Genomic DNA, 244990 nt, shown 5'->3' with positions numbered 1-244990 from the left:
TGATAGCATGAGGATAAAATCGGGTCAATTAGCCTATTGTAATGAATTTACCAAGACAAATATGACTTACGTAGGATTCACATGGATGTCGACCTGACAAGGTATATAGCCTTATTGCTAAATAAGGCCACTAGTTCAGATGACTAACAATTCGCTCTCTACGATGTGCTAATTGAGCTGAATTCCTCCCCTAGTGACCAAGCATTCCGTTACTGCAGGCGGGTGCTCAATTCCATTATCATCTAAAAATTCTGTAATTTTATTAATACTTCATTTCAAACTGGTGCGACCGATGCCCTGCCACCCACGGCCTAAGCCGAGGTTCGAACCCGTAACCCAAAGACTGAGGCTACTAAGTCCTATACACCAGGCAGGAGTTCCCTTTTCATATAGAAATCCTGGACAAAGTCTATTTAAGAATAGAATAGGATAGAAAATCATTTATTCAAATAAACTTACATTGAAGCACTTTTGAATAGTCATTACATTTTTTTAATCTACCGCTCATTCGGAAAGCTGTCTCATCACAAGAAGAACCAGCAAGAAATTTGCGTGTTGCTCTTTTAAATAATTTTATTATTACTTTACATTTTTAAGTTTAAGTGTGTGAATACAAACCACCAATTAGCACTAATTCAATTAAATACTCAAATAGAAAAAATTGTGAATATATAACCAACTGGTTAAACAATTAATAAGAGGAAATCAGTCATAGTGATTAGAGCAGACCAGCCCCTACAAGCTGCACCCGTTCACGAGTACGACGGATGAGCCAGCCATCATTGCGCTCGACCATATTTTCGGGAGCCCAATGACCCGGCCCACCACGCCGCCACAAGTCTGGACAAAATTTAAAAAAAGAATCATCAAAATCAATGCAAAGATTCAATGCAATAAGCACGTAGTAGAATTGCTTGGTAACGTAAATATTGACGTAACTCTAGTTATATTACACATATCTTACAAATATTTAAGATCAGTTAAATATGTCTTACATCGATATCCAAGAGATCAAAAAAGGAAACGAGAGCGATAGAAAAAGAGGTGGGTGGCATGACATAAGGGCAGTGGCTGGACCAACATGGAGAAGGAAAGCATTGGACAGTGGAACATGGAGTCTATTGGAGGCCTATGACTTAGAATAAGGTGATGAAGCCAGTGAAATAGCAATAAACAACATTAAAATTAACATCGGTATCAAGGCTACAAATAAATATTTGTATTGTTCTATCTGAATTTATAATTTTCAAGGTAACGTTCAGCTAAGCCCAATATTAAGCACAGGATTAACAAACACACTTTGAGGCGTCTTTGTAAGTAGTTAAGCCAAGTATATTATAAATAATTTGATACCGAGTGGAAGGGAATTGATAGTAATGTGCACTGATGACCCCATTGCTAGCAATGTACTCAGGTTGACCTCCACGCGGTTCCCCTTCGAAACCGTGATCAATTTCTGGTGAATTAACAACGTTTAGCTAATTCAAATTCAAATTCAAATTCAAATTCAAAATATCTTTATTCATGTAGGTTTATTACAGACTCTTATGATATGTCAAATCTACCGTCAGTTCGGAATGATATCGAGATGAGAAGAACTGACAAGAAACTCAGCTCGTATTTTTTCAAATAATAGTGGAACATGTTTATAATAATATACAGCCATTAAAATTCAAATTTGGGAGAATAGAGTGACCACCAGCATATGCTATCGCAAAGAACAAAAAATTTAATCAGTGTTCACAACCTGAACAGACCAGTCCCCACAAGCAGCACCCGTTCACGAGTATGACGTACGAGCCAGCCATCATTGTACTCAACCATATTTGAGGGAGCACATCGACCCGGCCCACCACGCCGCCACAAGCTTGAACTTTATAGCGAGCATGACTGACCTGACCTCATGCTCATCCTATCATCCTCCACTGGTTCCCCGCCATCGTAAACCGTTAGCGCAGGCAGGTGAACCATATTATTATCGTCCATTAAAAAAATTGATATGACCACAATTCTACTTTCATACCTATGCTGCTCTAATCCCGAAGAGCTTATGGATTAATATGATTTGTTGCCAGTGTTTCTATCACACTATGCAATTAATTTGTTTTTTTATTACAATATAGGGGCCGATTATTTGATCATTTGTTATATTATAATTAAATAATATAGTTTAAACTAGCTGTAACGGCAAACGTTGTTTTGCCTTAAAATAAAAATAAAAAATTAGGGTTGGAAAACCCCTAAAATTTAGGGGGATGAAAAATAGATGTTGGCCGATTCTCAGACCTACTCAATACGCTCACAAAATTTCATGAGAATCGGTCAAGCCGTTTCGGAGGAGTATGGGCACGAAAACTGTGACACGAGAATTTTATATATAAGATAATAATCCCGTGCATGAACAACTATTGATATAGGATCGTCATTCAAGTAATCGTTCAGCGAGTAGGCTTTGCTCAGTAAATATGATGTTTTGATGCTTTGTTTCCTAACCATCAATTCGCTTCTGACGTTTAATTGATCGGAGCAATCATATCTACAAAGGGTTATACGGTTTCACTATTTGAAACGTTTTGTAGTTGCATTTCATTGAAAATGTGCCGCGAGTGTAATTAAATTGTGATTAATCGCAGTTTTAAGTACAGTACGAGTTTATTTATAGCGCAATTCAGCACGTTATTAATTTATATATTTATTGTAGGTACGTGTTTGATTGTCTACCAAAGATTTGTACTAATTCTCTATGCTATAGGACTATGTATCCATATTCCATATCCTTGTATCAACTATTTAAAGTTCTATCGCTATATAGAGGTAACGTATAAATATATAGGTATACCTAAATGTTACAAAATTAGTTCTAAGGCATAGAGAATTAGTACAAATTTTGTATCAGACTTAAATTTTGAACACGAATAAAAACATAATGAATAAACATACATAAGAATTGGTCTTTGGTCTCATCACTTATACAAATATGAAGAAGTTTAAACATAGACTAGGCTGTATGGTCTAAGGATCTTTGCCTGTTCCATCATTGAAAAGGAGATGGACCAATATCTATGGGAAAAAAATCTCTATGCTACACGATCTGATATATTGAAACTTTTTTTCAATAATACAATGAATTTATTGAAATAAATGTATCATTAATATCGTCTTTTTCAGATCTTGACTACGACTAACGTAACTTAGTCGAAACTTGGTAAAAACTTTTATTTACAGTTATTCCTGTTAAGACCAGATTAAGCTTTTTTATGACACAACTCGTAAGTCCCATCTGATTAATTGCTAAATTATACCAGTTTAGATCAGCACCGGTTTTCTTTGTGACTTTGTAAATAATGTGTATTAAACACAAAGTTTAAAAACATTTAGTACATTTATGTGCCTAAAATGGAATAGCACTACCGATATCACGTGACATTCATATGACTCATTTAGCTTTAGAAAACCATTGGAATTTGGGGGTGGCTAAGTCTTGGTGAGTCAAGGGTTAAAGTACTTGGTCTTTTGTTCATTCTATAATTTTTCCACTGGTGATCCGCCAGCGTATACCATTAGGGCAGGTAGGCACTATTCCATTAAAAATACTGCACCTATAGTTACAAACTTAAAAATTTGATTTGTTGGACAATTGACTTTCTTTATTTTGTATATAGCATGTTATTTTCTAACATTTATTTGTAATATTATTGTCTATTACCTATACATATTCTATTATGCTATACATGCGACGCCTAACACTTGTTTCTTTTCCCTACCCAAAGGTTGTTGGGAAGATTGCTTGTTTGCGATAAGATCAGCTTTTGTATATCAATATATTTTGTCAGTATATTTCTTGTATTAGATGTAATAAAGAGTTTATAAATAAATAAACATTACATAATTTTAAACGTAAGGTAAAAATATACGATCCAGGCCATTTGGACTCAATATGAAGACAGGAACAGAAATGAAATAATACAACTATATAAAGGTCTAATTTTATTGGGTTCAACCCTGTTTCTGCGCTAACTCGCGCGCCTTCGCCTTCTCAAGTTTAGCGATGCGAGCGTTGGACTTGTTGCCTAGCACGCCACCGCCCCAGTGTTTGCGGAGCTCTTCGTACCGCTCGTTGAAGTTCGTCTTGATAGCTTCCACCACCTTCGAGAAGGCCGCCCGGTCGCCAGACTCGACCTGATGGATGTCCAGTTGTCAATTAGAAATAATATATAAAATTTATGATTAAGAGTGCAGTGGTAGCGTAATCAGATAAATCTATTGGTGGTAGATGAGTTAACCGCATGGCATTCAGATAGCAAATAAATCATCATATATACGTGTATATATTAAACTAATATATTAAAAAGCAAAAAATATTTGTAATTACCAACTCAAAAAATACTTTAAATAATTTTAAATATTCAACAGAATATATAATAAAGTAATATATATTTTAAACAAATTAAACATACCCATATATGTGGTATATGCATTAAATTTTGTAGACATAAAATAGATGTCAGTTATGTGTAAATAGGCTAAATAAAACCTTTCATACAATATAAATTATTAACTAAATAATTATTAAATCAAGTAGAGTACATAACACTTTAAGCTATAATGTATAATATATAGATTTCTAACATTAGTAAAAAAACTAAGATATAACATGTAGCATCTAGCTGTACCAAATAATAAAGTTAATTAAAAACACTACATTTAATTTTTAATTTTCAATAGAATTAATATTTACAATATCTATTCTAGACATAACTTTCAATTTACTTACAATGTGAGGTTTTCAATTTGGCTGTATTTTCTCGTTTATACTGATTTTGTAATTGCAATAAGTCTGGTCTTTTTGTAAACCATATACATAATTTCATAAACCGGTGTAGTACATACTGACAATAAAAATACAGCCACATTGAAAACAACAATTCCTTTGTTGAGATTAGTTAGAAATCACCAAGATAAATAAAAAGTACTAACATGTGAGAGTGCTAAACAGGTGCAGGTCTTGCGGTGTACCAGAGCTCCAAGACGCGATTTGCCTTTGACAATGCAATATGGGACTCCCATCTTACGGCAGAGGGCTGGCAGGAACAATACCAACTGTAAACAATATTAATAGTACATATTGAAATAAATTAGGAATAAAATTGGTTTAAAATAGAGTGTCCTTAAGCTCAGAGTCAACAATCTTCATGCAGCATGTCAACATAAATGTTTACAGCCTCAGGTGAAGAAATTCTAACATCACTGCAACCATTTTTCATGATTTCACTATCATTAAACAAATTAAATCAATTTCTGTTTTTTTTTTCAAGTGGATAGGCAAACAAGCTGCAGATCTTACAATTGAGAGAAGTTATAATCACTGTCTGTAATTATACAGCACCATGTACTTCGCAATGGTTCATAGAAGTCATTTGCATAGACTTTATATATGGTACACAGGTCAGTTCCTAGTGAAATGGAATATAGGTAATTTTTTTCATTCCATCTTAAGATATGTCATACAGAATTACAGAACTGACAGTATTTGAAGTAGTAAGATCCCATTAGAGTAAGAGCATAAGCCAAGTTCATTGGCCAATGGGACTGTTGAATAAAAATAAATTAATTTTGAATAATTTATATACATTTTTTATGTAATGACGCACATCTGCCATCAGTATACATATAACTACTATCATGTGATGCCCATCCTCATCCAAGCCAGGCCTCATCATCCATCATGCATTGTTATTCGGAGAACCAAGTTGTTCCTGTAAAGTTACTGAAGCATCTTACCCTCCAACCGCAAGTCAAGTAGTCTACAAATAAGCTTCTTTACAGCTCACTTAAATGGATAAGACACTACCAGTGTGATCACCCACCCAAACAATTTTATATGATCGCTACTCATGGTATATTATCAGTTTTTTAAAATAAACATCTATACAATTCTATACTTTAATACATACCTCAATAGGGTCAACATCATGTGCAATGACTACAAGCTGGGCTTTCTTCTTCTCAACCAGCTTGGTCACTGTGTTGGTACCAGCACGGAGGGTGTTGGGCCTTTTCGCTGGTGGTTCATCCTTCTTTGCAACCTGTAATATTATATTTTTTAAAGAAACATTCTACATTGTACTCAAATTTAATAAAATTATTACAGCATCAGAGATCTTGGTGGTTGAGAAGTCTTCATGGCTTTCTGACCTGTTTGTTATGCATCATGTCAAGTTGGCACTGTATTTATTAATAAGTGTCTACTACAATATTACAAAAGTGACATAAAGATATTTTGTCTACAATGAACTAAAGAAATTATTATTTATTTTAAAAATTTCTTTACCAATAGAATGCTTAAATACCAAGCAGTAATATGAATTTAATCTTTCCTTATATTATTGTATTTAATTGCTCTAGTTCCTCAACCAGATGCAACTTTAAAACACCTCTAATCACTCCCTCTATTCATCGGAGATAAGATCAGCTATAAGCAAACTATGTCTGTATAATCATTTTCTTAAACACACTGTCTGTTCTTTTTTAGGTTAAAGATGTCCTGATCTATCTTCACATCACATTTTAGTATATTACTTCTAAAAAGGTAACAGACTGACACACTTGCATATTTATAATATAACTATGAATTGTTCATATAATTATATTATCTATGAAGAAAAAATTAGGACCTACACATGAGTTTCATTAATTTTACTTTACATGATCTATGACTTATATTCTACCTTAGCTTCAGCAGCCTTCCTCAGACGCTCTTTCCTGACAGCTTCAGTCTCCGGAGTGTATTTCTCCAGAATCTTGAACAGGCCTTTAGCTGAAATAGAAACAATGGAAATCTATTAGTTTAAATTTTTATTTTATATATAAACATATGTTAAATATATAAAATCAGAGTTAAAAAGCTCGTATATATTATTTGATAATCATAGTGATTCATGATTGCATATGGAAATCATCATGTACAATTCAAATAGTTGTAAATGGGAATAACAAAGTATATATATATATATTTTTTTATTCAATTTTTGGGCTATTGCCAGGTGTTGTTGTTATGGATAATAATGGAATGGCGCACCCGCCTGCGCTAATGGTTTACGTTGACTGGGCACCAGTGGAGGATAATAAGATGAGCATAAGGTCAGGTCAGTTAGCCCATAGTGGTAAATTACCCATTAATTTATCACAATAGTTTCCAAGGGGAACCACATGGAGGTCAACCTGACATGGTACATTGCCTGCACTGTAACAGTTTGACCTACATAAATAGATTGTGCTCGCCTTTTAATAAAGTTCGCTACCTAGACGTGTCAGGGAGGGAGAATTCAAAGATATTCTTAGGACCAATGATTTTTATCTCCTCAGGATAAGCGTGTATACTTTTCAAAGGAGATATTTTATGCCCGAGTAGGCTACAATCATATAGGTTGTGGTATTAGCAATATAGATTGGGACTAAATAGTGTTGTGTAAATTATCATGACATTTTTTAAGTTAATAATTAATTCACATTTTTTTACCTGTTGTCTTGTCAAGTGTCTGGGTGAACTGGTTGATTGGTGGGGGCACCTTCAGACGGCGCTGCAGCACTGCCTTCTGTCGCTGGATGCGGATGTATTTGGGCCATCGCACAAAACGAGACAAGTCGCGAGTTGGCTGGATGTCCTGACCTGGTGACATTAAAGCAAATGATGCATATATCAGAATGATATCTTTGTTGTTTGAATCTATGTACCTACTAAAACACACTTGAACATGTAGAACATAAACATGTTCTACATAGGAATATTAGTAAGTAGTCCATTATCATAGACCAATCAGTGTTAAAAAGCTCGTAATTTTTCAACCACATGGTGGAATTCAGAATATTTTTTACATCATTTTGGTCTTTTATATATAATATAATAATATATGATACAAAATACTATACTATTCCATAAATAAAACTTATTTGCAGATCATGTCCAGGTTAGCAACACATTTATAAAACATTTATTATTGTATGAAAATTTAAAACTTGTACATCTTCATATTTCAACTCATTTCCATAAGACAAAATATCATACAATCTTATATGATAAAAGCAAAAAAATCATGTATTTGCTCAAGGATCTTGATATGAATGACTTCACCCAAACAAGAATATATGAGACACTATAGAGCTCATATATTCTTAACATAACTTCCTCAATGTTGGGTTTGCTTGCCAAATAAAGACACTTTTATAATTTATATTTAAGACTACATATATCATATATGTGTGAAAAAGTGAAATTAATAAATAAAAATATGCAAAACAACAAAGTTATTATATGATATTTTATACATTTAAACAAAGACATAGACAATATTGTTCATGGTCATTGTCTTTACAAATACAGTAACCTGGAAAATTTACTGAGCCATGCTTCATATTTCACTCTCTGTACATAATTATCTGCGACACAGAAAAATTAAATGTGCACGCAATTACAATAGACACTCTAACCTTAAAATTACATGTTAACACATCATCTTACGGGATGATAAAAAGCGCCCATTCACATTTAGCAGAAATCAACACATTATTTAGTTAATGGTCGCCCAACACTAAATATTAAAGCTGAACACTTACCAATAGCAAAGTTCTTGGTCCTCTTCTCAAAAAGTGGATTTACAACCTTTTTAGGTTCAACTTTTTTAACCACCAAGGGAGCCGCGGCTATTTTCTTCCCTACCTTCTTCTTGGGCTACAATAAAATAATAGAAATGAGTAAAAACATATTTACTACAGTTATCATATGAATTTTACAATAATTATCAGAGATCTTGGTGATATTCTGAAGGTAATCATAGAACTTCATGCGAAATTTAACATCACGGTAATTTGAGGTTATGTTGTTACAACCTGATTACAACATTTCACCCCTAATACATGCATTAAAAATAATGTTATTGATAATTTCTAATACAGCATCCGCTGAGCAATAAATAACCAAATAGCTACATACGTCGTACGAACGCAATAATCAGAAAAACATCATTGGGCTAACATGGTAATTTAAAGTTCAAAGGATATTCACTTGTTAACACAAAAATATATCAATTAATTAAACGCACATGGTTTTTACCTTCTTCTGCACCATCTTGTTTGGTTTTTGATTAAGTGATTAATAGGCCACGAATAGATACGTGACCTAAACAAATTATCAAACTATCGGCATAAATGGCCGAAATGAAAAGAATGCTAGTTTTTGAAATGACAGCTATCTGGGAAAAGTCGTCACTTGTCACAAATTTAAGTCAGATACGTCAGTCGAACAGTCAGTTTTGAAACTTGTCTATGATCAGTTTCGATGTAGTTGTAATTACGGAAATTAAAAGAATTTATACCATATGCCAAAGCAATAAAGTTAATAGTTAATTTAGTCCATAGATTCAATAACTGAATTCTCGTATGAGAATAACGATTAAGGATTTCTATCTCTTTCGCACATTATTCACAATATTCTTTTAACATTGTAATTTAAACGTAATTTAAAGACGTTTAACTGTCTTGCAATGCAATTACAGTGGCCATGATATTTATGATGTAAAGTTTAAGTTTGTGGTCAAAAATCCTGCAATTATTAAAATAATCCAAGATTATTAATTGACTAATATAATAATAATAACATGAACAAAATCTAACTAACTATACTTATGGGTAGGTATATGACAACATATGTACATATAAATAAAATTGGAGTGTCTGTTTGTAATATTGAAATGATCGTTTTTTACTATATGCGTATAAATATAAATACGGTACACACTCCAAAATAACATGATTTACAATTTTTATCTGTCTGTCTATTTGTTCCGGCTAATCTCTAAAATGGCTAGACCGATTTTGACGGGACGGACGGGAGGAGTATCTTAGGATACTCTTATTTTAGAAAAATAAAGTCAAATTCCACGCGCATATAGAGGAAGGTGAGATATAATGATAGGGATAAGGGAAAAACTTAGCTGTGGCTAAAGTTGAAGACAAAATCGCAAGATTTCTGTTGATAGAGGTAGTGAATTTACTTAACTTTGTAACGGCATACTTATTTTTCTTGATATGTATGTAGTTTTTTTGTATTAGAGGTTTTTGTAAAAGTTTATTAAGGGATCATTTTATACACACCTATGTATAAAATGATCCCTGAGGTGTTGTAAAATAATCCCAGGGATCATTTTATACCCTAAGTTAACAAATATCAGTGAAATAAAACACTCAGCTTTTAATATTAATCATATGTATTGTTCATAACATTTTAAGTATGTAAGCAAGTTACACAAAATTTTTGCAGTCTTCTAGTTTCATTAGGGATCTATTTAGTAATTATCTATTACTCAATCAACAAAATTAAACATTAAACATGGCAACAAACTTTTAAAAGGTTTTAGAAATTAACAACATACCTAGTCAAGGAGTAGGTAAACAAATAAACTCTTTTTCTAAATAAAAAAACACAAATAATACTCATCATTATCAAAAAGCAATAGAAAAATCAATTCTTCATTAAAAAAAAACAATAATTTTCTTATCAGGAACTTAGAAATACCTACCTAACTGTACACGCGACATCGCGTATAGTAGTTAGTTAGGTATATATATAACCCTTCTTCTTTAATCACTCTATCTATTGCTAAAAACTGCTTTAAAATCCGCTGCGTAGTTCACAAGACCTAAATGAACAGACAGCGGACGTGACATTATTTTATACTAAGTGAAGATATCACTTTAATATGCATTTAGAATAGTAAACAAATGGTTACCCTAGCTGGATGGGTACCTGTGGAGGATGATAGTACGATGAGGTCAATTAGCCAAATTCGCTTGGAATTAGTACGATTATTTCCAGTACGGAAAACGGGCATCCCGACTTAAAAAATGTGCGGTAGATTAAAAAAAATGTTATGACTATTCAAACGTGCTTAAATTAAGTTTAATTGAATAAAGGATTTTCTATTCTATTCTATTCTAAAAGATACATTGTTGGCAATAGGACCACTAGTCTACTTCTCAAACTTTAAAACGTAAATTACACACTTAAACCTCAGAATTATACCTACTGTTGTATTATGAAAATGACATAAAACTCCTTCATTAGTTTTGAAATTACCGCGAAAACACTAATCTGTATATATAGCGACAAACGGGCAGGTCTACAGACCAAATCGCACTCGTAATCGTTTGTTTATAATTATATTGATAGTTGCATATTTATAAGTAGGTATAAGCGTTTTTGAAGCGTATAAGAATAAAAAGAAATAAGCTTGTTAATATTATGTGGCACTATGTCCACATTTATTAAGATTAATAGTGTGTGATTTATCTCTCTCTCGTCCTAACTATGTATCCTAAGTGATGATGGGATCAGCTTTCCTTATTTTTAAGTTTATTTGATTTCTAATCATCAAATAAACGTTTTAACTATCTATCATACCAAAGCAAGAAATTCATGCTTTCATAAACGCAGAATTTCTTTCTTTCGTTTCTCCTATTTTATACATATAAGTGCCTATTCCTACTTCCCACCTACACCTACACGTTAGACCGACCTAAATATTGTTCTAGCATTGTAAGCACTCAACAGCAAGTCAGCAATATTTTTCGCTCCAATTTTCTCGTAGATATTGTATAGTATTTTGTTTTATTTCAATGTCCGATATTACTTGTAATTTACGATCTACATTTTGTGTTGAATCGTGAGGTACACGTAATAATATTTTATTGATATAAAAATAAAACATTGAACAATGCTCGCTTTTTATTTCCTTGTACCATAAAGTCGTGATAAAAGATTTAATGGTAGAAGTTGTACTGAAACATGCATTTCAAGATATATTATATTGAAATTTTAGGTAAAGTTTAAGCTTATATCCGTGTGGTATTAACTCGAGTAGGTAATTATTTATTTTACTACTAGCAGACCTGCGCAACTTTGTCTGTATTACACTTTGTTGACATTTTCGCGCAATTTACATGATATCTTTTTAATTTATAGCCTATGTGTTATTTGAATATTATGTACTTTTTGCGTGAAAGAGAGACACATATCCATCCGTCCGTCTATCCATCCATACTCATTGTGAGTATCATCCATTGCGTTTATAATATAAGTAAGATTCAAAATTGATAATGTCATCTATAACAATGATTTATATTTACAGCAATATCATGTTTATCTGAAGCCGTGAAAGTAAATATGCACGGTTCGCTAGTTCTTGGGAAGGACGTAGTGGACACTATTTCAGACTTTCTTGGAAATTCTTACATAACCGGAAGACGATATTTAAGAAGTAATAAAGTAGACATCGTTACTTCACTAACAGAATCCTCAAAACTTTGTGATTCCTTAGAAATTTGTAACGATAACCTTGAAGAATTTGTTAATCAGTACGTAATCATACTCAACAAAGCGATTGAAACTATTCTTGGTGGTGACTTAAATCCAGGTTCAGGGAACAAAATACAGGTTGAAGAAAGTGGTTTAGTATTCGTTGAACAATTTAAAGATTTACTTAAAGTTATTAAGAAACTTTTGAAGTCTGCAAACAGTAAAATAACAGATAATAGTCATAATTATATTTGGACTGATATCGTTAAAAAAATAAGTGCTAAATTTCAGCATAAAGCAGTCACATTTATTAGAGATGAGATACATGGTAATGATATCAGTGAAATAAGAAAGAAGTTAACTCAGAAAATAATAATTGCTATAGTAGCTGTCGAAGTTAGATTTCTATCAAAACTTTGTTTTGAATACAACATTTGTGCACAGCTCAGTTTCTGTACAAAAGCATTGAACACTATACTAGAACGCTTCGAGACATTGTCTGAAAATAATACTAGAATATTTGTTAAAGCATTCTATGAATCTTTGCTTGATACAACGTTTTATTCCTTGTTAAACGATGTCACGGCAAATGAATTTCAAATTATCTTAAATGATATGCATTATTCTGAAAACATATCGGCGAAGAATATTCTTCATTCCGTACATAAAACTGTCAAGACCAGAATTGAGTGTGTTAACTCAAAGACGGATATTACTAAGGGTTTTGACGTTAAATTAGTGTATATTATTTTATCAGATATGGATTATATTACTGACCAACACAAACATGACCCATTTCAGATATTTACAAATCAATTCCTAGACTGGGCTAACGGTGAAGGTAAATTAAAGAAATATATTGATCAGGTCATAAACAAGATCAAGAGTATGCTATCTAATATACCAACAGAAGTGACACTGAAATTAATTAATGAAGTGAGAGTATTTTTGGAAATAACAGTAGATCCAGAATAATAAGTGTTTGTTTCATTTCTTACAACAAAAAATTACTTCTTCTGTTGTCGTCCTGACAGAGTGGTCGTGGCTTTCGTGGTATCAGACGATGCTCTTCAACAGGTAGTATCATTTCTGTGAAACAAACACTGAAGAATCCAATGCATGAGATTGTTTTTTTTTTATTTCTATTAGTAGTTGTAAGCAAAGAATTTCTCAGGTTAGATTAAAAAAGCCCAGGAAAAGCTTGGTAGGATAAGTGTTGTGTTCACCACGGCATAGACAGTTGACCATGGTTTGATTACCCCATCTTGAATTTAGGTGTAGTTATAGTCATAAAGTAGTTTCAATTACCCAATTGTTACAAGTTATGGTGCATACAAAAGGTATAAAAGGCGGAATTTCAATCAATAGGCGTTTTCCAATTAACTTTAATCAAGTCTGGTTACCCGTTCGCAACACATAATTGACGGGATTCCATTATCATAATGTAGAGCCTGGGCCAGTTTCCTGTTGGTTTAAATAGTGCAGGGGACACAGTACATTTGTACATGTACAAAATGTCATGATAGAAAAGTACCTTATATTGGGAAGTTTCAGAAATGATACGTCGATGCAGTGGTACTTTTTATTCCTATTTTTATATTACATTCTACATAAATTGCGTCGCTGTACATTCACGTCTGCTCGTCTCGGTCGCCTCGAAAAGAGTGAGAACAGCCCCCTCGCTCCTTGTTCCCGGCCTCTTTATATCTACTACTATTGGTGGCGGCATAATCGTGTCGCCACCAACATCACGTGACTCACTATGATTCCAAATTTGAAATGTAATATGTTAAAAGGATATTGATTTGCCCATTTTTTTTCAAAAATACTTAAATGGTTTTGAATGTTTGCCTAAGTTAAACGTAATTTAAATATTTTTGAATAAATACGAGTAGTCACATCAATATCCTTTTAATATATTTTAATTTAAACAGTTTTTGCATGTAAATATGAATCCCAATTTCCCTTGGTCACGGCATCACGTGTGAACGGCTTCGTGAATTCTTTTTTTGTTATAATATTATGGCGCTGGATACAAGTTGTGTTTGTTATTGCCAGTAAAATATTCTTATGACAGAAAAAAAAATCTAAAGTTGCTCGGTCCATAAGAAAAGTTATGTTTGTTAAGTATTTTTCAATGTTTGCTCATATATTTATATGTAGAAACAATATCCATAGTTATGATAGGACAACGACTGTCAGGTCCAGCTAGTTATGAATAGTTAGCTAGTTATGGTCGCCCACTGATGGAAATACGAAAAACCATAATTCATTTAAAGTATAAATTTGATGATTATCCAGGTTTAATTGTTAAAAGCTTGCTTCACGTATTAATATATAAATTACTTTGATAACAGCACAGAAACAAATCTCAATTCGCTAATTTGACAATTAACAATATTGAAATTACATTGACGTTTTATTATCAATCGTGTAATGTAATGATAGTGTGTGTAATGTTTTATTTATTGATTTAATATATTTTTAATGCATAATTGAAACTCGCAACTCGGTTTCACTCGCGTAAAATTTATAGCCTGTATGTTATTCTGATGTTTAAGCAATATTAGTGTAAAGTTTCGTCAAAATCCGTTCAGTAGTTTTTGCGTGAAAGAGTAACAAATATCCATACTCAGAAACTTTTTCACGTTTATTATTAAGATTACTTAATTTTTTTTGAAAAAAGTGACGTTTTTATCACTGATATTTATAATACGTTAAGTATTAATATATAGATATTTAAAAAGTAGTCTCCTAAACTATTATTCAAACTACGGCTAGTGAAAATAGAAAACTATATTCATTATTTAAAACAAACTTTTAGCTGTATATCCATTACCTGTACATTAACATATACATTACATATATCTGTGACAGGGTGAGAAGCTATGTTAATAGAGAGAGTGCTTTGAATAAAGATACGGCCCTTACTGTAATGTTCCTTACAATGCTTGAAATGCTTATTAATAATAATAATAATATCATGACAATTTACACAGCGCCATCTAGACCCAAATTAAGCTAGTTAAAGCTTGTGTTATGGGTACTAGATACTGATATAAATACATAGATACATTTTTTTTCGTAAATACATACATATTATACATAGAAAATACCCAGACCGATACAAACAATCATACTCAGGAATACAAATGTTTGTGCCGTGCAAGGAATCGAACCCGCGACCATCAGAACAAAGGCGGTGTGCTAAACCGCTAGACCACTGAGGCCGTCAAATTATTGTATTCATGTTTTATAGGTTGACATAATAATAATCTCAGAACAATTCACACAGCGCCATCTAGTTGGACAGCCATTGGAGCCCATTAGAAATGGAGCTACTAGAGTTGTTCAAAATCTACCCTATACCATCGTAAGCACAGATTATTATATTAGAGCCCGTTAGTTTGTGATCCCGCGGCTTTCCCTGCCCCTCCATTACCTAGTAACAGACGGACTGTACGGCGGCCTTGACGCGCCCGCGGATGTGATGTGAATTAAAATAAATTAGAACTGGAAACCCTACTGTGTTAAACCTAACCTGTGTTACCTAACGTGAAAGTGTGTGAAAGCTAGCGAAGATATCTTCGAGACCCTGAAGCCCAAGAAATCCGCAGAACCACACAGGTACGCCAGACATACTAAATCCCCCTACAGATAGTAAATTCCCTAACATTTTGGTAGCAGAGTAGTACCAACCGGAACTATGTCATAGCAGAACATGAAATTATAACAGCAGAATAGATTAAATAAATAGCAAGAAATGACAGAAAGGTCTTTCTATAATAATATTTATTTGTTTGTTAATGATTTTGAGACCTACATAATAAGATGTTATGGAAAATTTGTTTTCTCGCACGATGCAAACATTTGTTTATTTTGGTTTACATTTGATTCATAAATAGAATTATTTGTATCGATCTGGGTGTTCTTTTTATGTGTATTATATGGATATATAAAAATATCTATGTATTTTTATCAGTTGTCTAGCACCCATAACACAAGCCTTGCTTAGCTTGGAACTAGATAGCACTGTGTGAACTGTACAGAGTTATTATTATTATTTATTTCCTATTTCACCCCCTTCCACATTATTTCTTAAAATAAAAGCTAGGTTATATCCGTCTATAGGCTGTAACACGAGATATATAGTAGTAGGCTATATCTGGTACGGGCGGACATAAGCTACTATACCTTCTTGATATAAAATGTTATTAAATTCCGTTTAGCTGCAGGTTTAATCATGAACAAACCGACGTACAAGCAAATTTTTACATTTATATTACTACCTGTTGTCTGTGATTTCGGTCTGGGTGTTTTTTTATGTGTATTATGTATATGTTTACAAAAAAATATCTATGTATTTATATCAGTTGTCTAGTACTCCTAACGCAAGCTCTGCTTAGCTTGGGATTAGATGGCACTGTGTGAATTGTACGGGGTTATTATTATTATTATTATTTTGAGTTGGCAGGTAATAAATCTTGCCTAGTCTTTGATATTTATTCTATGACGGTATGGTGTCGTATACTAATTTAATTATCTCGAGCGATCGGCCATGTCGTTGCTAAGGTAACGGGCTAACCTATTGCTTATATCAACGGTTTTCCTATAATACGTATCATAAAGTAATGTATAACTATTTTGTTACAGGTACCTACCTATATTCTAGTATTATTAAGACACTTATTTGTTTTAAGCGGGGGTTATGGATAGTTTCGGATGTAGGTATGATTATTATACCGGATACGGATACGGATGTGGATATGAAATTATTTCGGATTATCCCTTACTTTCGGATATTTTCGGTTACGGATATTAATTTTTTAAGGAATTAGGCTCGGCCCCTATCCGATATTATCCGAAACTTTTATTTCGGATATTATTTTATATCGGATATCTGATAGTTTCGGTTACGGTTATAGAGCTCCCAACATCCCTGGTTTTAAGTATTTATATATATAAATATAATATCTATCTATTACTACGCAAAGCAAACACTTTGTATGCCTTTTACGAAAATCCGCGGACGGAGACTGAAATTTCGTGCATTTATTTTACTAATATTATAAAAGTGAAAGTTTGTGAGTATGGATGTATAGATGGATGGGTGTTTGCTACTATTTCACGAAAATGTTACTGAACGGATTTCGAAGTAAGTTTACAGTACCCTATACATCAGAATATTACATAGGCTATAATTTGAAAAGATATTATGTACATATGTAGAGTGATATAAATAAATGGATGTTTTCTATTAATTTTATTAATAGAAAACATCCAGACCTATACACACAATCATACTCACGGATACATATTTGTATCGTGCGAGGAATTGAAATCCCGACCATCGGAAACGAAGTTCTCAACCACAACCACCAAGGCCTTCAAATAATGTTGAGTAATTTTGTGGAGAAAAAATATGCAGCAGTGGACTAATATTTGAAGAATGAAGAAGAAGAAGAATGTTGTGCAGCCAAAGCAGCGTGTAACAACGTGTATTATATGCAATATGTATGAGAAATTCAAGCATTAGTGTCCAGTAGTAGGTAGACGTCATTACTGAGGTATCTACATATATGTTATCTTGTATATATAACATAAGGACGTACCTACACGATCATGTTATTCAATCCCGTCCCGGGAATAACGTAAATAATTATTTCATCCCTAATTGGAGAATTAAATTTCTAATTAACTAATATTATATATCTATAATAATGAATAAGTATTGTAATAGATATAGATACGAAATAATATATACATTTTTTTTATTGCACTTTTAAATACAGTTGTACCAAATAAACAATATTCTTTCTTTCTTTTCTTAAACTTACATATATACAGAGTGAGCAAAGGTTAACTTATCTCTAAAAGAGATCTCTACTAGTCAACCCAACAATGTGGCATAACTATTAGTGAGTGGGTAACACATGTGCAATTAACAATATTATGTTGAAATGTCCAAAATTTGAGGAAAAAAACATTTAAAATTCAACAAATTAAATAATGCACTAATAATTAGACAGTTTGTCTGATCTCCTAAAAGTTTATCTTTAGTACCTACAAACAGTAAATTCCTATATCAATTTTTGTTTGTTCATATTCAGTAATGGAAACACTAATTAAAAACAAAGATTATATTTTTTTTTTCAACCAATATTTATTTTCTACGTAGTTCTGTGGTACTTAAATTAAGTAGAAACTTTTATTTATTTAATTCAGGCTAGTAATGGCCCTTATTTTAAATTAGCTATCGCCCCGGCTTCGCTTAGGTGTACGAGTATATGTATTATATATATATAAACCTTCCTCTTGATCACTACTTTACTTTTCGTCCGTATGTTGTCGACAATGTCCTTTGTTTTAGATGTAACTAGCTACACGCCCCGGCTTCGCACGGGTGTACATGTATTATACATATAAACCTTCCTCTTTAATCACACTATCTATTAAAAAACCGCTTCAAAATCCATTGCGTAGTTTTAAAGATTTAAGCATACATAGTAAAGGACAGACAGGGACAGCGACTTTGTTTTATATTATGTATGTACTTAAGATTAAAGTTATCTGTAAAGATTAATACGTGAGACGGCGCTAGGTTCGTCTCCATATTATATTTATGTGAAATGTCAAATGTCAAGTTCACTATGTCATAGTGAACGCAACACACCCATCCGTCATACTCGTGAACGGGTGCTGCTAGTGGGGACTGGTCTGCTTTGTTCAGGTTGCGAACATTGATTAGATTTTTGTTTTTTTGCAATAGGTCGTTCTATTCTTCCAAATTTAATTTAAATGACTCTGTATTATTGTAAACATGTAGGTACAATATATATTTGAAAAGAATACGAGCTGAGTTTCTTGTCAGTTCTTCTCATCTCGAAATCATTCCGAACTGACGGTAGATTTGACATATCATAAGATTCTGTAATAGACCTACATGAATAAAGATATTTTGAATTTTAATTTGAAATAGATAATTGACAATGCCTCTGACTACCCCATTTGCGTTAACAGTCATGGCGGCATATAATTTAAGAAAATCGCTCTCAAAAAAAAATATCACGCAAATCAGAATATTATCCTTCGGTGAATTGAGAAAAGTTTGTTTCGTAAATTGTCTGTACAGAATTGATTCCTTTGTCCCAAGTTTTTTAAAAACAAAACCCTTAACCCAAGTTTGAGTTATATCGAAATTGTTTCGTTGTGAACTTGAGTAAAACACGAAAATAAGGAATACGTAATAAACCGCCTCAGTTCCTTTTTCTTATTTGTTTTAGCGTAGAGTTTAATTTTGCCTAACAATATTTACTTAGAGTTCTTTAAGTATTTATTATAAGAAAATCATATTACTCAGCATTTTGGATTGATAAGTTTTGTACAATAAGATAAATAGATATTGTTTACAAATACATTCCTTTTTCTACATATTATTGGCGGTTTATATATATTGTTCTATAAAAACACAAGTATTTTTTTGTATAATTGGAATAACAAACCAGCTCTGCACTTTGCACGGCACAAATATTTGTATTCATGAGTATGATTGTTTGTATCGATCTGGGTGTTTTCTATATATAAAATGTATGTATTTACAAAAGAAATATCTACGTATATGTATCAGTTATCTAGTACCCATAATACAAGCTTTAACTAGCTTAACTCGGCTCTAGATGGCGCTGTGTGAATTGTCCTGAGATTATTATTGTACTTTACATTCTATCCTGAGGAAATAAAAACCATAGCTCTTAAGAGTATCCTTCAATTCTTGTCCTTGACGGGTCTAGGTAGCGAACTCTGTAAAGAGCGAGCACAATAGATCTATGTAGGCCGCAGCGCTACAGGTCTAAGCACCTGACCCAAACCCCTCAATAAAAAGAAACCCACTTGATGGTATTCACTTATGCTTTGCGATTCCAGAAGCCAAGATGTCCTGCCTTACCATAGTATAAGTAAACAATGAAATTAATTCGTAAGATTTTATTTTATACTAGCTGTACCCATCCGTGTGAAATTTAACTTTATTTTTCTAAAATAAAAGTAGCCTAAGTTACTCCTTATTACATCAGTTACCTGCCAAAATCCCGTCAAAATCGGTCCAGAGATTAGCCGGAACAAACAGTCAGACAGACTGACAGACAAAAATTGTAAAAAAAATATTTTGGTCTATGTACCATAGTTATATTCATATGCATGTAGTAAATACCGGTTATTTCAATAATACAAACAAACACTCCAATTTTATTTATATGTATAGATTAGCTAACTTGCGCAACTTTGTCTTCATCACACTTACTTGACATTTAAGCTTGGGACCAGATGGCGCTGTGTGAATTATCCAGGGGGGGGCGGAAGGGGCGTACCATGTCAGATTGACGGCCACGCGGTTCCTTTGGGAAACCGTCGTAACAAATTCCTAGTGACATTGCCACGATGGGCTAACTGACCTGATCCTACTGACCCTGACTCACCTTACCTCCCGCCAGGGTACACCATGGATGCACAATTCCACTATCATCCATTGAAAAAGGGTTATTATTGCGTAAACATTCAAGCTCTATGACGGTTGATATAAAAAGTTGAGTAGAACTCTCACAATTTGAAGTATTTGTACCCACATAAAGTTATATGGAACGACATGCGAGTAATATTCGCTGTCGAGGCTTTCATACGTTGAAAGTAGATCTGCATGAAACGTGATCGGCATGAATTTCAGTATTTCCAATTGAAATGTACGGAAAAGTGCCTCGTGTTATTAGGGTTGCCACATTTAACTTATTTATCCCAATTGTTTTTTTAATTAACAAAAATGGCAAAGAAACTGACGGCTTTTGTAATGACATGTGGTATGAATTGCTTATATAATAATAATAACTTAGGACAATTCACACAGCGACATTTTGTTTCTAGATAAACTGAGCTTGTACTATATAATAGTATAAATGATAAAATACATATGCTTTTTTGCAGATAAATATATACAGTTTCTTCTTAAGCACATACAGAACACTCAGTTGAGTAATTTGTTACATTTCATATTCAGAATTATAGTCAGTCACGTGATTTTTTTTTTCGGACTCCTCTAATGCTTTTGGCCTCAGCTGGCCTTTACAGCTTCACCGGACGTTAGGGGGCGAGTGCAGATGGCACTCTAAACCCGCGGAAAGACTTATGGAGCGGCTGAAGACCAACTCCTGCCTGATGGATACGACTTTAGTCTGAGGGCACCACTAGGGGTTCGAACCTCGGCTCAGGCCGTCGTAATTTCGATCGCCGTTTGGATTGGACGGGGGATCGATCGGAGGGGAGTCACGTGATGTTGGTGGTGTCAATATTATGCCGCCAACAATAGACACAAAGAGTAAGGGAACAAGGAGGGAACGACCTTCCTTCTCGCTCTGTTCGAGGCAACCGAGGCTACCGAACATGGAATACAGCAACGCAATTTGTATGCAGTGTAATTTGAAAAAGGAATAAAAATCAAGTACTACTGCATGGAGGTATCATTTCTGAAACTTCCCAATAATACATTGGAAACATCTAGATGGATCATACTTATGAATTCAAATGATGTACCGTGAGAGGAACCGTACCCGCGACCAATTAAAGTTAGGTGTTGGGCTAAACTGCTAGAACACTGAGATCATATATATGGATAGAAACCACAGACATTGTCTCGCCACGTGATGCCCATGCTTTTGCCCGTTCCTGTTCCCTTGTAAATTGGTAAATGTACCAACTTACAAAGCAAATTGATAAAGGGCGGTGGTAATAGGTGTCACAGAGACCCACGCTGACTGTGTTGTACCACAGATAATATAATATTACATAGTTGTACTAAACATACAATAAACGTTTTAGCAGTTTTAGTCAACAACAATGGGGATACTCATGAATTTTAATGTCTGAAAGCATTTTCTAAATTGAACCGGCGACGTATTTCTGTGAGAGATAATAATAATAATAATAAAGAGTTTTCATTTCATTACCGTGGATTTATAATTATACAAACATTAATCATGTTTGGTGGAGGAATATTACACGTTGTGATAATAACAAAAATAATAAAAGATTTACTTTTACTCCACTTGATGTCTTTGTCAGTGACACCGTGAAATGTATGAGATATAATAATTTTATAAAAGAAACAAAAATTAAGCGCCGCTCTATATTCAACATTCCATTTTCAAATAATACATTTACTTTTTTAAAATATTTAATAGTTTTTAGATATCTCAAACAAATCGGTTGTGTTAAGAATGTTCGACGTTCCATTATCAAAAACTGTATTTTATTAAAAAAAAATTGACAGTTGCGTTTGCAAACAAATCGGTTTTGTTCTAAAAGAATAAATTTTTGTACATATTTTAATACTACAAAGATTAGGTATACCTATGTAAAAAAATGCAAATATTTTTTTCCCACAATAGTCAATATAAGAGGTGGTTTTATTCTCTCATGTTCTTCTCAGATTTCAGTAAATAGAAGAATTAAAAACTATCATATATAATGAATGTAAATAAATAATAAGTGATATATTCCTGGCAACCCTATGAAGTATGTCAGAACTTGTTGAATGCAGAAATTAAAATTTCACTAGTGCACGTCGCTTTTGTACGAAACAAACGTTGAATTTTTTCAACTGTAGTCATATATTTTTGGTATTTATATTTTATTGCTAGCAATTCTCATCTACCCACGGGTATTTAGCAAAAATATTATATAATTTTTATCATACACACTATGTCTTCTATAAAACTGTAGTATATATATAAGTTTGCTCTATTTTCATTAATCATGAGTATGTTTGTATTGAACTTGTTGTGTTATGTATGTATTTACTAAAAAAATCTAAGTATATCAATCAGATGTCTAGTACACAAAACACAAGCTTATTATTATAGGAATATTAGTACGAGTATCTTAGTATTCTTGAGGGCTAAAGGGTCATACTTCCAAACCCTGTACAACCGGGGGGAGGGGATAGTTAGTAATGTGGACTAGTGATCCCATTGCTAGCAATGTACCATGTCAGGTCGACCTCCACGCGGTTCCCCCTGGAAGCCATTGTGATAAATTCCCAGTGAATTTGTCACGTTGGGTTAACTGATCTGACTTCATGTTCATCTTATCATCCTCCACTGATGCCCATTCACACAGCATTCCATTACCATGCACTAAAAAAAACTCTTTACAACCAAATCACACTTTTCTAAACCGGAACAAGACTTCCAAAGCAAGCTACTCAGTGACAGAATAAGTGAGTCTTTGAAGCTCTTTGACATAAATAGGTGAGACTGTACCAAATCTGCCTCGGTGACTTTAAAAGATAATTACTTCCTACACAAGTCGGAGAACGGTATATAAAGGTAGCTACTTACGGCAGCTATACGTCTATTTTGCTATACGTGGCTACACTGAAAATCAGTCTGCAGTAACACGCTGCGGCACCAGCTGAGTGGACCCTTTCAGATCATACCTATTAGTTTTTAAGTTCTTCTATATTTTTCACTCTATATTATGCTATACTGAATAATGATTATTTTTATTGTTGTATCAATTTCACAGCTTTTGCAGGTTTTTCACGCTACCGCATACCGCACTTACGGGCCGAAACCATGTAAGTGCATTTTGTATGTTTGTGTGTGTGTGCGCGTGTGCTTGTATTATGTGATAAGTGTTATGTCATATTTTTATTATTATATTAATGTCTCCGAGTTACTTATTTTCTTAAACAAAGAGACATCTAGTATGTCCATTATTTATAAACACTAAATAAATCCTTATATGTAGATATGTAGAATATTTAATTATCAGTAATAAAATATCACTTTTTTTCAGAAGAAACTAAGTAATTATAATATATATACCTACGTGAAGTTTCACTTTACGTATATTTAACCTTGTACCCGTTTTTACGAAAATTACAGGGAAGAAGGAGTGCTGAAACGCACACATATAGTTCACATAGAAAAAGAATGCAGAATACAATTTTTCTTTTCATTATGTATAAAAAAATACATTAAATTAATTCAAAAAATATTACACTACCATATATTTGACACACACACCCATATATAATCTTTCTTTTGCTCAATTATTTATTGCCAGTTCTAAGATATTTTTGTATTGTTTATTATGGTCGAACTTCGACCAATGGGAGACCACTAGTACCTACTTCTAAATATATAAAAAAAAATTACATGTATTATACATATGACTTTTTGTAAAGAATATATATATATATTATGGCCATTAAAAAAGTTTGATCATCACTATAATAAATGAAATATTCGAAGCAACATTCCTCCATTACTCGCAATAATCCTTTGATGCAAGAGCAATAATGGCTTCGCTTCCAGCACAAAGGCTGCAATTTCTGCTTCCATTGCAATTTACGGGTATCTTCCTACACAAATCTTTTATTGAGTAGATAAAGAACTGTTAGTTAACTAATCACTATATAAGGAGCGACTAATATTATAATATTCTATTACGACCTCAGTGGTGTAGCGGTTTAACATATCGCTTTACTTTTTATTGTCGCGTGTTCAATTCCTTGCGCCATGAAATAGTTTGTTTTCATGACTATGATTGTTTTTATTGGTCTGGATATTTTACCGATAGATTAGACCGATAAAAACAATCGTAAAATGTAGGAGGATTCTTAATACTCGTAAATATACTCTGTATTGTGCGAGGAATCCAACCCGCAACCATCGGAAGTAAAGCGGTGTGCCGCTAGACCACCGAGGCCGTCACGTCAACGAAACCACAACGTGAAGTCTATGGTGTTGTTCATATACATCCGTTTATTTTCTATTCTAGGTACATATACTCCCAATTAACTATATTACTACTATCATACATAAAGGCCTTGTTACATTATCTCGAAGCTGGATAAAATGCGAACTCAGAAAAGTCCAATTTAGATAAAAACACCTCAGGAATATATTTGCTGATCACGTACTGGGTTCAATTAGAAGTTTTTCCATTACAGTGGACCTTCCAGCGGTGTTAGATTACCTTAGGATCAGTACGATGAAGTCGTGCTTGAAAATATTGCTTTGACATTTGAGGCACTGTTCTTCAGTTAGAGCATGTAGTAATTTTAACGCCTAATGGTTAAAACCTTACATTTTTTTTATTAAATATATTTATAATATTTAATTTCACACATTTATTGAAATGAAAATTGCAGTTTTAATATTTTTTTTTAATTTGTTGGTATTCTGCCGCTTCTTTTGTAGCGACATCCTTTTGGCAATTTTTTTTTATCCTGTATATGTGTTCCGTTTTTTTTTTATTAATTTGTTATGATTATGTATAGTAGTTAATTTTTTTCTCACAGTAGAACTGTTAATTTTCATAATATTATTTTCTTATATTTTTATTCCAATTTGGGACAGAAATTAGATTTTATAAAAATTGGTGGGCATGTTCCTACCATATCTTTAGTAGTTTTTTTAATGGATGATAATGGAATGGCTAGAATAGATGACAATGGAATGGAGGAGGAGCCACGAGGAGGTCAAACTGATATCATGCTATAACTACATGATACTATCAATCTATTATATATTATTACTACTGATACTAACAATCCCTTTTCCCTCAAACTTTAGTTTATGTTATTGGCATTAGAAGAATTAATGACAAAAATGGTATTCAATCAACTAGGAATTAAGAAGCATTATAAAAATCGGCTCTGTGTAACACGTCACAGAAGAATGCACTCTATTTTAAAATATAGTAATTTTAAAGTCGTATGATATAAGTTCTACCTACCGCATAGTGGGAATACCTTATTTCATAGTAGAGAGGGGAACGCAGCTGTACGACCATCAATTAGTGAAACAGAGAGGTTTTGCTTAAGCAATTAGTGCAGGCCATCAGAATACGAATGCGAAACGTCCCGTTCCCGCCATCGCGGGAAGTTTTATAATAATTCTGGGACATAAAGATAAAAATATGCTAATGACAGCGTGGCTGGTGGCCGGGAATAAATTAATATTCAAGTTCTTTGGACGAGGAGTATCGAATTTGTGGATGAGGCAACTATAGACAAATTGTCTTTTTTTTATTTAATTGTAAACAAGCTGATGTACCAGTTGATGGTCCGTAAGTGTTAAGTCCACGAATAGCACTACGAACTATTAGATGACAGAATGTATGTAGTGTCAGAGGTTTTGTTAGTTTTTATGTTCGGGGAAATCTATCAAAAAGGGCTATCCAACACTAAAAGAATTTAAGAATTATCTCAATCGGATCAGTAGTCCAGTAACTAGAAAATTATTAAATTATTTTAGTCTTGGATAACCCTTTTATAGAGAAAGCCTATATGACATCGCACCACGATAGATATCTTAGGAACGGATTTGCAATGAAAAATATAATATTGCAATAAGCAAAATGAGTCACTTTGTTTTTTCACGTGCCACAAGGTGTTAAGTCCGCAATATATATTTTTACCTCTGTATTTTACGTGCATTAATGTCATATAAGTAAAAAAAGTAAAAAAAAAAAATTAAACTAGATTTAATCGCAAAAAGGTATATAAATAAAAGTATTTCAATTTAATCAAAAGCCATATCTATGAGTAGAACTTTAATACAATCCATGTCCACTGTGCCGAGTAAGAACAATATGAAAGCTTGCATAATACGAAGGAATCTTATTTTTTTTATAAGTACAAAGTAAAAAGATAATAGAAACGTAGCATTCTGCCCGCTGGACAAATGGTGCAAGCATAAACTAAACATGAGAATTGGGTTCCATATAATTGTACATTTTTACAAACTACAAAAAAATAAGGTTTTCAATTATGATAGCTATTGAATGATTGTACATTTACAATTTATGATACAACCAGATATTATGACTTTGAATTGCAGAAGAAATCTGTGGTATTTTATTCACCAGCCTGGAGAGGTTTAAATATCCCCAGAATCCAGCAGAAGACTGTGTACTGACAGAAATAGGAAGGAAAAGTGCTATAATCTACGGAACTCTAAACGGAATTAAATTGTAGAATCGATGTTTCATGTGTAATTTGTTATAAATAATATTTCTTGGAAAAGGTTGAAAGAGGTTTTAATGTTTAGGTAACGGTGAGAAATCGTACCTACAATATATTCAACTAATATTATGATTATAAAAATGAATATTAAAAGTTTGTGTAGAAGAATTCTAAATTAACATATAAATAGTATATCTGTAATTTTTTTTTCGGACTACACTAATGCTGTTGGCCGCAGCTGGCCTTTACAGCTTCACCGGACGATAGGTGGCGAGTGCAGACGGCACTCCAAACCCGCGCAAGGACTTATGGAGCTCCTGAAGGCCAACTCCTGCCTGACGGATACGACTTTAGTCTGAGAGCACCGCTAGGGGTTCGATCCTCAGCTCAGGCCAATTGGGAGCGCCCGGGCGCCCGGTTGAATGCGCGATACGGTGTGTTTGAGGTCGTCGTCTTCGACGGCGAGGACGGTGTCGTGATTGTGGGTAAAAATGTGGTCGGGACAGAACGGGTGGACCCGTGGGGAGATTGACTGCCGCTATGGGGTGGTCGGGATCTATGAGAACGTACCTCGGATGACGTTGTCGCGTATGTCGGATATTACTCCTCGGTGCATAGTCGACCATACACTGTCTGTTATATTATAATTGACGCGGACAAAGCTGAGCCGCGACATAAGCTAAATAGTAAAGAATTATTAGATATTTATTATAATTATAGTCGAAATATCTGTGCCTATAATAATCTGATATTACAGACATTTATAAAATTGGCGTTGTTCCTTTACGTTTTTCATCATAGGTTACTTCAAGTTGGTACTATTTTCTAACAGTTTGAAATTCAAAATTATATTATTTTTTTAGGAAATTTTGAATTCATTGGGGATTTTTATTCATTCCATTTTTCTTTATTGGGCATCAAAGGTCAAGTAAATAACTTTAACAAAAATATATTGCAATATATTCTATATCCTACTCTAAGAGCATATAAATAAGTTAGTCAATTGGTAAAAAAATGTGTACAACGCCAATGTATTTAGTAAAATAATTAAAGCAAACAGAACGGTACATAAATAGGTATTACTAATTATTGTATTTATCATTAAAATACTCACTATTATTGTATAACATTTATTAATTCATATTTTAATATATAAAATTATTTTATTTTGATGTAAGCATTTTTCTATACCAGTTTTATCCGGTTTGTACCAACTAGAGACAACATTAAATAAATATGAGCACGCTTTTGAGACTACGTGACTTGCGGAACTATTTATACGTACAAAATTGTCCACTAGATCTTTTATGTCGGGAATGTATCTACCGTCCCGTGGGAATTCTAGACACTGACACATTCCTTGGAGATTTTTGTGTAAATAACATTATTCTAGATATTACAATATACACGTACAAGTAAAAATGCAAGAACTTAATATTCATCAATTAATACTATTGGTTTATGAAATTTCATGAAAACTATTAAAAGTAGGTATTTGAATGAAATTTTGGTAGCTTTGAAGTATCCGTAATTATTTATTAATATTATTATAATGCAAACAATAGTATTATGTGTAAAACTTAAACAATGTTTAATAATTAAACTATTATCATATACACAATGCTATATATTATAGAAGATAAAAAGCTGTGGATCCTTTAGTAATTTTCTCAATATTGACCCATATTTAAAACATTCTCATCTCTACATGGAATCTTAAAACACAATCAGATCGGTAGCCGCCTACTAGAAATAGAAATAGAAAAAAAATAGGATTAATCTTTATTCAAATAAACTCATTACAAGCACTTTTGAATAGTCACAGTTTGATTCTACCACTCATTCGGAATGCAGACTCAACACAAGAAGAATAAGCAAGAAACTTGTGTGTTGCTCTTTTGAATAGATGTTTTTTATATAATAATTACAGTATAACAAGTAAGAGGCATGCGATAATCAATATAGAAATCGCTACGCACTCATTATTAGTGTAATCAGATAATATTGTCAGTGCTATGGATTTTAAGTTTTTCTATAAAAACATTATTGTCGTTAACGAATTCTTCAATTTTATAGTAAGCTTTTTTGCAAAGGAAGTGTTTTATATGACATTTAAATCTTTTTTCAGGCAGATTTATAACAGACTCTGGTATTTTGTTGTAAAACCTTACGCAATTGTCATAAAACGAATTGCTAACTTTAGTTAACCGACATTTAGGTACTGACACTATTTTCGTCCCTTCACGATTTTATTACCATAGTATTAACATCGCGCATACTGCCATAATGCGCTCATCATGCCTACTGCGGCTGCACGCCGTCCGTATATTTTGAATCTGTGGCCCGTTGCATTTGCGCGGGAAACTATCTACAAAAATAACTTCTAATACAGACATTCTTCAACTATTGTACTTCTGATTACTAACTTTTTATACTGTTCTTCATTACTATATATAGCTGTATATATAGTAATGAAGAACAGTATAATAATGTAATGTAAGTATGTAATGTAAGATAAACATTTTAATCATATTAGATAACCCATACTAAATATTTTAAATACTTAAATATTTTTTTATATTTTTTAATACATAGGAAACACCCTGATCGTTACAAAAAATCATACTCATGAATACAAATGTATGAACCGTGCGAGGAATCGAACCAGTAGCAAAACGTGTACTATTCCGATAGACCACTGAGGCCTCCAATTCAAATATTATAATGTATTAAATATATATAATATATAAACATACTGAAGATTTCGCCATAATAGGCATATATATACAGTATTGTATCCCAACCTTTTTAGTGGCATGCCCCATGTTAGCCTTTCTAAAATTCTTATGCTATGTACTTAATATACACAGTTTCTAATGTTATAAAATTGAATTCTTCACTCAAGACACTTAAATAGGTTTTAGGAAGAAATCATTAATAAATTGTTAATGAAACAGTAAGTAAATTTTCAAAACATATATTGAGAAATTAAAATTCACATTTTAATAAAGAGTCCAATTTCGAATTGCCCCCTTAACAATCAAATTACCCCCCTGTGGGGCATGGGACTTTCTACTTACCTATTATATTATTAAAAACAATGTTATCTTCTAAATTGAAGGTAGCACGCGTAATGTTTACGAGCGATCGTTACGTCCGCGGAAACCTACGTCCCATAAACACAGAGATAAATGGGACAGGTGACTAGAAATAATGTTCATACAGATCTGTAAACATCTTTTCTTTCTACAACGAGGTTGGAAATTAAATAACAGTAATACACAGTAAGACCCTAGTATAACCTACTAGGGTCTTATGGATGATAAATAGTTAAACGGTGCACCCGTCTGCTCTAAAGATTGACGCTGGTGGGCACCAGTGATATGATGTATGATAAGATGAGCATGAGGTCAGTTAGCCAATCGTGACAAATTCACCGTGAATTTATTACTTAACTTGACGTGGTACATTGCTAACAATAGGGTTATTAGTTCACATTAATATCAACCCCCTTCCCCTTTAATAAGGGTTTTTTTTTTGGATGATAATGGAATGGTTCACCCGCCTGCGCTAACGGTTTACGCTGGCGGGGCACCAATGGAGGATGATAAGATGAGCATGAGGTCAGGTCAGTTAGCCCATTGTGACAAATTCACCAAGAATTTATCACGATGGTTTCCAGGGGGAACCGCGTGGAGGCCAACCTGACATGGTACATTGCTAGCAATAGGGTTATCAATCCACATTACTAATAATTCCTTTCCCCCCTATAATAAGGGTTAGCAACGCGCATATGACACCATATACTGTGGTAACTGTTTAGCGTCAGATGGCCCGTAAGCTTGTTTACCACTATCATAGTATAAAAGAAACGTTACTGTTGTGTAGTATTTTGAATAAATATAAATAAAAAATTTTGAAATTGGAACGTATCGAAACTTCCACTGGATGTCGAGAATGTTCTAAATTGAAATGTTTTTTTATTTATTTACGGATTAAATTGTTTGCTTGATACCAATTTTTAGCATTGCTTATTTGAATTTGTGGTGTTTTTAATTAATGCATTGTGAATATGCAGAATTTTGAATTTAGAACATCTCGAAACTTCGACAGCAATTCGAGAATGTTCTAAATTTAAATGTTATTTTTTAATGTTTCGATTATTAATATTATTTATTATTTCAATACAAACAATTATTATTTTTGTGTACGTAATAGGCTTAAAGAATGAAATGTTTGCTCGATACCAATTTTTAGCATTACATATTTGAATTTTTGGTATTTTTAATTAATACATTGTGAATATACAGAATTTTGAATTTAGAACATCTTGAAACTTCGACAGCAATTCGAGAATGTTCTAAATTTAAATGTTATTTTTGTGTACGTACTATGCTTACGGAATGAAAAGTTGCCTTGATATCAATTTTTAGCACTGTATATTTGAATTATTGGTGTTTTCTATACAAATTACGTATGTATTTATAAGAAAATAAACATTGAATACTTTAGTATCCATAACACAAACTCTTTTTAAATCAAACTTGAAATACTCGCAATCAATTTCGCAAATAAAGTTATTTTTCAAAACTCAGTAACGAGTAATGGCCAGACAGTTAACAAAATAAATAGAAAGCCACAACAAACAAATCTAAGTTTGATACAGATGTAACCACTGCTATGTCATATAACAATTTGGTAGATAGCAGACGGGCATAGACCAAATAATTATATGTAGATGTGACATGTCATAGTATAAAACTTATATGTACCAGCGGATACCAAGCTTGACGCAAAAATAAATGAGATATAAAGATCAAACTTAACCAAGGATGGCGTAACCGCTTTTGATAAGATTGTTTTTTTTTATGACATAATTGTTGCATTTTGATAATTATTTAATTTATAAAAAAATGGTTGTCATTTAATAAAATGTTTCGATGGACCTATGATTGTACTTACTATTACTATACAATATTGTTATTCGTTTAATTATATCATAATTTTATATCCGCCTATATCAACCTATTTCTAACAATTTGAAAATATCTAAGCTCAAATCTAATTGTTTTTAGTAAACACACAGTGTATTTGTTTAATAATGTATTCATTCAAAACAAAATAAATTGTTTGAATTAAATATAATGTTTAAAATAAAATAACAATTACAAAAAATATTATTACGTTAATCTACAAGCATACCACAGTTAACTAATATCTCTCAGAGACAATCCGTCTCCAGGTATTATTTTATGGTAATGTTTTACCCATCTGATATTAATTCATAAGTGCTCTGTGACTAACCAAATGAATATTCGAGTGGATGGAGCGAGGCCACATTTAATATTTAATACTAGGTAAACAGTAAAGCCAGATCTCTTTTCTGAATAAATGGATTATACAAAATACGATATTGAGGTAGGCCGTCTAATTGGATACATGTACATGTATTTACTTGTCTTCTTGTAGCTGTATATAGCTACATATAATACAATATCTTAAAACAGTCAAGCTAAGCAGATCTTGCATTATGGGTATTAGACGACTGATATTGGCCTCGATTGTTTTGTGGTGTAGCACACCGCCTTGCTTCCGATGGTCGCGGGTTCGATTCCTTGCACGGTACAAATATTTGTATTCCTAAATTTGATTGTTTGTGCTGGCCTGTGTGTTTTCTATGTATAATATTTACAAAACATATCTAAGTATTTATATTAGTTACCTAGTACCCATAACACGAGCTCTGCTTATCTTGGGACTAGATGGCGTTGTGTGAAATTTCCACGCATATTGTTCATAACAATGCCTCTGTTTACCTATTTTGTTTAATAGTTGCAACAATATACTGTGTTAACAGAAATCATATGATATTAATAAAAAAAGGAAAAAAATTGTTACCAGAAACAATATAATATTAACAAAAAAAACCTTATTTTGGTTATCAGTCGTAAAATTTTTTTTTGTTATTATATAGACTAGATAGACTAGATGTCAATAGAAATATTCTTTTTTCTTTAGAAAAAATTTGCGTAAATAATAGAACAGAAATAATATAACATTAAAAAAAAGAAAAAAAAATGTTAACAGAAAAAAAAAGAAAAATGTATTTGACTGCCTATTTTGATTAACAGTCGTTATCACTTTTTTTTTTTAAAAGTAAAAAGTATAATAAAAATTTCCACTCGAAATTGTGTAATCATTTATACGACTCAACGTGAATTAGATCAGCCGCTAGAGGGCGCTGTGCTCACCTCCGCCATGCATCAGCAATGAAATATTACCGTCATATTTCATAAATGCTAACACAGACCAGTCTTCGCAGGCTATTTAGTTAAGTTATTTATTTAGTGAATTATTGCTCACGTTATAAAACGTTGATAATGATAATCGAGCCTATTTCTTGAGTAATTAGCAATTAGTGTTATTTCTCGAGGAAGATTTATATTTATTTTACGATACCTTCGAAAGAAATATTCTAAAATAAAAGAACCATTTAGTACTTCTAATAAGTTGTAAAATGTCAAAATATTATCAATAGTGATTATCGATATAATATCATATTAAATATATTATTTGTAATATGGGGGTCAGGAAGCAGAATACCATGTCAGGTTGGCATCCACGTGGTTCCCCCTGGAAACTATTACCAATATGGACTAACTGATCTGACCTCATGCTCATTTTATCATCTTCCACTATACATCCCGCCAACGTAAAGCGCTCAGACAGGTGTACCATTCCATTATCATCCATAAAAATTACAGCAAGTTTCTTCAAATGTTTGTATTGAGATACAAAAACACTTTTGACAGTACGCTAGACTCGGCTGTATGGCTCAGTTCATATGCCTCTCATTAGTCTATAAAGAAAAAATATTATTTGCTTCTGAAAAACTATGTTTTTTTTGGCGGGAGAATAATAATGAAACATGGTTGGTTATCTATATTTTGTATAATAGCTCGTAACGAATTGGAAAGGGAAGTAACGAGTTTAAATAAAAGTAACGAGTTTAAAGAAATTAATTCTGTTATTTTATTTATACGTTTTATACTTACTTTTATTTAACAATTTAAATTAAATTTAATATATATTTTAATTATCTATTGTCAAATCCTTGTTTCAATTAACAAATATTACCCTCGTATGACATAACTAGCAACTCGTTTCGTCTCCGCACGCATGTACTTCAAATCTTTGAATTTCTTGGCTTCTTTTATACTATTATAGCGCACTTATTATATATATAAAAATTCCTTGAATCAAGAGTGATATCTATCTGTTGCTGTAAAAGTGCATAACAATCCATTGCGTTATTTAAAAGATTTTAAGCTAACAGACAACCGTCTCGGTTTTGTTTTATACTTTTATAGTTATTTGGAAGGATTAATATAACTATATCATAATGTAAAAACTCTCAATGACTGCAAATATTCCATTGCCTTTAATTCCATTGTACTTACGTAGAAAGTACCTGAAAATCCTATTCATTGTCAGAGGAATATCAGACAGCTTAATAAAGGTGTAAATACACACAGAAGTTCAGTTGCTTGAACGCACAGAACAATCAGCATTACGTTTTATAAGATCTGGCATCTTATTTATGAGAATTAAAACAAAGTTGAATTTGTGTATGGTTTTGTTTTAATTTGAGTGATTTAGAAATAAGGATCGTAACTATTTAGATTTAATTTATTAAAGATACTTTTTAAACTTATTTATTTATAATAACGAAGTGTAATATTACTTAAAAGACTTAAGTTCTGTGCTTCGATAGAGGAACTTAAGTTTACTAAATATCAGTTCCTTTTGCTTTTTAAGTCTACTTTAAATAAGCAACATTTTTTCTTTTGAATGGTATAATAAACGTAACGATATCTTTAAAAACAATGAATATAGTATATGTTCATATTTTTTCCGTAAAAGTTATGTAGTGTAATCCAGTCTTACTTTCTCTAATCTTTTTTTTATTATAGTATAAGTAATTTTTTTAAGTAATAAAATTAAGAAACAAAAATTAAATAAAATTAAGACGCTAAATACAATTTATTAACCTGTAATGTACAAATACAAAATAAAGGTACTCATGGCTGATTTAATACCTGCTATTATTTCTGATTGAACTCACAAAGAGCTAAAGAAGATTTTTATAGGCGATGCATTGAAAAATCGAATGTGTGTAATGTGTATAAACGAAAAATTCTCGATAGTGCCACCCTTCTCACATAAAAAATAGCTTCCGACCTTATAAGAAAAATTTCATAAAATACTATATATGTAGCCTTTCCTGAGAAGTTTGATTACAAACCAATGTTTGTTCTCTCACAATTGAGACAAGATTTTTATATATTTGATTTAAATAATCCTATTAGTTTTTCAAACAAATAAATACACTTAGATACGCGCTAGAGTTACACAAATGGCGACTGAAACAGTTAAATCGAGTTAAAACCGGTATAAAGCGCTTCTGATGTGACTTGATTACGGTATCAGGCAGGCAAATTAACCATATCGTGCATTCTCTAATTGGGAGAGTAGCATAGAGTTGGATGTATTAATTTATAGAACACTAGCTGTGCCCACAGTTTCACCCGCGTTAAATTTCAATAAAAAATATGTGTTATTCTAATGCATAAGCTATATTACTGTAAAGTTTCATCAAAATCCGTTCAGTAGTTTTTGCGTGAAAGAGTAACAAACATCCATACTTAACAAACTTTTGCTTTTATAATAGTATATATGTATATTAAGATTAATAGGAATTTGTAACCAACTACCAAGAAAGAGATCGATTCGGCTTATTTTTTTGAAATGAGAATTTAATCTATTGTTTAAAAATTCAATTCTTTTGTTTATTAAAACAAAGTAAATATCATAGAATAACAGAAACTCTTCTAATCTGTGGTGTACCATAGATGCATGAGAAAAATCGAGACGCCAAATGATGAAACATTAGCTACTTTGCCATTCTAAAAAATAGTTGAGGTATACACATATTTCAAAAATACCGTATTGATAAAAATCTATGAGGTAGTAAAGTAAGCTTGTTCAAGACAAGGACAGCAATATTTTTGCTGACGAAACGATAATACACGTAGTGAACCGTATAATCGTAATGGGGTGGCTTCCTAAGGGACTATTACATGATCGAATTTATTGGACAAAGTTACATGAGTTTTTTAATCTGTGATGCTATTAATGCATTTTCGATGTTAATGTAAATTTATAAATAATGTATTTAAAATCAAATAATTTATTGGAATAGATTTTTCTTTGAGATAGTCGCAACTTTCTTGTTCATTCTTGTTGTGAAGAGTTCACGTTCCGAATGAGTGGTAGAATAAATAAAAATGTGTATTCAAAAGTGCTTATTTTAAGTTTACTTGAATAAAGCTTATTTCTATTTCATAAGAAAAATCCTCTAAACTAAAACGACTGTTTAAAATAGCAACACACAAGTTTCTTGTTCATTCTTGTGATTTCTGACTGAGCTTTCCAAATGAGCGGTAGATTAAAAAAAAATATTATGACTATTCAAAAGTGCTTAAATTAAGATTATTTGTATTCCATAATGAAAATCTTATATTTTTTTAAGTTTTTGAAATTGTATTTGTAATTTGGTTCCGTTTCGTTACAACCATGTTAATTCTTTGGGAATTAAAAAGGTAGGTGACATATGCCTACTTCGTTACTTATATTTCTTTTTTTACTATAACCCGATTCAGTGGTCTTGTGATTTAGTACACTGCCTAACTTCTGATAATGCTCGGTTCGGTTCTTGCTCGATACAAATATTTGTGTTCATAACTGATTGTGTTTTGATTTATATAATGTAATGACATACATTTCAATAATATTATTTTTTTACTGTTTAGTTTAAAATATACACGCTCTGGATAGTTTAGGGCTTGATACGATGTTTGAATCGTCTTTGGTTCCTTTTTTATTAATCAGAAGGGTGTCGATAGTTTGACATATCTGATATTGGCATCGTAGCTCCTAAACGAATGGCCAAGAATGAGTTTTTTCTGTTTGAAACCTGATCAAAATGGTTCTTAATTATAATTTATTACACGATATTTAATTCTCTAAATATTTAACTAATTAGATATTAAAATATTTTATATAATGTTAATAGTTTGTATTATATCTATATTTAATTGTATGTACATAATTTTGTCTGTCCGTGTGTAACAAGTGAATTGAAGAATTAAAGTGATGAGAGCGTAGCTCGCGTCGTGGGTTTATTGCTCTGTACCGGAGTTTATTACTACCCTGTTCTTAGGCTCTATTCATCACTTTCATTATTAATCCTATATATGAACAAGACTATGTTATACTAATGGATCGCCGCGGCTTTTCTTGAACGCTCGGATATAACTTTGTATATTTTGTGTGTATTGAAATAGAAATGTACTTTCCGAACAGTTGAAGTGTTGGTCTACCATAACCTACCTACCTACGTATAAATGATGATGTGGTGCATTTATCTACACATTTACGCAAGTTGAGAATATTGAAAGATGATGAGGATGAAGTCAGATCAGATACCCCATCATGACAAATTCACTTTTTACTAATTTACCACGTTGATTACCAGGAGAATCGCAGAAATGTAGACCTGACTGAGATAGAGATACTACTAACAATACAGTATTAGAATGTAATAGAATAGAATTTATTAATTCTCACATATACAAGAATAATGACATAAAAAAATTACAACAACAATTTACATACATTACAACACAGAGACAATGTCAAACATTGTCACAACTCAGCGTAATGCTGGAAACATGGTTTCCAGCGCTGATTTTCAGTTATTTTTCATTAGTTCATATTACTTAAAATTATCTCACTTACAATTTCAATCCAAAGCAGTGGATTGGATTGAAATTAAATAACCTCGAACTGTGAGCAAGTGTTGCATTCACCACAACGTCGATAGCTCACCAATGGATTAGTAATGTGGATTAAAAACCCCAATGTACCAGGGTGTCCTTCACGCCGTTCCTCCGGATACCATTACGGTAAATTGCCATATGCCAAGATTTGTTAACTGACTTCACGCTCATTTTATCATTCACCACTATACACCCCGCCGATGTAAACCGCTGGCGTATTCGGGTGCATCATTCCATTATCATCCATAAAAGAAATATACTGATTATGGGCAGTACAATTTATATGTTTGCATTAGGATACGAATCCTTTTAGACATTATGCAAGACTAGGCTGTTCGTGCTGGTTCATTCCTGGTGAATTTGCCAATATGGGCTCACTGACCTCACTTCATTCTCATTTTATGCCTCACTAGTGCATCACCAGCATAAACTGATAGAACAGGATGGTGCACCATTCCAATGTCATCCATTTATACATATAAATAAAATTGGAGTGTTTGTTTGTAATATTGAAATAACCGTTTTTTACTACATGCATATTAATATAAATATGGTACATATACCAAAATAATATTTTTTACTATTTTTGTCTGTCTGTTTGTTCCGTCTAATCTCTGAAATGGCTGAACCGATTTTGACGGGACTTTTTTTGGCAGGTAGCTGATGTAATAAGGAGTAACTTAGGCTACTTTTATTTTAGAAAAATAAAGTTAAATTCCACGCGGACGAAGTCGCGGGTACAGCGGTAGTATAAAATAAACAGATGAATCTTCGGATTAATTTAGTTTAGTACCTTTATCTTAAACAGGTAATTTTTACAGTATTTGAAATAAACTTTTTTCATATCCAAATTTGAATTCGCGACCTTTGATATTACGATTTGAAGTAGCATACGACTAGGCTACAACGCTCTCCTTACATTAATTAACGCTTAATTATTCCTGTTCTTAAGATGAAATGAGATTTCACGAACTGTTATTACGAGAACAATGATATTAAGCAAGTACATAGATTCCCTGCTAAAATTTACGTGTAAATAATTTCAAATGCGTAACAGATATTATAATTCTAATCATGGTACACTAGTAACATTGAAACTCAATTAATAAACATTTATGCAAATAATTCGCTATCCTTGTAAGAGATAGATGTTCAAACAAAGGTATGTACAGCCCCGTGGGGCTGTTCATAAGTGATTTCAATGATTTGTTGTTCTGAACGAAACTTATTACGTATATTTCGTCTCTATAATAATAAATGATTAATATCGTGGAAATTCGAACATAATTTATTTAAATTATTAAGGTTCTAATTCAGATCACTGCTATATATCAAACTTTCATTTTATATTAAATTATATATATAGGTATATATAATTTGATATAATATAAAAAGAGTAATTTATAATAATATACCAAAATAGATGTAATGAAAGTTTCGTTCTGAACAACAAATCATTGAGGTCACTTATGAATAGTCCCACGGGGCTGTAGATATATATTTCAGACTACCTGTGTCCGCAACTTCGTCCGGTGTTATACCGCATATATATATATATATATATACATATATATATATACCGTAATTTCGTTCGGTGGAATAGACGACGAATGACGAAATTCCATACAACATTGTCCCTTTCAACCCCAACCCCCATTTTTTCACATTAAAAAGTAGCCTATGTCCTTTCTCAGGGTTTAGACCAAGGTTTCCCAAACTTTTTGTGTCGTAGACCCCTTGCCATATGTTTCGGTTTTGAGTAGACCCCCCATTCTTACCTGGTATTGATTTTTTGTAAATTTCTTACTGTAGCAAAGTTTAGGGTTAAAAACATAAAGTAAAAACAACAAGATGACCGCTGTCATAGACCCCTTGTAGTTTGTCATAGACCCCTGGGGTCTATGACCTGTATGGATATATATAGACCACTTTGGGAATCACTGGCCTAGACTATCTGTTAACTTGCTAATGCAACTTTATGTAAAGAATCAGTCTGGCAAAAAATACACATATGCAGGTACTGCTCAAACATACAATATGAAACCACTTATGACACATTAATGCAAATTGTTTCACTCTACGAGGTGTGTTCATTAATTCAATTCTCTTATGCAAATGTTAATTAAAATAATGACGAAGACCTTTGAAACGGTGTTCTTTACATTTCAGACCTCTTGGGGCTACTGAACTTTGTTAATTTAAAGGGTACTACCAACTTCTGGATTTGAACTTTTTAAACTTAAAGGGTCAATGGCCTTAACTCTATGAATCTTTAAGGTTCTTTCACTTTTAAGAAATTCTTAGTTTATACGTTGTTTCTTATTTTAGATATCAACTATAGAGATCAACATTATTTAAACTAGATTGCTAGCAGTGGGACCTTTAGGTCCCGTTACTAACAATTCCTCCTTTCCGATGATTATCGTGATAATACTCATAATTGTTAATTAATATGTTTTCTTTCTTCTTTCTAAAGACATATCCAACATCTGTAATAATAAGCTTATTTTTATTTTCTGCATTTTATATAGATTGTTAATATAGTTAAACAAGTTTTAACATGAATCTTTTTATGGCAAATAAATGCATTTACCTCTCTCAATGTCTCGACTAAGTTGTCTTGGGGAGGAGTTGACTGGAGTTACCCCATATGTCGTGGTTTCGTGGTAAAACCTGTAACTATATTAATAACTATCTGTTTCCGCGACTTCGTCCGCGTGGAGTTTAATTTTATTTTTCTAAAATAAAAGTAGCCTAAGTTACTCCGTATTACATCATCTAGCTGCCAAAAAAATCCCGTCAAAATCAGTCCAGCCATTTCAGAAATTGGCCGGAACAAACAGACAGACAGACAGACAAAAATTGGAAAAAAAATATTTTGGTGTATGTACCGTTTTGGTATTCATATGCATGCAGTAAAAAACAATAATTATATCAATATTACAAACAGACACTCCAATTTTATTTATATGTATAGATAGAATAAATGCATTTATGAAAAGCAGTCATCGAATTAGAAGCTTCTTTTTGACTGTTGGTTGGAAAGTAAACTAAACATTATCAGTGCAAAATTGTAGTAAAGTCGCTTGCAAACTCTATTAAACCTGCAATCAAGTGCATATGAAATTTTGATTGTACAAACAATTCGTTTGAAACTGTAAACAGAATTTTAAATTAATCCTTAAACATGAGTAGCTATCTCAATATATCATGTAATGGATATATATTTTTTATTTGGCTAATGACTTTATTTTTTTAATCTTATATATAAAATTCTCCACCGACAAGAGCACAGCTCTTAAATGAATGAAATGAATGAATAAAATTCTCGTGTCACAATGTTAGTCACCATACTCCTCCGAAACGGCTTGACCGATTTTTATAAAATTTCATATACGAGTACGTACATTTTCAGTAGAATTGAGAATCGGCTATTGTCTATTTTTCATACCTCTATCTGATAAGGGTTGTCTACCCATAACATTATTATTTGTGTAAGAAGCACTAATTATGACGGACGACTGAGGCTTTGAAGCCGGCTACCGCAAGGGAAACCCCAAGTAGCGCCCGCGACTTGTAACACGGGTGTAGGTTTAAAAGGCCCGGTTCGAATGCATTAACACTCACCTTCACTACTTGCAGTTTCCCCCCAGGCCCAACTAAGACCGGGATAAACCCATTGCTAATATAATTCACTTTAATATCCAAAACACAACTGGCACGCTCTGCGCCCGTCGACTGAATGCTGCGGCTCACGCAACGAAAGAGGATTATTCAACTACCGACCTCCGTATTTATAGACCAAAGTCAGTGTAGTAGGTTGGTCTATAAATACTAGATGGCGCTATTTACAATATTCGTAATAATCCTTACATTGGGTACTTCATTAGTACTAAAAACAAACTACTGTCTTTTAATATATGTTTAAAATATCGAATTTTTTCTACAATAATGATGTGAATTCTAACATTTGTATATTCCTTTTATAATGTGGCATTAAATAATGTAATCATCCCTAAATTTTCATCCTTCTATCACCAGCCCCTATTATTTAATAGCGTTTTTAATTTATATGGCAAAACAACGTTTGTTAGTAATAATATAAATATACTTATATTTAAGTGTGACACAGTGTGACACAGATGTGAACCACTAGTCTAATGTATACGTCTATACAAATAATAAATAATGAAATCCCTGAGCAATTCACAACGCCATCTAGTCCCAGGTTAAGCAGAGCTTGTGTTATGGGTAATAGATAACTGATATAAATGCTTAGATACACTTTTTTTTTATAAATACATATATAATATACATAAAAAACACCCAGACACGAATAATCATACTCATGAATACAAATGTTAGTCCGTACGAGGAATCGAACCCGCGATCAACGAAAGTGAAGCGATGAGCTAAACCGCTAGACCGCCGAGGCCGTCAATTTATTTCTTAATTGTTGTGTTCTATAATTACAACGTTCACAATGTACTGTTTATTTTCTTGTGATGTAATACTCAGTACGTGACAATTGCGTTATGGCGGGTATCAAAATACAAAACGGTGTTTATTTACACTTTAGAAAGAAAGAAGAAGAAAGAAAGAAAAAAATATATATTCACTGCTTTTCAACAATGTTACAATTTAAAAATTTAAAAAACAAGCAACCGAAAAAAAAGTTTAAATAAAATGTATATCTAATTAAACTTAATTTACCATGTAGATAATTAAAAATAAACATAATATAATCACTTTTTACATACATATTTATTATATAATATAAACCTTCGTCTTGAATCACTCTATCTACTAAAACAAACCGCTTCAAAATCCGTTGCGTAGTTTTAAAGATTTAAGCATATATAAGGACGGACAGACAGCGAAAGCGACTTTGTTTTATACTATGCTATACATATAATGATAAAGCAAAACTTTGTACGATTTTTAACGAAAATTTCGCAGAAGTATTAAATTTCGCACATTTATAGTTTATTTGGAGATGGAGTGCAGAATACCAATAAATATTATTCAATTATGAAATAATTGCTTTAAAATTCATTAAATTAAAAAAAAACAATTATATTTTTTTCTTTAATAGTTATTGATGATTTAAATATCTTTTGTATTCTTTATTATGGACGAATTTCGACCACTGTGCGACCACTAATGTAGTAATATTTTAAGGGTAATAAACTATAATATTATAAAGACGAAGTTTGTGAGTTTGAGAGGGTGTTGGGTGATTTTGAAAATTCTTATAAATTTCAGATAGATTGTTTTCTTTTGGATGATAATGGAATGTTGCACCTGCGCTAACAGTTTACGCTGGTGGGGCACCAGTGGAGGTGGATAAGATGAACATGAGGTCAGGTCAGTTAGCCCATCGTGACAAATTCACCAGGAATTTATCAACAATCCCCTTCCCCCAGATCGATCGTTAATCCAGGAAGACTATAGGATATATAACATCACGCTACGACCAATAGGACGCTCCTATTGGTCGTAGCGTGATGTTATATCACACACACACACTGTCACACTTACCCTGTTTTTGTTAAACTTTTCATTACAACTCGCGGAGTTGTAATGAAAAGTTTAACAAAAACAGGGTAAGTGTGACGCAAGTTGCGCTGGTCTGCTAGTAAACTATAATGTTTTATTTGAATTATGTTCAAAATTAATGATGTATGAATAGTATAAAGAAATGATTTGTTATCATTATATTCGTTATTGTTATATATTAATGTCGTAACTTCCCTATTTATTGCAAGTTATTATTTTTAATTATCAAACATCCAAAAGTCATAATTTACCTCATTATAAAACTAATATAGATTTCATTGCTTCTCATTGCACTTAATAGATGTTGTACTACGTCTACCAATGTGCTCTACACACTTAATTACGCTTTAAACTATTAAACCTTTACGCTTTATATAATAAAAGTAATTTCAATTTGATCCATTTTTACGGACGGCTTCTGTGGTTTACCGGTTTATCACACAGCTTTACTTCCGATGGTCGCCTTTTCACACTGTACTAACATTAGTATTCATGAGTATGGCTGTTTGTATTGGTCTGGGTGTTTACTACATATATTATGTATGAATTTACAAAAAATATATCTAATTATAATTTCTAGTACCCATAACACAGGCTTTGTATAGCTTGGGACTAGATGGCGCTGTGTGGTCTATTTTTATAAACGGGCTCGGTGGACTAGCGGTATCGCACATCGCTTTACTTCCAACGATTGCGGGTTCGATTCTTGGCACGATATAAACTTTAATATTGTAGTTATTATTATCTTTTTTTCTTCTCTTCTTTCATTTGGTATAAAAGAAACACTCACTTATACGGGTCTTAGCCAAGTTATAATAATAATTATTATTTCAAGTAATCAACTTCACGCTTTATTAATTAGAAGTAATTTCAACACGTTAACAAATTTGGTGCATTTATATTCTCTCTTCCTGTTCAGCAATTTATTGTATTCATTGTACATTTTTATTGACTGATTTATTGTTTTCCTAAATCATCGCTTAATAAATAAAGGTTTACATTCATGTATGCGCATAGAGCAGTTATCGTAAATTCCACGGCTTACCTCGAGTGAAACCGTAAAATTCAATTACGGTCCGAGTTGCCAGTTATTTTATTAAACATGGGATATTTTGAGCAAATTAACGCGAACGAAATTAGTTATTAATCCAAATTTAAACACACATGGTCACATTAAGATTCAGTACACAATTTCTAATTGAAGAGGTGGTGGGAGGTGTCCTTAAGGGAAGAGTCGCCTAATAAAGGAATGTGTACGACGTTGGTCTGAGTCTAAGTTATTTGCAACTAGCTACTCGCCTTGGTTTCGCACGGGTGTACATGTATTATATATATAAACCTTCCTCTTGAATCACTCTATCTATTAAAAAACACAGGCTTCAAAATCCGTTGCGTAGTTTTAAAGATTTAAGTATACTTAGGGACAGACAGCGACAGCGACTTTGCTTTATACTATGTAATGATTATAGCATTTACACTTTCGCGGCATTACTCTTTTAACATACCATAGACTCCCAATACAATTCTATCTATACATCCCTGTAAAATCTTAAACTTGGGGATGTAAGGAAATCCTGCTCTTTGGTAGACGCGGGGTGCAACAAATAATGATTGAATCAATAGCGAGAACGCATACCGCAAATTGTGGATTTTTTGTTTATTTTTGGGTGAGAGTTTTTGAGTTTTTGAGTATACAAAACTGATTAGACAATCAACAACGGCAGAGGTTATACGCCCTGAACCAGTGACTTAAGGAGAGCGATGTGTAGTTGATGAAATCATTAAAATATCACCGAATACCGCCGTTATATAGGAACACTAGCAGACCCGGCATTGACCTCGGGCATTATCCAGATTAGGTATAATTAGCATGTATAATTGTGTATTTCGTTTATTTGAAATTATGTTTGTAATGGTTTTCTAAATTGCAAATTTGTATTGACAATTACAAATTATATTGTCATTCAATTTTCATATTTTATCATTTTTAATCCTGGATACAAAAAAATATTCTGGGTTACTTAAAATTTTAAATTTATAATTATTAATCTATAGGGATGCGTTCGTCATGTGTTAAATTGAAAAATATTGTAATATTGAGTATTAATTATAATAAATACTACATCGTCCGTAAAATCTGTACGTTGAATATGGTAATAGCAGTCACCCTTGGCCGAGAAGTGTGGCCCCTTGCCGCAATCGGTCTTATTCCTGGCAATAATTTCTCTCTGGCATAAAATGGGCCATAAATTTGGGTCTGAATAAACATGCACAAACTGGAAGTTTCTTTTAATCTTTATATATAAACACGTAATGTCACGTTGCTTGTCCGCGTTGGACTCCTAAACTACTGAACCAATTGCACATTGTGTGCAATTTGATCCAACTTGAAAGATAGGATAGCTTATATCTCAATTTATAGTCCCAATATTATTTTATTTAAGAACCTTAGCCACAGCAACACGTGACCGGGTCTGCTAGTGTTCCTATATATTTGGAACGAAACAAAGTTACGGCCTCCCCTCCGATCGATCCCCCGACCAATTCAAACGGGGATCGAAATTACGACGGCCTGAGCCGAGGTTCGAACCCCTAGAGGTGCCCTCAGACTAAAGTCGTATCCGTCAGGCAGGAGTTGGCCTTCAGCCGCTGCATAAGTCCTTCCGCGGGTTTGGAGTGCCATCTGCACTCGCCCCTAACGTCCGGTGAAGCTGTAAAGCCAACTACGGCCAACAGCATTAGAGTAGTCCGAAAAAAAAAAACTTACGGCCTATCTGAAGGTGATCGTCATTCTGGAGAACTAACACGTTTATTTTTTTATAGCATAGGTGGCAAACGACCCTGGTCTTATATAAAGAGGTCAAAGAGGAGAAATCCTCAATTCTTGAGGTTTCAATAGTTTAGGTTCGGAAATACAATTAAGGTGGTTTTAACAAAGAAATTATCATAACACATATAACATAACATATATTAAAATATTACAATTAATGTTTTACTAATCAAGGAAACCAACGCGTACTGAAGAAAAACGGATTCATTTCCATTACGGTCATTGGGTATTCGACCTCCGGGTAGTAAATGAAAGATTTCTTCGCATCACAATTACATCCTACGTCCAAATTGGCCAAACATGAGCATATTGGTGAAATTTTCTCGGGGCATGTTTTACAAACATTGGCTGTGTCTTTGAAGCAACTGCATGGTGGTTCTATACCACAGTTACAGAGTAAATTCGAAGTGGGTGTACAGAGACTTGGGCAGGTGACTACGCCGCTTATAGTTTCAGAGAAAGCACACGGGGGTGTAGACTGGTAGGTGCATGGTTCTCTATACGGGGCTAGGCAAGCTGCGTTGATATCCTGAAACAGAATGTCATTTTCTAAATACAGATGTGCGTACAGCATTCTTAGAGAATAACCTGTTTTTTTATTCTACATGGTCTACAAACTATTATTATTACAATTAATAAGATGATTAATAATAGGAGCCGACCTACAGTAACTTTCAATATTATGCCTGTTATATTATTTGTTTTATAATTAATAATAGTAATCATATGACAGGAGAATTCACACAACGCCATTGTGTACAAAAGCACTGCTTATGTTATGGGTATTAGACAACTGACATTAATAATTTTTTTTGTAAATGCTAACAAGTTGATTATATTAAAATTTTTATAGTTTTTTTTAAATAACTCGGTTGATACAATAATAAGTATAGTAGTATAGTAATATATACACCGCTCTGGCTTCGCTTGGGTGAACTTTATGAAATAGAAATACTATTTATTAACATAAACTCAAATCTAACTGACTTTTAAAGGAATATTGAATAAATCAGAAACTTACCGAATTATTCAATTAAATATTCTCAGCGTTCATTTATATGAATACAAGTTATTTGAAAGTATATCACAAAATCAACAAAAATCTATTTAGTTTAGTAAAGAAATAAAAAAGAAACTTCAAAAATTGTTGAAAGTCAATTAAAGAAAAACAGTTATTAGGTAAACACACACAGTATAAAGTCAGGGAATAAAGTTTGCAACTCTCCGGTGATGAAGACACCGAAAATTGCTAACTACAATCCATGACGATATTTATTTATTTCAATATATGTCTATTATCTGTTTTCTTGACATAATTATTAAACAGTTGCAAGAGATATAAATATAAGCTTAGTAAATACACGAGATAACCGACGCTTGATTGAAAAAGATATGACTCATAAAACTGATATAATAATGACTATAGAATATTTTATAAGGAAATAAATGTATACGTCATCAACATTATATTGATACCTTCACACAGTGAGTTGGTCATATAAATATTTATTGCAAGTTTTATAGTAGGGGGTACTTTATATGGTATCCCCAAGGGAACCTAATCACTTATTGGATAATGGCAACAATTTGACATTTTTCTTATTACTTTACTTTCAATTGTTCACTAAAAATTATCTTTAAATAAATTAAAAACATCTGTTAAATCATATTTATTGAGCAAAGCCTATTACTAACTAAACGATTACTTGAATGACAAAACTGAAGGAAAGGAATGGATGGGTTATTTATGCATGGGATTTTCATTTAATGTTAGATACTGTAAATAAATACACAATGGAAATAAACTGTCTCTTTGAAAAAATGAAATCAGTTGAGTCTCTTGTCAGTTTTTTTCAATTGAATCTGTATACTGAACTGGACGAGGAACTGTACAGTAGGAAAAAATAATTTAATTATATATTAATTACTTAAATTAATAACTCGACGTTCATAAGCGGTTAAAATCTAAATATATATAACTCAAAAGTAACTGACATAGTGATCTATCAACGCACAGCCCAAACCACTGAACGGATCGGGCTGAAATTTGGCATGCAGGTAGATGCTATGACGTAGGAATCCTCTAAGAAAGTATTTTGATAAATTCCACCCTAAGGGGACAAATTAACACGAGCGAAGCCGCGGGTAAAAGCTAGTGTCCTATATGAATAAATAATTTCTGATTTGATTTGAAAAATATGAGAACACCGTATTATAATGTGCTTAATTAACAAAAAGACTGCCTTATCGTCAATAACAACAGATCTATTTGCAGACACAGTAATATAAATACACGTTACCTTTGCAAAATAAACTGCAGTGACAATTAAAATGAAACGAAACATTATTATAGAAATAACTATTACACACTCTTACTAGGAAACAAGACAGGTGAAGAAGTGATATGTTCTCAAATAACATAAATATATATACGCATTTTATCGTAAAGAAAAACAAATAGTGAATATTGTGAAAGTGAAATGTTGTAATTCATTGTCAATAGGTCAGACGATATGAAAATTGGTATGGTCACACGTTCAATTCCATGATAAAATTGTAGCAGTATGTACTTGTACTTGCACAAGGTATCCATACTAATACTGTTGTTTTAAGTAGGTAATTCAAATTCAAATTCGAAATTCTTTATTAGGTAACACATTTTACAACTACATAATCTATACATCTATACATATAAATAAAATCGGAGCGACTATTTGTAATATTGATATAACCGTTTTTTTACATGCATATGAATATAATTACGGTACATACACCAAAATAACATTTTTTACAATTTTTGTCTGTCTGTCTGTTTGTTCCGGCTAATCTCTGAAATGGCTGGACCGATTTTGACGGGACTTTTATTGGCAAGCTAATGTAGTGAGTAGTAACTTAGGCTACCGTTAAAATTAAAATTCCACGAGGACGAAGTCGCGTGTACAGCTAGTAATAAATAAAACTAGTCATTGCAATAACGCCGTCCAGTCGCATAAGGTCCAATGGTTTACTAGTTCATTGAGAACTACAGATACAAAATAATTATATATAGCTCCTAAAGAATACAATCCACTCCCGTTTGAAGTCAGTTACTGAAGTTTTCATTATCTTCTCAAAGGAGAAGCTACTCTAACGCTAATAAGATTACAGTGAAATTAATTGAGGTAACGTTTGGTTAAGTGACGTTTTAATTTACATCATCTTTTCTATTTAGTAAACCCCTCTAGGCTATAACTCTCTTTGTGCAAATAGATGATAATTTCAACTCGGTAAATAACATATATATACACAAAACTGTATAACCAATGCGTTCTCTCAGTGATAACATACGCTTGCGAAACGTGGACTCTAACCGCCGACAGGGTCAATAAGCTACAAGTCACCCAAAGAGCAATGGAGCAACCTATGCTCGGTATCTCCCTACGAGACAGACTGCGGAATACTGAGATCAGAAGGCGCACTGGAGTTACCGACATCATCCAAAGAATCGCGCAGCTAAAGTGGCGTTGGGCTGGTCATGTATGCCGAAGCAAAGACAACAGATGGACATACAGATACACTTAATGTGGCGACCTAGGATGGGAAGCAGAAGCGTAGGCAGGCCAACTGCCAGATAGTCTGATGATATCAGGAAGACGGCAGGACCGATCTGGACAAGACACGTCACAGACAGACTGAAGTGGAAAATTATGCAAGAGGCATACGTCCAGCAGTGGACAAATATATGCTGAAAGAAGAAAAAGAAAGAATATATACACATCTTTACTAAAGTATTATAGTATGAGAAAGATAATAATTTTGATTAATTTCGACATGATGCCTACGGCTACCTTTTACTATCGCACCGTATTGTCAGAGGATTCATCCCAACACGCTGGAACCTAAGTGCTCTCGGACACTTGGATTGTGAAATTTACCTGTCAAGGTTTTCCCTAGAGACTACAGCATGGGGTTTTTCAAGAACGGTGCATTAAGGTTTCTTAATGATAGGCAACGAACACGTGTTTCAAGAGTCCATAAGCTACGGTAACCATTTACCATCATATGGATCATATGCTTGACTGCCATCGTGGTATAAAAAAAAGTAAACTCCAAAACTCGGGACGGTGCTCGATTGGTAAAATTCTTTCATTGTATGAAATGAGATATTATTTCTGAGTGACTAGGGGTACATATTTTTTGTCAGCAATGGCACTGATAAGAGAATATTTCATAGTAACGGGGCATAAGGACCCCATTGCTTTTAATGTGTCATGAAGCACGTCCTCCGCGCGGTCCCTGGCCTGACTTCATGCTTATAATTATTATCTTCTTCCAATAGAGCACTGACAGTATATAGTAGACTGTTTGCGCAGATATTTTTCATACCCCTAAGTAATAAGTGTTGTACATTTCTAACTTTATTTTACTCTTTGCACAATTATTTATCATTTCTTGGATTTTCATTGGATTTGAAAAATACATACAACTCTAAAGTTTCATCCTTCTATAACCAACCCCAATTTTTAATAGCGATTTTAATTTATATGGCCAAACGTTTTCGGGGTCAGCTAGTAGTATATATATATATATATATATATATATATTTTTAAATAGTACAATAATACAAAACATTGAGTCGCATTCACGGAGGTAGTGCCGTGGGAGATTATTTATTTATATATTACCTATATTTTCATTCGTTAAGCTATCGCGCTCGACTTTATTTGATACCGAAACTGTTTTGTTGGCCGAATAAAAGGATTGCTGTGGGTGTTTCTAAAGCGCCTGTCTAACTCTTTTGTGGCGTCAATCTCCTATACAAAGTTTCTCTGACCTCGTTCATTACAAGTTTAACTTTAAAAGGATTTAATAAAGTGCCTACTTAAATCATGTTTATTGTTACATTTTTGCGGAAATTTAATGCGAATATCAAAATTCTTTGCAGGTTTTTTTAATGCCTACTGACCTACATTCTTGTTATAGTAAAACAGATTAATTTGTATAAAAAAAACAGCCATGAGAATCATAATATTGTAAATACAATTCACTGACTCGCGGCGGTCTAGCTGTTTTACACTCTGACTACTTTGGTAGAGTTCGGATTCGAATCCTCGCACTGTACAAACATTTGTATTTATGAATATGAATTGTATTTGTCTGGATGTTTTCTGTGCATATAATTTAACTATTTTATTAGTTGTTTAGTATCCATAACACTGCTTAGCTTGAGACTAAATGACGCGCTATGCGAATTGTCTATTTATCTACTAGAATGAATTTAAGTTACTTTATTTACTTACATAATGCCAGTTAGAGTGACTTACTAGTGTTGAAACATTGACAAATATTCTTTTTATATACCGTGACAGAGATGACAGGGCATTGAGACGAACGAGCTTAAGAATAGTGACATGTTCTTTTGTTACAATAACCAATTTATCATACGTCACAACATTTTTTTTTATCCAGAAATATACATCGTAATAATAGGGAAATCATGACAGTTTGTCTTTATAGTTTATGGTAATTTTATATTCAACTAGTGACCACTCCCGGCTTTACACGGATGTATTACAAATCTTTGAATTTCTCGGCTTGTTATTTACTATAACACACATGTAGTATATATATATATATATATATATATATATATAAACCTTCCTCTTGAATCACTCTATCTATTGCTGATAACTGCATTAGAATCCGTTCCGTAACTTAAATGATATAACTGAACAAACAGCGGTGGCGATTTTTGTTAATACTATGTAGATATATTAAAATTCGTAATATTTGCAAGAAATCTACTTCAGGCGCCAAGTGGCTAGTTTTCTAAGTTGTTTCGGTTGAATAGCTATTGAATTGAAATTACAGGATACGAGTAAGAGGTATAACACCTTAGTCCTACGGTCCTACAGAATGGCAATGCATGAGCATTATCACGGGTGTTACATGATAGTGTAATATCTGTAGTACACACGTATATGAGCGACGGTTCCTACTTATCATCAGGTTGTATGTTTGCCATTCCAATTGCATTTTATTAAATACTAGCTGTTCCCGCGACTTCGTCCGCGTGGAATTTAACTTTATTGTTGTAAAATAAAAGTAGCCTATGTTACTCAGTATTACATCAGCTAGCTGCCAAAAAAATCCCGTGAAAATTAATCCAGCCATTTCAGAGATTAGCCGGAACAAACAGACAGACAGACAGACTGACAAAAATTGTAAAAAATTTTGATGTATGTATCGTATTTATATTGATTTATGAAAAGCCTAATACAATATCAATAAGTAACGTGGGATATTATATTTAAAAAGGTAAAGATCTGTCGCAAACTCTTAGCACATTTTCAGACAGGTATTTGTTATTGTATCAATTTTTAAAGTATTTTTTACAGCTTTAGCCATATCATTATATTTTGTTGTCACTCTTTCACTGTTACTGTTCCTGTTTACATTACAAGTAATTAGCATTTTTTATCCATTGTTTCATAAATCTCACACATACTCCTATAATATATAGTTCTAAATAAAACTGCATAGTTTCAGGTAATCGTGTTTATTTCAATTGAATAATTGTTTTTTTTTTTATTACTATTATGTAATGATCATAGAGCACAATATTTTTATTTAAAATATAGATTTGAAGCCATTTCTTTCCTACTGCTGAGTATGATATGTGGGATAATTTGTATGGGACGTTGATATCATTTTATATTCACTTTTATTATAATATATTATTTATATAAAAGTCGATACACTATAATTTTGTGACAAAAGATGAAAATAGTTGAGGTTCTGAGTTCGAGTATTTTTCAAATTAACAAAATATTTTAACTGTACATAATTACGTAAACTCAATAGGGTGTACTAAATTAATTACTAAATTTATAATGAAGGTACAATAATAATATGATTACTTATTTATTATACACATGTCATATTGTTTAACAGTGACTAATTATAAATAATTTAATAACGATGGAAAAATGACAATATCTCTTGACTCAATAAAAATTCCACTGAAGTATATGGAATTTTTGAATCATTAAATTGAATTATTATTTACATGTACCTAACCATTATTTACCATGTTTCATTTAAAAAAGAAAAGCTTCTTTTTCATTTGTTATTGTTACAGTTATAGGTCATTAAACTATGTTTAGATTTGGCAATATTTCGTCCATTGTTTACAATCAACGTCCCATACAAAAACAATATATTTATTATTTGTGAAACATACAATATTATTCTTAATAAATTGGCACCGAGAAGAATACAATATGAACATTTCTCTATACATTTAGTTTTGCAATTTTTTTTAAATATTAAACACTAGCATATTTTTACAGCTGCAATGAATTGCTGAATTATAAGGAAAGAATAAAGATACTGTTCAGATTTTTCCTGTTCTTACATCACAGACCGACTTTATCAATTCCAATAAAGCGACTCGCGATTTCCAATCAACTTTCTTATATTAGTAAATGAAATACGTAAAATCAGTCGTGCACAAAAATTTTGTTATATTTCAAGCTTCTTCACCATTTTCTATTGAAATTAAATAAAATAATGATTGTTATATTATATAACTTTACTCGCGAAATATTAAGAATTATAAGAAATTAATATTTATTTTTTTAATAATGTAACTTCGATACACTGAAAAAATAGTCATTAATAAAATATTCCAATAGAAAATTGTGATGAGAATTAATTTTAAAAATCTACAATTTACGCTAGATTTATGTTGCAAACATATATTAATACATAATTATTAGAAATTTATTTACAATAGTCCAAGTATCAAGAATAGTGTATCAATAATAAATTTGCCTCATTCAGTAAAGCTGTTAGGTACAACCCTATTTAGTAAAGGTACTTAATATTTGTAACATTTAAAAGTAGACTTTCACTAAGAATTCCAGAGGTTTCATTTCGTTTGCAATTCAAAATCACAGTCGAATTCTCAGAATAATGAAACCCCGGATTAAATCCTAAAGACGTGCAACTGTTATAAACACATGGTTATCCTTAAATCGTGTTTTATCAAAGCTGTTGTGGAAACAAATAACAGCAAATTTCTCGCTACGTCGAACACGGCTAGGATCGTAAACTTTTCAACGTCGTGAAATTTCACACGTGAACTTAATTACAGGAACTCCGTTAAAGTTGTTCAGGCATAACTCTGGGCATGTTCCAGTGGTATACTCGACAACTTATTCCCTTTTTCTACCCAATTCTTTAATCTACCTCTCAATTCTTCTAAACTTTTCGACTTAGCTTTATTTATACGCTTATATTTCACGTCTTTAGGTTTTGTGACATTTCTGTGATTAGACATGACTCGATTATATGTCACCACAGGATTAGATCGTTGTTCTGGCTCACCCTCGTCGCTTTCGGCGTTTGAAGTGACCTCTTCATCGGAATCGTTGGCAGGAGTCATTCTTTTTGGCACATAACTGTACGACCACATGTCTTTACCACTCTTAGCTTTGAGATCTTTATCACTATCTATACTTTTAACTTCAGCTGTAAGAACAACGCTTCGCATTCGGAAGTTGTCTCGCCGTTGAGCAAGAAGACTAGTTTCTTTATACTTCTCTTCATCGGTTTTATTGGCGTCTTTAATATCTTTTTCTGTGCTACTTTGAGCACTTAAGCCTTTAGTAGAATCACCGTCAGCCTCTTCTTCCACACTGTACACAGTTTCCAATATTTCTGGTCTTCGCAAGAAACCATTTGATCGCCTGACAATATTGTACTTTAAATTGGGATCTATAGCATCCGAAATTGATCTAACTATTGTCACACTATCTGGATTGGTAGATCTAAACCTTGGTATGTGGGGTAGATTGCTGCAATCAGAGTCTACATCTTCCATAATAACAGCAGAGTCTGAGTCGTTCAAAGAATCGAAATCACCAGTAATATGAGTATCTTGGAGCAGTTCTCTGAAATCTGGAATTGCCTGAGTTGTTTCAATACCATTATCTAGAAGCTTAGCTTGCAGGGACTCGATTACCTTCTGTTGCTTCATAATGATTGTTTCTCTCAAGGCTAACATATTTGTTATCTCCTTTTGCTTGCGGACCAGACGCGACTCGAAGAGTAAGAGTTGACTGGAGAGGGATTTCAGTTGCTCAGCTTTCTCTCGCTGCAAACGACAGACAAGCTCCTCTTGAGTGCGATGCGCTCGACGCCATGTTAAGAGCTGATGTGCCTGCGCTCGATATTTCATACGGAGATCTCTGTAAAGACACAAATTCTAGAATGTAACACTTTTTTTCTTTTTCTGCCACTTCTCACGGATCTGTTTATAATTTATGTATTTTGGATATAATTTCTAATTCAAAATGAATAGTGATCTTTAAATATACTTAAAAATTTTATATATAAACAGTCATCCAAATATTTTCAATCAAATATATTTTATATAGAGTCATATGCAACTTCGCCATTTCTGCTTCCAGGCAAATTGCTTTCCAGAGTTTTTAGTTTGAAACGGGAGATAAAATTCTGAAGTTACATGATATGAAGCAGCAATCAACCTTCATTCACGAATTTTTTTAGTTTATATATTATTTAAGAAGTTATCTAATATAAATTAGGTATCTATTTTGTGTAATGTTTAAACTGAAAATTATAGTGATTATATAACTAATACCTTATGGTTCTCCTGGCTTCGTCTAACGTGTGAGCCTCTAATGGGTCCGTGAGCGAAGCCGCCAGAGACACGTCGGGTTCCGTGGGACTATTCAGAGCCGACTCGCTTCGGCTGTGAACAAAGAATATATCGGTTATTAAATCTCCGGGTAATTTCCTGCCCACAACGAGGTAAAGCTTGAAAACAATTGAATATTGCGTTACTTAACTATGTGTAAATACGTTTTGGTGGATGAAACTTTTTATGACATTTTTATAAAAAAAATTCTAATATAAATATAGATTATTATGGTTTTTTTTTTATATTTTTGGTATTGATCAAGATTTGTAATCATATCATATTCTATTCTTATTTATATATGAAACTTTATGCAGGTGTTTGGATATCTGTGACATTCCTTTATTTACGTGTTCATTGCATTTTTTATATTATAATAATATAGAAATTATTTAGGATAAACTAGTTGCATTGTTATAATGAGTTTTTTTATAATGGAACTGGAATGGCAAACAAGTTGATGCTCCACGTGATGGTAATTGGTGACCGTCGCCTATATCTGTACATCAACAGCAATACGGACTATTAACACGTGACCCGCCTGATACCCTTCAAGAGGACTGCACTATACAATAGGTTAGACTGAGGCAGAAGACTGGCGTCTTATCACCTTTTCTTTTGTCATTATTTATTAACTCCATTACTCTTGAACTTCATTCCTCCTACCACATCTATGCAGACGACCTACAAATATATTCAAGCGTCTTTAGATAATATCAGCTCTGCTATAAATATAATTAATGAAGATTTAGTAAGACCAATCTTTCGGATTGATCGTTAATCCCTCAAAAACCCAGGCCATTAACATCGATGCTCTTGATTAGATTAGGAGTTCTATTCCACGCATTGTTTTTCACGGAGAACCTATAGACTTTAGTGAAAATGTTAAGAACTTGGGGATTCAATTTGACCAAACACTTTCTTGGTCGGCTCAAATTGCTGAACTCAGTAAAAAGATTTTTGGTAAAGCGGAATTATTGATGCGGCTACGTAACTTCTTGCCATTTAACACCAAAATTACGCTGGCATACACCTTGTTCCTTCATGTCCTAGATTACGCAGATACGTGTTATTTGAACCTCACCGATAGCCAATTGACCAAGCTTGAGCGCGTTCAAAATATTTGCATTAGGTTTATATTCGGATTACGTAAATATGACCGCGTATCATAATTCCGTTCTCAGCTCAAGTGGCTCCCAATTCATCTTCGTCGTGACTGGCACATTCTCTGTTTACTCTACTCTATCCTTTTTAATCCTGTTACTCCGCCTTATCTTAAAGAACGCTTTATAATTCTCGGTGAGGTGCAGAACTGTGGTTTGCGCAGTGCAAATAACCTTCGGCTGAAGACTCCCACTTATACATCTAGCTATTACACAAAATCCTTCACTATTCAGGCTGTGCGGCTGTGGAACTCAATTCCGCCCTCGATACGTAATGCTGTCATCAGGTTCTTTTAACAATTTAGTCAAATCCTACTTTCTGTCTTTGTAAATAGGTTTCCTTCTTCTACACTGTGTTATCTGTGACATTTTATCTAGTATGTTGTTTTTTTTTCTTGTATATATGTATAATATTTGATTATGTATAATTATTTAATGTATATTATATTACATATGAATTCGTATGTATAAATTTGTGTATTATATGTACTTAATTTCTTTAAACCCATTTCTGTGTATGTACGCTGATATATATTTTATTTACATAAGTGTCTACAATTTTATATTTCTACTAATGCGCCACCTACTTTATTTTTTGTACTATAACAATACTCTCTGTCCAAAGGTTGTCTGTAAGAGATTGCATTAGCGATCAGACCGCCTTTTGTACTTAGTTTTATTTTTTATGTTTTTAATTTTGTTCCTGTCCTTTAATGTTGGTGCAATAAAGTGTTATAAATAAAATAAAAAAACTTCAATAATTTTAATTCGGTATTCATTAAAGTCCTGTATAATGACAATACTTAATGGTCTCGGTAGTCTAGCGGTTTAGCACACCGCCTTACTATCGATGGTCGCGGGTTCCATTCCTCGCACGGTACAAACATTTTTATTCATGAGTATGACTGCTTGTATCAGTCTGGCTATTTTCCATTTACATTATATACTAGCTGTAACAACTTCATCCGTGTGGAATTTAACTTTATTTTTCTAAAATAAAAGGAGCCTAAGTTACTCCTTATTACATCAGCTACCTGCCAATAAAAGTCACGTCATAATCGGTGTAGCCATTTCAGAGATTAGCCGGAACAAACAGACAGACAAATTTTTTTTTTAATGTTGTTACGGTGTACGTAACGTATTTATATTCATATGTATGTAGTAAAAACGGTTATTTCAATAGTACAAACAGACACTCCAATTTTATTTAGATGTATAATTGTATTTATTTAAAAAAAAATCTATGTATTTGTCAGTTTTCTACCCATAATACAAGCTTGGGAACTAGACGACGCTGTATGTATTGTTCTGAGATATTAATTAACCTATATAATTATACTTTATTACAGTTGTAAGAAAAAATGATATGGCCAGCCTTAATTCAATTCTACAGAGGAATACCTTAACGAATTGCCTTATTAACTTTATCCCCGGAGACTCTGTTAAGCTCATGTAGTTTGCACAGAAAAAGGCCCACTTTGATCCCCTTAGCGTAATTGCGTCGTGGTCAGGTTACCACGATCCAATTTCGTCGAAAAATAGTTCTTTACCGTCCTACTCTAGTTGGCTAGATTTATTATAACCGCTTTATAATTACTACGGCAGATATTAAAACAAATTTATAATTAGAGGTGACCTGACTTCTGCTTTGAGCTAAAAGATTGCTAACTTAAGTTTGGTAAATACCATATTTACCATAAAATTATTCGTGTTAAAACACGATTGTCCATATTATGTGTACTAATATGAACTTCCTGCCGAGGTTTTCCCACGAGACTACAGCATGGGGTTTTTCAAGAAGGGTATATTAAGGTTTCTTAAGGGTCGGCAACGCGCATGTGACACCCCTGGTGTTTCAGGCGTTCATAGGCTACGGTAACCATTTACCATCAGATGGGCCGTATGCTTGATTGCCACCATCGTGGTATAAAAAAAAACTAAACACGAAAATTTTTGAAAATGAAAAAGAAAGAAAAGTAACTGAAGAGTACAGGAACAAAAGAAAACATAAACCAAAAGGATGTCACTACAAAGAAAGAGATAGATATTACATTAAAAAAAGTATAAATGTAAGAAATAGCCAGATAGATTAGCAAACACACTTTTGCCTTTGGTGTAAAGATAAAAGATAAAAAGTAAGTATTATATAAAATATATAATATGTATATAAAATATGACGCAATAAAGAAAGCAGTACATAATCGATCACCAGCATGAGTAACCGATTTATATAAATTGTTACATTTCCTAAAATATTATATTTTTCAGCACATTTAACAATGTATGGTGTTAATATTACCACCTTTTTGTCTTCAGTTTATATCTTACACAAAAATAAAGTTCTACTGTTAGGACTAAATTTATCAGAGATAAGGCAGGACGCAATGTTATTGCATCCTGCCGAGTATGATTCAAATATTAGGTATTCTGTAAAATGAGGGTATTTATAAAAATAAATCTTATTTCATTGTATATCAGTCAGATGACTGATAAGACTGACAGGAGATAAAAGGATTTGTATATCTTCTAGAATCATATATGTACCATTGCCGTTACTCCGTGCTAGGGTTGTGACAATCCGTTTAAAATCCGAGTTTTAGTAACTCGATTATTTTGTTTCAATTTATTTTACTGGATTTTTAAAATTGAGCTCCTTATCTATTTATTAAATAGGTTATGTTTGTTTGTTTGTAATACTTTATTGTACAATATTATTATAAATAAAAGGATACAATTGACTTAAAAAAAAAAATGCGATTCTTCCAGTCAACCTTTGAGTTACTGAGAGGAATTGTGGAGTGGTGGAAATAGGTACAATAAATAATACGCGTCACAATGCAAATGCATTGTATAAAAGATAAGCAAAACTATATAAATTAATTTAGTATAAATAATAAGAATATAACTTACGGATTTAATAAAATAATAAATAAAATAAAATAAATGTTATGTTTTCTTGTTATTTTCTTTTAGATCACCACTAGGTATTTTTTTGACATTAGTTAGTTTAATTATTGTGTGTGAAAAATAATAATTTATTAATCGATTCGATTACAACCATTTGTATTCTGCTAATTCTGACGATAAATAATCGATTACTTTTCGCATCCCTACTCTATACCCGCGAGCTATAATTTTACACTCATCTGTGCAGTTCCTGGATCGGCCGAGGGTTATGTGATTACAGTGCCTTTGAGTTACGGTAATCTTCGTGAACTTCATGTGATAGCATGACTGATATTAACTATGGGTACTGTACTGTACTGTACAGTATTATTATTGACGGCCTCGGTGGTCTAGCGGTAACACACCACCGTACTCCGAGGGTCGCGGGTTCGTTTCCTCGAAACATACATTTTTATTCATTAATATGATTTTGTATGGTCTAGATGTTTTCTCCGTATGTTATGAATGTATATATCTTTTAGTACCCATAAGACAAGTTCTACTTAGCTTAGAACTAGATGGCGCTATGTGAGTTGTCCCGAGATAATATTATTTTTATTATATTACAGTATGTACTATAAGTTGTTCACGCGACTTCGTGCGCGTACACATTTGTTGATCTATTGGTGTTATAAATAACAATCCATATGACGCCATCAATTCATCGTTGCCTTGCCTTTATCACATTATGTTCAACGTTCCATTTTCAAAATTAATATTTTTATTTTTATAATAATATTTAATAGACATGAGATCGCTAAAACAACATTTTTAGAATTTGACGATTTCCGCATTGCACAAGGTTTCATTATGTTATAGGTAAATTATTGTTAGAGACATCTTGTTTAGTTCAATTAATTATTAACAATAAGTTTGTCATGTAAGATAAGTAAAAACTGGGAATTTTATATTAAAAAAATCCCTTAGAAAATGGTGTCTAAGATTCCCACAAACAAAATGAATATATAAATAGATATTGGATAAAAATTTATGTCACCAATTCAGAGCCTCGGATTGCACAAACTATATTACAATAATTTATGTCATTTAACTCACCAGTGTTGAGATTCCATGTTTCATTATAAAACATTAGTATTTCTCAAATATAACCTTGGCGTTCAGTTAATAATACGATTTCACTCACAAGTCACAATTATGTAGATACATTGTTATTAACATTTCGATTCTTATATTTCCTCAACTATAAACTATTTACCAATAAAATACTATTACTTTACATAATAGTCTATTTTTAAACAATATATTTTATATGATCACACAACGTCACTTTTATTGAGAGTTATTTTTCTGAATACTATCTTATTATTTTGAACCTTATTTTAAGAGCACTGTAAACTAAATTCAAGTATCATTTATCGTTTTATTGCTAACACTATCTTCACTTATAAACTTTATAAATCACTCGCATAGTTTGAACTGACTTTGGAACTTATAATAAGAAAATACTAAGTCGCAAATTGAAAATTGAATTATTTTAATTGCAGACTTTAGATACGATCGAATCGTGGCGTTACTTTAAACAAAAGTACAGGATACCCGATCCTACACCGCGCTGGGAAGTGAGCCATTCAATATGAGCCGCTCCTTCCCCTGCTGACCAGGAGAGGTGCGGTTGATGCGGTCGACTGCGCCGGCGCAGGTGGTCACCGTTTCCGTGGGCATCTGGCGTGATGAGAAAGAAAGGGGAATACTGTTGTTTTTAATGCTTGAATATATACTTAAATATGAACGTAAATTACAAGCGATTTCGAAGTTAAGCTTCGAAACACGAGATATGAAAGTGATATATATATAGGATATTGATCTATTGTAAGTTTTATACGAATTTGAAGCCTCTGGAGTCTAATTGCTTAAAAATGTTCGTCCAATCGTATATACCAATAGGGTTCACAAACTGACATAAAAAAGAGGTATCAAAATAATACTAATATATAAGATACTAATATAAAAGAACAAACACATATTATAAAAAGTTACCTTATGCAGTCTATCTGGATGTTCTTAATAATTTCAAAAATTACTGAACAAATTTTAATCCATCAACAGAGTGATAGCAAAAAAAATATGATTTTATGTAAATTAATTGAAATAGACTCTCTAATTACTACTTTTTTTAATTAGTTTAACTGCAAATTGAAAAAAAAATGTTAGTTTCATAATTCATCATCATCATCATCATCGCAGCCCGGAAGATGTTCACTGCTGGACATAGGCCTCCCCCGAAGATCTCCATAATTATTACATAAATATTTAAAATTTAGTACGCATAAGTGCCTTGTCGATTCAAGACATATAAAACTCTGCCAGTACCTAAATAATTATGAAAATATAAAGATCTAGTAAATAGAAGAAAATAAATAAACGAGGAAACTTGCTGAGCAGATACCTTCACGTCAAAAGCTTTGAAATAGGAAGCTGCACGACTGAAAAGCTTTGAAGGCTTCGCTACGTTAACATAACCACATCGCGTACTAATTAGCTTCGAGTTACTTTGAGTCAAACGTTTCAATATGTGTGTAAATGGAAATCGAATAATTTAACGGTAGTTAGTTAGTGTTACTACGGTCTGTATATTTTTGCATACAAATTGTGTCGTAGGATCGGTCCAAAATTAGTAACTTTGAGGAATAGCTACGGTTATAAATAGTATGACTCCTTAAGCCTTAAATAATTTTGAGATAACAAGTTTGAAAGAAAGTTATTTCGTATGGTGTTATGTACAAATATAATTGACCCCCCGCTGTTACCATCATCCATATCTTTCTCAAAAATAAATAGTCAATCTTTAAATTGACACAGATAAATAAATAGTTTATAGATACATACAAGTTATTCTCAAACTTTAGCTTTAGCAATAGTCTCTAATCTTCTACCTCATACATCTATATCTAGTATGTTCAAATTCAAATTCAAATTCAAAATAACTTTATTCATGTAGGTCTATTACAGACTCTTATGATATGTCAAATCTACCGTCAGTTCGGAATGATATCGAGATGAGAAGAACTGACAAGAAACTATTATATATATATATATATATATATATATATATTTGTTTTTATATATATTCTCAATTTCAATTAAGTATATAAATTAGTATGTGATTCAGATTGTATTACTGAAATTTACGATTAAATTTGCTCAGAACCTATAATATAATTAGTCCTTTCTGTATTAGAAACATTTCGGGTAACTGATATAACGAGATTCCAAATATTGTTTCTATATTGCGAAGCCTTTCGCATAATTTAAGAGAACAACAAGTTCCAAGAAGTTTTGGTAAACATTAAATTTATTAAGCCAATTACTCTTAAGTAGTACTTAAGCGGAAGCCAAAAGTTTTTATATCTAGATTATTATGTATCTTAGTGGTTCACTTGAGCGGGTTGTAGAATATATGTTTGTACATAATATTAAAGAAGTTAATATTTACAGAAGTCGTCCTATCTGGCTTTTCTTTTGGGTGGCAACATTAAACACCATAATTAATTTTAAACTTTCGTGTGAGAGATGTAAATACCTTTATTTGCCATAAAATTATTCGTGTTAATACCCGGTTCATAATTTAAATAATTAAAAACAATATCCTGAAATCAAAACTCAGACTCACATATCGTTCTTTTATTAATACAGAAACCACTAAAATACACTTTACTTCAACAGTGCTTATAATTAAGTTACTTTGAATAAAACACATTTCTATTCATACAATACACATATAATGCACACACAGCAAGTAAATGACGATAAGCTTCAGTTAATACCTTATTTGATTGTCTTTTTGTAATTTACAATTCCAATAATAGTGAATTGTAAGAGGTGGGAACAGGTACCTAAAATACAAGTTTCTACTTAATGTAGGTGCCAGGGAACAATTTAAATTGTAAATATTGGATACAAAATAAAAGTTATTAATTTTATTTGACATACATATTTTTTTATTACTGTTCAGTTTGTTCAGAATTAAGATTAGGAATAGATAGGTGAAATTTCGTTGCGTATTTAAAAAAGTTTAGACTAGACATCGACTTAACTACATATTTCAGACTCAAACATTTCAATGTTCTTGTTAAACAATAAAAACTAATTAATACATAAAATGTAACTTCAAAATACAACAACTATTCGTAGTAGCTGTAAGGTATTTTATTACTCATTAATTAAATTCTCGACTTTAATATTCTGTGTATACGTATGTATGTTGTTTGAATACTTAAATTTACTAGCAATGGTTTTGTAAAACAAATTATCTAATTTACGATATTCTGTTGTTTATTCATAATATCAAAGTGCTCTAAATGACTCGCTATATGTATATGTATTTTCTTGTATCCAACGCTAGCAACGACTTGAAAGGCTAATCTAAGCAGACAATAGCTTGCGGGCAACTTGAATGCACATTGTACATTGTACAAACGAACCAAGGGGTGGCTTTGCGAGGGATTGGTTTGTTTAAAGTTACCATATTACAAACAACGGAGATTTTAGATTACAATTAATAGTTTTAAAAACAATATATATGTTTTTTACGCAAGTATATTCAAAGGCCGTCAAGTAGGTTGCTTTGTATGCTTTCACTTGGGTGAGAGATGGCAGTGACATTACCACATATAGATGCCTGACAATTCCTTCGGAATGGCAAAGCATGAAGTACATATGTGACTAAAATATCTTGACTGATGAATAAATGATTTTTGATTCGATTTCATACAAAAATAAATTACTACAAAATGTTTAGTTCAAATAATATTAGTACATAGAGTAATAGATACATAAAAAATGCTTCTCGAGTTTTTCAATGAATTCTTTTGTTCCATCCTTTTTATTATCTCCCTTTACTGTGTTCCACGATGTCAGAACGCGAATTCAATAACTTCTAATATTTCAATTATATTTCCGTTCGACTGATTTAAAAGGTTTCTGGCAGCCATTTGTTCTTTCAATCAAAAATACAATCTTGACTAAATGCGTTACACCGTTCGCTAAGTAAAAAATAAGAATACATATGTTCATGACAGTAATTCAAATTGGAAATAGAAATAGAAATAATCTTTATTCAAATAAACTCATTACAAGCACTTTTGAATAGTCATATTTTGATTATACCACTCATTCGGAATGCAGATTCATCACAAGAAGAATGAGCAAGAAACTTGTGTGTTGCTCTTTTTAATAGATGTTTTTTTATATAAATAATTACAGTATAACAAGTAAGAGGCATGCGACAATCAACATAGAAATCGCTACGCACTCATTATTAGTGTAATCAGATAACATTGTCAGTGCTATGGATTTAAAGTTTTTCTATAAAAACATTATTATCGTTAACGAATTCATCAATTTTATAGTAAGCTTTTTTGCAAAAGAACTATTTTATTTGATATTTAAATCTTTTTTCTGGCAGATTTATAACAGACTCTGGTATTTTATTGTAAAATTGGGATAGCTAGAACCATTTTTCGAATGTTACTATTGTGGATGATAGCTTTTCATGGTGAATTATATATTTTTAATATGTAAGTGACATGTTTACCAAAGTGACATATCACCTGAAAGACTTTTGTAACGGGATACAGTTACAAGTTTCCTAAAGACATTTACACCACGGACTTTCCATCGCCATGGCATACTCGTGGAATCTCTTATGCGTTCATATTACTCAGGAATGGGTACTAAAATTGCCACTGCTATAATTTATATCTTCAAATAGGAACACAGCAGGACAATTCATAGAACGTCTTCCAGTCCCAAGCAAATCAGAATTTGTGTTATGGGTTCTAGACAACTGTATATAATACATTTTTTGTGAATACATATAAAACACCCAGACCGATACTGACAATCATATTCATGAATAAATTTTGTGCCGTGCGTGGAATCGAACTCGTGATCTTCGGGATTAAGGCGGCGTGCTAAAACGCTAGACCACCGAAGACGTCGAAATAGAATAAGAGAGAGACTACTTTGTACCTATGCAGTCGACTTTTTACACACCATATCGTACGCAAATTTATGTTTGGTTATTAATTTCAATGAATATACAAATAAAAATAGTGTTAAGTAAAACCCTCAGAAATAGGCGAAGCAGACCCACGGATACAACTATGTACAAAGCCTCGTTGGTTTTAATTTACAAAACACCTAAGTACAGTTGACTAAAATACAGCGATTCAAACATACGGCAGAAATGGGCGAGACTGGTACTTCACGCATACGACTGTACAAAGCCTTTCGCTTATAAATTTGTTTTTCATTAATTTATCATAACACTTAAGTACAAATGTCTTTAAGTACAGTGATACGTAAAAAAGCAACGTTAACTTTCAAGTTGCCAGCGTTACGACCTGTTTTATAGAATAACTTATTTGCCTTTATTAGGGTCGATAAAAACTTGATCGCGTACTCCCCAGTGATACAGTCAGCTCTTTACATCGTAAAAGTATGATGGGATTGGTAATGTTATTAGCATTTATGACTTGTAAACTGTTACAAATTGAATACTTATTTACAACTTTTCACATCTTTACTCGAAATGTAAAAACTTTTATGATGTAAAAAATTTTAATGTATCTTATATATAAAATTCTCGTGTCACAGTTTTCGTTCCCATACTCCTCCGAAACGGCTTAACCGATTCTCATGAAATTTTGTGAGCGTATTGAGTTGGTCTGAGAATCGGCCAACATCTATTTTTCATCCCCCTAAATGTTAGGGGTAGTCCACCCCTAAATATTTTTTTTTATTTTAAGGCAAAACACCGTTTGCCGGGACAGCTAGTATATATATAGATATTTGACTGACTGACATCGAAGGTCGCGGGTTCGATTCCTCAGATAACACAAACATTACAAATGTTTGTGTTGTCTGGTTTCACGAGTATGATTGTTTGTCTGGGTGTTCGGTATGTAATAATATGTATTTATAAAAAAATATATATATCTACGTATTAATCAGTTATTTAGTACGCATGCCCTAATTTTATACAAATAGCCTGCCATGCCCTAATTATATATTTATATATTGTAAAGTTATTAATTTTTTTTTATTCTAATCGTAAATCGATTTCAATTTTTTATTCGATTCTGTTTATCCAAGTCAAATATCCTGTTTATGAAATTGTTGTATTTTATAGACATCATTTTGGACCAAGTGATCTAAAAACAAGCTAAAAAAAGACAAAGGAATCGAATAAGTAGGGTTGTTTTAAAATTATCGATTATTATGTTAACAAAAATAATCGATTTTTTCTACCATTCGCATCGTTACATATTCTTATATAACGTTCGATGAGCATCTCGAATTACTTTTAACAGCTCGTAGCCTCGAACATTTATAACCCGGATGAAGCCTTATGAGGCCCGGTACATTCGACGCGGCTGCCACTTTCCCCGCTTGAATTATGCATGCTGCCAAGGACACGCGCTGTACTGCTCAACTGGTACATGAAAATCCAATATGTCTGAATCCAAGATGGCGGGGGTAAAGTTTGTTTAATGTCGTTATATTCGCGACAACGTTAAGTACAATAATTTTATTTAAATAGATATAATAATTTTTCTAAGATGAAATATTTTTTTCTTGAAACGCCTACTAATAAGTATACGAGGATAGAATCGTAAATATTTTAAACTGTCAGCTGTTCAAAGGAATTGGTGTGAGTTAGAGATATCCTAGATTTTGTATTCTTTTTTATTTATTTACGAAACGCGACTGGCTGATAAAAAAAATATTATATAACAAGAAGACAAACTTATTTAAAAATAAATGATACAAAATTCCTTCCAAAGTTGAGTTTTTTTGTTTATACTTTTAATTTGTAAAGTTGTTAAATTGCATGTATTAATAAAACTAATATTACTAATGTAATATTGTTTGATGATATATATATCTGTAACGCTGCCAATTAAAATTAAACCTAACATAGGTTTAATAGTATATATATTAAATTAAATTATTATAGGTATAATTTTATTTGGTAGCGGAATAATTCCAAACTTTCTTAGAGTAAAATAGAATAGAATAGAAAATCATTTATTCAAATAAACTTAATTTAAGCACTTTTGAATAGTCATAATATTTTTAATCAACCCCTCATTAGGAAAGCTCTCTCATCACAAGAAGAACGAGCAAGAAACTTGTGTGTTGCTCTTTTAAATAATCCTTGTAAGTTTACATTTACAAGTCGAAACGTGTGAATACAAACTACCAATCAGCACAAATTTTTTTGGGTCAAATATAAATATACAATAAGATTAAATCAGTCGTAATGATAAGAGCAGACCAGTCCCTACAAGCAGCACTCGTTCACGAGTATAACGGATGAGCCAGCCATCACTGCGCTCGACCATATTTTAGGGAGCCCAAATGTATGACATCTTAGTCCTGGAATGGCAACGCATGAATGTTAGCACAGATGTCCATGGAACGTGATGTCTGTAGTCCTGTTCACGTATATAGGCGACAGTTACCACTTACCACCGGGTGGGCCGTTAGCTTCTTTGCCATTCTAGTTTCTTAAGGAAAAAAGGGAACGTTTCTTGTTTAATGAATATGTAGACTTAAATCAATAATGTTAAAAAAACTGATTCTGATTATTTACTGGTATGGTGACATAAATAATATAAAATAGAAATAGTTAATAAATTCTTTATTCAAATAAACTCAAAACAAACACATTTGAATAGTCATATTTTTTTAAACTATCACTCATTCCAAACCCATACGCATCACAAGAAACTTGTGTGTTGTTATTTTAAATAAATGTTGTTATAAATAAATACATAGTAACAAGTAAGAGGCATGCGATAATCAACATAGAACCCGCTACGCACTCGTTCTTAGTGCAATCAGATAATATTGTAACGTAATGGCATTTGTTTAGCTAAGTAACCTGGGTGCGTAGACAGTATTAGACATTTTAAAAGATGATGCGATAAACCTAGAATATTCCCAATCTAAAATGGAATTTTCTACATAATTAATCTTCTGCAATCCCCTTACTATGTATACGAGTATGAGCTTTCATTTCCTCCATTTTAATATGCTCCATATAAGCTTCATATTACATCGTTTCACTCACGAGATGACTCGGAGCAATTCCCTCCCCGTATAGGACTTATAGCTTAATACAAGATCATATAAATATATGTACTCACACATATGCAGCATTATTTAGAATTTTGTAGTAAAATTACAAAGATATTCAGTATACTTCAAAATTCTGTTTCATTTCTATTTGTATGTACGTACATTCTATCAACTTATTTATCTTCACGCCAGATCTCTTACGGGGTAATCAGAGAGAACCGAGTTGGACAAAAACATGATCAATTTAATCATTACAGGTTAGCCTGATCTTCTCCATGATGATAAAGGAATGGTGCACGCGCCTGCGCCAACGGTTTACGCTGGCGGGGCACTAGTGGAGGATGATGAGATGAGTATGATGTAAGCTCAGTTAGTCCATCATGGCAAAATAATCAGGAATTTATCATGTTTCCAGGTCGAACCGCGTGGTGGTTTACCTGACATGTTACTATGGTATTGCTAGCAATGTGGTTATAAGTTCACATTAATAACAATCTCCTTCCTCTCAGAAAACATTCTATGCAATTATATTACGTAGACTAAAAAAAATAACCACGAGATTGTTATTAATGTGTAGGGTAGTTTTTTTTCACAAACACATATCTATCTCGGATATGAACTTCTAGGCCTTCTACTATGTCCAAAGGTAGTTCTATATACCTTCGAACAACGCTGAAGTTATAGCAATTATTATAATACAAAGTACATTATTTATTTATTTATTTAACTTCAATGCACAAATATAATGTGTACATATGGCAAACTTAACACATTACGCTCCTATGCAGGGAATGTGACACGCCATTATATGCGCTATATACAGTAAACATCAGTGACACAATTATTTCGATTACATATTATTATGCGCAGGCGCAACGTTGCGTCATCATTAGGGTGACTACACTTGCGAGTAGCTTACTTACGATCACGAAAGTGGCAATCAAGCATACGGCCCATCTGATGGCAAATGGTTAACATGTTAATAACCCTTAAGAAATCTTAACATATCCTTCTTGAAAAATTCCATGCAGTTTTTTTTATGGTTTACACTAGCGAGGTACCAGTGGAGGATGATAGGATGAGCACGAGGTTAGGTCAGTTGGCCCATCGTGACAAATTTACCGGGAATGTAATACGATAGTTTCCAGGGGGAACCGCTTGGAAGTAAACCTAATATAAATACTTATATATTTTTTGTAAATACAAACATAATATACATAGAAAACATCCAGATCGAGATGAACAATAATACTGATAAATACAAATGTACATTTTTAATATTATCATTGATTATTAAACCATCTCCTTTAATATCTTACTAATATTATAAACGCGAAAGTTTATGAATATGGATTGATGTTAATCTTTCTTCTTGTTAAGTTACAACCAAATTATTCGCACTGTACAAACATAAATACAAATTATTTACTGTGTGAGGAATTGGAACCGCGAACATTGGAAGTAAACTGCTAGACTACCTAAGTCGTCAATTGACATGGCAAAACAGCTGACGTGATATTAGAAAGCGCAAACAAACCCAAGAAAGCATAGTGGCAAATAAATAATTCTGGTGAAATAGCCACGAGAGGGCTACCTAGACTTCATGCCAATTCCATAAATCCCCACTGGTGCCAGAGTATACCGTTAGCATAAACGGGCGCACCATTCCATTATCATTAATAAAAAGCCACTGCATCTAGTATAATTATATCATATCATTAATCTCTACTTTTCAGTACCTCCACAAGCTATCACTCGACGAATATAAGTTTATTAAAACTTAATTTAATTTTCGTTATACCACGCTGCAATCCATTTAACTTTTACAGAAGCAGTACTGGTTGTGGTCATATTAATAATGAAATATGATGTGTTCAACGAATGCAAATAAGAAATCCGTTATTCTAATAGGTGTATATTGTTGTATAAAAAATTAGATCTGATAAAATTATACTCATCATTTCTATTTACTTAATAATAATATCTATATCGTTATGTTTTATTATTATTTAAATATTATAAAATCCTGACGTCTGTTTGTCTGTTTATGTTAAGATTTCACGTAAAAACAGCTGGAGGAATTATGATCAAATTATAACAGATATACTCTTCCGCATTTTATATACATTTTACATATAAACTTCTTTTAATATATTACTAATATTATAAACGCGAAAGTTTGTAAGCATGGATGGATAGACATATGTTTGTTTCTCTTTCACGCAAAAACTACTGAACAGATTTTGATGAAAGTTTATAGTAATATAGATTATACATCAGCATAACACATAGGCTATAAATTTCATACGGATGGAATAGCGGGAACAGTTAACAAGTTATATAACTCGTATTGCTATCCCAAGCTAAAACACTAAAATGTCGAGTAAATTTATTTAAATTATTGCACATGTCGATATGTACCCAAATAACTACAAAAACAGTAAACACATTAAATATAACGGAAAATACGCAAATACATGTGAATAATAAAATGCCAAGTTTATTATTACGATCATATAAACTCAATCGTATTCGATTGAATTGAGAAACGGTAAAGACACTATATATGTTTGTTATTACCCATATTCACATGATTACGCGCAGTTTTAAAAGCAATAAGTAGCATTCAGTGAACTGAAAAGGATACCTGAATGTCTTATCGAAACAAAATCATTGCCATATCGAAATAAAAACATGTAAAGAAGAAATATGTTCATTGATAACTTTTAAGTAATTTTTATATAGCACGCGACTCGTGTTACTTTTACCACCTCTATCCTTTTTAACCTGAGGTAAACTGTAAAAAGTCGCCTGCATTCTCACCTATTTCAGCCGCCAAGCAGCTTGCTTTCTAAGCTGTTTCAATTGTAGTGTGCGATTAGGCAGTGCTTATGCTCTCATTCTTCTGCGAATAGCAGTATGAGAAGCTGACATTTTAGTACTCTGCAATGGCAACACATAAATGGTATCATGGATATCACATTGTAGCCGTGTTTATACATATAGGCAACAGTTACCGAATACCATCAGGTGAGCCGTAAGTGTGTTTACAATTCCAATAACTTAAAAAATCTGCAGCAAAGAAATCTAACACTGGCCAGACAGACTAGCCTATAAAAATCTAAAAAAAAAGAGAAGAGTGACAAAGAAAAAAAGTAAAATCTGGATTTTTATTTTTTTCTTATTCTCTTTTATTGTGTAGTTCATTTTTCCAATATAGGAATATATCTGGTCTGGATGGTGAAACACCTAGATCATATATAACACTAGTCCATTAAAATAGTCCAGTCAGGTTCTAGAATTGAGCAGGGCTTGTTTTTGTAGTTTCTAGTTGTGTTTGTTTTTAAGTTTCTATGTTAATTTGTCTTTTATTTGTGGCCAATTCATTTTGAGCTCTAGCTACTGAATGTACCGAGCATAAAATGCGGTTAATTAACCGTTAATAACGAAAAATGAATTAGTAACCGGTTGGTTAAAATCGTTAATAACCGGCTTCGCATCTAGAGACAGGATCACAGACGACTTTGTACAAAGTCAAATATCCTTTTTTAAAAAATCCTTCGTGTGGGTTGTTAGCTTATTTGCCTTTATAATTAAATAAAAGTATCACCGCGCGGCGAAATTCGTGTACACGCCTGGCGAAAGTGACTGTTATTTGCTCGTCCTATTATTCTTTTCATATTATATAGTCATAAACCATGACTGGTTGAGGTCCCCATAAATAACTGCCTGCTTATGATTCTCAGTGCGCGATGTTTTGAATCCATGTATAAAACGGAATGTCCATAAAAGTTACGGTATTGTGGTCACTTAATGTGTATTTACTGGTCCTACTAGCCTATAAAATAAATAAGTAGGTAAGTGTGTGTCAGTGTTACTAAATTGGGGTTCCCCCTTAAATTTAGGGTGAAACTTGGGTCGCATTGTAGGGGACAATTGAAGTTATAACCCACAACTTCAATTATCCCTTTTCGGCACGTTCAGTAGGCCAAAAAATAAGAACTCATGCCTAAAGTACGCTAAAACAAATAAGAATTGTGAAACAAGAGACTTTAAAAAAATAACAGCCGAGTTTCTTGTCAGTTCTTCTTGGTTCAAAAACACTCCGAACTGACGGGAAATTTGACATTTTGTCATAAGAGTATAAAGAAGTATACTTATTCCTATAGGAATAAAGATATTTTAATTCTGATTTAAAAAAAAAAAATAAGTTAACGAAGAGTAACAGTAAACGACTGTTAATATATACTACGAGGATTTACCTACAATACCTTAATTTACGTTACAATGGTATATTATATTACTTTAACATGATCATTAATTCTTACAAGAACATGATCAATTAAAATCATTCAACAAACACAAGAAATTGTTGCATTTTGTTTATCTTTTCTTATATTTGCACAGCCAACAATCATTCTCTGCACCACCTATGGTTGACTGGTAGATAATGCCGCATGGTATTAAGTCCGCCTAATGTACTGTACTATATACTGAATTGTGTGCATTGAAGTTAAATAAATAAATCTTATATATAAAGTTCTCGTGTCACAGTTTTCGTTCCCATACTCCTTCGAAACGGCTTGACCGATTCTCATGAAATTTTGTGAGCGTATTGAGTAGGTCTGAGAATCGGCCAACATCTATTTTTCATCCCCCTAAATGTTAGGCGTAGGCCACTCCTAATTTTTTTTTTTTTATTTTTCAGACAAAATTTTTAGTTTCTATTTTTTTATGATACAACATACAAAAATACATACAATCCTAAATTTTCACCCTTCTATCATCAACACCTATTTTTTTATAGCGTTATTATTTATTGCCGGGACAGCTAATAAAATATATATTTTGATGCCGCAGGTTGTTAGGCGTGATAAATTTTCATTGTGTTCAACATATACCATTTCGACTATTATTCTAAATACGATAGTCAGATTGTCGACTATTGATATTGCAGTAAATATTTGGATATAATTAAATATTTCGATCTAACATGGGTAGATATTGTTGTTCCTCGTATTTTGTTAGATACCAGTGTCTACAATACCGAGGAGTCCGTTACAAATTTAAATGGATACATAATGTTTTTCTATCACTTTTATTAGTACCGAATAGGGTAAAAAATAATTAGTTTGTAATTTGATAGCATACAATTTGAAACTTAATATTGTAGGTATTATAATCATTACGTAGTATAAAACAAAGTCGCTGTCGCTATCTGTCCGTCCCTATGTATGCTTAAATCTTTAAAACTATGCAACAGATTTTGAAGCGGTTTTTTTAATAGATAGAGTGATTCAAAAGGTATAACACATATACACGGATGAAACCGGGGCGAGTAGCTTACTAGCTAATCATATAATCCATACATTTCTAATTTTAAATCCACTTACTGTATCTCTCAACAGTATTCATTACACAAGTAATGGTTCTCTTTCTTCTCTTCATCTATTTAGCAGCTTAGGATCACAATATTGAACATGTTAGGTCCGTTTTATCATCTATATTAATTACATACTTACTATTTTATATTTATATTACATCTAATCTTTTAACTAACTTCTAACTTTTATCCGCAAATTTATAATTTAACAGACAGGTCTTGATTTAGGTTCCAACAAAATACTTCAAAATAAGAGAAAGGCCTAAATTAATTTCTTTCAACGAGACTTGTCTAGTCTAGAGTCTTTGCACTCTAGTCTAGTCCAGTCAGTTTAGATACTTGAGATGCACTAACCACGTGGTCACGATTTGTTTTTTTTTATTTTCATACAGTATTATTTCTGTTTAATTATTTATTTATCTGTTAAATGAATGATGTCAAGAACGGGACGCACGACACGTGCCAAGCGATTATGGTCTTGCGTTCACCGGTGGCGGTCACGCACGCAAACGTGCGCGTGCGCAGCCGGCGAAAGTGGTTATCGTCCATATTATTGCAACCGCGTTACACAATACATATCGTTGACTTTACAGTATATTAATTTGCAATTAATATTATTATTCATCGACGGCTTCGATGGTCTAGTGGTTTAGCACGCAGCCTTGCTTCCTATGTTCACGGGTTCGATTCCTTGCAAGGCACAAACATTTGTATTCGATTAATTGTTAGTATCGGTCTGGGTGTTTCTATGTATATATTTACGAAAAAAACTAAGTATTTTTATCAGTTATCTAGTACCTATTACAGAAGCTTTAGCGCGCGGTGTTCTTGATGACTAAATGCGAAATGATTTTTAGTAAATTATGAAATGTTAATTATGCAAAATAATGTACGATGCTAGTTCCTGCCTTAAACTAAAAATTAACTCAATTTATTGAATATTTATTTAATGGTTGATAATGCAATGGAGCATGCATTCTCTAACGGTTCAGGAACCATCATAAACGACGTCACACATTCAGGGGGAGGGGGTCGACAGAGTGTGACAAAATCCCCCTAGGGAGTGATCCTAAATTTTGCTACGTCACATTACTAAATATGTAGTACTTATGTAAATATTAAACAATTTGCATTATTTACGTATTTATTTGAAATTTCAAAAGATTAAGAGTTGGAGGGGGTCTCGTAAATGTGACTTACTATGTTCACGACAGGAGGGGTCAAAACCTCACACGTTAAAGGGGAGGGGATGGACAAAGTATGACACTGTGTAACAATCCTCAATTGAATACATTTACTGTACATGTAGTGTCAAGTGGATCTTATATCAGATAACGTAACTCTAAATAATATAGCGTTGGCTCTCGACTGAAACAGAAATAGAAATAAAAATAATCTTTATTCAAATAAACTTAATATAAGCACTTTTCAATAGTTACATTTTTTTTATTCTACCACTCATTCAGAACGCAGACTCATCGCAAAAAGAATGAGTAAGAAACTTGTTGTGTGTTATTTTTTTAATAAATGTTATTTTTCTGACTTCAAATAGATAGCTAGATAGATAAAATCTTTATTATTATCAACAAGTAAAAATATACATAAAAAAAACAATAACTGTACCAATAGAAATCTAGAGTCTCAGAATATGTATATATATACATGTATATATACTATCATTTCTCGTTCTTGATTATGTAAGTGTCGCGTTGAATGTTTACCAAATAAATGCTTTTTTTATATTTACTACTAACCTTATTTACCATTAACATATTCGTGTACGTTTTCATATCTTACAGGAAGTCATTTACTTCCTTAACTACATATTTCTTATTTACTCAAACGCTATTTAATACATTAAGTAATGATCAATATTACTCAATCGTTTATATGTTTATTGACCGCAATAAAATACAGTCTGTACTTACTTAATCCTTAATTTAGACTAACACTTCTAAATTTTATTTTGTGGCACCGTAAAAGTTAGCCTTATTTATTATTATATCTAGCTAGTCCTCAGATGTTTTTAATGTAACAATGTCCCCGTTAAACTCTAACAAACATCATAAATATTCTACTTAACCTGACCTCAGCGAGTACAAACTCTACAAAAGTTCAAGGCAATGGAGCGTGGTATATAATGAAAAATACGTTAATGGCCACAGGTGTATTATATTTTAATATAATTAGAGAAGACTGCATACGAGCGCTATTTTACATTATGCGGAGAAAATCACTTATATGTTCCTAACTACTCGCCCCGACTTTGCACAGGTGGATTACAATTTTCCTCGCCTTTTTCGATACTATGACATGCATGTATTATACATATAAAACTTCCTCTTGAATTACTTTATCTATTGCTGAAGACTTAATTAAAATCCGTTGCGTAATTTAAAAGGTATAAGCGAGCAGATAGTGGCGGCGACTTTATTTGATATTAGATAAATGTTAATATTTAATACTGCGTATTGAATGTGAAATCAAAATATTTTATTAAGAGACCAATCATATTATCACTATTTACAACCACTTTACCAGCCATCCCTTATGAGTATTTTGGTGCATTCCTACATTGTTAGTGTCTAATTAGTAAAAAACATAATTTAATTTAATTTTGTGTTCCTATCACCAAGATTTCAGGCTATATGTTAATAAATTAGTCTACTAACTAACCTAGTTAGTAGATACTTAAGTTTCATAAATAAATGATTTATTTATATGCAAAAAAATAACTGGCTGGATAATTGCGGTGTTAGTACCTCAATTGATTGGAACAATAGTTGCAAGTGTGTTGCAACAGCTACTTTAGTTTAGTACATAATACCTCAATGTTATTGAATGGCTAAAGTTTTAGAAGACAAAAGACATTGGATCTGATAGCCTTGCAGATATGTGGACGTGATTAATGACGTATAATGCGTCATAAAACTAAATAGAGTGGCGCCAAATGCTTATTTGGAAGGTACAAATTAAGATGTAACACAAACACAAAGTAATTTTTATAATTAAACTACTCGCTAGGTTAACTTCTAGAAATTCTGCCGATGACTTTATCCTCGTAAATATCCTTGACTTAATATTAAATAAATAAATCACCCTGGACACAGCGCCATCTAATCCCACACTAAGCAGAACTTATGTTATGGGTATTAGACAACTGAGATAAATACTTAGATTTTTTTTGTAAATACTTATATATATTATATGTTTTCTATAAAACATCCAGATCGATACAAACAATGATACTCATGGATACAAATGTTGACACCGTGGAGGAATCTCACCCGCGACCATCGGAAGTAAAGCGGTGTGCTAAACCGTTAGACCACCGAGGCCGTCCATATTACATTAAATGATACGATGTCGATTGCAACTATTGTATTAATTACAAATCAATTCTATTCGAAACGAACATTGGAGTAAATAAAAAAAATATATATATACATATTAAATCTATAGACATTGGAGTGTCTGTTTGTAATATTGAAATAACCGTTTTTTTCTTCTTCTGCTTCTTAGTCGGTACACTCTTGTCAGAGTGGTCGTGGTCAACATTTTGAATCACGATGAGTGAGGTTTTTGGTAATACGGCGCCATTCGTCGCGGACTGCAGCTTTCCGGGTACATTCGTAAACTGAGCACTTAGTTGCGGCCTTGATCTGGTCTGTCCATCTCATTGGTGATCTACCACGTGGCCTGGTGCCTTCCACTTTTCCCTGCACTACGAGACGCTCTATGGAGTCATTACCACGACGAGATACGTGGCCGAAGAAGGTCAGAATGCGTGATTGTACTGTGGTTGATAGGCGCTGTCTGATGCAGAGTTCTTTTAATATGGAATCATTTGTACGAAACTTTGTCCACGATATTCCTAGCATCCGTCTCCAGCACCACATCTCTAACGCATCAACTTTCTTCTTCTCCGTTTCACGAAGAGTCCATGTCTCCGACGCATATAGGAAAATGGGGAATATTAGGCAATAAACAAGTCTAGTTTTCGTTGCCTTGGTAATGTTCCTATTACGCCAGATCTTTTTCATTTTATCCATAGCAGACCTAGTGATCGCCATACGCCGCTTGATTTCATCTATGCACCCGCCTTCATTGGATATTAACGCCCCAAGGTAAATGTATGATCGTATAACCTCGCAATTCCCTATGTGTGTGATCCCTGGTAAGTTGTTATTGGCGCGGTCAACAATCATCATTTTGGTTTTGGTTTTCGTTTCGTTTTTTACTACATGCATATTAATATAAATACGGTACATACACCAAAATATCATTTTTTACAATTTTTGTCTGTCTGTTTGTTCCGGCTAATCTCTAAAATGGCTGGACCGATTTTGATGATGTAATAAGGAGCAACTTAGGTTACTTTTATTTTAGTAAAATAATGTTAAATTCCACGCGGACGGAGTCGCGGGAACAGCTAGTCTTAAATAAAATTTACTATAGCTCGACCACTAGAAAAACATTACAGGCGAAAAGAGAATCTTTTTAATAGCTCGAATTAAAATTGTACAAATTATCTATCTATACGACAGTAACCCACTCATGCATAAACGTAATATCTCCTTTGGAAATTTTACACTCTTTCCCGAGGAGATAAAAACCATCGCTCCTAAGAATACCCTTCAATTCTTGTCCCTGACGGGTCTAGATGACCTCTGAAAAAGGGCAAGCACAATAGCAAAGCATTCTGAGCATCTTGATCAAAATGAATCATGCAAATAGGTCAACCGTCGGATTCATATCTCTTGTTGTCAGTCCATTGTGAATGGATTGGTAAAAAAATTCAAGTGGAATTTGAAACCTTTCAATATTAATTTGTTTTGTTTCAATTAAAGTAACCAAAATAAATAGGGAGCGCTTATAATTTATTTAACTTCGATACCGAACTCAGCGACATGTAAAAAATATTTATTATCTAGTACTTTTTATTACAGACGTTTGAATAAACATCTTCATGCGATACCGGTTCGCCTTTCAAAGGACCAAAAATAGAGTAAACATATTTTGAAGATAAAATTTGAAGAGAGTCATGCTATTTATTTAATTAAGTGTACCGACTCGTCCGTGCGCAGATCGGCTTAGCTGACAAACATTTTCATAACTATGTAAGTTCTTAATATATTCACATTTCACATATCCTATGTAATTGTAGAATAATGTATTTTCGCAAGCAGTGAAAAAAATTGTCAAATTAATTCAGTTATTCCGAAGATTACTGCTTTCTACCTTTCTCTCTCTTTATAATATTAGTGTAGGAAAACATAAGGACACCAAAAGTAGACAATTTTAACTGGAATGGTTTGCACGTTAACAATTCACCTAAAAGGAAACCGTTGCTTATACAAAATTTAAAACGTTATTGCCTCTCAAGTCTTGCCTAAGACTGAAGTATCATGCTTTTGTACTACATGTATACAGCTTGTAATAAGCTGTTTGGAGGCAGGTAAGATAGATAGATAGATAGATAGATAGATAGATAGATAAAAATTTTATTCACGTTAAAGGCACACACACACATAAAAGGCACTGTAATAATAAGAACAAAAATAAAAACAGATATACACATTACATTAGTGAAGTCAAACAAAATACAATACACAACAATTATACAGATAAAATAAAATGCAATACAGATAACAAAAAACGGTATGAGTAACGTAGTGTGTGTGCATAGCCCATACGTAAAAAGGCAGCACCTCAGTGTATTGTTTGCAGCATACAAGCAGCAAACCACTGATATTCAGGCACTGCCCAGAGACATACGCGAGGACGCATGTAACAAGACCACAGCTTGTAATCAGCCCTATTACATTATCATAAATATTAATATATTAAAAAAGAAAAAAAAACTATATTAAAACAAGAAATAGGTATAACATATAGGCATAAAATATATAGGAAATTATTATCAATTCATATAATAAAATAAATATGAAAAACAAAAGAGAAAATAGAATTATTGCATAAGAGTGTGAAGTGTTTAAAAGGAGTATTGAGTGTTGAGTGTTGAGTGTTGAGTGTTGAGTGTTGAGTGTTACCACTATCAAGCAACCAAAACCACTAATCAAATATTGGGGAAAATGAAGAAATATATGTACATTATATGTATAACGGTTACAAAGACAAATCAACTTGACTTTTGTTCCTCCAACAACAAATCTTTTAATTTTTGCTTGAAAGTAAGTTTCGAGGGAATACTTCTAATTGGAGGGGGTATATTATTCCAACATTTGGTCGCTTGATAGCGGAAACATCCTCTAAACGCCATTGTTTTATGTGAGTGCGCTGCCAACGGTGGCCTCAGAGTCCTAGGTGTACCATCTCCATATTGGTCGTGGAACGTGCGAAACCTTAGCTTTTGGTAAAGATACTCTGGGCTTTTCAGCTTTGTAAGGTTGAACATAAGCATTGCAAGGTGTAATTTTCGACGTGATTCCATATTTAGCATTGAAGCCCTATTTATGAACGGAGATACATGTGTACGCGGAGGAATATCAAAACAGAATCTACAGCATGCATTCTGTACACGTTGAATCATTCGACGAGTTTTGTAAAGTAATCGAGGTCCGTACACCAAATCTCCATAATTTAGCCTAGATAAAATTAATGATTCGCATAGAGTGATGCGCGTTTTTTCATTTCCACAATTTCTTATTTTATATAAAACTTTCAATTTATAAAAACAGTTCTTTACAAGATTCCGGATATGGCTCTCAAAACGGAGTTGGCAATCAAAAACAATACCCAGATTCCTGGCTTCACTAACCTCCTGTAAACAAGTATTTAAAATTTTTACAACGGGATCGCTATTTTTGATCATTTCAATCTGTTTTTTACTACCAAGAATCATAAATTTAGACTTGGACGGATTAAGTTTGAGACAATTATTAGAAGACCAATCAGCTATTCTACCCAAATCCTCATTAAGGGCCTTCAATGTTTCTCTAATTTTTGTTGGCTTTAACGAGATATAAAGTTGTATATCGTCAGCGTAACAGTGATATTTGCAATGTTTAATAACGTTAGGTAGATCTGCACAATATATATTAAAGAGAAGAGGACCCAATATGGATCCTTGGGGAACTCCACGCTTTACTGGTTTCGGAGTGGATACCGAGTATGAGCCATCATGTCTACGTAGTTTTACGGATTGCCATCTGTTGCTCAAGTAACTTGTAAACCATTTGATTGCATGTGCATCGAATCCATAATAGGACAACTTGGAAAGAAGCAACCAGATATCAAGACTGTCAAATGCACGAGTGAAGTCGAGAAGAACAAGTACTGAACCACGTCCAACATCTTGTTCTGCAAGTATATCGTCTGTCACGTCTAGCAGCGCTGTAACAGTACCACGGCCCTTGCGGAATCCTGATTGATGTGACGGTAGTATATTAGTAGCAGTAACATAATGTACAACCTGATTATATACAGCCCTTTCCAGAATTTTTGAGAGAAATGGTAAAATACTTATGGGTCTGAGATCGTTATAATCATTGGGATGTTCAATTTTGGGCAATGGAGTGATTAGTGCCCTTTTCCATTGGGAAAGAAATAAGCCAGTAGTGAGTGACTCATTTACCATATCTGTGACAATAGACAAAGTAATATAATATTAGTAAGATTATTAGTAAGATAATATTACATAATGACAGTAATATGTAAGAAGAAGATTCTAAGGTTAAAAGAATTACATTAATTTATTGCATATAATAATATAATGATAATGATGCACATTATCATCATTACATAGTATAAAACAAAGTCGCTGTCGCTGCCTGTCCGTCCCTATGTATGCTTAAATCTTTTAAACTACGCAATAGATTTTGAAGTGTTTTTTTTAATACATAGAGTGATTCAAGAGGAATGTTTATATATATAATACATGTACACTCGTGCGAAACCAGAGCGAGTAGCTAGTACATTATAAACATGTTCCTGGATATTTACGTAAATTTAATCTGTCCACAATGGAATTGCCCGAGAATAGTAATTTCATGGTTATTGGCTCAATATGTGAAGATGCGACGAATTCGTATTTCCATATATGGTAACCATCGCCTATATACGAGTACATGAACAGCTGTAGACATCACGCTATCAAGATGATGTGACACTCGTCATGCCTCTCACTGATGTGATGACGTGATGTTTTGCTATGTCAACATTCATGTGAATGTATACTTTTTTAAATAGATTTTTTTTCGACTGCTTACCGTTTTGTTGGGTTGTTTTGAATAAGATTAAACGTGAGTTTTCACAACACCTAATTAAAAAAAATACAAGTTGCTGATGTAACGTACTAAAGCTTAAGAAAATGTCTTAGGAACTTCCCTTTTTGACTTTGATCATAACATGCTGTTGGGGAGAGTCGTTACATATTTACGAAAGACGATGCGACTGTAAACACGTTTCTTTATCCAGAGCTGAATTAAGAGCGAGGATGAAGGGGCGATATTTTTTGTAGATAATAGTGAAATAGTACCTTCTGCACTAGTGGTATACGCTGGCTAGACACTGTCGAACAGTAAGTTTATCACACCGTCGTAAAAAATTGACAAAGATCCTAACAATAGTTTCTGTGGACGACATGTGGGGGTTAATCTGATAGGGTAAATTGTAACAATCATATCTGCAATATCATCTAATCATACTTAAACCATGGACACGCATCACAATTCTACCATCACCTATTCCGAATCATTCTCCTACAGCGGCAAATGTCATATTAGTACTACGCTGTAGTGCATCATTCTTTTGTTAAAGGGGAGTGTTAGAAAGAAATAAAGAAGTAGGTCCTATCCACTTGACAACTTCATTGGTGATTGTGCTAGAAATTAGCTTATTTCGTTCACTAAGATTACACTCTACATCACCTAGGCTCCATCAAAAAAAAAATCATTATGCACCTTTACATCTTGCCTCTGATTTCTCACACCCCTTTCTCCCCTTTATGCATCTAAGCTAATCTTTCCCCGGTATCTTGTACCCCTTTCTCCACCAGGTGAGTACGGCCCTGCGCCTATCAACGAAGGCCATAAATAAAGAACTACTGGGTCAACGGTGACGTAAACATACTGAATTCAGATACACATGTTCCCCGGAGCTCAGCTGAACGTGGTGAGAATTCTAAATCCCTAGATGAGATAAAGTACACAGAACTGGCCACTAAGGATGTTTACGCTGTGGTCGAATTAACGATTATATATTTCACTAGCTGTTTTCGATGAGTTTACTTGCGCAACACCATTTATTTCTATTAGCTAAGATAAGTTTCAAAGTTCTTTCTTATCGAACGCATTTGAAAATATAACTATGTTTCAAAGTTTAGTATTCTGTGGGTTCTTATTAGTTTTGTTAGTTGCATTGATAGTCAGTCAGGATAATTTTTTAAGCATATAAGCATCACCCGTTCACGAGTGTAGAGTATAATGTGTGAGTCAGCCAACACTACCGACGTATTAAAACATATAGATGAACAAAAAGTTGCAAGATTATCTATTTCTTCACACATTTGTTTTTAGTTAAGTCAATAATTCATTTTATGTAGTATATTTTACTACACAAAAAAAACGACCACTATTGGTATAAAACTAGTAAGGAATGATCTCAAGGTTAAACATATTGATCGCAAAAACACATTAAACGTTAATTCATTGAGAACATTCTGCTTATCAGTTGATTCATAAGCAAGCCTGACTTTTTTTAAGATATTTTTTTACTATTCCAGATTCGATATCGTAACATGACATAGTCTGTTTAACCGCTACACCATTATCATCGTATAATTTTTGTAATACTTTTTTTTATGATCATTGAAACTGCTAAGCAAAATTTATGAAATTCTACCTACTAATAATAATAATAACCCTGGACAATTAACACAGCGCCATTTAGCCCCACGATAAGCAGAGCTTGTTTTATGGGTGCTAGACAGCTGTAAATACATATATAATATATGTAGAAAACTCCTAGACCGATACAAACAATCATACTCATGAATTCAAATGTTCATACAATGTGAAGAATCGAACCCGCGACCATCGGAAGAAAAGCGGTGTTCTATACCGCTAGACCGCCGACGCCATCATACTATCCAATTATTGTAATGTAAAAACAAAATCCCTATCAGTTGAGTAAAATACGACCGCATGTGTCGGCTTTTGGGAAATCCCGTGGGATCTGATGCAATCCCTAAATTATAGAGGTTAGGTATCCCGCGGGACAGTTAGAAGATTATGGATATGTTTGCTAATACGCATTGAAGGACGTGTAAATATTGAAATGGCATTTTATTGTTTTAATTTAAATTTTTATTATAAAGTCATTAAAAATACCAACCTTACTGACGGTCGGTAATCATATATTTTTTTTCTCTTTATATATTTAGGCGCTTAGCACAACAGTGAGCATGTTAGCTCCGTGTTGACTTCTTAATCAATTACATTACATCTAAAATTTAAATCACTATAAAGACAAATCTTACCTACTTTTATCTACAAATTTATAAATTAGTACCGATTGTTTTGATACAGGTTCTGATAAAAAATTCTGTAAGATTCCTAAATTAATTTTTTTCAGTAAGATTTGCCTTTCAGTGTTATTCTTGACGCATTCCATCACTATAACTTAATAGCTATCATATTGTCTTTCATTTATAATGAGACAATTGACGATTTAATAACTGCAAATAACTTTTAACCAAATATTATGGAAACAAAACCAAAGGCAGACTTGAAGTCACCTGCGTGGGTACCTCTATCTGACCAATCATTCTGCCAGTTTTCATGCTACGTTCCATTTGAGATATTGCATTGTAATAAAGGACATGTATACATTTTAGTTCTCAAATTCTACCACAAGGGTACAATGTATTTGTACATATCTGTTGTTCATGTATATATCTAGATATATATATATATATATAATATAAAGACGACGGTTCTTTCTATCGGGCTGTCATTATGTTAGCCGTTTCAATTACATAAAAAAACTACTTCTAGAACGAAATTTATAGTACAGTATTTCTGCCGCCATCTTGGCAGTTCGATTTTTAAATTCGAATGCATTCTTTTAATTTTAAATCATGTTTTTTCCTAAAATCCCGTGGGAATGGTAAATACGGGGCTTAGGCAAGCTACGCAGCAGTGATGTTTAATTATCACTCAAGATCACTCGTTTATTTATCTATTGGTGCAATTGTGAACGGATATTCAATATATGATTGAATAAAAAATGTAATAAAAGTCGAAACCAATAAAGTAATGGAGATGAAAGGAAAAACTTGCTGCGATTCACGAGCGAATATAAAAAAGCGAAAAGGTTTTGATACAAATCTAATATGGGAGTATATGAAAAATGTATTAGAAACAAATAACGTTGGCGTTGGAAGGATAAAACATTTTGTATTTATTCAATTTTCGCTCCTACACAACGAAGTGTTGTAATTTATAAAATGTATTTTTTATAGAGGTTTAAATGCCACTGACATTAGAGATCTGCGATTAGTTTTATAATGGTTTATTTCGCTACAGGCATAATACATTATTAACTTAATTTACTAACTGAAATCTGTAGGCACAAAATAAATAGAAATTATAAAAATAAATAATTTAATTACTACCAAACTTTCGTAATGTGGGATCGTAAACCTACATTAATAACTTTTTGTTAATAAACTTCTTTCATATTTTAAATATAATATTTTATGTCATAATTCTGATAAACGCTGCAATTTAATATAAATTTAATTACCTCATTTATTTATAGACTTGAATAGTAGTCTATAAATAAACGAGGTATTAAATTTATGATATTGATGGCCTCGGTGGTATAGCGGTTTAACGCACTGCTTTACCTGGTTCGATTCCTCGCATGGTGCAAACTTTTGTTATTATGAATATTATTGTTTGCATTAGTATGGGTGTCTTTTAAGTATATTATGTATATATTTATAAACAAAATATGTAAGTATTTATATAAGTTGTCTAGTACACATAACACGAGCTCTGCTTAGCTTCAGACTAGAGGGCGTTGTGTGAATTGTCCAGGATTATTACTATTATTATTAAAGTCATGTAGATAGTTATTAAAATAATACTAATTGCAGCAGATTACGTATTTCTTTGTATTTAAGCAAGAACATAAAACTCTGTTATATTAAATTACCTAATTCAGTAGAAATACAACCATCAAAGTCCTAGTAAAAGGTGTAATTAAAGGTACCAGACTAATTTGGACGCCGGGGACTGAGTATCCAACTCAAAGAGCTAATGAGGTTACTTTATCTGCGACAGGTGTCTGGTCTGGGAATTTATTATATTTTAATACTATTACTATATTACATGTAATGTGAAAATTATGTTCAGAAAAGTATGTATTTGGTCTGTTATAAATCTGCCAGAAAAAAGATTTAAATGTCAAATAAAACAGTTCCTTTGCAAAAAAGCTTACTATAAAATTGAAATATTCGTTAACGATAATAATGTTTTTATAGAAAAACTTTAAATCCATAGCACTGACAATATTATCTGATTACACTAATAATGAGTGCGTAGCGATTTCTATGCTGATTATCGCATGCCTCTTACTTGTTATACTGTAATTATTTATATAAAAAAACATCTATTAAAAAGAGCAACACACAAGTTTCTTGCTCATTCTTCTTGTGATGAATCTGCATTCCGAATGAGTGGTAGAATCAAAATATGACTATTCAAAAGTGCTTGTAATGAGTTTATTTGAATAAAGATTATTTCTATTTCGATTGGGATAAGATTTATTTTGTTTTATTTTTATTTAATATGCACGGGTGTACATGTATTATACATAGAAACCTTCCTCTGGAATCACTATCTATTGCTAAAAACTACATCAAAATTCGTTGCGTAGTATAAAAGCTAAAATAAAGTAACTAAATAACCCTGGACAATTAACACAGCGCCATCTAGTCCCACGGTAAGCGGAGCTTGTGTTATGAGTATTAGACAATTAAATCCACGCTGTATTGAGTTGATTGGAAGCGATCTATTCTAGAGATAAATCCTGCTAAAAATATTTCTAATGAACATGCCTAAATAATGTATTTAAGTGCAATAAATAATATATAAGTTTATGTTTAACACAACGACAGATCTGCATCGTATCTGGAGTGTGTTCGTAATGCATTCAAAAGAGAATATACATACAATCCAACCTCTAAATTTAAGTAATTGGCAGAGACAGCTTCCGATGCAGCCAAGTTATTGTTTTAGCTGGTATAACATTTGTTTAAGTTTTTTTTGTTATGTTATTTAGTATAGTTACGATGGGCTTTTGATCGTCACATTTTGTGTACAAAAATTTACTAATATTATAAAACGTTTGTGAGTATTGGTGGATGTTTGTTATACTTTCACGCAAAAACTACTGAACGACTGATTTTGATGAAACTTTACAGTAATATAGCTTATACATCAGAATAACACATGGACTATAATTTAAAAAGATGTTATGTAAATCAAAATATAATGATAAATGACAAGTAATTGTTATGCAGACGAAGTTACGCAGGTCAGCTAGTTCAAAATAAAATAAAGTGACAAAAACGTGGTGACCACTCATGCGTTCAACTGAATCATCCAAAGCTTAAACAGTAACAAAGGTACTCAGAACTATTGCGTACAAACTCTCCCTCTGGGATTTTAGCAGCTATTTGATATAATACACTTTGCTGCATTTCCAACACATAGGTAAACATTGCAGGTAGTACCAACTCCAGTTTAATTGAGTTAATTAAGTTTCACTAACGAAATAAACTGCACGTTGGTGTACCTCCTACGTCCATAGAGCTGTACGATCTAATTTCCTTTGCATTAAACTTTGGAGGCGGGAATTTGCATGACTGTAATGTATAATTATGGTAGAGCAGACATGTAGTGGTATTCAAAAAATGTATATATACAAGTATTTATATCAATTGTCCAGCTTTGCTTTGGAACTAGGTGGCGTTTAATTGTTTTAAAAAGAAAAGAAAAATAGAAACAAAATGAAAGTTTACTGATCCTTGTAGTTTTTCTATTTAAGTAATAAAAATGAAATTACACACGTTGTTGTCGTTGGGTTCTTTTGCTGTTATGACCGATAAATATTGTATTGCTTTAATATTTTTTTACAATTACGTCAATCTGTATTTGAAACTAAAACTATATGTTAAAACCGTAATCGATAAGAAGGTCTCGTATATACACCTAACACACGTCGTAAAATATAAACTAAAATAGAAATAGTAAAAAAAATCAAAGCTTAGAAATTCGAATAGTGTTGAATATATATATTGAAATAAAATAAAATAAAAAGAATAAAGTAGCAAAGAAAATAATGCAACAATAATTTAATTGTTCAATTAACAATTTGCGATACATTAATTTATTTCTATCGCAACTCTAAGATCTTATTGATCAATTACTGAAGAACTTGCATAATACATAATCTTAATCAACTTGTTAATTATTCCTTCGGATTTAGACCAGTGATTCCCAAAGTGGTCTATATCGACCCCCAGGGGTCTATGACAAACTGCAAGTGATCTACGACAACGGTCACCTTGTTGTTTTTACTTTATATTTTAACACTAAACTTTACTATAGTTAGAAATTTACAGAAAATAAATAACAGGTAAGAATGGGGGGGGTCTACCCAAAACCGAAAAATATGGCAAGGGGTCTACGACACAAAAAAATTTGGGACCCTCTGATTTAGACAATCGATCGAACGGCTCTGTTTACAAAACAATTCAGTGACTATAAGTCTGGTCTGTGTTGGCGGGTATTCGGGTCAAGGTTCGGATGAGTTGCAAACTCATGATTGGTCAAGTGGCTCGTTTATCATAACCTGATTGATCTGTCAATCAAAACGAACTTATTCAATCAAGAGATGGCATTATGTTTGTTCGGGATGGGATTATTGAGGGGATTAAGTGGTTATGATTTCGTATCGTTGATCGTTCGTGATCGTTCCTATCGTATCGTTATGATTTCGGTTCGTATTCCCAATTAGGTAATTTATCTGAAGATTTATTTACTAATGTAATAAATAACATATAAGATATAAATTTTGACGGTATCCGTGGTTTAGTAATTTAGTACACTGCTTTATTTTCAGTGGTAGCGGGTTCGATTCTTCGTATGGTAGAAACATTTGAAATCATGAGTATGGTTGTTTGTGTCTGGATGGTTTTCTATGTATAATATGTATATATTTAGGAATAAAAAATATATATCTATGTATTTGTATTACTTGTCAAATATCCATAGAAAAAGCTCTGCTTAACTAGGGACTATATAGGCGTTGCGTAAATTGTTCGGGGATATTATTCATATTATTATTCTCGTGTCAGTGTTCGTTGCCAAACTTTTTCGAAACGGCTTAACCGATTTTGATGTAATTTATGTCGGTAGGTCAGAGAATAGGTTGATATCTATTTTTATCCACCTAGGTGGCCCCATAGGTAAAATATATATTTGATTTTTTTATGTTAAATTGTTTTATGATTCCGTCATCTACCACCAACTCCTATTTTTTAATGGAGATATGAATTTATATGGCAAAACGACATGTCAGGTAGTAGATAGATAAATGAGTTTTTCATATAAATAATAATAATTAATATTATTTGTATATGTATTTAGTATTCTCCCTTTCCCTTACCCAATGCTTCTATCTCCCTGGTTGTCTGTAAGAGATTGCTTTAAGCGATAAGGCCGCCTTTGTTTGCCTTCTTTTTTTTATTTCCTTTTTGTAATTATTTGTTTCTTTTATGCACAATAAAGAGTTTTATTATTATTATAATTTCTAACTCTATTGGCTTGGGCCATGCGTTGTGTCATAGCAGTTTTTTTGTATACCAGTATAACAATATCAATAACACCTTTGGTAGGATAAGCTTTTATTATAATTTATCTTGAATTTCGGATACAAAATAACTTGGAAACTTGTATATCTTATTCGACCTGAGATGAGGGTAGCTATTGTTGGCCAGTGAATGTGCTGATGGGTTTTTGATAGCTATTCATTGTGTTTACGGAGAAAGTGACGATAGACGTAATTCTATAAAAGCCTTAAATGGATACAAATAAAATCTAACTTGGAATGGCAATTTTTTTTTTATTATTCTGAATGGATTCAATTATTTTACTTAATATATACGATTACCGTAATGATGCATTGTCGATATATAGCCATAATTTTTTACATTTCTTGTTTATTCCAATAAGGCATATATATTGAAATTAATTCTATGTGAATATGCAGAGAAACTGCAATTTTAAGTTTAGATAAGGTAATGTGTTTTTCACGTAAACCTTAGCTTAATTCTCAGCTTTCTATAGTCTGTATATTGTATTAATATATGGATAAAAAAATGTATACATAATAATAATCTAAAATACTTATTTACCAATCTGTATACAAACTAAAAACATAAAAATATAATATAATTGAATTTAAAAAAATGTTGACTTACCTCTCTGAGTCCATGGCGAAGGTTTAGCGATCCAGTTTAGCTGCTAGTACTGCAACAAAACATAATATATACGTTATTTATAATTTTCTTAACGCTTACCTAATTTTTCATACAACAAGTAAAGTATTCTAAAACCGGGTCATTTTAAAATTCAATTCCCATGATACCATAATTGGAATAGAATAGGTTATGAATAAAAACTAATTTTAAATTTAAAATTGTGACATTAAGAGTTTGTGGGTTCACTTTAGTAGCTTATTATTTATCATATAGACATATTTTAGGATTATATGAAAGGTTTAAGAGTGTCGTATATGTAAGTAACAACATATATCGCAAAGATATGTATAGTATAATGTATAATGATTAAGTTATTAATAATAATTAACATTAAAGTCATTCCTAAATATATCAAGATGCACGTGCTATTACTAAGGTACCTAAAATTAGTAGAAACACGTCTTTTGTTCTTTGTTGTTTCATTCCGTCATACTCGTGAACGAGTGCTGCTTGTAGGGACTTGTCTGCTCTTATCACTACGACTGATTTAATCTTATTGTGTTTTTTTATTTGAACCTAAATAAATTAGTGCTGGTTGGTAGTTTGTATTAACACGTTTCGACTTGTAAAATGTGAACTTACAAGGATTGTTTAAAAGAGCAACACACAAGTTTCTTGCTTATTCTTCTTGTGATGAGACAGCTTTCCGAATAAGCGGTAGATTTAAAAAAAATGTTGACTATTCAAAAGTGCTTAAATTAAGTTTATTTGAATAAATGATTTTCTATTCTATTTGTCTCACCGTCTTTTCCTAAAAAGAACCCGTCAAAATGCGTCTTTATTTAACCGGTTTCGATTGAAGGTCAGTCTGATAAGGCAGTAAAATTACTAAGTATCTACTAAATTTCTCTGTCAATACAACAATACAATTGACATGGCCACTGATAAATTTGGTTTCTAATCGGTGCTTCCATCACTGAAAAGTTGGTCTAAATATAAATAGACACATTTTTCAAGTCGATCGGTTTTCATTTGAACCTGCTACCTATTGAGTCCAAGTCGTCCAACCACTATGCCACAACGCACTCGTCAACTACCAATTCGAACAAAATTAAAATGAACTAATCATAGGAACAAATAATCGGTTACAAAGGAGTCATTTGGCGATGTTAAGTAACATACAAAAATGCCTGTCCGTGATAGTCGAAAAGCTTTTAAAGAGACTAGACTGGGAGCAATTTACTGAACAATCCACAAGAACTACAACTTCTAACTTGAAATCACTGTAGAACCGATTTTGCGCTCAATTGAAACCGCTTTATACCGGTTTAAGCGACAAATGATAGCGTTACTCTGTAGCGCTGTAAAATATTTATTTATATTATTAAAGCCATAATAACTTCTTAACGTGAAAAAACATTTTAGACGTTCATAAAGAGAATATAAACGTACCAGAGGCTTTATCTCAAAAAAAAAATATTCAAAAGACCGTCCTTCCGTCAGAGGAGCGACGAGGGGGTGTCTGAGATTCTTGCTCTCTAAAACACGCTGTACCTACGAGCGCTATTGCCGGAGAAACTTTCATCCCATAATTGACATAAACATAGCCATATATGTTCATCCTCGTAGTAGAATATACGCTGTATGTCTGATAGTTTGTTACGTTTTTACTACTAAACGGCTGAACAGATTTTAATGAAATTTGACTTTACGATACATCGTATCACGAGGACGGACATAAGCATTTTTATTTTGAAAAAATAAAGCAGAAGAAATCGCTGGAAAAAGCTAGTATCTTATAAAGACAATAAAAATTAAACAAGTTAATGCCGTGAAGTTACAGGATATGGGGCATGAAGTTTTAATTCTCAGAAAAGTCAATGCGTGTGCGATATTCCGTGTGTCATATGATAACGTGATGAGTATGTAGGCGACGCGACGGCTACCATTTACTATCAAGAGTCAGAAGGGGATTGTTAGTAATGGATACTATTAACCCTTTTGCCAGAAATGTACCTTATCTGATCGATATCGGTAAACCATCTTGATAAATTCCTTGTAAATTTTCTACAATGGGCTAACTATGTGTTTTTAGCATGGGGTTTTTCAAGAAGGGTATCTTAAGGGTCGGCAACGCGTATATGACACCCCTGGTGTTTCAGGCGTCCATAGGCTACGATAACCGTTCACCATCAGATGGGCCGTATGCTAATTTGCCACCTAAGTTGTATAAAAAAAAACTAACTTGACCTTCACTGGTATCCTGCCTGCTTACGGTTTAGTAAGTGCAGGCGGATGTCATACCATTATCATCTATTAATAAAGAAGCCAGTCAGCTTGCTTGCCATTTCAGTCTAATTCGATCTAATTCAACAATTCCAAACACTACACTCCGGTGTCTTCTGTCACTTGGACCAAACATTTGTGTGACGAAGTTGAACAATGCGGAGATAAAACAATGCGCTATGAAAGAACATAAGCGATTGGAACTAATCGCACGTAACGGAGAACTTTATGTATTCCTATTTTCTACTAACTTTGAATTACTAGAAATGTGTTTGAATAAACTCCCTTCCATGACAATATTGTAAAGACAACAAATAAAATGCGACCTAACAAATTTATTATAAAACCGCATTCGTATATCACTGCACATTACATCGGTTGACTGGGAGAGGAATAGGGAAAATGTAATCTGGAGTAGGGGAAATGTAACCTGAAGTACGGAAAATGTAATCTAAATTTGGGGAAATGTAATCTGAAGTAAGGAAAATGTAATCTAAAGTAGGGGAAATGTAATTTAAAGTAGGAGAATTACCTCTGACTACCCCTTTTAGGATACCCGTCGTGAAGGTAATTTTATTACTACTCGCGACTTCGTACTCGCGTAACTGATTTGAATAAGACAATTGCTATATTTTAATTAAAGCTTATGACAATACGTCATTGAGAACAATAATAGGTACATTAGTTTCTGAGATTAGCACAAACTCACGGACGAACAAACAAAAATTATAACAATGTTTTTCGGTTCTATTATGTAGATAAAGCACCCCAACAGTTGTTTTCTTGTATATCAACAGCGACGAGTTACATTTTAAAATAATAGAAATAATCTTTATTTAAGCAAACTACCTTTTACTATATCTAATAGCAATACTTTTGAATAGTCATATATTTTGGATTCTACCACTTATTCAGAACAGATTCATCACAAGAAGAATTAGCAATAATATTGCGTGTTGCTCTTTAAAAAAAACGTAGTAGTAGGCGGTATCACACAACAGTATTTTTAATAATTTTGTGTGATACCGCCAAATAGCAAAGTTGACATATAAAGAATAAATAAATAAATAACTTGGTCATTGAGTCACAGAGCCATTGAGTCCCACGGTAAGCAGAGCTTGTTTTGTGGGTACTAGACAGCTGATACAAATACATATTTTATTTTTTTGTCATTACATACATAGAAAACACCGAGATCAAAACAAACGATCATACTCATGAATACAAATGTTTGAACCGTAAGAGGAATCGAACCCGCAACTATAGGAAGTAAAGCGGCGTGCCGAACCGCTAGACCACCGAGCGCGCAAATAAAAATTTAAATAAATAGTTACTTTAACAAAATAAATCAGTCATAGTTATCAGAGCAGACCAATCCAGACAGACAAGCAGCACCATGTATATGTATAGAAATAATGTAATAAATATGTGCTAAAAATGTGTGTTATAACAACAAATAATAGATTGTCCTATAAAAAATCCAGACGGAATTACATCATATGCAAAAACAACACGTATACAACCATTTGACGTAAATGGTACAGATCAAAATCAGAGTGTAAAGTAGTTCAGATCATTCAATAACCGATGGGAACTCGCCTAGCCGAGTTTCCACAAGTGACAAAGTTAGCACTCACCGTGATTTATAGTAAAAAAAACTGTGGGAAACTGTATTGTAAATTGATAAATGATCAATTATGCATGATCTTACACCGATAGAGTTTGTTAGTAATTGATATGTGTGAGAATTCAGGAAACTTCAGGAGGTTAATAATAAATATATAAACAACCTCGGTGGTTTAGTGGTTTAGCAGTATTTGCTTCACTTCCGATAGTCGCCGGTTCGATTCCTCGCGCGGTACAAGTTTTTGTATTCATCATTTTTTTAGTGTGATTGTTTGTATCGGTCTGCGTGTTTACTATATACATTACCTATACATATAAATAATATTGGAGTGTCTGTTTGTATATATTGAAATAACCGTTTTTTACTACATGCATACGAATATAAATACGAAAATAACATATTTTACAATTTTTGTTTGTCTGTCTGTCTGTTTGTTCCGGCTAATCTCTGAAATAGCTGGACCGATTTTGACGGGACTTTTTTTAGCCGGTAGCTGATGTAATAAGGAGTAACTTAAGTTAACTGGGTACTTTTATTTTAGAAAAATAAAGTTAAATTCCACGCGGACGAAGTCGCGTGTACAGCTAATGATAATATAATCTATCTACCCTAACATTAAAAACAATTATATCTTTAACATTAATTAATTCTACAGACACTTTAATCTGATGATGCTGTTCCGTTACTAAATCTGCTCTTATTACCTCAGACATAGAGTATAGAATGCATTGAATTTATTTACAAGATCTGCTAAGTGCCATAAATATCTGAGGTCCAATATTGACCTCTGTTTGCCTTTATTTATCGTAAACCGTAGTGCAGGATCTAATGTTTGCAATCTAAGGCAACTTGGGTTGTGCTTAAATATACAAGCTGTACTTATTTAGAGCACGTCCTTTAGGAAAATAGAGATAGTATATATATATATATTATTACTAGCTGACCCCGCAAAAGTTGTTTTGCTATATTAATTAAAATTGCTATTAAAACATAGGGGTTGGTGACAGAAGAATGATGATTTAGGGTTGTTGGTTTTTAATGCCACATAAAAACAGAAAAATAAAAAAAGTTCAATAAATAAAAAATAAATGTTAGGGATGAACAACCCTTATCACTTAGGAGTATGAAAAATAGATAGAAGCTGATTCTCAGACCTACTGAATTACAAATTTAGAATAAAAAAATACATTTCTGATTAGCCAGTACAGAATACAACAAAATGTCAATAAGATCAACAAACAGACAGATTAAAACTTTAATTTATAATATTATTATTCATATGTTTCTCAAACTAGCTACCTGGCAGTAAACCTGCAATCGAGCACTAGTTTATAATTTCACAGAATGGTGACCCCAATAAGGGTTAAATAAACAGTAGTTAAAATTGTTCTAACATATCTCTCTACATGTAAATTGTCGGATACGTTCGGGTCGAACGTTAAATTGTATAAATACACATATATAATACAATTAACGACAAAAAGGACCAACTTAATTTAAATACAATAAAACTCTAATAATAATCTCAGGACAATTTATATTTTATATTCTCAGCGCAACCTAGACCCAAGTTAAGCTACATAAAGCTTGTGTTATGGGTACTAGATAGCTGATACAAATACAGATAGTTTTTTTACGTAAATACTTTATTATACATAGAAAACAACTAGACTGATACAAACAATCATACTCATGAATACAAATGTTTGTGTCGTACGAGGAATCGAACCCGCGACCGTCGGAAGTGAGATAGTGGACTAAACCGCTAGACCACCGAGGCCGTCAAACCATGTCTATATATGTGATATAGACATTTATGTTCTAGCTACTGGTTTCTATCATACAGCTGATTACCTTATTAGGTACTACTTACAAATGTCAGAATTACTAAACAATTGTAAAATTGTTTAAATTAGTAAATTGATAGACTGTTAAAAAATAATTTAACGTATGTGATTGCTTGAAGCGATAAGTCTTTTGTTTATCATATTTATGTGTCTCTTTTTGTAAAAATATTTACAAAACGGAAGTACCAAAATTATAAAAAACTTGAACTTACTATTATAAACAATACGTAAGTACATATACAATATAAATGTACTTGAATATAGTACTTATACTAATTTTAACGAATTTAAAGTAAATTCCATCACTATAGAAATATTTTTTTTTCTGTTTTTTTTTTTGATAATTAATTAAATATTTTTATTTAGTATTTTATTTATTTATTAGCATACAAAACAGATTACAGTCAATATAATAATATAATTAGGAGCGTGTAGTTCGGTACAAAACTGGATTGTAATCCAACACTATGTATGCCTAAAAGATAAATTATATAGACGCATTTAATATACGCTAGATAGCTAGATAAGGATATATAATGAAAAGTAAACTAAACAGAAAATAATATATAACTATGTAATGCAATGAATTATCACAACAGAATTTTATTTATATTAAAGAAAAAAAAATTACATTAGGTATATTTAATTAACTAATAATTTAATGACCAGTATATAATCCCATCAAGCATTAAGTCCACCATGGAATTTCGAGGGATTTTAACACGACAAATAACTTTTTTTTAATTCTTTATTTTTTGTATAAATTATAAAATATTTTTATTTGGTTTTTGACATTAGGTCTATCCAATTAACTAATTATATTAATGACTAATATATAATCCCATCAGGTAAGTTCGCCATGTATACTAACTTTTAAAATTTGCGTAGAAAAATAACTAAAAAAGATATAACCATATGAATTCTTTTGATAAACTGAAACTTTATTCATAGCTTGTAACATGTACCATACAGAGGAAACGTCATCGTGACCAGATCTGTAGACTGTCGGCCACGGCAACGGGTTCGATACCCTGGCAACCAGATACTCGTGTTCTCAACACGATAGACTTATGGAGTATCAACTGAGTTAACCTATGAAATACAGTCATAAAATATTATATAACAGCCTCAGGAGCTGTGCCCACAAATATCCTATGTATTATTCTGATGTATAAGCTATATTGCTCTAAAGTTTCATCAAAATTAGTTCAGTAGTTTTTATGTGAAAAGGTCTATCCAAACAAACTTACGCATTTATAATAATAATAAGATCAACTGAGTTAACCCATGAAATATAGTCATATTAATTTATGACTATATTTCATAGGTTAACTCAGTAGCCTCAATGATTTAAACCACAGCTTTACTTCCGATGGACGCGGGTTCGATTCGATCGGTACAAACATTTGTAATCATGAGTATGATTGTTTGTGTCGGTCTGGGTGTTTTTATGTATAATATGTATGTATTTACGAAAAAAAAATATCTATGTATTTGTATCAGTTATCGAGTACCCATAACACAATCTTCAGCCAGCTTAACTTGGGTCTAGATGGCGCTGTGTGATTTGTCCTGAGATTATTACTATCTTATTTTTATTTCTCTATCCACCCAAAGGTAGTCTGGAAGAGATTGCTTACCGACTTGAATGACGAGCGTGCATAGCAATAGTTGTTTATGCACTGGATTTTCATTTAATGATCGACATAGACACCTTTATAAATATACATTGCCAATAAACTAGCTTTTTTAAAAAAGTAATTCAATTGAGTTTCTTGCCAGTTCTTCTCAATTGGATCTATTGGTACATACTGAACTGGAAGATAGGGAAATACTTATAATATAAAAAAATGACGATTATAAGCGGCTAAAATGTCCTACATGATAAATGAATTTTTAATTTGAATTTGACATTCTGTTTTTATACACCGATTGTTTTCTAATACCACATTCCTTTTTCTTTTAGTTTTTTAGCTCACCTAGGAACGTGGCTCATTTTAAACAAGTTTAATACAGTCCTTCCGTTACATAAGGTACCATCCATGTATATTGGGCTGAAGTACATGCACAGCCCAAAATCGGAGGCAATGGCAATATCACTTCCTAGATTGCCTCATGTGTACGCAAATCATCAAGGTGAATAATAAATGATGAATACGATGTGACTGTATTTCGACGTAAACATTTTAACTTCTAAGACATAAATAAATAAATATTATATTTGTGCACTTAAATTGTTTAATATATATAGTATAACCACTTAGGCACTGTATAAATTGTCCAGGGTCATTTATTATCACTATAAAGTATAAAATAAAGTCGCTGTCGCTGTCTGTCCGTCCCTATGTATGCTTAAATCTTTAAAATTACGCAACGGATTTTGAAGTGTTTTTTTTAATAGATAGAGTGATTCAAGAGGAAGGTTTATACAGGTATATCCGGGCGAAGTCGGGGCGAGTAGCTAGTTTTACGTATAAAGGCGAAAGTTTTTAACTGTAGATGGATGGATGGATATTTGTTCACGCAAAATCTACTGAACCGATTTTAATGAAATCTTACAGTAATATAACATAGCTTATACATCAGAATAATATTATGTAAATTGGGCGAAATATAATGATAAATATCAAGTAAGTGTGATGCAGACGAAGGGTCAGCTAGTACTCCATAAATATAGTTTATACATTATACAGGCTACAAATTTGATGCGGGTTAAACCGCGGGCAAAGCTAGTTTCTATATAAGTGCCAAAAAATTATTTTTACAGCTAGAAACCATTTTCATTCCAAACTGTCATATTTTCCTTAACGGTAACTCGGGAAACGTGATACTAATTGCTTGTTAAGAGGATTTTCAATGTCGTTGTCGTAAATTGAAGGAATTTTCAAACACCCCAAAATCGGATTGGCCAAAATTAAAGTATAACTTTATTCCATGACAAATATAACGGATTCACTGGTGGAATCACGTCACATTTAATATTAATATTAAATTTTGTACGATATATACATATTATTATTAATATTATAAACGCGAAAGTTTGTGAGTATGGATGGATGTTTGTTACTCTTTCACGCAAAAACTACTAAACGGATTTTTATTTTACAATAATATAGCTTCTACATCAGAATAACACAGGCTATAAAAATATGTTTTGGGTGAAATATAATGATAAATGTCAAATACGTGTGATGCACACAAAGTACAAAATGCAGTAAGGCGTTAAGTCCGCCATATGTACTTTTACCTTGGTATATTCTGCATTGAAGTTATATAGTAAATAAAAAAAAAATAAGGTGAAGTGATGACATCCAAAAAATTAGTCCAACTGCAAATCTACACTTAATTAAAGTCACTTGGCAATGTTTCGCAAATATTCAACAAATGGACTGTAAACAAACGACGTAATTCTTCGAAATGGATTAATCTCGGTGAAGAGCTTAAGGCGCTTGCTACGTAATTGGACATTGAGACAGAATCATTTCAGATTTAAGACTATTAATTCTCAATTATATTGTATTAAATTAAATTGTAAGAAGTGAAATTGTATATATTTTTATACCACGTAGGTTGTAAACAAGCAGACGGCCTATCTGATGGTAAACGATTACCGTAGCCTATGGACGCCTGAACCACAAGGGGTGTCACGTGCGCGTTGCCAACACTTAAGAAACCTTAATATACTCTTCTTGAAAAACCCTAAGCTGTAGTCTCCAGGGAAAACCTCGGCAGGTATTTCATTCCACTATCTAAGTGTACGCGGGAGGAAGCTCCGCTGAAACCGCATTGTCCGAGACCATTTAGGTCGAAACGTGTGGGCATGAATTCCGTGGATGGCGAGATATTTTTTATGTAGCGAGTTCACTTAAAATTTTCTAGGTAAAAAACAGCCTGTTTAACAAATCTCCATTATTATATGATTAAATCCATTCAGGAGTTCAATCATCTAAAGGTAAGAAACCTTAACCCTTCTCAAAAAACCCTGTGCGTCTATAGGGTTGAGCGCGAGAGTCCTTTGTAAGCGCGATATCTGATACTAATATATGGATTCCCTGTTAACGACTAGTGCCATGATAGGTTTGTTGTGGATGATAATGAAATGATGCACCGCCTGCGCTAACACTACTAGCAGGGCACCAGTGGAGTATTTTATGATGAACATATTCAGATCAGTTAGCCCATCTTGGCAAATGGCAATTTACCACGATGGTATCCAGGGAAATGCTAGCAATGGGGTTATCATTCCACATTACTAACAATCCCTTTCCCAATGGTAGAAGATAGATGTAGGTAAGAGGAGCAGGACATTGTCGATTATATACGAACCAAGAGTAACCTGACATTGAGGGTGACGCAGCTGGAGTCGAGGCACAACGCGAGTTTGTGGCGCTGGTCCCCACCAACATGCTGCCACCTTCATGAAGGAGGACTACTGGCCGAAAGGTGTGGTATATCGGCGCTACCGTGGCAGATTACTGTCTTCAATGCCGTGTCCACACAGACAATATCAATATATTAGTTTTTAACTATTAAGTTATATGTATGTTAGTCAATAAGGTATTCATAATATGAGTCTAGTTGCCTGAAATAAATTTAAAAAGAGACAGACACCGTTTCGCGTTGAAAATATTAGTGGAAGGATTAGACTAATTCCACAAGTGCTACTTTTGCCACTGAACCTTGCAAAAGCTTTAGCTTGTGTTAATTATAAATTAGTAATTACATAAATCCAGTAGAAAGATGAAGTTATTTGCACGGCGTATACAGTGGATTCCGTACTTCCTACGTTGTACTGACCAAGCGCTTAATATTTTTCAGTAAGAAGAGTTTTATTAATTTTTTATATCAGTTTCTATTTATCCGGTTCGTATTATAGAGGTCATGATATTTGACTTCTTATTAAATATTTTTTATATTATCCTGTATATATAACAAAAACAAAATATTATTTTGTTTATCATGGAATAAAAATAATGAAATATATATATTTATTAATTTAACAGCTCATAGAGTTAGGTCTAGGTAGAAAAAAATAGACAATATTAGACTTAGGTATACATCATCAACATCATCATCTCATCCCGGAAGACGTCCACTGCTGGACAAAGAGAATTAATTAAAAATTGTGATAATTTGCCGTAATCCATACCTACGCATCAAAATTTTTTTGAGATAAAGTAATTAGTTAAAATTATCATATTGCAATTATAATATATAAATATATATATAAACATATCTATACGTCACACGTATCAAAGGTTTCAACTAAAACAATATAATTCAATAGATATATAGCTACTATTCAGTTTTCTCCTTAACAGTACAGTAATGCGTAGGTTTCTCTAAATCTGAATTAATTGGTTCTCTTGCAAAACCTTTTAGTTACGCGTCGGCACACTATAACAATATAAAAGCAGGTGTAGTGAACAGTTGTCTTCGATACAAACTTACAGACAAATGCGTAATTGTATTTGTCGGACTGTATGTTTAGTGAATTCATAATTTGAAAATTATTCTACAGGAATAATATTAATATTAATAATATTACTGGTTTAAATTAATACTTATTAATGAAGCGTGGAGTTGAGATTCAACTATGTACTTCGGTCGCTTAGAAAGTCTTTGTTATTCAACAACAGAACCCAAAGTCCAATCCAGTCCAGGCGATGTCCAATGTTTAATATTATATACACGAAAGTTTGTGAGTATGGATGTTTGTTACTCTTTTACAAAAAAACTACTGACCGCATTTTGACGGCTACTCTGCAATAATTGTATTTAAAAATATCCTAAAAAATAACTACTGAATTAAAAACAAAATGTTGCGAACTTCTGTACATAAATACAAACCAATACACGCCCACGTGGTCTTTTCAATCGGTTTCTAAATAATCTATTGTGTTTAACAATAAAATTAATGAAAACTAGTAAATCCTTTGACTTAACGATGCCTTCATTTATCGTGCGCCATCTTGTTGCTACAATGCTAATAAATTCATACTTCCCACTACAAATTCGAGTATTCTCGGAATAAATGGACATAGAGAACGACAAAGTCTAGAACGAATAACCAGAGATGACATTTTACGGTATGGTCCGATTTTGATGATTTATTTTATTACATGCTCGAAACGATTTTCAGAGTAGGTATAGGTACATACAGATTCTGTGTGACTGATATGTATTTTAATAAAATTAAGCTAGGAAAGGAAAGCTATTATAATAAAAAAAAAGCAAATATATTAATTGTAAAATTGTAACCAGCGCAAAACTGTTTTTCTATTTGTATGTTAAGGTTTCCCGTTAACTACAAAAAGTACCCCACAAATGGAGTAGCAAATAAATTTATGAATATTCCATTACCTGTAATTTTACTAATAATTCATCAATCAAATAATAGATGGCGGGGAATAGATGTTTATGCTAATTTTATTGTAATTGTAGAAATTAAATTGTCATAATACCTCTGGACAATTCACACAAAGTCATCTAGTCCCAAGGTAACCAGAGCTTGTGTTATAAGTACTAGACAACTTATATTAATACTTAGACCTTTTTTATAAATACATACATAATTTACATAGAAAAACTCAGACCGATACAAACAATCATACTCATGAATTCAAATGTTTGTACCGTATGAGAAATCGAACCCACGACCATCGGAAGTAAAGCCTAGCCCAAACCTAGAAGTCTGTCTAAAGCTAGACCACCGAGGCTGTCAAAGAATATAATAATAATGATTGTAGACGACTTTTATGAATTCAAAACCATTAAGGAGCTCATAGCCCTTCTCTTTTCTAAAATGTGTATGTATACATACATACATACAAAGATACTAATGCCGGGCGGTCACGACTTACATTATGGTTACTGACTAACAAATGTTTACCCAAGTTGGTCCAATAAATCAGATAGTTTTCTTTGCGAAATCAAGAGACTCAATTAAGTATAGTCATTACGGAAGTTTGCCTTATCTCACAAAATATAAACACTGTTTATCAACAAAACCGACCGTAGGTAGATTTTGTACAGGCGAAGTCGGACGACCACGGTAATATACCTGTCCCGCCTACACTATGACACCAAGGAACAGGACACTGTCGAGTACATACGGACCTAGAGTAATCTGATATTGAGGGTGACACAGCTGGAGTCGAGTCACAATTCGAGTATCAAGACGTTTTTGACCCGGGTCTCCACTAAAATGTTGCCCACCTTCATGAAGAATAACTACTGGACGGAGTGGTGTATCGGCACTACTGTGGATTGCAGTCGTGAATGCTGTGGCCACAGAGACAATTTATAAGCTAATGACATTCGGTCCTCTCAGGATACTCCATAAAAAACTCTAACTTCATAAAACGTTAAAAATGAAGCCACTCATCGTGATAGTCCTTATGTGCCATTAAACCTATTGAATAAATATAAATCGTTTGTGCTACCAAATTAGTATAATTGGAGCCTAGTCATGTACTTTATAAAGACAATATTGATTATAATATGTACGGTAAATGTGTACCTACATCAATATATATGTACATAACAAGATGGCCGCCGAATTGTATCGACACAAATCCAACTATATTGGACAACAATACTGCATTCTAATTACTTTATAACCATAATCTAAAAGAATTATCAGATTTCTATCACCGTATTATATTCAAATGACGAACAGTAACAATACCATAGGAAATGATTGAGTTACGACATCGCGAGACAAAGGTTCGCGCGCATTTTTAATCAGTTTGTGAGAAAAGTGCTATGTCACTATTTAGATGGTTCTGGAAAGTTGCAATACTTTCTTCTATTATATTGTAATGGCGAAATTATGTTATCATCAGTTTATTCTAAATTTGAAATTTTTAAACGCCGCCGGTGCAATACAATTTGTAATACGCAAAATATATTTGAATTTGGAATATGATGAAATTTTGAATTCAGAATTAGTACCAAAGTTATTATCATTACATTACATATGTAAATACGGTCTCGAATCTAGAATTATAATGGGTACTAATGGAATGGTACACCCGCCGGGAACCAGTGCTAGAATGACTTTCTTATAATAGGCTAACTGATCTGACTCCAAGCTCATCTTGTCATCCGCCTGCCTGTCATCACTGTTGCCCCGCTAGCGTACACCATTAGGGTAGGCGGGTGCACCATACCATTATAATCGATAAAAATATACTTGGATATTTACCTATCGTTACATTACTTTGAGGTTACCCTCATATTCTATCATGTAATACAAAGTCATTATATTTTATTTAATAATACACTAGTTTCAACCAACAAAGCAAACCTAACAATCCTTGACCCACCGTAATTGTCCAACGATCGATACGACATATGTATAATACATTTATTTGAAACTTGTTATTTCGGTGCAGATTCACTTATGTGAGTGTACTGTGTGTGTTGTACTTGTGTGAGTTATCTCCGTATTTGTGGGAAACGAGGGAAACTTGAACGAAATTATAATTAAAGTCAGTAATTCGTTTTATGGCAATTGCGTAAGGTTTTACAATAAAATACCAGAGTCTGTTATAAATCTGCCAGAAAAAAGATTTAAATGTCAAATAAAACACTTCCTTTGCAAAAAAGCTTACTATAAAATTGAAGAATTCGTTAACGATAATAATGTTTTTGTAGAAAAATTTTAAATACATAGCACTGACAATATTATCTGATTACACTAATAATGAGTGCGTATATATGTTGATTGTCGCATATATATATATAAAAAAAAACATCTATTGAAAAGAGCAACACACATATTCTTCTTGTGATGAATCTGCATTCCGAATGAGTGGTGAATCAAAATATGACTATTCAAAAGTGCTTGTAATGAGTTTATTTGAATAAAGATTATTTCTATTTCTATTTCTATTCTATTATTTCTATTAGAAAAAATACTCTATATTAGGTTAACTAAAAACTAGAATTAAAGACTATATTGGCCATTATTATATATTATATATAATAATAGCCATATATTATATATTACATACTATTAAATGAAGTCCCTTCCACTGTCTGTTGGCTTAGATCTTTCTATTGCGCAACGAATTTTGAGAGAGATTGACGAGGAAAATTTAAATGTACAAAGTATATATGTTTACTTGTACATGTACACCCATGCGAAACCGGGGCGAGTAGCTTAATATAATATATATATATATAACTACAGTAAACAGCAAAATATTCAGACTTGTATCACTTGGAACAAAATCTATTTTGTATAAAACTGCGCAAATTTTTTTTAAGTGGAATATATTTACAAATATTTGTGTAAATACATTAAAATTGTAGAAACACTTGTAGAATTGTTATATACTTTTAATTATTATTAGTTTCATTCCTTTTGTGCAAACTCTTATAAAACATAGTGTAAATTGCACTATGCTTGTAATTAGGTAATTAAATAACCGCTCTAATCACATCAACCTCAGAAATTAGCGTGAAACCTTAAATATAGTGCTGTAAAAAAAAAAAAAAATGATGGTAGGTGACATGATGCAAAAAATCATTGCCAATGTCAAACACTTATCCAAAACATTCTATCACAACCAAAGTCAATGTCAAGTAGCATTTACATTACTTGATTAGTCACTAAGTGAGTAGCTAAATCCGTAAGAAAAAAAAGTGAATGAGTGAGTGACACTTCGTTTTTTATATTCGATATTTAAATAGACTGCGATAATGTATTTGTCAAGTACAGCGACAAATACAATCAGCGTACTCGAGTGCGGATTCGAATTTCGAATTCAAAGTGACCGCAACAGGTTGGCAGTATTGTCAAACACTCATGGACATGTGAGCAAACATGACAAAACTCGTGTCGGGCGACCGCGGCTGCATTCGAATTTCAATATTTTGACATTCAGTACATTCAAATGAAAAAGCATTATAACACTTTCTTCTACAAACAGTTGTATATAAAAAAAAAACGCAAAAATGTATCAAATACGAATATTTAGTACGTTATTTATATAATTACAATATTCGAATCCATACAAATAAATAAAATTGAAGTGTCTGTTCGTAGTTTTAAACAGATTTTCATTAAATGCATATAGAAAAGAAATATATTTGTCTGTTTGTTTATTCTTGCTAATCTCTAAAATGGCTGAACCGATTTTACGAAAATTTCACTGACTGATAGCTAATACATAATAAAACACATACAAAAATAAAAAAATACAAATCTAAAAATAATTTTTAATTATTTTCAAGATGAAGTTGAAAAAGGAGATTAATTCACTCACACAACATATATTTTTTACTTTCTTCATACATATATGTAGAAATAAATATAAAACACAATTTATTTATTTTTAATTACATGTGCTGCCGGATGTCCAAATGGAATCCATTCCCGAATTTAAAATCACAATCGAACATGAAAGTACTGGTCACCTGTGGCACAACTGACAATATCTCCAAATTACATGACAGGTGCGTGCCGACTGAGCACGTCGCGTCCTGAGGTCAACGAACCTTATTATTTCAACCAATCAATAACAGATCTTATTATCCAGCACGTAAACAATCATTTCGATCAATCGATATTGAAACAAAAATCGATTACTGCACCAAATGTTTCGTAATTAACCTCTTCCTGTATTGAGTGGCAAAAAGCATCTTACGATTTGTTAACAGATTTTAAATGTGGAACCTCGTCATTTCTTTTTTTAATTCTCTTTTATTTTCGGTGTCTTCGTCGAATACGAATCGACTTTTTTTTTATGTCACACTGCTGGCCAAAGACCTTCCCTTTAAACGATTATTTTAATTCTATTTTTTTTTTGTTTTTGTAATTCAGGGGACAAACGAGCATGCGGCACACCTGGTGGTAAGTGCTTACCGTCGCACCCGCAACACTAGGGGAATTGCAAGTGCGTTGTCGGCCTTTTAAAAAGGAACGAGCTCTTTCTTGAAGTTTTCAATATCGTATCAGTTCGGAAATATCATTGGTGGAAGGTGATTCCAAAGGTTCTTGAAAACCCACTGTGGAGGTCCGCCATTCATCCAAATCATCAGCGTGGTATTTTAGAATTTTTTGATTATGTTAAGTCAATTAGCTCATTGTGCAGACTACATTAGAAATTAACAAGATACTTGCCTCAGGCAACCGCATCCAGATCTATCTAATAGAGTATTTTGGTATAGGGTTGTTAACCTGCATTGCTAATAATTCCTTAGTCCTATATTCCGATTTGTCGGTTTATTTTTTTTTATATTCTCTAAATATCTTCTTTATGAGTCGTCTCCTACTGGAGGTTGGCCATCATCCTGGCGATCTTAATTTTGTCCACCGCTGTTCTGAACAGAGATCTGGCGCTAATCCCGTACCACTGCCTTACATTCTTTAGCCACGAAGTGCTGCGCCTGCCCGGTCTTCGGCTCCTGGATTTTTCCTTGAATAATTAATTTAATCTATACTAATATTATAAAGCTGAAGAGTTTGTTTGTTTGTTTGAACGCGTTAATCACCGCATTAATTACTGGTTCGAATTGAAAAATACTTTTTGTTTTGTATAGTCCACTTGTCGAGGAAGGCTACGACCAATAGAAGCGACGCATCAGTGAAATCCCCTCCGATCGATCCCCCAAATCCAATCCCAATTCAAACTGGGATCGAAATTACGACGGCCTGAGCCGAGGTTCGAACCCCTAGTGCCCTCAGACTAAAGTCGTATCCGTCAGGCAGGAGCTGACCTTCAGCCGCTCCATAAGTCCTTCCGCGAGTTTGGAGTGCCATCTGCACTCGCCTCCTAACGTCCGGTGAAGCTGTAAAGGCCAGTTGCGGCTACAGCATTACAGTAGTCCGAAAAAAAAGCATCAGTGAAAAATGTTGCAAAAACGTGGGAAATTATTCATATTTGAGGGCTTCCGTTACATTGCTGCGCGAAGTCGCGAGCACAGCTAGTATTGTATAAGTAATTGTTCTTAATACAATTTTAAAACGCAGCGGTATGGTAATCTGTAATACAAGTTCCAGTAGCTAACAAAAAATTACGTGCCTTCAATATCGTATCGTACACCGTCTCCCGAGGGAAATGAACTGAGCGCCACGTATTATATCTGGATTACATTTTGATTGAACCCGCTTCCCTGAATATCGAGGGATAACTACGTATTATCATATGTACAGGAATGTTTTTTATCACCTTACAGGCTTACAGCCTATAGGAGATACTGAACTCAAAGGCACCTTTATTGACTGTACATTTTGCGATACCATTGCTAGAAGTATAAAAGAAATACGAAGGTAGTTTTTGTAAACGACAGACATATTAGCTTTGGTGGAATGTTAATTTTGACAGATTGATTTTTTTATACTACGTAGATGGCAAACGGGTATCTGAAATTTGATTGCATATACGAGTATGTGTATTAATCTATCTAAAAAAGCTATAATATATGTTCGAGTATTCCTGTAGTATACTCGTGGTTTGTTTACTATTCTAATGCTGCTGGCCGCATATACTCGTGCATCAGTAGGTAGATGTGGGTACCTGTGTTCGTATAGAATGTATCATGAATAGCGTATTCCACGACGATGAACTTCTGCACAGAAAAGATTTATAAAAGATTTATTTCTCGGCACGGCATGCTCTTTATGCATGCACATGACGCGTAAATGTGTATGTGAAATGCCTAAATTAAAGAAAATAAATTCATATTTAGACCTATACACTATTACAATGTAAATTTTAAAAATGGAACATAAACGTTTGGATATTCTTCAGTATCTACGTAATGCTTGCGTCACTTGGAACTAAATATTTTTAAAAATTTGCACAGATTCATTTGTAAGTATTGAATAAAACTATCTATAATATGAAAAAATTACCCAAGACAATGGCTGTATGGGCTCAGTCCTTTTGCCTTTCCCTGAAATAGGAAAAATAGAAAAAAAATTGCCCTTCTTTTTTTAGAAACATCAATTCATTAAATTTACTTTAAGGGTTTTATTGTTTTTTACCGCGATGGTGGATGATGTATGGCCACATGGTTGTGTGAAGGATAAAAATAAATTCTAATTTCGGATTAAACTTTTTTTTTTTTTAATATAATTTTTAAAATGGAATATTTCATGGAAAATATTCGGAAATACATATTTTTTAAATATATTGACTATATTTGAACAGACTAGACCAATTTTGAAACAGTCACAATCACGAAAGTAAATATATCTTTCGGGAATTGAATCCGCAATCATCGGAAGGTGTTAAGCTAAGGATATAAGGGTCATACCCCTGAGGTCGTTAAATTGAAATAATTCAATTTTGTTCAATATTTATAAGACTGTTTACTCAAAGCTTTTGAAAGTTTATTGAAAATCTTACTTCACAATAATCCCTGGATACAACTCGAGGATTGTCTATTAAATCTCGTCATAGACAACGCAGTCTAGAGGTTATATTTACAAATGAAAGCACTTTTAACGTTATAGTAACGCAATTAGGTTCATTTTGTTTTCTCGCTTCGTTGTTGGCCCTCGAGTACAAAATATAACGGATAGCGCGAAATTGCCTACGAAATTGAGCACTTTGAGCGGTGCCGAGGTGAGCTTTAATGAAATCAAATAATTGACCATCGAAAGGTCATTGACCTTTGTTGGAATACTTAAAAGTAAATAAGTTGCGGAATTCCAGTACAGCTAAGCTGACAAATAGATATGGATTTGCGGTTAGTAATAGGGAAAGTACAAATTAAGTGGAAGCATGCAAGGTTAGGGGTCACTTAAGTGCCTAGCAAACGCGTACTAGGGTCTAAGAGGTTCAACACATACTAAGACACGAATCAATCCCCCATCCCGAGATTCGAACCCGGAACGGTGCCCTCAGACTACGGAGCCGTCAGGCAGATGATTGTCTTCAAGCGCTCCACAATGGTGAAGGGCATTGTTAGTAATCTGGACTGTTGACACCATAGCTACAAATGAACCATGTCAGGTTGACCATCGCCTGGAAACTATCATGATAAATTCCAACTGAGTTTGTCTCGATGGGCTAAATGACCTGACCTCACGTTCTTCTTACATTTTCCACTGGTGCCTCGCCACCATACCATTAGTACAGGTAGGCACAGGCCAGATCACCATTCCATTATCATCCATTATAAAAAAAAACTGCTTCTGCGAGTTTGCGAGTCATTTGTACTCACCTTTATCATAAAAATTTAAAGGCCAGTTACGGCCAACAGCATTAGAATTGTTTAAAAAAAGAACCAGTAGAAAGTTTAAAATTCAAAATAAGGGATTTTAGTATTTCTTAGAAGGAATTAAAGCTGAGTTTTGTCTGTAAAGTCAAAGAATAGAGAATACTCAAAAGACAAAGAAGGACTACCCTTATGTTCGTTTTTTTTTAAATCACATAATATCGTCGATGCAAAGGAAATATGGCCATCATTAAATGAATACGCGAGCAAATATTATGTAACCCATTTTACAAAAGCGGACAGCGTAGTATGATATTTCGAACAATTATAACTTATACAAAGAAGGAGTGTAGAATGCTAATATTTTTTTTTAATTATGCATATAAAATACATAAAATCTATAAAAACACATTATATACACAATATAACCTTAATATGTTCAAATTATCGCTGAATCTCGGCGACCAATAATTACAATAAAGCATAATATTATTATTTTTGTTGTAAATCTTTATTAGGCACGATTCAATCAAGAAACATTAAATATATATATATATATATATATATATATATATAAATATCCCCTTGGGCACTTTGTGGCTCAGACGTGCCGTATAGGTAGTTTTTTGTTGATCCTTTTTCACTTGTTGATCCGGAGGCCTTTTGTTGATCTAATGCCAGATGACCATATATAAATGTTGATCCGTTTTGAGCCACAACTGTCACGACGAGTAATAATAATAATTAAGCGATTTATACACGATTTTATACAAATCCACCTTTTTGGCATACGAGCAGTTCTTGATCCAATTCAAACGGGCCAATCAGGGTGCAGCATTTGCCATGGGCTTCCTCATTGGCACGTTTGGGCTACTACATTATGGCTACAGTAACTTAATAATGTCTAGCTAGTATTTCAAAAATAATAGTCTACCTAATCTAAATATTTATAGAAATCAGTCTGGAGTAACGTGACTCCAGATCAAACCTCAATACTTGTTATTTTTTGGATGGGAATCTTTTCTTTTGTAACAACGTTACTGAGCGAATAAAGAGAAGACGCAACGGCGGATCCAGGGGGGAGCGTCATGGAGGTCATGGGAGTCATGGGGGCGTCATGACTCTCCCCCCCCCTTAGCCCAGAACTTAGGTAGACCACTAATTGAACTAAAAAATAATGAAACAGCAAATTTTTTTGCACGATCGGAGTGTTGGTGCAGTAGTATTAATTATAATTAAACATTGTTACTTAAAACATAACAGTTAAAGTACTATAACACTAAAAGCAAAATAGGTATTTTCAAAATACTTTTTCAAAATAAATTACCCTTTGAGTTTCTGTTCAAACCTCAGATATTATATTTATTTTAGGTATATCAATCAATACATAGTATAGCATAGTACAGTCTGTCTGTCTGTCTGTTTGTTCCGGCTAATCTCTGAAATAGCTGGACCGATTTTGACGGGACTTTTTTTGGCAAGTAGCTGATGTAATAAGGAGTAACTTACGCTACTGTTATTTTAGAAAAATAAAATAAAATTTCACGCGGACGAAGTCGCTGGGGCCAGCTAGTCTATAGATATACCGAGATTTAATGTTTAAGTTGCTATTATGTTATTGACAAAATTTTACTGTAATGTTACTATTACGTTATCCTACACAATTTGTATTATTTTTGATGAATAAATAAATAAATAAATAATAATCTATACATCTATACATTTAATAAAAATTGGAGTGTCTGTTTGTAATATTGAAAAAACCGTTTTTTACTACATGCATATGAATATATATAAGGTACATATACCAAAATAACTATTTTTATAATTTTAGTCTGTCTGTCTGTCTGTCTGTTTGTTCCGGCTAATCTCTGAAATGGCTGGACCGATTTTGACGGTACTTTTTTTGGCAGGTAGCTGATTTATAAGGAGTAACTTAGGTTACTTTTATTTTAGAAAAATAAAGTTAAATTCCACGCGGACGAAGTCGCGGGAACACCTTGTTTTTAATAAAAACATCTTTTTTGTGGTACTTGAGAATGTTGAAGCCTGTTGTTTGTAATATTGAAATAACCGTTTTTTACTACTTGCATATGAATATAAATACGGTACATACACCAAAATAACATATTTTACAATTTTTGTCTGTCTGTCTGTTTGTTCCGGCTAATCTCTGAAATGGTTGGACCGATTTTGACGGGATTTTTTTTGCAGGTAGCTGATGTAATAAGGAGTAACTTAGGCTACTTTTATTTTAGAAAAATAAAGTTAAAAACCACGTGGACGAAGTCGCGGGAACAGCTAGTGTATAATATATTAGAGATACCTACGTGTTTTTTTATTGATGACTAGCTGTACACGGGATTTCGTCCGTGTTGAATTTAACTTTATTTTTCTAAAATATAAGAAGTTAAATTCCACGCGGACGAAGTCGCGTGTACAGCTAGTTGTCGGTAGTCTAGCGATTTAGCTAGCACACTGCTTTGATTCCTGCTTGGTGGTCGAGGGTTCGATTCCTCGCACGCTGCAAACATTTCTATTCATGAGTATGATTGTTTGTAACGGTCTGGGTGTTTTCTATGTATAGATAATATATATGTATTTACGAAAAAAAATCTTTGTATTTATATCAGTACCCATAACATAATCTTCAGCTAGCTTAACTTGGGTCTAGATGAAGCTGTGTGAATTGTCCTGAGATTACTATTATTACTATAATAAATCTTTTCAAATCAGCCGATGTTTATTTTTGCCATAATACGTGCTGTTACCATGTGATAATATTACGTACGTACTTATTAAACTATTAACTTATTATTAAATTATTAACTATTTATACTGTTTTAAATGTGATGCGTTCATTATTTATATTTCCTTTGAATTAAAGACAAATGTATATATATATATATATATTTATATACACTTGCACACTTAGTTGATCCAGCCACGATCCGTAGATATTGCTGATCCACTGTCTCTCTCTTTCTATCACTATCTTTGTGAATACAAAGATAGTGATAGAAAGAGAGAGACTAATATGCGATGTTGCCGTTCCGGCCGAGACCATGCGTTGTTGCCAAATGTATTCGTCGATAGTAGTAGATACTTATACTCGATATATATTTTTTCAACAATTTCCTGCAATAGTGAATCCGTATCGGCATTTTTTTTAAATGCACAAAGATTTTTTGGCTCTGAATATATTTAAAAATCATTTACTTGTGTGTTGATGAATTTATATACTAGTACATGAAGTACCTAATACTTGTTTTGATTTGAATAGGTAGCGATATTATGAATTTATTATACGTAATCTAAAGATTTTGACGAAATAAAAGTAATTAGTTATCTGTTAACCTTGACTTCATGCTGGCACCAGTATTATCAGATGATGAACATACTCTTCGAAAACTTACAGCAGAAATATCGTGTTTGGACTCATTAGATAGGTCTCGATGAATAGAGTTTAAAAAACTTAAAATAAATGGTAAATTAGAAATAATGTATAAAAACCCCTTACGTAAAATTCAACCACTTTAAACTTAATAATAATAATAATTAGGAAAAGAGAAAAGCTATACATGCACTGAAAGTAATTGATGCCTTCCACACAATATTTTCAGTATTAAACAACTCTGTTTGTTCAGTAAAAGTGTAAATACACTGGTAACCTTTAATCATATTTTATATGCAAACATTACATATACAAACCCTAAAGTTTTATTTCAGAATAGCCAGTAGTTTTGAAGAAATAAGTCTTTGAAATTGTACGTGTAACTTATATATATACTAGTTTTTTCACCATAACAAACAACACCAATATGGCCTAGTTAGTAGTTTACCTGTGTACCAATTAATAATAATAGTAATCGCAGGACAATTCACACAGCTTCATCTAGACCCAAGTTAAGCTAGCTGAAGATTATGTTATGGGTACTGATATAAATACAAAGATTTTTTTCGTAAATACATATATATTATCTATACATAGAAAACACCCAGACCGTTACAAACAATTTAATAATAAGTTAATAGTTTAATAAGTACGTACATAATATTATCACATGGTAACAGCACGTATTATGGCAAAAATAAACATCGGCTGATTTGAAAAGATTTATTATAGTAATAATAGTAATCTCAGGACAATTCACACAGCTTCATCTAGACCCAAGTTAAGCTAGCTGAAGATTATGTTATGGGTACTGATATAAATACAAAGATTTTTTTTCGTAAATACATATATATTATCTATACATAGAAAACACCCAGACCGTTACAAACAATCATACTCATGAATAGAAATGTTTGCAGCGTGCGAGGAATCGAACCCTCGACCACCAAGCAGGAATCAAAGCAGTGTGCTAGCTAAATCGCTAGACTACCGACAACTAGCTGTACACCCGACTTCGTCCGCGTGGAATTTAACTTCTTATATTTTAGAAAAATAAAGTTAAATTCAACACGGACGAAATCCCGTGTACAGCTAGTCATCAATAAAAAACACGTAGGTATCTCTAATATATTATACACTAGCTGTTCCCGCGACTTCGTCCACGTGGTTTTTAACTTTATTTTTCTAAAATAAAAGTAGCCTAAGTTACTCCTTATTACATCAGCTACCTGCCAAAAAAAGTCCCGTCAAAATCGGTCCAGCCATTTCAGAGATTAGCCGGAACAAACAGACAGACAGACAAAAATTGTAAAATATGTTATTTTGGTGTATGTACCGTATTTATATTCATATGCAAGTAGTAAAAAACGGTTATTTCAATATTACAAACAACAAGCTTCAACATTCTCAAGTACCACAAAAAAGATGTTTTTTTATCAAATAAACAGTTTTTATTAAAAACAAGCTGTTCCCGCGACTTCGTCCGCGTGGAATTAACTTTATTTTTCTAAAATAAAAGTAGCCTAAGTTACTCCTTATAAATCAGCTACCTGCCAAAAAAAGTACCGTCAAAATCGGTCCAGCCATTTCAGAGATTAGCCGGAACAAACAGACCGACAGACAGACAGACAAAAATTATAAAAATTGTTATTTTGGTATATGTACCTTATATATATTCATATGCATGTAGTAAAAAACGGTTTTTTCTATATTACAAACAGACACTCCAATTTTTATTAAATGTATAGATGTATAGATTATTATTTATTTATTTATTTATTCATCCAAAATAATACAAATTGTGTAGGATAACGTAATAGTAACATTACAGTAAAATTTTGTCAACAACATAATAGCAACTTAAATATTAAATCTCGGTATATCTATAGACTAGCTGGCCCCAGCGACTTCGTCCGCGTGAAATTTTATTTTATTTTTCTAAAATAACAGTAGCGTAAGTTACTCCTTATTACATCAGCTACTTGCCAAAAAAGTCCCGTCAAAATCGGTCCAGCTATTTCAGAGATTAGCCGGAACAAACAGACAGACAGACAGACAAAACTTGTAAAATATGTTATTTTGGTGTATGTACCGTATTTATATTCATATGTATGTAGTAAAAAACGGTTATTTCAATATTACAAAACATATTTACATGTATAGATGTATAGATTAAAAAAAAAGTAACAGTCATAAGGCTAGTCGTATGCCTAATATATATAATAATGTAATAAATTCATTTAAACAGAAATTGCGGGAACATTATTTAAATTTGTAACTTTTTTACTGTCCTTCTCCTTTTTTCACATCTTTCTGTTATATCCATATAGTTCTCTCTATATTTTCTGATTTTCTTACTTTCAATTTGAGACTGTACTTATAATTTGATTATCGGATCATTATGTATTTACTTATATATAATATTTATACATTTATGGGTTATATTTAGATATATATTTATGTATGTATATTGTTATTTTTTTATAGAAATGTATATTTTGCTTATCTTTATTATCTTTATAAATCTTTTTTTGACATTTCTTATTTATATTAGTGCACCGCCAATAATCTTTCGCTGCACCACTCATGGTTGCCTGGTAAATAACGCGGCAAAATATTAAGTCCGCCACATGTACAAATTTTTTTGTGCATTAAAGTTAAAGAAATAAAAAAAATACAATACTGTTTAATGAAAATGCGTGTTGTCTAGTGCTTTGAGATGTATCAAAATAAGGTCAACAAAAAAGTCCGTGAAAGTGATGGTATATGTCTATCTCTTAAGGATAACCAACAATAACCATTTTTTATCTTTTACATTTTACGGGATTTTTTTTTATCGTATGTTTCCCTTAAAATCATGTAAACTATGTTATTATGTCATAATCTAAAGAAATAATAATATTTTATAGTGACATATCCACTATAAAATACCAAAAAGTAGCAATGTAATTCGTTACGCGCGAATCAGGTGTTATAAGGTCAAAGGTCGGTGCACCCCGCGTATTTGATAAATAGTGCTTCTCTGGATGTCTTTAAGAGAAAATGGCAGTATGTACGTGTATATGTACAAGTCCTTAAGTGTTAAGTTTTTCAAATGTACATACAGTAAAGAATAAATATTTTTAAGTACAGTACTTACGTACATTAATATAATACCTACTTTTTACTTGTATCTATTGTTATCAAAATTAAATTATAAGTTCTTAACTTGACCACGACTATGTGACCCTCTCTTGGCGCCAAAACGAGTGAAAAAATGAACAGCATACGACGACGACGCAGTACCTATAGAGTGGAGCAACTGCTTATTCAGTTTTATTCAACTATTTAGTCCCTCCACCGTTACAATGAATGGAGGCGGATATTACAATGTACGTAGCATTGCGAATATAAAATATCTAGATTAGGTATAATAAATTCATAATTCATAGGCCGTTACGGTATCAGAGCCAAAGTCTTCTTTCTTTGTTTATGTACTGTTAGATGCGACAGCGACTTTGTTTTTATATTACTATGTAATGATTGATATACCTAAAATAAATAAAATATCTGAGGTTTGGACAAAAATTCAAAAGGTACTTAATTTTTAAAAAGTATTTTGAAAATACCTATTTTGCATTTAGTATTTGAAATACAAAACACAAAACTATTTTTGTTTTTAGAGTGACATTTCTATGAATTCACTGTCGATAGCGAGCGGTGCGATGGAAAAAGATAACCGTTTATAAAAATATAATAAATAACCCTGGACAATTAACACAGACTGATACTGAACTGATATAAATAGATATTTTTATTTTGTAAATACATATATAATATACATATAAAACACCCAGACCGATGAAAACAATCGATGACCGATGAGTACAAATGTTTGCATCGTGCGAGAAATCGAACCCGCGACCATCGGATGTAAAGCTGTGTGACCACCGAGGCAGTCGAAATATATAAATAATCTTATGAATTTAATTTATTCTAATTTGTTTATGTGCGCGGGGTGCGGTGTACGGTGCTCCCCCCCTGCCTCCACCGTTGCTGGAGCTTGCATGTATGGAGCATTGCGAATATAAAATATCTAGATTAGTAAATTCATAATTGATAGACCGTTACGGTATCTATATATATTCGGATTAAAATAAGTATCCCAGTAAGGACCAGTATATAAAGTGATCAACACAATTAACTGATTTTTGAAATATATATACAGAGCCAAAAAGTCTTTGTGTATTCAAAAAATATCTAATTTGTTTGTGTGCGCGGGGTGCGGTGTACGGTGCAGGGGGGACCCTGCCTCCACCGTTGCTGGAGCTTGCATGTATGGAGCATTGCGAATATAAAATATCTACATTAGTAAATTAATAAATTCATAATTGATAGACCGTTACGGTATCTATATATATTCGGATGAAAGTAAGTATCGCAGTAAGGACGAGTATATAAAGTGATCAACATAATTAATTGATTTTTGGAATATATTCAGAGCCAAAAAGTCTTTGTGTATACCAAAAATTTAGCCGTTCGGAGCCATTCGGTCACGAATTATTAGTAAAAAAAGTGTCGAGTATATCGTACTATCGACGAATATATATGGCCGCATCGCAAAATAGAATGCGACGTTGCCATACCGCCTGAGATATACGCGATAGGAGTCAAGTTATTCAGTGCAAAAGGTGGAATCGGCAAGTGTTTAGGTTGTGGCGTGATCAACAAAGTGCCCAAAGAGGTGTTTATATATATATATATATATATATATATATATATATATATATATAAAACCCTTTCCCCCCCCTTAGCCCAGGACTTAGGTAGACCACTAATTGAACTAAAAAATAATGAAACAGCAAATTTTTTTGCACGATCGGAATGTTGGTGCAGTAGTATTAATTATAATTAAACATTGTTACTTAAAACATAACAGTTAAAGTACTATAACACTAAAAGCAAAATAGGTATTTTCAAAATACTTTTTCAAAATAAATTACCCTTTGAGTTTTTGTCCAAACCTCAGATATTTTATTTATTTTAGGTATATCAATCATTACATAGTATAGTATAGTATAAAAAAAAGTCGCTGTCGCATCTAACAAGTACATAAATAAAGAAAGAAGACTTTTTGGCTCTGAATATATTTCAAAAATCAATTACTTGTGTTAATCAATTTATATACTCTTTCTTATTTCATAGTACTTGTTTTGATCCGAATATATACAGATACCGTAACGGTCTATTAATTATGAATTTATTATACCTAACCTAGATATTTTATTGTGACGAAACTCCGTGTATTAGTATTATCCGATAAGGGTATGCGAACCCTAAGTATTATTACAAAATGACCAGTAATTTCGAAGAAATAAGCCTTTGAATTTCAAATCAACTTACCAAACGGACGCTCAAGGTTCGATTCCCGCCATAGAATTTTTTTTGTTTTGACTTTATGTTATATTTTAAATTAACTATTTTAATAATTAAATGAATTTAATCGAACAAAAAGTTGTCAAGTATTAAATTAATTTTAATTTACATTAACTATTATACTTTCTAAATTGTAAAGCAGCTAACAATTATAGTAAGATCTTATAAATAATGAACACAACAATATTTCAAATGTATTTTCTTTATTATTACAAAATATTTTTTGTGCATGCTATAATAGTTAATGTCACTTAAAATTTATTTAATATTAAACAACGTTTTTATCGATTAAATTCATTTAATTATTAAAATAGTTAATTTTAAATATTACTTTAAAAAAAAAACCAAAAAAAAAGTCAATGGTGGGAATCGAACCCGGGGTGTCTGTGTGGTAAGTTGGTACACAGGTACACTCCTAACTAGTAAAATTAATTTAATACTTAACTACGTTTTTCTCGTATAAATTAATTTAATTATTCAAATAATAAATTAAAAAAAAAAAAAAAAGAAGTAAATAACAATAGTCAATGGTGGGAATCGAACCCGGGATGTCTGTGTGGTAAGTTGGTACACAGGTACACTCCTAACTAGTAAAATTAATTTAATACTTAACTACGTTTTTCTCGTATAAATTAATTTAATTATTAAAATATTAAATTAAAAAAAAAAAACAAAAAGGAGTAAATAACAATAGTCAATGGTGGGAATCGAACCCGGGGTGTCTGTGTGGTAAGTTGGTACACAGGTACACTCCTAACTAGTAAAATTAATTTAATACTTAACTACGTTTTTATTATAAATTCATAATCGTATATAATCATAAATTAATTATTAAAATATAAAATAAAAAAAAAAAAAAAAAAAATAAATAATGAAAAAAAAGTGTAGGATTCGAACTCGGAGTATCTATGTGGTAAATTGGTAAACAGGTACACTACTAACTAGGCCATATTGGTGTTGTTTGCTGTGGTGAAAAACTAGTATATATATAAGTTACACGTACAATTTCAAAGACTTATTTCTTGAAAACTACTGGCCATTCTGAAATAGAAATAGAAAATCATTTATTCAAATAAACTTACATTGAAGCACTTTTGAATAGTCATTACATTTTTTAATCTACCGCTCGTTCGGAAAGCTGTCTCATCACAAGAAGAACGAGCAAGAAACTTGAGTGTTGCTCTTTTAAATAATTTTATTATTACTTTACATTTTTAAGTTTAAGTGTGTGAATACAAACCAACAATTAGCACTAATTCAATTAAATACTCAAATAGAAAAAATATTGAATATATAACCAACTGGTTAAACAATTAATAAGAGAAAATCAGTCATAGTGATTAGAGCAGACCAGTCCCTACAAGCAGCACCCGTTCACGAGTATGACGGATGAGCCAGCCATCACTGCGCTCGACCATATTTTAGGGAGCCCAATGACCCGGCCCACCACGCCGCCACAAGTCTGGACATTTTAGTGAGCATGACTACTCAAAACACTAGACTACGTCAAAGCTACTTACAATTGCCATCTGATAGTTATAGTATTCACATTTTACATAAGAATGCATGCGGCAATCAATACAAAAACCGCTACGCTTTCATGTTTCTAAAATCAATCAATTAAATCAAGAAAGCAATGAGAAAATTAAATTATAACGTTGTATGCTAATAAACTAGTTATTTACTTGAAATAAAACTTTAGGGTTTGTATATGTAATGTTTGCATATAAAATATGATTAAAGGTTACCAGTGTATTTACACTTTTACTGAACAAACAGAGTTGTTTAGTACTGAAAATATTGTGTGGAAGCCATCAATTACTTTCAGTGCACTTATAGCTTTGATCTTTTCCTAATTATTATTATTAAGTTTTAAAGTGGTTGAATTTTGCGTAGAGTGTTTTTATACGTTATTTCTAATTTACCATTTATTTTAAGTTTTTTAAACTCTATTCATCGAGACCAATCTAATGAGTCCAAACACGATATTTCGCCTGTAAGTTTTCGAAGAGTATGTTCATCATCTGATAATACTGGTGCCAGTATGAAGTCAAGGTTAACAGATAGATAGATAACTAATTACTCTTATTTCGTCAAAATCTTTAGATTACGTACAATAAATTCATAATATCGCTACCTATTCGAATCAAAACAAGTATTTTAGGTACTTCATGTACTAGTATATAAATTCATCAACACACAAGTAAATGATTTTTTAAATATATTCAGAGCCAAAAAGTTTTTGTGCATTTAAAAAAATTTGCTGATACGGAGTCACTATTGCAGGAAATTGTTGAAAAAATATATATCGAGTACAGGTACTATCGACGAATACTTTATCTAGGGAACACGCGGGAACGCGGAACGGCAACATGTTGCCGTTCCGCCACGATACCGTTATAGTGGTAGAAAGAGATAGACAGTGGAACCAGCAAATGTATCTACGGGTCGTGGCTGGATCAACAAAGTGTACAACTAAGTGCGCGTATATATATATATATATACACTTGTCTTTAATTCAAAGGAAATATAAATAATCAACACATCACATTTAAAACAGTAATAAGTACGTAATATTATCACATGGTAACAGCACGTATTATGGCAAAAATAAACATCGGCTGATTTGAAAAGATTTATTATAGTAATAATAGTAATCTCAGGACAATTCACACAGCTTCATCTAGACCCAAGTTAAGCTAGCTGAACATTGTGTTATGGGTACCAGACAACTGATACAAATACAAAGATTTTTTTCGTAAATTAATATATATTATCTATACATAGAAAACACCCAGACCGTTACAAACAATCATACTCATGAATACAAATGTTTGCAGCGTGCGAGGAATCGAACCCTCGACCACCAAGCAGGAATCAAAGCGGTGTACTAGCTAAATCGCTAGACTACCGACAACTAGCTGTACACGCGACTTCGTTCGCGTAGAATGTAACTTCTTATATTTTAGTAAAATAAAGTTAAATTACACACGGACGAAATCCCGTGTACAGCTAGTCATCAATAAAAAAAAAACACGTAGGTATCTCTAATATATTATACACTAGCTATTCCCGCGACTTCGTCCGCGTGGTTGTTAACTTTATTTTTCTAAAATAAAAGTAGCCTAAGTTACTCCTTATTACATCAGCTACCTGTCAAAAAAGATCCCATTAAAATCGGTCCAGCTATTTCAGAGATTAGCCGGAACAAACAGACAGACAGACAGACAAAAATTGTATAAAAATAAATTTTAGTATATGTACCGTATTTATATTCATATGCAAGTAGTAAAAAACGGTTATTTCAATATTACAAACAACATGCTTCAACATTCTCAAGTACCACAAAAAAGATGTTTTTTCTATCAAATAAACCGTTTTTATTAAAAACAAGCTGGGAACAGCGACTTCGTCCGCGTGGAATTTAACTTTATTTTTCTAAAATAAAAGTAGCCTAAGTTACTCCTTATAAATCAGCTACCTGCCAAAAAAAGTACCGTCAAAATCGGTCCAGCCATTTCAGAGATTAGCCGGAACAAACAGACCGACAGACAGACAGACAAAAATTATAAAAATTGTTATTTTGGTATATGTACCTTATATATATTCATATGCATGTAGTAAAAAACGGTTATTTCAATATTACAAACAGACACTCCAATTTTTATTAAATGTATAGATGTATAGATTATTATTTATTTATTTATTCATCCAAAATAATACAAATTGTGTAGGATAACGTAATAGTAACATTACAGTAAAATTTTGTCACCAACATAATAGCAACTTAAATATTAAATCTCGGTATATCTATAGACTAGCTGGCCCCAGCGACTTCGTCCGCGTGAAATTTTATTTTATTTTTCTAAAATAACAGTAGCGTAAGTTACTCCTTATTACATCAGCTACTTGCCAAAAAAAGTCCCGTCAAAATCGGTCCAGCTATTTCAGAGATTAGCCGGAACAAACAGACAGACAGACAGACAAAACTTGTAAAATATGTTATTTTGGTGTATGTACCGTATTTATATTCATATGCAAGTAGTAAAAAACGGTTATTTCAATATTACAAACAGACACTCCAATTTTATTTACATGTATAGATGTATAGATTAAAAAAAGGTAATAGTCACAAGGCTAGTCGTATGCCTAATATATATAATAATGTAATAAATTCATTTAAACAGAAATTGCGGGAACATTATTTAAATTTGTAACTTTTTTACTGTCCTTCTCCTTTTTTCACATCTTTCTGTTATATCCCTATAGTTCTCTCTATATTTTCTGTTTTTCTTACTTTCAATTTGAGACTGTACTTATAATTTGATTATCGGATCATTATGTATTTATTTATACATTTATGGGTTATATATTTATGTATGTATATTGTTATTTTTTTATAGAAATGTATATTTTGCTTTGTATTTATATATCTTTTTTTGACATTTCTTATTTATATTAGTGCACCGCCAATAATCTTTCGCTGCACCACTCATGGTTGCCTGGTAAATAACGCGGCAAAATATTAAGTCCGCCACATGTACAAATTTGTTTGTGCATTAAAGTTAAAGAAATAAAAAAAATACAATACTGTTTAATGGAAATGCGTATTGTCTAGTGCTTAGAGATGTATCAAAATAAGGTCAACAAAAAAGTCCATGATGGTATATGTCTATCTCTTAAGGATAACCAACAATAACCATTTTTTATCTTTTACATTTTACGGGAATTTTTTTTATCGTATGTTTCCCTTAAAATCATGTAAACTATGTTATTATGTCATAATCTAAAGAAATAATAATATTTTATAGTGACATATCCACTATAAAATACCAAAAAGTAGCAATGTAATTCGTTACGCGCGAATCAGTTGTTATAAGGTCAAAGGTCGGTGCACCCCGCGTATTTGATAAATAGTGCTTCTCTGGATGTCTTTAAGAGAAAATAGCAGTATGTACGTGTATATGTACAAGTCCTTAAGTGTTAAGTTTTTCAAATGTACAATAAAGAATAAATATTTTTAAGTACAGTACTTACGTACATTAATATAATACCTACTTTTTACTTGTATCTATTGTTATCAAAATTAAATTATAAGTTCTTCACTTGACCACGACTATGTGACCCTCTCTTGGCGCCAAAACGAGTGAAAAAATGAACAGCATACGACGACGACGCAGTACCTATAGAGTGGAGCAACTGCTTATTCAGTTTTATTCAACTATTTAGTCCCTCCACCGTTACAATGAATGGAGGCGGATATTACAATGTAAGTAGCATTGCGAATATAAAATATCTAGATTAGGTATAATAAATTCATAATTGGTAGACCGTTACGGTATCTATATATATTCGGATTAAAATAAGTATCGCAGTAAGGACCAGTATATAAAGTGATCAACACAATTAATTGATTTTTGAAATATATACACAGAGCCAAAAAGTCTTTGTGTATTCAAAAAATATCTAATTTGTTTGTGTGCGCGGGGTGCGGTGTACGGTGCTCCCCCCTGTAATGGTGGAGTTACTATGTATGGAGCATTGCGAATATAAAATATCTAGATTAGTAAATTAATAAATTCATAATTGATAGACCGTTACGGTATCTATATATATTCGGATGAAAATAAGTATCGCAGTAAGGACGAGTATATAAAGTGATCAACATAATTAATTGATTTTTGAAATATATTCAGAGCCAAAAAGTCTTTGTGTATACCAAAAATTTAGCCGTTCGGAGCCAGTCATGCACGAATTATTAGTAAAAAATGTGTCGAGTATATCGTACTATCGACGAATATATATGGCCACATCGCAAAATAGAATGCGACGTTGCCATACCGCCTGAGATATACGCGATAGGAGTCAAGTTATTCAGTGCAAAAGGTGGAATCGGCAAGTGTGTAGGTTGTGGCGTGATCAACAAAGTGCCCAAAGAGGTGTTTATATATATATATATATATATATATATATATATTATAATACGTGTGTATTATGGTTATAAATTAAATTGTCACACGTGACTGACATTATTCTAATTCACAACTCAATTATGTCTCGATCATAACAATCTACTCTGATTATTCGTTGAGAATCCATTGAAGGAGCGCAATTGAAATAATTGTGACGGGCGAAACACAGTTCATTGGTAATCCAATTTATTACCTTCAATACTGTCAAGATGTATGTAGAAAAATGAATGTAGTAAGATATAGACGTCTAATATATAGACGTTTGATATTTGAAGTACAAATACTAATGGCTATTTTATTTGGTAAATAATGCAAAACCCACCTGATGGAAAGTGTCAATACTCGCCCACAGATGTGAACGTCAAATAACGCTGATAGAAATACTCATGCTTTTTTTCGCACTACTCTTATGCAGTTGGCCCCACCGGACGATGGGGGCGAGTGCAGATATCACTCCAAACCCGCGGAAGGACTTATGGAGTGGATGAATGCCAAGACTTTAGCCTGAGGGCACCGCTGGAGGTTCGAACCTCGGCTCAGGCCATCGTAATTTCGATCCCCGTTTGAATTGGACGGGAGATCGATCGGAGGGGAACTCTCCAGGCCATTGACTGTCAAATTCATTCAAATTGGAACACAGCATAGAGCAAACTGCAAAGTGCTGACAGCAGAAATAAGACAGAGGTATCTGTTGCTGGCATCTTGTTCATCATTCTGTATATTTGCACCGTCAAAAATTATTTTCTGCAAAACCTATAGATGACTGGTAGAAAACGAAGCATTAAGCCGCCAAATGTACCTACCCGTTGTATTGTGTGGATTTAAATAAAATAAATAAATATATTTGTTATTAGACACATCCATACCACTCGTCCGCTCCGTTCGAAGGCTATAATGGATTTTTTGTCAGAGTCACTATTCATAAGTTCATCTTGTGTCCTGCTATCCTCGAAATACAGGAAGTGATAGCAATGTTTATATTATTTTAATATCCCTTTTGATGCAATTTTTTACTTTATTGTGAGATCTATTGAAATCAATACTACATACCATACACATATAATTATATCAGGGTTTTTCTGGAATAATAGCGTTATCTCACTCCAGTCACAGCATGCAATTTTGAACAAAGTTCACTATGGTCAATCTAATAATAAAGTATACGTAGAACTTTTTTTTTGTATACTTATAGTAGTATACATATAGTATACAGTATAGCTTATACATCAGAATGACACATAGGCTATAAATTTCATTGAGTGAAACCGCAGCCACAGCTAGTATTAAAATACATACAATATCGAACATATCCACGATAGGGGGACCCTGAACCCTGAACCCATAGTTGATAATGCTTCTAATTGTTAAATATATGTAAATCTACTCAACTAAAAATTTTCTCTCCAAAGCTTGAATGTTCAGACAGAATTATAATATTAAAATTCTTACCGAAGAATGTTCTCTAAGTAATTTTCTTTTTTCCTTCGAAAGATGCCCTAGAATAATTAATTAGAGCCACAACAAACTGTCAAAGTAAGTTGTGAATAAAATATTTTAACGACTCAATATTCAACTGGGAATATAAAATATATATCCATATATATATATATATATATTAATCTACATAAAATAGCGAAGTATTGAAGATAGAAAACGACGTAATTATAACTTTTAATAGATCAATCCAATTTTGATGATTATTTTATTATTGGATGGGCTCTGAATTTCAAATATATACGAAACTACTGTCATTACATACTACTAAGAAGTCGAATATTATAATTAAGACCTAGGAATTTACACAGCGCTATTTAGTCCCAAGATAAGCAAAATGTTTGTTATGGGTATTAACAATTAATAGAAATACAACGAAACATTATTTTAATAAATACATCCAGATATATTCAAACCGTCAGACATTTGTAAATACGTAATATACACATAAAACATATTGACCAATACAATCATACACATAAATACAAATGTTTGTATCGTGTCAGAAATCGATCCCACTACCATCAAAAGTAAGACAGTCTAAATCGCTAGACCACCGAGCCGACAAGTCATTGAAATTATCTGTATTTTGTATATGACATCTTTACATAGTATAAAATAAAGTTGTTTCCGCTGTCTGTTCGCTTGAATCTTTTAAACTATGCAACGGAATTTAAAGCGGTTTTTAGCAATAGACTAAGTGAGTGAATGTTTCAACATGTAGGTTTATATGTATATACATATACATTTACAGTAGTAATATATAAATAAAACATCATCCCCTAAATATTATAGTAATACCATAGCGTTATAGCACGTAGGTTTCACTCAATGAAATCGGCCGGACAAGACCTTTTTACATTTAGAGTTGTTATCTGTTTTTCCCAACACACTGAATACCTGAGAACAAATAAAATAAAATGGAAAGGTCCTTGTTCCAAAACATATACAGGTTGATGTTAGCCGAGGGTCTCACGGGGGTGGAGGGGATTGAAAGTGATGTGGACCATTACTAACAATGCACTACACCAGGTTGACCACGCTTTTCCTCTTTGAAAGCATTGTTATACATTCCTGGTGAATTTGTCAAGATGGGCTAACAGACCTGACCTCATTTTTATCTTATTATCCTCGACTGGTACCCCACCAGTGTTAGCGCAGGCGGGTGCACTATTCCATTAACATACATTAAAAAAAAGAGTTCCCTTCAACTCCACAGGGGTGAAGGGAACTGTTCGTTGTGAACTATTGACCCCATTGCCAGCAATGTACCATGTCAGGTTGAAACTATCTTGACAAATTCCTGGCGAATTTGTCAAGATAGATTAACAGTCCTTCATTTTATCATCATCCACTGGTGCCCCGCCAGCGTAAACCATTATGATATCATTATATTATCATCCATTAAAAAAAAGATCTCACAACGCGTCAATGCCAAGCTAAAAACCTATTTTAAGACGAAGTATGACAAAAAACAAACAAATTAAATCACAGTACAATGGGCTGTATAAAAAAATTGTTTATGAATTATTACTATTTCTTAAGATACATATATTACGTTAATTTTTTTTGTATTTTACATTTTGGCAAATATTATGTAGTACTATTTTATATTTCTTGAGTTTGATGTGTAGTTATAAAAATAATAGTAAACCCAGGACAAATCGCCAGACAAATACCAGCGTCATCTAATTTTAAGCTAAGCAGAGCTTGTTATGGGTATCAGACGGTTATAAATACACAGATATTGTAAATACATGCATATTATACATAGAAAACAACCAGACTGTTACAAACAATAATACTCATAAATACAAATGTTTGAACCAGCGACCATCGGAAGTAAGGCTGTGTGTTAAACCGCTACGCCACAGAGGCTGTCAACTAATTAACTGATAATCCCATTTATACAAAAAAATATTTTTTCTTTTTATTCGATTCGCTCTTGTCAGAACGGCCGTGGTCATTATGTAGTAGAGTGAGAGGCAGATGTCATCCGCCGTACAAATGGTCGCCATTTCTCCCTACTCGCTGCCATTCTGGTGCACTCGTGAAGTGGACCGCCTACTGCTGCTTTTACTTGATCGGTCCATCGCATCGTCCACAAGGTCTAGTACCGTAAACTCTACCCTGTACGACAAGGCGCTCTATGGATGAGTTGTTTCTACGCGAGACGTGACCCAAGAAGGTAAGGATGCACGATTGTGTTAATGTAGATAGACGCTGCTTATTATTTCTATAATAACATAAATGTCAATTATTACGGTAAAGCGTTTTCGTTGTCAGTCAAAAGTATTATAATAATTCAAGTCACGAAAATAAGGAATAATGCAAGGAGATTTTCTTTACCACCCTGTATAGCAGATGCCTAAACATTATGAAGATTGGCACTCATTGTACCGAGTCTTTATTCCGGGACACGTTTTACGAAATCCACGTTTCAGAAAAAAAGTTTTAACTTTTTTTCTTCGCTGAAACCACTTCATTTTATTCTATTCTTTAATTACATTCTAAGTAAGAAAAACAGGCAATTTCATTTCTAGCTATTAAGAATTTTATTAAGGCTTAAAACAACGGTTTAAGATACTTAGATATTTTTTTGTAAATACATAAATAATATATGTACTTAGAAACCACCAAAACCAATACAAACAATCATATTCATGTATACAAATGTTTGTATCGCATCAGGGAACGAACCGGCGACCGGAAGAAGTAAAGCCGTGTGCTCAACTGTAGACCACCGAAGCCATCAAATATTTTAGTAGAAACGGGATTACTGCTTAATACCTACATGTGTATACATTTTTATGTTATCAAAGAGGAGAGCTGGAATTAAAACGCCATATCATAAAAGGATTTGTTCCCACCGATAAAAATGTACATATTTCGTTAATATTAAGTCTTCAATGCGAAAAGCCTATTAAAATCGGAGGGTTATACAATGCAAATTCTACTTCATGTAAATCTGTTTCAGCGCACCAGAAAGAAACGTGTTTCATTTATACAAATATTAAAATGAGGAAAAATTGTTTGTAATGGTAAAGAAATACATACTTAATATTTCAAATTCCTCTACTATAGGTATATTACATAGCTAATGTTAATATACATAAAACCCACAAAGATACAGCGACCCGAAGCTGGGATGTGCGACACTAGTCTTAGTTAATATTACAAAAAAAAAAATTTTTGTTCCAACCCTTCAAAAGAAACACAGCTTACAAAACCAGATCTTTTTGCGGCTGAAATAAGTGAGACCCACAAAGATCTCATTTTACATAGTCTGTCTGTGATAACACTGGTCAATATTGGTGCACCCAACATACCTAAGTGACAGTTACGTCGGACAGAACAGAAAAACAGCGTAATCAGCAAATGACCATCGGTGACTGTCGTGAGCAGGTGCTTCGCTTCCTGACAATGTCGATATTTCTACAATGCTGCCCAAGTTATATACGGCAGCGAGTTAGAAAATAATTTATCTGAATCTAAATATGTATATGTTTATTGGCTTTGGATACAGTTTCGAGTAAAATAAAAGTTGTACAAAAAAAAATTATGAAGTCTAAAGAATCTTATGAATCGACCTTGAGTCAAATTTCTCACTGATACGGATTGAATATGTTATTCAGTATGATAACAAAATATAGTAGATCTAGACTAAGATATAAATTTCAAATATATCTCAATTTTAATATATTTTGAGTTCTTTTATTAAAAGAAATTAGCAATTAAGCATACGATTCGCCCGATCCCCCCGAAGCACTCCCTGTAATTAATCCCTTTAAAATAATAGTATCACTCGTGACTCGAGAACTGTCTACTTTTGGGGCCTTAATTTCCCACAGTACACATTAGTCAAATTTACAAAAGATAGAAATCCAACAAATTCAAGAGGCATAATAAACAAACAGCTTAGTGGCAAAACAAAAAAATACTTAATTCTCCTAGTCGTTAATGCACCGTGATAAGTTATCACATTAATGATGATACACTGATAACAAAGCAAATAGATGAAATTTCATCGCCAAATTATAGCAAAAATTATGAGTACTGTCATGAATTGTTCTATAGATTTTTAAACGTTAATATGTTTATTGTAAATTTAGGAGACTTTAAAAACGTTAACATTGTTACGTTTTCTGTAAGATTTAGGACAGTCTAACTCCGCGCTTGCATCTCGTATTTTGCACCAATACGTAGATATACACAATCTATATTGTTTCCAACTGGCTCTGCTTCGCAATTGTGCTTCACGAGTATTTCCTATTGTCCGTGTACGTCTGTTTTATCTACAAAGTCTTCTTACGTTAACAAAGTACGAATTGTACAATGGCACAAACTAGTTTAGCACGTTCTGCAATATCGTCACAACAGGAATAGGTTTTAATAGTTTTAGGCCTTAAGTAAATTGGGTTTAAAGCGCTAAAATTATACGTACGACTAAATTTCCACTTGCAGTATGTATCTATGAAGATTTTCCTTACAAAAAAGGGTCTATAATTTAGTGCCAAATTTCATTCTAATTCGGCCAGTAGCTTTTACGTGAAAAATGATAAACATACATATTAGTAGGATAGGTATAAAAAAATAATTGCTCGTCACTGCATATTATTGCGACCGCATTAAAAGCAAAAGTGATTTTTGACCGAGGTAGAATAAAGTCGTCTGCGTCAAATGTGAAAAGCAATCTCACCTAATTCAGTCGCTGTGTTTCGGCTGAATTGTGAAATAACGCAGTAAAATTACAGGAGGATGGGAAAGTATGGTATCTTAGTCCTCATGAATAGAAACGTATGAGAAGCACCACGGGCCTCACATGTTAACATACTGGTTACCCCTTATCATCAGATGGGCTGCTAATTTCTTTGCCATTCTAATTACATAAAAAAACATCCTCACAAACTTCCGTGTTCATAATATTAGTAGGAAATGTCGAAAATAAACTTGTATCACCACGGTAAATTATCGTTTAGGAATTATAACCTAAGTAGGGGTCTTCAGCGTATCCCTCTTAAACCATGAACTAACACTAACCCACAACTCCCCTCACAGCCTGTCTTTTAAATTGCCTTATAGATCAGACAATTTTACCCTTTATTTTGCTATTATTGCTATTTTTATTTCCTTCGACCAAAGTAATTCGACATATAAATCTCATTTAGGAGTTCTCCATGGTAAAAGCAAACCACTCGTGCACCATAATGTAACAGCGACGGGCATCACACATAATATACGACGTCATTTTGCGGTAACGAATTGAGTGAATGGTCTCGGTGAGCGGAATGAACGAAATGAGCGGAATGAGCGCAACAAGAGTAAATAGCGGAAGGTCGTTCCCCACAGATCATTATGACCCTAACTGCCAGATACAATGTGTTTTGTAAGCGCTGGAATTGCATGGTTACTGTTCTGAATTAGACGTTTCATTTATCTGCGTATAATACATACACTACCAATGACTCATGGTTTCGGTCCTCGTTTATTTTGAAACATAGCCACCCTCATATCCCAACCAATAATATTGGAACGTATCATTCACACGCACTGTAGGAACTTCTACTACGAGAATGATTCTTCAACGCAACGCACATGGCAACGCACACCCCTGGTGTTTCAGGTTTCCAAAGGCTACGGTAGCCGTTTACCATCAGATGGGCCGTATGCTTGTTTGCCACCACCGTAGTCTAAAAAAATATGAAATTTATACTATAAATGTGGGTTTTCCTATTTTCTAGGAACTGTTTTGACTTTTTTTCTCTACAGCCGATCATCTACTTCCAAAAAAGATTTCAAAACGAAAACCAGTTGATTCCGGGGATTAGCGGTTATAACAAATAAACTCTTCATATTAGTACAGATAACGTTACAACTGAAGAATATTTGAATTCATGAGGCAGACGGAGAATCTACTGCTATATCTTAGACTAATTTTTTACTGCAGAGTTAGTCAAAATTTAAAAATTACTTGATCTTACGAAGTTTAAGTATTGTAAAACAGGATAAAAAACTAAGTCTCGACGGTTGTATGTATAAATATGTTAGGTGTAACAAGGCAGGCTTATTGCTAAAAGCAATCATTTTAGCAAACAAATTTCAGCAAACATTCACCGTTGGTAATATTGGTAAGACAAATAAAAACGTCAAAGTAAAATAAAGAAAATTCACGAGGACGTTGCGATGTATTTTATTAAATAGCGCGTAAATGGTGGAACGAATTTAAATGGAATTTCGTAGACAAGAAAACAATCCGTACTGTTAAGGACTTATATATAACTTGATATAAGTTTCTTTTATAAAGTTAGTAGTACTTTTTAAGTAACTTCCCTTAATAATATTACTGTAGATATTGCAACGAGAATTGAAAACAACGGGTTCTATTTTAAAACCCTAAACCAATATGACAGTCTCATTGACGGCCTCGGTGGTCTAGCAGTTTAACACATCGCCTTACTTCCGATGGTCACGGATTCGATTCCTCGTACAGTATAAACATTTATATTGATGAGTACGATTGTTTGTGTATCTAAGTATTTATGCCTATCTGTTGTCCTAATACCTATAACACAAACTTAGCTTCGGCAACTAGAAACTTGATGGCGTTGTGTGCATTGTCTAAAAAAAACTCCATAATTTCAAATAAAATAGTGACGGGGTATGACAACTGATTGAGATCAGTGAGAAATATAATAAAAAAAGACAAGGACACGCTAATGATAAATTCCTTCAAAAATTTTAAAAATATAGCATGAAACGCGACTGCCAATGCGCCATAAAGTTCAAATAATAATTAAAACGTATTAAATGTAATAAAAATATAACTATTTGAATATACAAACGTTGTTTATACAACTTCTATAAAAGCTAATGAATATTGCAATCAAGACGAAATTAATTTCAATTTCGCTAGTTCCCTTCAAAGTGGAGTAACAGCCGGTCAAAATGGTTCATCTGAACGTTTAATTTGTCTAAAAACGCAATAAAGTAATTTATATTTACGCTGTAATTACTTACTATAGTACAGTAGTAGCTAGTCGACCTTTAAATAAGTTATTATAAATCTAAAAAGACGGTAGTAAAATATATATTGATATCTAGTAAACGTTAGTAAATGATCTATTCTACATTAAAAATAACAGCTTAAATTTTAATCAAACACATAATAAGGACTAGTAATAAATGCGAAAGATATTAATAATTGGCTAATTGTGTTTACAGGGAAATATTCTCGATTAACTATAGTAAAAGAAATCCCAGGGATCACAAAAGGAACTTTTAATAAATTCTATTATATAAAGAATATTGACAAAAAATTTAAATGCAAGATAGAACAGGAATAGATACATAAAAATATTAAAATAAAAATAAATAAGATAGATAGAATATAATATAATAAATAAAATTGTAGTTGTATAATTAAGTTATGTAAATGATATAATTAATTAATAACTCAAGTAATTAATTTAAATAGTAGCCGTAACATATATTAAGATAGATAGATAGATATTATATATATAGATAGACATATCTATCTAAGACTAATTACACTCACAAAAAGAGTCGTGAACATGAAAACTACTACGAAATTTCAGCCAAGGTTGTTGAGAATGACGTCCTTACTCACATATTTCAATAAAAGACCATAATAACTGGACTTTAATGTTGACATTTCATCTACACTGGTCGTGGCCATAAAACAATTGTATAATACAAAATTAGAGAAAATTTAACGTGTTACGGTAACAGAAGGGTCAGAGAGGACCGCGTAGGTAATTAGCATAACCCCAAACTGTCGGGAATTCGGTCTCATGTGAAATGTTCCTTTAAAACGAAATCTTTGTAAAACAACCTGACATTGGTAACACCAAATCCTGCGGAATACCAACATGCTATTCTCCTACGGGAATTGCTTATGTCAACGGATAAACAATAATGTTACAATGCTGTATGGACACGGTCTCAGTGATCTATTGGTTTAGCACACCGCTTTATATCTGATGGTCGGGGATTCGATTCTTAGCATGATCCAAACATTTACATTCTTTATTATGATTGTTTGTATCGGTCTGGGTGTTGTCTATGTATATTATGTATGTATTTAAAAAAAAAATCTAAGTATTTGTATCAGTTGTCTACTACCCATAACACAAGTTCTGTTTAGCGTGGGACTAGATGGCGCTGTGTTATATTTTTTCATTTAAATGACTTGAGTTTTTACATAAATAGAAATGACATAAATAAATATCAATAAATTTCTCTATTCAATTGTTAACTATAAAATCCCTAGTCTCGGCAAATACCTATTCGAATGAACAATCTATTTTATTGGAGCCATCTTCCATTTGTGGAGGGAGGGGATAAAGCTATATAACATCACGCTACGACCGATAGAAGCGGAGTAATATTGAAAAATATTGTAAATACAGTCAAAATGTGAAGCACACCATTTTAAAATTCTCTACATACTTTCGTAATTGAGGTCCGAAAAGAAATACAAAAGAAAGTTACGTATTCACTTATTTATTTGTATGGTGAATTTAGATAAAACAAATAATATATTTTTTTCTTTGTAGCTTAGGCACGAAACGTACTGAATGTTTTAAACAAGTAGAAACTTTTATTAGATTTTTCACTTTCCACAACGGCTTGTCTTGTAAGTAACTACATCTATATACACTTTCAACATTTTAGGCAACTCTTAGGTATTTTTCCATACAAAGCTATATAATCTTGAAAAATAAAAGTGAATAATATAAAATAATATAAAATATTGTAATATCCTTGATCAAGTTTTTTAAATAGTTTAATAGTTTAGTTTTTCAATACATGATTAAAAACAATTAAAAAAGGAATGATTTCGAGATGAGAAGAACTGACAAGAAACTCAGCTCGTATTTTTTTTTAAATGTTGTACATATTTACAATAATTCAATTTCATTTAAATTCAAATTTGGGAGAATAGAGTAACCACCAGCATATGCTATTGAAAAAAAAATCAAAAAATCTAATCAGTCAATCAGCAACCTGAACAGACCAGTCCCCACAAGCAGCACCCGTTCACGAGTATGACGGATGAGGCAGCCATCATTGCACTCAACCATATTACAGGGAGAACATCGACCCGACCCACCACGCCGCCACAAGTTTGAACTTCATAGCGAGCATGACTGTTTCAAGTTACTCCACTCATTCATCATTATATTATTTACAGTCATTTATATTATTTACAGCATAAACTGTACCAATCACAGTTTTCACCCATTACAATATTTAAATTACAATTATATGGCACACACTTGCACAGACCAAACTGTAGTGACAGATGGGCTTAGGGGAGACGTTTTGCTAGACGAACAGCCCAATATGTAGACATACATACGAGTCAATTTTTACTCTACTAAAAAACAGAATCTGTAGATATATGATCTGTTGTTCACATGCGATGGTTACCATTTGGAAAAAAAAAACTAACACCGTACCTAAACACTGACTCATCAAACTGATTTTTTTTTTCAAACTATTCTAATGCTGCTGGCCACAGGTAGATCAGCTACTACACAGCCATACCGAACAATAGGGGGCGAGTGCAGATGACTCCAAACCCGTGGAAGGACTTTATGGAGCGGCAGAAATCCTACTCCTGCCTGATGGATATGATTTACAAGGGCTCCGCTAAGAGTTCGATATGTATAAGTTCCTGTATGTACTCACAAAAAAATTATCAAGTATTTATGTAATTTGTCTAGTACTTGCGTTATAGCGCAAGCTGCTCTGCTTAGCTTGAGACTAGATGACGCTATGTGAATTGTCCAGAATTATTATTATTATTCTTTAGGTTTATACATCACAAACTAACAAATATTTTATCTTTATAATATACTATACATAGCTTGCAGTGTAAAGCTAACTTTATTCGCCGTGTGACCTTAAAGTAGCGGCACGGCTGTACAGAGTATATTTTGATGTCTTCCTTTCATTTTGTACAGGATCCACATATGGGTACATAATGTCAAGAAAATTGGTTTAAGCAGTACAACGAGAGAAACGCATACAGAAACCGTGTATATAATACGCAGTTAGTATTTAGATTCATTTGTTTGAATAGACGACTGTAATAAAACTATTTTTTATACCAGTAATGGTGTAAACAAGTTGACATGATGCAAAACTTTTGTTTCTATATATGTATCAGACATCCCGTAATCAGTTGATGACTCGAGTGCAATGTCATTCCTGAGTACTACACTAATCATTCACTTATAATTTATTCACTGCCATAACTCTAGGCAATCATAGTGCTTACAATACAAGCAGCTTTATGGTAGACTAGAATATTCACGCAGAAGACTAATCACAAAGTCCACCTTAGTTAAATTACGGTACTATTGCAACATTAATTCGATTACGCTCTGTATAATCGATTAAATTAATTCGAATTACTCGTTCAATTTGATGTTCTAATACTTCTGTTATTAAATGCGCTACTAATCTACTTTAAGAAATCGTTAAAAATATCGATATAATCGTTTAATTATTTAAACTTTAATATTACCGATGTTACAGTATTAGTAATTACTAAAGCTATAGATGTAATAGCAGTTGTCAAAGATAATAGTGAAATATAAAACTGCCAATTATCGAAATGATAGTACATCAATTCAGATATGAATAAATACGGCTTTTGCTTTATTGACGCTTTTAACCTAGAAATGAGATAGTTACTGTTATGCAATTAGAGGAAGCAGGTTAAAGTGCAGCATTACTAATATAGGTACTGTATTGTGAAGGGAAATTGTTCGTAAAATAAACACAAAATTGAATGCGGTTTTTTAAACACTCCTTGATAAGAAAATTATAATCATCTACATGACCTATGTTTCTCTAATACTGTTATTATATATATACTAGTTGGATCCGCAAACGTTGCTTTGCTATATAAATTAAAATCACTATTAAAAAATAAGGTTTAAGGTAGAAGAGTGAAATTTTAGGGTTGTATGTATTTTAATGCCACTTTTTTACATTCCATATCTACATTCTTGTACCTACTTGATATTCTATTGAAATATCACTAACTAATTTATTTATTACCTCAATATCCACTTAAGAAATAATTTTAATAATAATTATGTCTATTCAGATTCAATATTGACACAGTGTTTATATAAATGTACATTTAGTCTCGATTTCTAAATTCTATTATATTTGTTACGGGTGAAATGTTTAACCTTGCATTGTAGATTTTTTGCAAGCTTTACAGTCATAACGAAAAATTATTTGGTTTGATTATTTATATTTTATTTTATACCTTTACGCCATATCTATTAAGTGACCGACAAAGATAGAGGAAAACGGTTTCCTTACACAATACTTTATCACGTTACTTCCATAACTTATGTATATATACACAACTGCATACAGATTTCTAAGAGTCTAGAATAGAATAGATTAGAATAGAAAATTATTTATTCAAATAAACTTACATTGAAGCACTTTTGAATAGTCATCGCATTTTTTTTTTTAATCTACCGCTCATTCGGATAGCTGTCTCATCACAAGAAGAACGAGCAAGAAACTTGTGTGTTGCTCTTTTAAATAATTTTATTCTTACTTACAATTTAAGTTTAAGTGTGTGACAAAAAAATCTTCCAGATAGTATAGCGCGATATCTTGGAATAATCCAGTTTTCATAGGTCACTTTAGGCATTAGGGAATGCCCTAGGGCGTATTTTGAAAAAAGAAGTTAGAACGAGAAAGAATCAGTTGATACGAAATCGTTTGAAGAAACGATTAAGCCGATTAAAAGGTCTGCCCAATTGAACCCATTAAAATTATTAGTAGGAAACCTAAGCGAAGTGGAACGACGACATACGTAGGGTTGCGGGTGATGCGGGAAGAGAAGGACTGAAAATCATGCCCAGTGGCGTGCCTTGGGAGAGGCTGATGTCCAGCAGTGGACTGCAGTGGACTGATGATAACGATCCCACGATTTTTCTTAATTGTACGTTTAAATTATGACCACGTTAAATTTAAAATATGCTTTTCTCTTAACATCATGTATTTTTGTAAATTAAACAAAATAACATAATTGCTCGAAACATATGCATTAGATATACCATAACATAGTCAATAAGTGTGAGTTCTAAATAAAAAAATACGTATTTGCAGTGACAAAGTTATCTAATGCTGAAATTGAAGCAATACTGAAAGTTTATTACATCACTAACAACAAGAAAAATCTTAATAATAACAATTCAGCACGCTTGTTTTCATAAAATTGTACGCAAACTTGCGTCATCTAACGCTAGACGTTGAAATAAGTTTCCAACTTATTTCTGAACATAAAATTGGAGCACCGTTCTTATGGTACAATGTTTTTTATGTTGCAGGGAATCCTAACTAATGTGATAAATGTTAGGATGAATTTGTTTATTTGTTTGTTTGTTATCTTGGCGCCTTAAGTGAAGTATGTCCAATTGTCCACTCCATATAATTAAGATGTAGGTATTCGTTCTATCGTTATTCAAAGACTTTGCGTGTCCCTCACTAAGCGCGATAACAATAATTCCAATCGAAATTTTGGCGTAAATATTTACATTCCTTTCTACTCGGCTTACTCTGTTACTACAGTAAATAAAGGTATTTTCTTGGTTATTCTAAAAATTCATATTCTTTTTTCAAATATTTATACAGTCTTGGACAGTCCCCACGAATATATGTCCATTTTTGGTGATACGAGTTTTTTAGTTACGTTAATTCTACAACAAACTTGTAGAAAGATATTCTAACTAGTATGAAACGTTGATATTAGTTGCCTTATCTTTATCGTAGATGCCTTATTGTAGATTTTGTTAATACTTTACCCCTGTCCTTTCGAAACTTGCTACAAGTTGTGTGGATAGGGACTGGGTACATGCAGCCTTAAAGATCTTAAGCAAAGTTTGAAAAAATTTAGATAAATTACACAGTTTAGGACGCCATTTTTGATCCTGATCTATCTTTAAACGAAGTAGCCGATAAAAGATTAAAAAAAATTCATTTCAAATCTTATATGAATACTTATACTTTTAAGATAGATTATTTTATTATTTGATTATTACATAGAGTACTTTATTACAAGATTTCATGGATAACTTTAAACATGTTTTTATCTAATATTAATATATACAGACCAAATAAAAAGTAAAGAAGCTGACGTCACACCTGATGGTAAACAGTAACCCCTATATACATCCAACGGACATCACGTTATCATGTGACACCCGCAATACTACTCATGCGTTGCCTACCAAAAGACTGAGGTCTCTTATACCATGATCGCCGATGGAATACCTTCCCGATTATTGGGAAAATAGGATAATGTATTTATAGTCGGTTCGTTGTATATATAGTAAAAGTATATTAAATAAAAGTAAATTATATACATACAAAGTTATGTAGAACAGTATAGAATAATTAAGAATTAGGCGCACAAGAAAATTAGTATGTGTACAGAAGTTTTTTTGTAGTCAATTTTATTTTTCCGCGCAAACGTAATGCCCCACAGATGCATAATATTGCATAGAGGGCTACCACAGTAGGATTACATGCGCATTATAGCTGTATGGCGATGTTAATATAGTCATGAGTATTAATAAATAATATATAATCTGTTGTAGTTTATTTTATTTTCCCGCGCAAAAGTAATGCGTCACAGATGACGTGCACATTATAGCTGTATGGCGATGTTAATACTAGTCATGAGTATTAACAAATATTATATAATCTGTGCTTGGTTCTATATCATGAAATTTGGTGACAGGTATGTCACCTAAGATTTGCCTGATGAGGGTCTTTGTGTTTATAATTGAGATTGCTTTCATCTCGAAAATGTAATATCACTAGGATGAATCATGAATATTTACATGGAAGACGTTTACGTGATATGACAAGAAGTTATGTAGCTACGAAGGTATAGGTGAGTCTATAGTCACAATTAAGATTATAGTAAGCAATAACTAAAATAATCGTTGCATCAAATAATCGGACCAAAAGTAACCTGAGGATGCCACCGCAGCTGAAATCTGTAAAGAGAAGAAACTAATTTGTTTTTTTTTTTCGTTTTTTACAAGCGCTGTCTAAATATAATAGTTGTTCTAAAAAGATGTAAAAATTCTTTTATTCCAATTTTCCTTGTAAAACCCTTCAAAATTGAGTCACAACGCGAGCTTCAAAGAGTTTGTGGCCCGGGTCCCCGCCAATGAAGGAAGACTACTGGCCGAAGGAAGTCGTGTACCGCCGCTACCTTGGCAGATTGCCATAGCGATACACACAAAGTCTTTTTTATATATTTACTAGGTGTACCCGCGACTTTGTCCGCGTGGAATTTAACTTTATTTTTCTAAACTAAAAGTAGCCTAAAGAACTAAAAATTATTTTGTTCGTCTTAATTTATTCTTTCCATTAGGTACTGATAGGTTCAAACTAATAGATTTACATCCTGCACCTACCCTTATTTTATCCCCACGGGGGTTGAATTTATCAATATCCTATTTAAGCGAACGTCTTCATCATAGTAGGTCCAATCTTTAATTTAGTTCAATCAGTCGAAAATCTAAGAAGATTTATAGAAACTTTCATCCCCTATTTTATCCCTTTCTTAGGGGATGCCTACGTCATAGTAGCTTTATGCATGCAAAGTCTCAGCCCGATCGATTTAAAAGTGACAAAGTTTCATACAAACTTTCATCCCTTATTTTATCCACTTGGGGATAGAATTAATCAAAATCCTTTCTTAGCTACGTCATAACATCTACCTGCATAGCAAATTTCAGCCCGATCCGACCAGTGGTTTGGGCTGTGCGTTGATAGATCACTATGTCAGTCACCTTTGAGTTATATATATTTAAATTAATTTCTATATACATAGATAGAAATTAATAATAGGTATTATAAAGACTAGTACTAGTTCTTAAGGCATATATAATATGGGCCAATATTTCTAGATTAAGTTGCGTTAAATAAATAAATAAAATGCTCTAGAACATTTGGAGCCATACAATACGTTTTCAATTCATGCATACATAGTCTAACAAATATAATACTACTGGACGTCGTCAAAATTTAAGATAACATCTGGAAAGTAATGTGTGTATAATGCGATCAGATAAGGCACAATGCATGTACAACATACCTGTTGCAGACTCTTTACGTTGTAATGTAACTGTATGTTGCACTTTCACTGTATAATTTACTAAAACCAAATACAAAAACAGATTATAAAAAATAAATAACCCTGGACAATTCCATCTTGTACCAAATTAAGCTGAGCTTGTTTTAAGGGTAGGTTCTATACAACTGTCAGAAATACTTAAATAAGTGTACGAGTATGTAATAAGTATATACATTTCATTGATAATTCGCACATCGCCGTCTAGTCCTAAGCTAAACAGAGCTTGTGTTATAAGTAATAACAGTTCTAAACAACTGATATCTTAACTTAAATATATTTTTAAATATATATATATACATAAAAAACTTCCAATCCGATTCAAACCATGATATTCATGAATCGTGCAAGGAACCGAACCTGCGACCATCGGAATTGAAGTGTGCGTGTAAACTGCTACACCACTGAGGCCATCGAAAGAACTAATTGTGCTCACATAAGGACTCAATTACGCATTCATGTGCATAATTGTCGTAAATTATCTTATTACGACTACATTAAGTAATTTTTTTATGTAACTTAGAAGGAGTGTTGGCTTGTATATGTAAATAATAATAACCCTGGAATATTCCCAAGCTAAGTATAGATTGAGTTATGGGTACTAGACAACTGATACAAAAACTTCAAAATATTTTTTCTTAATACATTAATAAAATATATATGTATATATCCAAGGAATATTATTATTATTAATAATAACAGGTTATGAGCACAATGCCTAAACTACTACTACTTATTAGGCACATTTATTTTAGTAGAATAAGTGTTAACGCCTCACCGTAATACAATATAAATAATAACTGGTTCCTGATGCGGTGAGGCGGGGAGCGGGGCGCGCGTCGTCTAGTTTCTGTGTTACGTGCATATTGCGATCTCTGTAATTGCATCCATCATTTCATTCCATTACACACCTTCCTACAAAGCGCTGTATTTTTATTTCGCATCGATATCAACTTTAACATTTGGTGACCCCGACGTGATATTCTGGACTCGGTGCAGGCTGACGAAGGTTTTAATATTCAATCAAGCATCTAAATAAACAATTACGACGCGACGAGCTGACGGAGATTTGAAAAATAAGAAATTGCAATAATCAACTACGCAATTACCGGCCTATTGTGTGCATTGAACGAAATTTGTGGTTATCGACGCCATCAAAAGGGAAGTTATGTCCAGTTTGAGTATTTATATTTACATAATTAGTGTTTTAAATTTCAGTACAAGTTAATATTGCCTCAATAGGTACGTACTTAGTTATTTGTATTTAATATCACTATAGTGTAAAACCGAACGCGCTTGCACCATTTTGTTAATATTAACACCCACATATTACTACATTTTTTTAGTTTTGTGACTATTTAAGATAAAATTAAGTAACAATCGTGTTATTTGGGTATAATTGAATATATTTCTAAAATACATATTTATATTTTCAAAAGTTACAATTAAAATTCATTAAAATTATAGTATATCATTACAAAATTGCGAAATCTAACTAAAATAGGATATTGCTACATAATAAGCAATAGGTATATTAGTAAAATAAATAACGATAATCATTTATTGTGTAAATACAATACATAAATATTAATCTACCTTAAAATCAAGCAAATACCTACTCATACAGGCCTTACAATATACAAGATTTGTGTGTAATTGGTTTATTACCTATATATATAGTGTAAATTTTTACTAAAATTAATTTACAATAAATACAAAACATTTCAATACAATTATATAAGCTAGTACTATGGTAAATTCCAGGTTTTTGTAATCGGCGACAATCATTGTATGGGCGCAGTAAGACGAACTACCTGATATTGTTGACAAATTCCCTGCGCCACCTGCCGCGCTGTTGGTTGAGTGCTGACGCGGCCGTTTGACTTCGCTTGCATCATATCTGAGTATTTGCCAGTCCACTCATACTTAGTGACTTACGGTTTGAAATTTACATCTATTTTCTTTTTAATTTCATTTATTATTATTTGTTTTTTTTTTTTTGTTGTTTGTGTTTTGCTAACTCTCCAATCGCCCATTTTTTTTTGCAAATCTGCTAAATTTACAATTTATAATGGCAGACGGCAAGGAGTTAAAAGAATATACACAACTACGAAGTAATATAAAAGCTAGAATTACTATATTTCAAAAATATATAGACATTGTCAAACTTGTCGAACCAAAAACTTTAGCAAAGCTACAAATAAACGAGCTTCAGTTAAAATTATCTCGGTTACAGGAATTATTCTCTTCTTTTGACGACATACAAAATAAAATTGAGCTTCTCACATCTGACAATATATCCCCTCAATTAGAGGAACGCGACACTATCGAAAGCACATTCTGTAAATCAATCGCTATAGCACAGGATATCTTGGAGTCAGCTTGTAAATCCGATAGACCTCCCTCTCAAGGCTCAGATAATTCTATAAAAACTAACAATGAGTACAGCATGTGTAATATTAGACTTCCGACCATCAAGCTACCCTCCTTTGACGGAAATAACCTGAAATGGCTAGAATACAGAGATACCTTCGAGTCTCTCATTCACAACAACGACTCCATCCCGAAAATCAATAAATTTCATTACTTGCGTTCGTCACTAGAGGGTAGTGCAAGTATTGTTATTAAGTCCATCAATTTCACCTCTAGCAATTATGATTTAGCATGGAATATTCTTTGTGATAGATTCAATAATAAAGTTATATTAATAAACAATCATATTAAATGTTTATTTAGTTTTGATGCATTAGGAAAAGAATCACATAAATCCCTACGTTATATGGTAGATTATTACACAAAAAACTTGAGATCCTTGGAGGAATTAAAAGAACCTGTTCAATTTTGGGATACTTTGGTTATCTATATTATGACTTCGAAGCTGGATCCTGCCACAGGTCGCAAAGTAGTCGAGCTAATATTTTAGAAACCATACAACACGGTCGTACTGATTCAATTAAACTTGAAAGACATAATACTTACAAAGAAAACAAACCTACAAGGTCCTTTGTTACGTCCTCGGTAGCTACAAATAAAAGAAATTGTGTTGTTTGCAATAGTAATCATTTATTATACGAGTGTGAACAGTTCAAAAATATGTCTATGGATAGCAAAACAACTACAATTAGTAAATACAAACTCTGTAAAAACTGTCTGCGTCCTGGCCATCACCATTCTCGTTGCCGCTTAAGTGCTTGCAAAATCTGTAACAGAAAACACAATTCATTATTACATCGCAATGAAAATACTAACAAAGATAACTTACCTGCGGAATCAACGACTAGTTCTTCCTTCTTGCCACGTGAGTCGCAAGTCTCTCTCTTTCTGCCTCTGTTTCAGGTCAGGTGTTATTATGCACAGCTGAAATAGAGGTAGTAGACACGATAAATAACAAAACTCACCTAGTGAAGGCTCTCCTCGACAGCGGTAGTCAGTCTTCCTTCGTATCTGAAAAAATAAAAAACAAAATTAATATTCTCTGTAGAAAAACTAATATACCGATTTTAGGCGTGAACAACTGCATGACTAACTCAGTTGAATGTTGTAACTTGCTTCTGAAATCTTGCGTAAATTCATTTCAAGTAAAAGTAGACTGTTTAGTAATCCCACATATTACAAATAAATTGCCAAGTGTATTAGTAGATGTTGCTAAACTAAATATGCCATCCAACATACAATTAGCTGACACAAAATTTTTCTGTCCATCTGAAATCGACCTCTTATTAGGAGCAGACATTTATTGGGACTTAATTATGCCAAATCAAATTAAGTTGGGTAAAAATAATCCTACTTTACAGGAGTCGAAATTTGGTTGGCTTGTTGCTGGCCCCACTGGTGGTAATCCATACTCTTCAACTCCAAAAGTTCATTGCCATTTTACAAAAGAAATAAAAGAATCTTTAGCTAAATTCTGGGAAGTAGAAGAATTACAATCTAATACAAAAATATTATCGAAGGAAGAAGAATATTGTGAAAACCACTTTATACAATATACTAAACGTTTGCCTTCAGGTAGGTTCTCGGTTACAATTCCCTTTCGCGAACCACCCGAAAACGTTTTAGGTGGATCACACAGTATAGCTAGAAAACGCTTTTACAATTTAGAAAAAAGATTGGCAAGAAATGGTCACAAAATAGACTATTCCAACTTCATACAGGAATATGAGAGTTTGGGACACTTGTCACAGATAGAACGACCTGAGTTCGGATATTTTATTCCACATCACGCGGTTATACGTGAAAACAGTGAGACAACCCGACTTAGAGTAGTATTTAATGCATCGTTTAAAACAGATACAGGTAAATCGCTAAACGATTTAATGATGATAGGTCCAGTTGTGCAAGACGATTTATTGTCTATTTTATTGCGATTTAGATACAATAAATATGTCGTTACGGCAGATATTACAAAAATGTATCGTCAAATCGAAATTGACCACTCGCAGCGACATTTACAATTAATTTTGTGGAGAGATAATGATCGAATTCCTTTAAAAACTTTACAACTTAATACTGTAACATATGGAACAGCCGCTGCGTCATTTCTCAGTACCAGATGCTTACTTCAGCTAGCTGAAGAATGCACTGACCCAGTTGTTGCCGATGTTATAAAACATGATTTTTATGTCGACGATTTGATTACGGGAAGCTCATCAAAATCAATATTAGCTAAATCGGTGCAGGCAGTAGTGCAAAAATTAAATGAGGGCTGTTTCTCATTACACAAATTTCGGTCCAATGTCCCTGATTTATTAAAAGAAATTACTCCAATTGATCAAACACAGGATTTTTGTAAGGAAAGTTCCATACTAGGATTAAAATGGCAACCAAGTACCGACAAATTAAAATTTTATACACAGTTAAATATTGATACAAATGTAACTAAACGAACTATTTTATCTACATCATGTAAGGTTTTTGATCCCTTAGGTCTACTTTCTGCATGTACAATAATACCTAAAATACTTTTACAAAAGTTATGGCTTTCGAAATTGGAGTGGGATGAACCTGTTCCAGACGTAATAAAAGAGAAATGGTTAGAATTTTCTCACAATTTGTCAACATTTTATGATTTTGAAATACCAAGATACGTAATGTGCGAACAGCCCACAAACATTACACTTCATTGTTTTACTGACGCGTCACAAACATCATACGGTGCTTGCATATATTTAAAGTCACACAATAATACAACTGGCATTACTGATATCAAATTACTTTGCGCTAAGGCTAAAGTAGCTCCAATTAAACCCGAACTTACTATCCCTCGGCTTGAACTACTAGGAGCTCTTCTAGGCGCACGTTTATATTCTAAAGTTATAAGTTCTCTGAAAGCAAAAATATCTAAGTCATTTTTTTGGTGTGACTCCACTATTGTTTTGATTTGGCTAAAATCGCCACCTAAAACACTAAAAACATACGTCTGTAATCGTATCGAAGAGATAAGAAAACTTACTGATCAAAATGCATGGAGGCATGTACCTACCCATTTAAATCCCGCCGATTTAGCTTCTAGAGGAGTCTCGCCACAGCAGCTTATTACATCTTCGTTGTGGTGGGAGGGTCCTTCATTCTTGTATGAACCTGAAACAAATTGGCCAGTAGATAGTACAAATAATCTCACGTCGGTACCTGAAACAAAAAGAATTTTATTAGTACAAAATAAAGAAATTATCGAAAATATAATACCTTTTAATAAATTTTCAAAGTTATACAAATTACAGAGAGTTGTTGCATATATTCATAGATTTTTATACAATTGTAAAAATATTGAAAATAAGTTGACAGGGGTACTAACTAATAAAGAAGTATATGAATCTTTACTTACCATTGCCAAACACTCTCAAAAGGATTCCTTTTTTAATGAAATAAATATTCTTTCTAAAGATAAAACACTTTCAAAAACGTCCAACATTATTTCGTTAAATCCTTTTATGGATTCTTCCGGCATTTTACGTGTCGGTGGACGGATACAAAATGCGTTACAATGTACCTACGGAAAAAGACACCCCATATTAATTGACACTCATCATCAATTTACAAAGTTACTTTTTGAAAGGGAGCATCTTCGATTGCTTCATTGCGGTCCTCAACTTTTATTAAGCTCGATCCGCGAACAATTTTGGCCGTTAGGCGGACGAAAATTAGCTACAAAGACAGTAAATAAATGCATGACTTGTAAACGCTTCAAGGCACAATCCTTACAGCCTCTCATGGGAAGTTTACCAAGCTCACGAGTTACTCCAGCGCTCCCATTTGAAACCTGTGGTACAGATTTTGCAGGGCCATTTTATATATTGAACCGCAAGGGTAGAGGTGCAAAAACTACGAAGGGATACTTGTGTATATTTGTATGCTTCGCCACTAAAGCTTTGCATTTAGAAGTTGTTACCGACTTAAGCACTCAGGCATTTTTACTTTGTTTGCGGCGATTCATATCACGTCGCGGAAAACCACATACAATATACTGCGACAATGGTAAAAATTTTGTAGGAGCGAATGGAGAGTTAGTTAGACTTTTAGCAAGGGCAAATAATGATGTAAGCGAATTCTCATGTAAAGAAGGCATTAATTTCAAATTTTCACCGCCTTACTCGCCTAACTTTGGGGGTATATGGGAGTCCAGCGTAAAAATGGCAAAATTTCACCTAAAGCGTGTAATAGGCAATGCAAATTTAACCTTTGAGGAAATTACTACCGTTTTCGCACAAATTGAGGCAATATTAAATTCTCGTCCGTTGACTGCACTATCATCGGACCCATCAGATTTATCTCCTTTAACTCCTGGGCATTTTCTAATTGGTCGTCCGTTGACTTCATTACCTTCACCAGTTATAGAAAGGAACAATATCACACGATACCAGCTTATTGAAAAATTGCGACAACACTTCTGGCAAAGGTGGTCCAAGGAATTCCTGTCTGAATTACAAGAACGAGTGAAATGGCGTACAAAATGTCAAGAAATAAAACCAGATGACTTGGTTATAATTAAAGATGAACAACTTCCACCTATGAAATGGCTGCTTGGTCGTGTTGTAAAGCTCTATCCTGGATCAGATGGCATCACGAGAGTGATTGATGTAATCACAAAAAAGGGCATCCTGAGAAGAGCCGTTTCTAAAGTATGTTGCCTGGAAGAATCAAGATGCGACACTTGAGTCCTTGAAAGACCAGCTTTCAAGGGGGCCCAGTATGTTAACGCCTCACCGTAATACAATATAAATAATAACTGGTTCCTGATGCGGTGAGGCGGGGAGCGGGGCGCGCGTCGTCTAGTTTCTGTGTTACGTGCATATTGCGATCTCTGTAATTGCATCCATCATTTCATTCCATTACACACCTTCCTACAAAGCGCTGTATTTTTATTTCGCATCGATATCAACTTTAACAATAAGTGTAATCCATTCTATTTAAAATTTTACTGAATATATAGGTCCAATTGTAATAAATTTTATTCGTTTTAACAGACTCAATTTTGGATAAATTTTTTGTTACTATTGTTTGTTTTTCTGTGTATTGTTTTATATAATGTATTTAAATGTAGAGAGGTGTCAAGGTAGGTAAATGTAATGAATTAAGGGACCGTATTAGGCACATTGATTTTAGAAGAAATAGTCTAATTCATCACATCTACACATATAAATAAAATTCAAGTGTCTGTTTGTAATACTGAAATAACCGTTTTTACTACATGCTTATGAATATAATTATGGTACATACACCAAATCAACATTTTATATAACTTTTATCTGTCTGTCGGTCTGTTTGCTCCGGCTAATCTCTGAAATGGCTGGAGTAACTTAAGACTACTTTTATTTTAGAATAATAAAGTTAAACTCCACGCGGACGAAGTCGCGGGAACAGCAAGTTTAAAATAAGTATACCTGTTGCTAAGTATCAGATATATAAAACGTGCGTGATGAAAACAAGAATAAATTATATTCACTGCTATAATCCACTGAATATCTCCATCACTACTTAGCATAATACTAACATGACTATTGACTAAAAAGTACATTGCCTAACAGTCAATACCTAGACATCACTATTGCCTAAATGTCAATCTTCTTCAAAAAGAATTGCCTAAACGGCACTAAGTACATAATTTGTAACATCATAGTATTTTAAGTAGCAAACTATTACACAGTTGTCATATCGATTGAGGTACTTATCTCGTCTATCTCCGTCTATATATTTATCTATCTGTGTTGGGTATATTGAAGGCTTATTGATTATCGGCTGTCTAGGTGCTTTAGAGTGACAGGCTTCTTTTAGGGATTTGGAATGCTGTCTGTGGTCTGTTTTTATTTTATTTTGACGATAATTTTAATTATTCTTATCATTAATTCAAATAAACTTAATATAATCACTTTTGAATAATCATATTTTTATATTGTACCACCGATTTAAAAAGAAGACTCATTACAAGAAGAATGAGCAAAGAACTTTTGAATAAATGTTGTTTCAAATAAATACACATTAATAAGGATGAGACATGCGACAATCAATATAGAAAACGCAACGCACTCATTCTTTGTGCAATCACATAATGTTAGCACTGATTTTTAGGCTTTTTTCTACAAAAACATTATTACCATTTACAAAGTCTTCAATTAACTTTTACAAAAGACAGTATTTTATACGATATTTGCAATTGTAAATTGAAGAACATAACTTCTTTACTTTACCGAGCTACTTTTACTTTACATTCGTGAGGACCATTTCTAAAGGTTGACATCTCGTGTCCCCTTTCCACATGTCATCCTTCAAACCGACATAGCCATGCGAACACAGCTGCTTGATGGCTTATTTATATTATAGTAAAAAGACGGCAATCCATCACATAGCGAGACAGCGACATGATGCTTTACAAATGACAATTTAAAACAAGTATTCGTAAGTATTCTCTTACTAACTTCTAAGTAATTACGAGTCGTAAATTATTAACTTCAATAAAAGTACTAAAATTAAAATTGGTAATACGAGTCTGAGTATTTTACGTCGAGTAGTGCAGCCTTGCAACAGTTTGTTTGGCCTGGTTTCGATTCTGCATCTCTTTGCTATTCAAACAGAACGATACAGCTCCCCAATTCCCCAGTGCTTTAGCTCGAGCTTCGAGGTTGTTAGGTTTTTATGCACTCAATAAATATACAGTCAGTATAAAGGCTCTATATATAATTGATAAATTCGAATTACTAAGAGAGTAACCGTCGAGCCTACCGATTTGCTATTAAACAAAAGTTATATATTATATTGATTATATATCTATTATACCTAGTTTTTATTATCCACAGTATTTGTACAATGGTAGATAATGTCAAATGGGATTAAGTTCTCCTTTTGTACACATGATTTTGTACGGTAAAGAATAAAAAAAGAAGTCTAAATAGTCGTGAATTTGGTATCTGACATCGACATTTGACAATGTCCCTGACTACCCCACCTCGGAAAGCAGACGTGAAGGTATCAATTGGTAAGGTACGTATAAATATCAACAAATGTAAATATTAGAGAAGCCACTATCCAATTTTAAAATACCTAACTTGGAAATGCACAAATTGTGTTTTAAATATTCAATGAGTCGACCGATTTGGTAACCAATAGACAGCTATCAAAAACGACAGAAGACATAAAACGGTCAACACACGTCACTAAAATCAGGAGCAATATTGGAACTGTTTCGGTGTGGGTATATTTTAATAGCATACGATAAATGAGCTTGCGGTGATTACCGCCGATCATAAGCATCCGCAACACCCGCAAAACGCACCGGCCTTTTAAGAAGGAATAAGCTCATTCCTTGAAAGTTTCAATATCGTACCGGTTTGGAAATACTATTGCTGAAAGGTGATTTCATAATGTGATTGTGCGTTACAAAAACTTTCTTGAAAAACGCATGGTAGAGGCTCATTCATTCAGGTGATCAGGACAGTATTATCGTGGTAAATACTGCCATCGGTCGCCCCCCTAATCGATCCCCCGTCCAATTTAAACGGGGATCGAAATTACGACGGCCTGAGCCGAGGTTCAACCCCTAGCGGTGCCCTCAGACTAAAGTCGTATCCGTCAGGCGGGAGTTGGCCCTCAGCTCCTCCGTAAGTCCTTCCGCGGGTTTGGAGTGCCATCTGAACTTGCCTTTTGGAAAAGCTGTAAAGACCAACTGCGGCCAACAGCATTAGAGTAGTCCGAAAAAAAAGAAACCTGATTTTATTGCCGTGTGTCGACGACACTATTTTAGACAGAACTAGCGTTAGTTTGTTTGGTTGCGACCATCTAATAAATATTTATAGATTAGCGTTTGCATACAACGTGCAACTAATGTAATGGTAATAGTGAAATTTACGAAATAAATACTTAACTAAAATTTATATGTAAGGAGAAGGATTGCTAATAGTGGGTACTAGAGGTCCTATATCGTAGTATAATAATATCTTTGTATCTGTATTGCATTTTATATGTATATATGTATTGTATTTTGTAACTGAGCAATGTAACTTAACGTATCTACTTTTTATTTATTTGTTAATATTACAGTAGCTTGTGTGTGTGTCTTTAACATAAATAAAAGTTTTATCTATCTATCTATCTACATATATTTATTGTGTACATTACAATTTACAAAACGAACATTTATATAAAGTTCTTACCTTTATATAAATGTGCTAAACAAAACACGACCTTATTGCTTAAATCAATCTCTTACAAACAACCTGGGAGATCGAAGCTTTGACTAAAAGGTGGCCGCACTATAAAAATAGAAACAGATAATATGTATCACGTTAGGTCGACCTCCACGCGGTCGCCCCTGCAATAACATCGTGTTAAATCCTGGTAATCACCATCTTAACGATGGGCTAACTGCCCTGACTTCATGCCCACCCTATGATCCTGTACTGGTGCCCCAACAGCGTATACCGTCAGACCTGCCGGGTGCACCAGTCCATTATCATCTATATCTACATAATATACATACATACAGTGCAATATTGGTATTCTCATCCCTTATCCATTATTCAGGCCTAAAATAACTGCAAACCTGCAACAAATACAACATTTTGTTAAGAAATTGATATAATAAATATTCATATATCACCTTATCTATATACAATAAATTAAATTGAAGTGTCTCTTTGTAATTTCAAATCATATATCACATCATATAATAATTATATAATAAAAAAGTTTTGTCTGTCTATCTGTTTGTTTTTGCTTATCTCTGAAATGACTAGGCCGATTTTGATGTGACTTTCACTCTTAGATGGCAAATGTACCAATGAGTAACTTAGGCTACTTTTGTATTGGAAATAGTATTTAATTTAACAAAAAAAAAGTTAATTTAATGTGGACTAATGTAATTGCAAATGTACATTAAGTATTTTGTATTGCTCAGGTACGAATTCACGACCCTCTGAATTTGTAAAGTCGGGGGAGTAAACTAGGTAATGTAGTGCTTTCTAAATTATTCAGTTAACAACTTTGGCTTTACCTGAAATAAATCAAAGGCTCCTTAGAGCTGGGAAAAAAGTGTGAAATCTGCGAGACGGTGTTATCAGATCCCTCCGAGGAAATCTGCGGTCGTTTTCTAGTACCGTAATTAATCAAGTTATATACAAATGGCGGGGAGGTCACTGACCTTTGTTAAGCTAATTTGACTATTAAATACCAGTTCCACGCATTTTACCATTGCAAAGATGGACAACGAAATGTAAATGAAATGAATTTTCTATTTGTTATTGCTTAGTAACAAATAAAAATTTTAGTAGCTTAGTTACTAGCTTTGTATCTAGTTTAGCTGAACCCGCAAACGTTGTTTTGTCATATAAATTAAAATCGTTATTAAAAAATAGGGTTTGACGGTAGAAGGGCGAAAATTTAGGATTGTATGTATTTTTAATGCCACATAATAAAAAAAACAAAAATAAAAATTGTCGAAAAAATATTATTTTGGGGTGAGCCACCCTTAACACTTAGGTATATAAAAATTAGTTATAAACCTATTCTCAGACCTACTGAATATAAATATAAAATTTCATCAAAATCAGTCAAGCCGTTTCGGAGGAGTATAAACACGAAACCTGTGACACGCGAATTTTATATATTAGATAAAGTCACTTTACGTTTTTTTTTATGAAATTGACATGTAAATGTCAACTATGTACTGACTATATGCAGTACTACGGACATCACGTTATCATGTGTCATCCGTGATATCACTCATATGTTGCCATTCCGTTGAGGACTAAGATGTCATGTATTTTTGTCATCTTGTAATTTTTTTACTTGCATAACATATATTCACTTAAACTTTAGAAACCACATATATCTTACTAATATTATATACGTCAATGTTTGTGAGTGTGGATGGATGGATGGATGAATGGATGTTTGTTACTCTTTCACAATATTGATAAACCCTACAAACTAGGGCTAGGTAGAAACCTAAACGATCAGTGGAAAAAAGTGACAATTTAGAATTTGGTATTCGAAATATAAAGATTAATAAATATAATATAAATATATAACTCAAAGGTGACTGACATAGTAATCTATCAACGCACAGCCCAAACCACTGGACGGATCGGGCTGAAATTTGGCATGCAGGTAGATGTTATGACGTAGGCATCCGCTAAGAAAGGATTTTGATTAATTCTACCCCCAGGGGGATAAAATAGGGGATGAAAGTTTGTATGAAACTTTGTCAACCGATCGGGCTGAAACTTTGCATGCATAAAGCTACTAAGACGTAGGTATCCCCTAAGAAAGGATTGTGATTAATTCCATCCCTAAGAGGATAAATTAACACGAGCGAAGCCGCGAGCAAAAGTTAGTATAATGTAAACTAACAAAGTGGTCAGTATTCCACAGTCTTACTAATATTATAAACATGGAAATTTGTAAGTGTGGATGGATGGATGGCTGTTTGTTACTTTTTCAAGCAAAAACTACTGAATGGATTTTAATGAAACTTTACAATAATATAACTTATACATTACAATAACACTTAGAGTATAAATTTCAAGCGGGTGAAAGCGTAATACAAAATAAAACTATATTAGGTAAACCAAAAAAAAAGTGAAGCTTGCATATTAAACTATTTTGTACGTAAAATTATTATTGCAGGTCACGTGGTGTCAATCGTGCTCTTGTCCGTTGGTACATTCTAGAATGTTAACCCCACTTTGAATTTGGAACGTCGGTATAGTAATAGACAGGAATGACTAGATCCCTTGTCCTGTTCCAAAGGTGGGTTGAAATTACAACGGTCTGAGTCGACTTTTTAAACCCTAACGATGTCTCTAGGCTCACGTATCCTTCAGGCAGTAATTGGCCTTCAACCGCTTTATTAGTCCTTTTGCGGGTTTGGAGTGCCCTCTTCACTCGCCTCCTTTATAAGAAGCTACGGCCAATGACATTAAAAGAAATTATTGACATATTAATGTTTACATGTTCAATATTTTACATTGTTTTAGTGCAGTTTTATTTTGATTACCAATTATAACTGATTAATAAGTAGGTACCCGTGCTACCGCGCGGTCACAGCTAATTACGTATTCGATACAGGTACATAAGTAGTGTTACGATAATTTGAATTTGGAACAACAATGTAATAGACAGAGATGGCAAGTGCTTGTCAACACTGTTTATTACTCTGTCGTTCTAAATTCAAATTTTTAAAATATTTCTGTGCAGACCCGCAGTTTTGAACCACTAAAGATTTAAGGGTAAATCGGAGATGGCAATTTATTTTAAAATAGACAATTTAACTGAACGTGCTCTTTGAACTTTGTCTGCAACTTCATATTAAACTTCACCACGTCCATTTCCTCTGAATATAAGCCGATTTTATAGCAAGCCGGATATTTAACTCGTTCTTTTATTAGTTCCTTTTTATTTGCAAACTCGAAAAAAGACGACGATAACTTTATCCGAGTGTACTTACCAGCTTATAAATCAAGAAGCCTCTCGATAGCTTCAGTTATCAGAGAATAAAGTCTGCACAATTTATTTTTAAATTTACTCGAGCTTAGTCTAGGTTACGGTACTCGGAAATTAAACATTCTGCTATGTTCTAGAAAATTTATTGTTAACGAAAATTGAAAGTGAATAATTAATCATTTAATGATTTTTTTTATAGTAAGTGTGTATACACAACATTGAGATTTAAATTGATCTAGAGAAGATTTCAGGTAATGATCGGATCCACAATCATCATTGAAATACTATTCTATTTTTTTTATGGATGACAACAGAATGATACTCCCGCCTGTACAAATGGTATACCATTATAAGATATTTATAAAAATGTAGCTGTTTTCAGCAACTTCGCCTAACTTAATTTTTTTTAGTTAAAATATAGCCCCATACTCCATGTCTGTCCTTATGACAATGTGTTTTCAACTCAAATTTAATGAATACCCGTTCGGTTGTATTGGAGGAACAAATAGACAATGAGACATATAGAAATTTTGTAATCAAACATGAATCAAGGCACATATATTTTTTCGAACTTTTCTAATGCTATTGACCACAACTGGCCTTTACAGCTTCACAGAACAATAGGGGGCGAGTGAAGATAACACTCCAAACCAGCGGAAAGGCTCATGGAAGTCAGATGGCCAACTCCTACCTGACAACTAGTCTAGTGCTGGTGACCGAAGCTTTACCGAACGATAGAGGGCGAGTGCAGGTGGTACTCCAAACCCGTGTAAAGACTTATCGAGCGGCTGAAGGTCAACTGTAATCTGACGGATTCATAAAAAAACGGTTACAAATTAATACAATTACGACACAGTTTTTCTTTAATTCATTTGTTGTTCAGACTTAGATTACCAATATCTTGATATTGTGCTTAATATTTTAATTAACTGTTTAGTAACCGTCTTTTAAAGTCAATCCGTTGCAACATAGCTCGACGGTATTCTTACCGTGTGATCTGTGATGTCTATAAATAACACACCAAGTGTATTCCGTAATACAAGGTACATAAGGTCTAATTTGTAATGAACTATTAAGCACAGATCAATTGGACACGCAATAGATCGGAACGGCGACAGAGCGTGAAGTCTAGACAAGCCTACACTTCATGAATGTTTACTTGTTAAATTTATTTATGAAATACTAGTTACCCGCCTCGGCTTCGCACGGGTGTAAATGTATTATACAAACCTTCCTTTTGAAACACTTTATTTTTAGCAGAAAACTGCATTAAAATCAGACAGCGGAACCAACTTTGTTTCATCTATCTATAGATATAAATAAAATTGGAGTGTCTGTTTGTAATATTGAAATAACCAATTTTACTACATGCATATGAATATCAATACAGTACATACACCAAAATATTTTTTTTTACAATTTTGTCTGCCAGTCTATTTGTTCCGGCTAATCTCTGAAATGGCTGGACCGATTTTGGCGGGACTTTTTTTGGTAGGTGATGTAATAAGGATTAACTTAGGCTACTTTTATTGTAGAAAATAAAGTTAAATTCCACGCGGACGAAATCGCGTGTGATTAAATAAAAATTACAACCTACAGATATGAAGATAGATCTCATGTAAGTTTCATACAAATGCACATAAAATAACACAGTTAAGACAGATGACTATGTTTTGGGGGTTAAAATAGAACGACTCTTTTTACGAGAATAGACGTAACCGAAAATTGTATAATTTTAATTATATTACAAAATAATAATAAATTATGTCTGCTGTGGACGATAAAGGAAATCAGGGAATTGTACGATATGTATGTTTTGTATATAATAAATGTATATTACAAAGAAACACTACTAACTAGGGTCAGGAAGGGAAACCAAAAAAGGACAATAGAAAGTAGTGACAATTGAGAATAGAATTTTGGTATTCGAAATATAAAGCTTATAAAATAAATCATAGACTAAATAAGTGTCTTGTATTCCACATCTGCAATATAATCTGTAACAAAAAATGGAATTTTAAGGGTCCCTTATTATGAAGCGAATATTTCAGCATGTGCCTTATTAACACACAGGTCACATGAACAATGTGAAGCAAATGAAGTACCTTATTACAGTTAAACAGTAAGATACATTTACATTCATACTGCATCTAGGGCTCTCACAGAACACTGCTAATAGAACAAACGAATATATGGCGAAACTGAGGGCTGTGCACAACAAAAATCTGCAGACTTTTCCAAACTGAAGAGGAAACGCCACTACACATCCTATGTGGTTGTAAGCCACTCATACATAAACGTAGTATCTCCTTTGGAAAGTTTACACTCTATCCTGAGGAGATAAAAACCAATGCTCTTAATAATATCCTTCAATTCTTGTCCCTCACGGATCAAGATAGCAAACTCTGAAAGGCGAGCACAATAGATCTATGTAGATCGCAGTGCTGCAGGTCCAAGCACCTGTCAAAAGCCCAAACCCCCAATAAAAAAAAGATTCATTTATTTGTTTAGATTTTATAGATCATAAACAACTCATGCCAGTGAAAAGGACAAGGTCCTTGTATGCATTTTAAGCTACTGAATATTATAATATCAATGATTATATCGGCCTAGACCCAGTAAACAGACGGCGACATAACAATATTATCTGTAGTTTCTAGGTCTAGGTTGAACTCCGATTCATCTTTGAAATGATTACGTATTGTAGTGTAAATGACAATCAATGAGGTCATGCAACGCCAAGTGAATTCATCCCTATTAGGATGGGTGACCGACCTGACCGTTCACATTGTACTTCAACGTAGGTGTATACCTATTTGATAGTATTGGTGGCTTAACCGTTTAGCACGGGTTCAATTCCTCGTACGGTACCAACATTTGTATTCTTGAGTATGTTTGTGTGTATCGGTCTGGGTGTTTTCTATGTATATTACCTATGTATTTACAAAAACTATATATCTAAGTCTTTACGTCAGTCTAGTACCCATAATACAAGCTCTGCTTAGCTTGGGCTATATGACCCTCTGAGAATTGTCTAAGGATATTATTATTTTTATATTTATTTATTTAAACTTTATTGACCAATAAATTATGGTACAAAAGGCGGACTTAATGCTATAGGCATTCTCTACTAGTCAACCTTCAGGAAGTGCAGAAATACTTGATGGTGGCTTAACATTAATTATATAAATAACATATACACAAATATTCGACTAAACTAAAACTAAACAAGAATAGAATACACACGAATACTATAACATATATACACAACATACATACAATACATAATATACATATATACATACATTCAATATGATGAATACATTACTTGTTCTATGACAATAAACTTAGAAGATGAGCATGAACATTTTTTTAAAAAGTATACTTATTGGAGTTAGTTGGAGTTTATGTATCATATCTAACTATTAGCATGTTTTTTTTCGAGTCAATACCATTTTTGTACCTTGTCACAATAATACTATCAATCAACGTAGTTAAAAACTGTTTGGAATTGTCAATTATGTTACTATGACAAAGAACAATAACTTGTCATACAAACCTAGATTTTATGTCGTGTGCAGTGTAATACATTTTACGATATCAAGATATATTACTCAACAGCTCGATAGTACATGTATGTGAGCTGCTATGAAGTGACAGGTTTAAAGAAAATTCCTATAACAGGAACCTGACTTTGATTAAACTTTATAATAATGTTAGTGTTGAATTTATTTATAATATAATATCTTAGCTGCACCTAGCTGCGCAGCTAGGTGCAGCGACGACTTACGTAGGGTTGCGGGTAGTAACTGGATGAGAAGGGCTGAAGATCGTGCCCAGTGGCGTGCCTTGGGAGAGGCTTATGTCCAGCAGTGGACTGCAGTGGGCTGATGATGAATGAATGAATGAATAATATCTTAGGACAACTCACACAGCACTATCTAGTCCCAAGGTAAGCAGAGCTTGTGTTATGGGTACTAGACAACTGATATGAATACTTAGATTTTTTTGTAAATACATACATAATATACATAGAAAAGATCGATACAAATAATCATACTCTGACGTACAACTTATTTTTTTTAAGATCGTTGTATCTTTAGTTAATCTAAATGTATTTACTGTACAAACAAACAAACTCATGTATATAAGAAATGCTTGTACCGTGCGAGGAATCGAACGAAGCGAAGTCTCGCCTCAAACTAAGTGACTTGATGTCGCCAGAGTGTTTGACTCCTAATTCTATTGACTTCTATATTTATTACAGTATAAAATATATTGATACCTATTCTCTAGTGAGACGATTTATTATTTTTATTTTAAACAATATTTCTACTTTCCCACACATTAAAAAAACACTACCGCACTAATACGTGGAGTTAATAAGTGAATTAAAATTACCCACTTCACTCGGGAGTATTAACCAAATCTTAAAAGTTGAACAAGCAGAGGTGAAAGTTTAATTAAGATCCTTTAATTTCAAATGAGACTATAGAGATGTACCATGGGTACGTGTGTGCTCGAAACTAATTAAAATATGAGCACGAGATTACAGTTTTATGAAATTTGAGCAGAACTTGAGAATGTCTTTGCTACATATTTGCAGTTATGGTTATTAAAAAAAAAAGGGGCGTATTAAATTCTCATTGAAATTAATTAATTAAAATATGTGCACGAGATTACAGTTTTATGAAATTTGAGCAGAACTTGAGAATGTCTTTGCTACATATTTGCAGTTATGGTTATTAAAAAAAAAGGGGCGTATTAAATTCTCATTTAAATTAATTAATTAAAATATGTGCACGAGATTACAGTTTTATGAAATTTGAGCAGAACTTGAGAATGTCTTTGCTACATATTTGCATTTATGGTTATTAAATAAAAGGGGCGTATTAAATTCTCATTGAAATTAATTAATTAAAATATGTGCACGAGATTACAGTTTTATGAAATTGAGACTATCTTGACAATATCTTTGATTTAAAAAATTGTAACTGTTGTGTTAATTCGTAGTAACAACTAGCTTCAGTCTGCTGTCATTCTCTAGTTTAACTAACTAGTTATGCCCGCGGTTATACCCGCGTCAAATTTATAAATATTGTCGTTTTCTTCTGATGTATATACTATATTACTGTAAAAGTTTCATCAATATCCGTTCCGTAAGTTTAGATAAAAAAAGTACTTAAAAAATTTTTCAAATACCTTGTTTACCGGTATCTGTATAGTCGTTAGCAGCAATTTTATTACCTTTAAGAAAGTGGCCTAGTTGTGAAATTGGGGAATAACGAAGCGCGGGTTCGATTCTCTAAGTGAGCCTAATTATTACGAATCGTAAAACAGGTTGTGTAGTCATTATTTTCAACATAATAAACTGTAGTTATTACACATATACATATAAACGCAAGGGTTATCTCCCTTTTGGGAGGAAAAGATAAAAAATAGTAACAATAATAATAATAATCTAAAAAAAATCACACAGTGTCATCTACTCCCAAACTAAACGCAGCATATAATGTAAACAACTAGTAGAAATAACGATTTTTCAAAATACCTACTTAATTTAGATTTAGTTAGAAAACATCGAGACCAATAAGAAAAAATTACACCCATGAAAACAATGTTTGTATCATGCGAGAATCGAACCCGCGACCATCGGATGTAATGTGGCGTGTTAACCGCTAGATCACCAAGGGTATTAATATTATTAAGTAAAATATTATAATATAATAGCTTGATATTGAAGATACATTTTATAGGGAATTATTATAGGTATCTGATCAACAATCACTGACATATATGTGACCGATATGTAGTCTAGAATAAAAACCATAGACAAATCATCACATTTTTTAAGAAAGTAAACTCCGCAGCCACTCTCCTCTTTGATAGATTCTTTCACAATTTTTAATATACTATATTCCAAAGTGACATACACTATATATTATGTTAATATATGCAAAATTTTAAAGTTATAAGCACTCACGCGAAGCCGGGTAGAAGAATATATATAATATACAAGTATAAGTAATTGTTATAGATATAGAGATGATGGTCTGTATTTAAAAAAAATACAGACCATCATCTCTAGATGATGGTCTGTATTTTTTTTAAATATACTACAACTATAACTATAATATAGTATTTGACGAGCTCGGTTATCTAGCGGTTTAGCTCGCCGTTTTACTTCCGATGGTAGCGGGTTCGATTCCTCGCGCGGTGCAAACATTTGTATTCATGAGTATGATTGTGTGTTGGTTTGGGTGTTTTCTATGTATGTATTTACAAAAAATATCTAAGTATTTATATCAGTAGTCTAGTATCCATAACACAAGCTCTGCTTATCGTGGCAATAGATAGTGCTGTGTTAATTATCCAGAGTTAATTGTTATTTTTCTTAATACAGAATATCATATGCTCTACAAGTATAAAATAATATTCCAACTAAAAACAAGTAGATTTATATATTATTTAAGACAGATTAATCATTTACCGCAGAGATCGAAGTTATAGCGCCAATTATGCAATTGTCAATAATTTGTTAACAATCCCGTCATATTAACCGCCATAACTGTCAAAGTATTTACGACCGCCGTCAATCGAGCTGTCGAGTCAAGTTTTGGCGGGAAAGCGCTATTTATGGTCGGACTTGTCTACTTATAGTCTATACTTATAAAGTAGTTATAGGAGAAACTATCAATACAGTTATGCTGAAACTGCTTTATTTACAAGTAAGAAAATTTTCACTTAATTTTTTGAAAATATTAAGAAATTGTCTTTGAAAAATTATATAGGTACAGAAGACAATGAGTTATGTATGATGTGAGAGACAGTTAGAGCTATCATTAAAATAGAATTTGCCAGGATGGCGTCACAAGGATTTTTTTGTATAATGCCTAAATATGGCAAAATTGTAAGAACTACACACATGCATAGATTTATATTGAATGTTTTGTATTAAAAAAAAACTTCTAGCGTGAGAAATCGTGAAAGCATTTCTTTTTTACAACCATAGCACGTGCCATCTCAAAAATTAAGCTTATGTTCATTCAATTTTGGTTCAATTCTATCAAGCGCACTCTTATAAAACGTAGAATTACTTGCTCTGTGCTATTTGCAACTTGATTAAGCCTCTGATTTTTTTACTTCTATTTATTTTTATTAAGAAACTCATAACAAGAATTTAAGGAGTGTCAATTAGTCAACCACATATTAAAATGCAAAGTCAATAATCAACACTTACAATTGCTATTGAAAACAAAGTTTATCTAATAATTGCAAAACTTAAGTATCCTGCAAGGCTCTCGAATGCTCTTTTTTATTTCAGTATTGAAATCAAATTATCTTTTTATACTTTAACTTTATTTTTTTTTAATCTTTACATGTGAAGTTGTTTCCGCTGTCTGTTCGCTTAGATCATTTTCACTACGGACGGACGGATTTTTATGCAGTTTTTAGCAATAGATAGAGTGATTCAAGAGGAAGGTTTCCATATATAATACAAGTACACACTTGCTAAGTCGGAGTGGGTAGCTAGTGATATATAAATAGATATGCAGTAGAGGGATATACATGTCACTAAATAAATGATATCGCAGTAAATTGGAGGAACTTTTTCAATTTATGGAACTTTATTTAATAAAGAAGATCAAGTTCCGATTTGAACTTTGTATGACGTCCTCCTCAACCAAAGTTCAAATCACATATCCATACATATCTACATATAGTATATGCATAATAAATAATAAATAAACATAGTCCAAAGTTGATGAAATAAGTATGTTTAAATCATCATCTTGACGGTCCCGGTGGTCTAGCGGTTTAGCACATATCATTCCGATGGTCGCGGGTTCGATTCCTCGCACGGTACAAACATTTGTATTCATGAGTATAATTATTTGTATCTGGGTGTATTTTATTTATATGGCATTAAAAAATACACACCACCCTAAACCAACCCCTATTTTTTAATAGCGATATTAATTTGCCGGGTCAGCTAGTGTATATATATATATACATACCCATCAAAAACATAATGTGATATATGCCTTGATTGTTGACTTCTACGACAAAAGAGGTGAGATCTAAATGGATGCCAATTCAATGGTCTGTCCTGAAATGTATTTATATATTTCAGGACATATAAAAATCATTTCTTCTTATAACTTAGGATAATATATTGTAGCCTAAGGTCTGACTTGGCTAGTTTTCATATACGATATATACACGGTGCTGCTCGCCAGTTCTCTTACTTGAACTCGGCTTTGACACGCTCCCGCGTGTCTAGATGTATGTATATGTGTATATATATACCGTTTTACAATGAATACAGCAAATTAGTTAATTAATACGCACTCTAACAATAAGTACTAAATTTCGCGGCTTCCAGAAATTCTTTTGAAATAAAACAATCTTGGATTCTTTGTAAACTTTACATTTAACGAACTTTACTTTTCTCGCAGTAATTGTAATTTATGTGCTCTTCTGTTGTTTTTGAGAAGTTTATTTTATTTTTGTTATATCATTTTACTAAAACGGAGGGTAGAGGCGTTCAAAGCTTACCAGAGGACTAATTAATAAAATTAGAGGATGATTCAATAAATTATTTATAAAAATTGTCTGGATGGATACCATAGCTTCGGCTATTTCAGCCGCATTGTATTCTGTTTTGATTGTAGGGTGCAGATTAGGCAATGAAATTACAGAATAAGTGGTGAATGCCACGTAGTCTGTAATTTTATACACTAACTAGCTGACCCCGCGACTTCGTCCGCGTGGAATTTAACTTTAGTTTTCTAAAATAAAAATAGTCTAAGTTACTCCTTATTACATCAGCTATCTGCCAATAAAATTCCCGTCAAAATCGGTCTAGCCATTTCAGAGATTAGCCGGAACAAACAGACAGACAGACAAAAATTATAAAAAATGTTATTTTGGTGTACGTACCGTATTTATATTCATATGCATGTAGTAAAAAACGATTATTTCAATATTACAAACAGACACTCCAATTTTGTTTTTAACTTAATCATCTGGGAAGACAATGCATGATGAGTGGTACTGCGGATGTCGTATGGTAACGTGATATCCGTAGCGCTGTTCATATACATAAGCGACGGTTACAGTTACATCATTCATTACATAGTATAAAACAAAGTCGCTGTCGCAGTCTGTCCCTATGTATGCTTAAATCTTTAAAACTATGCATCAGATTTTGTAGCTGTTTGTTTTAGTAGATACAGTGATTCAAAAGGAAGGTTTATATATATAATGCAAGTACATACGTGCGAAGCCGGGGCTAGTAGATAGTAAAAATATATTACAAAGATACCTTGTCTCTGACTCATTTCTGATCTGTCAACAATGAAATTGGTTTGAAGCATAATTTAAATGGCGATGATAAAGTTAAAAGGCAAAATTGTCTATGGTACATCCGGAAATAACATTAAAACATAAACAAGATGCTTCTACAACTGTAATAATGTATTACGAAATATAAACTTTTACCCATCGCAAATCGCCATTTTAGAGATATAAATAATCATTCGTAAAGGTCAGGCTGTTAGTAATTATGGATGTAACAACAAAATATTGCATAACGCTAATTGGGCGTTATAACCGTGTTAAGAAAAATAGGTAATGATTGTAGATACCTCATAAAATGAGCGAGTTATGTATATATTATATATATATATTACTAGTGGAAACCCAATGGTGGATATTTGATCATAACTAATTCAAATTAAATGTTTAAAAACTATTATAGTTGTATTGTCGAAGACTTCTATGTCGTGTGTGTCAAATAATGTATACATAATTTTTATTCATTACATATATTTTTAAGCTTAGTTAAAAAAAATAACATTCTGCATTCTTTCTCTATATGAACTATGAGTTTCCGAATCTTTCATATTCCTCTGTCGGCGCCATTTTCATAAAAAATGGGTACAAAGTTTTTGCTTCACGTATGTCTGCTTTTTTTAGTTAAAAGATATTAGCTGCGAACCAGGATCAGGTCAAGGTGACTCAAGGTCCAATCTGTTGAAAACTTCTGGTTAAGAAAGTAGTATTATGAAGAGTAGAAAAAATCAGCTGCGATTCCAAAGATGGATTGAGGAGCAGCGACCTCGTATTAAAAAATTCTGTCATTTCCTGCCGGTTCAAAATGTTATCAAATCATAGTTGAACTGTATATTGAAGATAAAAAAGAGTCAGATGTCTGTAGCGTGATGAAAATACGTAAAATGTAAAAAATCTGTAATTTCTTCTCGAAGATGTTATTTTATTATTATAATATTTAATATTATAAAATTTTATTACTTAATATTATATTTAATATTATTTTATTATTTTAATTTGAATAAATATATTTAAATTTTTAATGACCAAATAAAACTCAGTCTCGGGGACTAATATTCTATTATGAATGTGACAAACAGACAGACATATTTTCCCAGTATAATAATAATAATAATAATCTCAGGACAATTCACACAGCGCAATCTAGTCCCAAGTTAAGCTAGCTAAAGCTTGGGTTACGGGTACTAGATAACTGATACAAGTACATAGATATTTTTTTCGTAAATACATACATATTATACATAGAAAACACCCAGATCGATACAAACAATCATACTCATGAATACAAATGTTTGTGCCGTGCGAGGAATCGAACCCGCGACCATCGGACGTAAATCGGTGTGCTAGATCGCTAGACCACCGAGGTCGTCGTATAATATTGGATATAGTGGATTTTGTTTTATAAACTATTATTTACCCTAAGGCCTCCGCTGAAAATCGATGTAGCTTCGGCTGCTGAGCTAAGTCCTTTATAGCAAATATTCTTCAGTAGTATATTGTTTTTAATCTTGCTATGTTGGACTGGTTGCGTGTATGTATATGTAAGTATGTGTACATATATCGATGATATCAATTTAATTTAATGTATGCTATTTGTAATGTTTGTTAATGTCAACAATATTTGCAAAATAAATGGATATTACTATTATTTTTTATAGCTACTAGCCCGCCACTTGTTAATCATTACATAGTATAAAACAAAGTCGCCGTCGCTGTCTGTCCGTCCCTATGTATGCTTTAATCTTTAAAACTACGCAACGTATTTTGAAGCGGTTTTTTTTAATAGATAGAGTGATTGAGGAGGAATGTTTATGTAAATAATACATACCCGGGCGTAACCGGGGCGAGTCGGTAGTTAACCCTAAAATGAACTAAAAGTGATTTTACAGTCTACACACGTGACATACGAGTCCTCTATAAATAAAGGATGCAACTGCACTGTGATCATTACAAAATACAAGTTGCATTACACAACGACGGTTTTCACAACAGCATTAAAAAAATGTGAAGACAACTTAAAGATTCCACGCGATAGGCAAATAAATAAGAGAAGAAATCACGCATGCGTCCGCGCACAGCGTCCGAACCCGGAACAGAGGTGCAATTGCAACACAATCAGGGTTGCCAGATTGTATAATTCATTGTTATTTTTTTCAACTTATGTTTTTTAATTATCTTTACATATAATAAAATCGTTACGCGACAAATACGGACTGTTGGTTTATGTGCAAAGATGTCAAAAATAAATTTGAGAAGAGAAGAGAAGACTTAAAATGAAATTTTCAATATTAAGGTTATATCTTAATTTATGGGATAAAGTAAGCCGAGAAAAATGCCCACCAATAAAGGAAATAATGTGAACATTTTTAATTAGCCTACCACAATTTTATTTATACATTAATTATTAAACAGAAGATGTTGTTCTAATATGATTGTTTGATCATCATAAATATATGGCGATTTACAAATGCACACGTGTATGAAATCTTACTACCATTACCATTACCACTTGTTATGTTATAAATATCTTTGATAATATAAAATCATGTTTAAAGCCATCTAGTGGCAACCCTGAAGATTGTTGAGATTGGTGTTGCATACAATAAGGTCCTTTTGTAATTTCAATATATTTGGAGAGCAAGTATCGCTAAAGTGTTTCAACGGTTGCCTAATCGCACACTTTAGTGCTCTATTGAGGATAGTAGTTTTCATGTCAAACAACTTTACAAACAGAAAGTAATTGTCTACATTTTTTGTATGTATACATATTATCATAAAAAGTTTCTTGTTCAATTGTGAATCAATTTTGATACATAATATAATAATAATAATATCTCAGGACAATTCCCATAGTGCCATCCTGTCCCAAGCTAAGCAGAGCTGAGTGTTATGGCTACTAGACAACTAATATGAATACATAGATACATTTTTTTGTTAATACTTAATATACAAAGAAAACAACCAGATATATACAAAGAAATTGTGTTATGTGTACTAGATCTCTGATATGAATACATAATTTTTTTTAAATATTGTATACAAACATACAAATTTTTACATAGAATAGAACCCGCCGTCAACATAAATAAGGCTAAACCGCTACACCACAGAGACCAACATATATCCTTCTAGGATTACTAATATGTAAATTGTGTACAAATTTTATTATGATTACTTTAATGACAGAAAAATTAATGAGACAAAATTTATGTCAGGCAGTGGCAGGGGGTAATCAATGTATCTACTGAACCGATTTAGATAATTCTTTTACCAATAGAAAATCACGTTATTTGTGAGCGCATAGTATATGTGATGTAAATAAAATGTGATGACTATTCAAAAGTGCTTCAATGCAAATTTATTTGTATAAATTATTTTCTATTCTATGTAATATACGCTGGGATATATATATATATAGATAGATAGGATAAGATCGCAATTCCTCAATATATTAACTTCAAACTTATGTTAGAAACATGATGATAACAGGCTACAGACGTGGTTCATTTACTACTACAACGAGACGTACTCGCATCAAGGGTTTTTATAATAAACCATTAGTGTCAAAAAAGGCAATAAAAAACCCACTTTCCAAATCAGTACTACATACACGCCACGCCGCCGTGTCACAGTGTTTTGTAGCAATTCAGTTACAAGAGATAAATTTTTAAGAAAAAAATATAATTTACTTTTAATGCTCGACAGAGGTCAAGGCTGTCTGGACCAAGAGCCTTGTGATAGATGAATCATTAAGAGAAAAAGTAAAGCTAATTATACTAACTAGTGATCACAAAGTAGTCGAAATTCCACCATAATTAATTTAACATTCAGTAAGACTATAGACAAACAATATTAATCTATTCTCAATTTGACCATAAACTTTAACAATAAACAAAAGAGTTTATATGCGTGTGTGTTAAATGCATAGTAGTGTATCTAATTTTAAAATATATTTGCATTCTGCACTCCGTCTCTATATACACTGCAAGTATGCGATCTTAAATATTTCTCCCGTCCGATCAATTTTCGAAAAAAGGGGTACAAAGTTTTTACTTCACGTATATACCTCCATAGATATTATAAAACAGTTTCGAGTAGTATTTAAGATACGATATGACAATTTTTTTTTACTATTCCAAAGATAGACTGACAGTAGCTATAGAACCTTTTATTTAAATGTATGTATTTATTTTAACACAACGACAACAAACGTTTGTAACATAATGCCTCTGAATTGACTTGACCGATTCTTATGAAATTTTGCGTTATATTATGGTAGAATATCCGTAGGTCTAAGAATAGGACGTAAAGAATTTTGCAATCCACCCATCAGTGACTAGTGGTTTAACCCAAAATTTGTTTTATTTTTTTGGTAAAATTTTTTTATTTTAATTTTTTTATATTCGCCTATTTTTTTAATAACGATATTAGTACTTTAATTTATATGCCAAACCAACTTTTGCCGGGTCAGCTAGTAAATGTAATATAATTCTTGTTCTCCATTTCGTTATTTCTCTTAATTAACTACGCAGAATCAACATTCATTTTGTGTAACATTAGGTAAACATAAAAATGGCAAAATTGTATTTTTTTCATTGCCATTGGGTAAATGGGAAAGCAAATATTGCCGAAAAATAAATGTCACCTAGATCTTTTTTAAATTAGATTGTCTGTGAGCAAAAGAATACATCCATTCATCTATCTTATTCGAGAACAATTACGCTAATTTATCTATACCTACGAGTGCTAGACTCTGTGCCAAAATTTTAAAGGATAACCGTTACCGCAAGTGTTAAACGTTATTTCTTTTAAATTAAACATGACGTATGAAACCGCGGGGCACAACCAGGCTTATATGTACTGTTGTAGTTTTATTTTTATATGTATATAAGAATATCAGCGCTGCAGATTTATCTGTAGCATTATGCTGAGTTAGTTGCCTATTCACCACATCACCCGCTATCCATTTATCTAAATGGAAAATACAGGAAAAATTCTGGAAATACGGAGATTTTATATGTGAACGATTGTCAAGAATTTGTATTAAAAATTATTAACAGAAAATTTTGTACAATAACAGAACTAAAAAAAACCTAAAAATAAAAAGACATTTCTGGTTAGCCAGTACATAATACCACATAAACATATACAGAGACCAGATAAAGAGAGGTTACAAGTAATTTCGTGATGCGAATCATTTAGTATCCAAAGTTACGTTTGGAAATGAAGTGCAATAGCCGCCGAGTTTTTTTTTTTATTTAATATGCTATCATCGTATGTAACTGAGTTAAGGAAATTACGTTCATAACATCATAAAAAAATTTGTGCGTTGTAGTGATAGTTAGTTTCTTTTTTATTATTTAAAGGCAAACCAGCTGACAGTCCACCTGATGATCGAACTCAGAAAACGGATAATGTTACTTTTTTTTTTGTGTGGAAAAATATTCATTGCCTCATCCCCCCACTACAAAAACATACTATATCATCCCTATTTATACCACCATTGTCGCTCATAGATACACCACCTACAAGCAACAATGGTGGTCACCCAACCCATCCTTCCACCGAGGTAGACTTTGTAAGAAGTCGATATGCTACATAAGTGACCTAATAGTGGTAACTGTCGCCTACATTGACGACCGATGTCGTCCAGCCGTCTTTTTTTTTCATGGAATGAAATAACGCATCCGCCTGCGATAACGGTTTACCCTGGCGGGGCACCAGTGGAGGTTGATAAAATGGGCATTAGGTCAGGTCATTTTGCCCATCGAGATTAAATAACTAGGAATTAACCACAATGGTTTCCAGGGGGAACCTCGTGGAAGCTGACCTAACATTGTTGGCAATTGTGGTACATTGTTAGCAATGGGGATTTTTTTTTTAACAATTCCCTTTCCCCCTTGTCTAGTGGTCGAAGGATCGAGTCTCGGACGGTACAAACATTTGTATGAGTATGATTGTCTGTAACGAATTAGGTATTCTCTATATAGTATGTCTCTACTCGTATATACAAAAAAACTCGCAGACAAAATTCAATCATCATTTTGGTTCCTATTACGTTGATAAAGTACCCCGATATACCAAATAGTTTTTCTCATATATCTTTCATAGAGACGACGATCTGTTACGTTTTATTATTGTATAGATTATAGAGGTTTCTACATAGTCATGTGGAACACAAAACAGCGTCACTACGACAAAGTACCAAAGTGTTTACATATGTAAATACTTTGGTACTTTCTCACACTAAAAATGTGAACACGAATAATTTTTGCATAATTCTTATTGTCATAAGGTTAAAAATAATTAAATATTTTTAAATTGAGAGACCCTCTCATTTCTATTAACGTTATACACTGCCAATTCGCCAACGGAATGATAAATTGAGGATAAAGTCCATTTACATTAAAAATATAGGTTTTTTTATAGCATAGAGGAAAAACGAGCTGGATGCTAAGTGATTACCACCGCCCAGGAGCACCCGCAATACCAAGGGAATTGCAAATGCGCTAAAAGAGCTTATTAGGTCTTAAAAGGCCGGCAAGCATTTTAAGAAGGATAAGCTCTTTTCTTGAAAGCTTCAATATCATATCGGTTGGGAAATGCCATTGCTGGAAGGTGATTCCACTATGTGGCTGTGCGTCGTAAATATTCTGGAAAAACGCACGTTGGAGGACCGCCATTCATCCAGATGATCAGGATTTTAAGTTCAGGTGGGTAGTGCGATTGTGAAATTCAGCAACTGGTATTAATTTGAACAATTTTTCAGAATACTCTCCATGATATATGGCGGCGAAATAATAAATAAATAACCCTGGACAATTAACACAGCATCATCTAGTCCCATGGTAAGCAGAGCTTGTGTTATAGGTACTGTACAACTGATATAAATACTTAGACTTTTTTAAATACATGCATAATATACATAGAAAATACCCAGACAGCAATCATACTCATGACTACAAATGTTTGCACAGTCCGAGGAATCGAACCCTAGGCCACAGAAAGTAAAGCAGTGTGCTAAACCGCTCGACCACCGAGGCTGTCAGAAAATACACAGAGTTACCAGATTATATACATTTTAATGCCGTAGTAGTAAGATAATTGGCTAACGTAGATTATATTGAGATAAAAATAAAAGCCTCTTTCAATTTTAGAGATTATATACGAGACATGAAAAAAGATGAAAACCATAACTCACCATATCGGATCTTATGGTACAAAAATCTCATAAACAGTTAAGTGAAAGAAAGATAATAACACGTTTAAACGATAACGATTTTCACGGTCATTCTATTGTCGGTCAACTCGAATTGCTCATAAATCCAGCTATCCACCGATAGAGAAACGATAAATATTTTACGCGGCATATCATATTATTTTTCTATTAACTCTCTATTCTATTTATATATAGACATAATTTATGGTTAATTGGTAGTAATACACTTTTATGCTTATACTCGTATATACATTAAAATTATTTATTTATTGACATCAAACTAAGCGAGCCTTACAGCTTTCCAATATGCTCGCTTAGGAAAAAAAATACAAAATATGAAATATTAATAATTACAAAAAAAAAATATATTAAAACAATAACAACCGACAATTTTACGTTTTATTTAGGAAATCCATTGCCATTCTGCTAAAATTCAACAACTCACATGTAAATGTGTCCAGGTCAGGAAATCGATTAACGACATCGTTGAGTAGACTCAATGCAAGAGTAATGGGAGCCTGTTTGGCCAGCTCTGTTTTTCTCCAAGGAACATCAAATAAGTGCCTTCGACGTGGTTGTACATAATTATTGGCTCTCGTATGGATATTGATGATAATACCGTTTGGTTGCATTTTTCTTCTCTTAACACTTTAACTACGTACTCCATCAATGTAGTCTTACGTCTTACTTCAAGTGTATTATAGCCCACCATCCCCAATAAAAACAAACTAGGATTATACATTAGGATATGGCATGATTATATAGTCTGCTACCATAAGTTATACTTATACCACAATACCTGCATTCCCTACTAGAGGTATTAGATATACATATATACACCTACGCTGATAATAATTCTTGAGTTTCGTCGGCCTAATGTCATTATATTATATTATATAAAAATACATGTAATACACCAATTTACAACCATTAAGAAACCGTAGAAGCCAGTAAGCAATGGTGTTGCCTTTTCTTTTTTTTTTCGTGTGGAAAAATTCTCCAAGACTTTTCCCCCGCCAAGGGTGTGACAATGCTGAGTGTGCAATTGTTACCCACTAAAAAGTCGTCAGGCGTCATAAGTGACACTCAGGTACTCACGCAGACGACTTCATACAAAATATATCTAAATTAATAATCTAAAGTAAGGTAAATCTAGTACAAGTTGTTAGTCTAAGTTAATTTCATTTTTGGTCATCTCTTTCTATTTACCTGAACTATATAGCATGTTTAACGCTTCTCGCTTCGCCAAGGCGTGTGCACAATCTTTTAGTGAAAAGTAAAAGCGCGAACACATCGCGTGAGACATGCGATATCGTACACGATACTCAGTTATTTTTTTACTAGGAAGGGAACGGATAAGTGACAAAGTTTAGTAGCGTCGTTATGCAATCGACGGCCGAGCAGTTTCGTCTGACTGCCCCTGTAATTAACTATGAAGATAAATTTATGTATTTTTCGCATCTGTATGTAAGTATAGAACTTCATAATGTACGTGATCATCTTAATCTTCCATTGGAGTTTTAGATACATTTAATTTAGAATTCTTGTATTTGAATATTTAAACGACTAAAAATAAGATATCCAAGTATATAGACTTTGTAAAAAGTGCTACGCTAGAATATATAATAGCTGACTTGCGCAATTTCATCTGCGTCACGTTTCCCTCGTTGTTACTACATTTTTCATTGTTTATTCGCTCCTATTGGTCATGGAATGATGTTAAATAGCCTAATATAAAATAGCCTATAATAATCGCAAGTAACGTGGTTTTCTATGGGTAAAATAAATTACAAAATAGATGAAATACATCCAGAATTTACCCTCTAAAACCTCACAAACTTTACCTCTTTATAATATTTTAGTATATATGTATATTCATAGCAGTACTAATAATAATCTAAGGACGAACTCACCATCTAGACCCAAGTTAAGCTAGCTAAAGCTTATGTTATGGGTACTAGATAACTGATACAAATACATAGATGTTTTTTTTTTGTATATATTACAGGTAGAAAACAGCCACAAACAACCATACTCATGAATACAAATGTTTATGCCGTGCGAGGAATCGAACCCGCGACCATTGTAAGTAAACGAAAATATAAAGTGGACGTAACATTATCATTTCTAAAGTTGTTTGTAAACGCAGTTGCTAACTACGTGGTATTCCGTACAACGGTGTACTTACTATCAGTTGAACTTCCGGTTTTAGTGCACATTTATATGCATCTAGGCAACGCAAATTCATTAAAGTGACGTGCGGATTTCTTACGTTTTATTTTTTACTTTCTATATCAAATTGTTCTTTATTAAATATACTCTTTTTAATTTCTCTTAAAATACTTAATAGAATACAGACTTAACGACTACCTACTTATTTTTGATCAACGTGGAAAATATTTAAAAATTCCTGTAAGTATATCATTTCCATTTAATTCTTTTTTTATTAAGTACTAGCTGTGTTCGTGGTTTCTCCTACATTAAATTTATAGAAAAAAATATAAATTTATTAAAATGTAAAATTTCATCAAAATCAGTTCAGTAGCTTTGCGTGAAAAAGTAATAAACATCCATCCATACTGACAAACTTTCGCCTTTATAATATGAATAAGATGATATGTAACTACAATATGTACCATTAAAGTGCCACGAAAGGTTGTGGATGGTAAAAAAGTTATAGAAAATGCACGACAAAGGACAAACATTCATCCGTGTGATAAGATATATTTAATTTCTTTGTGATGCATTCCATTTAACCATTTTAACTATTGGTGTGTTAGAATAGAATAGAAAGAATAGAAAAGCATTTATTCAAATAAACTTAATTTAAGTACTTTTATAAGGATAGTCATAACAATTTGTTTTTTATCTAAAACTCGTTCGGAAAGCTGTCTCATCACAAGAAGAACGAGTAAGAAACTTGTGTGTTGTTACTTGTATTCTTCTACTATATATCTAAAGGCTTAGATATTTACTAGAAGAATAGAAGTAACAGTACTCTCACTCAGTATTTATGAGTCCGCAATTGCTTAGATTCTAAACTATTACGCACTCGTAAATACTGAAGACTATAGCTGAAAATAGTATTCGCTCCCTGAGAAAATTCACACGACCTTTTTTCATTAATGTGCATAATTCAGTAGTATGCATATGTGACAGTTGTAACGTACAGTTGTTTACTCATTATTATGACTGTCTACAGTTTTTGTTAGATCTAGCTTTATGTACCATTAAATATTCTGAAGATGAGAATAAAATATTCATTTATTTAACTACTTTCTTTCAAATTAAGAAATAAAAATAGAAATAATCTTTATTCAAATAAACTTATTACAATCACTTTTGAATAGTCATATTATGATTCTACCACTCATTCGGAATACAGATTCATCACAAGAAGAATGAGGAAGAAACTTGTGTTGCTCTTTTGAATAGATTTTTTTTTATATAAATAATTAGAATATAACAAGTAAGAAAATATCATAACAGAAAGAGATAAAAGAATAAATAAGAGGGTAAATAAACAAGTTATTAACACGGAAATGTCAATATTAACATCGACCACTGCACATTGGTTAAGAAAGTTAAATGAAACATTTAACTATAGGTTAGTAAAAAGAGGTGCATGTTACACACTGGTTTGTACAAGTCTTAACTATTTACAAGAAAGCGAGCGCAGGATGTGAAATTAATAATCTTTGTGGTTTTCTTATATTTATTCTGATTTCTACGAAGTTAATATTATATTCAGAGGACTGTTAGTAACAGGAACAACCCATGGCTAGCAGTGTACTATGTCAGGTGATCTCCATGTAATACCTCTGGAAACCACCAGTGTATTTGTCACGATAAGCTAACTGACTTGACCTCATACTCATCATCCTACACTAGCGACTCGTCAGCGTATACCATTAATGTATTCCGGTGCACCCTTCCTTTAATAAAATAAAAGCCTTTATTACAATAATAAATTTTACATATGGTTAATATTATATAAAATGTAACTAATCAATAAACAGCACAGCTTCTCTTCCGACATAGGCCTCTTCTAAAGATTTCCATTCTGTCCTGTCCTTTGCTTTACGAGTCCATATTGGACCGGTTATTTTCCTAATATCATCCCATCTTATATTCTGTCTACCTCTATTTCTTCCTTCCTTCCTTTACCCATCCATTCACAAATAGATATTCAGCAGTTAAGCAAATTGTGATAATGTAATTGGAATTGCAAACAAGGTCTACTTTATTATTTGATACCTTTTTTTATGTGTTGCCATTGCTTTCCTCTTATCCTGTAATTTCTGTATATGTACTGCCTTTTGCCTCCCTACAGATTTTATATTAAAACGTGGTACCATTTCTGGTGAATATGCCACGTTGCTCAACTGGTCTGACTTAATCGTTATCTTCGTGGTGCCCAGCCAGAGCACACTCAGCGCTGCAGATGTTCTTATCATTATCACCAATTACCCACTCTTCATACTAGACTCATAGGAATTTGACCATCAGAATCCGCTAATATAACTCGAATTTTTTAAGTGTATATTTTTGGTAAAATAATGGCCAACAAACTAATTATCCATCTAATCCCTAGGCTACAGAGGCCGTCAATTGAAATCGTCCATATTTATGTTAAATGGATTTTATATTATTTTATTAATCTCATAAATGCGAAAGTTTGTGAGTATAGATGGATGTTTGGTACTCTTTCACGCAAAAGTACTGAACGGATTTTCTTGAAACTTTACAGTGATATAGCTTATGCATGAGAATAACAATAGGCTATAAATTTTACGCGGGAACGGGTACAGCTAGTATTAAAAAATAATAAAACCAACCTTACTGGTGTTTCGATATCCAGCATATATACTGTTGGTGCTGACGTTGTTATTACTCCATTAACAGTAGGTAGGCTTACCTGAAAAAAGTAAAGCAAATATATAATACCAGTTGTTACCCGCGACTTTGTCTGTTATACAAAAATTTCCATCAACCAATTCGAAAAATTGAAATTGGAACGCAAGCAACCATCCATCCTACCATTTACAGTTAAGATTTAATACCAAAACTCATTGTTTCAGAGTTAGTGAAAGTGCTTAGCGAATAGTCTATTGTTTTGTCACTCGCTTTCTATTCGATCTAGACCTGTTTGTGGGCTGCCTGGCTTATCGTGCCTTATCAGCCTATAGCCATGGGATTAATTTAACTATTAACAAGCGGTCAAAAAACTCAGTCAAAGTCATATAACAGCGGAGGTCGTGACTATTCAAAACTGCCTAAATGTAAGTTTATTTGATTAAAGAAATTTATATTCTATTCGTCATTTTCAAATTATTGAATGTTTCGTCAATAATATGAAGATAACGTCAGTTTGTAAATGTAAATACAGTTTTTTTTTATCTGGAATGGTATTGAAAAATAATGTACGCGATACCACTCACGCGTTGTCATTCCAGACAAATAAGATCTCATGCTTGTTATCCTATAATTTTAATACCTAATTTATACCCTACAACAGAAACACAAATTACAAAGCAAAACTGTTCCGCGTGTGAAATAGGTGTGATTAAGATACCCATGCAAACGACATTTTACAATCTAACTCTTGTCTATGACTTTATTGCTCTTTATTTATGTATTTATATATTTTATATTCGGTGGAAATGGGAGTGAGATGTATACCGGAGTAATCTTTCTAAAATCTTCTAAAAGCTCTTGACCTGTTTAGAACTTATTCCAGTTGTTACTTGCTAGTGTGCTGCACTAGCAGGCTTCTATCAGATACAAACTGGCCAGGAAGAGAAACTCGAACGGTGGTGTGTATTAACGTACGTTGGCAAGGTCCCTCTTAAACTTACACCCGGATCAGAAGTCCCGGGAACTGCTCGGAGATTCCCTCTGCTACACTACATATACACTACTAGGCTCCCGAACTGTGAATCTATGGAATGAGAAAAGTTCTCTTGTCTTATGTAAAGAGATATAAATTAACGTCAAATAAAGTAGTAACCACTAATTATCTAAGTAACACACCATTAAACTTTATAGCCGCGTTTTATAGCCTAAAATAGCGATGTATTCCAAACTCGGGACACCGCAGTAGATGACCCTTGACCGTTTGTAACACGAGTCAATTGTATGCAGATTCATAGATATGTAGATACAGTTTGGTGGAGGAATAGGTAATTGTAAAAAATTGATATTTAGTTTTATAAACTTGAGATAAGTCGTTTTATAAACTTAAATTGTCTTTAACGGTGACGCCGTGTAATGTACTAGAAGAATTTATATTAATAGTAATATGCCTCAGCAACAACTGAGGCTGCTTCTATTGCCAACTTTGTATGTTATTTTTTATTTTGTGTATGATTTGTAATTTCTTGTGTTATGTTGGCAATAAATGAATTATCAAGAATATGTATAATTTTATAAAAATAATGAAAATAATAACGATGTTCCTTTTTTGGTTCTGTTGATGCTTTAAAAGAAAGGTAAAGGGAAATGCGTTCAACGTTCTATTTTCAAAATAAGTAATTATATTTTTAAAAATCATTTAAAAGCTATTTGGGATTAGTTTCTAGCATTTTTTTTTATGCAAGGGAATGTAAAACGAGCTGATTGGCCACCTGATGGTAATATATAACCGCCTATATATTTACATACAAGAATTGCACTACCGACATCAAATCATGTGACGCCTATGGTATGCCACACTTGTTTTGCCATTCCGAAAGACTTAGGTGAAAAGATTTTTGTAAGTACATACATAATATACATAAAACACCCTATCTAATGCATACGTACAAATACTCATGAATACAAATGTTTGTAGTGCGAGGAATCGAAGCTGCGACCACCGAAAGTAAGCCGATGTGTTAAACCGGTCACCGAGGCTCTTATTACTCTTTGTTAATTCAAATATAAAAAAAGTTTTACTACATTTCTTATTATAGGAACGTAGTAATAATTTCTGGAGACCCGCACACCTATCAATTATTCCTGTCCTTCAGTAGAACCCTGGCATGTTTCCAGTGTTGCCATGAATAAATAAGACCGTCTCCCTTGTACGGGGGAGCAGATGGGGAAATTGTTTAATCAAGAAGTGGGAAGGCGCCGCCACGACGTGACACGTTCTTTGAAATTTAGAAATGAAGTAGTTACTAATGACTATTAAATTATTGCAAGTGCAAGTAAGCTTTATGTATATGTATTTTACATATCTACTCATCCATTTGACATATAAAAAAAAACAAGTATTATTTAATAACACACAGTCACGACTGTTTCCTCATATGGGATAGTCAGAAACATTAACGGAGTAGGTAGTCTAGTGGTTTATTACATCACCTTACTTTCGATGGTCGCAGGTTCGATTCTCCGCAAACATATTTGTATTATCACATGTCATGAGTATTATCTCTATATCTGAGTGTATGTATGTTATGTATGTATTTGAAAAAAAAATCTATGTATTTGTATCAGATATTATATTATTGACAATAATCGGCGTCATAGTGACATGTCTACATTTATTTAATCGAATTAGATGTTATTTTACGGAGTCCATTTCACAACTTAATAGATTTATATTATTTTGTTTAATTCGTTTTTCTGACTGTTCGGTGGAGTCGTGGTTTGGTCGCCGAACAATCAACTCTAGGCTTCTAAGCTATATCCAAACTCTATTCAATGCCTGATGTGTCGCAATATGGGTGTAGACTCAATAACGGTTGGAATTTGATCACCCTTATAGAAGGTTGTAACAGTAATCAAGTCTCCGCACTGAATGTTTGTGATCTCACACATGCTAATTGTAGCGGAATTAAATAAAATAGCATAAATCCATTAAGTATTTCCATATTTTGCTGTATGTACATATTTGAATCCAATGTAAAAGGGGCGAGCCTACCGCCATCTCTCAAATTAATGATTGGTTTGATATTGGCTTTTACTTCACAATAAATGTATATTAATATATTTGAACACATACAATTCTTCTTTACTTACGATGTTACCTAACTGCTATAAACGGCAGATCCTATTTGGATGAAATTTTGACAACGGTACTAACAACACTTACCGTTGCACCGCCCGGCATCAACAGGGAATTCATCCCCACGCTAGGGCCTAATTGGTCTCGGACAGTGCGGTTTCAGAGGAGCTTCCTCCCGCGTACACTTAGACTGTGGAATGACCTACCTGCGTTTTCTCGAGAGACTACAGTATGGGCGTTTTCGAGAAAGGTATATTATGGTTTCTTAAGGGTCGGCAACGCACTCGAGACTCACCTGATGTTTCAGGCGTCCATAGGCTACGGTAACCGTTTACCATCAAATGTTTGTATACCACTATCGTAGTATAAAGAAAAAACAGTACGTATAAAACAGTTTTTTAACAAAATTCAATTAGAAAATAAAATTACAGCCACAGCCGGGATAGGTTCGTAGGTATAAAAGGAATAATTTACGATTATGCCTCTTATACCTCTTATGCCTCTTATGGCTCCTCGTTTGCTCGTTTGGATCTCTAACGACGCGACTCTTTGTTCCTTATTTGTCAAGAATTTACGGCTAACAAAACTGTTACGGTGCAAAAAATATAAAAGAAATATTAAGCTTCATAGATACATAGATAGAATATGGTTTATTTGCAATATACAGTAAAGGAACGACAAAAAATGCATTAAATTACACGTGTATAATTACAATAAGGCGGTCTTATTGCAGAAATCAATATTTTCAAAGCAACCTTAGGGGAACAGAATTAATTACCGAAGTGGTAGGTAATATGAAATATTTATTTAATGTTTTTACTAATATTTAGATTCGTTATATTGGTATATATCATTAGATATATTTTCGTATGTCCAAAGTGAAATATTTCAGAATAAATATTGTTATTATTATACTCGGAGCGAACCTATATCACTCACTGATCCGTACATCCTATAAAATAAATAACGTGTAACATTTCTGAATAATGTCTATTACAGCAACATCTGTACCTTTATATCTACTACGAAATTATTAGTTAACAATTTGCAATTTTGTATTACAATTTGCCATTAAAATTTTACGAGTCGGTAATAAAACGAGTTCTCAGTTGTTTATCCCAATTAATACGACATATTAAGGTACCTGTCTTCAAAATTACTTCATTAAAACTTAAGTATAACTTTGTAGAGTACTCGTGGAGGTATTTTGTTATAGAGTAGAAATTTCTTTTAAAAAAATAGCCAAGTTACTTGAACTCCACAAAATATGATTAGACGCAATGATGGCTGCCTCATCCGTCTTACTCATGAACGGGTGCTGCTTGTAGTGAGTGGTCTGCTGTTTACTATGATTGATTTATTTTGTGTTAGGTAACATAGTAAATCAATCATAGTACTCAGCAGGTCAGTCTCACCTATTTCAGTCACCAAGCAGCTTGGTTTGTGAGCTGTGAGATATTTTTTATAAATGCACCGCATATATGAATCATTGTTTACCTTAAGTTTGAAACTATGAGTGCATAGCGGTTTCTATATTGATAATCACATGCCTCCTACTTGTTAACGTGTATTTATTTATAATAACATTTATTCAAAAGATCAACACGCATGTATCTTGTAATGAATCTGCGTTCCGAATGAGTACTAGAATAAATAAAATATGTCTGTTGAAAAGTGTTTTTATTATATTTATTTCAATAAATTATTTTTATTATTTATTTTAATAATTATTTCTATTCTATTCTCGGTATTTAAAATACGACAAGGTGCTAAGTCCGCCATGTGAAACTTGTGGTTAAAGCTTTAATTAAAAAATAAATAGGGGCGTGAAAATACAGGATAAGGGACATAATATCTTAACCCTCTGGAATGGTAACCCATGAGCATTAAGGAAGTAACATAATGTCTACCTTACCATCAGGTGGGCCGTCAACTTATTTGAAATTGCAATTACCTCCACGCGGTTCCCTTTGAAAACCATTGTGATAAATTCCTAGTGAATTTGTCACGATGGGCTAACTGATCTGACTTTCATACTCATCTTATCATCCTCCACTGATGCCCCGCCAGCGTAAACCGTTAGCGCAGGCAGGTGCAACATTTCATTATCATCCCAAAAAAAACAATGCAATTAAATGCAAAAAATAATCACATATTACATGAAAGCTCAATGTGGGATCGGCAATAAATTTTTATAATATAATATCTTTTTATATCAGTGATCGTTGCCACATTTCATGCTGTGTTTAATCATTCAGTTACATAAAAAAAAGAATAGAACAGAACAAAACAGAATAGAATAAATCTTTATTGCTAACTGCGTGTTTACAATATGTCTAAACTTTTGTATTCTGTTTACCTCTATAGCGCCATGGTTATAAACCGTGAGAAGTTTAGTGGAGAGGCATTTTCCTAACTGTTGTGGTTGCGGTGACCATATATTACTATAAGTTAATTTCTTATTTAACTAGCAGTTGAATCATTTCCATCAGTTAACTGAATAGAAAACATTTATTTTTACCGTAGTTCATGGTCAACTGATGAATGTTAAGGACACAATTAAATACAGCCAAGAATATATGACGTATAAACTAAATAAATACTCCAATACCAATTTTAAAAATGCTTCTTTTCATAATGCCACAAAAACTGAAAGTGACATAGAAAGTATTACGAAAAAACTTCATATCAAAAAATATGTATATCCTTAATATAGAGATACTGGGGGAAAGAGGTCCCTGTTGCTAGCAATGTACCATGTCACGTTGACCTCCACGCTATTCCCCCTGGAAACTATCGCGATAAATTTCTAGGGAATTTGTCTGAGGGCTAACTGACCTGACCTTATATTCATATTATCCGCCACTAGGGCTCCGGCAGTCCAGGAATGTGAATCATTCCATTTTCATCCTTTAAAAAAATATAGATATATTTAGTTATGTAGTCGTCCGAAGTAGGGCGCATTGCTAGTTTAACATGATTTGTTTGGTACAAAAACCATCAGCATGTTTCCTATTCGTAATAGATATTAAAACCAGCTTAACTTACCAAATTACATAGGCATGCCTCCAGGTGCTATCAACTTGTGCTTCTGCATTACCCAATAAACACGTAACGATCATTATTTTTAACCTGTATTGCTATACAATCAATGTTGCCAGATCACCGTTTGACTTTCTCCTCAATGTTCGGCGGAAATTCCTCAATATTCAGCCTTTGAAGAAAAATCAATAAATATGTTAGGCCCTACTCTGATCACTTAAAGTCCGCCTTTGAAAAAAACCCCCTCAATAAATATGTCAGGTCTAACTCTAACAACCGTTTTAATAATAAAAATTTAATATCCAGGCAATTCATAACGACAACTAATCCGAAGCAAAGCAGAGCTTGTGTTATGGGTACTAAACAACTGATATAAATACATACATAATATTACAAAAACTTTTGAATACAAATTTTTGTATCATACGAGAAATCGAAGCCGCGATCATCGTAAGTAAAGCGGCGTGCTCCACCATCAGAGCACCAAGGCCGTTTTTTCAGGCCGCTTCTACAACAAATCTATTTTTTTTACTGTGACTGATTGATCCCAAAACCGATGTTTTAGGCCGCTTGTTCTACATTTCTTGTTTATTTTAGCCCGCAATTCTGTATTTGAACATTGGGAATGTTCCCAAATAACCCCCACAATTCTAACTTCCATTCTGTCCCCCCACAAATTCCCTCAAATAACTGATTGCATAAAAATTTCAACCAAATTGGACCAAAAAATCCTCAATCTGGCATCACTTTCAATACAACGTGTACAATACTAGAAAGAAAGCAAGATCTAGGTTACGACTATTAAAAATGTTGCTCTAATACACTTCCGGATTGTATTTCAATTTTGAACTGGCTTTATGATCTGGTTTGGTCGTGTGGTAAGATTCGAACGTATAATGTGCAACATTTTTCAAAATATTGCAATGACACGTCGTGTTACCAGATTTATTGTTCGGGAACCAAACACTGATTTTAATTGAGGTCACGAGAAAATATAAAAAAAATAAAAGATCATTAAAAATGACGGCAAATTGAATTATATAGTTAGATAGTAGATAGAATGTTTTAGCAAAATATATGATATGGCAATTACAAAATAGAAAGAAAAGATTTTCAGAGTTGCTGTTTACATTTATATAAAACATATAATATCAGACATAAGTAAGCACAAGTAAGAGTTGGCAAGTGAAATAAACACAGACGCGCACAGAATAAACAGCTCTAGAATTAAGTAGGATTGCGTATTTACGAGACTACGGATGCTGGAGTACACCTGTACCCTCTACGCTCGTAGAGTGAGATTACAATTCCTACGTTAAAAGGTTTTTTTTATAATAGTATGATGCAGACGACTGAGCTTAAGTCAGATTAGGTAGATGCTACAAATTCACCAGGTATTAGTCAGTGGTTTTTAGTCGGGATCAGGTCATCAGGTCCTGATATGTAACCAATAGACTGTTGACCTCATTGCATACGTCAGCGTGCTCTCCTCGCGATTCCCTATGGAAAAATTATGGTAAATTTGTTGTGAATTGTCACGACGGACTAACTGACCTGACCTCGTCTTCATCATATCAACCTCCACTGATGGCCACATATAAATTTGGTCTAATGAGCATCTTTTTAGTTGATATTACATTACATTAATCGATTGTTTATGTAATTGTATTGGCAAACAAGCTGCCGGGCCACCTAATGGTAAGTGGTAAGTGTCGCTAATATACATTAAGAGTATGGACATTATGTTGTCATATGGGCCAGAGATACCGCTCACTCGTTGCTATTCCGAGACTGAGATGTCAAGCCTCTTAATTTCACTGTCTTATCTCACCTTTCAAGTGGAACACAATCCTGCAAAGCATGGTGCTTGGTGGCTGAGATATGAAACCCACGCCGATGACTTTTTAAAAAATATATTTGGTTAAAAAAATAATCCTTTTGGTAATTTAATTCATACCTGAAGAGCAAAAGGGTAATCCTAAAGATTTCCGTCAAAACAAACGCTCAAACCGAATTCATCCCTTTTCATTAGATCAACAACTGCTCGGCCATTTGTTATGACTCGATTTGTGTTCAAATAAACAATCCTCCTGGTAATTTCATTGCCGATTTTAATTCCGTAATTTGAGCTGTAGCCATATAAAAACAAAATGTCAAAAATAAATCAATATTATACTGTAAATATAACAGTAATTACATAATCTTTAATCATATTTGACGGTTTCGGTGGTCTAGCGGTTTTGGCACACCGCTTTTACTTCTCATGGTTGCGGGTTCAATTCTTTTCAAACATTTGTATTCATGAGTATAATTGTTTGTATCGGTCTGGGTGTTTTCTATGTATATTATGTACGTATTTATAAAACAAAAACGTATGTAAGTATTCATATCAGTTGTCTAGTACTTATAACACAGGCTATTCTTAGCTTAGGACGTTGACGCAGTTGGTTGGGTTGGTTGTGTGAATTGTCTAGTGTTATTATTATATAGCACATCCGCTCAAACAGTAATAGATATCTGAATGGGCACTACTTAAATACGTATTTTTGATAGTTTGTGATGTAAATTTTACTTAAAAAGACCTTGTATTTTTAGTCTTATACCAAATTCTCAGTATTAAGTAAGATCAGCTGTGCATATCGCCCTACATACTCCTTACAATCTACAGAACAGAAATCTTGCCGTTAATTACACTGAATAAATTACATGAAGCCCTTTATCCGTAAATATAACTGCCAATTCGAACCTCAATCTCAATCCGAGTTGCCAGGAACCCAATATAAATATATACTTTGGTATTTGCGGTTTAGATAACACAAGATCGAGATAGAATAATTTGCTTATCAAATTATTGACAATAGAACTATGTAAACTAAATATTTGGATATCAAATTCTAAAGTTATAGCCAAATTCATGTTTATTATAATATCAATGTTAAATATTGGAAATTAATTATAATACTGAATAAAATTGTAGAAGACGCGGTGCAAGAATGTCATGTTTACATTATCGAGACCTTAGATTTCAGATTTGCATTCTTAGTAACGATAATCCTTCGAAACGGCTTGACAGATCGAGACTAAAATTTCATTGATGATCGAGCTTCCTTCGTTTACCACTCCAAAAAAAACTTCGATAAATAAATATCGAGTTTTTAAGAATAAACGCGCTCCGCTCGACATATGACCTGGTGTGTAAACAACACACCGGTACCAAAGCTAGCTAAATACATAACGCAAACTTATACTTATAAATTACAGAATGCAAACTTTTCATTAAGTGGATATTCTGAAAAATACATTTTATATACTAGCTACCCATCCCGGCTTCGCACGGGTGTACATATATTATATATATAAAACTTCCTCTTGAATCACTCTATCTATTAAAAAACCGCTTCAGAATCCGTTGCGTAGTTTTAAAGATTTAAGCATACATAAGGACGGACAGACAGCAACAACGACTTTGTTTTATACTATGTAATGATAATGATACCTATACAATTAGATATTGTATACGAAGGATTAGGATAAGAAGGAAGATTATTTTTATAACTGTTTACGATTTAATAACTCCGCGACAATTGTTTCAACTCTCTCCGGAAGCCTTCTCCAGGATGAGTGGAGCGCATTTGTTACAGCCTCTCGGTTCGCACGAACATAGTAAGTTCATGAAATTCTTGAATATCTATATATCAATACGTGGAACGAAAACTTTGTACCCTTTTTTACGAAAACTTCGCGGACGGAGAACTGTGAAATTTCGCACAATTAGTTTTTATTCTCTATATAAACTGGTAGTGTGATGAATGTTAATATTTATTTTTATTTATTCATAAAAAATACATTATTTGAATACACTACCATGTATTTGACACAAACACGCATACCTATATACTCTTTTATTTATTGGTAAAGTTTGTGGTCAAATTGAACATAGATTAATATTGTTTGTCATCAATATTATTTGTCTATAGTCTTACTGAATGTTAAATAAATTATGGTCGGTTTCGAACGCTGTGCGACGACTAGTAGTTATAAAATTATCTCTAGGAATTACAGAGAGATCCTAATTATTGTGTCTACATAAGTCAGAAGTCTAGGTGACGGACATATCAATATGACCTGAGCTGAGCCTGTAGACACAAGGGAAAGCGTGTTTACACTTCCTGTTATAAATGCCCAAATATGGATTCTAGTATAAGTATTCTATTCTATTAAGTTTACGCTTGAATTTCTCATTCACATTCCTATTGCTGGATATTATCATACAACACTATCTAAACTTCGTTAAACTCGTACCTTCACGTACGATATTTCAAATAGGGTAGTCAAAGCTTTGTTAAAATAAGTTATCTGTTAAATTAAATTCCCCAAACAAGACTTGAAATAGACTTATAAGGGTCAATTATTGATGAAGGTCAAATCGTCACTATTATACTTAATATCTTCAGCTGACGAGTATCTCACCACATTACAGCCAGCTGACAAATTGATTTATATTATTCAGTAATCATTGTTATTAATTATCCTTTACATGTCTGTATGGATGTTTCTTGTCAACCCATTCGCGGAATCGCAGCTGACTTTCACTATACTTCATATTATTCTTAACTATTTTAGAAGTTTTGACTGGGAGGAAATAATGATTGAAAATAGCGTCTCTGGCTCGCAAACTACTGTTATTTGACATTAATAGTACGTATCTTGCTTGTATTGCTATTCCGGAAAAGTGAGGTATCATACCTCGATACCCTGTAATTTTACTGCCATATCTCACCCTTATACCGAAACATAACCTACAAAGCAAGCTGATGAGGTATAGCATAAATAAGGTGACACAGAGATATCCAAGCAGACAGCATTATACTAAGTCCACGACGGTAATCATTATATAATAATAATATCTCTGGATGCTGTGTGCGTTACACAGCATCATCTAGTCCCAAAATAAGCAGAGCTCGCGTTATTGGTACTAGACAACTGATATAAATACATACATACTTTGTGCACCGCCTTATTATCTCTCCTCAACGATGCCTGATGGCATTCTCTACCAGTCAACCTACCAGTCTCGGTTGACTGGTAGAGAATGCCATCAGGCATAAAGTCCGCCATATATACATTTTTGTGTGCAAAATAATAAAAAAATACTTTTTTTATAATAACATACATAGTATATATATGGATATGTATGGTATGTTAATAATGGTTGTAATTAAATATATCTGATATTTGTTATGTATCTGACTTTCTGATATACATAGAAAACTCCAGACCGCTGCAAACATTTCATGAATATAAATGTTCGTACCGTGGGAATCGAACCCGCGACCCGAGGCCGTTAATTATTATAATAACTTTGCCTGTTATGTCACAAATTGGGCAATAGAAATTTTATATTATTTATCAATCATAATCTATGAACTTTACTAAAACTGCAAAGTTTCAGCAGCAGGGGAATTACAGTCAGCGTTAAATATTCGACTAATTGCTCAATTTACATCTATAGGTCAATTAATTTCAGAATCCATTAACGACTTAATTAATATCAGTAAAATGTTTATTTCCTGACAGGTCACGGTGCGCGCCGTCAGGGAGTACAGAAAAGTTCACTTCCTACTTTCACCCTACCGGTTTGGGCAATCACTTGCCGAGTGTAATGGGTTCGATTCCCGCAAATCATGACCAATTTACTCATGAGTTTAGTTATAAGTATATGTATTTGTATTGGTAATGATATGTTCTATGTATATGTTAGGTACTAAGGTTTTAACAGTGACAACGCCCGCACAAACTTTCATCCCCCATTTCACCTACTTACAGATTTTTTGTGAAATTGGATAAATAAAAATTGGAATAGTACAATTAAAAAAAACAGTTACAGTGAAATATTACAGTCACGTTACAGACAGCGTGACGTGCAGACGCAACGCAATCATGTCATCCAATCACGCTCCACTCCACTCCAATTCAGCAACACGTGAGTTCTACCTCTACAGGTAGAACTTGAAAATTTCCCAAGTACTGACGCGTGACATTTCACATTATTGCTCGAAATAATCGTGTGTAAAAAAAATTGTATGTAACTGTAATCTCATACAAACTGACGGTAACTGTCGCCTATATATGTACATGGAGAGAACACATGCGTCATCAGCACTCCCATATTAAATTTATAAAAATATCGACAGAATTTTATCTAATCGATCTAACTTTAACAACTTAGATTAGATTTATCAGCGATAGTAACAAAACATTTGTAACCTACAATTAATGTATTGAAACAAATACAAAAAGATAATCAAAATATTTATTAACAACTAGCTGTACCCGCGACTTCGTCCGCGTAAAATAGTGACCTTAACCAAATAATAAAATATATATATTAATAATCTAACCCAATAAAAAAGTTTCATCGTTCTAGCTCCAAAAATGAAAATTTCACTTATGGCTGTGAAGGTAGGTACTAATATTTTCTCAACAGCCTAAAAAATAAGTTTCAAGCTTCTAGCTTTAAAAATGTCAATACTTGCATACCATATTTCACCTTTTGACCCTTACAACCCATTTTCGTTAATTATATTTAATCAATACGCAAAAAATAAGATTCAAGCTTCAACCTTTAAAAATGACGATACTTCTATATAACCTCCTCTTTCAATCTCTTATAACCCTTTTTCGGATTAAAAAGTAACCTATGTCCTTTCTCAGGATCTAGATTTTAAACTTCATTTAAATCAGTACAGTAATTTTGGCATTTAAGTTAGACAGACAGACAGAGTTACTTTCACTATCGTAATATTAGTAAGGTATTTATTAAACTGACCAACTGACAAAAAAGCGAATGAAAAAAGTTTCATCGTTCTAGCTTCAAATATGACGAATTTCCATAAAAACTATTATCTGCTATTTTACTTTACCCCTTGAATGGTGACATTTTTACAAATTTAAATGTCATATTTATTTATATTTAATGTATAGTCTAAAAATTTCTTTAACTTCTTTTGTAAATTGGTGGTCCAGTTGGCCAATAACATAATAAAAATTTGTTAAATCAAAATAATAGATGTGATATTCTAAATTGCAAACATCCCTCTACTTGCGCAAACCATACTCTGACTCTACTGGCCAGAAGGGAGAAACGCGTATTCCAACCCTGAATAGCTCGGATGGAACGGTAGATGTTGTTTCTTCCAAGGAAATGTTGTTCATATGTATAGACAACTTCATTCTTAATATTATATATTATTTTAATCTTCAAAAATATTAATAATATGTGATTACGCTCTTGTCCAAGAGCAGGGGCTCTTGTCCAAGAGCAGGGTCATGAGTTATAGCCCGTACCAGGATTATATTTATGTATTTATAAAATAATATTGCAGAGCAAACGATTATACATTTAAATTTATAAGGAGACAACGGATTGACAATAATCAGTTGCTCGCGCAACTTCGCATGCGCGCTGCTTATACAAATGACATTTATGTTTATTTATGTCGCATATCTAGTACAATATTGGTGTAATTCAGAAATTTAAAATTTTTAAAGTTAGACTTAATACCACAGTTATAAAGTAGACTTTCCAAAATTTCTAATTTTTTAGTTAAGCCAGTATTATACTATGTGTGTATTAAACCGCATAAAGATAACCTTGTATTTCCATTTTCAACCCCTTACAACCCTTTTTTCGCATTAAAAAGTAGCCTATGTCCTTCCTCGGCGTATAGACTATCTGCGTACCAAATTTCATTTAAATCGGTTCAGTAGTTTTGGCGTGAAAGCGAGACAGACAGACAGACAGACAGACAGACAGACAGAGTTACTTTCGCATTTATAATATTAGTAAGGATATTGAATTTTCATTAGCGCTGTTCTTGGCAGCACTGGGCTGTCTATAATTATTATTATTATTATATTATTGTTTATATATATATTATATATCTCCCTTTGATGGGGTGTTATTATTATTATTATTAATAGTATATAATTATTCTTATCTAGATCTTAATAAAAAGGTAAAGAATGAGGTCACTAAACCTTACCCTTTTTTAAGATCAATTGGAATAGAGTATACAAAATCTACCTTGATAAATTTGAATATAAGTAACTCCGATGAACATTGCAAACTCCGAAACTTCTTTTATAAATATTTACCGTACTTCATTTAGTAAAATTTTAAAAAATCTGTATACTTAGATCGTGATCATAAACATGATATGACAGCGATAGTAACAAAACATTTGTAACGCACAATTAATTCATTGAAACAAAGGCAAAAAATTAAGCTAAATATTTATTAATAACTAGGTGTTCCCGCGTCTTCGTCCGCGTGAAATGTGTCTTTATTTTTCTAAAATAAAAGTAGCCTAAGTTACTCCTTATTACATCTACCTGCCAAAAACAGTCCCGTCAAAATCGGTCCAACCATTTCAGAGATTAGCAGGTACAAACAGACAAACAGACAGACAAAAATTGTAAAAAATGTTATTTTGCTATATGTACCGTATTTATATCATATGCATGTAGTAAAACACGGTTATTTCTATATTACAAACAGACACTCCAATTTTACTTATATGTATAGATATTGAATTTTAATTAGCAATGGCATCATTAGGCTGTCTATGATTCTTTACCCTTTTATTAAGTTCTATTGGAATTGAATATACAAAGTCTAACTGGTAAATTTAAATACAAGTAAAGTTCGATAGACAATACAAACTCCGATAATATAATATTGTTACACAAAACAATCTAGTTATTTATAGAGCCAATTCCATACCGTCATTATCAGGGCAAAATCTTAAATGGAAATCGTCTGATAAACTACTAATGCCCAAATAGGATACACTGAATAACTTATCGGGCACAGGACTTAACAATAAACAAATAGGAACTCTACTACTAATACAATAAGCTACAAACTCGAACAATGAAATAAGAAGCCTTAGCACAAACAAAAGACCATCCATTCCATTATCCAACTAAATGATTTACTGCTATATACGAGAACAAATGGTTAATAGACGTTTGATAGACACTCATTACCGTCATATAATAACGACACATTCCCACTAATAGATCAATTTAATATTCATTTATAAAATCTACCATCGCCGCTGCAGGTCTAATCTTATTGTAACAACATAGAGTTCAAAATTAATTGACATATCGGTACTGTTTCAGTAAGGAAGTGTCGTTGGAGTAGACCATTAGATTTGACATTGGAAATTAAACCTTAACTCCCACAATTTAATGATTAATAGTCTGTATTAGGCTTCATAGTTTACTTTAATACAAGTCAGGATACCAGCATACATATGTAAGTTTTCAGTGGTAGAGTGAACTTCTAGAGTAAATATATTCTTTAAATGTGATAATCAAATTCATTAGACAAATTATAAAAGACATTGTGTCATATAGGAGTAGATTGTTATTCAAATGATAGACTTATTTTTTTTTTAAATACATATATAATATACATAGAAAATACCCAGACCAACACAAACAATCATACACACGAACACGAATGTTTAGAGGAAGAAGGAATCGAACCCACGACCTTTGTAAGTAAGGCAGTGTGCTAAACCGCTATACGATCGAGGGGATGAAAAAGGATTAAAAAAAGGACGGAATTTTTTTATGACGAAGGTATATTCCAGAACCTACTTTAGAAATTTTTTCACTCTTTCTTCTTTCTTGTATATAAAAAAATACCAGAGTGATATACACATAGGTATATTACGTTGATATGTTTACACAAAACTCCTAAAGTTGAGGCCATAAGCACTCGTTAATCTGGGGAGGGTCACTAGTATAAAATGAAAGCTTCGGAAATCTGAAATACAATCCTTCTTTACACAAAAGTATTATAACATCGTAGATCTGATATTAAAAGGAAAATAAGTAGGATCACTTCGAATATCCTCCACGTATCGTTTGACGGAATATGCAAAGACTTATTTTATATGTATTTTTCGCTTTCGTAGCGTATTGTACTGTTCACGAGAATTTTCTCATAAAAATGCTCAGTAACGTGGAATAAAACTGTGTAAGCTGCAACAATACTTTCATATTTCAGTAGTATAGCTGAGTAACTCCTTTTATCAAAAAAATGCTCAGGACAATAATCTTATATGGTGTTGGATATTTCTATCTAATTGACCTATAAAGGAACTGAATCTACCTTGAAATAAGCTTCGGCAGGACTGTTCCAGTTTCTATAGGATTTCCGTGCAAAGTAAAAAACGAGAAAAAGAAAACAACGCTTGCTGCCGATAAAAACAAATACTATCCAAATAAATTCTATCTTCTTCTTCTTAATAAATGGGACCAAGGCCAGGCGCCTTGGTCCCATTTATTTGAGGTCGGCCCGTCTGGTCAGTCTTCGCCAGGACGTTCTGTCCTGGATCGTCTGGGATGTTATTTTGGCGCTTTTTATGTCCCTCTCAATAACGGACATCCATGTGACACGGGGTCTGCCGCGTCTTCTGGGCTGGGTACTTATGTCAAGCACTGTTCTTGTCGTGTATCCAAATAAATTCTATACTATACTTTAATTTGTCCAAATAAATAAAATTTGAAGAGTAATTTCAAATTAACAACTTTTCATTAAATTCATATTAAGATTATACGATACATACCTACATTAAAAAAATATATTTAAAATTGTCTGTATGTTCTTAATAATCTTGAAAAGACTGGACTGATTTCTACAGAAGTTTTACTCGCAAGTAGCTAATGTTATAAGGCGTAACTTAGGCTACTTATATTTTAGAAAATTTATTAATGTATAAAAAAACCAGGCCGACAAATTCGTGGGTAACAGCTAGTAATACATATATAAAATTTGCAGTATGTGACTTTCATTTTTATTGAGAATTTCCAAAACTAAAAAAACAAAGTCTTCCGATTATCAACAAATCATTACCATCGAATCAGAACTGGCAACAACAATATCGTGTATACCACACAATGGAATAGAAATCTTCATCTATATTCAATTAAAAAAGTGCCGAAATGGTAATATTGGATTTGACTGTACCGAGATGAACTATAGTCATCACAATCACAAGAATGCAAATGATCTCATGATTACAGCCAAACACTATTCAACTATGAACTTTCGTTCTCACTGGGCGTGTAACAATAAGCGAGTCCGCAGTCAGGTTCGCATATTTCACAAAATAACTAACATTAGACCATCCACTTTCACTAGTTTGAACCAAAAAACTATAATTACGGTGGTTACGAACATCTTTTAAGCTTATCACGTGGTTCGAGTTATAAACTTTTGATTGTTAAAAACTAACCCAATTCGAATAAAAAATAGTTTTATTTATAATAAACCTACTATTACAGATAGATAATAAATTGAATCTATCCTCAATCGAATTGTAGTTTGAGCTGATTCTTTTCAAATGTGCAATAAATTATAATAATAATACCCATTAATGTTGAGATTTCAAGTGAATACAAAAACCACAAGTATATATTATTAAAGAAATGTCAATAAACAAAATAAAATCAATCAGCAGCCATAACCTGACCCTATTAGTTCCCACAAACAGAGCAAACCCGTGGTAAAAACCATAAATATTATAGCACTGCACGCTTCTGCTTATCACTAGAACCCTCGGAACCGCATCTGAAAGGTCATTGCATCACTCACGACTGCCGGGATCTGTGAGTTTGACATTAACGCAGAAAACGTCGTGTAAGGTTACACCGCTCTAGTATCAAGGCCCTTAGCAACTAACATAAAGCATTTGTAAGTACTTTTCTATATTCATAGACTATCATATACATTATTACTTTAAACAAAAACTTTAAAATGCACAAATAGACGAATAAATTTGCATAAAGCGGATTAGACACTTCAAGGAATTTTCTGCCAGTCAACCATAGAGCAAACGGAAATTCATTTGGGCGGTGTTTTATCAAAATTAACTATATAAAAAACTGAATATTATACGGGTCCATACTCATATTTTTAGGCAATAAAATTTTAATATGGCAGCATGTCGTTAGAGCAGTCAAAATTGGACTTTTCATAGATATTCCACTCCATAATATAATATTATTATAAATATTAGGTTGTAGCATAATATTATATCGCCTGTAACATTCTTCCATAAATATACTAAAGAGCACTAAAAGGTTTTTGTTACTAGTAGTTCCTGAGTTCTTCCAAACTAACAGACTCTTCAGCTTTATAATATTAGCATATAGGAGGGAAGGACGGTTGTTACTTACTAATAACCAATGCGAGCAACGTACTATGTCAGGTTGATCTCCACGCAATGTTCCCTGGAAACCACCGTGGTAAATTACCATTTGCCAATATGGGCTAACTGACCTGATTTCATGCTCATTTTATCATCGTCCACTGGTCACATCACACTGGTACACCATTCCATTCTTTTTATTCGATAGGCTCTGGACGGAATAGTCGTGGTCATTATGTAGTGGAGTGAGAGGCAGATGTCATGACTCCGCTGACCGACGCGCTAGCGAACGCACGTATGTGCTCGCTAGTCCCGCCGCCGTCTCGCTGTTCTCTGCTCCCTCGAGCAAACCACCGCGCGCGCGCACGTAGCGCAGTTACGTTCGCGCGTTCTTATTCATATACTTCGCCGCGTGTTAGGTGCACTCGGTGCACCTAGCGTGGCCCGGGGCCTCCGTGTCCCGCGCCGACCGCGGCCGACCGCGCTCTCGGCATCCGTTCCGACACAGTGCTACCGGACTTTCCGCGTGTGTAGTGTTGTGTTGTGAGGACTGAAGGAGAAACTCTCTTCGTTCAAGTGAAGTGAAGTGTTGTGTGTGGACGTTCAGTGGCACGGACTGTCGTGAGTTAGGGAGGTGCGTCACGCCTATTGCGCGACGCGCCGATCCGAGCCGCCGCCGCTGCCACCAACACCCGCCGACGCCTGCTGCCTGCCGCCCGCCGCCGACGCCACCAAGTAGGTTCGCTTAGGTACACATTTTTCACTCAATAAGATTAGTGATCTTACATATTAGGGTCACATATCAATAGGCACTCACCCCCCTGCCTCACCCGGCAGGGAGGCCCCCGCTGACACCGTCGGCTGCACCCGCCGACGACCGTCCTTATCTTAAGTACTGACTTACCCTATTGTTTCATTGTATTGTATTGTTATTGTGTTGTATTGTTTTATATTACTATTTCTACTCTTATTCTATTCTTTTGAACAGTGGTAATTAACATTACCACTGTTCAAAAAAATGTCCTTATCAGAGGCCGATATGCCTCTGTTCTTCCAGTTCCTGGAAAAAAGTGTCCCGGCATCTTAAATGCTTTTATAGCATTCAAAGCCGCCAAGCCCGTCCACTTAGTGTACAGCTCGCCCCCCGCGTCCCCAATGATGACTCACACTGACGAACCGAACACTGACACTGACGAATTCGAGGACGACTCGCAACGGCTCCCGCCGCTTCCCCCGACCCAAGCCGACCAGGCCGAACCCGCCTCGCCCGCCATGGAGCAGGACGACTCCGTCGCGGAGCTTGACGCTCCTAGTATGGAGCTCGACGCCATCCGCGACGGCGACGTCCCCTCTCCCATCCCCCCGGTCTCCTCAGACGAGGACGATTTTATTCTTGTTGGCAACAAGCGTGCCAAGAAGACCCAGGGCTCCCAGCCAGCCAAAACAAAGCGTGCCCATGACGGCACCGCTAAATCCGCCCCCGGTCCGAGTGCACGCAAGTCGCACCCCGAGACCAAAGCCCCGCCCCCGTCATCATCCAGGACAAAAGTGCCTGGAACACCGTATCCAATATGCTTAAAAACAAGCATATCAATTTCAGCCATGCTAAGGCTACCTCAATAGGGATCAAAGTATCAGTCCCATCATCTGACGACCATCGTCGTCTCACCACCTTCCTGCGGGAGAAAAACATATGTTATCACACCTATGCTCTCGAGGAAGAGAAAAAGCTCCGCGTTGTAATACGCGGTTTACCCAAGGAGCTCTCAACTGACTCCATCCTTGAGGACCTTCAGTCCCAGAATTACCCAGCGCACGAGGTACATCGTATGTACCAGTCGCGCTCACGCAACAAGGCCGCTATCGACCTTGTTCTAGTCGTATTAGATTTATCCCCAGAAGGCAAATCGATCTTTGATATAAAGAGCGTTTGCCAACTATCCTCGCTCTCCGTAGAGGCGCCTCGCAAGCGTACCTACCCCGGACAATGCCACCGTTGTCAGAACTACGGGCACTCTGCCCGTAATTGTTTCGCTCGCCCACGGTGCGTCAAGTGCCTAGGCGATCACGCCACCGCAGATTGCGGCCGTAGGCCCAACACCCCCACGCCCCCCAGTTGCACCCTCTGCCTCACAGAGGGTCACACCGCGAATTACCGCGGTTGTTCACGCGCCCCACGTCCCGCCAAAAAGAAGGCCACCCACACCCAGGGCAACCGTGCTCCGGCACGTGCCCCCGCCAAGGCTCAAACACAACCCGAGCCACTCGTACCCGCCCCTTTGCCTGCTAACAATGCCTGGATTAAACCCCCGGCAATTGTAAGCAAGGTAGCACCCAACCCGCCCGCCCAGAAAGCCCCGCCCGCCCAGTCGGCCCCGCCCGCCCAATCGGCCCCGCCCATGCCCATACACAAACCCGTCCCCAAAACACTGCCCGCGGCCCCCAAGGCCAACGGCAGCTCCCTCGCGCAGGACTTCGCATTGGTCGCTCGCTTAGCCAGCACCATCGACCCTAACGAGATTGCCCTTCTGGCCTCCAAGCTCCGCCTGTATAAGGAGTCGCCCCAAAACCGGCTTGCTGTCGTTTGCGAGCACATCGGCATACTTACCGCCATCCTTAATTTTAACCTGTAATTATGGGTAGTCGAGCTCAGAGAAACTCAGCTCAGCCTCGGTCCGTTCGAATAGCGTTTTTTAACGCGTTCGGATTAAAAAAACAAAAGGAGGAAATCGCCTCCTTTCTCACTGACCACCAAGTCGATATTCTCCTCGTGCAGGAGACCCTACTGAAACGTTCAGTCCGCGATCCTAGAATCGCCAATTACAACTTAGTTAGGAACGACCGCACCGCCTGTAGAGGCGGCGGTACGCTCATATACTATAAACGGTCCCTACATTGTATACCGCTACAAACACCGCCTCTCACTCATATGGAGGCCTCCGTCTGTCTTCTCGGCATGACCGGCCACCGACCGCTCGCCGTGGCATCCGTATATCAGCCTCCCGGCAAACTACTGCTGGAAAGCGACCTACGCGCCCTCCTAGATATCAACAGCGCCACCATTCTGGCTGGCGATTTGAATTGTAAACACACCCGCTGGAACTGCCACGTGTCCACGACAAACGGCCACAAACTAGACAGACTAGCCGACTCGCTCGAATTCGAGATAATCGCCCCGCTCCGCCCTACTCATTATCCCCATAACGTGAACCACCGACCCGACATACTGGACATGGCACTGCTGAGGAACGTAACCCTACGGGTGAGCTCCCCAGAAGTCCATGCCGAGCTTAACTCGGACCATCGACCGGTAACCCTCCTTCTGGGCCCTCCGCCCGACACGCCACTACCAACCAAAACAATAACAGACTGGCAACGACTCGAGAAATCTCTCGAATCGACCGACACACCGATACTAAACCGTATTCCCGACGTCATAGAGTCCACCGAGGACACTCTCATTGCGATCGACTCGCTTACTAACCACCTGCAGTCGGCAGTCAAGGACTGCTCCAGGGAGGTACCGGCGACGGACGACCGTCGCTGGCAGCTTCCCGATGACGTAAGGAGGTTAATAAGCGATAAGAACGCAGCCACTAGAGCGTACGATCGCTACCCCTCCGAACCGAACCGGGTGCGCCTGCGAGCCTTACAGCGTAGCGTTAAGGAGCGCATCGCGCAGATCCGGGACGGCCGGTGGGGCACGCTCCTAGAAGAGATAACGCCATGCCACACCGCGTACTGGCGCATAGCGAAATCTCTCAAAACCGACCAACAGACAAACGACATGCCCCCGCTAGTCCGACCCGACAACACTATAGCCTTCTTCGACGAAGACAAGGCTGAGTGTCTAGCGTCCAACTTAGAAGCCCAATGCTCCCCCAGCACGCTCCCAGTCGAGGCAGGTCATCTCGAGAAGATAGACACCGAAGTCGAACGCATCGCGTCCACCCCGCCCACCGAATCCCTCTCACCAGTCACGCTTGATGAGGTCAAAACGCTAGTTAAACAACTACCTATCAAAAAATCACCCGGCTCAGACGGCATATCGAATAGATTAGTCAAAAGTCTGCCATCCCAACTTTTGTTATTACTCGTCGCTATTTTTAACGCGGCGCTGTCCAACGCTATATTTCCAGACAGCTGGAAAGAAGCCGTGGTCATTGGCATCCCCAAGCCCGGTAAAAATAAATCCGACCCGTCCAGTTATCGTCCTATCAGCCTCCTCAAGGCTATAGGCAAGCTGTACGAGCGAATCCTCCTCGCCCGCCTAAAGGAGTTTATATACTCCAAAGGCCTGCTCATCAATGAGCAGTTTGGCTTCCGAGCCAAACACTCATGCGTCCATCAAGTGCACCGCATCACGGAGCACATTCACAAAAACACTCTGTACTTCGCCACCAAGTCCCCCAAAGGCGGTACAGGCGTCCTATTTTTCGATGTGGCTAAGGCTTTCGATAAAGTCTGGCACAACGGCTTGATTTACAAGCTTCATCAGTTAGGTGTCCCCGACAGGCTAGTACTCATTGTACGAGATTTCCTGTCGAATCGCTCTTATCGCTACCGTATAAACGGAGCGTTATCCGACCCGCACCCCATACGAGCCGGCGTCCCTCAGGGCGCCGTCCTCTCTCCGATGCTCTACTCGTTGTACACCAACGACATCCCCAAATTCTCCGACTTAAAAGTCGAAATATCGCTGTTTGCCGATGACACGGCTCTCTTTACATCCGCCAAGTCCCGTGCGACAATAGCCAGACGGCTTCAGAAAGCCGTAACGATACTGGGCGAATGGTTCCGTCGGTGGCGCATAGAAGTCAATCCCGAAAAAAGTGCAGCAGTGTACTTTAGCAGGGAATTCGACTCTATGAATCACCCGATCGAACTATTCGGCCAAAACATCCCGTGGGTTTCGAAAACGAAATATCTCGGCGTCACCCTAGATAGGAAACTAACGTTTCGTCCTCACATCAAGCGTGTCCGCGACCGAGCCGCCTTTATACTAGGGCGACTCTATCCTTTTATTAACAAGCACAGTAAAATGTCGCTTCGCAACAAGCTGACATTATACAAGGCTTGCATCCGTCCCATCATGACCTACGCTAGTCCCGTATTCGCCCACATACCCTACTGCTTAATCAACAGACTGCAGGTCATTCAGAATAGGTTTCTGCGTCGAGCCACCGGTGCGCCGTGGTTCGTTCGCAGCGTAGATCTCCACCGCGATCTTAATCTGCCCTCCATCAAGCAGTTTATGAAGGAAGCGTCTCGACGCTACTTCGACTCTGCCCAATCCCACCCTAATCCGCTTATAGTCAGTGCGGTCGACTACGCACCGAGGAGTAATATCCGACATACGCGACAACGTCGCCCGAGGCACGTTCTCATTGACCCCGACGACCCCATAACGGCAGGTAACCTCAAAATCTCCCCACGGGCCCACCCGTTCCACCCTGACCACACTTTTACACACACACACGACACCGTCCTCGCCGGCGAAGACGACGACCTCAAACACACAATATCGCGCATTCAACCGGGCGCCTGCGCGCGCCCGGGCGCTCCACACCGGCGCCCCCGGGCGCCCCTCCGATCGATCCCCCGTCCAATTCAAACGGGGATCGAAATTACGACGGCCTGAGCCGAGGTTCGAACCCCTAGTGGTGCCCTCAGACTAAAGTCGTATCCGTCGGGCAGGAGTTGGCCTTCAGCCGCTCCATAAGTCCTTCCGCGGGTTTGGAGTGCCATCTGCACTCGCCCCATAACGTCCGGTGAAGCTGTAAAGGCCAGCTACGGCCAACAGCATTAGAGTAGTCCGAAAAAAAAAAAAAAACAGATGTCATCCGCCTTATGACAGCTCGCCATTTCTTCCTACTGGCTGCCATTCTGGTACACTCGTGGAGTGGAGTTCATTCCATTATCATCAATAAAAAAATATTTGTATAGCTAGTATTATATAAAGTAAAGTATTGAAGACACAGATCAATATTCTAACTTATCATTAACTACCATCAAAAGTCCCAAACCAATATAATTACCACTCAAGCGTAATCGAATCCCTAATTTCATATTAATGGAAAAAATATCAAATGTCTCGACTTGAGTAATGACAGCGGGGCCTTCAATATCATAATTACTACAACTCTTTATTCGTAATGCATTTTGTTATTATTAAAAATCATTTTTTTGTTAATAATTTTGTTCACTTCTATTTCTGCTTTTTTAAGTTGTCTAGTACCCTATAAGACAAACTCTGCTTTATTTGGGACTAGATGGCGTGGTGTGTATTGTACTGCAATATTATGCTATTACTAGGTGTGCCAGCGGTTTCGTCCACATTAAATTTAAATACATAAATTTCAATACAACAAATAGCCTATGTGGTATTCTGGTGCATAAGCTGTACCTGTAAGGTTTCATCAAAATCCGTTTAGTAGTTTTTGCATGAAAGAGTAAAAAACAACCATACTTATAAACTTTAGCATTTATAATAATAAGATTATAGACGAAAAATGCAAAGTAGAAATAAAGTTTAATGTTGTTTTTTCTGACTGTTTACAGTTTAACTTGCGTCATCTGAGATGACTTGGATGTGCAAATTAAACATTAAACACACGTACTAAGGATCTCAAGTTTTTGTACAGTTATACAAGTGGTGTACATTCAAGGTTCTAGTTTGTAACTTGGTTTCAGACTTGCTGCATTTTCATACATACATTATGTATATTCTACTTCACGAACTTGCACGAGAGTGTAATTAGATTTGCTAACTGCAAACGTGTAAAATTTGGACTACAATTATTTCTAGTGCTTTTAGTTTTATTTTTTATATACCTATGTTATTACATATATTATTACGACATCGTCCTTATTTATTATAATTCAACAAGTCTATTTAACGATTAAATTTAATATTTTTTGTAGCACTTAAGAACCTTGTATACCATCTAGGCTAAACATATAGGACAAATTTGTTTTGTATATATCACATCTCTTTATGTAATCACACACATGTTTTACAAATAAAGAATTTTGAAGCTAATTATTACCCATTATTTATAAATATTTTTTATGAATCTGTAATGACAAAGAATCTGACGGCCCACGGCCCTGATGGTAAACGATAACCGTCATCTATATACTTTAACAGTATCATGGGCATCATGTTCTCATGTGATACCTGTTATACTCATTCATTGCCATTACAGAGACCAAGTCATGCCTCATCACGTTATCATGTGATACCCGTGGTGCTCATCCGACGCCATTCCAGAGACTAAGCCATGCCTCTTATCCTGTATTGCCACTGCCTAATCTTTCCTTACAACCGAAACACAATTATCAAAGCAAGCTGCTGAAAAGAAATAGTTGAATCTGAGGTAACCACGGATTACTTTTTACATTCTACTACTACCGCATAGAAATAGATGACGCAAATTCTATCTCGTTAAAATGATAATTGCCAATAACTATCAATACTTAATGGATTTGTATTACTTTGTTGAAAAGACGCTTCCGGTGGCGGTGCTCAGGATTCCCTAAATATTTGTGATATCACTCATGCTAATGTTAGCGGAATTAAAGAAAATAATACAAATCTATTAAATAATGAAATTAACTTCCGCAAAATAAACACCTGGTTCATTAAAATCATATAATAAATATCAAAGTACCTACAGCAAAAATTACTGAATGCAGACAGAGCTATGCTATGTTAGCAAGTACTTGGTAAACACCTATTTCTATCGCCAGTCACTTTGTTTAGCATGCCGTGTTCCTGCTTTGAGAATGAATATGGAAGTGAAGTAAGTGGATACAAGTACACTGTACATTATGAAGTTTATAGTTATGTTTGTATCTCTAAGCGTGAAATTCTCCTCTTTCCATGGGATACCATCAGTTAACTTAATATTAGGTTCTGGTATTATAGATTAATTAGCTTTAACTAGAGTTACTTAGAAAGTCGTGTGCGAATTAGGAATCTTTAAATATGAGGACATTTTTAGTAATGAGTATTAGTGTCAGATCGATCTCCACGTGGATTTCTCTGGAAACTCGCGGTTAATCTCTGATAAGCTCGCCACGATTGACTAACTGCATTCATCCTATCATCCTCGATTGGTGCCCTGTCAGCGTATACCGTAAGCGCATATGGGTGCACTATTCCGTTAAATAAAATAGAAAAATATATTTTATAATGCAGACATAAAAGAGCCCTTATATCAGAAGGCAGACTTTTCCTTTTGTCTCTATCTTTGGCAACTGTTTTCCTGTTTTTTTCCTATTTTCATTCCATAGTGTTTTCTACATGTAACTGGCCTTCTTATCTTTCTAATATAATTCTATTATCTATTATTTTAAATTCGACGCGGTCATTATTTATGTAAAAATCAGGGGGTCACCACGTTTTATTTATTTTTATTGAGTCACCTACCCGCTACTAGTTTAGTCGCGATCATAGCGGTTGAAACACTGCCGAAACATCGGAAACTCAATAAAAACAAAACGTGGTAAGATCCCGTGATTTTTCCTAATTGAACATTCCATTATCGTCCATAAAAAACGGCAATCTTATTTAATACTAGCTGTACTCGCGACTTCGTCCACGTGGAATTTAACTTTATTTTTCTAAAATAAAAGCAGCCTAAGTTACTCATTAAATCAGCTACCTGCTAATAAAAGTCCCATCAAAATCGGTGCAGCCTTTTCAGAGATTAGCCAGAACAAACAGACAGACAGACAAAAATTGTAAAAAATGTTATTTTACTGTATGTACCGTATTTATATTCAAATGCATGTAAGTATAAAACGGTTATTTCAATATTACAAAAAATATTTTGTTTAGATGTACCTATAGATAAATGTTCCCTGTTTACATGTTCTAAAATCGACCGAGGTGTGTCCAGATTGAACCTTTTACCTTTGTCAGAAGTCGCATTAACTATAAAGGTATTCCAATTTAGATACCGTGTAGTAATTAACTAGTGATATGAAGGTAAATCTACGCTATTTCTTTTATAAAATTGCGTGATTTAGCGTAAAACACGACAGTAGCACGCTACCACCGTAATTTATGGTTCGTATGACATAAGCGTTGTGTTCTGTGAAAGAGTTGTTTGGTAATTTGTCAACAATTTCAGGGTTCTGTTGATGTTACGTACAATTTTGTGTATGTTGATAACTTTGAGTGTGATTCTATTTTTAATATAATATTTCTTTTGATACAATTTTATGTACATCTCATATTATTATACTATTGATTTTTTTACATACTTTTATTTTTTTTAACAAAAGTCTGTCTGTTATTGTTTCAATAATCGGTTGGTTTCATGCACTATGACGTGAAATAGAATAATAATAATTTCGGACAATTCACACAGCGTCATCTAATGCCAAGCTAAGCAGACCTCGTATTATGGGCACTAGACAACTGATACAAATATTTAAACTTTATTTGTAAATAAATACAATAATATACATAGTATATAACCTAAATCTGTTAGGTTAGGTAGGCAAACAATCATACTCATAAATATAAAGTTTACTCCGAGCGAAGAATCGAACCCGCGACCATCAGAAGCAAAGCGGTGTACTAAACCGCTAAACCACAGAGACCGTAGTCAAAGTAAGCTATAAAGTAGAAAATAAATTTTAAAGATATCACATACGCCCTATTCGATAAAGATTACAGTAATCCATAGAAGGACTGATTTACATACTTACCTATCTCTGTAGAAATATCAATAGGCTTATATCGACTCAAGATAAGCTTACAAAGGTCGATTTACCTGTAAAGAAACAAATAGTTCATTTAATGAGATATAAGATGAAAATTCTATTAAGTTTAATAATCCTACTTTATATTATAAATGATAAAGAAAGTAAAAACTGGAGTATCAATTTGTAATGACTAACAACACTGCAATGATTGAGAGTTTTTAGAAGCGACAAGATACTCAGGCATAAGATCTTATCATTCTAAGTTCTCGTTTTCCTTCAATAATAAAATATTTGCTGTTACCAAGTAAATTACATTTCCTTTTAAAAAAAAGCTAATATGTAGATGGATATTCAATGTTTTTATCGTCTTCTTTGCTAAAACACAAGAACAGATGTATCTGCTCAGGCTTAGAAGTTCATAATACAATCTATCTTTCCAACAAACTTTATTAAGATCCATACAATCGGTTAGTTGTGAAAAGGAAAGAAGAAGACAGACTAATAAATGTTTGCATCCACATATACATATGTATGCTACAATTACAATCTACGATGAGACGAGTAAACCATACAATATTAATAAAGTGAATGGACTAGTTACTCATTCTAGAAATGGCAATAGTACATCTTGAATTGAAGGTACTATGGTATGTGCACTCTCATCAACTGATATAACCACAGACATAAGTAAAGACAGACAGCGCAATATACATATAATCTATGGAGTCTACAGACTGAGTCGTAAAAGATTACTAAAATTGAAGGCTAGTGTTAATATTCATGAAACTGAACAAATTTCACAAAGAAGTCGATAAACTTACATACATAAAACATAGTTGTTATAGTTATACTGTTTATAACTCAAAAACAGATGGAAGGATTTTAATCATTCCTGATATGTTGGTTTTTTCTCGAGCGAAGTAAAATACACGGAAAAAATAAATGGAAAAATATATAAAAATACTCGGATAAAAACATAAATAAAGACATCCACAACAAAGTTCCGATGTCAGTGTCAAATTCGTTTACTGTTTACGATTATTGACAGCAGTACAAAGTTCGCGGGGTCAGCTAGTCTAAATACGAGTATAATCAAACTGAAACCTCCAAAACAACCGGATATAGCGCTAGTCATAACTAAGAAATAGACAAAGGTGCTAGAAATATACAATTTCGCTATTTGACAAGCAGTACGAAGTTCACGGGGTCAGCTAGTCTAAATATAATCAAACTCAAACCTCGAAAACAACTGAACCTAGCACTAGTCATAACTAAGAAATAGACAAAGTTGCTATGCGCAATTTCGCTATAAGAAGCAGTACGAAGTTCAAGGAAATAGAAATAGAAATAGAAATAGAAATAATCTTTATTCAAATAAACTCATTACAAGCACTTTTGAATAGTCATATTTTGATTCTACCACTCATTCGGAATGCAGATTCATCACAAGAAGAATGAGCAAGAAACTTGTGTGTTGCTCTTTTTAATAGATGTTTTTTTTTTATAGAAATAATTACAGTATAACAAGTAAGAGGCATGCGATAATCAACATAGAAGTCGCTACGCACTCATTATTAATGTAATCAGATAATATTGTCAGTGCTATGGATTTAAAGTTTTTCTATAAAAACATTATTATCGTTAACGAATTCTTCAATTTTATAGTAAGCTTTTTTGCAAAGGAACTGTTTTATTTGACATTTAAATCTTTTTTCTGGCAGATTTATAACAGACTCTGGTATTTTATTGTAAAACCTTACGCAATTGCCATAAAACGAATTACTAACTTTAGCCAAACGACATTTAGGTAAAATTAGTTTGTTATTGTTACGTAAGCTTTTATTAGTGCAATCACTAACTCTTTTGAAACTGTCTATATTCCTTCTGGCATAGATGATATTTTCATAAATGTATTGAGAAGCAACGGTGAGGATATTTGATTCCTTAAAACACTCTCGCAATGACTCCCTGGAACCCATACCATAAATGGAGCATAAGGGGTAGGTTTGTCTAAATATCTCCAAAAACTCCAACCTCCAAAACGACTGAATCTAACTGTGAGAAGTAGACAAAGGTGCTATATGCAATTTCCCTATCTACAAATTTCAAATGTCTATGGTACAAACCGTAATCATAGTCACGAATGTACAGCTAGAATGAATGCTCCAAAAGCACTAGTCACTTTTTGTCACAGCGTTATACTTACGTAGCCACTAGCATTTTAATCTGTACCCATACGGAGCGGCATTAAAATCACGAATGAACCCATTCGTGTACGAACCGTGAAATGGAGTCACTACTATTGTTGGTCAACTCACTCGCTTCGTCGATTTACGACATTGCCTCTGAGCGGGAGAGGATTCCTAATAATAGGAACTAGTATTAATTCTATCAATGTACCATCATTACCATCTTTACTATAGACTACTAACAGATCACAATGTATAGAATTATAATTAAGTAAGTAAATAATTATATTAGTACTACATGTGCCTGCGGTTTCACCCGGAAATTATTTGTAGACGGTTTTGTTCTGATGTATATATATAGTAAAGTTTCATCAAATTCTGTTAAGTAGTTTTTGCGTGAAAAAGTAATAAACGTCCATCGATACTCACATATTAACGCGTTTATAATATTATTAAGATTAGTAAAATTAAGCATAAACCTCTGATTAATTCCTAGTGACTTCGATTTTCAACATAGTCAAAATAAATGTGTAACAATAGTAGAGGTTACGCAGTCACATAGCCTTTATCTCTAACAGAGATCGCCAAGCTAAGGGACTTGTTGCTAGCACCGGAGCCAGTAAGCCAGCGAATGGCCGTAAAAATAAATAGCAGGATACTGTAGACCCGAGAGTGGATAACTAAATCACAAACCAGACCTTACTGCGTTATCTTTAAAGATCAATATTGTGGAATATGTAACTGAGCCTGTTTCAACCCTGAATGTTCTTTTGTGCCATATTTGTAGGTGTTCTAATGATGAAAACCGTGACATTTTGAAACAAGTTATGTACAAGAATCCGACGGAACGTGGTTTTACAGTCGAAACCGTATATCAACATTTTGTTTGTTGGAGATAACTTTTTGTATCTATTTTAGATACACAATTTTAACACCAAACAAATTGCAAACATAATAATATTATAAATGTCAAAGAGTAACCGTCTATATGTACAGTATGTTCTATTTTCCCGACTTAACTACTGAAGGTTTCTTTGTATATATAAAATGTTTCACCCGCTTTTTCGAAACAAAAGGGATAAAATTATGTACAGACGAAATCACTGGTAACAATGTTTGTCACCTTTTACGACTGCTGAACAGGTGTTAATAAAATTTCACGTTAAGATAAAAGCAACAAAGGCTACCATTCTGTCTGAAAAACAGCCGCAGTCGCGATTAATTAGTAGTTATCATAACAAACAGATTTAACTATATAGTATTTTCAACAATTAAAAGAGCAACACGCAAGTTTCTTACTCGTCACTTCTGATGAAACTGCGTTCCGAATGAGCGAAAGAATAAATAAAATATGATTATCCGAAAGTGCTTAAATTTAGTTTATTTGAATAAAGATTATTTCTATACTATTTCTAATGATTTTTGAACACAATGAAGTGTTTTAATTAGAAAAAAAAACTACTCAAGTATAAGATCATAGACATCTCAAAGACATAGTGTACCTGTACACATTTTAATTTTTTGCTTTCGTAATGCGACTAACAGATTTTGTGTACATTAACCTACAAAATCAAAATGTTTTTGTTTTTAAACTCTCTTATCCTTGTTTAGTATGTCTCGGTTAACGATTTACATAATTTCCGGTTTTCTCAAAAATAAATCGGTGCTAATACTCATACAAATAAATTTTGATTTCGTAATTTCGTCGCGTGGGAATACGCATGGGGATAATATTACTAAAAAAAACCTACACAAGAACTAACTGTGTCTTGCAACATTGCCCGTATCAAATATAACCCAAGTATGTTGCTCGATGATAATAATAATGAATGTATATTTATCCATTACAATGTATATAAAATATAATAAAAAAAACATGAATACATTACACATATATATATATATAAAATAACCCTGGATAATTAACACAACGCCTTTTACATAGAACACCTGGAGACCGATACAAACAAACATACTAATGAATACAAATGTTTGCACCGTGCGAGGCATCGAACCCGCGACCATCGGAAGTAATGCGATGTGCTAAACAGCTAGACCACCGAAGCCGCCAAAAGCATATATCAGATAATTATATACTTCGTCCATCAATCGATCGCAATAAATTAATACAATTTTGTTCCAATCACTAGTCCCTTCAAAACAACATGTAACAACCGATTAATATCGAGATACTCATTTTTCCCAATCACTTGTTTATGCCTCACTAAAGATACAGATAAAACCAATATCACTCGATAGATCTCGGTTCTCGATTGTGTAAGAATCGAATGAGACGCTATTGTCGGCGAATAAATTAAGTTGTTACGATGGAGAAGAGATTAACTATAGCGCGGTTTATTCTTTGGCGGTCGTTAATAGTCAATTATGCAAGGTATTGCCACAGAGTATATAATATACAAAGTGTAAACTCGAGTAGGTACTAAACTTAAGTTCAATCTCAAAAGAGTTTTTTTTATAATTATTTTTTTTACATACCAGCGGGCCACAGTGGAATTTTTTTAACTATTCTAATGGTATTAACCGCAGCTAGTCTTTACAGTTTCACCGAACGATAGTGGACGAGTGCTATTGACACACTAAACCCGCGGAAGGACTTAAAAAAGGGCTGGATGACCAGACCAACTCGTGGCTGACGGATAAGAGTAAGTCTGGGCACCGCTAGGAGTTCGAACGTCGGTTCAGGCCGTCGTAATGTCGATCCCCGATTCAATTGGAGTGAGATGATTGGGATGGAATGAGAATAAAGTCAGGTCATTGAAGCTACCATGACTTAAACACAAAGGTTTCTAAGTTGATAAATAGCACCAAACCTTTATCATATTAAAAAAAAGGTAAAGCGTAGATTATTTTTTACGGTACCTCGGTAAACTTACTATGGTAGGTTTACGCAAATCCAGAAGGCCGCAACGAATTGTGAAGTGACAATTGACTCGGCGAAATCACGACAATTAGTTACACTCTGTTTTATTATATTATCTATAGAATATAAGAAAAAATAAAACTTTATTACGCACCAGTGTGCCCGCCGTTATTTGCGTCGAATTATTTTTACTGCGGTAAAACGTAGTCTCCATTTTTTAGACTCCTGCAATAAATAGGTGAAATTTACTTTCGATTCTGAGATTTATGTATTACTAGCTTAATCCCGCAGGCCTTCTCGCCTGGAATACAGTGTTTGATACATATATCAGGTATATATTATTTAACATATCTATAAGAGAGAAACAAATATAAAATCTGGAAAATATTTTTGAGGTTAACAAATCAAATTAATATTATAAACGCAAAAGAGTCTGTTTCGTGCCTAAATGAAGGAATAGAGAAGAGGTATAAGTTTTTTTTCTTTATAGCATAGAGGACAAACGAGCTTGCGGCCCACCTGATGGTAAGTGATTAGAGCTACGCATACAGCCAGCCATTTCTTATAGGTATAAAAAAAATATGGAACTGTTATATAGTGGACGACGACGATGAAAGTTTGACGAGTTTAACAGACGAAGTCACAAATACCAATTATTTAAAAATAAATATCGAATCTTAACTCTTTGTAATATTACTTTAGATAAGACTAGCTGTTACCCGAGATTTTGTACGCGTAGAATGAAAGAAAATAAAAATTTAAAAGTAGCCTAAATTACTCTTTCAACAAAAGCTAACTAAGATTCAAATCCGTTCAGCCGTTTCACAGATTAGCTAGAACATATAGACAAAAATTTGTTAATAGTATTTTTGTTTATTTAAATTTTTAAGTACCTGTTAACTTGACATTACAAACAAATACTTTAATTTTAATTATTTGTAGATATAGATTACATGCAGTGATATCTACAGCTACAGATTATATAAGAGACCTCACGGAAGCTGTACCAATCAATAGAGTGTCCTCGGCGAGAGCACAGCATCCCACCTATGTGAGCACGTATGTCAACATTAGCACAAACTTTGATAACGTTACTTATTCTTTATTCTATACTAACTGTGCCGGCGGTTCCTTCTACCCATGTGAAATTTGTAGCCTATATGTTATTCTAATGTATCATCAAAATACGTTCAGTAGTTTTTGCGTGAAAGAGTAACAAACGTCCATCCATACTCACAAACTTTCGCGTTTATAATATTATAATAAGATTTAATCAAGGTGTTATTTTACTAAATTAAATTACAGTACTTAATGGATTTATGTTATTTTGTTTAATTCCGCTACAATTAGCATGTGTGAGAGCACAAACAATCAGTGAAACTTGATTACTGTTACAACCTTCTATAATGGTGATCAAATTCCGACCGTTACTGAGTCTACACCCATATTGCGACACGTGTTTCATCTCTGTACGAGGTATCAGACATTGAATAGAGTTCGGATGTAGCTTGGAAGCCTAGTGTTGACTGCTCGGCGACCAAACCGCGCGCCGACATAGTACAAAAAAAAGTCGCCGCTTCTGTCTGTCTGTTTATATCTTTTAAACTACGGATTAATTAATTAATGCGGTTTTCAGCAATAGATAGAGTGTTTCAAGAGGAAGGTTTATATGTATAAACAAGTTTATTATAATACAGAAAACTCGATAAATTCAAAGATTTGTAATACACTCATGCGAAGCCGAAACCAGTCGCTAGTCTTAATCTTAATACTATTATTATTATATTATAAACGCGAAAGTTTGTATGTTTGTTACTGTTTCATGTAAAAACTACTGAGCGGATTACGATGAAACTTTGCAGTAATATAGCTTATGCATGAGAATAACACATAGGCTATATTTTATATTGAAATTTAATGCGGGTCAAACCGCGGGCACAGCTAGCTAGTTTATAAAATGAAGCACCATAATGCAATTAACACAATTCAAAGCATTAGGTAACTGATTGCACGAAACGTGGGCGTTTGTTTTAAGCTTTGGTATTGACTTGGTACATTAACATTTAACTTTGTTCTCATTACGAAAGACTGGATACTAATTAGTAATATAAAAAAAATCGCCAGTAACGAACTTAGCTCCTATTTTTTAGTGGATAATATCTTATATATAAAATTCTCGTGTCACAGTTTTCGTTCCCATACTCCTCCGAAACGGCTTGACCAATTCTCATGAAATTTTGTGAGCGCATTGAGTAGGTCTGAGAATCGGCCAACATCTATTTTTCATCCCCCTAAATGTAAGGGGTAGTCTACCCCTAATTTTTTTTTTTATTTTAAGGCAAAACAATGTTTGCCTGGACAGCTAGTTATATATGAAGTTCTTGTGTCACAATGTTAGTTAGTTGCCGTACTCCTCCGAAACGGCTTGACCGATTTTTAGGAATTTTTTTTGCATATTCAGTAGGTCTGAGAATTGGCTACTATCTATTTTTCATACCTCTAAGCTATAAGGGTCCACCCCTAACATTTATTTTTTATTTTCTAGACTTATTTTTTAATTTAATTTATAACGTGGCATTAAAAAACACATACAAACCATTTTTATAGCTATTCAGCCAGTAATGATATAGTCGTCTACGTTAACGGTATACTCTGACAGGGCATCAGTAGATGATGATAGGATTAAGATGAAGTCAGGTCACTTATCTCATCATGATCCACCGGAAATTCATTAAGATGCTTTCTAGAAGGGACCGCGTGGAGGCCAATATGACATGACCTTAAGCAATCATACCCATTTGATTGTAATCTGTTTTGTATGCTAATAAATTAATTAATTAATTAAACTTCCTCTGTAAGCAAATACAAATTACACTTCTTCTTTTTTTAATTTAAAAAATTGCGAAACTTATTGTTGACGCAAATTAAAAAACCATATAATGCCACATCATAAAATAACCATATATAATGTAATATAACATCGTTCTTTCTGAAGTCGGTAGAAAATGCGTTGATCTCCAATCGCTAATACAAATGTTTTTTAACATACCTCTTAGGTCAACGATTACACAGATTCCAGAGTCGATTTTCGTGATTCTCTTTTTTAATTGGATCGCTATGATATGAAATTTAATCAATGTTTTATGTACATGTATACATTTTTTCAATTAACTGATATAATTAGATTTTAAGCGACCCTTTACACGATTATCCAATAAACTAGCTGAACCACTCGCAACTTTCGTCCTATGTCACATTTTCTGCATGTAACATTTCTCTTTGCAGCACTGCTCCTAGTGGTCATAGCATATATAGCCTCGCTCAATCGAAGACTAAAAGAATGGTCAAAACCAGTAGATTAGAATGCCGAGGCCGAAAACCTGCCGAGGTTATCTCGAGAGACTACATCATGGTGTTTTTCAGGGGTATATTAAGGTTTTTCAGGTTCTTAAGAGTTGGCAAGTTGTTCTTAAGGTTATTGGTATTTCAGCGGCCATAGGCTACGGTAAACGTTTACCATCATAATAAAAAAAATCAGATATTTACATGTATAGAATAATAATATAAATGACTGTACCGTTTTGAATTATTTTTTTTAAGTTGTATGGCAAATAGGCCGCTGATCCACCAAATGGAAAGTGATGATTGTCACCTATACATTGTGTATCAGTACTACTTACATCAGACAACGACCATGGTTCGCGGTGTTGCCATTCATGACTCTATACCCTGTAATTTCACTGCCCAAATTCATTCTTCAAACCGAAATACAGCGTACAAATAAAGAAAAGGTATGGCAGTAGTAAACCTAACAAAAATCTGCAGAATTTGGCAAACTGAAGAGGAAACGCCTCTATACATCTTATGTCGTTTTAGCCCACTCATGCATAAACTAAATATCTCCTTTGAAAAGTTCACACTCTATCCTGAGGAGATAAAAACGATCGCTCCTAAGAATATCCTTCAATTCTTGTCCCGGACGGGTCTAGGTAGCGAACTCTGAAAAAGGGGCTAGCACAATAGATCTACGTACGTGCAGGCTGCAGTGCTACAAATCTAAGCACCGGACAATAACCCAAACCTCCAATAAAAAAAACAGAAGGTAAGACATACAGATATCTTGTGCTTGATATAAACTAATATGTACAATTTAATCGGTCGTAACGTTCAAAATACTTGACAGATTTTGATGAATGAGTATTGGGGGTGTCATAGCATTGTTAAGATTCTCCGAGGTAACGAGGAATGCCAATATTGGTACTGTTACTGTCATAGCAACATACATCTACCTATATATATCCAAAGTTAACTTTATTATCATGAGTATTAACAAAATCTACTGTCAATCATTACATAGCATAAAAAAAGGTCGCTGTCGCTGTCTGTTCGTCCCTATGTATGCTTAGATCTTTAAAACTACGAAACGAATTTTGAAGCGGTTTTTATAATACATAGAGTGGTACAAGAGGAAGGTTTATATATATAATACATGTACACCCGCGCGAAGCCGGGGCGAGTAGCTAGTATACTAATATGAAAGAGGAGTTAGTTTAAATATGCTAATATTACCGACTTAACAAATGCCATTTTGCATTTAACAGTTTAATTTTACTAAACTAATCTATAATTGTTGTAAGTGTTTATATCACTTGTCAATACAAGCTCTACTTAGCTTGGCCTAGTTGGCGCTGTGTGAATTGTCCTGATATTATTATTATTTCAATTTATAACATAATAATATTCTATCCACATTTACATACAAATAATATATAGTTTTAAGAAACTTTAATATAGAATAATAATAATAATCTCAGGACATCACACAGCATCTAGACCCAAGTACATAGATAACTGATTTTTTTTGTAAATACATCCAGCATATACATAGAAAATACCCGGACCTATACAAATAATCATACTCATTAATACAATTGTTTGTACCGTGCGAAGAATCGAATCCGCTAGCGTCGTAAGGTGGTGTGCCGAACAGCTAGACCACCTGAGGATATCAAAAATATAAATATATCTTGCGGCCTTGGTGGTCTAGCGGTTTAACATACTTTAATTCCGATGGTCGCAGGTTCGATTCCGCGCACGATGCAAACATTTATATTCAAGAATACAATATATAGTTTGTATCGGTCTGAGTGTTTTTTATGTATATTATGTATTTATAATAAAAATATTTAAGTATTTATATCAGTTATCTAATACCCATAACACAGAATCTGCCGTGGGACTAGATGGCGCTGTGTTAAATGTCCAGGGTTATTTCTCTGTGTCTAGGCTGCTGATACCGCAGGGCACGGCTTGTATTTTACAAAAGTAGATAATAACAGTTAAGTGAGTTGCGAAAGCAAGTGGGTTTGATGAATCGCCCACGCTACTTTAGAACTAAACAGATGATCATTGAATGGTTTTAGTTGCACCCGTGAGAACATTAAAGTGTAATTAATCTAACGTTACTCTGACTATTGCCTCGGTGGTCTAGCGATTTTGCATACCGGTTTACTTCCGATCATCGCGGGTTCGATTTTTCGCACAATAATTTGTGAAGTGCGAGAAATCGAATTCTTGAGTTTTATTCATTCAACTAGCTACTTGCCCCGGCTTCACACGGGTGTACATGTATTATATGTATAAACCTTCTTCTAGAATCTCTCTAACTACTAAAAAAACCGCTTCAAAATCCGTTACGCAGTTTTAAAGATTTAAGCATACATAGGGACGAACAGACAGCGACAGCGACTTTATACTATATAATGATATCATAATTCATAGTTTGTGATCGCTGTGATGTCTATTTATATCATGTATGCATTTACAAAAAAAATATTTAATACTTTCTACTAGTTGTCTAGTACCTATAACATATGCTCTGCATAGCGTGGGACTAGATGGCGATGTGTGAATTGACCCGGTATATTATTGTCATATTATATACTAGCTAGATTTTACTCCCGAGTTAGTCCGCGTCACCAGGTTATCAATTAACAAAGGAATGTTTATATATTTCGCTTTATTAACATTAAAATTCATAATCTAAATCAATTACTCGTAAGTAGAACTTATTAGACGCTTATGCGAGTTTGCCAGGGGTAAACGTTAAATCGCATGCAGCTGCTTTTGTAAGTTGTGTTTCAGTCGAAGGATAAAATAACATTTTAGTTTTACGGAATAACAAAGCGTGACCACATCATAGGACAACGTGATGTATGTTGCTGTCCATGTATAGATAAAGATGACGACAATACTAAACAAACATATAGTCAAACATACTTTCGGATTTATAATATGTATGCATTTGTTATTGATTGACAAGAAAAGCGTATTAGAAAAGTTATGTTAAAAAGAAAACATTGAGTTTTTTTATGAGACTGTAATGGCAAACTCTAAGTTGCCATTTGCCATTCTATTGTCATAAAAAATAGAGGAGAATATAAAAAATTCTCTCTGTAAGGTTTTCTCCGCTTATAATACAATAATTTGAAAAGCAAAGAACAACCTAGAAGTCACTATGTCTCAATATAATCTTATGAATTGTATATTGAATGCTCTAAAGTAACAAGATTGAAGAGCTCCGTTCAACAAACATATCTACAGACAGTTTCAAGTACAGAAATGTATAATTTATAAGAAACGCCTGAATATCTTACGCGACTTGGTACGAGGCAGTCCTCGTAAATCTTTCATATGTAACTCCTTCTGAAACAACACCTGACTGGTGAAAAGATGAATTCTAAAACGTTACTCTCAGTGCTCCCTGGATCTTTTGTTATTAAATTTTTATCTGGCCGGATAGAAGACATTGCGATTGGAATTTTGTAAACAGAAACAGTTTTATTTGTCTTCTATTGTTCGTAAACAGAGATTAAGTTCATAACGGTTTCTATGTTGATTGTCGCATGCCTAATCCTTGTTGTTAATTAAATATAAGTAAATCAATATTTATTTAAAAGAGCAACACACAAGTTTCTTGTTTATACTTCTTGTAATGAATCTACTTTCCGAATAAGCGGTAGAATAAAAAAACTTGACTATTCAAAAGTTCTTATATTAAGTTTATTTGAATAAAGATTATTTCTATTTCTATTTCGTAACATATTCGCTATTGACATATCTTTACCAATTATATACATATTTTACTTTTACATTAAGTAGTACGTATGTTACAACACATAATTACATATCATCAATAATGCCGAGCGTTGTTCGTTTAGATTTCACGATTAATTCCTAAGTGTTACGAGTTCGTTACATTCCTGATTACAATGGAAGCTCTCGTGGGAGACACTGATATCAAAGTTTGCTTAGATTGCTCTTGTCAATCTCAAGTGTCACTTAACTGCGAAGTGACGGTTGACATATTGTGGATTATGGATTTGTTTAATGTAAATTAAGCATAATAATAATATCTCAGTACAGTTCACACAGCGCCATCTAGTTCCAAGTTAAGCAGAGCTTGTATTACGGGTACTACACAAGTGATATAAAATCATCATCATTACATAGTATAAAACAAAGTCGCTGTCGCTGTCTGTCTCTATGTATGCTTAAATCTTTAAAACTACGCAACGGATTTTGAAGCAGTTTTTTTAACAGATAGTGATGCAAGAGGAAGGTTTATATATATGTATAATACATGTACACCAGGACGAAGCCGGGGCAAATATTTATTAGCAATAATTTAAGGAACGTCTTTGGGCACGGCCCTTAGTCTTGTAAGCAATTCACAGGCGAAGAGTTCTAACTCTAGAATCAAACACACGACACTAAGGTATGCCATTTTTATCAGCAGAGGTCTTAAACCACTTAGTAACGATGTCATTTCTGAGTGTAACATCTCTACACTGAAATAACATTTGCCACTCCATTGAGGTACAAAAGGGTTATGTAAAGTGTACGGAAAATCTTCATGAACTCTACCTATCCAAACAGGGAACCTCGTGTTTGTCTACTTCTACATATGAAATATAAATTTTATTGGCAGCCTCGGTGGTGTAGCGGTTAGCAGGTTTAGGTTGTGGTACCTACCTAAGTGTCGTGTATTTGATTCTAGAGTTAGAACTCTTCGCCTGTGAACTGGTTGCTTACAAGACTAACGGCCGCACTCAAAGACGTTCCTAGCGATTTAGGACAACGCCTTACTTTGACAGTAAGACGTTGTGCTTACTTACTTACTAACATACTTTTTTTAGAACTTTTAAAGGAGAAGACATTTTTTGCATAACTATAACCATTTAGGCTGTGGGTGCACAGCGTAAATGGTTATAATAGCAGAAGCACACAAAATGATTGTTTTGCCACATTTTTCGTAGCTGTTCCGCTCCTATTGGTCGTAGCACCTACACTAATATTATAAAGCTGAAGAGTTTGTTTGAACGTGCTAATCTCAGGAAATATTGGTTCCAATTGAAGAAATCTTTTTGTGTTGGATAGTCCATTTTTCAAAGAAGGCTTTAAGCTATATAACATTATGCTACAACCAATAGGAGTGGATCTGTAATGAAAATGTATTTAGAACTAAAAAAGTTTATAATTAAGAATCGGAATATATTAAATAAGCGTTGCAAAAAGGGACAGTTATTGAAAAAAACACTTTAAATAATTTAAAATTGCATGATTACATTAATATATGTAATAATAAGTTAGTGGAAAGCCAAAAGTTATATGACATTGATACAGACTACCTAACTTCAAAAATCAATAGTTTAGAATCTTCGCTTCATGATTTAAATACAAAGTATATTATCTCTCAGAAACAAATCCAGGAGCATATTTTAGCAATGGATGATCTGATTGATGTCAGTAAATACAATGCTGACCGTTTTGAGTCGTTGACTAAGCATTGTACATGTAATCACACAAATATATCAAATAATAATTCAGTTGTAACTATGCTGGAAAATGAAGTTCAGGGTGTTTGTGCCAGTGACTGTAACCCTAAGAGTAGCACAATGGTGTTCTCTGACAGAATAGGCTGTAACTTTGGGTCTATTTTGAAGTATCATCTTAAGGGTGATTTATTAAACTACTGTATGCCAGAAGCATCATTTACACAAATAATAAATAAAATGAAGTCTACGAAAATGAACAATATGACCACAATTGTGTTATTTTTTGGTAATAGTATTCAATTAAATAGGCAGGATGTAATTAAAGGAATTGAATATTTATTACAATTAAATGTGTATAAGATTGTATTGTGCGCTTTTCCTTACACAAAAGGTCATCTTCATAAAAAAATTAACAGTAAGGTACATTACCTGAACAACTTATTACATACATTGACATGTCGCCATAGTGACATTTTTACATTTTTTGATACTAATAGTTTTATTAGTGATTTTTATTTGACAAAAGATACAATGTATCTCTCTAAATTATCTAAAAATAAAATAGCCACTTTAGTGGCTTATAATATTGACTACATGAACAGTTTACATGGTAAACTTAAACATAAAAATACTGACATAACAAATAATTCTATTAATATTTGTGACATAAATACTATGACTGCAGATTTAAACTGCTCACAAAGACAAAGGGAAAGCAATCAGAATTAATAATTGTTCATCAGAACATACAAAGTTTTCCCGCCAGCGAGTTAATTATACAATTATTTTTAGAAAAGTATAATATTGATATTGTCTGTTTCACAGAACATTGGCTTAAAGAGAGCAATATGATGTTCAATTTAAATAATTATAACGTTGTCAGCTGCTTCAATAGAAAGTCAGTTAACAGAGGCGGGTCTATGATAATTGCAAGAAATAATATTAAAGTAAAGGAACGTGCTGACATTGTTAGACTTTCTATTGAGTGTTGTATAGAATTATCTTGTATAGAACTAGAAAATTATATCCTTATATGTGTGTACAGGCCTCCTAATAGTGATTACAATGTATTTGAAGGGGTGATGGAGGATATATTAAAAAAAATATTTAATAGTATTAAAAAAATTATTGTATGTGGAGATTTTAACGTTGATATTCTTTGTAACACACCCACATGTACAAAAATTATTAGTTTATTTCAATCATTTGATTTAAGTCATGTCTTTCATGAACCCACTCGTGTAACTGCCACGTCTGCTACTTGTCTTGACAATGTTTTTTGTAACTGTGAGTATACAGAAAAATTCATAATAAATAAACTTCCATCAGATCACTGTGGTCAAGTTGTTAAGTTTAACAGTCAGATCAATAAAGTCAACAATAATAAAAAATCAAAAAGACAAATAAATGTTTACAATATTAACAAATACAAAAGCGCGATTAAAAATAAATTGGATTTGCTGTTACAATCTAGTAATAATCCTGATTATCTTTACACCAAGCTAATTACTATTCTATCAGGAGAATATGAACAATTTTTCAAGAAAAAAGAAGTTTATGTTAAATCTAAATTCACGGAATGGGCAACAGTAGGTATACTTAAAAGTAGAAATATTTTGTTTGATTTATACGATCAAAAAAAATATCGATTTGATGACAAATTCACCACTTATATGAAAAATTATTCAAAAATTTTTAAAAAAGTTTGTATTACGGCTAAATCTAATTATATTAATAAACAAATTAACCAGTCTTCTGACAAAATTAAAACCATCTGGGGCATTATAAATAAAGAAACCGGAAGATCTAAATTAGCCTATAATCAATTTGCATTAAATTATGATAATAAATTAATAACAGCAACAAAAGATGTAGTTAATGTTTTTGAAGATTTTTTTGCTAACATTCCGATTAACATTACATCTTCTCTGGACTCATCTCCATCTCGAGCAAAAATATTACTAGAGTCTAATATCGGTTGTTGTGCTTTAAGATTTAAATTTTCACATGTTAGCCCCGTTCATATCATAAAAATATTCAAACATCTAAATCTAAAAAATACAGAAGACCTTTGGGGCATGTCTGTAAAAGTAGTTAGTTCTTTCATAGATATTGTTGCTCCATATCTAGCTACTATTTTTAATAAATGTATTGATAATGGCACTTTTCCACAATTAATGAAATTTAGCAAATTAATCCCACTATTTAAATCAGGTGATAAATTTGAGCCAGGGAACTATAGACCTATATCTATTTTGCCAGTTCTAAGTAAGGTGTTTGAAAAGATAATGTTAAATCAAATGTTACAACACTTCAGGGATAACCGACTGCTTCACAGTCAACAATATGGTTTCACCGCCGGCAAGTCTACCACTGACGCAGGTGTAGCGCTGATAACACATATTTTCCAATCATGGGAGAAGTCACAGGATGCACTCGGAGTTTTTTGTGACCTATCAAAGGCATTTGATTGCGTGGATCATAAAACACTTTTGTACAAGCTCGAACATTATGGTATAAAAGATAATGATCTAAAATTAATGAGAACTTATTTAGAGGATAGGGTCCAAACTGTAGATATTGACGGTATAAAATCTAAGGGAGCTAATATTGGGATGGGCGTTCCACAAGGGTCAATCTTAGGCCCCTTTCTCTTTTTAATTTACATAAATGACCTTCCCTTTATGGTAGAGAAAATTTCAGATATAGTGCTGTTTGCGGATGATACTTCGTTAGTGTTTAAAATTGGACGTCAAACTAATCAATTAGACGATGTAAATTGTGCTATGTCTGCTATATTAAATTGGTTTACATGTAATAACCTATTATTAAATTCCAGCAAAACAAAGTGTATAAAATTTACACTTCCTAATGTAAGATAATATTGGGGCAGTAAAGTCCTCGAGTGGCGACCACGGACCGGACGACGCAGCGTGGAAAGGCCTCCAGCAAGGTGGACCGACGATCTGGTCAAGATCGCGGGAAGGCATTGGATGCGAGCAGCGCAGGACCGATCGTCGTGGAGATCTTTGGGGGAGGCCTATGTCCAGCAGTGGACGTCTTCCGGGCTGCGATGATGATGAATGTAAGATCAATAAATACACAGTTATTGCTTAATGATGAAATAGTAAATTTTGTTAATGATATTTTGTTATGATTTTTTTTTTCTCTCTGGCAACACTGCCGATAACAGTCTTTGTCAGTTGGCTCTTATTTATTTATTGTTTTTAATTTATTACTTGTGAAATAACGATACTAGTGTATATAATCAGTGAGTTTTGGGCATAAGTAACGTCGATTATTGTTGGTGTGCAAATCTGTGATTTCTTTGTGACAAAAATCTACGTTACAAAATTTGTGGGACCGCCAACTGTCAAAGTATTGGTAATTTACAATAGAAGTCTTGGATTTCTATTGACTCCTTTAATAATTAAATACAGTTATTACACTTCACTATTACTATATCCGTTTACAAATAAACAATAATATTAAAGTTAAATATTCGATAGTGAAGATCGGTTGTTGTTGTTGGGAGGAAAAAAAAAACTACCCACTAACATAAAATATTATTGTTATTACAATACAGCTCATAAAATTTATTTATTATCATATTGATAATATATTCCAAATAGCTGTGCGAAACTAAACTTATGTATTTGATTAAATAACAATACAATATTAGTAATCCATAGCCATTGCTAGATATCATATGACAAATTAAGACATATTTACTGTAGTGGTAATATATAAGATTAATTATTTTTTTTTGTAACAGTATTGGTATTTAAAGTTTTTACTAACAATATTTATTTATTTATTTATTATTAAATTATTTTATTGAAGGGAAATAGCGCACTTTCAACACTGTATTTCTTCTATTGAATAATATTCATTGTTGTCTTGTTTCGTAGATATTTAACATAATAATTAAAAATGATGTCCCGCAGAGCATGTGATCTTGATGCTAAGCTCAAGGTGACACTCTTAGAGTTAAAAAAATCCAATGAATTAAATAAGGCCTTATTACAGGAACGAGATGAAAGTGAGATTGAAATTAAGTTGATGTCTGATAAATATGTGGCTCTGAAGAATGACCTAGTGAAGATCAGTACAGACTTTGAAGTTCTACATATCGAAAATGAAAAACTTCAAGAAATTGTAAATAAATATGATCTGTGCAGAGACACATATGAGTCAGCATTGCAGAAAATCACTCATCTAGAGCGGCACCTTGAGGAAGTTCAATCACAAAATAAATCTTTGTTGGATCACAGGCGGTTGAGTAGTTATAACGAGACCATGGATCTGTATACAGAAATGTTAAATACTACTAGTGATCAAACATCTGCTCTGCCCCTTGTGACCATAGATTTGACAAATACACCAAGCTCCTATAGTCCTAATAAAGTACCTATTAATAGTAGTAATAAGTTAAAAAAATATGTAAAATTAAATAAATTTATTCGAAAATCAGAAAATTTAGTGAAAAGTCATAAAAAGTGTTTAAAATCAATTATTACTAGGAAGCAAAAAATTGACTTATCAATAGAATTAAATAATTGTAAAGAAAAAATATATAACAAAGATTTAGAAATAGATGAATTATCACAAAAAATTAAACTATTAGAGAACTCGTTGTCCAATTTATCTTTGAAATACGAATCAGCTAAGAATGAAATACATGAATATTCTGATCAGTTGGATAATTTAATAAAATTAGGTAACTACAACATGGAGCGGTTTGTTTCTCTTACGGATAGATGTCACTGTAATTCACCAGAGTCTGATAACTATATCCAACCGTCCCACCATAATCAGTTGAACATTGATATCTCATCCGTCACGGAACCAGACGTTTCATGTTTACCCACACGAAACAGTACAAAAGTAAATAAATGCAGCACTGTACATGAAACCATCAGGAGAACAATTATTTATTCAGATGAATTTGGCAAGGATTTAGGTAGTTTATTATCGAACTGTCTCTCGCAACAAGTAATAAATAATTGTTTTCCGGGATCAGGTATATATAAGATTATAAGAAATATAGTAAATGAAAAATATGATATTCACACGACCCTAGTAATAGCGTTAGGGAATTGTTTGCATATGCGTAAATCTGATATAGTTAATTTAATAAAATCATTATATAATATAGTGGAGCTTGGTATAGGTAAAATATTATTATGCGCATTTCCCTACTCTCAATCCCTGACTAATGAACAGAATAAGTTCATTTATAGTATAAATAATTTAATTTATTCGATGACATATCATTGTAATGATATATTTTATTTTGAAAGTAACAAATTTGTTACAAATTATTATATGACGGGAGGTAATTTTTATCTTCCCAAAAAAACAAAAAAAGACTATTGCTAGTTTACTAGCGTATAACATTTATGATCCCATTATAAGTAGTATAACGGATTTAATTAGTAATATTAGTAATAATACTAATAATGTGACATGTGTTAATTTAAACTAACATCTACGACATTGGTTAAGCCACAGGATATGGTCATTATTCATCAAAATATTCGTGGCTTCTCCAGCAAAGAATTAGAATTAAGTCTATTCTTAGAATCTAACAATGTACGGGTGTTATGTCTGACAGAACATTGGCTTAAACAATATGAAATAATTTGTCCTTTTGAACATTATAATATAGCTAGTTTTTTTGCTAGGAACAATGCCATTCATGGCGGGTCAATTATTATTTTAAAAAATGATGTAGAATATAAAAACCGTCAAGACATTGTAAATATTTCTATTGAGCAAACAATTGAACTATCTTGCGTAGAATCAGTTACTTGTATAATAATTTGCGTTTATCGTCCGCCATCGGCTTGTTTTGATTCTTTTGAACTGGCTATGGAGGAAGCATTGAGACGAGTCGCACGGAGGAATAAAACATTATTTGTATGTGGCGATTTTAATGTTGATTTATTATCGGAATGCTCAATAAGCTTAAGATTGATTAACTTATTTAAATCATTTAATTTGCACAATCTTTTTTTAGAACCCACTAGGGTCGCAGGAAATTCTGCCACTTGTATAGATAATGTTTTTTGTAATTGTGAAGTAAAGGTGAAAATGAATTTCGACTGTCTTGGATCTGATCATTATGGACAAAAAGTTATAATTGAAACTAAGGGATCCAAAGGGACTCAAACAATTACATGCAGACAAATAACACAAAAGAATTTGGCACGTTTTAAAAATAAAATTGAACATAAAATATCTAGTGTCATAGTACCTCAATATGACCCGGACATTGTATGTGAACATATTTTTAATTTAATTGAACATGAAGCTAGCAGTGAATTTAAAACAAAAACCTTTTCAACTAGTGTAAAATCAAAGTTTTGTGACTGGGCCACGTTTGGTATTTATAAGTCTAGGGCTAATCTTTACGAACTTTACGAAAAACGAAGCTATATATCCGATCCCTTATTTCATGAACATGTAAAATCTTATTCGAAAATATTTAAAAAGGTTTGTCATACAGCTAAGTCTCTCTATTTAGGTAAAATAATAACTAAATCTAAAGATAAAATAAAAGCCACTTGGAAAGTAATAAATAGCGAAACTGGAAAAGTTAATTTTCAAAATAGTAAAATAGCTTTAAATATTAATAACAAATTGGTAAATTCCGACACAGAGGTCGCGGATACATTCGAATCTTATTTCACTAATATTCCATTAATTACGACACAGGCTCTAAAATCTTCCCCGTCTGCTGCTGAAACTTTACTAACAGACAATGTTAGCAAGTCATCAGCTGTATTTAACTTTAGACATACATCATCAGTAGAAATAATGAAAATATTCAAACAGCTTAATAATAAAAATACAGAGGATCTATGGGGTATATCTGTTAAAATACTAGATAGTATAATGGAAATTATTGCGCCCTCTCTTGCTTTTATTTTCAATAAATGTATAGATGAAGGTAAATTTCCTAACATAATGAAAATTAGTAAAATCATACCGCTTTTTAAATCTGGAGATAGGAGTGACCCAATAAATTATAGACCTATATCTATACTCCCAGCACTCAGTAAAATTTTTGAAAAAATAATCCTTATGCAGCTTGTCAGTTATTTCAATTTAAATAATTTAATCCATAATAGTCAATTCGGTTTTTCCAAAGGTCGTTCAACTACAGACGCAGGTGCAGAGTTGCTTAGACACGTATTTGCTGCATGGGAAACTAAAATGGATGCGATAGGTGTTTTTTGTGACCTTTCTAAGGCTTTTGATTGCGTTGATCATAATACATTGCTAAAAAACTTGCTTTTTATGGCGTCAAAGACAATGCTTTAAATTTAATAAAATCTTATCTATCTGATAGAATACAGAAAGTGAAGGTTAGCAACGCTACGTCTGACGGGTCACTTGTGCAAATGGGTGTACCTCAAGGATCTATTCTCGGTCCATTTTTATTCCTAGTTTACATTAATGATCTCCCATATGCCATGCAGGATAGATGCGGCATAGTATTATTTGCAGACGATACTTCATTGATTTTTAAAGTTAATAGAATGACTAATAATTATGACGATGTAAATAGTGCTTTGCGGCGTCTCCTGCACTGGTTTACAACTAACAATCTTATGTTAAACGCTAAAAAAACAAAATGTGTTAATTTCTCTCTGTCTAAAAGTTTTAATACTAATTGCAATATTAAATTAAATGACGAATCTCTGGAATTTATAGAATCTACTGTCTTTCTAGGAATCACACTAGATAATAAAACAAAATGGGGTGCACAAATTCAAAGCCTTGCAGCGAAACTAAGTTCAGCAGCTTTTGCCGTGCGTAAGGTTAGACAGTACACTGATACTGATACTGCTAGATTAGTCTATTTTAGTTATTTTCATAGTTTACTCTCTTATGGAATATTACTATGGGGAAAAGCGGCAGATATTAAAAATATATTCATATTACAAAAACGTGCCGTTCGAGCGATCTACTGTATGAAGAGTCGTGACTCATTAAGAGAGAAATTCAAAGAGGCAAATATTCTCACCGTTGCTTCTCAATTTATATATTCAAATATCCTATATGTTCATAAAAATCTTGACTTATTTCCAAAAAACAGCAATATTCATAATATTAATACAAGATTTAAAGACAAACTTGCTGTCCCCAAGTATCGTTTAGAAAAAGTTAATAGGTCTTTTATGGGAATAGGTATAAAAATTTACAATAAGATACCAAAGGATATGTTGGAATTACCCTTAAATAAATTCAAAACATCTGTTAAATCATATTTACTGAGCAAAGCCTATTACTCACTAAACGATTACTTGAATGACGAGCGTGCATGGCAATAGTTGTTCATGCACTGAATTTTCATTTAATGTTAGACATAGACACCTATATAAATATACATTGTAAATAAACTGGCTTTAAAAAAAAAGTAATTCAATTGAGTTTCTTGCCAGTTCTTCTCAATTGGATCTATATACCGAACTGGACGGTAGGGAAAAAAATAAAATTATAATGTAAAAATTTGACGTTCATAAGCGGCTAAAATGTCCTACATGAATAAATGATTTTTGATACAGTTTTTTTAGGTATAACAGTGGACTCGAAATTACAATGGGGGCCCCATATTTCAAAATTGGCCAATAGACTCAGTTCAGCTGCATATGCAATTAGAAGAATTAGGCAATTAACAGACGTGGCGACGGCTAAACTTGTATACTTTAGTTATTTCCATAGCATTATGTCATATGGTATACTACTGTGGGGTAAAGCAGCCGATATAAATACTATATTTATTTTACAAAAGAGAGCCATACGTTCTATTTATGGTATGGGTTCAAGAGAGTCATTACGTCAGTGTTTTAAAGATTCAAATATCCTCACCGTTACTTCACAATACATTTATGAGAATATCATGTATACACGGAAGAATTTAGAGAGTTTTAGAAAACTTAAAGACTGTACAAATAGAAACTTACGCAATAAAAATAAGCTAATTTTACCTAAATGCCGCCTGCACAAAGTCAGTAATTCATTCTATGGTAATTGCGTAAGATTTTATAATAAACTGCCAGAATCTGCACTAAATCTGACAGAGAGGCAATTCAAATCTTATATTAAACAATTTTTGTGTAAGAAAGCCTATTACAGGATAGACGAATTCATAGACGACAACATAAAAAGTAAATAACTAGTTTATTAGCATACAACGTTATAATTTAATTTTCTCATTGCTTTCTTGATTTAATTGATTGATTTTAGAAATATGAAAGCGGAGCGGTTTTTGTATTGATTGCCGCATGCATTCTTATGTAAAATGTGAATACTATAACTATCAGATAGCAATTGTAAGTAGCTTTGACGTAGTCTAGTGTTTTGAGTAGTCATGCTCACTAAAATGTCCAGACTTGTGGCGGCGTGGTGGGCCGGGTCATTGGGCTCCCTAAAATATGGTCGAGCGCAGTGATGGCTGGCTCATCCGTCATACTCGTGAACGGGTGCTGCTTGTAGGGACTGGTCTGCTCTAATCACTATGACTGATTTCCTCTTATTAATTGTTTAACCAGTTGGTTATATATTCAATATTTTTTCTATTTGAGTATTTAATAGAATTAGTGCTAATTGGTGGTTTGTATTCACACACTTAAACTTAAAAATGTAAAGTAATAATAAAATTATTTAAAAGAGCAACACGCAAGTTTCTTGCTCGTTCTTCTTGTGATGAGACAGCTTTCCGAACGAGCGGTAGATTAAAAAATGTAATGACTATTCAAAAGTGCTTCAATGTAAGTTTATTTGAATAAATGATTTTCTATTCTATTCTATTCTATTCTATAAAAATATTGCAAAAGGTGGGGAAATTAAACGCAGACAAAGTTGCGCGGGTCAGCTAGTGATGTTATATATAGCCTAATAGCATTCATTAGGATAATTAGAAAAGAAATTAAAATCGGATTAGAAGAACCGAATATTACTCCGAGCAAACAAACATACAAACTTTACCTCTTTATAATATTAATATATATTTATACAGAGATATTAAATTAATTACAAAGATCATTTATAACAACAATATTTTTCTATTGCGTAAAAAAAAAACTAAAATCCCTATTTTTAAGGACCGTACTCGTGGATAAGGAAAAATATGGTATGTGGCATGGCAACATTAAATGAGCAAAACCGTGAACCGATTGCTAGTCACTGACGCAATAATCCCACCTAATACCAAAACCGTTTTCTCGGTAACAGCACCATTCTATTGTAGTTTGTAATCCACTTTCAGGTCTTTGTGTGTAACTATTTCTTTTATTTCTTGCCACTTTGTGCCTATTGGTTCTCACGGCCGGTACCTATTACGAATATATGAGATATTTCAGCTCATTTATTTACAAATATCTACATTGTGAACTTTCTTACATCATAGTAATTAGTAATAATACGAGTAATAGCGCATAACGAAATTCTTCTCTTAGTTAAATAATTACAGAGAATTTATGTAAACCCATAAAAATTATAGCAATAACATGTTTGGATAGTAAATAATTAGTTCATAAAAACCTGTCTTCCAGTTATTTCTGTGAATATTATATATGTATTTAAAAAAAGTATCTATGTATTTATATCAGTTGTCTAGTACTCATAACACGAGCTCTGCTTACCGTGGGACTAGATGGCGCTGTATTAATTGTCCAGGGTTATTTATGTTAGAAATAAACATTAATGCAAAATTATATAATGATATTTATAAAGCATGCTAGACAAACTAACAAAATATGGGCGTATATTATACACTGGACAGCAAATAAACAGGGCCACCTGTTACTTTTTAACTCTGGTCCGATATTCTCAAAACTTGGGACTAAATGACGCTGAGTGAATTGTCCAAGAATATTATTATTATTATGTTTGCGTTATAAACAAAGAACAATTCGCACTACCTACATTTAATAAGATTAGGCACCGCCCCTATGAGATTGCGAATATGCGGACAAAACCTTCAAAAAGAATCTATTCAAATAATTACTGCAAATATACCGTGTCGAAATAAAAATATTACACAGGTTCATATAAAACATATTTTGTTCCCAGTAATGCAAGCCGGTACACAGTAAGCAAATAGTCACTACGTTTTAGTTGTAAATATTTCTTTGAAATAATAGAAGACCGTGTTTGTTTTTTTTTGTTTAATTCAATTAAAACTAAAATGCCCACTAAGTTAACAGCGTGACCAAATTTAAAAATAGAATATATATTTATATTCTAAATATGAAAAGAGTATCTATACATATAAAAATATAAAATTGGTAACGATTCTCATTTTATATGTATCAAGAACATAAGGTCTCAGCCCATACAGCCATTGTATTTGGTCATACTGACACGTAATGATTACTTGCTCAGTATTATAGACTAGAATTAATTTTATAGAATCAATATTCGATTTTTTTAATTTATTCAATATTCATTCACTAAGTCGACTTAGTAACAAAATTTAAGAATGGAATATATTTATTTTAATTTTAAACATGGAAAGAGTATCTGTATACATAAAAACTGCCAGCTATTGTCATTTTATATCCAACTATCAAGAACATAAGATTCATTCTGCATAAACCTATCTAATGGCTACTCTCTATACCTTTGTAAATTAAACAAAATCCCACTAAGTACATTTTTTGACCAAATTTAAAAATAGAATATATTTATTTTAAATATTAAAGAATATCTGTATACATATAAACTGGCAGCTATTGTCATTTTAAATCCAACAGTGAAGAACATAAGGCTCTTTCTGCATTTTGGTAAACCAATCTAATTGTTACTCTGTACCTTTGTAAATGAATTCAATTAACCATTATGCTTGTACTGCCAATAGTGATTACAGTCAATTATCATCACAAAACCATCGTCTGCTCTGCAAATGGAAGTCATTACTCTCTCGGTTGGGTTAAATTACTATTGAGTGAAGACTGTAATAATTAATAGACTACTGGACCCGATATTCAAGAGTAGTTGAGGCAAACGGGTTCGCATAATGAACACACAGCCATTTACTTCGAACGAAATATTTTTTGTATAATTTTGTGTAACCACTTTTTTTATCATTGCATTATTTAAACTTGTTTGTTTGATAATATTTTGGAGCTACCGTTAATGACGGTAAATATACCGTTTGTATTATATGTAAAGTCCTCATAAGCAAATCCGTATCAGAACAAAACAATGTTGGTGTTCAAACTGTGTTTTTTTTTCATTACATATTTGGAAGCAATAGATGAACACTCATGAACAAATCCACGTCATTGAGATGAAAATAATTTTATGAAATCAGACCAAAATAGAAAAAAGCGCGGGAACTTTCAAATTGATACAAGGATATGGATGAGACTTGAATTTAGAACAGGAATGAAAGCAAAAATGAATAATTTTACATATGAATTGGCCTTTGGCCTCACACTAGTCCTTCATACTTGTAAAATATGAAGAAAATTTAAACGTAGAATAAGCTGTACGCCTCATTGCCTGTTCCATCATTGAAAAGATGGACGAATATGGTTAAAAATCAGACCAAAATAATACTATACTATCACATTTTTTATCCATACTAATATTATAAACAGATAAACTTTGAGAGTTCGTTCGTTGTAGGAGATAATCTCTGGATCTGCTAGACCGGTTTTAAAAATAATCTTTAAAGCATTGCTGGTCATAAAATGAAAAACCTTAGTCACTGGACCCAAACAAGTGACAGAAATTAATATGCTCAAAAGAGCCATGTAGATGATAGTAATATTATCACCACTAAGATTGTTGCTATTTTCTTTCATATTTCATTGTAATTGTTGTTATACCACGACCAGACTCAAATGTAATCACTCCTCTACATCCTAAGGTTGCCTGGAATAAATCGCTATTTAGTGATAAGCCTGCTCATTGTTACCTCTGTCTTTAACATAATTTATTTAAACTTTAATGCACAAATATATATATAAATGTACATAATGCGAAGTCAACACCAAACTGAGAAAATCAACGCATTATAGTAATATTATAATGTGCCGCTTACTAATTTCTCAGTTTGCCTTATAGTTGACTGGTAGAGAACTCCCTTAGGTGTTAAGTTATATGTATATTGTATTTGTGCATTAAAGTTTCAATAAAATAAAAAGTAACTGTAGATATTAATTTATCTAATTATATTTTCTATGACGGGACGATAAAGAGTTTTCATTTAATTTCATAATATAGCAAATAAATACAAACTACCTAATACTTAATTATTTTCATTTATAACTAAATTAAAAATTAAAATTGTTCCTCGTAAAAATAAATTATAATACTACACATTGGCTGATATAAAAATCAAGTCCTCAAACGAGTTGTTTCTGCCACAGCTAATTTGGCTCGATTTATCGATAACATATCAAAAGTAGGTCATTGCGGTCCTCGTTATAAAAAATAGTGCTCTCACCGAGTACGGACACCGTTATTGGTAGAATATACGTTATTAAGGTCAGTACAGGATAAATCTGACAGCACTGCGAATGTAACATTTAGTTACTGACTGACAAAAAATAGTTGTTGATATCCTTTGCCTTCACGTTTAAAAAAAAAATAAAGAATGTTTGCGCGGGAAATATTTTTTATATGTCAATTTTCAGAATTCGAAATTCAAATGTACTTTTTTGTAAGATAAGTTTCCATAAAAACGATGTCTTATGACTATAGACGTTCATTACTGATATTCTTTTGTAGACAAACGAACGGTTTATTTCCTTTGTAAACAAATACTATTGATGTTTTGTCTTCATAAATATCTATTATTGGTGAATTTGTTTCAAATCAACTTGATTTCAATAGAAATGGAATAAATATTTCTATTCAAGCATATCATTTGACACAGCAAAATAATTAGCGATAATAACAATGTACACACTACATGAATGCGGAGAGTACACGAGTGTAATTGATTATTCCAGACCGTACTGTTAGATATTCAGCGCTGAAACACAACTGCGAAAGCCTCGCATACAATGTATACCTAAGTACATCACAAAGTCAAATATATAGACAAAATCTGTAAACACACCTATCCAATTCTAACACCTAAACCTATCTATGCGCTTCTTTTCTTCCTAATTATACGATATACATTTTCTGTCATTCCTGAACTGCCCATAGAGTATACAAAAATGAATTCCTAAGTACTTTATGATTTCTCGCCTGCGCTAACGGTTTACACTGGCGGGGCACCGCCATAGGCTACTTTTTAATGCGAAAAGGGTTTTAAAAGGGGTTAAAAGGGGAGATAAAAATCAAACTGATCTCCACCCGATTCTCCCTGCTGACCATCATAATAAATATCTGATGAATTTGTTGTTGTGACAAATTATGTGGGCTAACTGACCTGACTCCATACTCGTCTTATTCTCCACTGGTGCCCCGCCAGCGTATACCGTTAGCGCAGGCGAGAGGATCATTCCATGATCATCCCTTAAAAAATCGCCACCATGGAGCCTGTCACTTTGTATGATATTATAGTTACACAAAAAAATATATGAAAAGATACCATTACGCGGTAGGTTTAAAACTTGAAGACCCAGAACTGTAGTCAATTTGCATGATATGGTTTTGCCGGAGATAATCAGTAATGCATGCACGAGCTAACGGTGTCCCTGGTCTGGCGAGATAACAAGGCCAGGCCAGCGCTGTTAAGACTGCTCTAATACAGTACATTTGTTACAATTAGCTGCACGGCCTCGGTGGTCTAGCGGCGTAGCATACCGCTTTACTTCCGATGGTCGCGAGTTCGATTCCTCGCACTGTTCAAACATTTGTATGAGTATGATTGTTTGTATCGGTCTGGGTGTTGTCTTTGTATATTATGTATGTATTTACAAGAAATATAAGTATTTGTATCAATTGTCTAGTACCTATAACACAAGCTCTTCTTAGCTTGGGACTTGTCCAGCGTGAATGTGATGACTTATGTGAATTTTCCAGGGTTATTATTATTTAAATGGCACAAATATAGTCTATACTAATATTATAAAGAAGTAAAGTTTGTGAGTTAGGTTGTTCGGTGTAATCTCTGATACAACTGATCCGATTTAAAAAAATCTGCTAATTTTGGATAGCCCTTTTATCGAGGCAGGCTACAATAAATAGTATAACATCACGCTACGACCAATAGGAGTGGAACTGTAATGAAAACGTGACGCAGACGAAACTTCCCAACTCATTTCAGATAATAATTGATAAGAGTATCTAGAAAATATGCTAAAATCATGAATAGAAATGTTTGTACCGTGTGATGAATCGAACTCACGACCATCAGAAGTAAAACTGTGTGCTAAACCACTTGACCGCGCCGGCTATCAACAAAATAAATGGAAAACAAAAACGGTTATTTCCATAACAATTATAACGAGACGTTATATATTAGCTAACTGAATAAAACTCGTGCTAATTTCATTCCGATAAACGAATTCCATTACTATGCAAAATTAGGCCCGGTTTCAATTATAAACAATTAGTCGCTTTGGCGCCATAACGACCGATGACCTACGCAAACTTCAAAGTTGACTGTTCACTAAAACAACACAGCAACAAAGGTCAAACGTATTTCGAACGATTTGTGTATTCTACCGAATATACAATAAACTGCGTTCTATAGAATTGTTCGACATGATACCCACGGTTACCTTTTACCATCGCACCGCTCGGCATCGACAGGGAAGTCATCCCCACGCGCTAGAACCTAAGTGGTCTCGGACAGTGCGGTTTCAGAAGAGCTTCCTCCCGCGTACACTTAGAATACCCGGCACACCCGTACACTTTATTCCAATAAACCCACCTCTTTTGCGAATGTATTTCACTGGATATTATTATACCGCCAAATTTATAATAGTGCTTTAATCATTATATTAATACGTGAGGCCAAGACTTTGTACCTCTTTTTACGAGTTACGTGGACGAAGGAGTATGAAATTTAGCACCTTTATAATTTTTATAGAGACGGATTACAGATAACATATGCTATTGCATCTATGTCAAAAATAAATATAGTAATCAGTAGTCGTAACTCGAATTCACCAGTTTCTACGAACAGCACTTGTTCACGAGTATGACGGAGCGGTTGGCTCAGTACAATACTGAACCATTTTAGAGGCAGCACAAGCAAAGCATATAAATCAAAGTACTTGCGTCGTTTATCTCTATTTATGTCTGAAAGATAGATAAATATCTAAAACAGCCAACCACCGCATTTCTAGATTTAATTCCACAACATGTCACTAATGTCGTCTAAGTATGGTACTGTAGAATAAACGGATTAGGGCCGAACCACACCGAGAGATCGTATAAAGTTGCAATATATTTTTTTGCAATTTTAGGATGCGTAATAATAATCATAGACAATTCAACATGTATATATATATATAACAGCTATATCTACTCCGAAACTACAACTAAAATATGGGTTATTAATATAGTTAAACGGGTGTTAACACGAATAATTTTATGCTAAATAGAACTAGCCTTAGTTACAGGTTATAACAACGGCTACTTGAAACGTGGAGGGTGGTAAATACCATTATTTACCATAAAATGAGTCGTGTTAATAAAATCCGTTTAACTGTACTAATAATGAGTACTAAACGTGAAAGTATAAAAATAAGTAAATTAGGGGTAATAAAGATACATATTATAATTTGTGTAAACGGAATTTGTCGGACGGAACGGTACAACGTCGAAATATCGGGAGCTCATATATATAATATTATATTATATAGATAAATATTCCGTTTAAGTAATATATACAATTGTACACAAATATGAAAATAATTTAAGAGTTATCTTATCATTTTAATTATTTTCTATATCTGGTGCAATAGAGTATAAATAAATAAATAAAAACCAATTACTGCAATTCTAGTCATCAAGGCAAATATTTTATTGCACGGGGATCGAATTATCTTACTAATATTATAAATATGAAAGTGTGAGTATGGATGGATGGATATTTATAAATCTTTCACACAAAAACTGGTAAACATAAAAAAGTACAGCTTTGAATACCTCTTCATTTGTTAAATGATACAAAAACGGAGAAAATGTGTTAAGAAATTGCGGAAGTTAAGGATAACTTGTCTATGAAATATGTGTATTACTTTATTCAATCTGAAAGCGGCTTTATCTGTTCGTACAAGTCATGATACTCCGACACCCGCGGAGTAACGGTACAGTCTAGCACAAGATAACGAGCCTCGCCTGCCCTGTTTCGTACACAATCCAAGCGAATAACCTCTTTTTAGGGTTACCGTAATGCCCTTTACCAAGTTATATTATAGTATCATTATACTAATATGCGAAGGAAAAACTTTGTACCCCGGTTTTACAAATATTGCGCGGACGAGTATGAAATTTTGTTTAAATAGTTTATAATTAAAGAAAAACTGCAGAATGCTAATATATTTTTTAAAATTATGTATCGAAAATAAATTTTTGCAATAAAAAAAATATTATACACACTACCATGTATTTAACACACACGCCTAGAAGTTGAACAATTGTAATCTTTGACAATAGAACCTTAATGATTTTAATTAAATATGATCGAATTTCGACCACTGGGAAACAACTAGTATGAATAAATCGTCGATGGCAATAATTATCCTTTGTGTAACAGTAAAATTTCCATGTTTTTTTTTTCACCATTAATTTGTATAAATCAACATTAAAATGTAACATTTACTTTTTTATAAAACTATATGGAAACAGGATTTTCATATACAGCTTAAATTGTATATGTTACGCACAATATTATGTTGTAATAAATAACCTTTAAAAACCAGCTACAAATCTTACAGTATTATATATTAGTGTTTTAGCAAAACAAGGTTCGAAAGATAATATAAAAACTGTTTAATGGTTAAAGTCAGTTGTAAATTAGGCTCTTGACTTTTTTACGTTCGTTAGGATGTATTCTTGCGAAAAAGTAAAATTAAAATTTTAGGACAAGTTTTTATGCAATTATAATGGCGACCAAACTGACGGAGCACCCGATTGTAGGTGATCACCGTCGCCTATATGCACAAACAGCACTGTAGACCTAACGTTGTTATGTGATGCCCATGTTACCACTCATGCTTTAATTTTCAGGAGGACTAAGATGTCACATCTCTACATCCTGTAATTTCACTGTCTTATAACACCCTTCAACGGAAACACAGCTTACAAAGCAAGCTGCGTGGCAGCTAAAATAGGTGAGACTGAGGTACGCAAACGACTTTGTACCTAAATCCGATAACAATGAGTTCATAATTGACTGAGATAGCGTGAAGTGAAATTACCACAACAATGAATCAAAACATCACAGTCGAATGCAGAACCTAGGGAAAAGAATTGTTACTACTACTAATTGTAATAGATTGCCAGTGAATTTGGCACGATGGACTAACTGCTCTAACCTCATGCTGGACCCAACCACATTGTGGAATCACCTTCCAGCAATGGTATTTTCAGTCCAATATGATGTTGAAACCGTCAAGAAACGAGCTTATTCCTTCTGAATAGGCCGGTAACGCACTTGCAATTCCCCTGGTGTTACGGGTTCTCATGGGCGGCGTACCATCAGGTGAGACGCAAATTCGTTTGTGTTATAGAAAAAAATGCATCTAATTCTCTACTGGTGCCCAAACAGTGTAAACCGTTAGCGCAGGTGTACCATTATCATCCAATAAAAAAAACCAGAACCTCCTCATTGAATATTGGCTGAAAATGAACCTACCTACGTACATTTTATGTTTACACGACTTGGCTTCATTTAGAAATCCACTATTTATAATGAATACTTGAAAATTCATATTGCCGAGTTTGTAACAACTCAGTCAAACTAACTGTCAGGTAGATAAGTTCCTTAACAAGCTCACTAGTACGGGAACGTGGAAATATTGTGACTTAAGATATTATAAATTTTAATGCCATTCAGGGATGCCAACTGTACGAAGTTTTATTTATTATTTAAATACGAGACTTTTGACTTTTGGTACAACGTAATTTTCATCTTCATAAAACAAATTTACGAAATATTGTGTACGAGAATCAGTCAACATACTATGATGAGGTTTTTGTTAAAAAAAATATTGCTTCGTACAAGTCTAAGTAGTTTAAGGTTTTTACTTATGGATGATAATGGAATAGTGCATCCGTCTGCGCTGACGGTATAGTCTGGCGGGGCACCAGTGAGGGATGATAAGATGAACATGAGGTCAGATCATTTAGCCCATCGTGACAAATAATGTTTTCAGAGAGTAACCGCGTAGAGGTCATCCTGGCGTTATCCTTTCCCATAGTGTTTTAAGGTTGGCAACCCTGATACCACCCAACAATCCTTATCTTTAGTAATAATATTAACGTGAAAGCGAGGTTGTTTGTCACCTCTTAGCATAACGGCTTAATTAATCGATATTTGCAATCATCATATAAGCATATATACATATATGTAATAATAATAATAATCTCAGGACAATTCACACGTCGCCACCTAGACCCAAGTAAAGCTATCTAAAGCTTGTGTTATGGGTACTAGACATACATAGTTTTTTTTTGTAAATACATACATATTATACATAAAAAACACCCAGACCGATACAAACAATCATACTCGTGAATACAAATGTTTGTGCCGTGCGAGGAATCGAACCCGCGACCATCGGTCGTAAAGCGGTGTGCTAGACTGCTAGACCACCGTGGTCTAGCAGTCTAGCACACCGCTTTACGACCGATGGTCGCGGGTTCGATTCCTCGCACGGCAAGTAATACTCAAGTAGTACTTCATTACTGATATTATAAATGCGAAGTGTATTTTTTTTGAGGGTTGATAATGGAATGGTGCACCTGCCTGCGCTAACAGTTTACGCTGGCGGGGCACCAATGGAGGATGATAAGATGAGCATGAGGTCAGGTCAGTTAGCCTATCGTGCAAATTTACCAGGAATTTAACACGACGGTTTCCAGGGGGAACCGCGACTACGAAAAGACTAGAAAATAAATATAAAACGTGGTAAGATCCCGTGATTTTTACTAATTATACGTATAGATAGGGTTATCAATCCAGATCACTAACAATCCCCTTTCCCCCAGCGAAGTGCCTATTCATTTATGACCTTTTCATCACTAAATTCCTTAAATAAAAACTTGCTTTTCAAACTGTATTCCTAATTAAAGGCTGTGGATGAAATATGGTCGTAAAATTACAGGATATGGAAGCTCGAGGGAAGGACTTTCTGTTCATTTTTTGCAAATACAATTGTATATATAATATAATAGATACTAGTTGACTCCGCAAACGTTATTTCGCTATATAAATTAAAATCGCTATTTAAAATAGGGGTTGGTAATAGAAGGGTGAAAATTTAGGGTTGTATGTATTTTTAAGGCAAATAAAAAAAAATTTAAGGGTTGTAAAAAAAAATGTAACTCTTAACATTTTTTTTTCACATAATTTTAATGAAAATCGGTCAGGTCGTTCCGGAAGAATATGGTAACTGACATTGTGACACGACAATTTTATATTATATATAAGAAGATACTATTTATCGTTGAGCAATCCTAATGAAGCGACATTTTATATTATATTCAATTATTGCTACCTAGCACTACACTACATCTTCAAAACAAAATATTCGCTCCATAAGTCCTTCCGCGGGTTTGGAGTGTCATTTGCACTCGCCCCCTATCGTACGGTGAAGCTGTAAAGGCCAGCTGCGGCCAACAGCATTAGAGTAGCTCGACAAAAAAAAATTTAGCACTGTATATATCCAAGTCAAATAAAGCTAAGAGCCTAGAATACAGAAATGTAGTAATATTTACCTCAAGTTTAATATTCGCCGTTTCAATTATAAATGTTAAACAAATCTATACAATAGATTTAAACGTTAAAGTACTTAAAATATTTGTTATACCAACAGTTACAATTAATAAAGGATTTTCTATTATAATTGGTAGAGAACGTTTACAAATTCCATTATATATTTGTACCTAATTTTAATGTCAGTTGACCGTTATTGAATACTTTAATTATTACAAACTAGCTGTTCCCGCGACAGCATCCGCGTGGAATCTAACTTTATTTTTCTAAAATAAAAATAGCCTAAGTTACTTCTTATTACATCAGCTACATACCAAAAAAAGTCTTATCAAAATCGGTCCAGCCATTTTAGAGATTAGCCGAAACAAACAGATGGTGTATGTACCGAATTTATGCATGTAGTAAAAAATGGTTATTTCAATATTACAAACAGACACTCCAATTTTATGTATATGTATAGATTAGATTATATAAACGACTAGTTGTGACCGCGGTTTCACATTTATAGCTATTTGTTTAAGGTATATTACTGTCAACTTTCATCAAAATCCCTTCGGCAGTTTTTGAGTGAAAGACTAATAACCGTCCATCCATCCATACTGATAAACGTTCGCTTTTTATATTTTTTTTAATGGATGATATTGGTATGTTTCACCCGCCTGCGCCAACGATCTACGCTGACAGTGGAGTATGATAGGATGAGCATGAGGAAAAATTCTCGATCTATCCTTGACGATCCTTGATCCAAGACAAGAAAGTTTTGTATATAACCAAATACATATGTGGTCTTTAATTAAGATTTTACATATTAATTAAGACGATGATAAAATAGCTTAATACAAAATAAAATACACTCTCAGTCTCTGAGAATAAAATACAAAATACATAGAATACTTAATACTTTTTTTCTTGTATGGAAACAAGTTAGTTGGAATTGTTATTTATTATTACAAGAACTTTTTATCTTTGTGCAAAAATGTATTGATTTCTTCATGACATTTCAACGTTTTTAATGGAAATTAATTACTGTTATAGTTATATATATACCTACTAATTTATTTGTTCTAGAGAATCATTTCTTTAGGCGAAATTAACGCCTTTCTCAATATAAGATAACTATTTTCATACGACTGTTGTGGAATGACAACTATTTATCAAAAATCAGTAATAATTGTATTATATGTGTATGTGTGTATTGACGCCCTCGGTGGTATAGCGGTCTAGCACACCGCTTTACGTCCGATGGTCGCGGGTTCGATTCCTCGCACGGCACAAACAGTTGTATTCATGAGTATGATTGTTTGTATCGGTCTGGGTGTTTTCTATGTATAATATGTATGTATTTACGAAAAAAAAAATATCTATGTACTTGTATCAGTTATCTAGTACCCATAACACAAGCTTTAGGTAGCTTAACGTGGGTCTAGATGGCGCTGTGTGAATTGTCCTGAGATAAAAAAAAAATAGTTTATAGGTATCATGTGTAGTTATGTTATATGAATATGTCAAGGCAAGAGTTGTCAATAAATGTTTTTCTTTGTTTCCATAGTACTCAAGAGATCTAACAAAGAAGTCAAAAGTGACAAAAAAGTATAGGTATCAAACTAATACAATATTTATAAAAATAATGGTAGACAAGCTGCCAGCAACATTCCACCCTACATTGACAAATAATTTATAAGTTCTATCCAAGAAACTGGTTCTAAACAAAACACTGGTTGATACATAAAACATCTTAATATATGTAATATATAGTTTTAAGGTAAACTACATATAATATAGAATAATAATAATAATATCAGGACAATTCACACAGAGCCATATAGACCCAAGTTAAGCTACCTAAAGCTTGTGTTATGGGTACTAGACAACTGATTTTTTTTGTAAATACATAGAATAGAATAGAATAGAATAGAATAGAATAGAAAATCATTTATTCAAATAAACTTACATTGAAGCACTTTTGAATAGTCATAACATTTTTTTTTAATCTACATATACATACACATACATATTATACATAGAAAACACCCAGACCGATACAAGCAATCATATTCATGAATATAAATATTTGTGCCGTGCGAGGAATCGAATCCGCGACCATCGGTCGTAAAGCGGTGTGCTAGACCGCTAGACCACGGATGTCGTCAAGTAATACTCAAGTAGTACTTCATTACAGATAATATTATAAATGCAAAGTGTGTTTGTCTATCCGTTTGTGACCGAATCCGCGTGTGAATCGAATCCGCGACCATCGGTCGTACAGCGGTGTGCTAGACCGCTAGACCACCGAGGTCGTCAATATATAATATAGCAACATATTTCAGGCTGTTTTCTTCTAATGCTGTTGGCTGCATCTGGACTTTACACCTTCAGCGAACGATAGGGGGCGAGCGCAGAAGGCACTCCAATTATCTGACAATCCCTATACCTCTAGACTCCTTACAGAAGTTTAGAGTCACGCTTATCACACGAATCTAATATACTGGACTCGATATTCTGAGTTCAGCAAATTTTAAATAGTATACAAAAGCTGGACTTATGACGGTAGATATAAAAACTTATTTCTTACATACATAAAAAAAATAATTTTAATACTTACTGATATAGAAATTTACTACACTGAAATATCTAAATAGTTTTTTAAAAGATCTTTAATTCGCTTCTTGGTTTCGTAATACATATCTTGGTACCTATATAAATAAGGTTTGTAACTAGGTACCTACCTAACTTAAATATATAAATTTCTGTAACCCATTCATTAGTTACTCAATTCAGCATAAATATAATTTTTGAGAATAGAAATAATCTGTATTCACATAAACTTAATATAAACACTTTTAAGAAGTTTAATATTCAATAAAGTCCATAATCAAATCAAAAGACAAAATTTATTAATTTGAAATATAAGGGGCACGGCTAGGCTTTTTTCTATGTATACCTACCTATCTTTCAAGCTATTATGTACCTATTAATTTTATATTCATTGAATCATCGAAACTTGGCGATCACAAACCGATTTACCGTTACAAAAGTTGTCAAGTGTAAGATTTTAATTAAAAAACATACCTCATATAGCTTGGACTACCTCCAACTGCGGTATCTCTAAAAAACCAGACCAATATCTCCGATCAGAATCCAATTGGTTGCGAAAAACAACGAAAATACACAAATTATAACACTAAAATCAGAACCAAAACTTTTAGTCGATGTTGAAAACACTTTTTATCGAACAACTTGCTAATATTCCCATGCGATAATCCAATACATATAGATTACACTATTTAACGAACGCTTCAATTAAAAGTAGTGACTTTTTAATGGGTCCTTATTGTTTTTAAGCACGATAGTTTCGGTCGTATCGGCCATCTTGACACGTACAACAAGTATCGCGAGTATAACTGGACTGGAGCAAAAATGGCGGTTAGCTTGCGAGTCTAGCGAACGGCGCCGCTCGGTCAAAGATTACAGATGTAGTGATGTCGTACAGGTGAAAACACAGGTAAAATCTAATAATGAGCCTACTCGTGTATGTTATAAAGTGATAAAGAGGATGTTTAACTTCAAAATTGTTAGTATATCAACTTAAGGCTTTGTATATAATCGTGCTTCAAGTATGATCTAAGATACCGATGTTTATTTCTATACTTGTAAAGTTAGACTCTCAGGACACACTCAAGTATACCACACGTAATACGTATTGACATAGAGTAAGCTTGAGCACTAACGCAATATAGCTTGTTAAACAAAACAATTTACAAACATACAAGACAACACGATAATTACGGCACAAAAAAATTGTATTGTGAACACG

General features: G+C 33.4%; 4 protein-coding genes and 1 non-coding gene across 6 annotated transcripts; 1 reads left to right on the top strand and 4 right to left on the bottom strand.

Moving 5' to 3' along the window:
• Positions 1-3974: 3974 nt before the first annotated feature.
• LOC131853438 (large ribosomal subunit protein eL8) lies at positions 3975-9228 on the bottom strand. The gene is made up of 7 exons (XM_059204325.1): positions 9110-9228; positions 8614-8728; positions 7520-7669; positions 6729-6817; positions 5955-6086; positions 4978-5100; positions 3975-4179 (listed from the first exon to the last, which is right to left on the bottom strand). Exons 1-7 carry the CDS (start codon positions 9122-9124, stop codon positions 3997-3999), a joined length of 807 nt encoding a protein of 268 aa, XP_059060308.1. The 5' UTR covers positions 9125-9228; the 3' UTR covers positions 3975-3996.
• LOC131853486 (small nucleolar RNA SNORD36) lies at positions 7812-7885 on the bottom strand. Its single transcript, XR_009357989.1, has one exon. It is a non-coding gene; the product is annotated as a small nucleolar RNA SNORD36 (small nucleolar RNA).
• LOC131853464 (uncharacterized) lies at positions 9205-13324 on the top strand. The gene is made up of 2 exons (XM_059204359.1): positions 9205-9289; positions 12183-13324. The coding sequence occupies exons 1-2, from the start codon at positions 9205-9207 to the stop codon at positions 13322-13324; spliced, it is 1227 nt and encodes a 408-aa protein (XP_059060342.1).
• Positions 13325-46830: 33506 nt separating this feature from the next.
• On the bottom strand, positions 46831-49006 carry LOC131853483 (uncharacterized). The gene is made up of 2 exons (XM_059204379.1): positions 48962-49006; positions 46831-47190 (listed from the first exon to the last, which is right to left on the bottom strand). Exons 1-2 carry the CDS (start codon positions 49004-49006, stop codon positions 46831-46833), a joined length of 405 nt encoding a protein of 134 aa, XP_059060362.1.
• A 4188-nt stretch (positions 49007-53194) lies between these two features.
• LOC131853482 (uncharacterized) lies at positions 53195-244567 on the bottom strand. 2 transcript variants are annotated; one of them, XM_059204378.1, is made up of 4 exons: positions 244246-244567; positions 91484-91532; positions 56311-56421; positions 53195-55894 (listed from the first exon to the last, which is right to left on the bottom strand). In XM_059204378.1, the coding sequence occupies exons 2-4, from the start codon at positions 91495-91497 to the stop codon at positions 54817-54819; spliced, it is 1203 nt and encodes a 400-aa protein (XP_059060361.1). In that variant the 5' UTR covers positions 91498-91532; positions 244246-244567; the 3' UTR covers positions 53195-54816. The 2 variants fall into 2 exon arrangements, with proteins under 2 accessions (XP_059060361.1, XP_059060360.1); XM_059204377.1 differs by lacking the exons at positions 91484-91532; positions 244246-244567 and adding an exon at positions 61533-61605.
• Between the last annotated feature and the right edge of the window lie 423 nt (positions 244568-244990).

The sequence above is a fragment of the Achroia grisella genome, unplaced genomic scaffold (genome assembly GCF_030625045.1).
Source record: "Achroia grisella isolate CSIRO2021 unplaced genomic scaffold, CSIRO_AGI_Agris_v1 utg902, whole genome shotgun sequence".
Classification (NCBI taxonomy): Eukaryota; Metazoa; Arthropoda; class Insecta; order Lepidoptera; family Pyralidae; genus Achroia; species Achroia grisella.
The sequence above is the reverse complement of the archived record's forward strand: the minus strand, read 5'-3'. Positions and strand labels throughout refer to the sequence as shown.

What these genes read in the sequence shown, in the direction of transcription:
- LOC131853438 (XM_059204325.1), bottom strand. An exon ending in GACCAAGAACTTTGCTATTG is followed by an intron (nt 7,670 to 8,613) that starts GTAAGTGTTCAG and finishes TAATGTCACCAG; the next exon opens with GTCAGGACATCCAGCCAACT. An exon ending in ATGATGTTGACCCTATTGAG is followed by an intron (nt 5,101 to 5,954) that starts GTATGTATTAAA and finishes TATTGTTTACAG; the next exon opens with TTGGTATTGTTCCTGCCAGC.
- LOC131853482 (XM_059204377.1), bottom strand. An exon ending in GAAGCCAGGAGAACCATAAG is followed by an intron (nt 55,895 to 56,310) that starts GTATTAGTTATA and finishes GTGTCTTTACAG; the next exon opens with AGATCTCCGTATGAAATATC.
- LOC131853483 (XM_059204379.1), bottom strand. Translation starts at nt 49,006, where the DNA reads ATGTTTCGTTTCATTTTAATTGTCACTGCAGTTTATTTTGCAAAG. An exon ending in CTGCAGTTTATTTTGCAAAG is followed by an intron (nt 47,191 to 48,961) that starts GTAACGTGTATT and finishes ATTCTGTTTCAG; the next exon opens with GATATCAACGCAGCTTGCCT.
- LOC131853464 (XM_059204359.1), top strand. Translation starts at nt 9,205, where the DNA reads ATGGCCGAAATGAAAAGAATGCTAGTTTTTGAAATGACAGCTATCTGG. An exon ending in CACAAATTTAAGTCAGATAC is followed by an intron (nt 9,290 to 12,182) that starts GTCAGTCGAACA and finishes TTATATTTACAG; the next exon opens with CAATATCATGTTTATCTGAA.